At 47.8% G+C, this 227,962-nt stretch overlaps 4 protein-coding genes and 1 long non-coding RNA gene across 20 annotated transcripts; 2 read left to right on the top strand and 3 right to left on the bottom strand.

The window, feature by feature from the left end:
* Positions 1–41,648: 41,648 nt before the first annotated feature.
* CPT2 (carnitine palmitoyltransferase 2) lies at positions 41,649–75,864 on the top strand. Of its 5 annotated transcripts, XR_003794465.1 has the most exons (8): positions 41,737–41,914; positions 52,480–52,560; positions 54,310–54,416; positions 64,690–66,048; positions 67,022–69,483; positions 70,342–70,467; positions 75,318–75,455; positions 75,743–75,864. XR_003794465.1 is itself a non-coding variant. In XM_029228822.1 (5 exons), exons 1-5 carry the CDS (start codon positions 41,763–41,765, stop codon positions 67,351–67,353), a joined length of 1,977 nt encoding a protein of 658 aa, XP_029084655.1. In that variant the 5' UTR covers positions 41,649–41,762; the 3' UTR covers positions 67,354–67,656. The 5 variants fall into 5 exon arrangements, 2 of the variants coding, with proteins under 2 accessions (XP_029084655.1, XP_029084654.1); XR_003794464.1 differs by having other exon boundaries at positions 75,318–75,864; XR_003794466.1 differs by lacking the exon at positions 41,737–41,914 and adding an exon at positions 54,504–54,558 and having other exon boundaries at positions 52,491–52,560; positions 75,318–75,864.
* A 227-nt stretch (positions 75,865–76,091) lies between these two features.
* Positions 76,092–82,546, bottom strand: CZIB (CXXC motif containing zinc binding protein). Of its 6 annotated transcripts, XM_029228826.1 has the most exons (9): positions 82,501–82,543; positions 82,191–82,274; positions 81,036–81,137; positions 80,871–80,927; positions 80,403–80,484; positions 80,162–80,193; positions 78,826–78,903; positions 78,018–78,083; positions 76,094–77,133 (listed from the first exon to the last, which is right to left on the bottom strand). In XM_029228826.1, exons 1-9 carry the CDS (start codon positions 82,504–82,506, stop codon positions 77,056–77,058), a joined length of 585 nt encoding a protein of 194 aa, XP_029084659.1. In that variant the 5' UTR covers positions 82,507–82,543; the 3' UTR covers positions 76,094–77,055. The 6 variants fall into 6 exon arrangements, with proteins under 6 accessions (XP_029084657.1, XP_029084659.1, XP_029084656.1 ...); XM_029228824.1 differs by lacking the exons at positions 82,191–82,274; positions 82,501–82,543 and adding an exon at positions 81,750–81,876 and having other exon boundaries at positions 76,092–77,133; XM_029228823.1 differs by having other exon boundaries at positions 80,871–81,137.
* Positions 82,547–84,278: 1,732 nt separating this feature from the next.
* MAGOH (mago homolog, exon junction complex subunit) lies at positions 84,279–94,291 on the bottom strand. The gene is made up of 5 exons (XM_029226739.1): positions 94,107–94,291; positions 91,281–91,339; positions 89,922–90,032; positions 85,679–85,761; positions 84,279–84,540 (listed from the first exon to the last, which is right to left on the bottom strand). The coding sequence occupies exons 1-5, from the start codon at positions 94,192–94,194 to the stop codon at positions 84,441–84,443; spliced, it is 441 nt and encodes a 146-aa protein (XP_029082572.1). The 5' UTR covers positions 94,195–94,291; the 3' UTR covers positions 84,279–84,440.
* A 105-nt stretch (positions 94,292–94,396) lies between these two features.
* LOC114898200 lies at positions 94,397–99,743 on the top strand. 2 transcript variants are annotated; one of them, XR_003794297.1, is made up of 4 exons: positions 94,397–94,732; positions 95,133–95,373; positions 97,498–97,634; positions 98,276–99,743. It is a non-coding gene; the product is annotated as an uncharacterized LOC114898200 (long non-coding RNA). The 2 variants fall into 2 exon arrangements; XR_003794296.1 differs by having other exon boundaries at positions 94,397–95,373.
* An 848-nt stretch (positions 99,744–100,591) lies between these two features.
* On the bottom strand, positions 100,592–179,114 carry LRP8 (LDL receptor related protein 8). 6 transcript variants are annotated; one of them, XM_029230074.1, is made up of 21 exons: positions 178,434–178,566; positions 177,533–177,652; positions 141,965–142,087; positions 134,196–134,324; positions 130,639–131,022; positions 129,579–129,701; positions 128,642–128,764; positions 126,650–126,727; positions 125,411–125,530; positions 125,215–125,340; positions 122,008–122,182; positions 119,779–120,006; positions 116,676–116,794; positions 116,283–116,422; positions 114,721–114,862; positions 113,266–113,418; positions 112,165–112,389; positions 109,475–109,543; positions 105,509–105,678; positions 104,363–104,539; positions 100,592–102,088 (listed from the first exon to the last, which is right to left on the bottom strand). In XM_029230074.1, the coding sequence occupies exons 1-21, from the start codon at positions 178,546–178,548 to the stop codon at positions 102,050–102,052; spliced, it is 3,078 nt and encodes a 1,025-aa protein (XP_029085907.1). In that variant the 5' UTR covers positions 178,549–178,566; the 3' UTR covers positions 100,592–102,049. The 6 variants fall into 6 exon arrangements, with proteins under 6 accessions (XP_029085907.1, XP_029085903.1, XP_029085906.1 ...); XM_029230070.1 differs by lacking the exons at positions 126,650–126,727; positions 128,642–128,764; XM_029230073.1 differs by lacking the exons at positions 126,650–126,727; positions 128,642–128,764; positions 130,639–131,022 and having other exon boundaries at positions 178,434–179,114.
* Positions 179,115–227,962: the final 48,848 nt, after the last annotated feature.

The following is a 227,962-nucleotide window of genomic DNA, read 5'->3' as shown; positions in this document are numbered from 1 at the left end:
ATAATAGCATCTACTTTGTTAGGACTGGTGCAACATTCCATCCAGAGAACAAATGTGAAAGCAGGAATGAACTGCAACATGCCAAGCAGGGAAATGGCTGTTAGGGTCACCATCTATATTTAGCGTTTTTAGATAAAGGTGTTTTTTTGTTTGTTTGTTTGTTTTGGGGGGGGTTGTTTGCTTGTTTTGTTTTTTGCTATTTCTTGTGGCCTGGCCTGCCCTTTAAAGCCAGAGGGAATTAACTCTCGTCCATTTCACCAGGAGTCTGTAATCTCATTAGGGGCAGTCAGATGACAGCAGGGAGCTCTGTCTGTGGGTCTGTGGTGGGCGGTGTGTGCACAAGTCTGCCTCCCCTGACAAAGGGGACAGGGCCAAGAAAGTGCCAGTGGTCTTGGTGGAGGGGACTGCAGTGCAGGCCCCGAAGCCATGGGCAGAGCCCCGAACTGGGAAGGGACCCTCAGATTCTGGTCTCAACCAGCTCTGTGACCTTGCCCTCTCTGGACCTCAGTCCTGCCCTCCTTAGAATGAGAGAAACAGCCTAGGTGCTTTCTAAGGATCCCTTGGTTCAACGAGCCAACCTTCCAAATCCCCTGCTCTTTGCCAGTAGCTTTGTGGGTGTGGGGATGGATATAGGCTCTGAGAGTGATTTTTTTCCCTCCGACTCTGACTCTTAAAAGCAAGAATCTACTGATGCACCTTCAACTCCAACAAATGCCTCATTTTCCGGTTGGCCAGGTGGATTAGCTGCTGTCTAAAAGAGAAAACATTCTGAGTAGATATTTGGATTTGCACTTAATGTTCAGGCCTGGCCTTTAGCCGTGAAGTAGGTGAGTTTGGCTTTTGCATTTCAGTTCCAAGACTCTGGATCCCATGGTGCCCTCACAACTGTCCCTGCCTGCCTCCTGTCCCTCACACTCTGACATGACCACCTCCCAGGCTCCAGGCCTTTCCTTCCGTTGCTCCCACTGTCTTCAACAGGGGAAGTTACAATTCATTCAAGCAAATGTTCTTATAGCACCATCCCATGTCATCCCTCCTGGGTACTGGGGAGATACCAAGACTATTGAGGTGCTCTAGGAAAGGACTAATTCACACCAAAGTGTAACTGACTGATAACAGCATACTAAGGATATTTGCAAATCAAATAGAAAGCTCCTGGTTAAGAACCCTTTAATAGCTCCCCATTGCCCACAGAATCAATTGTCTTGCAATGTTACTAGATGTGCAAAATTTTTTCCATAATTAAAAACAAGTCAGGAAAAGTTGGATGAAATAAAGTTAAGCCCATTCTTTACTCCAGGAAGCTCAAAATCAGACTGCTCAAGTTCATATCTTAGCTCTACCACTTACCAGCTGTGTGACCTTTACCCCCCTATAAAATTTCTTAACCTCTCTATAAAATAGGAATGATACAACAGGACCTAGTTCATAGGGTTGTGAGGTGGGTCCGATTTGGTGATGCCTGCCTGGTGCCTTGCAGACACTCACAGGTGGTTACTATTAGTTTTAGCAAAACCTTTACAAAATTCACATATGTCGGAGGAAGTCTCCACGTGGGGGACACAGAAACCCAGCCCTTTTCTGGAGCTGAGGGTTCCATGGGTCTAGTGTTTGGGGAATACACACTGGAACACTGCTGCCCCCAGGATGAAGTCCCTGGCTCTGAGGTCCTCAGGAGCTTTGCTCTCCTCTCCAGCACACCGCCTGGGCCTGCTCGGCGTCATACCTTGAGTTCCTATAATACCAAACAACTTTGAGTTCCTTGAGCCCTGCATCCTCTCTCAGGCCTCCACACCTATGCGCATGCTATTTCCTCTGCCTGGAAGGTCTTTGTCTCTAAAGTCACAGGTCAAATGCCCCATCTTCCCTGAAACCTTCGCTGACCTCCCCAGATACACACCCCCTCCCTCCCCTCCCACTAACTCAGGCCCTTCCTCAGTCACCACCGGGGATTAACCCCAGTTCCTGCCCCCCCCCTTTTTTTTTGGCCGCACCACACATCTTGTGGGATCTCAGTTCCCCGACCTGGGATTGAACCTGGGCCAGAGCAGTGAAAGCCCGGAATCCTAACCATTAGGCCACCAGGAAACTCCCCCCAGTTCCCTTTTAAGTGGCTCTGACAAGGAAGTAAAAATCTGTGAGAATAAAATTAAGTCTCTGTTATCGTGTTATTTGGAAACACCTTGATGGATCATCCTCAAAGTTAGAGGGGAGCCCGGCAGAGCCCCAAGGGGCAAGGAGTTGCCCTCCAGAGCAGCTGAAACTGATGGGCAGCAGGAAGCCCGGGAGATGCTTCTTGGGAGATTTGAGCTGCACTGATTAAGATGCTATGGACAGAGAAGATAAACAGTGTTGTCAAAAAAAGAGCCCCAAATCACAAGAGCTGCCCACTCTGCAGGAGTGAGTTTGCAGTCAGGCTGTTTCTCACCACGGCAACCCTGTGCAGGATGTGCCACGGTAGACAGCTGCAGGGTCACTTTATTTGCTAATTATTAATGATTCTCCAGGGCCAGCAGAGGGGTCAGTTCAGCCCAGGAAGGTGGGTGGAGGAAGGCTTCTCGGAGGAGGGGTCATTTAGTCAGAGACCTGAACGAGCCAGGAGTTAACCTGGGGGTGGGGGGCAGGCGCTGGTCGAGGGGGAGGCAAGAGGAGAGCTTGTTCCAAAGAAGGGCCCAGGCTGGAGATGCAAGAGCTGCTTCTGGGAACCCTCGACCCAGTGGGCTGGAGCGGCCAGCAGGCCTGGGGCCTCACTCCTTCCACATGTATCAAAGTGAGTTTAGGTTGACCTCTCTGAGCTCCCAGCTGGGTTTATGGTGTTGACAGCTCTGGGTCTGTTGGCTGCTTTTCAGAGACATACCAGAGGCGCCTTCATCTCCTCCCTGACACGTCTCCCAGCTCATTGTAGGCTGGGCCCTTCTCGGAAGGTTTTCTGTGGACAGCTAACCCAGCTGGGTGTGGATTCCTGTGAGCGTTAGTCACCGAGGGGCTGTCCGACCTCTGCTGAGGCTGGTCCTTTCCTGTGTTTGCCTCAGGATGGGATAAAGTGACATTCCTGTGACAGTCGCCTTCCTTCTTCCATTTCCAGCCCCCTGTCTAGATTCTTCATCTATAGAAGTGGCCTCGAGCACCCACGAAACCACTCAGTTGCTGTTTGTTGAGCACCTATTATGTGTCAGGCTCTGCCAAAGAGCCTCGCACCAGAGGGAGCCAGTGAGTGATTCAGCTCCTCCATAGGCACTGCTGAATCCAGTCAAGTGTTGAGGTACAGGAGAAGGGCACAAGTACCGGTTCTGTTCAGTCCAATACAGTAGCACTACTTAAAATGAAATTAATGAAAACTAAAGTTTAAAATTCAGTTCTCTGAGATGAGATGTCCCAGCTCAAGCAATAAGGCAGAAAAAAGGGGCAAATTCCTCCTTCCTCTGTCCTTTTGTTCTATCCCAGCCCTCAACAGATTGGAGGAGGCCCGCCCACACTGGGGAAGGCCATCTACTTTCCTCCGTCTGCTGATCCAAGTGCTAATTTCAGCCAGAAACACACTCACAGACACACAGAAATAACGCTTAACCAGATATCTGGGCATCCGCTGATCCAGTCAAATTGACACATAAAATTAACTACTGCAGTCCTTGAAAAGAGTTTCTGGTCACCTGGTGTGTGTAGACTTTGACAAGGACAGCTGGTGCCAAACCAATGTTGTCATCACTTGAGCCATTGAATCAAATAAATGGACTGCTAGTCACACCTACATAAATTTGGGACTTGTTCAAGCACGCACACTTAAACTTGCTTCAGTAGAGTTTTCTTCACTGAAAACAACACTGATCAATTTGTAATGTGATTAAAATGTTACGATAACAAGGAGAATATATGTCCTGACATAAAAAAATAAAAAATAATAAACAATAACAGTAAGAGGAAAAAAAAAAAGAATTTAGGGGTGTTGATAGCAGAGCATTAAACCAAGCATGGAGCCCTTCTGATACCCATGAAACCAGTCCTGTTTACAAGACTGGCTGGTGAGGCTTTCAAGAACCCAAGGGCAAGAGTAGAACTGAGCTGCAGAGACCTTCTGAACTAGGTGTTCAATTGTTACAGAATTCTCTCTCTCACCCGCTCTCCTTTCTGCCTGTCTGATCCATTCATTCATTCTTCCTTCAACACAGGTTTACTGACACCTCGTGTAGGATGGTGATTAAGAGCACGGACTCTGGAACCACATGACTGGTGTTTGAATTCTGGTTCCTAGACCAATGATCTGTGTGACTTTAGGCAAGTTACCCTGTGTCTCAGTTTTCCCATATGGAATATGGTGATAATATTATTCTATCCTATAGGGTTGTTATGTGGATTAAACGAATTACATGTGTGAAGCACTTAGGACAGTTGTCTGATCATAATAAGCACTATATATTTGTTCCTATTATTATCATTATTACTATGTTCCAGGCATATTCTAGGGATACGGCAATGAACAGAAATAGTCAACAATCTCTGCTCTCATAGGGCTTACGTTTTGGTGGTGATATTTGTGCTACATTATTCTTTCTCTAATGGAGAAAATGGAGCATTTCCACTATGCTCTGGTCCAGGTGGAGGAAACATGGCTACCAGAGCTCCCTTTCACTCCAAGTCCAAAATCCCCAGGGTAGGTTCTGATTGGCCCAGCTTAGACCAATCATCTGTGGCTAGTAGGAGCAGGGGGCAGGGTCACATTGTTTAAAATTGCTACTTTCATGGAAACCCTGTAGATGTATGTGGTAGCAATTAGAAAAGTGGACTGAATAGACACAGCAAAGTAGTACATTATCCTAGTCATTCAGCTCTTTTCTTTCTTGTATAAAATGCTTAACATCTTATCCCCTGTAAGGCTGCTCCAGAACTTAGGATCAGCTGCTCAACTTTTGTCATTGCTCTGCCTTCTCTGATGCCTATCTCTCCCCTTTATGGCAGCAGGCACATTGGGCCCCACCCACAGTGGGCTCAGAACAGGCTGCAGGCCACTGTCTGGTCCAGGTGATTTCTTACTCCTCAGCCCACTGCTTCTCACTTGTTTGGGCCCACAAGGCCACCAACTTAGTGAACCAGCATTCAACACTCAGGCTTAAAGACCACAAGGAGCCCTAGACATTCTGGAACATTCTCTGAGGCCCAAAGAGAGAAAGGAACCTGGGCAAAGTCACTGGAAACTAGGTGTCAGGTCAGGAACAGAATTGGGGTCTTCCTCTCCCTACTCTTCCGTCTTCCCTAAACCTGGGAACACTCCGCAAAGAATCGTTCTGCTGTTGGCTGTTATTTTGCAGCCTCTGTCTCCTTTATGGTCTAGACTTTGCTTCTACCTCCTAACTTGCATGGCAGTAACTGTATGGACCTTCTTCTGGGACAAGCCCCCTCCCCTCCCCGTGCCCACTGATTCCTGTACAACCTGTGTCCAGACTCTTGCTACTGCTGCCTCTGGCAGTCAGATGCTCTTTTCCTTTGGGAAAGTGCTGAGGTCAGTGGTTGCTGAATGGGAGAGGCAGGGCGGGGCACACAGGACAGCTGTCTGCAGAGCCACAGTGGTCAGTGACTGGGGAAAGACTTGGGGAGTTGGGACCATGGATGTTAGGGAATCAGATTAAGAAATTGAACAGGGAATGGATTCAGCCTTAGTTTCTGATGAAAGCTGCGGTGAGAGTAGGCCAATGCACAGAGGCTCAGGACAGAGGGTGAACAAGTCAGGGGAAGGGCAAAGATTTAGGTTCCTGTTCCAGTATTGAGGGATGCTTTCGGGGAAGTCATTTGACCTCCCAGAGCCTTAGCTTTCTCAGCTCAGAGATGACTCCTTGCTTCATGAGGCTGCAATGGGGCTGTGAGACAGGCAAACACAGTGGTGGGGAAGAGGGCTTTGGTGTCAGACAGACCTGAATGTAAACCCAGCCCCACCATTAACTAGCCTTGTGACTTTTTAGGCATGTGGCCTCACTGCTCGGAATCTGTTTTTCCTCACCTATGAAATGAGGATATTAATTATACATAACTCATAGGGCTTGGGGAAGTTTCAATAGAATCTTACATGAATAATAATTAATACAGAGCTTGGCACGTACTAACTGCTCAGTAAATGGTTGCAAGGTATAGAGACCCCAATGAAGAAAACTTAAACTTAAAAGAGCAATTTATTCAAAAGCTCTTGAACCTTCCCTCCTTCCCACCACATCCCCATTTCTCAATTGCTCAGCGTTTTAGAACCTGACAACCACATATATCTAAGAATGAAATAGGCTACCTCTGAAGGCAGTAAATTCCTTGTTCCCAGAGAAAAACAAAAAAAGCTGGGAGATGTCTTGGAGGGCACATGACAGAAGGGATTCAAGCAACTAATGGGATAGGGGTGAGGGGAGGAGGGCACTGGGCTACAGCCCTCAGCGATCTTTTCCAGACCCTCTCCCACACAGAGTCCACCCCAACCCCAGATGTAGAGGTGGGTGGTGACCACTGAAAACTCTTATCTGGGCAACACTAAGGAAAATCCTGCTGAGAACTGGCCACCAGGAAAGTCCACTGTAAAAAGGTCTCTCCACATCATCACACATACCTGTGTTTGGATTTCCCCTTCGTAGAGCCGGGGGCTGGTCCTACGAGAGGAAATGGCTCAGGTGGCTGGCCAGCGGACTCCTTCAGTCACAGCCTGGCCAAAGAGGGGTCTGCAGTGATCACAGAGAATCTCCAGGCCAGAGATGAGACTTCATGGGAGCAGCAATGAGGAGTTCAGGGAAGCAGTTCACAAACCTGCCCTCCTGGGCCTTCTCAGACAGCCAGACCAGACATTAGACCTGGGCACAACTGCAGACTGGTCATCTGATCAAATGATTCTCCTCTCTGGGAGGAAGGGGTGCGGCACAGTCCCTTGGGGGGCATGGCACAACTTCTGAAGGAGATTTGGCTTTCAAAAGCATGCCCAATACCACAATTTCATTTTGGAAAATAAACACAAATCCCCTTTTCTTTTACTCCATGAGCCACAGAGTAAAGCTCAACAAAAACTTCTTGGCTGGTGGTACTGTTTCTACCTAACCCCGCCGGCCAAGAAAATTCCCAAAAAGCTAGGGGAGAGAGAATGTTCCCCTGGAAGGTCCACATCATAATCTCTGGGGAGTATGAAACTTTTCTGTTCTTCCAAAGAGAGCATGTGTTCAAAAGACTACAAAAGGTCAGAAGTGAGCTGGTTCTGAGCTGTAATTAAATCTTATCTTTTCTCATTAAGTCCAGGACTCTTTAATGCATTGACTGATTGAATGATTGTGATGTGGCACTTGAGGAAAACAATATGGGCAATGGTATTTAGAATTTTTAGCCGTTAGCTTGAGTCAAGAGGTCAAGGTCAGGGGTTGGCTCCTGTTGGGGTCAGTAAGGCTGGCTCAGCTCCTTGGTCCCAAACTCTTACGAAAGGGCAAGTTCGCTCTAGCAGAAGGCTGCTGTGCTTCCCTCGGCCCCAAGCTCTGATCAGTAAAATCTAAGGATGCCATAATTAAGAACATAAGTCTTAACCATCTCATGTGCTGAATATTTAAAAGAGGAATTTTATTTTATGTCTCTCTTCTCTTCCCAAAGTAATCAGTCTCCCAAGCTTTGTGTTTTATCGTTCTACTGCTTTTCTTTATACATTTGAATGTATTGGTTTTGCCTATTTCTGAACTTATGTAAATTGATGCTATTGAATTTTTTCTCCACTTTATATCATGGTCTAGAGATTCAGTGTCATCGAGTGTAGCTATAATTTCTTTTTTCTATGTTATGTAATATTCCGTGGTATGAATGGAATATACATATATAGATATTGTTTGTTTGTTTGTTTGTTTTTGTTTTTTGGCTGTGCTGAGCAGCTTGTGGGACCTTAGTTCCCCCGACCAGGGACTAAACCCGGGCCATGCAGTGAAGTTGCCGAGTCCTAACCACTGGACCACCAGGGAATTCCCTGGAATATTATATATTTATCATATATTGTAGATAGACATTTGTGTTTTTTCCAGTTTTGGACTATCATGAATAATGCCACTATAAACATTAACTGCAACTGCACTTGTGCAAAACTCTCTCTAGGTTATATACATTGCAATGAAATTGCTCGCTCATAGGTTATGCAGATGTTCAACTTTACTAGGTAATGCCACCTCTTTTCCAGATTACTTTTACCAATTGATAGATTCATCCACAATCTATGAACGTTCCCTTGCTCCACGTGTACACCAACATTTGGTATGGATTAATTTTTAACTCTTGCCAATCTGGTAGGTGTGAAATAGTATTACATTATCGTGTCTATTTGTAACCCTGATTACTGAAATTAAATATATTTAATATGTTTTTGAGCCATCTGTGTTTCCTTTTCAGTAAAATTCCTGTTCTTTTGCCCATTGTTAATTGGGTTGTTTATCTTCTCTTATTGATTTATCTTCTTTATATAATCTTTTTTACCTGTTTTATATAATCTGGATATTAACTCTTTATCACTTATATGCATTTCCCTGTTTATGGCTTATCTATGATATCTTTAGATAAACAGAATTTATAACTATTAATGTAATTGAATGTATCAGTCTTTTTCTTTATGATTTGTCTGTGTCTTATTTTAAAAATCTCCCCTCCTCTATTAAATTACTCTTTTATGTAAATTTCTAAGAATTGTGTACTTTTACTTTTCTCATATGGGTCTAACCAACTAGTTAAAGACTAATTTAAGAGTCTACTATCATGTTTTCCTTAAGGTTAGCTAATTGTCCCAGTACCACATGTTGAAAAATCTATCCTTTCACCTTGAACTAAAATGTTTGCTCTGCAGTAAAATTAAGTTTTGTGTGTGTTTGGATCTATAATGCCACTCTGTCTTAATTACTATAAGTTTATGATAATTCTTGATACTTTGCCAGGCAAATATCTTTTTCTTCCTTTTTAGGAACGTAATAGTTTTCAATAAAGGCACAAAAAAATTAGGAAACAACTTGTCAAATTCCAGAAAAAAATTGCGATTTTTATTGTAATTGCATGGAAATTATTTTTATCAATTTGATATCTTTATGATATTGAATCTTCCAATTCATGAACATGATATATCTTTCCACTTATTTAGATCTTGTTTCAATAGCTTTATCATTTTTCTCCAAGTGTTGAACATCCTTTTTTAGATCTGTTACTACATACTTTACTTTTGTTGATGAAATTGTAAATAGTATCCTGTTTTATTGCATTTTGTTTGTTGCTGGTATATAGAAATACAACTGATTTTTGTTCCTGGATTTTGTATCCTGTAGACTACCAAATTCTCTTATACTTTGAGGTATTCTATGTAGACAAGCATATTATCAGCAAATAAAGATAGTTTTGCTTCTTCCATTTCAATGCTTCCACATTTTATATTTTCCCCCCCTTACTGCCATGGTTAAGACCTCCAGTACAAAGTTGAATGAAAATCATGATTTGGGGCATCCATGTCTTGTTCCTGATCTTAAAGAGAAATGCTTTCAACATTTCATCAGTAAGTATTGCTATTGTTATAGTTTTTTGGTAGATGCTCTTTATTAGATTAAGGAAGTACTCTCTTATTCTTAACTTGCTAAAAGAGTTTTTGTTTTTTGGTTTCTTTATAAGTATATTTCTGAACTTCCCAGAATAACGTTTTCCTACTTATCTTTTTGTTATTTTTTTTAAAAGCTTTATTTAGGTATAATTTACATATCATATGATTCACTCATTTTAAGCATGGAATTCAATGTTTTTTAGTAAATTTACTGAGTGTGCAATCATCACCACAACCCAATTTTAGAACATTTCCAACATCCCCAAAAGACCCCCTCATGCCCATTTTTAGTCAATCCTCAATCCCCAGGCAAACACCAATCTGCTTTCTATATCCATAGATTTGCCTTTTCTAGATATACTATATAAATGGAAACATAAAATATGTGGTCTTTTTTTTATTGGACTTTTTTCACTGAGCATAATATTTTTGAAGTTCATCCATGATTGTAGCAGGTATCAGTGATTCATTCCTCTTATTGATGAAAAGTATTATATTGTATGGATATAGCACACTTTGGTTTTCCCACTCATCAGTTAATGGACATTTGTATTGTTTCCACTTTTTGGCTTTTATGAATAATGTTGCTATGAACTTTCCTGTACAAGTGTTTCTGTGGACACATGTTTTTGTTTATCTTGAGTGCATATCTATGAGTCGAATTACTAGGTTGTTAAACATAAATTTATGTTTAACTTTTTAAGAGATTGCCAAACTATTTTCCAAAGTGAATATACTATTCTACATTCCTGTCAGCAATCTTCGAGGATTCCAATTTCTTCACATCCCTTCCCACAGTTATTATTCTCTGTCTTTTTAGTTATAGGCATCCTACTGGGTATGAAGTGGCATCTCCTTGTGGTTTTAATTTGCATTTTCCTAATGACTAATGATGTTAAGCATCTTTTAATGTGCTTATTAGCTATTCATATATTTTCTTTGGTGAAATGTCTATTCAAATCTTTTGTCTATTTAAAAATTGGGTTGTTTGTCTTCTTCTTGATTTGTGAAAGTTCTCTGTATTCCGAATACAAGACCTCTATCAGAATTATTACTTACAAATATTTTCTCCCAGTCTGTGGTTTACCTTTTCATTTTCTTGGTAGTGTCTTTTAAAGTACAATTTTTAAAAAAAAAATAGGTTTTTATTATGTATTTTACTCTTTTTCTGTTTCTTTTCTTTTTTTTTTTTTTTTGGCAGTGCTCTGTGGCTTGCGAGATCTTAGTTCCTTCACTGGGGATTGAACCTGGGCCCTCGGCAGTGAAAGTGCAGAGTCCCAATCACTGGACTGCCAGGGAATTCCCCCAATTTTTAAAAATTAAATCAAATTTATCAATTTTTTCTTTTATGGATCATGACTTTAGTGTCACATCTAAGAACTCTTTGCCTAATCCAAAGTCAAGAAAATTTTCTCCCATGTTTTTTTCTAAAAGTTTTATAGTTTTAGCTCTTAAATTTTGGTTTATGGTCATTTTGAATTAATTTTTATGTAAGGTGTGAGTTAAAGGTATAAATAATCTTTCTGCATGTGAATATACAATTCTTCCAGCACTGTTGGTTGAAAAAGCTTGTTTTTGGTTTCTAATAACCCTATTGTGGACAGAGAATGAGGATCTATGAGAGTAATCCTTTGAGATTTGTAGAGATTTGCTTTATGTCCCAGTGAATGTTTGATTTTTATAAATGTTCAGCTTGTGCCTACAAAGAATGTGTATTCGGTAAATGATGGGTGCAGTGTTATATGTATATCCATTAAATCAAACTTGAGAATACATTAGTTCAAATCTTCTATATCTGTACTCATTTTTTGTGTGTGTTTGATCCATCAATTACTGATGGGTGTTAAAATCTAACAACATGATAGCAGATTTATCTTTTTTATTTGAAATGTATATATATATATTTTTAAATTTAATTTTATTAATTTTTTTATACAGCAGGTTCTTATTAGTCATCCATTTTAGACACATCAGTGTATACGTGTCAATCCCAATCACCCAATTCATCCCACCAGCACCACCCACCCCCTGCCGCTTTCCCCCCTTGGTGTCCCTATGTTTGTTCTCTACATGTGTGCCTAAATTTCTGTCCTGCAAACCGGTTCATCTGTACCATTTTTCTAGGTTCCACATATATGCGTTAATATATGATATTTGTTTTTCTCTTTCTGACTTACTTCACTCTGTATGACAGTCTGTAGATCCATCCACGTCTCAACAAATGACCCAATTTCGTTCCTTTTTATAGCTGAGTAATATTCCATTGTATATATGTACCACAACTTCTTTATCCATTCGTCTGTTGATGGGCATTTAGGTTGCTTCCATGACCTGGCTATTGTAAATAGTGCTGCAAAGAACATTGGGGTGCATGTGTCTTTTTGAATTATGGTTTTCTCTGCGTATATGCCCAGTAGTGGGATTGCTGGGTCATATGGTAATTCTATTTTTAGTTTTTAAAGGAAGCTCCATACTGTTCTCCATAGTGGCTGTATCAATTTACATTCCCACCAACAGTGAAAGAGGGTTCCCTTTTCTCACATCCTCTCCAGCATTTGTTGCTTGTAGATGTTCTGATGATGCCCATTCTAACTGGTGTGAGGTGATACCACATTGTAGTTTTGATTTGCATTTCTCTAATAATTAGTGATGTTGAGCAGCTTTTCGTGTGCTTCTTGGCCATCTGTATGTCGACTTGGAGAAATGTCTATTTAGGTCTTCCATCCGTTTTTGGATTGGGTTGTTTCTTTCTTTAATATTGAGCTGCATGAGCTGCTTATATATTTTGGAGATTAATCCTTTGTCTGCTGATTCATTTGCAAATATTTTCTCCCATTTTGAGGGTTGTCTTTTTGTCTTGTTTATGGTTTCCTTTGCTGTGCAAAAGCTTTTAAATTTCATTAGGTCCCATTTGTTTATTTTTATTTCCATTATTCTAGTAAGTGGATCAAAAAAGATCTTGCTGTGATTTATGTCAAAGAGTGTTCTTCCTATGTTTCCCTCTAAGAGTTTTATAGTGTCCAGTCTTACATTTAGGTCTTGAATCCATTTTGAGTTTATTTTTGTGTATGGTGTTAGGTAGTGTTCTAATTTCACTCTTTTACATGTAGCTGTCCAGTTTTCCCAGCACCACTTATTGAAGAGACTGACTTTTCTCCATTGTATATCCTTGCCTCCTTTGTCATAGATTAGTTGACCATAGGTGTGTGGGTTTATCTCTGGGCTTTCTACCTTGTTCCATTGATCTATGTTTCTGTTTTTGTGCCAGTACCATATTGTCTTGATTGCTGTAGCTTTGTAGTATAGTCTGAAGTCAGGGAGCCTGATTCCTCCAGCTCCGTTGTTTTTCCTCAAGACTGCTTTGGCTATTCGGGGTCTTTAGTGTCTCCATGCAAATTTTAAGATTTTTTGGTCTAGTTCCATAAAAAATGCCATTGATAATTTGATAGGGATTGCATTGAATCTGTAGATTGCTTTGGGCAGTATAGTTATTTTCACAATGTTGATTCTTCCAATCCAAGAACATGGTATACCTCTCCATCTGTTGGTATCATCTTTAATCTCTTTCATCAGTGTCTTACAGTTTTCTGCATACAGGTCTTTCGTCTCCCTAGGTAGGTTTATTCCTAGGTATTTTATTCTTTTTGTTGCAATGGTAAATGGGAGTGTATAAAAATCTTTCAGATTTTTCATCATTAGTGTATAGGAATGCAAGAGATTTCTGTGCATTAATTTTATATCCTGTAACTTTACCAAATTCATTGATTAGCTCTAGTAGTTTTCTGGTGGCATCTTTAGGATTCTCTATGAATATTTGTAATGAAAAATTGTTGGAAAAATAAGCAAAAGAGCATCGATCTAATAGAGATGGGCAAAAGACAAGCATGAAAAGTTCACAGGTAAATACAGATGGCCCTTAAACATATGCAAAGATGGTCAACTTCATTCAAATTAAGAGAAATATAGATTAAAATGACTAGAGGGTGCAATTTTTTACTTGAAAGATTGGCAAAAATCCAGCAGATTGTATTTGGTGAGTTTGTGGTGAAACAAACATTCTCATCATTGCAGACAAGAAAGCAAAAACCTCTGTGAGCAGCAAACACCATCTATGAAATTTCCGAATTCATTTGCCCTTTGATCTTACACCCCACTTCTAGGAATTCATCCTCTGACTCGAATAAATGTGAAATGACACATGCATAAGGGTATTAAGTGTGGTAATAGCAAACAGTAATAGCAAAAATGGAAATAACCTACAATCATTAAGCGGGAGATGGTTAAATACTCCATGGTATATCCACACTACGAAAGCATAGGAACGTACAGAAAATAATGAACTTTGTGTTTAATAGAAAGATCTCTAGTGCATGTTAAGTAATAAAACTAAGATGCAGAATAGTAATTGTATAAGAAGGGGAAAAACAAGAACGAATATTCACGTTACTGCTATTTACAAAAGAGACACTGGAAGGATACGTCAGAAATGAAGAGAAATGTTTATTAGACTAGAGCAGTTGTTCTCAAATGCCAGCATGCATCAGCATCACCTGGAGGACTTGCTACAACACAGATTACTAGTCCCACCCACAGAGCTTCTGCTTCAAGAGGTCTGGGATGGAGCCCAAACTGTGCATTTCTAAAGTTCCCAGGTTACCAGTCAGGGGATCATATTTTGAGACCTACTGGGCCAGAAAAATAGAATAGAGTCAGAGGCTGAAGTAAGTCTTCTCAAGGTTTATACTTTTTTATCACTTTGATTTTTTTTAAACATATGAAAGTATTACCTACTCAAAAAGAAATCTCAATTTAGAGAAACCAATGTGTCCAATAAAATAACCTGCTCCTCAATCACTCTCTATCCCTTGAACTGTTTTATTTTTCTTTATAACACTTATTATTATACCTAAAATGATGTTATTTTGTTTACATGCTTTTCTCCCCGTCCCCCCCTCACTAAACTAAAGTCAAGACATTGCCTTTCTATTGCTCACTAATTTCCAACATACTATGTATCTGGCACATAGTGGGTGCTCAAGAAACAGCTGTTGAATGAATACAGTATCTGCTGAATTCTCTTAATAGACAGTCAGTGATCCTTGGTTGATCACCTGGGGAGCTTTTAAAACTTACCACTGACCTGTTAAATGCCCAGGTTTTGATGTAATGTGGAGAGGTGGACCCAACATTAGGTTGAGGCTGATGGAGTCACTGGTCTAAACCACAGCAATTTAGAGACTTATAGTTTGTATTCTTAACATAAAATGTATTAGTATATAGACCTTGCTGCATTTTTGTACATTGCTTTTGGGACTGGTTCCAAGACCCTTTTTGATCGGGAGACTGATGTCCTCTCTCTCCTATCTCTTTAGGCTGCCTATTGCAGATCTGGAAGCCTCACTGAAAAGATACCCTAATGCCCAAGACCCTCTTCTGGGCAAGGTCTAGCTCAGGCATTGATTGATGGAACACAGTTAACTTTAATGGTCTTCAAGTAGGTTTCCCCCGTTGTGAAGCAGAGCAAGGCAATGAGTCTGAATGCTGGGCCCACAGACTTTGCCCACTGCCATGACATTGTACTTCTGCTGTGAAGTCGAGGGGCCTATGGGCTCAGGTGATACTGTGTTGCAATCTTGCAAAGTCATCAGAGTGAAAAGAGATTGGGTTTCGGAGGCACAGAGAGGTGGCATTCAACCCTATTGGCCCCTCACCAGTTGTGTGACCTTAGGCATCTCTGGGCCTCAGTTTCTTCATCTGTAGAATGGGAGTGCTAATGCCCATCTCTTGAGGTTGCTGGGAGAATCAAATGCTATAATGTGCATGACACATAGAACCCAATTAATGTTAGTTGTTTCTTGGCTTTTCAATTTAGTTATTGCGTCAGCTGCTTTTATAGTTCTCCCCTGGGGTTTATTAAGTAATAGCTGTAAAAGTTTATAACAGGTCACAAGTTGGCAGCCTGCATCTTTATTTTGATTGGCTTTCAAAGTGTTTTACAAAAATCCGACTTCATTGCCAACATTTAAAAACTAGAGATCTTACATAAAAATCTGGATTTGTGGTTTCATTAGAAACATCTGCACGACCATAATCACTGGAACGAAGTGCTGGCTTCTTGCTCTGCCTGCAGTCCCCATGACTCCTCCACCTTCCACCTCACCACCCCGCATCTCCCTGGGTTCCCTGAACAGCTACCCGCTGAAGGCTTTGAGTCCTAGATTAAGTCCTCAGTTTATAAAGAGCTTTCACTTACTTCATCTCACTTGAACCTTACCCATGAGGTAGATGTTACTACAATCCCCCATTTTACAGGGGAAGAAACTGAAGCTGAGATGTTATGTGACCTACTCAGGGTTGTTCATACCAGCGACAACAATAAATAGCTAACGTTTATTGGGTATTCAACATGCGCCAGGCATTATTCTAGGCACTTTACATTGTCTTGATTAATTTAATCCTCACCACAATGTTATTAGATGTTTTCATTATCCGTATTTTATAGATGAGGGAATTGAGGCAGAGAGAGGTCAATTAACTTCCCCAGGGTTAGACAGCTAGAAAGCACAAAGTAAGCCCAAGGCTTCCGAGTCCTAATCTGCACTTATTCTACTGCACTGCATCATAGTCTTGCCTGCCTTCCTCCCTTTCTCTTTTTTAAAATAGGCAAATCTATGACCCCCAGCTTCTGGTAAGATTCTGTAAGGCTTTTTTTGGTGGGGAGCAGGTGGGATTACATTTTGTAATATTTACTTCCTGCTGTATCCTCAGCACCGAGAACAATGCCTGTAGCATAAGCATAAGAAACACAGCAAAGGAAAGAATACAGTAATAAAGGCATTACTCATTATCATCAGCATTTAGTATTCCTGGTGTCTGTAAATAAGTTAATTGGTTAACTAATTAGCATAAAGATAAAGAGGACCTACTATGTGGACATATAATGGGTTCCCTGCTCCTGAGTAGCTCAAGTCCAGGTGAGAAATACTGACAAATATAATTAAAATACAAGATATATGTGGACATGTCACTTGCCAAGAAAGTTACTTTTCCCGTTAGAAATGATCAATGATCTACTTGTGATGTTTTCAGTAAAGGCTAAAAATGTAATCAAGTTAGTTTAGAATGATAATTATCCTACTGAGTTTTTATTTTCGATAGTGAAACTGGGTCCATGAGACAGGCAGACCTGAAGTCTTGGAAAAGTTTTATGATGAAAACACAAGACCAAATGCAATTTGAAAGAATTTCCTGCTAAAATATTCCTGTGTTGCTGGGGTAGGCTCATGGGGATCCAGCAGAGACATTGAAGTTTAACATGTTTGATAAAACTAATTTCTACCACTGTTTCCCTTACCAGGGCTTCTGCAAAGTCCAGGTAAGGACTGCAGCCTGCCCGAGACAGGTGGGAAAAATAGAACCTACACAATTTAAATATTCGATATAGAGCTTCAAGAAGTTAAATATATCCAAAGAAGATGAAATTCCTATCTTGAAGAGATAGCTGCACTCCCCATAGCAGCATTATTCACAATAGCCAAGACATGGAAACAACATGAATCCACAGGCCCCTCGACTGCAGAAGTAACATGCTAGGGCAACGGGCGGAGTCAGTGGGCCCAGCATTCAGACTCATTGCCCTGCCCTGCTCCACAGTGGGGGAACTTACAGGAAGACCATTAAAGTTAACTGTGTTCCATCAATCAATGCCTGAAGTAATTCTTGCCCAGAAGAGGGTCTTGGGCTGAAGAGGCAGAGGGGAAACACACATCACACAGACCTTGCCAGTGGAGGTACACCCTTCCCTGCCACCACGGCCCACCAGTCAGTTTGTACCTGTACTGCCCGTCTCGTTCCTTTTTTCAGCTAAAAAAGAAAATGCTTCAAAGAATATGTGTTCATTGCTGAAAAGTAAGAAAAACACAAAAATATCCTGTATTCTAACACTCAGAAATAGCTTTTTAGTTTATACTCCCATACATTTTTCTTTTTTTTTAACATCTTTATTGGAGTATAATTGCTTTACAATGGTGTGTTAGTTTCTGCTTTATAACGAAGTGAATCAGCTATACATATACATATGTCCCCATATCTCCTCCCTTTTGCATCTCCCTCCCTCCCACCCTCCCTATCCCACCCCTCTAGGTGGTCACAAACCAACGAGCTGATCTCCCTGTGCTATGCGGCTGCTTCCCACTAGCTATTTTACATTTGATAGTGTACATATGTCCATGCCACTCTCTCACTTTGTCACAGCTTACCCTTCCCCCTCCCCATATCCTCAAGTCCATTCTCTAGTAGGTCTGTGTCTTTATTCCCGTCTTACCCCTAGGTTCTTCATGACGTTTTTTTTTTTTAAGTGGTGCTGGGAAAACTGAACAGGTACATGTAAAAGTAGGAAATTAGAACATTCCCTAACACCATACACAAAAATAAGCTCAAAATGGATTAAAGACCTAAATGTAAGGCCAGACACTATAAAACTCTTAGAGGAAAACATAGGCAGAACACTCTATGACATAAATCACAGCAAGATCCTTTCTGACGCACCTCCTAGAGTAATGGAAATAAAAACAAAAATAAACAAATGGGACCTAATGAAACTTCAAAGCTTTTGCACAGCAAAGGAAACCATAAACAAGACCAACAGACAACCCTCAGAATGGGAGAAAATATTTGCAAATAAAGCAACTGACAAAGGATTAATCTCCAAGATTTACAAGCAGCACATGCAGCTCAATAACATACATTTTTCTGTGTTTAAATATTGTTTTGCAAAAGCTTTCGTATTGCTTGTTTCTTTTTCCCTTGCGCTAAAATATGCATAACACAAAATTTACTCTTTTAACCATTTTTAGGTGTATGGTTCTGTGGCATTAAGTACATGTACAGTGTTGTACATCCACCACCACCTTCCATTTCCAGAACTTTTCCATTCATCTTTCCCAACTGAAACTCTCTACCCTTTAAAAACCAACTCTCCATTCCTCTCTTCCCCAGCCCCTGGCAAGCATCATTTTACTTTCTGTCTCTGTGAATTTGAGCACTCTAAGTACCTCGAATAAGTGGAACATATACTATTTGTCTTTTTGTGACTGGCTTATTTCATGTAGCACAATGTCCTCAAGGTTCATCCATGTTGTAGCATGTGTCAGAATTCCCTTCCTTTTTAAGGCTGAATAATGTCCCATTGTATGTATATACCACATTTTGTTTATCCACTCATCCATCCATGGACACTTCGGTGGCTTCCACATTTTGGCTCTTGTGAATAACGCTGTTATGAACATGGGTATACAAATATCTGTTTGAATCTCTGCTTTCAATTCCTTGGGGTATATACCCCAAAGTGGAATTGCTGGATCACATACACACTGCTTTCTTTTTCCAGTTTTTAAAAATTGTAGTAAAATACATGTAAAATATAACTTATCATTTTAACCATTTTTGTTTTTTTGACCGTGTGGCTTGTGGGATCTTAGTTCCTGACCAGGGATTGAACCCGAGCCCTGGGCAGTGAGAGCACGGAGTCCTAACCACTGGACCACCAGGGAATTAACCATTTTTAAGTGTACAGTTTAGTAGTATTAAGTACATTCATTTTCTTGGGCAATTATCGCTACCGTCCATCTTCAGTGCTCTTTTTATCTTGTAAAACTGAAACTCTGTGCCCCTTAAACAGTGACTCCCCATTCTCCCCAACCCCCAGCTCTCAGCAACCACCATTCTACTTTCTATCTCTATGAATCTGACTATTCTAGGAACCTCATATAAGTGGAATCATATGGTATTTGTCTTTTTGTGACTGCCTCATTTCACTTAGTATAATGTCCTCAAGGTTCATCCATGTTGTAGAATATTGCAGAATTTCCTCCCTTTTTTGAGGCTGAATAATATTGCTTATCCATTCATCTCTCAATGGACATGCGGGCTGCTTCTACCTTTTAACTATTGTATATATTCCTTCTTGATATATTATGAACATCTTTTCATACGAATAACCAAATTTCCCTAAGGCCTTCTTTATAGCACATTATATGGCTGTTCCACAATTTAGTTGACAAATCCCCGTTAGTTAAAAGTTTGGTTCATTTCAAAATTTTTGCCCAAGTGGTTTGACAAGATGTTTTTAAGACATGATAAGCATTTAATCCCTGACTTTTATCATCTCACTCCTGGGAATGTAGTTTGAGGGTATGATGCCAATTAAAAATTTCATTTGTACTAACTTTTGGGAAGAAGTATGGCTTAATGACAAAGTGTGGGTTTTGAAGACAGACTGACCAAATTCCACTCCAGGCTCCCCTGCTTCCTAACTTTATGAATCTTTGGGGACATGTTGATTTACCTCTTAGAGCCCCATTTTCTTCATCTGTAATACCCATCTCCCCCCTCAAGCTCTTTTTTGCTTCAAAGAATTATTGATTGTGAGGCTTAGATAAAACCACACAGAGGGAAGTGTCTGGGCATGTGGTATCATAGGCACAGCATAAATGGTGGTATTATTACTATTATTTTTCACTGCAACATTATCTGTAACAAAAAGTTTGGAAATAGCCTAGATATGTAACAATAGGGATATGATTAAGTAATTCATGCCTGCAGCTTCACTCTATGAAATATAAGCATGAACACAATGGTGGAGACAAGGGGTCACATGGGATAATGTCTCCATTCTGAAGTTGAATGAAAATAAAGAATTGCGAATACTAGTTTTATAATACTCATAAGTATAATGAATGGAAGAGAACATGAAGATATAGAAAGAATCAATATGCCTGGTGAGGATCTTGGGTATTTTTTTTGTTTCTTTTGAAAAAACTTTTAGGTGGTTTTAACAGTGTTTCTATAAACATAGTACTCAAAATCACACAATTATTTGACCTGAGCAAAAGAAATTTCTTCCTATGGGTGACTATTCTTTTCCTATGGCTGCTGCAACAAATTACCACAAATTCAGTGCCTTAAAACAACAGAAATTTATTCTTTCACTGTTCTGGAGGTCAGAAGTCCTAAATCAAGGTGTCAGCCATATTAACAAATTGAAGAATAAAAACCATACGATCATCTCAATAGATGCAGAAAAAGCTTCTGACAAAATTCAACACCAATTTATGATAAAAACTCTCCAGAAAGTGGGCATAGAGAGAACCAACCTCAACATAATAAAGGCCATATACAACAAACCCACAGCAAACATCATTCTCAATGGTGAAAAACTGAAAGCATTTCCTCTAAGATCAGGAATAAGACAAGGCTGTCCACTCTTGCCACTCTTATTCAACATAGTTTTGGAAGTCCTAGCCGTGGCAATAAGAGAAGAAAAAGAAATAAAAGGAATACAAATTGAAAAGAAGAAGTAAAACTGTCACTGTTTGCAGATGACATGATACTATACATAGAAAATCCTAAAGTTGCCACCAGAAAACTACTAGAGCTAGTCAATGAATTTGGTAAAGTTGCAGGATACAAAATTAATGCACAGAAATCTCTTGCAGTCCTATACACTAACAATGAAAGATAAGAAAGAGAAATTAAGGAAATAATCCCATTCACCACTGCACCAAAAAGAATAAAATATCTAGGAATAAACCTACCTAAGGAGGTAAAAGCCCTGTACTCAGAAAAGTACAATATACAGATGAAAGAAATCAAAGATGACACAAACAGATGGAGAGATATGCCATGTTCTTGGATTGGAAGAATCAACATCATGAAAATGACTAAACTACCCAAAGCAATCTACATATTCAATGAAATCCCTATCAAATTACCAAGGGCATTTTTCACAGAACTAGAACAAAAAATCTTAAAACCTGTATGGAGAAATGAAAGACCCCAAATAGCCAAAACAATCTTGAGGGAAAAAAACAGAGCTGGAGGAATCAGACTCCCTGACTTCAGACTATACTACAAAGGTACAGTCATCAAAACAGTATGGTACTTGCACAAAAACAGAAATATAGATGAGTGGAACAGGATAGAAAGCCCAGAGATAAACCCACACACCTATGGTCAACTAATCTATGATAAAGGAGGCAAAAATATACAATGGAGAAGAGACAGCCTTTTCAATAAGTGCTGCTGGGAAAACTGGACAGCTACATGTAAAAAACTGAAATTAGAACACTCCCTAACACCATACACAAAAATAAACTCAGAATGAATTAAAGCCCTAAATGTAATACTGGACACTATAAAACTCTTAGAGGAAGAACACTCTTTAACATAAATCACAGCAAGATCTTTTTGATCCACCTCCTAGAGTAATGGAAATAAAAACAAAAATAAACAAATGGGACCTAATGAAACTTAAAATCTTTTGCACAGCAAAGGAAACCATAAACAAGACAAAAAGACAACCCTCAGAATGGGAGAAAATATTTGCAAAAGAATCAATGGACAAAGGATTAATCTCCAAAATATACAAACAGCTCATCCAGCTCAATATCAAAAAAACAAACAACCCCATGAAAAGATGGGTGGAAGACCTAAACAGACATTTCTTCAAAGAAGACATACAGATGGCCAAGAGGCACATGAAAAGCTGCTCAACATCACTAATTATTAGAGAAATGCAAATCAAAACTACAATGAGGGGACTTCCTTGGTTGTGCAGTGGTTGGGACTCTGCGCTCCCAATGCAGGGGTCCTGGGTTCAATCCCTGGTCAGGGAACTAGATCCCACATGCATGCTACAGCTAAGGTTTGCATGACGCAACTAAGGAGCCCTCCTGCCACAACTAAGACCCAGCATAAGCAAATAAATAAATAAATAAAAATTAAAAAAAAAACTACAATGAGGTATCACCTCACACTGGTCAGAATGGCCAACATCAGAAAATCTACAAACAATAAATGCTGGAGAGGGTGTGGAGAAAAGGGAACCCTCTTGCTCTGTTGGTGGGAATGTAAATTGATACAGCCACTGTGGAGAACAGTACGGAGGTTCCTTAAAAAACTAACAGTAGAATTACCATATGACCCAGCAATCCCACTACTGGGCATATACCCAGAGAAAACCATAATTCAAAAAGACGCATGCAGGACTTCCCTGGTGGTGCAGTGGTTAAGAATCTGCCTGCCAATGCAGGGGACATGGGCTCGAGCCCTGGTCCAGGAAGATCCCACATGCCGCAGAGCAACTAAGCCCGCAAGCCACAACTACTGAGCCCACGTGCCACAACTACTGAAGCCCGTGCACCTAGAGCCTGTGCTCTGCAACAAGAGAAGCCACCGCAATGAGAAGCCCATGCACTGCAATGAAGAGTGGCCCCTTCTCACTGCAACTAGAGAAAGCCCACATGCAGCAACAAAGGCCCAATGCAGCCAAAAATAAATAAATAAATAAATAATTTTATTTAAAAAAAAAAAAGACACATGCACCCCAATGTTCATTGCAGCACTATTTACAATAGCCAGGTCATGGAAGCAACCTAAATGTCCATCGACAGATGAATGGAAAAAGAAGATGTGGTACATATACACAATGGAATATTAGTCAGAAAAAGGAACGAAATTGGGTCATTTGTAGAGACGTGGATGGACCTAGAGACTGTCATACCGAGTGAAGTAAGTCAGAAAGAGAAAAACAAATATCGTATATTAACACATATATGTGGAATATAGAAAAGTGGTACAGATGAACCTGTTTGCAAGGCAGAAACAGAGACACACATGTAGGGAACAAATGTATGGACACCAAGCAGGGAAAGGGTGGGTGGATGAATTGGGAGATTGGGATAGACATATATACACTGATAAGTATAAAATAGATAACTAATGAGAACCTGCTGTATAGCATAAGAAACTCTGCTTAATGCTCTGTGGTGACCTAAATGGGCAGGAAATCCAAAAAAGTGGGGATATATGTATACATATACCTGATTCACTTCGCTATACAGCAGAAACTAACACAACATTGTAAAACAACTATACCCCAATTAAAAAAAAAAAAAAGAAAGAAAGAAAATCCCAGCTCCCTGGTGACAGAAAAAAAAGGTGTCAGCAGGGCCATTCCACCCCAGAACCTCTGGGGGAGAACCCATTCATTGGAGAATCATGCCTCTCTCCAAGCTTCTGGTGGCTGCCAGCAATCCTTGGCGTTCCTTGGTTTGTGCCTGCATCTCTCCAGTCTCTGTCTTCACATTGCTTCTCCTCTGTGTCTGTGTGGTCCCCCTCTGACTCGCTCTTATAAGGACACTTGACATTGGATTTAGGGTCCACCCGTATAATCAAGAATAATCTACTTTTCTTAAAATCCTTGATTTAATTACATCTGCAAAGATCCTTTTACCAAATAAGGTCACATTCACAGATCCCAGGGAGGATGTGGGCATATCTTTCTGAGGGGCCATCATTCAACCCACTATAAGCCATTTAAGAGAATTCAGAAACTGGGGAGGGTGGGGGGGGAAATTCAGAAACTTGGGGGAGGGAAACCAAGCTGAAACATCAGAACAGATGATGGTTATTGGGGGAAGAACTAGTGGAAGAAAAGGAAGACAACTTTAACACAACAATAACAAATAAAAATGTTTGTTGAATGGATGGAATGAATTGAAGGGAATTGAGGATGAGCTATAACAGAAGCCTGAAGTCCCAGATTTATCTCCCAGTGTCAATAATAAACCATGGACTTATTAAATGTCTGCTGTCCACTCATCACTGTGCTGAACTCCCCTCCTCACCTCTTAACCCAGCTTTGCCTCTAGCTTGTGTCCTATTTGATAAATGTCTCAATCTGAAAATGAAAATGAAAATCATGGATGTGTGTGTGTACTGAGAGATCAAATATATAAACACAATTGTCAGATCATATTTGACAATTGAATTTTGACCCACAAACTCTGCAGCAACCAGCTTGGGAAGCAAAACCACAGCCTCTGAAGTAATCAGCCCAAAACAATCAGGACTGAGTCAACAATGGTCAGCTGTTTGAATCTTTGCCCTCACTTCCAACTCAGGACTAGCCAGAGAAAACCAAATTTGCTCCCCAAACCAATTACACAGATGTCCCTCTTCTAGTCAGCTGTTTCCACTCCTCTTTGTCAACAACCTCCAATCAGAGTACCCTTGAAGCCTTCACTTTTTTTCCACTATAAAGCTTTCCTGCTCCCTTGCCTGCCAAATGCAAGTGATGGTGGCCGTCTCCCTTGCTATAGCAAGCTTGGAATGAGCCCCTGTTTATTCTCATTTGGGTGGTCTTTATTTCCACAGTGCAGTCTCTTCCTTCTGCTCAGTTGAGCGCACTTAGGCCCCTACCCCTCGGCTATTCCTAGAAAGTTGAACCACTCTAGGTTAAGGTGAAGTGTGTTGCTGCAACTTCAAGCTCTTAAATTAAATTCTGGGGAGTAAGTCCAGGAGATTTACTTTTAGAGAGATTCCAATGAATTCTTGGTTATTCTGAATTCTTTGGAAAATGGAGCTTTCCAGTTAACTGAACTTTCTGGTTGACTCAATCAAAGGGTCTGAATGCCCTCAAATATGGCCCTCACTGAACAGACATTAATGATTCTTAAAGATGCAAATGGCATGTTATAATTTCACAAATGTTGTTGTGAAAAGTCTTGAGTGCCACGCAAAATGAGTAGAAGTTGGATGGTGCCAGCTGAGGGGCTACACCCACCCAGGGGGCTATTTTTGAACTAAGTGCCTAACAGGAGCATGTTTTCTTATTATTTCTTGCTCATAGAATGGAATACAAACTGCTCTCATATACCATCACCACCGTGGGGTTCCTTGACTCTCTTGGTTGTTTAGATTGTGGATAAACAGGCTGTTGCTTGGTTACTGGGGAGAAAGTCTGGAGGCAGCAGAGATGAGGAAAGCAGTGGGCCTGTAGAAAGAAGCCTCAGAAGAGGCTCCTGAGAGGTTGTTGTGCCCGTGAGACACTGGGACCACAGGATCTTCCACTTCTGTTAACTATGCAAGGTGGCAGTCACCAGTTCCAAAGCCCAGAGAAGACAATTTCCCTCAAAACAGCAAGAGGTTCTTCTGACTCTGCCCCACCCCCTGCCTTTTAAAGTTCAGAATATCCTCTTCAAGTTATTTAGCTCTTTTCATAACTGTGTTTAGACAAATTGAATAAATAAAATTTACTTAACATTTCAAGTTCAAGACCTTTGGCTGGTCACTGCATATTCTATGTTTGAATAAAATTTTGAGTTTGCATGTCAGCAAGAATTGTGCCATGAAAATTTATTTACCACAAAGGCCAAAGGCTGTTCTCCTTGTCTACATCGCTTTTTACTTTCCCTTCTCTTCTCCTTCCCCTTGCCCCACCCATACTGAAATTCCTATCATTTCCCCAGCATACCCATACCCTTCCTTGCCTGAGTCTTGCATACTCTGTTCCCACTACCCGGAATGCTCTCTCCTCTCAGTCCATCTAGTGTACCAAACAATCCTTTAAGACTAAATACAAGAGGGGGTTCTGGGAACAGAGCACACTAAGAAACACCAGGAATCTATCTTTGCACCTAGACAACAATTGCTTTGGCAGAATCTGTCTGATGTACCTATTTTGGTACTCTGGAGTCTGTTCCAGGCTTGCAACTTCCAGAGGAAGGCTTGGACAGTAAATTGCAGTTAATTTTGGTCAATTTCAGTTCTTTGCACAGGAGCAGCTGCCCACCCTCCATCCCAGCCATGTGGTAGGCAGCTGCGCATATGTTCCTGGAGTAGCTTGCTGTAGCTGGAGTGAACAAAAAGGGTCCTGTCCTCCACATGCCAGGGGTCTGTGCTCTGATCGCCAATTGCTGTTTCTGATCACAGAGGCACAGACAAAGAGGTGGCCCAGCATTGTTGCTGTACCTCCCCTATTGTTGAAAGCCCCTACCCATCCAGCCGAAGTGACTTCAAGGGAATTTAAAAGGCTGGTCCCCTTCCCCCTTCATTTTTTTCTTTTTTTTTTAAACATCTTTTTTAGAGTATAATTGCTTTACAATGGTGTGTTAGTTTCTGCTTTATAACAAAGTGAATCAGTTATACATATACATATGTCCCCATATCTCTTCCCTCTTGCATCTCCCTCCCCCCCACCCTCCCTATCCCACCCCTCTAGGTGGTCACAAAGCACTGAGCTGATCTCCCTGTGCTATGCAGCTGCTTCCCACTAGCTATCTATTTTACGTTTGGTAGTGTATATATGTCCATGCCACTCTCTCACTTTGTCCCAGCTTACCCTTCCCCCTCCCTGTATCCTCAAGTCCATTCTCTATTAGGTCTGCATCTTTATTCCCATCTTGCCCCTAGGTTCTTCTGGCCACTTTTTTTTTCTTTTTTTAGATTTCATATATATGTGTTAGCATACAGTATTTGTTTTTCTCTTTCTGACTTACCTCACTCTGTATGACAGTCTCTAGGTCCATCCACCTCACTACAAAAAACTCAGTTTCATTCCTTTTTATGACTGAGTAATATTCCATTGAATATATGTGCCACATCTTCTTTATCCATTCATTTGTTGATGAACACTTAGGTTGCTTCCATGTCCCATGTCCTGGCTATTGTAAATAGAGCTGCAATGAACATTTTGGTACATGACTCTTTTTGAATTATGGTTTTCTCAGGGTATATGCCCAGTAGTGGGATTGCTGGGTCGTATGGGAGTTCTATTTTTAGTTTTTTAAAGAACCTCCATACTGTCCTCCATAGTGGCTGTATCAATTTACATTCCCACCAACAGTGCAAGAGGGTTCCTTTTCTCCACACCCTCTCCAGCATTTATTGTTTGTAGATTTTTTGATGATGGCCATTCTGACCTGTGTTAGATGATATCTCATTGTAGTTTTGATTTGCATTTCTCTAATGATTAATGATGTTGAGCATTCTTTCATGTGTTTGTTGGCAATCTTCTTTGGAGAAATGTCTATTTAGGTCTTCTGCCCATTTTTGGATTGGGTTGTTTGTTTTTTTTTGATATTGAGCTGCATGAGTGCTTGTATGTTTTGGAGATTAATCCTTTGTCAGTTGCTTCATTTGCAAATATTTTCTCCCATTTTGAGGGTTGCCTTTTTGTCTTGTTTATGGTTTCCTTTGCTGTGCAAAAGATTTTAAGTTTCATTAGGTCCCATTTGTTTATTTTTGTTTTTATTTCCATTTCTCTAGGAGGTGGGTCAAAAAGGATCTTGCTGTGATTTATGTCATAGAGTGTTCTGCCTATGTTTTCCTCTAAGAGTTTGATGGTGTCTGGCCTTACATTTAGGTCTTTAATCCATTTTGAGTTTATATTTGTGTATGGTGTTGGGGAGTGTTCTAATTTCATTCTTTTACGTGTAGCTGTCCAGTTTTCACAGCACCACTTATTGAAGAGGCTGTCTTTTCTCCACTGTATATTCTTGCCTCCTTTATCAAATATAAGGTGACCATATGTGCGTGGGTTTCTCTCTGGGGTTTCTATCCTGTTCCATGGATCTATGTTTCTGTTTTTGTGCCAGTACCATACTGTCTTGATTACTGTAGCTTTGTAGTATAGTCTGAAGTCAGAGAGCCCGATTCCTTCAGCTCCGTTTTTCTTTCTCAAGATTGCTTTGGCTATTTGGGGTCTTTTGTGTTTCCATACAAATTGTGAAATTTTTTGTTCTAGTTCTGTGAAAAATGCCCTTGGTAATTTGATAGGGATTGCATTGAATCTGTAGATTGCTTTGGGTAGTAGAGTCATTTTCACGATGTTGATTCTTCCCATCCAAGAACATGGTATATCTCTCCATCTATTTGTATCATCTTTAATTTCTTTCATCAGTGTCTTATAATTTTCTGCATACAGGTCTTTTGTCTCCTTAGGTAGGTTTATTCCTAGATATTTTATTCTTTTGGTTGCAATGGTAAATGGGAGTGTTTTCTGAATTTCACTTTCAGATTTTTCATCATTAGTGTATAGGAATGCAAGAGATTTCTGTGCATTAATTTTGTATCCTGCTACTTTACCAAATTCATTGATTAGCTCTAGTAGTTTTCTGGTAGCATCTTTAGGATTCTCTATGTATTGTATCATGTCATTTGCAAACAGTGACAGCTTTACTTCTTCTTTTCCAGTTTGGATTCCTTTTGTTTTTTTTTTCTCTGATTGCTGTGGCTAAAACTTCCAAAACTATGTTGAATAATAGTGGTGAGAGTGGGCAACCTTGTCTTGTTCCTGATCTTAGTGGAAATGGTTTCGGCTTTTCACCATTGAGGACGATGTTGGCTGTGGGTTTGTCATATATGGCCTTTATTATGTTGAGGAAAGTTCCCTCTATGCCTACTTTCTGGAGGGTTTTTATCATAAATGGGTGTTGAATTTTGTCGAAAGCTTTTTCTGTATCTATTGAGATGATCATATGGTTTTTCCCCTTCAATTTGTTCATATGGTGTATCACACTGATTGATTTGTGTATATAGAAGAATCCTTGCATTCCTGGGATAAACCCCACTTGATCATAGTGTATGATCCTTTTAATGTGCTGTTGGATTCTGTTTGCTAGTATTTTGTTGAGGATTTTTTTGTTTGTTTGTTTGGGTTTTTTTGCAGTATGCGGGCCTCTCACTGTTGTGGCCTCTCCCGTTGCGGAGCACAGGCTCCGGATGCACAGGCTCAGCGGCCATGGCTCACGGGCGCAGCCGCTCCGCGGCATGTGGGATCTTCCCGGACTGGGGCACGAACCCTTGTCCCCTGCATTGGCAGGCGGACTCTCAACCACTGCGCCACCAGGGAAGCCCTTGTTGAGGATTTTTGCATCTTCATCAGTGATATTGGCCTGTGGTTTTCTTTCTTTGTGACATCTTTGTCTGGTTTTGGTATCAGAGTGATGGCAGCCTCATAGAATGAGTTTGGGTGTGTTCCTCCCTCTGCTATATTTTGGAAGAGTTTGAGAAGGATAGGTGTTAACTCTTCTCTAAATGTTTGATAGAATTAGCCTGTGAAGCCACCCTTCATTTTTTTCTGGTTTCCCTTTTGGGAGAGACATTAAACACTAAGAAATTCAAAAACAACTGCATATGTGGGGAAAATTAGAAAGTGTGTTTGCCCAGGGAAAGGCTCAGAAAAGACCTGAGAAGACCTTTAATTTATACCACAGGCTGGTCCTCAGCACACAGACAACTTACAGCAATTAAAAAAAAGAACAGTAAACAAAACAATAACAAAAAAAACAGAGCAAACCCTGGGGAAAGGGGAGAATCTGATTTCCAGTTACCACATTATTAGATTCAAATGCCCAGTTTTCAACAACAAAAACAACAACAAAACCCACAAGGCATACAAAGATCAGGAGAGTATGACCTATTCAAAGGGGAAAAAAAAAATCAACAGAAACTGTTCCTGAAAAAAACCTAATGGCAGATATACTAGACAAAGACTTTAAAACACCTGTCTTAAAGATACCCAAAAAACTAAAGGAATATATGCAGACAGTTAAGAAAACGATGTATTAATTGGAGATATCAATAAAGAGAGAGAAAACCTAAAAAGAAATAAAAAAGAAATTCTGGAGCTATAAAGTACAGTAACAGAAATGAAAATTTCACTAGAGGGATTCAACAGCAGATTTGAGCAGGCAGAAGAAAGGTTCAGTGAACTTAAGTATAGAACAATGGAAATTGCTTCCTTATACTTATGTCCTGGACACTGAGATGAGGGGAGACCAATAGATGGGGTGTCATGGCTCATGTGGGCAAAATAGGGCTGGAGACAGTCCCCTGAAATTCTCCCCAAAGTGGACCTGTTGAAGTGTGAAAATAACTGAGAGAGAGAGAGAGAGAGAGAGAAAGAGAGAGAGGGAGAGAGAGAGGGAGAGAGAGAGAGAGAGAATGTGCTGTGGATGGACTTCCCCATGACAGGAAAGTGGCTGAATTCTTAAAGTACCGGGATGGTTAGTTTAATGCATCAACTTGGCTGTCCACGGCACCCAGATATTTGGTCAAACAATATTCTGGATGTTTCTGTGAGGGTGTTTTTGGATGAGACTAACATTTAAATTGGTGGACTTTGAGAAAAGCAGATTGCTTTCCATAATTTGAGTGGGCTTAATCTGATAACTTGAAGGCCTGAATAGAACAAAGACTGACCTCCTGTGAGTGAGAAGGAATTCTACCAGCGAATGGTCTTTGGAGTTGAACTGCAACCCTTGCCTGGGTCTCCAGCCTCTTGGCCTACCTTGCTGATTTTGAACTTGCACCTCCGTAATACGTGAGTCAGTTGTCAGTTCCTTAAAATCTCTCTCTCTCTCTGTCTCTGTCTCTGCCTATGTCTCTCTCTCAAAACACACACCCACACCCACACCCACATATATATATATACATATATATATATATATACACACACACACACGTATCTCCACACATTGTTGGCTCTGTTTCTCTGGAGAAACCTAATTCAAGTACCTTCCATGCCAGGGAGTCTAGGTGGGAACCAATTAACCACAGAAGAATGTCAGGGGCTCTGTTCAAATGAATATTTGTCACTTCTTGGCAGACATGGAAAATTATCCAAGAGCAGGAAGCCAGTTCAGGATGCATCAGAGGACTCTCCCTGACTTCTTCCACTAATCCCTGACCCTATTAATTCATCTAGTCACTGATCCTTTCTACTGCCTGCATTTTCTCTCTCTTACTGCTACCACCCTAGTCCGAGCCATGCAGAGAAATTCCCAACCCATCACACAGGGCCCTCTATGGACTAACTGTTGCTAACTCCCAGCTTTTATCCCCGCCACTCCCAACATTGGCTCCATGTGCTGGCTGCGAAGAACTCTTTGCCACTACTTTTATAATCCATGCTTTTTTATGCCTGTGTGTTTTTCAGTCATCTAACAAATCTCTAATGAACGTAGATTGACCTTGTGTTCAGCCCTATGCTAAAGGCTGACCCCACAGCACCAGGCCTCAGGAGCTCAGGGTCTAGGGGAAAAACAGGCATGGAAGCAGTAAAGTGTGACCATGGGTTGGCAGTGCCCCAAGAGAGATCCGTACAGACCATAGAGGAGAGGAAAGAAGCACATGGTAAAGACACTTCGCAGAGGGCAGGAACATCACAACTTCACACATGCTCTTCCCTCTGCTGCCTTGTACTTATTCCCCAGTGAACTTACCCGGCTACTCAGTAGAGCTACTGTAGCTTCCACTGCTCTCTCCAGAGACCATTCACTGTTCCCTCTCCAGGGCTCCCTAACATTTCATAGTTACCGCTTTCCTCATTTATCACATTGAGTAATACCTCCAAATACCACTTGTTGAGTGTTTACTCTGTGCTGGGCGTGTGCTCGCCCTGCAACTACCCTGTGTGGTATCTATCACCATTGGCTCAGAGGGGTTAAGTACCTGCTCAGCATCTCATGGCTCATGAGCTTAAGCATTTAAAACCCCAGGGCTGAGCATCCTGCCTGGTGGAACGACATTTTAAAAAGTTGCGCAGCTTTGCAAGCTCACTGGAATGGAATAAAATAAACTAGAGGTATTTGTCAGGGAAGTCTTCAGAAGCAGAGATATTTTGTTTCTCTTTCACCATCACTGACGATTCTCACTGTCTGGGGAGAGGGCCAGGGAGGGAAGCCGGATGGTCTCCCTCGTTGGTACAGGTCATAGCACCTTGCTGCCACCAGCCGACACGGCATGGAACGCTGCAGCTCTGTAATGGCCATTTGGGAAGCTCTCCCTGGTGCCATATCCCTCTCCCTTCTGTGTGCTAGTTGGGGTCTCTCCTGGCTGGAGGTGACCCTGCTGAAGGCCAAACATTTGCAGACAGGATTTACAAAGTTCTGAGCTTTTGTGATCTCACCCGAACGCCTGGCTGTGGGGCGCAGGCTGTTTTTCCTAGGCTATCAGCTCTGGGGTGGTGGAAATTACACCAGACTTGGGCTCTGAGGCCTGGGTCTGGTTCTCAGCCCTGCCACTTTGCAGCAGAATGACACTGAACCTCAGTTTCCTTTGCTGTAAAATGTAAATGATGATTGTTCCTCCCTCACAGGGTTGTTATGAGAAGTAAGACATTACACATGGGACGTGTTTTTAACTGCTTGTTGCTGTAACATGCGAGAGATTGTTAGTAACTCAAGGAAGCAAGAGGTCCTCAAGCCGCAGTCTCAGGGTGATGTACCCAGCATGGTGAGTACACCCTTACTAGCAAATGCCAAGATGTCTAGACAACCCAGTCGGTTTATCTGAGTTTATTATTGAGAGCCACACAACAGGGAAATTACTCATTGAGCCGATTGGACCAGATTTGGTTATTTATAGAGGCCCTTTGGAACTAACCCAGGATCTGGAAGCAGACATTCTGGAAATGAATCCTAGATCCCCAATTTCTCTTTGTGTGAGCTAAGCGTTGTTTTCTCAGCTCTAAAACTGGGACTAAAATCTCTACTTTGTACGTGCCCTGTGACCCAGCAATCCTGCTCTTGGATTATAGCCAAGAGAAGTTCTCTTACAGGTGTATAAATAAGGGGACATGTTGGAGGATATTCATCATGGTGGTGTCTGTGGTAGTAGACAGCAAAAGGAGTGAAGGTTTTCACTGCCAGAGGAAAGGATAAGTAAACTGTGGTGGGTGCAGCTATAGGATTCTGAGGGCAGGTGTAAGCAATGAACTAGACGCACATACAGCAACAGGGATGATTCTTCAAAACTGACTTGGGTAAAAACATAAGAGGCAGGACGTGTACCATGATACCACAGACATGAATAAAAACCAGAAGCACACACGAAACAAGAGAATATATTTTACAAGGATACATGCATATTTACAGAGCTATATCAAATGCACTAGAATGGATGCCTATGAGTGGAGATTAGTGATGAGGGGGGAAATTGAAACCGGAAAAGAGCATTGCACAGACCAATGACAGTAATGGGCCATTAACCAAGAGGTATGATCAACTTGATTTCCTGCATCAAAAGTTTAAAAATATCCTTCCCTCAAGGTGTTGTCAGAATTATACACATTGTCCATAAGCACCCCTGGCACAGTGCTTGGCACATGGTAGGTGTTCCATCAGCTTTTTGTCTTTCACTCATTGAACACAAAATGTACCAAGTATCTACTTTGTGCTGGACATAGTACAAGGAGCTATGGAAGAGAGAGACTGTGTGTCTCTCAGGGACTTGAGATGGCAGAGGGGATGTGATAGCATCAGGAGGAGGGAACCCTCATCTGGGATAGCAGAGATCATGCTGTCAGAGCCCTTCACTTTCCAAATTGAGGCTGAAAGAAACGACTTGTTCAAGGTCACACAGCAAATTACTGATGGAGTTCAGGGCACCTATCTGGGTCTCCAGGGCCCTTTCCAGAGCATTAGCCAAGCCAGCACCTCTGAATCCTAGACCACTGTGAGGCTTGTCACACCTTTTACCCCAATAGTCCTCCCTGAGGCCCCTCCCTTGTTTAAACACCCAGCTCTGTGTGTGTGTGTGTGTGTGTGTGTGTGTGTGTGTTTAATGGAGAAGGGAATCAACAGAGTGTTTTTAAAATGCAGTTTGGTAGCTAAAACCTTTCAGGAGACAGAGTTGAAGCTCTAAGGAGTCAGCTTCCTGCTCTTCTTCTTCTGGGCTTGTCCAGCTGCTTGAGTGACCCTAGGTCAGAGGCTTCCAATCAGAAGCAACCTCGACCCCCAGCCCTCAAAGTTGGCCCTCAAATCTTCCCACCCAAATGCTACTCCAAGGAGAGGGAGAAGGGTCCCTATATTCTCCTTCTAGCCTTTATTATCCTTTTACTCATCCCTAAAATATCCTATTTCCCCCCAGGTGACAGGTCCTCCAGAGGAGTAAGGAAGTCTCTGATGGAGCTCCAGACTCTGAGATTTGATGGGGGGGATGGGAGAACCCTGGGCTGGCTCACCCCACTCACATGGGGTGCTGTGTTTCGGGCAGCAAGTCCTTGTGAAGGCTCCAGGAAAGTGAGGAGGTGGTCAGAGAAGCCCAGAGGAGGAGGGGTAGACATGGCAAAGGGGAAGGACCAGTCCCTGAAGACTCTGCCAACATCTTGCCAGCCTTGATTCACAGGGCTATAATAGCCTTTTTCTACAATTTTAGAAAAACTCAAAAGTTTTCCCACAGATTTCAAAATGAGATTGGCAAAGAATGGAATAACATACTGACTTTCCAGGACAAGCATGATCAGTTACGTGTCAGATATAAAGAGAGATGAAGAGGAAATAATTCTCTCGGGTATGGGAACTCGCCATCTCCTGGGAGTTCGGCACAGCCCTGAGCTGGGATAATGGCGATGCTGAGGAGAAGCAGGACGGCTAACATTTAATAAGCACTCTCTCTGCCCCAGGCGCTGTGCTAAGCCCCTGCTAGATTATCTCCATTGAGATCTCACACAGCAACCCCATGAGCTGGGCACTGTCATGTGACCATTTTATAGATGAGGAGATAAGATGCAGAGCTATGGATTGCCCAGGATCACAGGATTGGAACCCAGATTGTCTCACAGCAGAGTCCATGGCCCTAACTGCTAAACCAAACAGCAGCTAAGCCAATAGTCTGGTCGTTAGGGATCTCCCAGCAAATGGCTGAGAACGCGAGATAAACAAATCCTTTCCACTCAGGGCAAGAATCCAAGTGCCCATCATTCAGTGCTCATTTCCCCTTATATTTTTTAGGAAATGCATTCCGGGAAAACATCAGTCTATAGCCCCTGCAGCATACTTTTGCTTTCTGTATTCTCAGTATCACCGCTAATATTTTATGGCGTGCTCTCTGCGAATTGAACAGCAGGGGTTTTATCACATCTAACCTTCCTTCCGTCGTAACTGATTTCCAGCAATGTTTTTCAGAACTCTCAGCAGCACCACTGTTTATGGAATGTTTGGATAACATTATTATAAGGTATTTAAAGAGATTTTAGAACACAAAAAGCAAATACAAGCTACCACGGTTACTCGAAGAAATTCTGGAGCGTGTGAACTGGAGCGTTGCTGGTTCACACAATTTTGACGGGACCCGGCAAGGATTTCTGTTTACCGGCTAAGGTGGCGCCACTATGTGGCAAGAATGTGAACACCGTTCACAATTGACTTGGCTAGCCAGTCTTGGAAGTTGTGGGTCCTGATTGTTTTTAATTCAGGAGAGTTGCATTATTTTAAAGTTGTACACATAAAGTCAGGCTTTATTAGCATCTCATATCACACCATTTCAAATTATCAGGGAGCCTCTAAAGTACAGTGTGGGTGACCTATAGATCATGGTTCAAGACTCCTCCTCCTGTCACTTTCAGCTGATTAAAGCCATGTGTAGTAGATGGAAATTCTGATAACCTAACATTAGGCGCATCATAGAGGGGCCTTGGTTACACCCTATCTGGCAAGTCCTCAAAAATATGGTGACAGATCGACTTTAAATGGCACTCTGAAATTGAACCAAAGAACCTTGGGCTTTCTGGGCCAGAAGAATATGAACGGCAATATGGTGACCCTTCTGGAAGGTACATGTTAATCGTGTGAATTTAGTCACAGTCACAAGCTTGCTTTGACTCAGTAGGGTGTCTTTACATATATCTGATTTGAGAACCCATCCTGGATAGATTTCATTGGTTAAACTCTTTAAGTTCTGGATCTTATGACCTATGCCTATCTCAAAGGATTGTTGTGAGGATTAAATGACATAACATTGGTACAGCACACAGCAGAGGGTGGCAGTCAATAATTTTCGGTTGCTTTTCCTTTTACTATTTGAAATGTGCTTTGTAAATTACAAAGTGACAAATGTCATTGACAAATACTTGTTTGTATGATGTAGGTGGAACTGGTCCAGTGGAAGAGAACAGTGTTTCTTAAATGCTCATGTACCTGCAAATCACCTGAAGATCTTGTTAAAATGCAGTTTCTGGTTCAGTAGATCTGGGATGGAGCCTGAGAGTCTCCATTTCTAACAAGCGCTCAGGTGATTCCAGTCCACCAGCTGTGCTTGAATACCAAAGGTATAGAACAGTGATCTTAAGCAGACTGTACATTAGAATTACCTACTTGTAAAGTGTGGGCTCTCAGCTCCAACACTAGATCTACTGAATCAGAATTTCCAAGGGTGGGGTTCAGGCATTTATAGCTTTAATAATCGACCCAAATGGTGCTGGTGCTCAAAATCTTCTTAAATCTCCTCTCCAGACAATTCTGATTCATTCAATCAGCTAATATTTGTTGAGCTTCTACTCTGTGCCATGCATTGAACTTGGTGAGGAGGACAAACCAAAGAAGAGCAGCAACAAAGCAGATGACAAATGCTGGACACTGAGTGCTTTATATGGGACAGGGGGTGTGAGGGCTCAGCCAGACTGTTCAGTCAAGGGCAAGGAAGGCTTCTCCGTGGGAGGGGAAGTTAGGACTAAGTTCAAAAGATGAATGGGACCAAGTAAGAACAACAAGAAGACGTAACATGCTAGAAAAGACTTGGGTTTACCCATGGGAGGGGTAAGTAGCTAAGTTAGAGAAGAAATTAGGAACAAGGTCATAAAGGGGTAGGCTAAAGAGTTTAAGCTTCATTATGAAGTCTAGGGGGTTTTTTGTTGTTGTTGTTGTTGTTGTTTTTTTTGTGGTACGCGGGGCTCTCACTGTTGTGGCCTCTCCCGTTGCGGAGCAACAGGCTCTGGACGCGCAGGCCCAGCGGCCATGGCTCACGGGCGCAGCCGCTCCGCGGCATGTGGGATCTTCCCGGACCAGGGCACGAACCTGTGTCCCCTGCATCGGCAGGTGGACTCTCAACCACTGCGCCACCAGGGAAGCCCAAGTCTAGGGTTTTAAGAAGTATCTGGCAAATAGCAAACACACAATAAACGTTAGCCCTCATCATTAGCATTATTTATTATTATTATTAATGTCAGTTTGTGGTTTAGAAAGATTATACTGACAGCATGATGGAGAGGACTGGAGGGGACCTAAACTGGAAACAGGACAGGTAGTGACAAACTATTACAGTAAAGCAGTGAAGGACTTGGTCCCTGCAATAATTTAAAAACTCATACCTTCATGAACTGTTGCAAATTCCTTTCACTTACAAACTTGAGAAGAAGTCAGTGTAAAGATTAGTCCAGTTTTATTAATAAAGGAAGCTGAGGATCTGAAATAAACTGACTTGTTTAAGGTCACATGACAAGTACATGGGAGCACCTGGTCTATCTGACTTCCCTTCTGCTGCCCACACGGTGCAGCAGGCAGAAACCATATAAGAACACTGGGAAGGTTAGGTTCATTCCTCTTAGTTGGTGTGTTGATTGGCCTGGCCTCGAAGCGACCCAGACTCCAGGCCTTGCTGCCGTTAGCTCCATATTCCCAATTACGGAAATTGTGGGAAACTGGAGCTCCCAACACTAGGATTCTCAGACAGTTTTGAGAGGTACCCGGATGTGGCTTCCAACTTTTCCCAACATGGTCTTGAAGCTGATGGGATAATGGAAGCAAAGCAGCAATAGCAAAAGTACAGATATTGGATCAGATGGCAGAGGTGAGTGGTGAAGTTATCTTGACCCATCCTTCTCTTCTTTCTCAGTTTTTGTGTTGTTTTTTGGCCGTGCCATGGGGGATTTTAGTTCCCTGACCAGGGATCGAACCTCACCCCCTGCATTGGAAGCCTGGAGTCTTAACCACTGGACCGCAGGGAAGTCCCCTTGTCTTCTCTCTACTAAAGACATGCCCCTTCCTCCAATCCATTCCCTCTCATTTCCTCCAGCACATTCTCCATCAGTTAATTTCTACCTCTATTTAATCTCTGTCTTCCCATTGGCTCCTCCCTATCAGCCTTCAAATTTGCTCCAGTCTTGCCCATCTTTAAAGGGTCTCCCCATCTCAGTCCTGCCATATTCTCAAGAAAGGTTGTGAGGAAAATAAAGAACTCTCATGCACTGTTGAAGAGACTGTAAACTGATGCAGCCACTATGGAAAACAGTATGGAGGTTTCTCAAAATATTAAAAATAGAACTACCATTTGATCAAGCAATTCCACTTCTTTGTATATATCCAGAGGAAATGAAAACACTAATTTGAAACGGTATATACACCCCTATGTTCATTGCAGCACTATTTACAATAGCCAAGATATGGAAACAACCTAAGTGTCCATAGATGGATGAATGGATAAAGAAGATGTGGCATATATATATATATATATATACACACACACACACACACACAATGCAATAGTACTCAGCTATAAAAAAAAAGATAAAATCTTGCCATTTGAGACAACATGGATGGATCTAGAGGGTATTATGCTAAGTGAAATAAGTCAGAGAGAGAAAGACAAATACCATATGATCTCATTTATATGTGGAACCTAAAAAACTAAACAAACAAACAAAACAAAAAATCAAGCTCATAGATACAGAGAACAGATTGACGGTTGCCAGAGGGCAGGGGGTTGGGGGGTGGGCAAAATGGGTGAAGGGGGTCAATAGCTACAATCTTCCAGTTATAAAATAAATGAGTCATGGGGATGTAAGGTCCAGCATGATGACTATACTTAATAATACTGTATTGCACATTTGAAGTTGCTAAGAGAATAAATCTTAAAAGTCTTCATCACAAGAAAAAAAAGATTTTTGTGACTATGTATGGTGACTAATGGTAACTAGACTTATTGTGGTATTCATTTCATAGTGTATACAAATATCAAATCATTATGTTGTCCCCCAGAAACTAACTTAATGTTATATATCAGTTACACCTCAATAAAAATGTTTATTGTTTTTAAGAACTTTGGTTTTGAATAAGAATATTACTTAAACCTGTCCACCATGTTCTGCTTTTTCATAGTTAATTCTAAACAGAGCAGAACTCTGGGATTACTTTGATAGAATTTATTCTTCAGAACTTTTCTCTAAGTAGAGGAACTTTCTTGAGCCTTACACAGCAAAATATGGTGTTTCTGGTCTTCCAGTTCATGTTTATCCTTAATGTGATACAAGCCCCAGGGCCATACCAAGAAGAAAGAGGGCAAGCACCTACCCATGACTAGAAACCTGGGTACATAAATGTAAACAAGACCTCTGCCTTGCATAATGAATCATAATATAGTTCTGTTTTCCATATATAACAGTAAAACATTGTGAAAAGTGCTGTGGAATCAGAGGGAGAAACTTGTTCTTGTGGGAAGGAGGAAGGATGAGGATTGAGGAAGACTTCATAGAGGTTGTGAGTTTTGAAATGGGATTTGAAGGATGTTAGAGTGTACTAGGAAGAGATGCATGGAAAAAATATTTCAGACAGTAGGCACAGCTTAAAAAAAAAAAGCACGGAGTGAGGACAAGTTCTGGGAATGGCGAACAGTTCAGTGTTACTACAGCATAGGGTTCTTGGGGTGACATCATGGGAAGTGGAGAGCCAGGTGGGTGCCAGAAAAAGGCCTTGGACACCCGTCTGAGGGGTTACATTTGTTGCTATTGGCCATGCACCTCCAGAAGTCTTTTGGGCCCTCTTCAGCTATTAGACTTGATGGGCACATTCCCTGGCCCTCTGTCTCTAGAATTGAGCCACTGCTCTTCGGTTAGGTTCACTGTTTCTTCCGGGTTCTCTGAACCCCTTAGCTCTACACAGCTCCTGATATGTGCCTCAGGCTTCAAGGCTCTGAAAACTGTCTGGATTTGGAGTAAGCTTTTTCAGAAAGGATTTGATATTCTCCCTCTTGTCCTATACGCTACAGGCAAATGGCACTGATGTTTTAGACTTGGGTCTAAACAGTGCTGTCTGTTCTTCCCTCAAGGGAGGAGGATTAGACATTCAGTATTTTTAAGTTTCATGTTCAGTTCTTAGGGATTTGTAGTCACCACTGAATGAGTGTGGGCTCATTAGTGATCTTCCTGTTCAACCAGGGGTTACCTAACTAGATGAGGACAGAGTTGAGACCAAAACTCAGGTCTCCTGACTCCCAGTCTAGTGCTCTTTTCAGTGTGCTCCAGCTTCTGGCACTGCTTATTCAGTTATGGGACAGCAGACGTACTGGGCTACCTCAAACCCACAGGGCCACGAGTGAGAGCTGAAGCTAAGGGAAGGTCCTGTTCCTGGAACGGAATTCTGTACCTCAAGCCAGACAGCATGGTTTTGTGTCTTTTGATACTTCCTTTTCTTCTGTAAAATGGGAGCAGAGCCTGCTTAATCCTAAACTGCAGCTGAAAGCGAGAATGGGAGTGTGGTGGGGCTGCTTTGTGATGGGTAAGGGCTGATAGGTCTCTATTCAAGTTGTATAATCTTAGAGTCGGAGTTGGAAGGAAACTTGGAGGCACCTGTGGGGACAGGATCATGGGGTCCACTGAGCATAGAAGGCTTCCTAGGGCCAGAGGCAGAGCTTCCTGTCTTTGGAAATGTTCAAACTGAGAAAGGATGTTCTAGCAGAAGGGATCCTGCTCTAAAAAGGGTTTTCTGCACAGAAGTGGTGGCTGGATGGGAGACTCCAATGGTTTCTGGCTTCTACACACATCTTCTCTATTATTATTATTATTATTATTAGCCGTGCTGCATAGCTTGCGGGATTTTAGTTCCCCCACCAGCGATTGAACCTGGCCCACGACAGTGAAAGTGCGGAGGTCCTAACCACTGGACCGCCAGGGAACTCGTGCACACATTTTCTCTAATACCGGCTCAAGTGAGCTCGAAGGGCAGCTCGACAGGGCTAATCACGGTATGTCAAAAACCTTCTGCTGGGCAAACTTGACGGGTGACTAGTTAACGACAGCAGCCACCATTTACTGCTTAGAGCGCCAGGAACCGTACACACCAAGTTGTTTCATTTCACATTTAGGAACGTGGGGGCTGGGTTGAATGATCATACCTCTACTTCTCAGATGAGGAAACAGAGGTTTAAATTTTTTCCCACGATCTCCCAGGGACAGAGTCTGGACCAAATTTATCAGATTCCAAAAGTTTTTTCGGCTTCTCTTTTTCTCCAGTTCAGTTTCTATCTTGTTCCAAAACAGGAGAAGGGTGTGGCTTCGGAGCTCGGTTTCCTGCCGCCTAGAGAGCAGAAGAGAGACCAGCAGAGCCGGGAGGCTACGGCCGTCTCAGTCCCGCAGTGGGCTGGACCCTCTGAGCCTCGGTGGGCCTGTGGGCGGGCCTATTTGCGGGCGGGCCCATCTGCGGGCGGGGCCCTCCGTGGGCGGGGCCAGAAGGCCGGAAGTTGTTCCGCGTACCGGCACAAACTGGACGCGAGTCCCTGACGCAGCGTCCTGGGGCACTGAGGGTGGCGGCCTAGTCTCTGTAACCAGAGTTCCGCATTCTCCGCGTTCTCGCTGCTGCCGCCTTCCGGGACGATGGTGGCCGGCCTGCTGCTGCGCGCCTGGCCCCGGGGCCTTGCTTTTGGCCCGGGAGCCCTCAGTCGGCTCCTAAGCACAGGCTTCGACCCGGGCCAGTACCTGCAGCTGAGCATCGTGCCCACTATGCACTACCAGGACAGTCTGCCCAGGTGAGCCCGGCCTCCCGGTCCCCGCCGTCCACGCGAGCTGGGGTTCGGCCCCAGCCTCTCTCCAATCACTCACGCCTATTCTGCTGAACCCTCTTCCGCCTCTAAAGTTTTACCTGGGATGCTGCCGCATCCTCCAATCTGAAAATCCTGTGACTTTCAGGATCTCATGGTACTGGAACATCAGAATGCCCGAATTCTCTTCCAGAATCCCTCGCTCCCCCCAGCCATTGTTCTCTCAGATTTTCTCTCCTGAACTCTTCTCGAACTCCTACAAAAAACCGACTTCCAATCAAATATCTAATTGTCCCTCACATTTCTCCCTGAAAAACGTCCAACCTGCATATCGCCAACACTACCCTTAGTCCTCCAACTAGGTTGTCTCCCCGCATTCCTGCACAGAATATGGATCGGTCAATTCCTGATACATAATAGGTACTCTCCCTCAATTTCTCCCAGCACGCCACCTTTTTCACGCCTGTTACTCATAACCCTCAGCCCCACTCCCCATGCCTCCAGTCCTCTTGTATTTTAGCACGCTATCCTCCCCCAAGCAGATTCAAGTATTCATCTTACCCTCCAAGTCCTCAGCATTCTAAGTCCAATCTTCACCTGGAAACCTTTCACCCCTACCAAACCTTCCTCAACACTCCTCCCACCCTCCTCCCTAACCCACATTACTCCCTGCAACTTCAGCCCACCCTCACAGAATTCTAGGCGGCACCCTCAGTACCCCTCCCCAAATCTTCTTATTCACATTAGATACAGAGCCCACCCAAATTCTGTGCCTCCTCACCATAGCTACGCCCCCGCCCCCTTCTAAAACACTTCTCCCAGAATCTACTTCCCCTGTGAAACACAGCTCCCATACATCTTCCTTCTCCTTCCCTCATCCAGTATTTTCTTTAATTCAGCTTCCAGTTTGCCCAGTCTTTGAACTCCCAGCCTTACTCTAAGCTGCCAGGTCTCCTCCAATATTAGAAATGTCCCTAAATTCCTTCACCCCCTAAAACCAAACTTTAACTTCTCTACCTACTCACCAGTTAGTTCCTGGTGCCAAGTTCCAAATTTGTTTCAAAGAGCCTTTTTACTTCCTTTCTCCCCCAAGCTGCCATTAGGGATCTCCCTCCCAGTCCAGGGGCTGGAGACCCTACCCCATGAACAGAACAAAGATTGTCACAGGCATCAACCCCAACTACTAGGTTGCTGTTTTTCTCTACAGCCGGGAACCCCTTAACCCATTGTCATCACTGCCCACCCCCATCCCCTCAGGAGTATCAGCTGAGGGATTCTTGTCAAATTACAGTGTGCAAACATCTAAAGTTAAAATGAGATTATCTAGCCCCAATCCCACTGTTTAAATTTGGCAGGAGGATGGGGAAGAGAAAGAAAAAGTCTCTGTGCCTGTGAGATAAGCCTTGACCTCTTGACTATGAGCTGAGCCAGTATGTGGGGGAAAGGTGAGGAATGACAGAGCCTGTCTTCACTTGCCAAGCCCAGCAACAGATGGCCTTTAACTTTCAGGCAGTCCCGGGCCCCACGCAGGTGTAAGGTCAGAGGGGTTTTCTCCATTTTAGAATTGGAAAGCTGGGAAGAATATTAAGAATATCAAAGAATATCAAGATCATTTCCTCTAATCCACAGCACAGATATCTTGGAGCTACAAACAGTAGCGCTCATCACCCGTGTATAACTTTAAATGATGACTCCCTCCCCAGGCCTCCACCACCTCACCTGTAAGTTGGAAGTTAGATAAGATGAGATTCCTTTTATCTGAGATTCTGGAGAGGTAAAATGAATTGTCTTTCACACTCGTTTTGATGTCACACTTGGTGAAAAGCCCTGGCTTTGAAGTCTGGTAGAACTTAAGTTTCAGATTCCGGATCTGATACTCTTTCTGTATAGCTTCAGGCAATTCAGTCAACCTCTTTGAGCCCTAGTTCTTACCTGTAAGGTAGGAACAGAAAGCACAATTCATAGGGCTATTGTGAGGCTAGAGTGAGATAAGATGCCAAAATAGGGAACTGTCCTTATTAGTTGGCATGGGAAGGACTAGTCCCTTAGTATTAAATGGTCCAAATGCATCTCCCTTCCTCCTTACCTCTTTCCTTTCCTATTATATCACTGCCTTTTAATCAAGTGGCTTTGGACTTGCTTTCCTCTAGGAACCTTTGCACTATCATTTGCTTGGTTTTTAGGTGTTACGTTTTTTTCTTTGCTCTTTTTCAGTGTAGTCAAATATACAAAACATAAAATTTACCATTTTAACTATTTTTAGGTGTACAGTTCAGTTAGGTTTTTTTTTAGGGTTCTATTTATACACACTGAGCAGTTAATTTCAGAATATAAAAATGCAAGTCCGAAGTAGAGAAAGGGTGGAACAACCTGACCTACACATTCACATTATTAATTTGATAACCATTTATTAATAGGGATTTGGAGACCAGTCAGTCATGTTGAGGAGCTTACTGTATAGTGGGGGAGATTTAACAGGTAAACAGTTATGATATAATGGATAAGTGGCAAGCAGCATCTCATGGTGGTTACAGTCATGAGATAGGAGTCAGATTTGATTTTTTTTTTAATTAATTAATTTATTTATTTTTGGCTGTGTTGGGTCTTCGTTGCTGCATGCAGGCTTTCTCTAGTTGTGGCGAGTGGGGGCTACTCTTTGTTGTGGTGCGCGGGCTTCTCATTGCAGTGGCTCCTCTTGTTGCGGAGCACAGGTTCTAGGCATACGAGCTTCAGTAGTTGTGGCACGTGGCCTCAGTAGTTGTGGCTCGCGGGCTCTAGAGCTCAGGCTCAGTAGTTGTGTTGCATGGGCATAGTTGCTCTGCAGCTTGTGTGATCTTCCCGGACCAGGGCTTGCACCCGTGTCCCCTGAATTGGCAGGTGGATTCTTAACCACTGCACCACCAGGGAAGTCCCGAAGCACAGAGTCTTAACTACTGAACTTCCAGGGAAGTCCCTCTGCCCGTTTTTTAAGTCAGGTTGTTTATTTGATGTTGAATTGTATGAGCTGTTTATATATTTTGGACATTAGCCTCTTATTAGTCATATCATTTGCAAATATTTTCTCCTATTCAGTAGGTTGTCTATTTTTTTTTTTGGATGGTTTCCTTTGCTGTGCAAAATCTTTTAAATTTGATTAGTTCCCATTTGTTTTTGTTTTGTTTTGTTTTGTTTTTGCTTTTGTTTCCTTTGCCTTTAGGAAACAGATCAAAAAAAATATTACTGTGATTCATGTCAAAGAGTGTTCTGACAATGTTTTCTTTTAGGAGTTTTGTGGTTTCCAGTCTTACATTTAGCTCTTTAATCCATTTTTAAAAATTTTTATTTGTTTATTTATTTATTTATTTTGCGGTATGTGGGCCTCTCACTGTGTGGCCTCTCCCATTGCAGAGCACAGGCTCCAGATGCGCAGGCTCAATGGCCATGGCTCATGGTCCCAGGCGCTCCGCGGCATGTGGGATCTTCCTGGACTGGGGCACGAGCCCGTGTCCCCTGCTTCGGCAGGCAGACTCTCAACCACTGCGCCACCAGGGAAGCCCTTTAGTCCATTTTGAGTTTATTTTTGTGTATGGTTTGATAAAATATTCTAATTTCACTCTTTTACACATAGCTGTTCCATTTTCTCAGCACCACTTAAGGAAGAGACTGTTTTTTCTCTATTGTGTATTCTTGCCTCCTTTGTCATAGATTAATTGACCATAAGTGTGTGGTTTTATTTCTGGGCTCTCTCTTATGTTCCATTGATCTATGTTTTTGTGCCAGTACCATAGTGTTTTGATTATGCTAGCTTTGTAGTATGGTCTGAAGTCAGAGAATGTGATATCTCCAGCTCTCTTCTTCTTTCTCAAGATTGTTTTGGCTATTTGGGGGTCTTTTGTGTTTCCATACAAATTTTAAAATTATTTGTTCTAGTTCTGTGAAAAATGACATTGGTATTTTGATAGGGATTGCATTGAATCTGTAGATTGCTTTGGGTAGTATGGTCATTTTAATGATATTAATTCTTCCAGTCCATTAACAAGGTATATCTTTCCATCTGTTTGTGTCATCTTCGATTTCTTTCTTCAGTGTCTTATAGGTCTTTTACCTCTTTAGTTAGATTTATTCCTAGGTATTCATTTTGATGCGTTTGTGAATGGGCTTGTTTCCTTAGTTTCTCCTCCTGATAGTTCATTGTTAGCATGTAGAATGCAACAGATTTCTGTATATCAATTTTGTGTCCTGCAACTTTACTGAATTCATTGATGAGCTCTAGTAGTTTTTTAATAGTGTCTTTAGGATTTTCTATGACATAGTATCATGTCATCTGCAAACTCTGACAGTTTTGCTTCTTCCTTTTCAATTTGGATTCCTTTTATTTCTTTTTCTTGTCTGATTGTTGTGGCTATGGCTTCCAATAGCATGTTGATTAAAGGGGCAAGAGTGGAATTCCTTGTCTGGTCCCTAATCTTAGAGGAAATGCTATCAGCTTTTCATCATTGAGTATGTGTTAGCTCTGGAGTTATCATATGTGACCTTTATTATGCTGATGTGTGTTCCCTCTGTACTTACTTTGTGGAGAGTATTGTCATAAATAGATGTTGAATTTTGTCAAAATTTTTTCTGCAGCCTCAGTAGTTGTGGCGCACGGGCTTAGTTGCTCCATGGCATGTGGGATCTTCCCGGACCAGGGCTCAAACCCGTGTCCCCTGCATTGGCAGGCGGATTCTTAACCACTGAGCCACTAGGGAAGTCCCGATATGTATATTCTTATTGCCATTTTGTTCATTGTTTTGAGACTGTTTTTGTAGTTCTCTTTTGTTCCTTTATTAGTCCTTTGTTCTCTTCTCTTGTGATTTGGTGACAATCTTTAGTCTTACCTTTGGGCTCCTTTCTCTTTTTTCTGCGTGTTATCAATTATAGAGTTTTGGTTTGTGGTTACCGTGAGATTTAAATATAGCCATCTGTGTATATACATGATTGTTTTTAGTTGCTGGTTTCTTAATTTCAAATGCATTTTAACAACCCTGCATTTGTACTGTCCTTCCATATCATGATGACGGTTTTTGACATCATATTTTAGATATAATTGTTTTGTATCCCTTAACTGCTTATTGTGGCTATAGATGATTTTACCAGTTTTTTCTTTTAACCTTCCTACTAGCTTTGTATGTGGTTGATGATCTAACTTTTTTGTATATTTGCCTTTACTGGTGAGCTTTTTCCTTTTCTAATCTTCATGTTTCTAGTTATGACCTTTTCTTTTTTGCTTAGAGAAGTCCCTTTAACATTTCTTGCAAAGCTGGTTTGGTGGTGCTGAACTCTTTTAGGTTTTGCTTGTTTGAAAAACTTTTGATCTCTCCATCAAATCTGAATGAGAGCCTTGCTGGGTAGAGTATTCTCGGTTGTAGGTTTTTCTTTTTTATCACTTTAAATATATCATGCCACTCCTTTCTGGCCTGCAGAGTCTGCTGAAAAGTCAGCTGATAACCTCATGGGAGTTCCCTTGTAAGTAACTTGTTGCTTTTCCCTTGCTGCTTTTAATATTTTCTCTTTATGCTTAATTTTTACCACTTAATTACAATGTGCCTTGATGTGTTCCTCTTTGGGTTCATCCTGTATGGGACCCTTTGTGCTTCCTGGACTTGGATGTCTGTTTTCTTTCACATGTTAGGGACGTTTTCAGCTATTGTGTTTTCAAATATGTTCTCTGCCCCTTTCTCTCTCTCTTCTCCTTCTGGGATCCCTATAATGTGAATATTAGTACAGTTGATATTGTCCCAGAGGTCCCTTAAACCATCCTCATTTCTTTTCACTCTGTTTTCTTTTTTTTGTTCAGCATGAGTGATTTCCACTACCCTGTCTTCTAGCTCATGTGATCTGTTCCTCTGTTATCATTTAGTCTCCCGTTGATTCCTTCTAGTGTATTTTTCATTTCAGTTAGTGTATTCTTCACCTCTGTTTGATTGTTCTTTATATTTTCTAAGTCTTTGTTAAAAACGTCTAACTTCTTGCTCTGTGCATCCATTCTTCTCCTGAGTTCTATGATCGTCTTTACAGTCATTACCCTGAACTCTTTATCAGGTAGACTGCCTGTCTCCACTTCACTTAATTCTTCTTCTGGGGTTTTAGTTTGTTCCTTCATTTGGAACATGTTCCTTTGTCACTTCATTTTGCCTAACTTGCTGTTTTTATCTCTGTGTATCTGGTAGGTTGGTCATGTTTCCCAATCTTGGAGAAGTGGCCTTTTGTAAGAGATGTCCTTTGCGTCCCAGTATTGCACTCTTTTGTCACCAGAGCTACATGCTCTAGGGGTGCCCCTAATGTGAACTGCGTAGGTCCTTCTCCTGTGGTAGGCTGACTACCATGGGCAGTCTGATAGGCTTTGTTGTCCCCTGGTCTGGTTGGTTGCCAGGCCCTGCCGTATGCAGAGGCTGCTGGCTGCCGGTTGGCTGGGCCGGGTCACAAGGTGGTTGGCTGCAGAGCTCCGGGGGTCCCAGGGCTAGTGCTGGCTCACTGGTGGGCAGAGTCAATTCCTGGGGTCTGGCTGCAGGGCCCAGGGGGCCCAGAGGATCCAGATCTGGTGCTGGACTGCTGGTGGATGGGGCTGGCTCCTGACACAGCTGGCTGCAGGGTCAAGGGTATCCCGAAGTTTGTATTGGCCTGCTGGTGGGTGAGGCCAGGGCCCAACCAGTCCCAGGGCAGGTGCTGCTGGCCTGCTGGAGTCTGAGCTGGGTCCTCCAGCTGAGGGGCTGTTGTTGCCCTGGGGCTGGTGTCCACCAGCTAGTGGGTAGGCTGGTCCTGAGGCTAGAGCAGGCTTACTGGTGGGCAGGTCAGGGATTTGAGGGCTGGTGCCTGCTCACTGGTGGGTGCATCTGGGTCCTGTGGTCTCTGGCGGCAGGGCCCTGGGGGTCCTGGGTCTAGTGCCTGTGCACTGGTAACATTCTTACTTTTAAAGTGTACAGTTCCATGGGGGAGGGTTCTAGGACCACAGCGTTGTGCAGCTATCACCACCATCTAATTCATCGCCTCTCCCCGTCATTGCAGTCATTCCCCATCCCCCCAACACCCTTGGTAACCACCAGTCTACTTTCTGAAAAGTGACTTGTTTAAAACTGGAACTCGGGTTTGTTTGGCTTCAAAGCTTAGGCTTTTCCAGCATAGCACACTGTCGCTAAACAAAGAACGAATCCACAGTTGACAGGATTATGCTCCCTTGCATACCTTCAGTTTTCTTCCTTGTTGCCTGCTTGGAAGAGCCTGTGTAAGTGTCAGAGTTGATTCTGTCAGAGCAGGGGGGATCACCGATGGAGTATCCAGTCAGAAGAGGGCAGAGGAGCCAGTCTTGAGAAAACTGGCACTTTTAGGGCAAGAGGACATAATGGAGGAAAAGAGAGTCAGAAGAAGATGTCAAAACCAACAGGATGGGAGAAGAGAATCTCTAACTCCATCTTCTGCATCCTTAAAGGATCTCATGGTCTGCAGTCTGATGGGGAAGAGAGACATAAATACATAAGTGCCACTAAAAATGATAGAGAAGAATATAGGGTCCTGGGGTGCATAGGGGGGTAAAGGAAGGTAATCAACTAATTCATTTAACACACATTGAGTACCTATTCTATGCCAGCCCATGTGCCAGTGGAGGTGAGAAAAGGAGATTCAGAGGAAGAATCCTAATGAGTGGTGAGCTCCCCTCTCTATACATCACCATAATCATGCGAGCCAACTCTGTGCATTCCTTCCCAGCTCCACATTCGGTGACATCATGTTGGTAGCTTGAACTTGGCCATGGTGGGAGATTTACAGAAATTGGTAAATGCTACAAATCAGGGCTTCACCCCCTGCCCACCAGAGAGCTGGTTTACTAACCCAGCATTCCTTGGAGTGGATAACAGATGAGGATGGGGAGAAGGTGGTACAATTAGATTTGAGGGGAAAGAAACGTGTTTGATGTTGATGGCAGGTTGTGGAGGTTAGGAGGGTGTTGGTCCTTCCTAGAAGTTGGGGAGTGGCTTTCTTTGAGGAGAAATCTGAAGGCAAGTGGTATTTACAGAATAGTCAGATTTTGAGAAAGGTGAGGAGGTAGAAGAAGTTCTAGAGAAGAAGTTATAGAATATAGGGTAGTTTATTCAGAACGGAATGGGGGTTCTGCAAGATAGAGTGGAGGTGGCTTGTGAAGAATAATAGCTATGGTATTAAACTGGATGTTGCTGAGTGGGTCGAAGGGAATGGCTGGGGACAGGGTTTGTGCCTAAGGTGGGAGGTGTCAAAAGAGGAGGGAAGCAGGAAGCTAGGAGGGAAATGAAAAGGAGATGGAAGGAGCTGTCTATAGATATCAATAGGTATCTGGGTTCTACAAATACACATTCCATATGTGCTGTATGTTTAGTGCCTACTATATGTCAGGTACCTTGTTAAGTTCTTTATATATTTATTTCATTTAATCCTCATAATGGCCCAGTGAGCTAATATTTAACACATGGAGGAAAAAGGTTTGGAGAGGTAAGAAGTTTGCCCAAGATCACCTAGATAGTAAGTGACAGAATCCTGGATGCAAACTCTGAGTTATCTGTGAGAGTCCACAGGCTGTGAACCTAACCTCTCCATATACCAGCTGTGCTGGTGATAGACTTGTGCTGGGTGGGGCTGGAACTTGACAGGATTTCAGATCTCTCTGTGAGGCAGTTCTTCTCTCCAACTTCCTGTGAGGCAGGAAATGGAGTCTGAGGGACATGAAGTAATTTGCCACCTATAACCATATCAGAGAGATTAAGTGACAGAGCTGGGACTTAAGCCTAGGTCCGATTCTAAATGTCCTTGTCTTTTCACCGTCAGTAGTTCTTATACTTTTAGATTTCACAGATCAGTAAAATTATAGGGGAAAATACTGTTATCAACATTATTTCTTAAAAAAAAAAGACCTTTAATGACTCTCACCCAAAAAGGGGGGGGTGGGACAATCTCAGAATTAAGAACAGACTTTTCATGTAAGCAAATTTAGCTTTGTGAAAAGCTCACTGTACTGTCCATGTTTGTTTTATTTCCTTGTGAACCAGTAACTTCACAACTATGGCCATCTTCTGCAAGTATCAGATAATCCAGTGATATGGACTATGTTGTTATTTGACATTTAAAATGAGGGTATTTTATGGAAGGCAAAAATATAGACTTGGTAAGTTTAGCATATTCATTAAGTGATCTTTGATAATTTTTATAGAAAACAGGGGACTTTGTATCCATGATAATAATTTTTTTGTAGAATCTATACTGCCTTAATTTAGTTCCATTGAGAAAATTCAGTTTGTTGTGCTAATAACTCCAAAATAAATCATCACTCTGAAAACTTACTTTACCCCACTAAAGTAAGTTCAAGCTAGAGTTAACACTCCAGAATCTTTTGAATAAGGACTGCTTTTATAAAACTGCCATTGCCTCTAATTTAGAATTGTTTAAAAAGAAGGTAAATTTTCCTTAATGTCCCTACTGTATCAAAACAAAGCCTTGAGAAAGGCAAGTAGGTAACTTTGTACTTATGAGATAGCTGAGCTAGTGTTAGGGATTTTCTGCATAAGTCCATGTAAGAGGACCTACAGTGTTACGGTGTTGTGAATGGTTACTCAGTGCAGCCTAAGTCCATGATGGCTGTAAATTCAGATTTATTTTTTGACATAGTATTTTGGATAAACATGCATTGAAAAATAAACTGAAGAACTACAGTGTATCTTATTAGTAAGGTCCTAAACTGTGTTTTATGGATAACTTTTCAGTTTTCCTAAATGGCTGCTATGTTTAGATATTTTGAATGTATCAGTGTTAATTTTGAGTTGGCAGAGGTAACCTAACAAACTTGGATTAAGTTTTGGTACTAGGGGATATATCTTTCAATAAAATTATTAATATGAAAAAAAAAAGTATGCCTCACGACATACCCCTGGTGTTTTCATTTCACTGTGGACCTGTAACTTCATCGCCATAGCTGTCATTGGGAATCCACCGGTAGAGAATGATGAGTAAGTAAGCACGGAGGAAGATTTGGTTCTTCCTCACAGGACTCCTGGTGAGCTGGGCATGGCTTGATGGTCGATCCCATGGTTGGCTGGCCCATTGGACAGACCTGTGTTTCCCTTTTGTATGATTCTCTGTCATAAAATACACTAGAAAATTTAAAAATAGAAGTTTTTTTTCATCTTGGGAGAGAAAAAGACAGTCGTTCAAACTAAGGGTAGAAATAAAATCAGTGCCAGTACAGGGTTAACACAGGTATTATAACTGTGACAGGAAACAGGAATTTTGGGGCAGACTCTGCTTCCCCATTTTGAATCTGTTAGTATGTTTACTAATTCAGCTTATGAAATTCATCATTAATACATTAAAAAGTTATTATTTTACTTAAAAAAAAAGAGCTACCAATTATACTTAAATTCATCTATTCTCATTTGTAAGTGGCTTCCTTTTGTTGTTTGTTTTTTTTGGAAAGAAGTTAATTATCCAGTAATTATTGGTTAGTTTGGTTTGGGAAGCTAGTTAACCTCTTCCACAGATTGTCACCCTTACACTTGACCTTACTTTCTTCCCAGGCTGCCTATTCCCAAACTTGAAGACACCATTAGGAGATACCTCAGTGCGCAGAAGCCTCTCTTGGATGATGGCCAGTTCAGGTAAAAGCTGAGAACCCTGAATGGCCATGGATGGGTGGCTCAGGGGAGGCTGGCAAGTGCCGGTGAACCAAGTTTCAGGGAGTGTCTGTGATTTGATTGGGTCACCAGGCACCTAGGACCTGGTCTTTACGTTTGCAAGTTCAGGAAATAGATTTTCACTCATGAAGGGCTGACCAGGCCCTGAGGTGAGAGTCTCTTTAACTAGACTCAACAGGCAATGGTTTATAAGCCAGAATGCCAAATTTGTGCTATCTTGGTGGGTGTTACCTGGTTGTCTAGCTGGTACCAGTCATTTACAGGGGGCATGTGCTCTTGGTAGGGAGGTTCATTAAGGAGAGCATGTGGCAGACCAGAAGTTTGCTTGGTGAGCATATGTACTGGGTTGGATAGTGTGCCCTCCAAATTCATTCCCTTTTGAGAACCTCATTATGTGACCTTATTTGGAAATAGGGTAGTTGCAGATGTAATTAATTAAGATGAGGTCATACTGGAGAGAGCTGAGTCCTTAATCCAGTATGACTGGTATACTTATAAGAAGAGGAGAGACACAGAGACAGCCATGTGAGGACAGAGGCAGATGACAGTGGATCAACAAGCCAAGGATACCTGGTGACACCAGAAGCTAAGAGGAAGTCCTGGAACAGATTCTCCACTGGAGTCTTCGGAGAGAATATGGTCTTGTCAGCACCTTGATTCTGTACTTCTAGCCTCCAGAACTGTGAGAGAATAAGCTTCTGTTGTCTTAAGCCATCCAGTCTGTGGTACTTTGTTATGGCAGTCCTAGGAAACTAATTCAGTATGGAATTGGAAAATAATATTGGATATTGTTAAAAAGCGGATTCCATCAAGCTCTTGTATCCTGGTATAGTACTCTTTTTCCACAATGGGAATTTGTCGTGCAAATAACTGGCCTTCTCATTAGAATCACGGAGTCCTTCAGTGGACAGTGCTGGGAAAAAAAGATGAACCATTCATAATGTAGTCCTCTGCTTTTAAATATTCCACATTAGTCACTTGAAGCTTCTATTGACATGGTAATGATGTAATAGCTACCTGTTACTACGTATTATGTTTCAAACTATCCTAAATCCTTAGCTCTTATAAATATTTTAAAAATCATGTAAGGTGGTATATTATCTCTATTTTACATATAGAGAAACTGAGACTGAGAGAGATCAAGTAACTTGTCCACGGTTATACAGTTTGAAAGTAACAGAGCTAGAATTCAAACTTAGCTCTTCTTGGCTCCAAAGCTTATATCATTTTCTCCATGCCTCCTAGATTACACATTATTTTATGAGATGTGGATTCATCTTCCTAATCAGTCATTTTAAGATATCCTAGATTTATCTGTTTAGATTGATTCCTGTTCTTCTGACCAGAGGTACTTTCTGATCTCAGTCCCTGGTTCTAGGGATATGCTATTGGGGACCCAGAGTTCTGTGATGAGTTCTTGGCCATGAATCTAAAAATCGTCTATTCCCCAGCCGCATAGCACAGGGAGATCAGCTCAGTGCTCTGTGACCACCTAGAGGGGTAGGATAGGGAGGGTGGGAGGGAGACGCAAGAGGGAGGAGATATGGGGATATATGTATATGTATAGCTGATTCACTTTGTTATAAAAGCAGAAACTAACACACCATTGTAAAGTAATTATACTCCAATAAAGATGTTAAAAAATAATAATAATAAATAAATAAAAATCATCTATTCCCTGCCATGGTTTGACTCTTTTTTTGAACATTTCAGGAAAACGGAACAATTGTGTAAGAGTTTTGAAAATGGGATTGGAAAAGAACTGCACAAGCAGCTGGTCGCTCAGGACAAGCAGAATAAACATACGAGCTACATTTCAGGTGGGTAGGCAGGGCTGTGGGCTTGATATTTCCAGAGCCCTCTGTAATAGAAAGCAAGTCATCTTCTCTCCTGTTTTAATCTCACAGATATTTTTGGTGAGACCAGCACTGAAGTGTTATTATCTCATCCTCTCTTCCTGAGGTAAACATTAAGGTTGAGTGAGTTCATCCTCCACTGAGGTGCTGCCTGGAGTCCATGCTCAAGAGCAGTAGCTTGCCTGCTCTGTAGGTGGGATCAAGACAGAACCTAATCATTGGTTCTGTCTGTAAAGGATGCAGGATTTAGTCGTATGTCCTGTGTGTATCATTCTACGTCCTTCACGGTCTGGCCCAACTGCCCGATCCAGCCTCATCTCTTACCATCCTCCCTGACACACCCATGCTTCAGCAAAACTGAACAACTCCTTCCCTCAACCCGTTAGTCTTTCATTCTTCTGTGCCTTTATCCATGTTGTTCGCCCCACCATTTTTTACCTGGCAAATTCTTCCTTTAAGACCCAGCTAGGGTGGTTATGAGAGGTTCAGGACAGGGGCTAGGCAAAATGGGAGATGGGGATCAAAAGTTACAAACTTGCAGTTATAAAATAAGTAAGTCCTGGGGATGTAATATATAACCTGGTGACTATAGTTAATAATACTGTATTGTATATTTGAAACTTGCTGTGAGTGTAGATTTTAAAGCTTCTCATAAGAAAATAAATTTTCTAAGTATGTATGGTGATGGATGTCAGCTAGACTTATTGTGCTGAGCATTTTGCAGTGTATACAAATATCAAATCATTATGTTGTACACTTGAAACTAATATAATGTTATATGTCAATTACATCTCAATTAAGAAAAAAAAAAAAGAAAAGATCGGGTAGGATGATTTTTCTATGAAACCTTTCAGCCCTTCTTCCCATTCAGAGTTGGTTGCTTCCACCTCTGTTCCCACAGCACTTCTTTTAACTCAGTTCATATTTTTAATAAGGTTATACATGCATATAGTTTAAAGAATCAAATAGTTTTCTCAGGTTTATTAGGAGAAACAGAAATTTCCTGACCTTGCCCTAATTTCTCACTTCTCATTTTCCCCCATTCTCTAAATTACTGACTCATATTAATGCATCTTTTGTAGTTTTAGGCATTATCTATTGATGTCTCACTGTAAAAGATTAGGATTTAGCAGTCTCTTATATCCTCACCACATTTCCATCCCCTCATTGTCACAGTATAGTTATTTGTAATTTTCGTTTGCTCAGTACCTAGTGTTTACACTATTATAATCATGTAAACACTATTGTCAGCTGAATTGTGTAGCACATTGGAATTGCTTTTCCTTTCCCATATGAACTTTGTTTTCTCTGAAGTTAATAATTCTACTTTCTTTTGTTTTGCTTTCTATGTGCTTAATAATTTACCTGGGATTTTTTTTTTTTTTTTAATTCTCATCTTCCTTCCTAGTCTGTCTCGAATTTGCTTTTTGCTGGTTTGTTTTACCCTCTTTTCTTTCTTCAGATGTTTCATAATCCTTCTCTGTTGTCTTAGATCTGAATGAGATATTTAAAAGTTGTGGGAAGCTCTGTAGCTGAGGGCGTGCTTGTCAGTCACAGCTTCACTGTAATGTGATCAGCTAAGCCATTTCCTCGGGGTGCCCCTAATGGTGGTGTCTTTGGGTTAGACTCCCAGGGAAGGCTTTTCCGGTAAACTGCCAAAAGGTATTTTCCTGTTTGCTGCTGTCGTAGGAGTGGGATAAGGGAAGAAGGCTTGAGCTCTCATATGTAACTTATGTCCCCCAATTTTACTTTCTCCAGTGAATAAAACTTAAGTCTCCTATTGGAGTGGGGAGGGAATCTGGGGTGTGGGGTGGGGGTTTAATTGAACAGCCCTTCAACCAGATATATCTAGGCTGCTACTTCCTGAGCCCTCTGGGGGTTCTGCTGTGTAAATCATACTGTTTCTTGGCTTTCTCTGCTGCCAGGTTAGGGTTGGCTTCCTTGAATTGGCTAGAGAGCTTTCTAATATTTGCTCTTTTCTCGTCTCTCATTCTCTTTGCCTTATTGGTTTCTGTCTCTTTAAAATTCTTTTACTGAACGGATCAGAGGTATAAATTCATGTCTTCTTTTGTCAAATACGTCTTGCCCCCGTTTTAATGCATTGCATTATGTTTTAATTCTATTTGTCTCCTTCATCAGAGTTCTTCTGAATTAAAGTCCATGCCCTATTCCTCTCTATATCCCCTGGGCCAGGGCCTGGCACAGCACTGATTCGCAAGGAATGAAGGGACCAACAAATGAATAATAGATAAATTCATGTCCGTTAATCCTTTCCCAATACTTTATATGTAAAAACTATTTCTTTGAATCAAAGATAGGCTATATTTGATTAGGAAGTTCCTAATCCCACCAGGAACTTCCCTTGAAAACACATTTTCTGATAAGATACTGCCTCTGGAATTTTTACAAGCAAAACATCCACAGGAATACAGAGGGCTAGTTGGAGTGGTTCTCTCGCACTGATAGTTATTTCTAATTGCTTTTCAAGCATTTCCTAAAAGAGGGAGTGCAGTAATGTACACAGTACACAGAATGATGGTGAAGACTTTCTGCCATATTAGGGAGACAGTCAGGTGTGAATGTTGTCCCTGAAAGGAGATGAAGCACGAGAAACCTAAGCTGATGGGGTGGGAATTAACAGCTATTCTATTTCAGCATGAATGCCAGTGAGGTATTACTGTTTTTTATTTCTGTAAGTGTCAAAAAAGGAAACAGAATGAGGAAGAAAAAGCAATTAATAAACATTAGGGAAATGTAAATCAAAACCACAATGATGGTTACCCACCAGAATGGCTCCAATCAAATAAGACTTATAGTAACAATAACAAATGCTGCTGAGGATGTGGAGAAATTGGAACCCTTGTATACTGCTGGTGGTAATGGTTCAGCCACTTTGTTTTTTTTTTAAATTTATTTATTTAATTTATTTATTTTTGGCTGCGTTGGGTTTTTGTTGCTGCGTGCGGGCCTTTTCTAGTTGCAGCGAGCGGGGGCTACCCTTCGTTGTGGTGCACGTGCTTCTCATTGCGGTGGCTTCTCTTGTTGTGGAGCACGGGCTCTAGGCACGCGGGCTTCAGTAGTTGTGGCTTGCGGGCTCTAGAGCACAGGCTCAGTAGTTGTGACGCACAGGCTTAGTTGCTCCACGGCATGTGGGATCTTCCCGGCCCAGGGCTCGAACCCGTGTCCCCTGCATTGGCAGGCGGATTCTTAACCACTGCGCCACCAGGGAAGCCCTGGTTCAGCCACTTTGTAAGGCACCCTGGCAGTTCCTCAAAAGGTTAAACATAGAGTTCAGTCCAAGATGGCAGAGTAGAAGGACGTGGAGCTCACCTCCTCCCACAAATACATCAGAAACATATCTACATGTTCCAGTTCTCACGGAACATCTACTGAAAGCTTGCAGAAGATCTCATACAACCAAAGCTGCAAGAAAGATCCTCATGTAACTGGGTAGGACGAAGGGAAAAGGGAGAAGAGGATGTGGGACAGGACCTGTGCTCCTGGGAGGGAGCGGTGAAAGAGGACAGCTTCCCTCACCCTGAGAACATCCTTCACTGGCTGGGGGGTCCACCAGGACAGATAGGGAGCTTCAGAGGCTGGAGAGGAGAGTGTGGGAGCTGGCTTGCCGCCCTGCAGGGTAGAGATACACCAACATAGATGGTTCTGGCCATGTTGCCACATTTCTGAGCCCAAGACGCATGCCTGCTGGTGTGTGCAGTGACTGGGTGGTGAAACTCAGGTTTCAGAGGACAGACCCAGGGAGAGGACACGGTTTGGCTGTGGGGAGACATCCCAAAGGGCCTGGAGTGTGACCCAGGCTGCAACTGGGGGTGCACACAGGATGGAGCATGGGTCTGCCATAGGAGCCCCATTGTCAACACACAAGGGGAGGGGGGTGGGCCTGCCATAGCAGCCTCACTGTCAGCATGCTCACAGCAGGGTGTGACTCCAATCACCACAGATGCTGTGAACTTTGTGGGTGGCACACATGAAGGCGGGCCTGAAATCTGAGCTTATCGCTGGCGATTCCACTGCAGGTGCCGGGTTGCAGCTTTGGCAGGTTGCTGCTCTGGCAGATTTTGGGTTCAGGACTGCACGTGCCTGCCTGGGGGCTGTCTGAGCTGATTACCAGCAGTCCCACTGTGGGTGCAGGGAGGTGGCCCCAGTGAGTTCTCACTATGGTGGATTTGGGACCAGAACCATGCATGCCTGAAGGCCATCTGGGTCAATTGTAGACGGGCTCAGGGAACACGACTCCAGTGGGTTTATGGAGCAACCACTTTGTGAGTGCACCTGCACGCTTAAGGGACCTCAGGTTACCAGAGCCCCCAAGCAAAGGTGTCCCCCAAGGGCAGTGCCAGGCAATAGTGGTCTTTGTGGGTGCTCACACCAGGTGGCAGGCAGCATCACAGAATCGCACGTCCTGGCAGACAGTTCCTGGGGAGAAACATGCAGCAGCTCCTTTCCCAGAGGGAGTGCTCCAGTCCCGCCTACTTCACACCACAGCTTAGAACCAGATCTGCGGACTTCTACTACAACAATGGGGGAGCAGACCCTTCCCCTTTGCAGGGCTATGACATCCACAAAGCAAAGAGGAGGCCCCACCCAACATCCAGTGTGGGCTCTGGTCACCACAACACCAAACACACCCCCTATCAAGGGTACAAGGGCCACCCTAAGGAAAGAGATGGCAAGCATGCATACCAAAAACAGCCCTCACACGAGAAATTTTGGATTCAAGCAGGCTACACAGGGACACTCCCACATAAAAACAGCCCTTCAAGACCACAGTAGATAACTCTTTCTCCTAAATTCACAGTCAGAGAAATATAAGAAAAATGAAAAAGCAGAGGAATTACTCCCAATTAAAAGAATAAGAGAAAGCCCCTGAAAGAACAATGAAACAGATGACCTCTCCAGTATACCAGACCACAAGTTCAAAAAGGAAGTAATAAAAATGCTGAAGGAATTAAGAAAAGCTATTGTTAGAAATTCAGATCATTGTAACAAGGAACTAGAAACTACAAAGAGGAGCCAATCAAAATTACACCATTCAATTGCCAAGATGAAAACAAAGCCAAAGGCAATAAATAGCAAACTAAATAATGCAGAAGAATGAATAAGTGATCTGGAAGATAGAATAGTGGAAATCACTCAAATCAGAACAGCAGACAAAGACAAATAAAAAAAAGTGAAAGCAACATACGAGATCTATGGGATAACGTAAAGCATGCCAATCTGCACATAATAGGAATCCTAGAAGCAGAAGAAAGAGAAAAGGGGATCGAAAATGTACTTGAAAAAATTATGGCTGAAAACTTCCCAGACCTAAAGAAGGAAACAGATTTCCAGGCACAGGAAGCACAGAGGGTCCCAAACAAGCTGAACCCAAACAGACCTACTCTAAGACGTATCATAATTAAAATGCCAAAAGTTAAGGAGAGAATTCTAAAAGTAGCAAGAGAAAAACAAATAGGCAGTTACAAGGGAACCCCCATAAGGCTATCAGCTGATTTCTCTACAGAAATTTTGCAGGCCGGAAGGGAGTGGCAAGATATATTCAAAGTCCTGAAAGGGAAAAACCTGCAACCTAGGATACTCTACTCAGCAAGAGTATCATTTAGAATAGAAGGAGAGAGAAAGAATTTCTCAGACAAGCAAAAACTAAAGGAATACAGGAATACTAAACCTATCTTAAACTAAATATTGAAAGGTCTTCTCTAAATGGAAAAGAAGCAAGAATCTATAGGAAAGAGAAAACAACAGTAGAAGAGGTAAGTATATAAAAGGATTAAAGCTCACTGAAATAAGTCAGTACATAGGTTTAAAATTTTTTTTAATTGTATGAAAGCGATTATAACTACAGTGTTCAGCAAAAGAATAAACATGAAGATGTAAAATGAGACATCAAATCACAAAATGTGGGGGAGGGGAGTAAGAAAATGTAGATCTTTTAGAATGTGTTTGAGCTTATATGACTACCAGTCTAAAGCAAGTAGATTTAGTGATGGGTTAACATACTTGAAAATCAGAGTAACCACAAATCAAAATCATATTTAAAAGATTCACAAAAAAAAACAAAAAGAAAAAAGGTACTCAAGCATAATACAAAAGAAAACCATCAAACCACAAAAGGAAAAACAAAAAGAAACAAAGAAGATATACAAAATCAACTGAAAAACAAGGTTTAAAATGACAATAAATACATACTTATCAATAATTACTTTAAATGTCAATGGACAAAAGGCTCTGATCAAAAGACGTAGAGTGGCAGACTGAATAATAAGACAAGAACCTACAATATGCTGCCTACAGTAGACCCACTTTAGGGCAAAGAACACATATGGATTGAAAGTGGATGGAAAAAATATTTCATGCAAGTGGAAATGACAAGAAAGCAGGGATAGCAATACTTAAATCAGACAAAATAGACTTTAAAACAAGGTCATAAAGAAAGATAAAGAAGGGCACTGTATAATGATAAAAGGATCAATACAAGAAGAGGGTATTACATTCGTTATCCTATATGCTGTCAATATAGGAGCACCTAAATACATAAAACAAATACTAACAGACATAAAGGGAGAATTGATGGGAATACAATAATAGTAGGAGACTTTAACACCCCACTGACGTCAACGGACAGATCTTCCAGACAGAAGATCAGTAATGCAACAGAGACTCTAAATGACACAATAGAACAGATTTAATTGATATCTTCAGGACATTACATCCAAAAAACCCAGAATACATTCTTTTCAAGTGCACATGGAATGTTGAAGAGGAGGGAACACTCCTAAAGTCATCCTATGAAGCCACCATCATCCTGATACTAAAACCAGACAAAGACATTATCAAAAAAGAAAATTACAGGCCAATATCTTTGATGAATATGGATATAAAAATCCTCAACAAAATATTAGCAAACCAAAGCCAACAACGCATAAAAAAGATCATACACCATGATCAAGTTGGATGCATCCCAGGGTCACAAGGGTGGTTCAGATATGCAAGCCAATCATGTGATACACCACATCAACAAAATAAAAGACAAAGACCATATGATCATCTCAGTAGATGCAGAAGAAAAATTTGATAAAATTCCAACATTCATTCATGATAAAAACTCTTACCAAAGTGGGTTTAGAGGGAACATATCACAATATAATAAAAGCTGTTTATGACAAACCCACAGCCAATATAATACTCAACAGTGAAACGCTAAAAGCCTTCCCACTAAATTCTGGAATAAGACAAGGATGCCCACTCTTACCACTTTTATTCAACATAGTATTGGAAGTCCTAGCCACAGCAATCAGATAAGAAAAAGAAATAAAAAGTATCTAAATTGGAAGGGAAGAGGTAAAATTGTCATTATATGTAGATGACAGGATACTCTATATAGAAAACCCTAAAGACTCCCAAACACAGGAACTATTAGAACTGATAAACGAATTCAGTAAGGTAGAAGGATACAAGATTAACATAGAGAAATCAGTTGCATTTCTTTACACTAACAATGAAATATCAGGAAGACAAAGTAAAAAACAATCCCTTTTAAAATCGTGTCCAAAAAAAGTGGAATACCTAGGAATAAACCTGACCGAAGAGATGAAAGACTTATATGCTGAGAACTGTAAAAACATTGATAAAGGAAATGAAAAGAAATACCATGCTCTTGGATTAGGAGAATTAATATAGTTAAAATGGCCATACTACCCAAAGCAATCTACAGATTTAACATGATCTGTATCAGATTACCCGTGACATTTTTCACAGAACTAGAACAAATAATCCTAAAATTTACATGGAACCACAAAAGACCCAGAATTGCCAAAGTAATCCTGAGGAAAAAGAGCACAGCTAGAGGCATAATCTTCCCAGACTTCAGGCAATACTACAAAGGTACAGTAATGTAAACAGCATGGTATTGGCACAAAAACAGACATATGGATCAGTGGAACAGAATAGAGAGCCCAGAAATAAATCTACACACCTACAGTCAATTAATCTACAACAGAGTAGGCAAGAATATACAATGGAGAAAAGACAGCCTCTTCAATAAGTGGTGCTGGGAAAACTGGACAGCTACATGTAAAAGAATGAAATTAGAACATTCTAACACCATATACAAAAATAAGCTCAAAATGGATTAAAGACCTAAATGTAAGACCAGATACTATAAAATTCCTAGAGGAAAGCATAGGAAGAACATTCTTTGACATAAACCACAGCAATATTTTTTTAGATCTGTCTCCTAGAGTAATGGAAATAAAAGCAAAAATAAATGATTGGGACCTAATTAAACTTAAAAGCTTTTGCACAGCAAAGGAAACCATAAACAGAATGAGAAGATAACCTGCGGAATGGGAGAAAATTTTTGCAAATGATGTGACCAACAAGGGATTAGTCTCCAAAATTTACAAAGAGCTCATACAGTTCAGTATCAAAAAACAAACAACCCAATCAAAAAATGGTCAGAATGGGACTTCCCTGGTGGCACAGTGGTTAAGAATCTGCCTGCCAATGCAGGGGACACGGGTTCGATCCCTGGTCTGGGAAGATCCTACATGCTGTGGAGCAGCTGGGCCCGTGTGCCACAACTACTGAAGCCCACATGCTTAGAGCCCATGCTCTGCAACAAGAGAAGCCACCGCAATGAGAAGCCCACGCACCGCAATGAAGAGTAGCCCTGCTCAATGCAACTAGAGGAAGCCCGCGCGCAGCAGCGAAGACCCAACGCAGCCAAAAATAAATTTATAAATAAATAAATAAATTGTATATCTTAAAAAAAAAGGGGGGCAGAAGACCTAAATAGACATTTCTCCAAAGAAGATATACAGGTGGCCAACAGACACATGAAAAGATGCTCAACATTGCTAATTATTAGAAAAATACAAATCAAAACTACAATGAGGTATTACCTCACACCAGTCAAAATAGTCATCATCAAAAAGTGTACAAATAAATGCTGGAGATAGTGTGGAGAAAAGGGACTGTTGGTGGGAATGTAAATAGGTGCAATATGGAGAACAGTATGGAGGTTCCTTAAAAAACTAAAAATAGAGTTACCATATGATCCAGCAATCCCACTCCTGGGCATATATCCGGAGAAAACTCTAATTCGAAAAGAGACATGCTCCCCAATGTTCATAGCTGCACTATTTACAGTAGCCAAGACGTGGAAGCAACCTAAATGTCCATAGACAGATGAATGGATAAAGAAGATGTGGTATATATATACGATGGAATATTACTCAGCCATTAAAAATGAAATAATGCCATTTGCAGCAACATGGATGGGCCTAGAGATTATCATATAAACTGAAGTAAGTGAGACAAAGACAGCCATCATATATCACTTATGTGTGGAATCTAAAATATGATACAGATGAACTTATTTCCAAAACATGTTTGAAACAGACTCACAGACATAGAAAACAAACTTATGGTTGCCAAAGGGGGAAAGGCTGGCGTGGGGGAGGGATAAATTAGTAGTTTGGAATTAACAGAGACACACTAATATATCTAAAATAGATAAACAACAAGGACTTACTGTATAGCACAGGGAACTATATTCAGTATCTTGTAATAATCTATAATAGAAAAGAATCTGAAAAAGGCTAGGTATATGTATATGTATAACTGAATCACTTTGCTGTACACCTGAAACTAACACAACATTGTAAATCAAGTGTACTTCAATAAAAAAAGAAAAAATTAATAAAAAATCTAACAATTTCAGTCAAAAAAAAGGGGGGTTAAACATAGACTTACCGTATGACCTAGCAATTCCACTCCTAGCTATATCCCCCAAGAGAACTGAGAACATATGTCCACATGAAAATTTGTACATACCAGCATTATTCAAAATAACCAGTAAGTGGAAACAACCCAAATGTCCATCTACAAATGAATGGATAAACAAAATGTGGTACATTATTGGAACATTATTTAGCAATAAAAAGAAATGAAGACTGATACATGCTATAGCATGAATGAACCATCAAAACATTATTGTAAGTGATAGAAGTCAGATGCAAAAGACCACATATTATATGATCCCATTTACCATTTATGAATTATTGCAGAGGAAAAAAATAATCAGAAAATTCCATCCTCTGGAGGTTAATGTCACTTCTTCTGAATATGCTTGATTTTTTTTTTTCTTTCTCAAATTTTATCTTTAGGAACTGCATTAACTCTTTATCGTTCTTTTTTAATTTTTATTTTTTAGGTCCCTGGTTTGATATGTACTTAACTGCTCGAGACCCAATTGTCCTGAACTTTAATCCATTTATGTCATTCAACCCTGACCCAAAGTCCGAGTACAACGACCAGCTCACCCGGGCAACCAACATGACTGTCTCTGCCGTCCGGTTTCTGAAGACACTTCGGGCTGACCTTTTGGAACCAGAAGTGTTCCACTTGAACCCTGCCAAAAGTGACACTGATACCTTCAAGAGACTCATACGCTTTGTGCCTTCCTCTCTGTCCTGGTATGGTGCCTACTTGGTCAATGCATATCCCCTGGATATGTCCCAGTATTTTCGGCTTTTCAATTCCACTCGTTTACCCAAACCCAGTCGAGATGAACTCTTCACTGATGACAAGGCCAGACACCTCCTGGTCCTAAGAAAAGGACACTTCTATGTCTTTGATGTCCTGGATCAAGATGGGAACATTGTGAGCGCCTCAGAAATCCAGGCTCATCTGAAGTACATTCTCTCAGACAGTAGCCTGGCCCCCGAGTTTCCACTGTCATATCTGACCAGTGAGAACCGGGACATCTGGGCAGAGCTCAGACAGAAGCTGGTGAGTGGTGGCAACGAGGAGACCCTGAGGAAAGTGGACTCTGCTGTATTCTGTCTCTGCCTAGATGACTTCCCCATTAAGGACCTTGTCCACTTGTCCCACAACATGCTGCACGGGGACGGCACAAACCGCTGGTTTGATAAATCCTTTAACCTCATTATAGCCAAGGATGGCACTGCTGCTATCCACTTTGAGCATGCTTGGGGCGATGGTGTTGCAGTGCTCAGGTTTCTTAATGAAGTGTTTAAAGACAGCACTCAGGCCCCTGCCATCACTCCACGGAGCCAGCCAGCTAACACTGACTCTTCTGTCGCCGTACAAAAACTCAACTTCAAGCTGAACGATGCTTTAAAGACTGGCATTAGCGCTGCTAAGGAAAAATTTGATGCCACCATGAAAACCCTCACCATTGACTACATCCAGTTTCAGAGAGGAGGCAAAGAATTCCTGAAGAAGCAGAAGCTGAGCCCTGACTCGGTGGCTCAGCTGGCCTTCCAGATGGCCCTCCTGCAACAGTACGGGCAGACAGTGGCCACCTATGAGTCCTGTAGCACTGCAGCGTTCAAGCACGGCCGCACCGAGACCATCCGCCCGGCCTCCATCTTCACAAAGAGGTGCTCTGAGGCCTTTGTCAGGGAGCCCTCCAAGCACAGCGCTGGAGAGCTTCAGCACATGATAGCCAAGTGCTCCACGCACCACAACCAGCTGACCAAAGAAGCCGCGATGGGTGAGACAGGGTTTGGGGAGCACGCCCTTGGGTCTTGTTGCCCTCGGCACTGGGGTAAGCCTCAGCTCTCTCCTACCCCACATCTGATTTCCACCTCTTCACTAGGTTTAATCCACCTGCCAACTGATTATTATTTTTTTCTACCTTAGCAGTCCAAACAGCCAGACTAGCCATTAGGGTTCAGAATATTCTCTCCTCTTAAGCAAGGATGGGGAAATGCATCCAACTTCGTCCTCATTTAAGGTCACTTTCAGCCATGTTACATACCTCTTCCTATTATTTATTGGTCATCAGACTCACTTTTGACAACGTAGGATTTCTAAGCCCACGGCCCCTCTTACTTCACTTCAGTTGAAGTGTATTGGTTGCCTGTAAATAGGCCATCTCAGAAGCTCTTCCCAACCTAAGTGTCATCTTTCTTTGCCTCTTCATAGTAAAATTCGAGACCTAGAAAGGACCTGGAGGATCACACAGTCCAGTTCCTTCATGTAGCCAAAGTCCTGGAACTGAAAGGGACCTCCAAGACATTCTAGTCTCATCCTTCTCCAATTTTATAAGTATGAAACTGAGACCACTGGCTCAGGGTCACGCAGCAAATTGTCAGGAAAGCGGAGATTAGAACCCTGGTCAAATACCCCTTCCATTTTGTTCCACTGACTCAGTCTTGTCTTTTACACTTGATTTGGACTTTGGCTTTTACCTTAGTTTTTGAGTCCATAGTGTGTTCTCCATGTACTTTTCTTGACTGTTTGACTAAACTGATTCAATTTCAAAATTTTAAAAATCATGTTCATTTTAGGCTGATTTTTAGCTCAGCTGTTCACAGCTTTTTAAAAAGGAATATTCTAGAATGAACTGAGCCAGAGGTTAGCAAGCCGGAGGTGTGCATGCAGAGATAAACAAACCCTTCTTCCACTCTCAAGGATGCTGTGAAGGTGCTCCTACCATGGGTCGGAGGTTTTACCAAGTGAGGTCCCTTTCAGTTCTGAGATTCTTAGACTCTGGTTTTCCATTTTGTCTCTGACAGGCCAGGGCTTTGATCGACACTTGTTTGCTCTGCGGTACCTGGGAGCAGCCAGAGGGATTGACCTGCCCGAGCTATACCTGGACCCTGCATATAGGCAGATAAACCACAACATCCTGTCCACGAGCACGTTGAGCAGCCCAGCAGTGAACATTGGCGGCTTTGCCCCCGTGGTCCCTGATGGTTTTGGCATTGCGTATGCTGTTCATGACAACTGGATAGGCTGCAACGTCTCTGCCTACCAAGGCCGCAATGCCCACGAGTTTCTCCAGTGTGTGGAGAAGGCCTTAGAAGGCATGTTTGATGCCTTAGAAGGCAAAGCCATCAAATCTTAACTTCTGGGTGGATGAAAAGCCTCTGTTCCTTCATCAACATGAGAATTGGGGCCTCTGTAACCAGTGGGCACTATTCTGTGACTAATGAAACTAATGGTGAGGCGCCTGAGCACCAGTGCTATAAGGTGTGAGCTTTAAAACCGTGGTTTTACAGCTAAACATGTAACTTCCAAGTGGAGCTACATCACAACTAAAGATAATGTGAGATTTCAATTTTAAGGACATTGGATCAGGAGGTAAGACTTAGAAAGTAACTCAGGTGTATTTATTGTTGAAGCAGAAATAAAATGCAATTCATGCTTAGAGGTGGTTCCTCTTAGGTTTTGGGTTTTTTTGTTTTTGTTTTTAATTGTTTAACCTCGTTGCCTAATCCCCACAAAGAACTTTCCAGTAGTAAGTTCAGGTGATAGTAAGTTCATATTGGCTCCTGGCTCTTCGGGTGATGGTAGGAAATGCTCTTTTATCTTTCCTGTAAACTTGCTTTTCTCTCCTGGGATATCCTTTGTTTAAAAACCCTCTTCATTTTTCTAAGGAGTAAACCACTACTGCTCGATTCTGATAGTCCTGCTGCAATAAAGGGTTATATCCATGGATTTAGGGAGTTCTATATCACTGTTCTTCCAGCCAAATGAAGATTAATAACTGGTGTGTATTTATTTTTACCAGTTGAATCTTGTGTGCTAATTATGGAATAAGGTAGAATTATTGCTCTATACATTTTGCACTTGAAACCTCTCCATTGAGTGAGCACAGAATTTATTGTTAGAACATCACCGCTCTAACAATTTATTGTTAGAATACTGCTGTAATGTGAAAAGGAAGTGTGTTCTCTTTTGTTTTTGAAAAGGAAGGGTTTTTGTTTGTGTTTAATTTTACCTGCGTTTCTAGTGGCTTGCCCAGCAAGTTACTGGACAGGTGGGTTGAATTCTGGTATGAGCCAGTCACAAAGCTCTTCCAATGCATTATCTCATGTAATCCTCCTTACAGTTCATGTAAACACTCCTGCACGTTTTCTTAGCCGACCCTGTCCATCCTTTGCTCATTAACCATTTAGTGAATACCCAGCAGGTCCCAGGTCCTCCATACTCCATGGTTTGATAAGAGAGAGGCATTTGTGGCTGCCAATGCACATAAACATATGCTGCTCTCATTCAGGAACCGTGATCAGGAATACCTGAACTCTGGTATCTTGGTTCTACCATGTCCTCACTTTATGACTATAGGCAAGTTCTTTTGCCTTTCTGGTCTGTGAGTTCCATTGTAAAATGGGGATAATTCCTATAGCATGGGGATGTCGTGAGAATTAGCTGAGAGCCTGTGCTCTCTTGTTCTGTGATGTCTTGCTGCCGCTGTTCCATTCCTTATTGAAGTGCTGACCCCTCTTGGATAGCAAGTTCCCCATAGCAGGAGCTCTTAAGACCGAAGCATCAGTTGAAGCTTGGTGAAAAAGTATATTTCATGCTTATGTTCAGGTGGATGTACCCTTGGGCAGTACATCTTGGGTGCGAGCAGTCCCTTAAAGGGGAACTGCTGGCCTGTCCCAGTGTTCAGCATTCCTGTTTACAACTTCCTCCACCCCTCCTGATCTTGGATTCATGCTATGAAGGGTTCTACGAGGTAGCTAGGATGGCAAAAACAGTTATTAAGTCTCAATCCAGTTGGAGCTCACACACAGGTCTTGCACATTTGTACAGAACTCAACTATTTGTAAAGCATCAGCCGATTTGATCCCCTCAGCTCTGAAATAGAAGTTATCCCCATTTTCCACACAAAAGATGGACAGGTTGGGGGAGCTTGATAACATGTAGGATTAGGACCAGCTCTCTTGATTCCTTGTCCAGTGCTTTTTTTCCTATATTTGTTTGTCTAGGCTTCCGGTAATTAGACCTTACATTAGCTGGCCTCCCAACTCAGGAGGATGAGTTTTGTTAAATTAATACCTGTTGCTCCTGACCCTAAAGCAGCTCCCACGTGGAGTTTCCCACGGTGCTTCGGGAAGCCAGCAAGCTCTGTCCTAGTGGCTCTTTTCCATGACTCCTGAACAAGTATGGCACATCTCCAGATCCACAGTCACACCAGCCTCTCTGGAAGTTATCTGCTACTCTTTGAGGTGCCTCCAGGATCCCCAGGGTGAGTTTCGTGGATACTATGTAGGTTAAATTTTTTATTATTTTTTTAAATTTTCTTATTTTTTTTTTTGCGGTACGCGGGCCTCTCACTGTTGTGGCCTCTCCCGTTGCGGAGCACAGGCTCTGGACGCGCAGGCTCAGCGTCCACGACTCACGGGCCTAGCCGCTCCGCGGCATGTGGGATCCTCCCGGACCCGGGCACGAACCCGTGTCCCCTGCCTCGGCAGGCGGACTCCCAACCACTGCGCCACCAGGGAAGCCCAAGGTTACATTTTTAAAAAGACAGCTTTATTGAGCTATACTTCCTATACCATACATTTCACTTATTTAAAGTATATCATTCTGTCATTTTTAGCATATTCACAGAGTTCTGCAACCATCACCACAATCAATTTTAGAACATTTTCATCTCCAATAGAAAGGCTGTACTGATTAACAGTCACTCTCCTTTTCCCTCAACCCTCTAACGTCCCCCAAATCCTAGACAAAACCATAATCTACTTTCTGTCTCTATAGCTTTTTCTATTCTGGATATTTCATATAAATGGAATCATATAATATGTGGCCTTTTGCTTAGCATAATGTTTTCAAGATTTATCAATGTTCCAGAACCTGTCAGTACTTATCTTCTTTTTATTGCTGAATACTATTCCAGTATATAGATGGATCACATTTTATTTATTCATTGATCAGTTGATAGTCAATTGGGTTTTTTCCACTTTTTAGCTATTAAGAATAATGCTGCTATGAACATTTGTGTATAAGTCTTTGTGTTGACATATGTTTTCATTTCTCTGGGGTATTTACCTAGGAGTGGAATTGCTGGGTCATGTAGTAACTCTGTGTTTAATCATTTAAGAAACTGCCAGGATATTCTCCAAAGCGGTTGCACCATTTTACATTCCCACCAGCAGAGTGTGAATGTTCCAGCTTCTCCACATCTCACCAACACTTGTTTTCATCTATTTGGATTATAGCCATTCTGGTGAGTGTGAAGTGGTATCTCATTGTGGGTTTTATTAGCGTATGTTTTAAATTAGACCACCTCGAACATATTTTCCAAATCTAGTGACACCTATCCAATTATCTTCATGTGACAGAATAAGTGACAAAAAAGGAATGGGAGCCAGGATTGGAGGAGGTGGACATGAGACAGTGGGGTAGGTGCTGAAAGGGAGCGAGTTTAGGGTGTTTCAGGAGACACAACTGGGGCTTGATAAACAAAGAGGTGCAGGGAGCCTCCAGCAGAGAATAGAGCTCGGGGGACTGCTTGAGCAGAATTGGTTACAAGTATATCTTCTTTCTGGGAATCTTCCATTGTAGAGAAGACAGGGCCACTGAATAAGCAGAATCACATTTGGTATTTATGATATTAAGTGGAAAACAGTTAAATATAATCTTAATGCTGCTAGGATTATAGCCATATGAAAACATGTCTGTGTGTAGATAGGCCCTGAAAGAGAACAGGGGAAAATAAACACACTTCTGTTAGGGAGCTAGGATGGTGGGGTTTAAGAAAATGTTTATTTCTTTTTCTGTTTTTCTTTATTGATATCATACTGTTTGTGCAACACCAGGTTGTTAGGCAGGAACCAAAAAAAATACACGTTAGCAGCCCCCACTTCCTTACCAGCCGTCCTCATGCCTCGTGCTTCAGCCACACTAAGCCTCCCACTGGTCTCAGACATGTCTGAGCTTCACTGTGACTCTGTACCTTGCAAATGCCATCCTCCATCCTCAGAATGCCCTTGGCTCCAGCACATCCTCTGCCAAATTAGTCCTTGTTCTTTTTAGCCCAGCTCAAATGTCCCCTCCCATGAAGCCACGCTCATGGGGTCTCCCCGGAAGAATGCGTCATCCCTTCCTCCATATTCCGCTACTCCCAGCTTTGGCTTCTGTTTCGGCCAGCGAGGGGCCTGACACATAATGTGTTATTTCTGGAGACTGCATTGTTCCCTCCCGGCACCCGCACCTTTGCAAGGTGACTTTGTAGCGCCTCCTGTCAAGAGGCGGAGCCTATTTTTCCCCTCCTAACTGGCCTCTAGACTCCACTCATTCCCTCCAGTCCATTCTCCTCACTGTAGCCAGTGATTTTTTTCATGTACAAGTCTGATCATATCCCTGCTTAAAATTCCTCAGTCGTTTTCCATTAACTTGGAAAACAGTCCATACTCCTCAGTGTGACAGTTGTGGCCTTGATGGAGCTGGCCCTGCTCATCTTTTCAGACCCACCTCTCTTAACAGCTTACCCTGAGGAGGTTGCCTCTACTTGGATCATAAGCCCCTCTCCACCCTTTCAGCTATCTTCTGCTCAACCTTCAGGTTTCAGATAGACTGCACCTCCTCTCACCCCACCCCTCTGAGGCTGAGTTAGTTGGCGCCCCTCCTGTGTATGCCCAGAGCATCCTGACAATCTAACCTTTATCGCAGTGCTTTTCAGTTTCTGCAGCTGTCTCCGTTACTAGATTGTGGCTCTATTCCCTGTGCTGTACAATATGTCCTTGTAGCTTATTTTATACATACTAATCCCCTACCCCTATCTTGTCCTTCCCCCTTTCCCTCTCCCCACTGGTAACCAATTAGTTTGTTTTCTATATCTGTGAATCTGTTTCTTTTTTGTTACATTCACTAGTTTGTTTTATTTTTAAAATTCCTTGTATAAGTGATATCATACAGTACTTGTCTTTCTCTCTTTGACTTACTTCACTAAGCACAATACCCAAGTCCATCCATGTTGTTGCAAACGGCAAAATTTCATTTTTTTCCTTGTTCTTTTTTGTGTGTGTATCTGTTACAGATTTTTGGTTTGTGGTTACCATGAGGTTTATACATAGCAATCTTTATGTAAACGTGATTGTTTTTAGTTGCTGACCCCTTAATTTCAAATGAATTTTAACACCCCTGCATTTGTATTCTCCTCCTATCATGATGATTGTCTTTGACATCATGTTTTACATCTGATTGTTTTGTGTCTCCCTTAACCACTTATTGTGGATATAGGTGATTTTGCCACCTTTTTCTTTTAACCCGCCTACTGGCTTTGTGTGCGGATGATTTCCTGCATTTAGAGTGTATTTGCCTTTACTGGTGAGCTTTTTCCTTTCGTAATTTTCATGTTTCTATTTGTGGCCTTCTCTTTTTCACTTAGAGTTCCTATAACATTTCTTGTAAAGCTGGTTTGGTGGTTCTGAACTTTTGCTTTTGATCTCCCCATAAAATCTGAATGAGAGCCTTGCTGGGTACAGTATTCTTGGTTGCAGGATTTTTCCCTTTCACCACTTTAAATGTATCATCATCTCGCTCCCTTCTGGCTTGCAGTGTTTCTGCCGAAAAGTCAGCTGATAGACTTATGGGAATTCCCATGTATGTTATTCCTTTCTTTTTGCTTTCCCCTTTCTGCTTGTAATAGTCTCTCTTTATCTTTAATTTTTGCCATTTTAATTACAGTGTGTCTTGGTGTGTTCCTCTTTGGGTTAATCCTGTATGGGACTCTCTGTGCTTCCTGGACTTGGATGACTGTTTCCTTTCCCAGATTAGGGAAGTTTTCAGCTATTATCTCTTCAAATGTGTTCTCTGCCCCCTTTCTCTCTGTCTTCTCCTTCTGGGACTCCTATAATGTGAATGTTAGTATGCTTGATGTTGTCCCAGAGGTCTCTTAAAACTGCCCTCATTTCTTTTCATTCTGTTTTCTTTTTCCTTTTAGCATCAGTGATTTCCACTACCCTGTCTTCCAGCTCACTGATCTGTTCCTCTGCATCATTTGGTCTACTTTTGATTCCCCTTGGTGTATGTTTCATTTCAGTTATTGTATTTTTCATCTCTGTTTGGTTCTTTATATTTTCTAACTCTTTGTTAAAAACTTCTAACTTTTGCTCTGTGCATCCATTCTTCTCCCGAGTTCTTTGATCATATTTATGATGACCATCCTGAACTCTCTCTTGGGTAGATTGGCACTCTCCACTTCACTTAGTTCTTCTTCTTAGCTTTTACCTTCGTCCTTCATCTGGAACATGTTCTTCTGTTGCCTTACTTTGCTTAAATTGCTGTTTGTATTTTTATGTATCGTGTAGGTTAGTTGTTTCCTGACCTTGGAGAAGTGGCCTTCTATAGACGTTTTTTGTGTCCCAGCACCCCACTCCCCTCTTGTCCCCAAGCTATATGCTCTAGGGTTTCCCCCCATGAGGGCTGCATGGGTCTTTCTGTTTGGCAGGCTATGTGGGCAGTCTGGTAGGCTTGGGTAGTCCCCAGTCCAGTTGGTTGCCAGGCCCCACCTTGCGCAGAGGCTGCTGGCTGTTGGTTGGCAGGGCTGTCACGAGGCAGCTGACTGCACAACCCCAGGCGGCCCTGGGGCTAGTACTGGCTCACTAGTGGGTGGAGCCATGATCCAGAAGACTCCAGGATTGTAGTCTGCCCACTGGTGGGCGAAGCCAGGTCCTGAGGTTAGTGTCAGACTACTGGCAGGCAGAGCTGGGTTCTGGAGTATGTTTGCAGGGCCCCGGGATCCCAGAGCTGGTGTTGTATCACTTCGGGAGTGGGGGAAGGGAGATTCCTGACATGGGTGGAGTGTGGGGTGTCCCAAAGCTTTGTTGGCTTGCTAGTGGGCACGGCCAGGGCCCAGCTGGTCCCAGGGGAGCCTGCTGTGGGCCGACTGGGTCAGCAGGCTGTGGGATTGTGGATTTCTTGCCTCTCGTGTCTGTCCCCTTGTGGGTGAGGCTGGTCCAAAGGTTAGAGCAGACTTCATGGAGGGCAGGGTTGGGGCCCAGGGGGTTCTGGGACTGGTGCCTACCCACTGGTGGGTGGAGCTGGGCCCTGGGCCCTCTGGTGAGCAGGGCAGTGTCCAGAGGTGGCTCTGGGCTCATGAGGTCTTTGGCTTGTGTGCTGACGGAGGGACTGTGTCCCCACCCAGTTAAGTTGCTTGGCCTGAGGTGTCCCAGCCCCGGTGCCTAGAGGCTGTTGTATGGGGCCAGGTCTTGGTGCTGATGAGCCAGAGGACGGGACCCACAGTGGTGCCCACCAGTGCCAGGGGCCATGCGGTAGAAGCAGCTACCAAGAGTGGCTACCACCAGTGTCTATGTCCCCAGCGGAGCCACAGTCGCCCCCACCCCCACCCCCCCAGGAGACTCTCCAAGACCAGCAGGTAGGTCTGGCCCAGGCTTCTATCAAATTAGTGCTTTTGCCCTGAGTCCCAGAGCATGTGAGGTTTTGTGTGCCCTTTCAGTTTCTTCTTTCCCCAGTTTTGTGGGACTCCTGAAACCAAGCCCCTCTGGCCTTCAAGGCCAGTTGCTCTGTGGGCTCTTCTTCCCAGTACAGGAACTCCTGTGGGAAGATCCTCTGCAATATAATTACCCTCATTTGTGGGTCATCCAGCTGGAGGTACAGGACTTGACTGTATCATAAGCCTGCCTCTCCTACCCATCTCGTGTGGTTCCTTCTTTATATCTTTAGTTGTAGATCTTTTCCAGGAGGTTCCCATATTTTTCATTGATGGTTGTTCTACAAACAGTTGTGATCTTTGTGTGCTCATGAGAGGAGGTGAGCTAAGGGTCTTTCTACTCTGCCATTTTGACCAATTTATCGGTCATGAAACATCTTTGATAGATTTAATTCCCAGTTACCTTTGGGGGTATTTTTTTGGTTGCTGTTCCTATTGTAAATGGTATTTTCTCTTGGATTGTGTTTTACATGTTGCCAGTGTACTGAAATGCATTTGATTTCTGTATATTGATCTTAAATCCAGCACCTGATAATGCTTTTGGATTCACTAAGTGGAAAATCAAAATCTGTGAAAAGTGTTATTTCTTCCTTTTTAGTCCTTGCACCTTACTTTCTTTTCAGTCTAAGTGCTGCGGCAGGGGCGATGTAGGGACAATGATGAATAGAGTGATCCAGGATATCCTCATCTCACCCCAACCGTGAATGGAGTACTTCAAACATTTCATTTGCTCCGGGTTTCCTGTAGATATCCTTTGTGAGGTAAGGGGAGTTCCTTTCTGTTCCTAGTTTGCTAAGCGTTTCTATGGTTTGTTGCTGAATCTTACCGAATACTTTTTCTGCATCTATTGACATAATCTATGTTCCATCTGTTTGTTAGTGATTATTTGGGTTCCTCTACTCCCTACAAGATGAGAAAATAATTTGCAATATAAAGAAAAGCTTGAGATCCTTTTAGTGCTTGCCTTTATAACACATACTGGCTAGTACGGAGACTAAAACCCAGAAAGCCTGTTTATCCAGCCCGACGCTCCCTTGTTTGCTTTCAGGCCAGGCAATGGACTGTTCTAGTCGGTGGGGGCTGGTGGAGCTGCTGGCCGAGGGAGGCCAAAGAAGCCCTGCTCTGTCAGGTGCAGAAAGCACAGGCCCAGGGGCCGGGAACACGGGGGACCGAGAGGACACGTGATAGCTGCCAGACTGGAGAGGGGACAGGGCGGGCATCTCTTCCCCACCCTTGGCCATGGCCAGCTTTACCTGCCTCTGAGGATCCCCTTCCTAGAGCTCCACAGCCAGCCTCGGAGTGGGCAGACTTTCCCAGAGGGCCACTCAGAAAATGAAGGTAGTAATTCTTCCAAAGAATTCCAGGCTCCAGCAGAACACTGGAGAGGAGTAAGGTCTCTCGTGACAGGTTTTCCGAATGGTGGAGTCACCGGTATGAAGACGTGAGCTTGCCCTCATGACTTAACTGTGCACTGAACAACTCTATCCACTGTAAGAGGATCTTTAGACCCAGGGAACCAGGCCCATGAGACACAGAGGCCGGGACTGTTGTCTTCACACCTCCACAGGGCTGTCCAGGGGCAGAAGAACACAGAAGTGTGACCACAAAGGGGACAAACCAGGACCATCAGGAGGAGCTAAAGGAAGCATAGAGGCTGACTCAGCATAAGGAAGAACTTTCATAGGGATTCCCTTGGTGAGAGGGATTGCCCCATCACAGCAAGTGAGCAAAGACCTGAGGACCATCTGGCAGGGACTGGAGAGAGAAGATTCATGCCAGGATGGAACTGCTGGCCTCCAAAGTCCCTTCTGTCCCTGGAATAGGCAGTGACACCAATGAACAGAGTTGCCTGGGTTTACCCAAGAGCCAAGGTGGTCAACGTGACGTTCTGGCTCATGACATCATTCCGCAGGCTCCGCTGTACCAATGAGTTTGACACCTCTGGTCCCCTGGGGTGGCCTGTGCTCTCCCCAAGAGCTTGAGAGCCCTTAGGAGCTCTGTGTTCCTATTTTGCAAATTGGATCAGGCTAAGATTCTGTACTGTGGGAAGGTGCCAAGAAGCCATCAAAGCCCTCCAACATGAAGGGGAGTGGAGGGAGTAGAGCGGTTGTTCATCCGCCAGTGTAGCACAAACGGGCTTTATTGGTGGGGCTCGGGACGTTGTGACAGCCCAGCACGCAGGCTGTGAGGGCCTGGGCAGCTGCCAGGAGGCGAGACGTGAGGGGACCAGCCTCTGCACTGTGCTGCTTGGGGACAATGTGTAGGGACAGTGATGCATAGAGTGATCCAGGATATCCTCATCTCACCCCAGCCGTGAATGTCCCTTTTCAGTTCTTAGAGGCAAGTGTGCAGGAAGAGGGTTCAGGACTTCACAAACTGGTGGGTGACCTCGTAGATTCCCACAGACTCCTGAGCCTTTTCGTCATAGTCAGTCCAGTCCTGTGGGAAAAAACGGCAGCGTTAGCCTCACGAGGCAGCCTGGACAGCATGGGGAGTGGAGGACTAGGACTTCAAAGGCCCAGCTCAGGCTCCGGCTCAATCTTCAGGAACATGTCAGACCCAGGACAGAGCCAGAGTGCTCGGGCCTGAATTCCTACTCCTCTAGCTTTGTGATTTTGGGCAAGTCACTAACTTCTCTGAGCCTTCGTTCTGTCCTCTATTAAAAAAAAGAGGACAGCAGTAGATTTTACACTGAATGTTGAAAGAATCAAGAGTTAACACATGTAAAAGTATTTAGCCTAGGGCCAGGCACATATGAGAGCTCAGTAAACCCAGTTACTGTTATTAGGTGCTATGCAAACTGAATGTTTTTGTCCTTCCTTCCTCTGAGGCCTGACCACAAGCCTTCCTTATCTGCAAGGCACTAACATGTCCAGTTGATTCTTGGTATTCACGGTAGTTACGTTCTACAAAGTCCCCACAAACACTGTATTAGTGAATATTGAATCACTGCTCCCAGGGGAAATACAGGGTTAGGTTCCTGGGAGCATCTGATTCTGTTTAAAAACACCTTATTTAACATACATACATATATATTTATATAGCTGATTCACTAATACTGAACTCACAGCCAACAGTGCTGTATCTCACACCTGAACAAGCTTGTCTAACACGTATCTTCTCTGTAAGGCACACCCAGCTTTCCTGCGTGTGAACACTAGGCGGCGCTTCAGCACTACACTTGGGGCTATCGTAAACACCAAAATCACCAACAAAAAGCACGGAAGTGTGGAGTCGGCTTCCCACTGAAGAGCCTTGTTCACCAAAAGGGTTATTCCCACCAGGTGCCCTAGAGCTCCCCGCAAGGCCCCCAAGGCCCGTACCTTTTCCTGCAGATTAATGTCACTGAAGACTGTCCCGGATTCCAGACCCTCAGCAGCAAAGCCGGCCTGCAGGTGACAGGAAGGCAGTGGTTAATCTGGGGGAACGGAGGCACTGGTCCAGACTGTGGGGCCTGGTCAGGGAACTGGCCTTTCTCACACCTCTGGCATCGGAAGACAGAAACACAGTTGGGCTACTGTTCTGGAATAACTGCTGAGCTTCCATGCCCTGGCAGCTGCCCTGGGACTAGAGTGGTTTCTCCAGATTAGAGCCCTGGCCCAGAAGGCAGGAGGCGTGGGGTAAACCCACCCATCACCCTTGATTTTCTGAAACACCCTGGGCGTGTCACTTCCCTCTCTGGACCTCAGTTTTCTTACTTATGAAACGGGGATGACAATACTCTCTCTTCTGCCTACCTCACAGGGTTGTGAGGTGAAAATGCTACACAAATAAAGTGGCCTGAGCACTGGCTCTGGAGTCGGATAGATGTGGGTTCAAATTACAGCTCCATTGCTTACTAACTGCATCACCCTGGGCAAGTGGCAAAATCTCTGAAGTTCTTTTCTCATCTGAAAAATAGGATGTATAACTTCACAGAGTTACTGTGAGGATTAAGTGAGGTAACATTAAAAGTGACAAGCCTGGTGCCCAACATATATTAGATGCTTAATAAATAACAACTGTTATTCTTAGAAATGAGAATTCCTAGTCCTAGAATTCCTAGTCCACGGTCTCTGTAGGAAGCACAGTTCTACTGTCACTTCCTATACGCCCTCCCCAAAGATACAGGTTCCCCAGGAAGACATGCACCTGGGGCTGGAAATCGACTGGTTCAAGTCCTCGGCACTCAAACTCCACTATCGTCTTGAACTTCTCGTTGTCTTCGGCCTAGAAAGGAAGTGTGTTGAGGAGGTAGGTCCAACTGTGCCCTCAGGTTGACTCCACAGCCCCTGAGAGCCCAGAATGGGACTCAGGGGCAACTCATCCCATTCTGGAAGAAGGCTGCCTTGACACCTGCTTGCCACGAGATCTTCCTGGGTGTGGCCTCTGGGGTCAGAGTGCCTGGATGTGAGCTCAGACACAGTTCTGCCTCTTTTCCTCTGGGCCTAAGATTGTCAGCTGGAGCTGAGGAAGCCACTACAGGTTTATTGTGAGAACCTGAACTAGGTGTAAATTGCCCAGTATAGGGCCCGACACTATGCTCAATGAATGGTAGATAAATTTATCAAAATAAAAACTATGAAGAAGAATGTTAAGCTATAAGGTTTCCAGGTCATCCAAAAGGCCCCAGTACACTTCGCTGTGGCCTTTTGCTAACCATCCGCCATGCTGTCAAGGCAGGGGCTGACTTAAAGCCTTTGAAGTGGGATATGCATGTGGAGGAGGCACACTGAGGGGGGTGGTACAGCCAGGAAATTCATGCCTCCCTGACCCCTGGGCCCACAGACCCCAAGGACACACCCACACATTCATTCTCATTCTGTCATTTACTGTAGAAATGCTTCCTGCACACCAACCATGTGCCTGGCCCTGGATTGGTTTTTGTTTGCTGGTCTGTCTCTTCCACTGGATTATGATTTACTTGAGTGCAAGTCCTTGTGTGATTTTTCCCTTTAACTTCAGGACAAAGCTGAGAATTTGGCATAAATCAGACATTTTTCAAAAATACCAAATAGGAATGGATGAAGACACAGACCCAAAGCATACACTCCCTCCCTCACCTTTGGACTAATCTGTTAATGCAGTAACGTATAGATACTTAATAAAATCAAGTATCAAGGATGGATGCACTGTCTCATCCATGGATTCAGAGAAGGCTCACTAGCCCTCCAAGATGTAGACAAGGCAAGTGTTCCCAGCGATGGAAACTGAATGGCCAGGTTGGGTCAGAGGTCCCCTAAGCTCCCACAGCCCAACACCTATAAGAAGGCGGTACAATAGCCTAGTTACGAGTCTTTTTCCTGCCGAGCACTCAGTCAGGGTAAGGTGAATGAATGACTGAGTGAATGAACGAACAAGTAAGCACATGAAGTCAGTCAGTTCCATGTGGGTCACTCTGGTGCAGATATAACTTGAGAACCCAGGCCTCCTAGCTCCCGGCTTGGATCTGATCCCACCATGCCTGCCACTGCAGCAGGAAACTTACATTGTAAGGTTTGATGGTGCTGCTCAAAATCTCTGAAATGTAAAAGAGAAGACAAAGTCGATTTAAGTCCATATCCCGGCCCCACCCAGGTACCCAGATGTGGCTCTGGGCAAGAGTCTACGGCAGAAGCTTGGATACCTCAGGCCTGGGTCCACCCACAGGTAACATGAGCATGCTTTTGGTCTGGCACCACAAAGCCGATGGCCAGCCTGGCAGAGGTCAATATCCATGGCCTACCTACCAATGGAGTTTTCCCTTGAACACAGCTTGCACTTCTGGACCATGGAGGCACTGCCACGGCCTCCCTTCAGTGCCACGTTGTCCTGGCAAGCAGTAAACAGAACCTCTAGTCACATATCAGTCAGATGTAAGGGTCCCCAGGAGACCCAGTCCTACCACTTATTATCAATTAATATTATAACAATATTTAAATACACACCATCTATATCTACCAAGACCCAGACAGGGTGAGCAACTTGCTAGGACAAGAATCCTGGGAAGGCTTCTTGAGAGCGAGGAAAGGAATTCCCCTTGATTTTGAACTCTGCCTCACATCCCAGAGCCCATTGTTCCCAGTTGATCACACTCTGCCTGCCCTCCCAAACCACAAAAAGTGGGGTCCAAAGACCGGGGAGGTGAGGCCCACATACCCCTGCCCAGAGGCCTATGGGTGTCTGTATAGGGGTATAGTGGTGGGGGGAGCAGTTACCGTCAGCCGAATGTACTGCCACTTCTCTGAAGTCTCACCACAGTTGCCACATTTCATCTTGGGGAGGGGGAGAAAGAGTATTAGTAAAGAAGTTGGCTCAGTGGGACAGATGCTGAGGGAAGGGTAAGAACAGTGTGAGGTGGGCAGGCCCATCAGCAATCTTACCTCATCCTTAGGACCAGCCCCACTAAGGACATAACCAGACTTCTCTCTGGGCAAAGTGTTTCCCGTGTTGGCTTGCTCATCCTCCTCTAAGAAGTCCCCAGTCTGGTTAGGGATTCAAGGCTCAAGTAGTACAGAAATGGCTTCAAAGTCCCCCCACCCCGCGTTGAGTTAGGAGCTTCCTGTGTGTCCTTACAGGCCCTGTAGGTTCCTGGTAAAAGTATTTATCACTCTGTTGCCACGCCTTCTTTGTCTCCTTCTCTAGGCTCTGCTTTTTGAAGCCAGGAAACATCAACTCCTCAAATAAGCCCTGGCACTCGGGCTTCAAAATATTTGGAAATAAAGGTGGGCAGAATGCTTCCTGGAAGATAGGGCTTTTGTCAGGTACTGAAGGATTCTGGGATTTAGACTAAAAGGAAAACAGATCAGAAGCTCCGGGATCTGGGAGAGTAAAGGACCTCAAACTGCTCAGTTAAGAAGAGGACCTCTGTATACCATCCCACTAGAGTACCAGATTTACCAATACAGCATGGGGAATTCAGAATGGAGCCATGCACAAAATTAAATGATTTCACAGTAAATAAAACTTAATCAACAAAAGAGAAGGTGAAATTATTCTTACTAAATCATCACAAGATCCCTTCAAAGTAGCCTTTCGTTTAGTGTTTGTTTACATACCATGAAATATGTTACGGAGGAAAAAATTACAAAAGATACTTTAAGATACTGCCAATAAAGAATTAACCAGTAGGGCTTCCCTGGTGGCGCAGTGGTTAAGAATCCTCCTGCCAATGCCAGGGACACGGGTTCGAGCCCTGGTCCGGGAAGATCCCACATGCCGGAAACAACTAAGCCCGTGTACCACAGCTACTGAGCCCACACGCCTAGAGCCCGTGCTCTGCAACAAGAAAAGCCACCGCAATGAGAAGCCTGCACACCGCAACGAAGACCCAACGCAGCCAATAAATAAAATAAATTTTTTTAAAAAGAATTGACCAATAAACTTTAAAAAGCAAACATAAAATTCTACCCAGAAGAAAAGAGAACATTTAATAAGCATTTCTCACCTAGCTGGAGAGAAAGCTCCCGTTCACCACTGAGATCAGGGTGGGAAACCTTTACGCGGCCCCGGCCCTGGCGCCCCCACCACAGCCTTACCTTCAGGTACCACCGGAAGTCCTCGCCCACTGGCCGGAGGTTGGTGACATTCTCCAGCGTGGCTTTGAGCTGCAGCGCAATTTTCTGAGAGGAGGAGCGCCAGGGCGACGGCGTCAACAGCGCCCGGGCAGCCCCGCGCCTAGCCCCTGCCCGGCGCCGCCCCTCTCCTCCCCTCCCGGCATGAGCTGTGCCTCCCCGCTCCTTCTCAGCGCGAGCCCACTCCCCTCCTTCCCTCCTGGCGCGAGCTCCTGCCTCCCAGGTTCTCGCCACCTCCCAGCCTCTGTCCCGGCAGCAGCTCGCCTCCGCTTACCCCCATAGCGACCCGGCTCAGCTGGCGCTGGCTGCGGCCACTGCTTTCCGGCCCGTCGTAAACGGCGGGCGCCGCACGCGCACCCTCGCTGCGGCTCTGGGCGGGGCGCGGGGCGGGTCTCAGCGCGCCGGGGCTACCCCCGCACACCTGGCTTTTTCTCCCAGGCAAAGTGGTCTTGTGGAGGTAGGCTTGAGTCCGCAACTAGCCGGTGCTCAGACCCGCGGAAGGCTGCCTCCAGCAATCGGTAATTCCAGATATTTACTGAACGCCATGCTAGTCTGAGGGATACCGCAGCAAACAAGACAGTCCTGCCCGAAACCTCTGCGGGGTCCGCTTCCTGCCCTTCAGACTCTGCCTTCCCTCACCCAACCTCGCGCTTGGTCCCTGCCTGCCCTTGGAGGCTTCTTAGATCACGTTCACCCAGCCCAGGGCCGGCTTCGTAGGTTTGAGAGATGGGACCTTTTTCATCTTTAAACTGCTCCTTCCTCCTTCCCCCAGGGGACCTTTCAGAGGGTTGGCTCGTGCACATGTCCTCATTGTGGTCGCCAAGACTGGACACTCCCTTTCAGCTGGCTCTTCTCTTGAGTTCCTGGTTTATTTTCTATCATACATTTACTGAACCTGTGCTCTTGCGCAGGGCACAGTCGAGACCATACAGAAGCTGTGAGCATTATAAGGAACAGCCTGTTTGAGGCTTTTACAGCTTCCTGAGGTCTAGTTTCTTTAAAATTTGGAGTGACTCTTTTCGGATGTCTACTTTGCCACCAATTTACCTGATTGCCAGGTACCCTTCTGTAGCAGAGGGTGCACTATAGCCAGGAAGCCTGACATCTCAGATCCCAGATCTGCACCTAACTTGCTGCCCTGTAATCTTTGAAGGAGGCAAAGTACAGTGTGTGTGTGTTGTGGAGGAACACTTGCCTAGGAGTCACCAGACTTGGGACCTGTCCCAAGTTGGCCTGTCTTGAGGGATGTTGAGCTCAGCCTAATCACCTCCCCTCAGTCAAATGAGATTTATCAAGACCTAGTTCCTTTCAGCGCCCACTGTCTGTTCAGTCAGCAATTTGCCTCATTAAGGAAGCCATGCAATTTAGCAGCAAGAAAAAGTTCCTACAGACTTACCTGCTGAAAAAATCCCCACACTATCTACAACAACTAGGTTGCTTCTTAATGGCCGCTGGTATTCTGATTTTAAAATGAATTATTGGAAAAATTTTGAGACCAGGCATTTTATCCCTTATAATGTATTAAACCAAATATTTCCCAATATATTTCCAAATATATCTGAAGTAGCTTCAGATATATCTATAAAGGTGATTTTAAAACCCCCAACCTCAGTTATTAAGCTGGATGAAAACAACAAAACCCAAAATACCAACCACAATACTATTTCACATCTAAAAAATTAACAATACTTCATTAATACCAAATATCATGTTCAAATTTCCTTAATGATGTCAATTTTACATTTCCTGAATCATGATCCAAATAGGGTTCAAATGTTGTATTGATTGTGTGTCTCTCAAATCTTCTTTTATAGGTTCTCACTCCATCTCCATTTATTTTGTTTGCAGCTTATTTTTTGAAGAAATCAGATCCCTTGTCCTGAAGTTTCCCAGGACAAGGATATTGATTGGATTTCCACTGTATTTATTAGCATGTTTCTCTATTCTTTTACTTCCTGTAAACTGGTAGGTATATGTATAGAGTTGATTAGATTTTTGGCACTACTTCACATAGGATGTCAGTGTTAAAAAGTGAGAAGAGTGCACATGTTCGGGTCTTTATAATAAAAATTGCATTTTGTTACGTATTTATTAAAGACAATCATTTATAGTTTATAAAAAAAATACTGCCCTGATATACACAAAAATGTCTTGATAATGGTGATTAAAAGGAGCACTCCCACCCCCCTTGTGTCCACACAATCAATATTCAATCTAGATTGGCTTGATCTTGAAGTGTAATCCAATAAGACTGAAGACCAAACACTTCAGGTCCTGGACAAGATAATAAAATACTCGTAAGCCTTCTGGATCCCTAAAATGCAAGAAGAAAAAAATGTTTAAAAAGCTGAGAAAACTCAGCAAAAAAATACCATTTACTAACCCAGATTATTTATGTACCAGGATATTCCTCATAGAGGTATTTACATAATTAAAACTTTGAAAACAACCCAGTGTCCAAAAAGAAGAAAAAGCCTATATGCTATATATTAAAATGTAATATTATGAGGTAATTTAAAATGTTAAGGTTTCTTCTTAATGAGGAAATGCTTATATTAAGTGGGAAAAAATCAAGATTAAAGTAACAGGCTGTTGATCTCAATTACATTTTTTGTGCTTTAAAAGACTATATATATATTTTTAAAGCACAGGAAAAAGACAAGAAATACTTTAAGATGGTTATCTAATTGATAAGTTTACGGGCTATTTTCACCTTTCTACTTTTCTGTATTTCCTATATTTTCAACAATGAACATGTATTACTTTCAGAATTAGGAAAACTTATTTTTGAAGTAGTACTAAGCAGGACCAAGAGGCTGAAGATTACTACAGCATAACTGGATAAGAACAAGACTGTTCACAGGAAGACAGTTATGCCTAACACGTACTAAAAGTGAGCCATATCTAACCCCAAATCCTCAAAGCACAAGAGCCAAAGAGGTTGCCAAATTCTAAGGATTCTTTGTAGCATGTAGATTCATGTCTCAACTTTATAATTTACCCTACTGACAAAATGAATTTTTAAATTTATATTCTGAATAATTTCAAGTTTCACTAAAGTCAGGCTTTAAGATGTGCTATCGGAATAGCCAACACTGAGGAAGGTGTTCAGACTCATTGATTCTACAGTTTATTTCCAGCACTTGTTTTTTTGTGTTTCATTTCTGTTCTGGCCAGATTCTTACCCACTGTGGCTGCTCTTATGGCATTACTCTGTGTGTGTGTCACTGAGAAGCTCTTATTAACAATGATTGACTAAAACACCAAAAGCAAAAGGAGCAAGCCCTTGAAAATATATAATTTGGAGCCTCTCTATTGAGGGGGACAAAGCTGACCAATTCTGTCTTACATTTGTACCAGATCTTACCATAATGGTCCCAATTTGGTTAAGGGTTTCGTATCAGCCTGCTCTAAAACAGACACATCTGGATATAAGGATCATGGGTACTTACTTGGATTGATTGACATCAATAAGGGAACCAATTTTTGACGTTGTGAAAGAAATATGTTCATCTCCAATGACAATTTCAAGCTCCTAGAAACATGAAATGTCAATTTGGATTGGATTTTCCATCAGTCACACAGGAGAAGGGTTCGTCATCTGCCAAACCACATGACCTATAATACAGCTGTGGCCACATTCCCAAGACCCGTTCAACCTGAGCCCTAAACTGTACTGGGCACTGGAAACAAAGATAAATAACTGGTATGAGATAAATACTGGTTTAGCCCTTGAGTAGCTTATACTCTTAGAGGAAGTTGTGTGTGTGAGAGGCTCCACCATTTAGAACAATTTACATCATGCTTTGTATAGGAGTTTTCATTGTTAACAATGTGGAGTAACGTATAAATCTGTTTTACGAATACTTAAGAATCTAACTTTTCTGGGCAACGTGGGACAAGTAAAAGAATTCCAGACCCTGAGCAGATCCCAGCTTTGTCACTTACTAGCTGTATGCCCTTGGGTCTGAATTTCTAAAGAGTGAAACAAGTACTATAATCTTAAAAAAAAAAAAAATCTATTGGGTGGGGAATTGTAGGGCGGTGCCTATGGGACAGATCAGCAAAACCAAACAAACATCTCTGCCCTTGTGGAACTTACAATCTATTTTTTAAATATTTATTATTTATTTATTTATTTTATTTATTTTTGGCTGAATTGGGTCTTAGTTGCGGCATGTAGGATCTTCATTGAGGCATGCAGGATCTGTTGCTGCAGCGCTCGAGTTCTTCCTTCGTTGAGGTACGTGGGCTTCTCTCTAATAGTGGCTTTAGCTGCCCCGCGGCATGTGGGATCTTAGTTTCCCGACCAGGGATCGAACCTGCATCCCCTGCACTGGAAGGAGGACTCTTTACCACTGGACCACCAGGGAAGTCCCAAACTTACAATCTATTGAGCTCTACTTCTTAACACTCAGATTTGAAAATGTTAATATTTTATCATATCTGTGTCAGATTTCTTTTTTAAGAAATATTAGAGTTTAGACCCACCTCCCACTCTGTTCTCCTTCCTGCCTCCCCAGAAGTTGGGGTGTATTCTTTCCAATCATGATTTTATATTAGGTAGTATATTTTAAAAATTTTACATAAATGATCATACCATATCTTTTTGCTTTTTTCATTCAACAAGGGTTTTTGTTAATTTGTTTTTTATTGAGTTAACATTGTTTTTTTGTTGCTGTTGTTGTTTTTGGCCACACCATGCAGCTTGTGGGATCTTAGTTCTCTGACCAGGGACTGAACCTGGGCCCACGGCAGTGAAAGCAACGAGTCCTAACCACTGGACCACCAGAGAATTCCCATATTGGGTTAAAATTGGTTTAAAAGTTTCATGTGTACAATATTATATTTCTACTTCTGTAAATACTAGAGTGTGCCCACCACCCAAAATTTAGTTTCCATCTGTCACCATACAGTTGATCCCCTTTACCCATTTTGCAACACCCCCTCCCCACCTCCCCCAGCCCCTTCCCTCTGGTAACCACTACTCTGATTTCTCTATCTATGTGGTTTTGTTTGGCTTATTCATTTATTTTGTTTTTTGTTTTCAACGAAGTTTTTGTAGGTAGATCAAGTCCATTAGTTTTAAATGCTTTAGAATATTCATTTCCCTATTGAAGCAGACTTAAGTTCCCAATTTTTGTTTCTATAAACAATGTGGCAAAAATATCCTTCTATGCATCTTGTGTATATATGTGAAAATCTCTCTAGGAAATTCCTAGAAGGTAAACATATTTTCAGCTCTGCTAGACACTAACAAATCGTTCCCTAAATGGTTGTAGCAATGTTGTTTCCACCAGTATATATGAATCCCCCTTTTCTTTCTCATATCCTGTTTAAAACTTGGTGCCTTTTTTTTTTTTTTGACCGTTCTAATAGGTCTGACATGGTATTTCACTGTTGTCCTCATTTTCACTTTTCAAATAAAACTGTAAATGTTTTCATAAATTTATTACCCACTTGTTTTTCCAGTTCTGTAATTGTCTATTCATAACCCTTACACATTCTGCCACTAGTTTACCTTTTTATTATTAATTTGTAGTTCTTTATATATTCTGGATTGAAATGCTTTGCCAGTTATGTTTCGCAAATACCTTCCTCTAACCTGTGGCTCATCTTTCTATTTTATCTTGATATCTTTAGATAAAAAGAAGTTTTAAATTTAAAGAAGTCAAATTTACTAATCTTTTCCCTTGAGGAGTTTAAAAAACTTCTCTACCCGGAAATAATAAGTCTATATTTTCTTTTATGTTTTAAAATTTTGCTTTATTTCTATAAATCGTCTAATTAAAAAATACTCTGTAAATATACTGCCAATCAACTTGGTATACTTTGTTAAACAGTCCATCCTTTTTCTATTAATTTGAAAGCTCAACTCTGTCATAAACTGTTCCAAGTTCCCGTATACTCATGGGTTAATGTTTCTGGGTTCTCTATTCTGTCCCATTGGTTTAGTGGTCAATTCCTGAGGCAATGTCACCATACAAATGACTATAGTTTTATAAGAAATCTTCAAAATTATCTTGGCTACTCTTGCCCCTTTGATCTTCCATGAATTTGAGGCTCCATCAGGTTTTAGGAAAAATCCTGTTGTGATTTTGATCTGAATTGGAATGAATTTATAAATTATTTTGGTGAAAATCGATATAATATTGAGCCTTCCCATCCACAAAAATGATACATATTTTTATGTCCTTCTGTAAAGCCCTTTCCCATAAGTTTTATATATCTTGTTAAATTCACTCCCAAGTTCTGTATAGCTTTTGTTGCTGTTATGAATGGGATTTTGTTTTTAATTACACTATCCAGTAGGTTGTTGCTGGTATATAGGAGTATGCCTTGCCCACTTCACAGGACTACTGTGAATGCTGAATGAGCTAATGGAGCTGAAAATTTTATCAATCCTAAAGCAAAATACGTATATATAGTATTACTAAGACCTCATGAACGTTAATTAAAAAGTTAACTTGAGTAAGTACTGAGGATGAGATTTTTTTCACTCTTCCTCAAGAGTTGGCCCATCATTCTGAGGTTAATTAGAATAAGCTTGTATGAGTTTTCATATTAATTTAATAAATATAATTATTATTGAGCTTTTACTATACACTGGCACTATTTCAGTCACTAGAGATATAGCAGTGGAAAAAATAGGTAAAGTCCTTGTACCGAGGAGTATGCATGTGTATGTGTACGTCTGTTGCAGTGGAGGAGGAAGAGAGATGCATAAGGAAAATCAAACAAGGCAATTTCAGACAATGATAAATGCTATGAAGACAAAAACCAGATTTTTTTTTTTAAGTGGTGGGGAAAGGCATTTTAGATTGGATGGACAGGCAAGACATCAATCACTGAGGAAGTGACATGTGAAGACCTCAATAATAAAGACAGTTGGATAGAATGTTCCGGGCAGCATGTAGGAAATGCAAAGGTCCTAAACTAAGAACCACCTAGGTGTATCCGAGTAACAGAAATAAGACCGGTGAGGTCTGAACACAGTGAGAGATGGTGAGAATAGTAGAAAGTAAGGTGGGAATTTGGACTTTATTTTAAATGCAGTGGGAAGCCACTGGAGAGTTTAAAATTAGTGGAATAAACAAATTTACATTTTAAAAGATTACTCTGGCTTCAGGAAGGAAAAAATGGGCTGTACAGGACAGAAGAAGAAACAACAAAATCAATTAGAAGTCTGGATTAGGAAAGCAGCATTAAAGTGGAAAGAAGAACCTTTCCTATTAATTCTGTCAAATATGACAGTGGCTTTTATTTTTTAATTGCCACAGTGTTTTCAGAATAAATACCTAAGCCATGAATTTAAACAGATATACTTAGTTGCCTGCATGATTTTCCATTAGATTGTTGAAATAACTATGTTTTATTTATCTTTGCATCCTCACAACATTTTGTCCATAGTCGTTACTCAGTAAGTAATATGGGCAGCAAGTACTCTGAGAAGCAAGGGAGGGATCACAAGAGGAAATTAAGGGCTGGGCTCCAGGTGGAGAGCAGCACCACCTGCTCTCCCCGATCCTCTGTGTGGGATTAGTGCTTTCTTAGACCAACGTGCTGGTAATCTGCTCTGTGTAGGGCTCCATATCGCACATCCATACATGAGTATATTCAGTGTCATATGCAGAGCAGTAAACCTCATCTTATTTGTAAGATTTTTGCACTGTGGATAGTTGCTGAAACACCCACCTGCCGGCCCACTCGGTCAGGAGGAGGCCACAGAGCATCATCCTCTTTGGTAATTTCACTGTCATCAATTATTCTCTTCAGTTCCTCCATCACACTTCTATGTACATAAGCCTGAAAGCAAGTTAAAAAACAGAACTTAAACTGTATCGCTAAGCAGCATTCTGACTCAGATAGTGATGAAAAATAAAAGACTACTCATGAAAACTTATTTCTGGCACCTCTGTAAGTGGGAAGACATTCTGGCTTGACCTCAGCATGCCAAGGGGACGGCAGGGTCAGAAGTGCCCAATGACTACACCTCAGTCCCCCAACTAGTAGTTTCTATTTCTTGGTACATCCTGTTCATGTGGACCTACTCCTTGCCTACCTACAAAACTCACACTTGAGCCCCAAACAAAAGATCTGTGAGTAACTCTGGTTAATTTTAACTAAATGACATGCTTCTGAAGGGCAGAGATATGTCTTTTACATTTCACATATCAGTCCACATTAAAAAAAACTGTGAGGATGCTGACATGTGTGGGTAAGCATAATACTGATTGCTAATTAAATACAATAGCATGAGAATATACTGACTGTTAAGATAATATACTGACTGTTAAGGTTTCATCAAAGTGGTTAAAAGAATAACTTTGACGAAACCTTAACGGTGTGGTAGAAATCATGCCAAAATGGAGCACACGGACTTGACAAAGGCAGGCATAGGTCTGAATTCCTGCTCAATCTCTTACTAGGAGGTCTAACTTTGTACAAGCCCCATTATTAATATCTGGGCCTTCACTGTCTTATCTGTAAAGGGTATATAATACCACCCATCACAGAGACTTACAGTAAGGGTTAAAATAAGCTCACAAAAAAAAATAATAAATAAAAAATAAAAAAAAAATAAGCTCACAGATGTAATACCTAGTGTCATGCCTGGCATCTAACATGCATTCAGTGATGTTAACTGCTTTCCCATGCTCCCTTTCCCCCATTCAAATGCAAATTAAAAGAGCTCTATTGAGTGCTGGGTACCAGGGAATATATCAAACACTAAGTTAGTGGGGGGGTAGGTTTTCTGTTTTTGCAGATGAAGCAACTGAAACTTATCAAGTTCAACCAGGAAGTGTGCCCAAGGTCACAAGGTTAGTAAGTAGCAGATTCAGGGTTCAAACCAAGATTTGCAAGACTTCAAATGATTACCCGTTACCGATTCAGCATTGTTAAAGAAAATATAAACTAAAAGAAGATTTGAGAAAAACTTTAGAAGCTATCTACAGACATGTCTATACTTCCCTGTTCTTTATCTTTCAATACTACTCACACAAAGAACAAAAACAGGACAAAAGGCTAAACGGCTCTCAGAGGATTCATTACCTCTTTTCTGATCATGACATCATTTTTGTAATTGCTGTTGTTGGCGTATCTCAATTTCCCTGTGAGGGGCAAAAAACAAATTCAATATATAATAAAAACATATAAATAAAGCCTGCCTTATCAGTAAACAAAGAATGTTGCCGCCACCAAGCCACCAGCCACACCACTCCCAGCTCCCTCCCCACGGGTGCACCCTGAGGGGATTCAGGGTGGGGGAAACAGGATACTGGCCCTAGATAGTTAAGGTGCATATCAAAGGAACGACCTCAAGGAGCCAAGCATCTTCCTCTACATAGGAAAGTGCTAACTTCTTTAACTTGAGCTGTCTGGTATTTCTTTAATTAATAGTTAATAGTAATATTTTGATGTTCTGACTACCTGTTTTTTTTGTCTTTGGGTTTTTTTTTTTTTTTTGCACAAACTCCTATATATTCTGGCTCATCCCTTACCTCTTCGGAACAGTCCCTCAAAGCTATCTGAGAGCCTGTCTCCCAGGCTTAAGTCCTCAGTATTTCTGCCGAATAAAACATAGTTCTCAATCTTTAGGTTGTGTTTTTTTTTTTTCCAGTCGACACTATTAAATAGCCTCCTAGCCAAAAATACAGCTGACAACGAATTACAATTCTTGCAAAAGCCAGCTCAGGTGTGAGAAAAGAACAGGCTCTTTTGTGACTGGCAAATCATGTCTCTGCAGGTTAATGTCCTCAGCTGAAAACAGGAGTAATTGATAACCCACCTGCACCCAGGGCCTTCTAAGGCTCAAAAGAGTGGTGAAAACTTCTGAAAACTGTAAAACACTTTTTACATATATTAACATGTGACTGTGAAAAACTCTCATCTATCCTTATGATGGAAAAGCTGTGGATTTATTATTGAGCATATTTGGTATACAAGGCCCTTTGTGCATATGTGCATCTAACAGGCTAATTTGGGTATATAGGGTGGATATGAAGGAGAAGATAAAAGGAAATAGAGGAGATAATTATTTCCCTATAGAAGGCACACTAAAAAGAGCCAAATTAATTGATGCCTCACTGCACTGTCTCTCTGCCTCGAGTCTCTCCTTTCAGGTCATTCTCCATACAGTGGATAAAGTGATATAGTAACAGATGGCTCTGATTAGGTTACTCTAACACTCTGATACCGACAATGGCTTCCCACTGCCTTCTTGATAAAATCCAAATTCCTTAACGTGGCTTACTGTTAAGCTGAGCCCCTTTCCAGCCTCACTCCTATAATAGTCCTCTCTCACAGAGCTGGAGTTAATCAAACTATAGCTGACCCTTAAACAACGTGGGGGTTAGGGGCGCCCACCCTCTACACAGTCGAAAATCCGAGTATAACTTAAGAGTCTGCCAGCCCTCTGCATCTGCGGTTCCTTGGTATCTACGGTTCCTTACCCGAGATTCAACCAACTGTGGATCATGTAGTACCATAGTATTTACTATCGGAAAAAATTTGCATATAAGGGGACCCATGCAGTTCAAACCTTTGTTGTTCCAGGGTCAACTGTCTTGGTTTCTGCCTGAAACATCCTATGCACTTTTTGGGGTTTCAGCCTCCTTGCTGTTAATGTTGTCCAAAATGCCTTCTTGACTCATCTGCCTAACCAACTCCTACACATTCCTAAAGACTCACACACCCCCTTCCCCGTGTCATTTTATACAGGAAGCCTTCTTTGACCCTTCAGGATAGGTTAGGTGCCTTCTTTCTGCTCCTAGAATCTTCTGTTTCTTTCTACCACAACACCCAATACACTGTCTTGCTATTGTTAACAAAACTTTCTCTACAATTGGGGCTTGTCAGTTCATCTTTGTGCCCCCATTTAGTGGAAGTTTTCTGTCATCTTTGACTCTTTTTCCTTCACTGTACTGGCCACGCCCCAAATCTTATCAATTGGCAAAGTCCTTTTGGTTCTGCCTCCAACAGTATCCTAAATCCTTCCCTCTACTTTTACTATCACTCTAGTCCCAATCAACATCCTTTTTGTCTTAACAACTGTAACCGTCTCCCATTAAGTAGTTGCCATTCTTGCCCATTCTGCACCTAATAGTTACAATACTTTTTCAAGAACAGATTACATCTCTGCTTGAAACTTTCCAATTGCTTCCTGCTGCACTTAGAAAAAAATCTAAACTCTACCATAAACTATAAAGACTACACGGTGTGACCCCTGCATATCCGACATCATCTCCTACTATCCTCCCCAGAGGTCAGTACTCTTCAGCCACACTGGGCACCTGAAACATGCCTAACTCATCTCTGCCCTACGGCCTTGACACTTGTTTCTCCCTCTGCCTAGAATGCTCTTCTTCCTGAGCTTCACAAGGCTGGCTCCTTCTTGGCAATTAGATCTCAGTTCAAACATCTGCTCTTCAGAGAGTTCTCCAATGGCCACCCTTTCTAAAAGCGGCCCACCAGCAATTATTTCATCATTTTGTTTTATTTTCTGACCACTCATCACTATCTGGAATCTTTTTTTTTTTTTTTACGATCTCCCAGCACGAGGATACAAGTTCCATGGAAGCCTGTCCATCGTTCACTCCTGCACCCCAGAATGTGGAACAGAACCTGGCACAAGATAGGCGCTCAAGTAATGTTTGTTGAATGAAGCATTATGGTCAAAAACGTCACTAAACAGAAGTCCCTGCACACATACAGAAAGAACCAGTGGGGAGGACATAGGATCGTTCCCTCCAAATCAGCGCCTCACAGCCATCTGTCCCTTCCTCCTCCAGTTCCTCGTACATTCCGGACCCCCGGCCTCCCCACTAGCCCGCCCCCAGGCCTAGTCCTCGCTCCCGTGAAGCGGGAGGCTTCTCTCACCGTCCGGCCGGAACTCAAACTCCAGGAATTCGTGGCCGAATTTGCCCTTGTGACCCACATAGTAACGCAGATAGAAATCACTCTCCATAGCTGGTAAAAGGCAACCAACACCAAACTTTAATAGCAAACCTCACCGCCGCCGTACGCGCCCGACACTGACGTTTACGGCGGCGCGCGGAAGTGACGTCAGGCAACGGCACGGCCTGCAGCGGAGAGACTCCCTCCCTACCCCATTCACCCGGAGGTGGGACAAGGCGGCTACGCCCCTCCCGGCCGAATGAAGCTGCATTTCCCCGGAGGCGGGGTCTGTGCAGCCCTGCCGGCTCAGCCCGAGGCGTGAAGGGCCTGAGGCTGGTCGACCTGCCTTCTCCTGGGCTTGAGACCGGAAGCCGTCCGTGGACTTCTGGGCCCCGCGGCGGGGGGCGGGGGTCTGGAGGTCGCGTTGCCTGACCTCGGGCTTAACACCCGGAATCCTGCGTCCCCCCAGGCTCCACCTCCATTTGGGACACCCGACTGTGTGGGTCGGAAAAGGCCCTTCACCGTCTCTGGACCTAGGTCGTCTCATCAGTAAAATAGGGTTAAAGGGAGACCTCAAGGGAGGACGCAGCGTACCACGGTGAATGAACGTACGCTCCGACTGAACTCTGCCTGTTTAACGATCAGTTCTAGAAATCCTTCTCAGCCACGCTTTCCCTGAATCCGCAGTGGAGCTTTTCATTTCCCTGCAGCTAACTCGGCCGCACTTATCCCGCATTTTATCTCTTTCTACCTTTTATTTCTTCCTTTCCCTTTCTACCTCACGGGTCTCTAGATGAGGTGCTGTGAATAGGACTTAAGTTGAATATTTGATCTCCCACTCCCCAGCACAGCTTACCCAGCAGTGATTCTCGGCCCGGCCTGCGCAATCGGATCGCCTTGGAGCACCTAAAAAAATACTGGTGCTTGGGCCCTACCCCAAACCAATTCAACCAAAATCTCCTACAGTGGACCTGTGTGTCGGTATCGTTGTTTTGTTTTGTTTTGCAGAGCTCTCCAGTTGAGTCAGGATTGAGAATTACAGCCCAAGAGGCTCTTGTCTTTTCAGGCCAAAGTGGTTGACCTCTGTGAAGGCTTTCTGGCTATGGAAAAATTTTCCTCCTTGCTTAGGCCAAGGGCAACAAAACTCCTAATTAGTAGAAGCCTGCTGTAGTTCATCTAAATTCCAGCCAGAGGGGAAAATGGAGTTGGATCTAGAGACAATGCCGAAATGGCATCATTCTTGGCGCCTGTAAGTACACTATTCTGTATTTGGGCTAGTGGTCTCTTCTCATTCCCAGTCTTGCCATTACTACTTTTCTCCCAGAAAAAGAATTGGTAGCAGAGTGTAGAGTGGGTGTGATGGGGGGAAAAAGTCACTGGAGATTTGTATTAAAATAATCCCTTGTGTGACAGTGATTCACTGTGACCAAAGGTGAACTGATTGAATTTTTTGGACCTCAGGTTTCTTATCTTTAAAATGAGCATAATAATGTCATACATCTGGCAGAACTGTTGCAAGGATAAGAAACAATGTCTTGGAAATTGGAAAATACTTTGTAAACTGTAAATTACTATAAGGCATCTTATTAAAAAAAAAACAGTGGATGTGGGTGATAACAAGGGACTTGTATAAAAAAGAGAAGGGATCCACCGTGTATTAGGCACCTAATAAATGTCAACCCCTAGGCTGAGTCTGTTAACAAGTGCTTGTTCTTCGAATCCTCATGACAATCTTGAGGTGGTAGTTGGAGTTAAGTATTTAGAGACATTGGGTAATTACCACAAGGTTATTTTCCAAGAGTGAAATTATAAAAAATTATAATGTAATTGATGAATCTGGGCATCTGCAGATATGGCAAATATCAAAAGTGCTGAGAAAATTTAAAGGACACCCAACTTGGGCTTCCCTGGTGGCGCAGTGGTTGAGAGTCCGCCTGCCGATGCAGGGGACACGGGTTCGTGCCCCGGTCCGGGAAGATCCCACATGCCGCAGAGCGGCTGGGCCCGTGAGCCATGGCCGCTGAGCCTGTGCTCCGCAACGGGAGAGGCCACAACGATGAGAGGCCCGCGTACCGCAAAAAAAAAAAAAAAAAAAAAAAAGGACACCCGACTCCAATCAGGCTATAAGGTGATTTCAGGTTTTGGGGTATGAGGCCACATAGTATAGCTGAAAAAGCATGGTCTATGTGTCTGATGTGCCTGAAGTTAGCATAATTTAATGAGCATCTACTATGTGTCATGTGCTGGGAATACAGTGGTGAACAAGATATACCTTTATCGAGCTTACAGAGGAGGCAATCAAGGAACATACAAGCAATTATAATGTAGGGATAAAATTTACAAATAGGGGAAGCGCAGAATACTATGGAAGCACATGGAGTGGCTCCTAATCCAGTCTAGGGGGTCTAAGGGAAGTCTTTCTGAAGAAAATGTTCCAGACAGAAGGCCCAGAACTGTGTGGTTTGAATACAGAATAAGGTTGTGAATATAATAATGAGGTTGGAGAAGGGGTAGAAGACTAATCATGAAGGGCCTTGCAACCCATATTAAGGAGTTTGGGCTAAAACCCAAGGCTACTGGATTTAAATGGAAGGAAAATGGATGACGGGCTTTAGGCAGGAAAGTGGAAAGAGGTGGTGGTGACATGACCTATTGCATTCTAGAAGGATCACTCTGGCTGGTTGTAGACTGGATTGGAAAATGGAAAGATTAGAAGTATGAAACTCGTAGGCAAGGAGATTAAGATGTAGCCAGAGAGGTAGGGGAAAAACCAGGAGTATGGTGTCAATGTAAGCCAAAATAAGAGTATTTCAAGACAGGAGTGGCAACAGTGTTACATACTGCTTCCAGGTCAAGGAAGATAAGGGCTGAAAATATTTACAAGGTTTATAATCAAGGAAGTCCTGGGTGACCTTGGTAAAAGCAACCTCATCGGCATGGGAGTTAGAGGCAGAGCAGAAATATTGGGATACGAATGGAAAAATTTGTTGTGGAAGCACAGAATCACCTAACCCTATGAGTTAGGTCTGAGTCTGAGAGAATAGAGAAGGCTTCCTAAGGAAAGTACTCAAGGACAAATAGGAGTTAGTTAGCCAGATGAAGAGGCAGAAAAGGAAAATCGAGGCAGAGAATACCATATGTGCTACACGTACTTTGGGGGCACTAAACATAACTATTGACTCTGGGAAGTTTCTTCACTCATATTTCTCATCTCTAAAATGGGAATGATAATATTGACAGTCCTTATCTCACAATATCATTCACTCCCCCCCTCGTTAAAGCATCACAGTACTTTCATATTTTAAAAAAATGAATTTAATCTCTCTCTAGAAACAGTGCACTGATTTTACAAATGTCCACATTTGGTTTTTAGTTCACCAAGATGATGTTGGTACAATTAGTGAGATGCAGCACACCACCCTTTGCCTCTGGAAGAGAAACCAGACTGCAAAGGGGACTGAGTACAGAAGCTAACAGAACTCAGAAGGACAAGACAAAAAAGCGTAAATGGTTAGTGTGACCCAACATTCTAACATGCCTGTTACATCAAATATGGTCACTTGGGGGTGTTCAGAGGAAGACAAACAAGGAAAGTTCATTTGTGTACAACGTGATGGAGTTTGCAAACCAGTAGCTCACCCCACATCAACAACAGCTTGTATAGAACAAAATGCTATTTTAAAACACATGGTTTGCACAGATATTTGTTTTCTCTTGTAATTTTTGTAAAAAAGTATCAAAACCTTCACGTCTTTAAATATATATATACATATACAGGTGGCTTTTTAAAATTACTCTTTATAGCACAAAGTGTTTGCAAATGCAGAGGATTTCTGCTGATTCTTGACTATGTACATGGTGCATAGCCTGAATGAATAAAGCTTCCTGATTTCTTATATTAACTGAAAATTTGAAGCTGTAATTCCTCCACCTCTAAGTTCTCCATATCCTGAAAATCCCCAATACCCTAAAAATAGTGTGAGAAGATTCTGATACTCTATCTTCATGCATTGCCAGGAAAAGAAATTATTTACTCTGAAGCATTTAACTGATAACTCATTTATATCTTGTAAAATGATGAGTGTATAGCAGGTGTGAGGGAGTGGCATAGAGAGGCTCACATTCCTGTGCTCTCTCCCCATTCCCCCTAGCACCCCACTGGGCAGTGCTTGGGGTCCCCTCTGCAGACCCCACGTCTTCAAAATTTCCAGTTTTCTTTTTCACCGTTGAGAAAATCCCAGAGGCTCTTGACAACATGGAATCCTTCTGTGAAAATCCCACTGCCCTTCTATCAAGTCTTCATTGACCGTATCAAAAAACTTCAACTCAAATTTATGAAAAGCGGTCACTGTTTCCCTTTGGCCACAGGAAAGCTTGAGAGTGAAGACTGTCATGTCTGCAAAGTGCTGGCAACACATTCTGATCAATTTTCCATGATGCACTTGGTGCTTTATACACAGTAAATGACCAAGAAATGTTTCATTAATTGAATCAGAAAATAAATAGAAGTATTCTATAAAGTGCTTACATTGAACCTGTCTTTCCATCCAGCCTCGTTTCTTGCTAAGTCTCCCTTGAGCCTTTTGCTCATTACAATGAATTACATGCGGTTCCTTAAGATGCCCATGCTGTTTCATGCTTCTGTGTCTTAGCTCAGTGTGTCCTCTGCCTGAAGCAGCTTGGACACCCCTACTTAATTTCTAAGACTTAGCTTAGGGCCACTTTTCCTACAATGCCTTTCTTGACCCCATTCTTACACCTTTGTAAACTAATAGTACCCCCCAAAATATCTATTCCTTTTTTTTTGTTTCCACATGTCTTCCTCTAATTGCTTCTGTGAGTTCTGTCAGGACAGAAAGTGTTTGACTGACCTGTATATCCGCAGTACCTGGCACTTAGTTGGTACCTAGCAAATAGTTTCAGTGGATGAATATACATATTGCAATCACACAGAATTGGAGGGATGAAAAGTACTTATTGCTATACATTTAAATACGATCTCATTCTGAGGTTACAGTTTACCTCAACCTGTTTTATATGTAATCATGCTATCAAGAGTAAATAAATAAAATTTTAGTTTTCCTCATTTCTGGAAGGTTATTTCTGCCAGTGCTTTCAAAATTCCACCAGAAAGATAGGCCATAAGATAGGTAGCAGGTTTGATACAATGTTCGGGCAGCCCAAAGTAGTCTCCTGGAAAAGGAAAGCGAGGAAAAGGGCTGGGACTAGTTTCTTTTACACATATAAATAAATGTCTGATAAATTTTCTGCCCTTCAGGCCTTATCTCTAAGCTTCCTTCCAGCTCTGTAGTCCAATGACTCTGTGATCCATTATTGGCTGTAGGTATATGATGACGCAGGGGCAAAAGGCCACAGAAGTGCAACTGTACCTCAAAACGCATCCAAGAATAGAGAAGAATGAACCTGACTCCTCAGATTTCATCTCATTTACTGCCATCCAACACATGAGTATTCCACAGTTTTTTGTAGGTTGCTTCCGTAACTGTCTCTTCCAAACTGCAGTTGTAGCATATTCAGGAAACATGGATGTCTCTCTGAAAGTTGTGTTTCATCATCATTTTGAGATCTCAAGCTGAATCATCCTGACCCTATTCATTATTTTTTTCTGTGAAGGACAGGATCTGACTAAAAGTTTAGAAACTATGCATTAGTCACTATTATCATTTCCCCAGGAAATTCTATTTCTTTGGAGGCAGGTTACAGAAAAAGTTGCTTGTTTTGTGTAAATTTCAGTGCTTTTCACTTTCATGATTTTTCTTCAGTCAAAAATAATTTTACTTTCCATTCTTGAAAGAATAGTAGTAAGTGATTAAGCTCTATAGGAGTTGGCCACCTGTTCTTAAAATTGTTTGGTTTTGGTCATTCTAGATCAATTGCATATACCCTCTCAATGAATGTTTCAGGACTATCAACACATGTATATCATGAAGAAACTGCTTGCTTATGCAAAGCTTAGTGCCCAGGCTCCAGAATACAGTTATTTTCTCAGAAGACAGGAGACCAAGAGTGATGTAGAGAAAGGTCCTAGGAACAGGGTGACAGAACCCCAGAATGTCTGCCTGGAAATTCAGAGGGTATCAAGCTGGTGAGACATCCAAGCTTCACAGAGTTGGGGGCAGCTGGGGAGTAGAAGGGGAGGAATTTGCTTAAAAGTGTCAAGTTCCAGGTATGTTAAGGTTAGATACATGTCCTCTGCTCCTACTTAAACCAAACACTTCCATGTCACACCTTGTCCCTGGTTGTCCAGTGGGAGTGAAGTGGCAGAACAGCAGAGTTAAGACCACACCTTGGATAAGAGCCAACGGGGACTGAATTCCTTCTGGGACTGCAGGATTATCTCTTCAATGGTAGACCCCACAAAAAGAAAAGTGCACTTCTCCCTGCCTCCCCCAAGGCCCAGGAAAAGCAAAGTAAGTGTCCACAATGAAAAAAAAAATCTATACATATACCCAGAGTTTCTCCTTTTATTTACAAAGCAGTAAACCAAATCCCTGTGTGAACATATATATCCAATATACTGTAGTATTGTGTACGCCGTTTCCCCCGCAAACAGGACTTTAGGTTTCGCCACTTTTTCTGATTTAAGCCAAATATTAGTTTCATCTATGTGAACACATGATGGCAACAAACCTATGTATCACTTTAAATTGTTTTCTCCACCTCAAGGAAATGGTAGAGAGAAAGGGGAAGGGAGAAATAGAGATGTAACAAAACCTGTTCCTCCATCCTCATCCTCAACCCATGGCATACTCAGAGGTCAGTGCCTGAGCCAGTCCCAACAGTAAACTTGGGCTGTTCGAGAAACATCTCCATTTAGCTCTCTGTAAGTAAGGATGGCACCCTCAGTGTGCTTCAGAGGAAACAGTGAATTCAACCCAAGTGTCCTAAAAGAAAATGAAGTTACTTGAAATGCTGAACTTTAAAACAAGGAGTAGCCAAGGTTCAGGCATGTTCTCACCTGAGCTCGCGGGAACTTTGGGTACTGTGTGAAGTCTGTACACTGGCTTTAGCCACAGAAGAGAACCACAGTAGCCACGGGTGAGCCGAGGGCCTTCTGCTGACTGATTGGAATCCCAAGAACAGTCAGAGGCAGAAAAGATCTACCTCTCCCCACTGCATGTTTGCACAAACCATGGTATCTCTTTTCTGATCCAAATTTCCAAAGGCTTCTCTGAAAACTACAGATAACCCTTCTTGTGGACTGTTTTAAAATATATTTATCTTTATGTATCTGAACAACAGCCATAGGTGTGCCTCTTCTCTACAGATTTTTCTTTCTCACTCACATACACACATAAACATAAATGCACACAGAGTCTGGGTGGTAGGCCAATCATACCAAAAATAAATACTCTCACCTCTCTAAATTACTTATAGAACTAATCTTATTTTTGAAATATGTTAATAAATAATCTAAATGGGAGAGGGAGTTGAAGTGTTTTCTTCGTTTTACTTATGTTGATGGATAGCCACAAAGCATAATCATTCTATTTACAAAAAAAAAACCTCTGAAACCTAAAAAAGCCCCCCAAAACCAAATACCCTCTGTAAATATAATTTTTAAACGATGAGTAAGCTACTGTACCATCGGCCCCATTTGGTTATGTACATCACGTTAGTCACTCAGCAGTAGCTATTCCATGAATTCCTCATGGGTAGTGCAACCAGTTAAAAAGTGTATAAAACATTATACATATAAAAACTCTCACATCCTTTGGATGTTTGCAGTTCATCATAACTTTGTGGTTACCTTTCCGCAATATAAATTAAAAAAAATTACACACGCACACACACACACAGACACACAGACTCATGTACAGAAACCCTTCCATCCAGGCATACACCATCCAGGGTGTAGTGCATGGGACTGAATTCCGTGAGGCACGAAGGGAGTGGTCCCATCCTCAGGGCAGTCCATCATCTTCAAGGCTTAATGCCACTCGCTGGGGGAGACAGAGCAAAGAAATCATCATTAGACCCACTGGAGCTATTTATTGGATCACAAGGTACCAGAAATTCTATTACTTTATAGGCAGTAGCTCACATACTCTTCAAGAAGCTACCTCAGAAGACACGTTTGTCATATTTATTTCACAGATGAGAAAACTGAGACTCAACGAGCTTAAACAGCATTTGTCCTGGATCATATAGCGAGCGGGTGAACTCAATTTGAACCCAGATCTGTATGAATCCAGAGCTATAGCTTTTTTCATTATTCTGGTCTGCCTCTGTAAAGAGGAGGGCTGTGGAGATCTAAACTTTCTCCATCCTCCCTTACAGGATTTTAGGTTTGCTCAACTTCAGTGGGTTAGCTTTGGCAAATGTTTAATCCCAGGCCATTAGCTACCTGTCTCTAGCACGCTAGTCACAATCAGGAAGGTAACTGGCTGCACCCCTCCCAACTAATTATCCAGAATTGGAAGGCAGTGGAGATCAATTAAGTTTAATCCCTCTTTCCCTCTCCCCAACTTTCTAGTCATCAGATACTAGACTTCCCTCTGCCACAAATGGCTGACCACCCACTAACCCTTGAGCCAGTCTATTCCATTGTGGACAGTGGACTTAAATTCTTTCCTATATTGTCATGAAATCTGCTTCTTTATAACTTCCGACGTTCCCTGATTCTCTCTCTTAGACTCAGAGAGTTCTACACAGACAACCTTTGAAATTTTCAGTGTTTGTGTTCCCTTCCCTTCCTTCTGAGTGTTTTCTTCTCCAGGCTACACATCTAGCTTCCCCAACCTGGTCCCGATATAATGCTGTGTCCCACTCTTCCATTTCCTGGATACCCTCCTTCGGATAGACCCCATTGTTTCAAGATCTTTCTCATCGCTATATGAATTTGAGCTAGCCACTTCACGTCTCTGAGCCTCGGTTTCATCATGTTCAATGCGAGTACTAATAGGACCTACCTCATAGGGTTGTTGGGAAATCAAATGGGATCATGTATGTAGGGCGCTTAATGAAGTACCTAACACACATGGGGTCCAGAGTATTCTAAATCAACCTAACCAGCATAAGCTAGAACCAGACTAGCATTTTCCGTCTCTGAACATTCTATAAACAATAAAAAGTAACTCCACTGCCTTTCAAATCATCTTTGGATTATTTGTGGTTTTGCATGAATGTCACGGCCTTGCTCCACTAGACTATCTTTTTCTAGTCTGTGACCCTCCCACTCTCCTCAAGATAGATCTCTAGGCCAAAGTCAGGTCCTAGCAGTGATGGTGGAGCTACCTGAGAAGGGGACAGGGGAGAGAACAGGCTGTTGAGAATACTGATTTCCACAGCTTCAAGGCCATATACCCTGAGAAATAGTGGAAAGAGCATGGGCTTTTGTGTACATACAGACAGGAGTTTCAATCCTGGTTCTACCACTGCCTAGTTGTGATCCTAGGTAAGTTATTCAATTTCTCTGAGTCTCAGTTTCCTCATCTGCAAAATGGGGCTAATAATATCAAGTATATAGGTTCCTGTAAAGACTAAACAAGAAAATACATGTAAAACACCGAGTAGCGTCTGATACACAGTAGGTTCTTACTAAATGTCAATTTCCTCACTCTCCTACTCTATTTCTCTGCAGTTGGCAGCCCTTAGATTCATCAGGAATAGCTCCTCCTGAGTGGTTGTTTCCTTCTGTGGAAACAATGACACTTTACATGTGCAGAGCGCTGTATAGCTCACAAAGCACTCTCAATGTGCTATCTCACTTGAACCTTATAAACTTAGGCAGCAGAGAGAATGGGGGTTATTATTCCCATTTTACAAATAAAAGTAATCAGAAAGAAGGGACTGAGATCACAGAGCTGTGGAATAGTGAAACTGGGAGTCATCTCCACTCTAAGCTCAACATTTCTTCCACTGTGCCCCCTCTGATCTTTAAAAATTGGTTAAGCAACTGTCTGCTTGGATTGGCCAAGGTTAAGGACCCTCAAGGCCATCTGCTAACGCTCCTCACTTGCTTGACCTCATTTCCCACGTCTCCCCTTCACGAGCAATTAGCTTCAGCAGCAATTCTGTCTGTCCTGCCCCGTACCCAGTCATTTCTTCCACATGCCATTTCCTTGGTCTGCAACTAACCCATCTTTCATCTTTGCCCCGACACCCAACTCACAGTTTGCAGCCTTCTAGAACCAGAAAGCCTTCTAGGATTGACTGCACCTGCCTGGTTCATGCCCTCGCTCATCAGCCCCTCAGACTGAGTGGCACTGCCCTACCTTGCACTTGACGACAGGCAGCTCGGAAAGAGGGTTCTTCGGGAGTTGGTGCAGCTGTGACCTTGGTTCCCCCGGCAAGACAAAAAGCTCCTTGAGGGCGGGGGCTGGGTCTTCCATTTCTCTGGTCTCCCCAAGACAGGGCTCTGCCCACAGTGGGTGATCAAAGCTGCTGATTGCCTGACAGGGGGATGGACTGGATGACCTATGAGGTCACACCCAGCCCCGACTCCGCTATACAACCATGACATCTGCTCCAGCCACTTTGTGGTCCTTGATCCCCCAACAAGCCATGCCCTGTCGTGCCTCTCAGCCTTTGCACATGCTTCTTTCTGGAATGCCACTTTCCTCCTTCTCTACGTGGAAGACTGCTATGAATCTTCCAAGGACACAGTTCTTCTGTCACCTTTGTTGATGTTTCCATAGCATTGGTTCAACAAATACTTACTGGGAGCCAAATATGCTGTGCTAGGCACCAGGGAAACATTAATCAGACAATCCTGCCCTCAAGGAGCTCACGTTCTAGCGGGGAGACCAATGAGTAAAAAGACAAGTAGACTATAGTGTGACAGGTGCTGTGATGGAGAGAGGTGGTGAGAGAACAGAGAAACCAGGGAAAGCTTCCTAGAAGAGGGGACCCTTGAGCTTCCACCATGGCACTCAGCACACAGCTGTTCAATAGCCAGTGACTCTCTAACTCCCCCACCAGCTCCCTGGGAGCAAGTACATCCCTTCTTTACTTTTGAACACTTGGTATCTTATGTGGTACTTGGCACATAACTGGTATACATTGTTCACTGAAATGAATGCATTTGAACTGAATGGCCACAGTTGCCTTTCTAGGCCAAAGGTTCTGAAAACGTATTCAGCACAAAGACAGGCCTCTTTCCTCCAGGAAGAGCCTCTAGGTACAAGGTGGTCCTGATACCCTTCTATCCCAACCACCTACCCCAGAATTCCTGTGTCCCCAGGGCCTAGAACAGTGCCTGGCACATGGTAGGTTCTTGATAAATGTCTAAAGGAGGGAAGGAGGGAGGGAGGGAGGGCAAGAAGGAAGGAAGGGAGGGAAGGAGGGAAAGAAGGGAGGAAGGGAGGGAAGGAAGAAGGGAGGAAAGGAAGGAAGGAATTCTTCCAGCAAGGAACACTTACTGCTGGATAGACATGGCCAATCTGAGCAGCCCTCCCTATGTGGAGCTCATCCTCATCTTCTTCTGTCGTTTTCCTGTACACAGGGTTGTCGAAATTCATGCTTTTCGTGTTCTTCCGCTTCCAGTTTCTCCAGATCAGGTAGCCACTCATGCACAGCAGGGCTATAACCACTGGAGGAAGAGACACGTTACAGGGGATCTCCAGCAGGCTCCAGCCCGTTGCCCAGACATCAGTGCATTTCTCGCCACCTCTCCAGCTTGGCTGCCCCTTGTTCCCAGGCTCTGTTTCTGCATATTCTTTTTCTGCTGCTGGGAAGCCCTTCTCCTAGCTCTTCGTTCATTAACTACTCATCCTTCAAGATCCAGCTCAAAAGTGAAGACTTTCTCAACCTCTCACGGTACAGTCAGTTGTTCCCTCGCGTGTGTTCCCAGACCACAGTGTTGTACTTCATATATGTGTACCCCCAACTAGACTGAGCTCTTTGAAGGCAGGGACCGTGCCTTCTTCCTCTCACTGTGCCCAGTGCCCAGTAGCGAGTAGGTGCTCAGTAACATGCTGAGTGAGTGAGTGAATTTCTTCACCACACTCTTGCCCTAATACTGCTACTTCCCTGGATTTCTCTAAGAAACCATTCTCTCCCGAAATTGGAGGGTGGAGGGTGGAGGGTGGGGTGCTTCTTTCCAAAGCTGGGGCTCTGCAAGAAGAGGAGCATCTCTAGAAGGGAACACAGCAGGGAAACACAGGTTCTGAGTTAAAATAAATGGATATATTAATGAGTAAAGGAGGAAGTTCTCAGATAGAGCTGGGAGAAAATGGGGCAAGCAGCTTCACGAGATAGTAAGCAGTCACCGTGAGCACTCAAGTGGAGGCTGGGTGATAGCTATCTAGGATGCTATAGAGGGGGTTTCTACAATACTTCGGTAAGATTATAATAATCAATAATAACTGATATACATAAAGATAAGAACAGGGCAAGGATGTCTGTTATCGCTGCTAGTATTTGTTGTCCCAGAGATCTAGCTATGCAGTGAGACCAAATAAAGAATCGAAGGGCACACGTGGGAAAGGGAGAAATCAAACTGTCATTAACAGATATTGTATGCTTGGAAAATCTTAGAAAAGGAAATGAAAAACTATTAGAAATGATTTTAGTTCATCAAGAATCAACAGAAAAAAATCAATAGCTTTCTTATTAATCAGCAATAACCAATTAGAAAATGGATGGAATAAGAAAATATTCCTAATAGCCCAACAAAAACTATAAAATACTTGGGATAACCCAATAAGGAATATGCAAGTCCTATGTGACCTATACAATTCTACGGAAGGCCATAAAAGAAGGCTCTAATAAATAGAGAGATATGTCATGTCCCTCGATGGGAAGGTTCAATGTTGTAAAAATGTAAATTCTCCCCGCATCAATTTATATACCCAAGGCATAGGATTCCATCATAAGTTTTATAGAATTAACAAGATGATTCTAAAGTTCACTTAGAAGAGAAATTGAATAAAAATAGCTAAGAAAATGTTCCAAGAATAATAATACCCTATTAGACATTAAAACATATCATAAAGTTGTGTTTCGAGTATATAGGAATAGTATATAGGAATTGGTGGAGAATAGACAGCCTAAAAGCAGATCAAAATACGTATAGGCATATAGTCTACAATAAAGATGACAATTCAAGTCAGAAGGAAAAGATGGACTATTCAATAATGGTCTTGTGAAAACTAGACAAGCATGTAAAAAAATACTTAAATCTCTAACTCTTGCTGCATTCTAAATTCCAAATGGATTAATAATTGAATACTAAAAAATGCTTAAAATAGTAGAAAAATATATAGAGAGATATTTTAATAATTTAGAATGAGGCAGACCTTCCTAAGCAAGACACAAAGCCCAGAAGTCATAATGTAGGAGATTAACAGATCTGATACTTAAACATTTTTAATTCATGCATGGCAAAAGAAACAAACAAATTCTAAAAATCAAGTGGCAGGATGGGAGAAATGATTTGTAACATATATTACAAAGGTTTAACATTAATTATGTATAAATATTTCTATAAATAAGTAAGAATAAGACAAGGAACCAATAGAAAAATAAGAAAGACTGTGAATAGGCAATTCATAAAGGATGAAATGTAAATGGCCAATACGCTTGTGAAAAGATACTCTGCCTCCCAGGGAAATATCAGGGAAAGAATATTCATCTTTCAGCCCTCAGATAAGCAGAAATTTAAAATAATGATTCTATTAGGGCAGGTTACATCGGGGAAACAGCATATACATGCCCTTCTGTGGAGCAGAGTATGGCAGGAGAGGAGTTGATTTCTCTTTCACTAAACAATTTTGAGTATTTTCCACTCTACTCAAAATGAGCCTGGAATAGTCTCACCATCATCTTTACTCATAAAGCCTTTCAAGGCCAATTCAAATGCCACCTTCTTTAGAAGTGCCACTCCTTCTCCTCCACAGAGCATCGGGTCTCTATTACAGCACCTTATAATATGTAGTAACACCTCTCTTGTATCACCTTTTTTATGATTGTCTTACTAAAAACTGAAAGCTCTGTTTTGTTTTTTTTTTGCAGTATGCGAGCCTCTCACTGTTGTGGCCTCTTCCGTTGCGGAGCACAGGCTCCGGACGCGCAGGCTCAGCGGCCATGGCCTGCTCCGCGGCATGTGGGATCTTCCCGGACCGGGGCACAAACCTGTGTCCCCTGCATCGGCAGGCGGACTCTCAACCACTGCGCCACCAGGGAAGCCCAAAACTGAAAGCTCTTAAAGTCTTTTCTCTTTTTCTTCCCTGGATCGCACAGTCCCTTGGATGGTGTTGAAGTTTTTAAAACATTCACTCGCTAACTCACCACCATATTGGGGATTCTTAGGATAAAAGGGCCAAGTCCTTATCCTTGAGGTACTACACATGGGCAAGTAAGGGAAATAAAACGATGAATGGACAATCGCAATTCAAAGATCCGACCAAGAGAAGAGACTGGTATGAGAGACAGGATGTGCAGGATACTAAGTGAATATCAGGGTAAGAGAGAATGAATCAGCCCACATGGCTCTCTGTGAGGTTTAACCAAATGTTATATTCTGGCCATATTCCAAACCCACCCCACTCCCGCCCTCCCATGCCATCCCCATTCCTGGCTTTGCCCATGTTGTCTTCACCTGCTTGGGTTGCTCTTGATCCTTCTTCACTTGGCTGATTTGGCTCAAATAACTTTTCCTCTAGGAACCCTCCCCTGTCCGCTTCCCTCCTTTCCCAATTCCAAGATAAGTGCCTCCTCAGCACTTCTACTGAACTGCATATGGCTTCATTTTAGGACTTACCATGTCAGAATCAAATTATCTGTGTGATGTGTGTCTCTTCAACAAGTCTATAAACTTTTGGAGGACAAGAACCATGTCTTACTTATTTTTAATCACCTTCCCTCCTCTTATCACAGAATCTGGTACATCATAGCTGCTTGATAAATGTTTGTTGAAACCGAAACAGAAAGCAAGCAAGATAGCACGATCTATTAAAGGAATGGCAAGCAGCTCTATGAATTTTTTTTAATGTATGTTTTTTCTACTCATTAATTCGACAAATACTTTATTTCCTCTCCTGTGCCAGACACTGCTAAGAGCTGGGGAGAGTGGCGAGCAAGAGAGACACCAGACCTGTCCCCGTGGAGCCTACAGTTTGGCTTCACGTGGCTGGTGTGTAGAGTATCCGTGAGGGGTAGTGGGGGAAATATGTGGATAGTTGTCTGGGGCCAGGTCCTGAAGAGCCTGGTGTGCCAAGCTAAGAAACCAAACTAAATCAGGACTGGGAGGTGCGCAGGAAGGCGGCCAGGGCAGAAAAAGTCAGTGAGAGAGGTCTCTGTGCTAAGCGCTCTATCCTTCCAGTGCTTTTACCCAGACCCCGGGCAGGGTCTCTCTCTTCTCACCAGTGACTTGGGGCCACACTCACCCATAGGCACAATGATCCCAATGACAGCAGCAGTGACTGTTGAGCCCATCTTGCCACTTTCATTCCCATCTGCAAAACACAAACATTAGCAGAACGATGCTCCATCACTGTGAGTCCCAAGTCCTTGCTGGCCTCAAGCAGTAAAAACTACCCAACTGCTTCTTGCCCCCGTTCCGAAATGATGATCCCGGCTACTGCTTAATAATTTCGTCTTTCCAGATCTTATCAGGACAGAGGTCATCTCCATTTCACAGATGAGGAAACTGAGTCTTCTTGGGGTTTGGGGGACCCACAGAGAAGTGGCAGAGCTGGGATTCAAACCCAGGATTTGTGACCTAAATCCCTTACCCTTTCCACAGTATTTGGGTGGTAGGAAGCTCGGGGCTGAGCCCTTAGGTCTTTATGTTGCTGACTACCTGGGGCAATCGCCTTTTTCAGCCAGTATCTGTTGTTTTGTCTCTCTTATTTCTGTCTGTCCATCTGCATCATCAGTTTTGTTTTTTTTTAAATAAATTTATTTATTTATTTTTATTTTTGGCTGTGTTGGGTCTTTGTTTCTGTGTGAGGGCTTTCTCTAGTTGCGGCGAGCGGGGGCCACTCTTCATAGCGGTGCGCGGGCCTCTCACTATCGCGGCCTCTCTTGTTGTGGAGCACAGGCTCCAGACGCGCAGGCTCAGTAGGTGTGGCTCACGGGCCCAGTTGCTCCGCGGCATGTGGGATCTTCCCAGACCAGGGCTCGAACCCGTGTCCCCTGCATTGGCAGGCAGATTCTCAACCACTGCGCCACCAGGGAAGCCCCCATCAGTTTATTTTTAATGAGTAATTAAAATGAGACACAGTATAGCATAGTGGAATCCAGAGCACAGGCTCCTGGGTCAGACTTCTAGGGTTCAAATCCTGACTCTACTACTTACTACTTCTGTGACCTGGGCAAGTTGTTATATATTATAAATATTATATTTCTTTATCTTTAGAATGGGGATAATTATACACCTGCTTCCTAGGGATATTGTGAAGATTAAATGAGATAATTCATGTAAAATGCTTACTTAGCACAGTCTCTGGCACAGCCTTGCCTAGTTCAGACAGGCCAGGGAGTGGGGTAGGGGTTGTTGTGAGGCCTGAATAGGGTAGATAAAAGCACTTTCTAAACTGAAAAGTGCTTGGAAATTGTACTATATATATTTTTTTTTTAATTTATTTACTTATTTTGGGCTGTGTTGGGTCTTCGTTTCTGTGCGAGGGCTTTCTCTAGTTGTGGCAAGCGGGGGCCACTCTTCATCGCGATGCGCGGGCCTCTCACTATCGTGGCCTCTCTTGTTGCAGAGCACAGGCTCCAGACGCGCAGGCTCAGCAGTTGTGGCTCACGGGCCCAGTTGCTCCGCAGCACGTGGGATCTTCCCAGACCAGGGCTCGAACCTGTGTCCCCCGCGTTAGCAGGCAGACTCTCAACCACTGCGCCACCAGGGAAGCCCGTACTATATATTTTTAAAAGTAGTTTGTGCCATCTTTTCCACTCTCTTACACTCATCTTCATTATAACATCTGTACAGAACTTTTTAGTTTAAAAAGCAGTTTTCCCTTGGATCCTCATGACAGCCCTCTGAGGTGTGGAGAGGAGCTATCATTTGCTCCAAGAGAGGAGATGATTGTCTCCTGGAAACGGCCCAAATGCTATCCTCTCAGTGTGTCTGTTTCTCCAAGTTACTCCAAGGGAACCTAATTATTAAGGGGAGAAAAGAGCTGCACTGCTTACAAAGTTTACTGTGGAAATGCCGTTCTCCTCTCCCTCCGGGTCCCAAGCAAACACAGGACAGTGATATTAAAGCCTAGAGCGTGATGAAGCCAGTGGGGAGACCCCCTGGTCGGAGGCTCACCCAAGTGAAAGGAACTGGACTTCACACGCGACCCACCTGCCTCTCCGAACTTCAGGATAAGCGCTCAACTCTGAAAGCGCTCCTGCTGGCAAGATGGGCCTGATTATTAAGGTGCTACCACGCTGCTTAGTTTCTGGGCCATGCACATATGGGAAAAAATTTAAAAGATAGTTTATCCTCTTAAATGAACTCCCCCAGCAGGTAACTCAATTTAAAAGGTATTTGCTGGTTAATGAGATAGAACATTTCTAGCAGTGACAATTACTGCTCCCGATGATTTAATAAGTGGTGAACTTAATTATTTTCATCCCAGTGTTTGCAGAGAGGCACTAACAGACCACAGTTAAGGATATCACTATATGGGGAACCTACCGAGAGCGCTGAGAACTGAGACCAGGGCATTTGAAACTTCCAAATCTGAGGGATGCTCCCTCATACATGTCAGTAACGTGTGACACAGACACACTATCAGAGTCAGCAGAGGCTGTGTGCATGAGCACTTCTGTTTACACAGATGCCTCTGCTCTCGTGGCAACCTTGCGAAGCAGGTAGGGGAAGGGTTATTATTACCCTACTTTGTAGGTGAGGAAACTGAGGCTCAGAGATAGGAGGTAGCTTCCCTCGAGACCCTCTATAAGGTAGGAGCACCTATGACTCCTAAATTGCGGGTTGGCACTCTTCCTCCCGCTGCTTCCTCCTTGTAGACAGCCACTATTTAGCTCTGGTATGACCACTTCTTCCCACAGATCCCCCGATCCTGGCTTCCCTAGGACCCTCCCACGTCATGAAAGAAGGCAGAACTCATTTCCTTACGGTGCTGGGAGTGGTTGCTGGTTGCAGGGCTTGGGGTAGACGGGTTGATGCTGGGAGCCCTGGGGACACTAACTGAGCTTGGGACCGCTGCTGCCAGGCTCGGTGTCTCTGTGCTGTGGTTCTGGTAGGCGGGGCTGTGGACGGTGGTCCCAGGGGCTCCGGTGGTGTCGGCTACTGTCCTCGTTGTGGTGGAGGCTAACGTTGTAGTTGAGGTAGACTGAGGTGCTGCGGGGGAAATATCATGAAGGTCACTGGACAAAGAATTTTGCTGTTTTAGTGCCTAAATTATTGCCTCGATGAAGTATACTTATGAACTCATCCTCATGGCTCAGCTCAAACTCCTTCCCTAATCCTACTGAATGGGCTATGAGTTTTACTTTAGCTGAATGCCAAGCATCTTGTCTGTGTTTATACTGCATTTCGATTTGATAAAGATGAGTCATTAGGACAATGCTATAGAATTAGGTGTGGGCAAGACCACGATAAAAGACTGGGAGGAGTGGAAATTATATAAATCTAGAAGGAGTTTGCATGTATACTGGCACACTATTAGGTTCAAATTCTCACTCCACTTTAAACAATTGAACCTGGAAATCACGAATGCTGCAGCAGACTTATGCTCAAACAAAAGGCCTCGTGCCTCCATCGAGACTGGAGGATGGATATAAATTTATATGGTTGAAGTATTAACTGACTGTTAGTCCCAATCATATCACAAAAGGGCTGCTAGATAGTGTGTTAAGTTCTGGGTGAGAAACAGGCAAGACCATAGTCACCTGCATATAAATAGTAATCAAAGCCACGGGGATCAAGGTTTCTTAATTTGAGGTCTTCAGGGGATTCCTGATTCCCCAAAACTGAATTTAAAACGTTGTATGTGTATGTGCATTTTTCTCGGGAGTGAGAAGAGAAAGTCTTGGAGGGACCCTATGGGACACCAGCATTCAAGGTCGGTACAGAAGAGGAGCCTGCAAAAGGCAACAAGTAGCCAGAGAAGATGGAGGAAGACCAGGCGCACATGGTTTTCCAGAAGTCGAGGAAAATTTCAGCAGATGGGGTCTGGCATTGCCAGGGGCCATCCCTCCCAGTAGCTCTGCTCACCTCGGTAGCACCTCTTCATGTCAGGGCCCAGTCGCATTGTGTCAGGACAGGCACAAGTGTACTTGGGGGAGTGGCTGGACATCTGAGGAGCAGGAAGGCACAGGTACTCACAGCCTCCATTGGGCTGGGCACTCAGCTCGCAGGCATCTGCAGCTAATGGCACAGAGAGAGATGGGGAGAGAGAGTACTGGGGCACAGACGGGATGTGCCAGGCTCTCCCTCCCCCACGCACGAGGCCCTTCCCACTCGGCTAAATCAGAACGATTTCTCTACTACTTTTACTGGGCACCTTCCGTCACTGTACCTGCTGTTTTATCCCCACTCTTTCTTCCTTTTTTTTTTTAAACATCTTTATTGGAGTATAATTGCTTTACAACGGTGTGTTAGTTTCTGCTGTATAACAAAGTGAATCAGCTATACATATACATATGTCCCCGTATCTCCTCCCTTTTGCATCTCCCTCCCTCCCACCCTATCCTATCCCTCTAGGTGGTCACAAAGCACTGAGCTGATCTCCCTGTGCTATGCGGCTGCTTCCCACTAGCTATCTATTTTACACTTGGTAGTGTACATATGTCCATGCCACTCTCTCCCTTCGTCCCAGCTTACCCTTCCCCCTCCCCGTGTCCTCAAGTCCATTCCCACACTTTCACTTAATGCTGATGACAACTCGGGGTGGGGGGGTGTTATGCCCAGGTTAACAGATAAAAGACTGTGGCTCAAAGAGAACAAACTTGTCAAAGCTATACCTCTAGTAATTTTGGAGACAATTTAAATTGAGGTCTGTTGGACTCCGAAGTCCATGCTTTTTCCTCCCTATGCCACATGCCGTATCTCTTTCTTATTCAAATTTCTAATCGAGAATCAGGCACCAACCTTACCTCCTTACCCCTTTTTGCTTTCCCACCTTCACCCTTCCCATTACAGTTAGAATGAGTATATCCTAGTGACAGAGGAAGGGACAACCTAATTGCAGGATTCCTGGCATCTGTTGCCAACCAGCAAGCTGACTTACTGACGGCCCTAGGATACATTACTTTATACCACTGCAAAGGACGAACAAATAGCAAATGAGAAGCAATGTGCTCCTTTATGGCAGAAGGAGCTCTGGAATCAGACAGGCCTAAGTTTAGGCTTTAGCTCTACCACCTGCTAAGGTTATTTTACCCCTATGAGCTACAGTTTCCTCAGCTGTTAAATGAGAACAGTGATATCCATACTTTGTAAGAATGGCAAAAATGGGACGTTTGTATGTTTATTTATTTCTACCCAGCCTTAGTTCACCAAGAGCTTGAGGCAAAATGAAGTAAGTATGTGACAGCAAGGCAGTCCACCAATGACAGGGACTGTTGCCACTACTTCTGGGGATGCCGAGACGTGACATGCATGTGAATACAGCCTGCCTACTAGAGGGAGAGGATGTGGGCAGGGGACCTGGGACTGGGCAAGGCTCACCTCTTGGCTGCTTCAGCTCATGGAAGATGACAATGTCATGTGGGTTATTGAGGTTCTCAGCTAGGACGGAGATTTCCAGGCCATTGAGCCGATTTGCGCTGAAAATGGCCTCATTCTCCAGGTCTGTCCAGAACACCTTGTCCTGTGGGGTACAAATACAGAGGATGGGAAGCCTAGAGCTTAAACCCATGACCTCAGCCTGAGGGCTCGGCCTCAAACCATAGTCACAGGAACTGCTCTGGCATCTCCCCTGAACTCTCTTGTCCACAGGTTCATAGCGGGACTCTCAGCTCTGATCTGTGGCATAGGCTCTGGTTCCCTTCTGTCTCAGAGGGTTATTCAGTGCTTTGGCCTGAAGGCTGCTCATTAACGCTGAGCTAGGCCTGCTTCCTGGAGTTCAGCAGAAACCAAGGTTGGGTCTCTGTAGCTGTTACCATTACTAGGGCCTGGGACCAAGATTGGAGAGGATGTATGATCTAGCAAGCACTATCCCTATGGGGCCTCCTACAGCCTCTGGGTATACACGCATACACATCCGATGGTTGGTCCACACAAGCCTAAATGTGTATCTGCAGGCAAATCCACGTTTATAGGTACAACCGTGCAGCCTCATGTACAGATCTAGACACATACCCACATGCTCATTTACACACCCAAAGGCACACTTGTGCCTAAAATGAACTTGTCTAAGTACTGGTATGCATATTTACACTCACAAGCACTAGCACATACAGGAATGCACATTTTTAAACAGACGCATTTACGTATACACAGGCACGTACACATACATGCCACATATACGTACAAGCACAAACACATGTGTCTGAACACACCTGTCTTTCGAAGCAGAGGCTGGACTTGGGAGCTGGAGCTTTGCCCACAATTTCAGAGCTGTGCTGGGTGATGTTACTCCAAGCAAATATTGCCAATGCCCACCACAGGCCACTGTCCCCTTGCTTTCCCTCCCCTTGGTGGCAGAGTTAGTTTTGGGGAAGAGGTATGGGTGTGCGAGAACTTGGTCGCTTCTGGCTTCCTCATTCCCCAAGGAGAAAGGTTGTTAGGGTCAGAACACAGGAGGGTCTTGACTCTTCACCCTCCTGTGAGCTTCTTGAGGACGGGGATGATGTCTGATTCACTTCTATGACCCTAGGGTCCAGCAAAGGTCAGTGAGAGTGTGCTGAATTGAATAGCATCTCTCAGGCCATTTCCAATAGTAAATGATACTAAGGAAATGTGTATTCTTTTTCCCTTTCTTTATTGGGTACCTTCTGTATACGTGGGTACAGTGCTGGGTGCTGAGGGTACCTGGTCTAGCAACTTACCTGTGGGAAGTGCTCTGAGGGAGGGGTCTTGGGGAGGAAGCACAGGAAAGGCTGCCAGGTGGACAAGGGGCTGCATAGCCTCTGTCTGCAGACAGCTCACATATTATGTACAAACAAGCCAGTCAGCTTCCCTGTCCCTTTGTTTCCACTTGGACGAGTCTCAGGGAGTCATCCTATTTGAACAGCCTTTCCTAGGCTTCAGCTTCCTGATGGGGCCATGCCTCCCCTCACGGAGCTCACCTCAAACACAGCTATCCCGAAAGGGTGGCTCAGGTAGTCAGGGGAGGAAATCAGCATCTTCCTGTTGCCTCCGCTGAAGTCAATGCTGGACAGCTGGTGCAGCTTGGAGTCCACCCAGTACAAGCGCTGGTTCAGCAAATCTTGAGCAGGAAAAAGGGACAAGGGGATCGGGTTGTGAGCCTGGGACCACAGCCTGGAATTCTGCTCCTCTGTGGCCCTTCCCTGCCCACATCTCCAGGCCGGGCCTCAGAAGGAGGCCAGCCCAGGGCAACCATCAGGAAACACAGGCAGTGGCACTATAAGGGGACACAGCAACAAGACCCATGGAGCCCCAGGCAGTGGTCAGCTCCAGGCGCTAGAACAGGCCCCTCAGTGGGGGAAGGCAGGGCTTACCCAGGGTGATTCCGTTGGGCCACTCAATACCGTCTGACACCAGTGTCTGCCGGTGCACACCGTTGAGCCCAGACTTCTCGATCTTAGCCTCGTACCCCCAGTCAGACCAATACACGAACCTAGAAGAGAGAAGAACCCAATGGGCTTCTTGTCAGGGGACATGATTGGGATGGTGTGGGTCACAAGCGCTCAGTGACCCTCTGAATATTGAAGATTACGCTTAGTGAGGACTGGAAAGACCTCTGAAGTTCACGGGAGCCATCAAACCTTAGCATTGGCAGGCGTGTCGGTCTTCGCCTTATCTGAGTCCCTGGAGAAGCCTGTATTCCCAGAGTCCACCTGACCTCGGCTGAACAGCCTTTCAGCCCATCTGTCCCACTTCAGCAGCTCCAGCTACAGCCCTAGCGTGCCAGAGCAGGAAGGGAAGGGCCCTTTCAACCCTCTTACTTTCCTGGTTGACAGAAGAGAAAGCTGATGACCTAGCCAGGGTCACACAGCTAGAACTCTGTCCAGGGCTTCTCTCTCTTTTTTGTTGAACATTTATTGAGTATTTACTAGGTGAGTGGCCTCATCTCATGTACTTACAAATGCAGTAATCACTGCCCCTCTAATCCAATCCCTACAGAGCAGACAAAATGAGCTTCTAAAATGGAAATAAGCTGTCATTATCCTGTTTTTTGAAATTGAGATATAATTGACATATGACACTAGTTTCAGGTGTACAACATAATGATTTGATATTGCAAAATGAGCACCACAAGAAGTTAGTCAACATCCAGCACCACACAGAGCTACAATTTGTTTTTCTTGTGATAACTTTTCAGATCTATTACTCTCCAGTTTTTAAACTTTATGATGGTTTCTCCTATTGACCTTAAAATCAGATCCCAAATCCTTACCACATCCGACAGGGCTCTACATGACTATGTCCCTGCCTACCTCTCTGGCTGTCTCTCCTGCCACCACTGCCCACTTCCCTTACAAACTCCACACCCGCCGCCAGGGCTTCTCTTAGATCCTTCGGGGCACCAAGGCCTTCACAGAGCCTTTGCCCCCACTTGTTTGCCATTTAGAACGTCTTTTCAGTAGAGAACCTTCCTCCGACCCTCAATGTAAATAGGTTCTCCCTGTTACTGACTCTTAAAACACCCTGTTTTTTCCCTCCAGAGTGCTCACACCATCGGTTATTTACGTGTGCATTTGGTATGTGGCGTATCTGTTTACTGTCTGTTTTCCCCACTAGTCTATGTGCTCCGCTGAGGGCAGGCTCCTTATCTGCCTTACTCCTCATTTTGTACCTGGCAGGTAGCTCGTGTGTGGCCTACAGGCCTTATTTACTATTTGTTGAACAAAGTAGCCTCACAATTACCCCAGGAGGGTATAATTATTAGTCCCATTTTACAGATGAGTAAACTGTGGCTCAGAGAGGCTGACTTCCCTAAGATCACGTTGTGAATAAGTAGTAAGGCCAGGCTTCAAATTTAAGTTCAAATTAAGCTGGACTCTAAAGCCCGTGTGCTTAACCCTCCCCAAAATGCCTCTGCTGAAACCTGGTGTCAAGCCAAGGCTGGCTCCAGGCTAGGGGGCTCCGTGGTTGTTCTGGATCCCTTCCATTTGCCACTTTGAATCCCATCGCCATTCTGCTCTGTATACCAAAAGGCTGGCGCATGTGGGAACCACATCAATGGGCTGGGCTCCCTAGCCATCTGGCTTCCAGTTGTATTCAGCAAAATATCGGAGGGGGAAGGGGAGAGACTGAGGTCAGGATGTCTATTCCCCTAACTCCCCCCTACAAAGGTGCCTCCAGCTGGCTAATGCCCTAAAGGTGACCCTCTCTACCCCGCTCTTTCCTTCCCAACTTGGGTAACCCTCCCTGCTCCTGCCCCTCAGGCCTGTTAGCTGTTACTAGTCCAGGATAGTGCGTGAGACCTTACCCGCTCCTTTGTCAATAGTCCCTTTATTAACCGGCCTTAAATTATCTTAAAATGAGTGTGCAGTGGGTTTTCTGGTGGGACCCTGACCGAGCCACAATGGACCAGGAATGGGCTGGGTGTAACTATATGGTTTGGGGGACATGGCAGGTGCAGCCCCAGGTCTGTGTGATAGCAGAGAACAGGGTTGAGGTGGGGGTTAAATGAGAGGACAGTTGTCTGCAGAGTGCCTGGATGCACCTGTGCTGCCTATTAAAGCGGCAGCTGTCGGTCGCTTCCCAAGGCCACGCACAAAGGCCACGCACACCCTCTCAGGTGGCCAGCCTCACCCCCAGCTGCCCTCACTGGAAGAAGACGGTTTTCTTATCCCTGCTTAACAATTAAGGAAACAGCAGCAGGAAGAAGCTGGTGATCCTGGCAAACATGATATGATGCCGCTGCTTAAAAACCATGTCGTCTCAGGACATCCCCACTGAGGGAGGAGGGAGCCGCGCTCTGCTCAGAACCCTACCCCTGATATGGAGGCATGGGCAGAGCAGGGCAGCCTGGGTGGTGAGGGGCCCAGAGGCTGTGGGCCACAGGGATGGGGATGGAGGCGGGCAGGCTGGAGCAGAGCTGACCCAGTAATCTCAGTCCTCAAATCTTGCTGGCTGTCCTGCAGGGCAGGGAGTAGACATGCTAGAGGTAACTCCGGAGGCCAATGGAGGAAGTCGAAGAGAGGCAGATATGGGAACGTGAGAACGAGACAAACAAAAGAATACTTTCTAATGGGCAGAGCTGCCCCAAAATGAAACAGGCCGTATGAGAAGTGACAAGCTCCTGTCTCTGGAAGTGCGAGCAGTCGCCAGATGCCCACCTGCAGCGCGCAGCAGCCTGAGGGAAGACTTCCTGCCCCAGGAGCGTCTACCAGGCAATTTCTAGCGCCCTACCCGGCTCTGAGATGCTCTGCTTCTATGATATGGTGAGAGAGTAGCAGAGTCCTGGGAGCGCCCTGGCGACCAGTGCGCAAGGGACCCTGGGTCAGGGGTTCACAGGCTGAGGGGCCCGCACGGACTTTCTTCCCTGTGGCTTGTGTCTGGGTGGCCCAGGGCCTTCCGAAGCCCTCAAGGCAGCTCTTGGGACAGACACATGAGGACTGAGCGCCTGGGGCAATTTGGGGTGGGAACACTCACCCTCGCAGGGGGTCGACGGCAATGGCCCGGGGTTCACTGAGGTCACGGCTGAAGAGGGTGCAACGGCGTCCGCCATCAGCTGTGGCCACTGAGATGGTCTTGGTGCCCGAGTCGGTCCAGTAGATGTGCTTGTGGACCCAGTCCACTGCCAGGCCCTCCGGAGAGTGCAGCTGCTCATCGATGAGGACCTCCTGCTCTGCCGGGTCGCTGGCTTTGTCCATGTAGGCGCTAGGAGCAACCAGGGCTGGCGTGGGCAGGTGTGCCACCCCCGGGCCCATCTGGAGCTGCCCTTCCCCTCTCTCTTCCCTCTGGGCCACAGCAGTGCGTTGGAGAGGAACTTGGCTCATTTCCACTCAACACATTCCCTGGGCCACCAGGGTAAGGATACAGGCTCAAGTCAGCCACGGTCTCTGGCCTGGAGGAGCTCAGTTTAGTAGGGACAGAAATTTACCAGATAATTACACCAATACACTGTGATTACGGAAAGTATCAGAGGCTATAGCAGCAGAGTAATGGAGACTACATCATCCTGGAGGGCTGGAGAAGGCCTTGTAGCTGAGCCCTGAAGGACCAGTCTGTCAGGAACACAAAGAACAAAGGCAGAGGGAACAGCATGTGCAGGTGCCGAGGCGTGTGCTCTGGAACAGTGACGGATCCAGTGGGGGTGGAGTGGGGTAGATGGGGTGTAAGACAGGAAGTAAGTGTAGGTAGGGGCCACATCCTGACGGGCTCTGCATGCCACACTAAAGGCTCAGGATTTCACTGTGGAGGGGTAACTGAACAGGTCTGAGGACACGGCCAGAGAGGCATGTTACATCACTGTGGCACCTGCAGAATACGCGAGAAATTGGAGGAGGGCGGAATGAAGGCAGGGAGACCAGTTAGGAGGCTGTGACCGCATCCAGGTGAGAGATGAAGAGGGTGTGCAGAAGGGCTGAGGCAGTAAGAATGGACAGAAGGGGCCACAGTACAGCAGACACTCAGGAGGCAAAATTAGCAGGGCTTTCTCTCTCCCAAATGCTTTATTTCCCAAGGTTTTCTTCTCCACTTACCCTCTCTTCGGGTGATTAGTTCCACAGTGCCCACGGCCATCCACAGCTCTGACCCTCTGATCCTGACAACTGTCTAAGTTCCAGACTATAAAGCCAACTGGCCCCCGTCGGACGTCCCATGGACACCTTGAACTCAACACATCCCAAACTGTTCATCCCCATTCCCCTCCTCTCAGCCACACAGACGGACTGCCTACCCCCCACCCGAAACTCCTCCCCTGCCTCCATCTCAGAGGACGGTACCACCGTCCACAAAACCTCGCAAGCCAGAAACTGAAACTCCCAAAGTGAACCTGGGAATTCATTCTGACTCATCCTCCCACAGCTCCATAACCAGGGCATCATCAAATCCTGCCTCTTTCCGTCACAACCATCGGACAGGCACTGCTCAAGCTGCTTCTGGGTGTGCGAGTGGGAGTGAGTGTGTCTGTGTGTGCTGGGGTGTGATAAGCATCGAGTTGTCGGTGAGCAGCACGCACACTGCTTCCATCCATCCATCCACCATTCGTTCAACAGTCCGCCCAGTGCCTGGTCATCGGCAGTCCTGCCAAGTGGATCTCAGGACAAAGAAAGGGGGCTTGGGCATGCAGAGGCTCCTAGGAGAGAACCTCCTGTGTGTGCGAGGAGCCTTCCCAAGCGCCAGAGTCCACTGACTGTGGTGTGCAGGTAGTGCCACCCTTGACCGCCAGATTGGGTCAGAGGCCTCCTCTATACTTTTCCCTCGTGCTCATCACAGTGGATTCCGCTATGCTCTGAGTGGGATCCTCCAGGTAGGACCAGGTCTGAGTCATCTTTGAGTCCCCAGCATCCAACACACATATATGTGAGCTGCTCTGAAAATCCCTACCAAAGCCCAGAGGCTTCTTCCTTTCCGCCCTGGCTGAACATTTCCTGTGTCTCGCACTGCCCCCTCAGGCCGCCAGAGGTCAGTCAAAGCTCCCATGCGTGGGGCTCAAAGCTGCTCGCCCATCCAAGCCCTCAGCCCCGGAAGGCCCAGCAGGTGGAGAAGTCCTGGCAGTTCCACAACTGCTGTGATCCCCCGTGCCTTCCTAAGCCCGATCTCTGTCCTGGGGAAATATAGAGGCAGAAGGGGTGCAGAGGCCACCCTTCCTCTCCTTCTTTGTTGGCCCCAGCCCCACCCCCCAGGCCTGGTTGCAGGACCCAGGCCTCGACTCACCTGTAGATCTTGCGGTAGGAGAGGTCACACCAGTAGATGCGATTGGTGGCAACTTCGACGTCCAGCGCCACGACATTCTTGAGCATGGGGATGAGACGCGAGTAGTCCCGCTTCACCAGGTCTATCCTCCGCACTTCGTGCCGGTTGGTGAAGATTAGGGACGGGCTTCTGCCAGCTGCCATGCAGGGGGGTTGAGAGGGAAAGGGTCAGTGCAAGAGGCGGGGGATCTGGAGACCATGGCTCTGCCACTGGTTTGCTGGGGGGGACCCCTCATTTCCTGTAAAAAGTGGTGACGACTCCTACCTCACAGGTTAAAGAAGCAGGTGAAATGATGGCTACAAAAAGCATAAGATGAAAAGCACCACACGTAACAGAGGGATTTTTATTCTTTTTATCGCACACAAACTCCCCCCAAATCTTTGATGACTCCCCATTTCCTCTGGCCTGCACGGAAGGCCTTCTGCAGCATGACCCCAGCTCCCCGTCCAGCCTCATCACTCACCCCCCTAACGCCTTGATTCCGGCCACCAGACTACCTGTCATCACCTTGCCACAGCAGAGCTTTGCTGCCTCGGGGCCTTTGCTCAAGCTGTCCCTCTACCTAGAATGCATTTCTCCCCAGCAGCTGCCACCTCCTCTGCTTGGGCCCCACTGCAGCGTTCAAGAAGGGGCACCATGAGCGTTAAACGATTTAGAAAGATGGCTGAGGCCGCAGAATGGAGCACGGACCTCAGGGCTAGGGGTGAGACTCGAGGGGGGAGATTCGAGGAGGTCGTTGTGAGTCTTTAGTTTATGCAGAGAGTACTGGCATGAGATGACTCTGCACATGCTGGAAGGGACCAGATCACAAAGGATCCTGTGATCCGGGGGAAGAGTTTGCACTTTATTCTGAGTCAAAGGCAGGGGTGGGATGTGTATAATATGACACAGATTATATACGTGCAAAGGGACAACACACAACCTCCCGTGTATACACAAACCCATTTTTAGATTTAGGATTAGATTTTAGGAAGATCTTCAGTGAGCTAGACATTCCTGGCTACTCCATGGGGAGGGTCACTGCCCCCCAGGCCTATGAGGGCCTAGCACTTCGCACAGGCCGCCACTCCTCCAGCCTGTTTTCAGATGGAGCGGGCCACTCTCAGGCACCTGCAATACTGAATGGCAACACCTGCCCCTGTACCTTCTCCCCCTCTTGTTTTCCAGCTGACACTTCTGCAGGCCGCCTGGTTCCTGTCACTGTCCATCTGTGCCAGGCTAATGTGCTCCCTGGGGACAGGGTAGGACCAGCACAGAGCCAGGTGGGGCCTGGGGCTGGGTGTGTGACCTGTGTGTAGTGATGGAGATTATTTCAAAGCAGGGTTGGCGTGACAGGGAAGGTGTGGGACAAACAGATACCATGGAAAACTAGAGGTCTAAGCGCAAGGAGAAAGGAGGAAAGCTGGATTCAAGACCCCAGCTCCGCCACTGACAAACTGTGATTTTCCTCACCTCACAATGAGAGCAAAGACACTTCATCTTCCTGAGGGCAGGAGCTGGGTTACAGGGTACCTTGAGGTGATTTTTTCTGAGAGCAGTGACTGTGACAGGAACCCTGTGTGTTTATGATTTGAGTTTTTGAGTAACTGCACTTTAGGCATTCACACGTAGGGGTTTGTGTATACAGGGGCCATTGTATGTTGTCTCCACTGCACGTATGTAATCCGTGTTCTGTGTCACACCTGTCCCATGTGGGGGTAAGAACAGGTTGCATGTTACATGTGATGGGCTAACGTATGTGCTGTACCTTGTGCAGTTTGGGTGGTATATGTTTTGGGTTTATGGGTTACATGTCAATTATTGTAGCTGCTGTGTTGTTATAACCTATAGAATGAGTATTCGTGCATCTGAATTCCAGGTTCGTATATCCAACAGCCTACACAATACTTTGCTTAGATGTCTAAACGGTTTTGTTAAACTTAACATGTCCAGATCAATCTAATATTCTCCCAAACCTGCTTTTCTCACCGTCTTTCCCAACTCCATAAATAGCAATCCTATTTTTCCAGTTAGTTCGTCAAAAACCTTGGGGTCATCTTTGACTCCTTTTTTTTCTTTCACATCCTACATTTAATTCATAAGCAAATCCTGCTGCTTCAAAATAAATCCTGACCTTCAAAATATATTCATACTGTTCACTTCTCATTATTCCCACGCAAGGCCCTGATCCAAGCCACCATCGCCTCTCTCCTGGCTGACGGCAAGGACCTCTGCAGCAGCTCCCCTGCTTCCTCCCCTGCCCCCGACAGTCTATTCCCAACACAGCCTCCAGAGGAAGTCAGTTAAAATGTAAGGCACACCCTGTCCCTCTACTCTGAACCCACAAAGGCTTCCTTCCCCCTGAATGACGGTGAAACCGAGAGTCAGCCCTTAGAATGGTCTCGAAGGCCTTTGTGATCTGCCCCCAAATCACCTCTTGGACTTCATCTCCTCCTATGCCCTGGTTGCCCTGGCTGCCCTGGCTTCCTCGTTCTTATCTGAACACAGCAGGCATGCTGCTGCCTTCGGTTCCTGCAGGTGATGCATGGCTCACTCCTTCAGGCCTTTATTCAAATGTCACCTTCTCAGTGAGGGCTTTCCTGACCACTCTATCGAAAACTATAACTTCTCTACTTTATATTTCTCCTGAACCCTCATGACCATCTGCCATGCGCTGTATTTATTTTTCTGATTTCTTGTCTGTCTCACCAACTAGAGTGTAAGTCCCATGAGGACAGACAGGGATTCATGTCTGTTTTGCTTACTGCTGAATCCCTAGTGCCTACAACAATGTTAAGTGTTCAGTGTAAAGACCTGAATAAAACAAGTGAATTCCGTTGGCTGACGTGACGGTCAACGTTAGGTCTGCACGTGGCCTGCTCTTTGTGTGGGCTGCCCGAGCCGTGTGTAGCCAGCATGGTCCAGCCTGTGTCTGGCACTGTGTGTCGCGCAAGTGCAGACTCTGTGGGCTGTACCAGGTGGCGCTGTGCAGCGTCTGCGTGGGTGTGCATGCACAGTGCATCGTGTGTGTGCTGAATATTTACACTCTGAGCACCGTGTGTGCAACCTGCCATCTGTGTGTGTACACGCAGGTGTGCACACCCGCTCCTCACGTATGGGAAGCACACTGCTTCCTGGACTCCCTCAGAGCTGCTCCCCTGCCCCCCCCCCACCTCGCAGTGTCCGTACCGACGGCCTTGCAGTTCTTGGTCAGAGTGTCCATCTCGTAGCCAGGGTGGCACTCGCACTTAAAGTAGCCCTTGTAATTGACACAGATCTGGCTGCAGGCATCTGGGTCCTCACACTCGTCAATGTCTGTGGGGGGAGCAGAGGTCAGCACTGGCCGGAGGAGCCGCCTCCTTGAGGGGCTCGGGGAGGGGCTCACCACCACAGGTCTTCTGGTCCAGGAGCCGGTAGCCCGATGGGCACGTGCACTCAAAGCCGATCCTGAGGTCGGTGCAGATGTGGGAACAGCCGCCATTGTTGTGTAGACACTCGTTCAGCCCTGGGGAGGGACGTGGGCTCCTGAGGGTCCAGGAGCTCAGATTGGGGTGGGGGCAGGACAGGGATGGGCCTAGAGCTGAAGCAGAGACTCGGGGCAGCGAGCTTCCCCCAGAGCCTCACTGAGCCTCAGCCTCATTAGCCAGGTGACTGGGCAAGAGGAGGCTCAGAGAGGGCCAGGTCACATAGACAGGACAGAGTGGAACCAGAACTCGGGTCCTTTGCCTCCCAGGCCAGGGCTCTGTCCACCACCAGGCTGAAGGCAGCTAGGCTGCCTAAGGTCTTTCCTTTCACAAACACGTTTCTTATGGCTCCTCCTTCCTTGTGACCTCAGAGTTGAAGGTGCCTGCAGGTACCACGTCCAGCCCTCAGGGACCCCAAAAATCCCTTCCGAAATGCCCTTGCTTAAACACCCCCAGCCTCGGGAAGCCTGCTTTCCTCCTGAGGCAGCTGGCTCTGTGTGGGGTTGACCAGAGTCCAAATGGCTCCCCCAGAATCTCCTTAAAGCGCCGATTCCTGGTCCCCCGCCATTCAAGTGCCTTTCTCTGCATGCACTCCATCTGTCTGTGTCCTTCCCCCGCAGGGCCCAGAGCTAGTTTGCCACCTAGGGGAGTCTGAACGACAAGGGCTGCCCGCTACTGAGCTTGTGGTTATCTAAGACTGCCAGGCGTCTTTCTCCACGGAGCTGTTGCTAAGTCAGTTCTCTCCCACCGTGAACTATGGTGGATTTTTTCACCTCCTCTCATTTCAGCACCTGTCCCTATTCCTACACTTAGTCACAGGCCTGGTCCCAATATTACCAAATGCAGCAAGGGATGAAGGGATGCCAGGAGGTCATCTGGTTCCCCGTCCTCCACTCCTTTACCACCTCCTGGCAGGGTCCTAGCGGAGGTCAGGGAGGCCAGGACCAAGGCTCAGCAAGTTCTCACAGCATCTTTGGGCTTTAGAACCACAGAGGGTTAATTCTGCCAGCCAGGGAAGGTGCCGTGCCACCCTCTGCCCATCAGGCCCATGTCCCACCACTCCAGCCAAGCCAGGCAGAGCTGTGCCCGGCCAGCCAGGGCCATGCACACAGCTGGTCTGAGCTGCCCACCCCAGGCCATGCACAGCTGTGGTGCCCCACCTCCAGCCTGAGCCATGCTTAGGGAATGCTCCTCTTTACCCCTGGGCCGCCTCCTGTTTCTCTGGGATGTTGGCAGAACTGAAAGAAGAAGACCATAGCAACCCCATGACTCGGGGGCTGGGGGGTGACTCAGCCAGGCCCAGCCCTGGGAAGCCCCAGCCCCTCGGGGTGGGCTGAGCTGTGGTAGCTTTGCGGTGGTCTCTGTAGGGTACCACCTCCAGGACTCTTTCTGTCACTCCAAGCCCTCCTTGACCTCTCCCACACCACACTATTCCCTCCTGTCCATTCACTTGTTCACCAGTTCACTCACTTCCTACCCTGCCTTCTGCAGGGGCAGCAGCTCAACCATTGTATTTACCGACCACTGGGTGGAGGGGCATGTGTAGGATGGCTCTGCAAGGGGAAAGGGGAGAGCTCCACGCGACTCAGGCTTCGATGAAAGACCAAGGAACTGAGTCCTCCAGGGCTGAGGTGAGTCAGGGTCAGAGAACGGGTAGCGGGTCCCGAGCTGTCTACCTCCGTCAACCCTTCCCTGGAAGACCAGTGCTGAGGCAGAGGCTGAGGGGAGTCTCCGGGCCTTCCCAATTCTACCTACCCTGGAGGTGATTCTGCTGGGGGGCCTGCAGGGTGGGGAGAGGGGAAGGTGGCCCAGAGAGGCCTGAGGAGCATTTGAGGTCCCCTGTTGAAGGAAGGGGCAGTGCCCTTCTCCCAGCACGCACGCCCACCTGCATGCCCACACCTGCATGCACACACACACCAGCTTACGTGCACAGGCAGGCACATTCACACAGACGTGGGAGCCGCACAGAGATACATGATGCAATTCCCTTGCCTTCCTCAGAGAAGGAGCCATGGGTACAGACACTGGCCTCTCACCAGCACAGAGACACAAACACATGCGTACATACGTCTCTTTGGTGTGTCATGCAAAAGACAAGAGAGAAGAGAGTTTAGCAGGTTAGTAGTCTGCGGGTGGGGGGCGGTGGCTAGGCTCAGCCGCTCCTGCTTCCTTATCCTCTTTTCCATAACTTCCTTCCTCTGGGACTTTCCATGGCAGGGCCCGGGGGAAGTCTGTCACCTGCAAGCTCAGGTGGAGGCCGAGGGACCTTCTCCTGGCTACTCCTCCTTCCGAAATCAATTTCTTAACCTTCAGTAGGGGCAGAAACGTGCTATTCCAGGGAGCTCCAGGGGATGAAGCTCCTCTGAGGGCTCAGGAGGCGAGGTACTGGGCGGAAAAGGGTCTGCCAGGAGGGTAGGGGAGGGAGGGTCTGACCTAGGCTCTTTCCCCTGACCTCAGAAATGAACCTTCCTGGAGCCCACGCTGGGTGTCCTGCGTGCTCTCTAGGATGCCCGCCCACCTACGGTCCAGACTCTCCTCTTCTTTTTAGCCTGGAACCCACCCCTACAGCTCTGGCCATCAGGACAGCCGCCTCTTTCCACTCCTAACTCATGTCTAGCCCGTGAGTCTGGTCTCCCAGAAAGCTTCTCAGGATGGTGCCACCCTCTGCTGCTGGCTCTGCCTTATGCTCACCTGGGCCTGGCCTGAGCCCAGTGGCCTCCAGATGTGCCTCGTCTGCCCACCCGCCTGCTGTTCCCCACCTCTTCCTCTGCAGGGTCTCCTGCAGGGGGCTGGAAGGCCTCGGAGGCCAGGGCCCTGGCTAGGTCGGCAGGGCAAAAATAATGAGGAAGAGAGAAACTTCAGAGTGAGCACACACTCAGAGGTCTGAACGTGGAAGAAGTGAGGAGAGGCTGCATTTGTGAGAGGAAGCATAATTTCTGAGCATCTGGAAAGGAAAGGCCCTTTGATTTGCAGAGTAGCAGAACAAGAGGCCCCAAAGGCAAAGAGCCCCATCTGAGACCATGGGACAGCACACGAGTCCAGAGAGAGGGTCAGATCAGAATGTGTGCAGAGGGGCAGGCGAGGGCTGAGGGCCAGGAGGGGGCGTGGCAGGGAGGGTTAGTCCAGCAGCGGGACGGAGAGAGGTACTGTACCACACTCTTTCAGAGGTTCATCTGACCAGTCCCGGCAGTCCCTCTGAGCATCACACACTTTCCCGCCGTCCACGCACTCGCCACTCTTACACTGAAATCTGCGGGGACCCTCACATGTTGACTCTGTCGGGCCGGACAAGAGAGTGGACAGCACCGGTGAGACCTTGGGCAGGGAGGGCTGGGGTGGACTGGGCCCATGGGAGGTGAGAAGAGCTCCAGCCCCAGTCCCTGCTGGTCTCCAGAAAGTGACCCAGGACAGACAGCTGAATACAGGGCCAGAGGGAGCTCTGCTCACAGAAGGACAGGACCCCAGGGATAATCGGGATACCCAAGCATCATCTAGGAGGGCAGGGCATGGGGCTCTGCGTCTGATCTGTCAGTATTAGGGAACTTGGAGGGAAAAGCAGCAGCTCTACAGAGACCCTGGCGGATGCACTGACCATCTCCTGAGGGGGACCTATGCTCCAAGTGCCCTAGATAGAGGAGGCCACGTCACTGCCCAATCACTGATCCGTTTCTCCAGATGACCACTGGGTCCGGGTCCCTGCTGCTGCTGCAGGGTGATGACCGCAGAGCCATCTGAGAATTAAGTGGGCTCCCTGGGAAGTGGGACTCAGCCTCTGCTCAGTCTGGGAACGAGTGAGGGAGGCTGCTTGGAGGCGTAGATGTGGACAAATGGTGGGGGCAGGACTTCCTGCAGTGCCTTCATGTCCCCTCTCCCTAGGCCTCTTTCAGCTTTTGCAAAGTCCTTAAAAATCCAGGTCTAGTGCCACTAGGACCCCAGGAAGGGGATCTGGGTGGTTTAGGGGCAAGTAATGCTCTGAGGGAAGATGCATCTTAGGGACCAAGGGGTCGCTGCTCTCTACGGAGCCGGGGGGGGGGGAGCTCAGGCATTCGCCTCAGAGGATGCTGCCCCTTTGCCGCTGACCACACGCACCCTGCAGGCAGCCAGCTTCATCACTCCTGTCCGGACAGTCCTGTTCCTGGTTGCAGCGCTTGACGGCAGGGACACAAGTCCCATCCCCACACCGGAACTCGTCTCCACGGCAGGTGCCCAGCGCTGCCAGGAGAGGGGAAGGGGAGAGAGTCAGGGCCGTTGTGGTGCTGGGACAGCTCTCCTCCCCCAAGCTCCACCCTCGCCCCCACTCCATATCCACCCCTGGCAAAAACAGAACCGGTCGCTGAGCTTGGGAGTCTTCGGAGGACACCTGGCCAAGGCACAAAATGGGAAGACTGAAGCTCAGAGAGGGGGAAGGCCTCACCCAGGGTCACACAGCACTCTGGCTGGCAAAGTCAGGACTACAACTCAGGTCTCCTGTTTCCCACTCCACCGTCTCTCCCCAGGGCCACCCCTCCAAACAGACACGTGGTCTTCTTTGGAGTCTCCGTGCTCCTTACTTAACGACCTCATCCCTTCAGCAAACCCCTCCGGAGCGCCCAGTGTGTGTGCGGTGCTGTGCAGGGGTGGGGAACACAGAGATTACTAAGAGACTCCCCATCCTCTAGGAGCTCAAGGGTGCACAGTGGGGCTGAGGGGCGAGCAATGAGGGCCTCACAGTGTGGATGTGCTGTAAGAGAGGGTGCCAGGGACCTGCAGCAGCTCAGGGGAGAGACGCAGCCCAGCTGGGTCCATCAGAGGAACCTGGGCAAGGCCTTGAAGGATGAGCAGGCCCAGCAGGTAGGCAGGGTGGGGGGCTTCCTGAGTGTACCAAGGTGTCTGGCATTGGAACCACTGGCGACTGCTTGGGACAGGGAAGGGCAAAGATGGGAGGTATGGGGGTGGGGGGGAGCGTTACTGAAGGTCACAGGTACCTGTGAAGACCCTGAGCTCCGCAGCTTAGCAGCCACGTGGCCTCACACAAGTCACTTCACTTTTCCCAAGTCCTGTTGCCACCGTTAAAACATTACTAGGATCAGAGTAGGGCGAGGAGACGCGGCCCCTCGGCGGACAGTCGCGCACCCGCGGCTCTGGGCGATACGGAGGGGAGGTGGCTTACGGCAGTCGGCCTCGTCCGACTTGTCCTTGCAGTCGCGGTCGCCGTCGCAGCGCCAGCCCAGGTGCACGCACTCGCCGCTGCGGCAGGCGAACTGGGAGGCAGCGGCGCAGGCGGCGGGCGCGGACGTGGCCCTGGGGCCCGCGCGGCCGCAGAGCTCGGCCGCCTCGTCCGAGCGGTCCTCGCAGTCGTACTGGCGGTCACAGACCCAGCGCTCGGGGATGCAGGCGCCGCCGCCGCCGCCGCAGCGGAACTCGCGGGGCCCGCAGGCCGGGTCGGCGCAGCCACGCTCGTCGCTGCCGTCGCCACAGTCGTCGTCACCGTCGCACACGAACACGGCGGCCAGGCAAGAGCGGTTGCTGCACTGGAACTCGTGCGGGGCGCACACTGCGCGGGACAGAGAGCCGGTCGGCCCGCAGGACCCCATCCCCGGCGCCCCGGCCCGCTGGTCCCGCTACAGGGGCCCTGACCCTCACCCGCGGGCCAGAATGAGCCCGGCTGGGGGCGCCGAACAGGGGACAGCAAAGGGGGCCTCCAATCCGGGTCCTGCCAGGGTCATGCTGGGCGACCTGGGGCAGCACACTTGCCACCCTGAACCTCCCCAGGCTCGTTGGGAGTAGGAATTCCCGTGCTGCTCCCAGCAGAATGGTGGGACTAGGAGAGTCTCTAAAGCAGCAGAACACGCCCTGTCTTGAAGGGCTTTGTGATGTCCTCAGGAAACGATATGTAACGTGACACTGACCCTTCCAGGGAACAAGGTCTGGACCTGCTTCTTTACAACACAGCTCAGGTCCCTCCCCGTCCCCAGTTTGCCCAGAACTACCCTAAGTCCCTCGGCTTAGCATCCAAGGCCACTGGCATGGAGCTACTGCTCTGCCCCATCACCTCACTCCCGCACATGCTCCGGCTTCACGTCGCACACTGGACCATTTGTACACTTTCCCACCTCCCGGCCTTTGCCCAAGCTGTTCCATCTGCTGGGCGCCCATCTCTTGCCCACCACTGTCTCTGTATATCGCAATGATGAGTTTGCATCCTTCAAGGGCCCAAATTCTACCTCTTTCATAACACACTTCATGCTCCCCTGCTTGGCAAGTTTCCACCCACCTCCACTCTCCTTTCTGGTACCCTTCACAGCCTGCTCAGGTGTCTGGGTCTTGTGTCCTTCTCTGTCTGCCCCATGACCACAAACTGCATGGGGGTGGGCTCTGAGACTGATCCACTTTTGTTCTGAAGGCCCGACACAGAGGAGCTCCCTGCAATAAGTGGGTGTGGTGTGGATGGAGGCTGGAACGGCCCTGGTGTGAGGAGTAATTTAGGGATGTGCAGTAGTTAAGGGCACAGGTCACTGACCCTGCCTGGGGCCCTGGGCTTCCCCTCTCTGGTGGGCTGCTCTGAGCTCAGAGGCTGGGGGAGCCTTAGTGACCACCAGCCCAACTACCAGTTTACAGATGGGGAAACTGAGGCCCAGAGAGAGGAGCAATTTGCCCAGGGTCACACAGTCAGTCCATGGTGATGAGGGAACCAGAACTCAGGTTTGGGGCTCCTACTTCCTACTCTAACTCATCTCGGCTTTCTGGTTTTCCTCCCATCCTGGAGTGTAGGCTGTTTCTAGAGCAGCGACCTGGCCTCCTTCCCTCCTTCATTCCTTACACAGAGGCCAAGAACAGGCCTGGGGGCCCAGGCAGGGTGTGGATGCAGGAGCTGTGGCCACAGGTAACTCAGTGGTGGCAGCACCAGATATCTCCACGTGGGGGCGCCAAGAGTCTGTGTTTTTATTTTCCGGTGGGGGAAAAAGTCCTTTCTCATCGTTAGGGAACATAAAAGAGAACGATGTCTTCAGTTTCACCATGTAGGGCAGCTCGTGTCATGTGTTGCTGACAGCGCTACCAAGTTTCTGACAGATGCATTTTTTTCCCCTTTCTGGGCTTTTGGGATGTTGGGGCATTGGTGGGAAAAGCACACCCTGCCCTGTGATGTCTGCCCCTCAAGATTAAGCTGATGCCTAGGTTAGCCCCCCTCCTTCCTGTCCAGACAGGGACGGAGGACTCATTACGATCAGCGTTCTGAGAAGAAGTGCTGTCTTTATCCTGAGTTCACTCCAAGGTTTCGAAGCTGATAGCACCTTGAAGATCTACATCCTCAGGCCTGTGCCCAGGGACCCCCCTCGCCCAGCATTCACGAATGGAAGAAGCTCTGAGGGATGAGAGAAGGGAGAATTCTTTTTGTTTCCCCCCGTGGTTGGGAGCTGAAGCAGAGAAGCCCCACAGGCCCTTCGAACACCACTATCTCCTATAATTAACAGGAAACAGTCCTGCCACAACATGCCCTTGTTAGAGCTATTCCTACCCGCTGCGGTAGTGGCCGATGGCCTTGATGACTGAGGAAACATCTCATTTTCAGGGGCTGGGGGAGGGAAGAGGATTCTCACTGGCCAGTGAGGCCCCACAAAATTATCACAGCTGAAGAAATGAGCCAATGTCATCAATGGGGCTTTGAAACTGCTGGCCCCAGCCAGGATCTGCCCCCATAACCAGGTGCTTCCGGCTTCAGACATATCCAAACTCCAGACTCAGAATCCTAGAGTGCTGTGACTCAGAAGCCCTCAGAGGAGATGGCATTCCCCTGGGCCAGGAAGGATGGATAGGATGAAATACAGAAGCTGATGAAGGGAGGGGGTGGGAGACAGTTGTGGGCAAGTGCTTGGCAAAAGCCCCCAAGGGATTGCCCAGATCTCAGCCCAGCCTCACAGCCTTGTAATGATAGCCAGTCTGTCTACCCCGTTAATCATGAGCTCCCAGAGGGAGGACTGTGTAGCAGTCACCTTATCGGCCCTTTTGGAGCCTGGCTCCGGGCCTGGCACACAGTAGGTGCCCATCAAATATGTAACATGCACGGTCGGGTTGTGCTCCCCACTGGCCCAGGCCCTGCTGGCCCGCTCCCTGGGAAGGAGATAATCCCTGTGTTTGAAGCTCAGTGATGTGGAACTGCCCCAGTGACCACTTCCATCTGTCCCTGCCGAGGCTGCTGGGAATGTCTTCCTGCCCTATGGCACCGGGGCTCAAATCTGAGATTTTAGCGACAGTCCCCCTCCCTACCCCTGACACTGCCAGTGCCCTGGCCCGGGCCACCACCATCTCTCACTACGGTCCCCACCCTGGTCTCCCTGCCCTTGCTCAGAGATCAGTACAGACGTATGGAATGGATGAGCAGATGTCAGGCAGGCATGGTTTAAGAACGCATGGATTTTGCTGTCCAGACCTGAATTTGAATCTCAGTTCCATCACTCAGATGGAACTGGGCACTTTTCCTCGCTTGTCTGAGCCTCAGTTTCCTCACCCACAAATGGGGATGATAATGGCTGTTTGTGAGGTGTTTGTGAGGATGAAAAAGAATGTCTCTGCAAAGTGCCCGGCCATTACTAGTGTCCTGACCGTTACCTTTTCCTCTCCACCTGCCAAGCCCCCTGGAGAACCTGGCCCCTCCCCACAAGCGGCCACTGCTCCCTGAGGCTGCCTGACTGTGCTTGGCAAACCCTGGGGACCTGACCCCGGACTCACAGGTGGCACAGCCGGCCTCGTCCACTCCACTCTCGCAGTCCTTCTCTCCATCACAGCGCCACGAAGCAGGCACACACTTGTGGCTGGTGGGTCCACAGCTCAGCTTCTCTGCGGGACACACCTGCTTGGCTGTGGAGACAGACACACGTGCATGGCTTAGCTGCGGGGGACACAGGGCATGGTGCCAACCGGTCCTCCTGCCTGGCTCCAGCCACCTGGCCCGAGGCCCTGGGAATCCACCAGGGCCTTCCTGCCCCATGTCTCAGTTTCTTCGTCTGAGAAGAAGCCCCTGTCTTCCCCTAAGACTTCCTGAATCCTATAACTGACCCCACCACTGCCCTGCCTAACACCCTTTCGTGGCCCCCTGGCCCCTGGCCCTCAAGGCCCTCCTTGATCCAGCCAACCACTGCCTGCCTCACCGGCCCGACCTTCCACCCTTCCAAGCCTTCCCTTTAGGCTCCAGCAATGTGGAGCCGCCTTGCCCTGCATGAGCCTCTGCCATTTCCAGCTGTGTGCCTTTGGGTGAGATATGCCCCATGTGGGCCTCAGTTTGCCTTCCAGATCGGTGACTCCATGACTGCAGATGTGAAGGGCTCACCAAGGCCCCAGCAGCTCCCTCCAAGCCCCTCCCCTGGCGGTGGTGCTGAGCCCGCTGCTGACAGCAGCCGCCGAGCGGCAGGGCCCAGCGGGACCACATAGCTCTAATTACTGCAGCTGCAATCAGGCTGACCCAATCAGGGGCTCGAAGCCCCAGGGCTGATTCTCAATTTGGAAGAAAGAATGAGAACCCTGATCAGGCCTGGGGATGGCTCTCATCTTGAGCGTCCCAGAATGTCCCACGTGACAGACCCAGCTGAGGCAGATACATCTCAGACCTCCGCGGCTGGCTCCCTCTGCCTTTCAGGGGGTACACGAGGCCGAACTCAGTGGTCTCCAGGATGTGCCAGGCACAGAGCTAGACGCTTCCATTTAATCTTTACAACAACCCAGCAGGATGAAGATTATGTTGGGGCCTCCAGCACGAAGGTCGAGGCCATGGGCTCTGGGGCTTGGCTGCCTGGGTTCAGCTCGGTCACTCACTGGCTATCTAACTTGGCCAGCAATCCTCATCTCTGTGCCCATAAAGTGGGGACAATACTATTCCCTATCCCACAGGATTGTTACGAACACCTACGTTAATGTCTGTAAAGCACTTAGAACGCCCAGCCAGTGCTCACTAATGATACCTACTATTACTCTCCACGCGTAGAGCTGAGGACTTGTTTGTTCCCTCAGTGAGTAGCTATTGAGCACTGCTGTGTACCAGTCATGGCACCCATCACCAGGTACTAGTCACACAGCTGTAAAGAGCCGAGCGAGGATGCAGTCAGCTGTGTCTGATGCCAGAGACTGGGCACGGTCCACTGCACCCTGCAGGTGCCTTACCCTCAGTTTTTCTCTCTGATCTCAGACCAGTTTTTCTTCCTCTTGCTTCCATAGCTGGGGTGAGAGGCCACAAGAGATGGAGAAAAGGGCACAGACAAGGTGGGGTTGGGAGCAGGTATCTGAGTCAAGGCGCCCAGACACTACTACGCTGTGGGAGAGGAGTACCTCGGATCCCTAACTGTGGATCCCAAAGTTATCCCTAGGAATACATTTCACAAATATAAGGTGACCTGTTGGGAATACGGGATTCACAGGATTCATTTTACAGAAATTTCCCTTTACAGATACTGTCGTGTAGAGCCCTGGAAAGCACTGACACTCAAAGACCCTTTACAACGGCCTCCTCGGGGTGAGTGCAGGGTGGTGAGCGGCCTGGGAGTCAGGAGAAGGGCCCAGAGCACCTCCATCACCCACGCACTGCAGGACCCGAGAAAGCACTTCCCACTCTGGGCCCAGCAGAACACGAGGGGGCTGCAGCGACCAGCGTGTCCTGGAGTCCTGACTAAGGGGTGGGTGTGCGAGGGCTGTTAGAAGTGCAGGTTCTTTGGCTCCAGCTCACTCTAGACTGAATCCAAACTTCCGAGGGCAGAGCCCAGGCATTTTAGCCAACTCCCCCCGACTTCACCTCCCCTGGTGATTCTCATGCACCCTATTTGAGAAACCCTGAGTTATCATTCTACAAGTCTAAAAGATATAGGATATTTCATCTCTTAAATTCACTCCCAGAAAAGTGATAGAGGAGGTTCTGTATGTTTGCAAGCCCCTGAGGGACCCACGGGATGGAGGGACGAGGCAGCCATATATCCCTGCGCCAGGCCTTAGGAAACAGAGGAGCTGCCGGGGAGCCACATTTACTGGGCACCTACAGTGGGTCAGGCTGCTCCATTTGAGGAGCTGATACTTTCCCATGTCATCCTGACCCTCATCCTGCCAGGTAAGTGGGCCCTGCAGGCTGTGAGTGCAAACTCCAGGGGCACCATTCACAAAGATCATCATGTCAGTGGCACCCCTGGAATGGAGTAGGGCGGTGGTCCTGCAGGTAAGCACTCCATTTTACAGATAAGGAAACTGAGGCTCAGAGAGACCAAGTAACTGGCCCAAAATGCACAGCAGTGAAGGGCAGAGTCCCGGTTCCTTGGACTAAAAACCCTGCCCTTTTCCATCAAACCCCTCCTGCTCCTGTGGGTAGAGAAGTGGCCCAGAACCAGCCCCAAACTCTCTGCCCAAAAGCCCAGGTGACTGAAATGGCCCTTGACCTGTCCACACCATCTCTGGAGGCCTGGTTCTGCATACCCCAGTGCAGCAGGCAGCTGCTTGAATTCTGAATGAATATTTATACAGTTAATTGCATAACCTTTCAGCAAGGACAATGATTAAACAATCCGTCTGCTTCCTTTCTTTATAATTAATAAGACATTTGCTGTGTCCCTAAATAGACAGCTCTAATTACAGGCTCTCAAGGATTCAGCAGTGCCTGACACCAGCCCTCCTACCCTCACAGAGCCAAGGCACCTTCTCGGAACGCCGGGACACAAGAGGCCTTGGAGGGCACACTGAGGAGCAGCCACTGGAGTGACAGGAGGCAGAGGCCCAGAGAGGGGAAGTGACCTGCCCAGCTACTAGATACTGGGTGGTCCAACTGCTGTCTCTCCTAGAACCTTGCCGTCTCCGTTGGGGTGCAGCTGTTCCCCAAAGCAGGACACAGACCTTGCCCCGCGGGCTCCTGGGTGAGGCTTCTCACCACTCAGCCCTGGGAAGTGAGTCTGGGGAGTGTTGATGTGCAGTATCTCCTCACGAGGTGGGTGGGGAGAGCAAAGCCCAGAGAGCGAAAGTCGTTTGCTGGAAGTCTTGTGGTAAAGGGCAGAGCTGGGCTTCCTCCCCAGGTCCCTCAACTCCAATTGCACTGCTTAACTTATGGCACTGGACACTGCACGTGAGAAAAGTAGGCCCCACCAGTCTCCCGGCAACCCTGGGCTGCAGAGGGGTCACTGGAGGGAGGAGGCTCACCGGACCTTTGCTCAGGCAGAGTCTGCGAGATAGCAGATGGCCATCTGACGTCCACTTTCAGGATAACTAAAGCTAAAGGCCCCAGGCAGCACGACGCAGGAGACAGAGCATGGGTCTGGAGCCGGACAGGCCTGGGTCCAAATCTCATTTACTAACATGAAGGTCCTTCAACAAGTCACTTAACCTCTCTGCACCCTGGCTCCCCTCACCTGAAAAGGGGGCTACATAATCTCCCAGAGTTGGTGGGTGGTTTAAATGAGGAAACATGGAAATCCCTTCACTCAGGGCCTGGAGCAAACTTGGAACTCAGCAAACAGTTGCCCTAGTTTTATTTCATGAAGTGCAGATACAAAGGGCTGGGGGGGCCCTGGTCTCACCTCTGGGGATGCACATTACACATTATTAGAGTCCACACGGCCTGCCACGACGCAGCCTCCACCCCTGAACTGAACACCTCTCCCTCTCTCCACCCCTGTCCTCTCCTGCCCTCTCTCTCTCCCTCCCTCCTTCTCTCTCTCTCTCTCTCTCTCTCTCTCTCTCTCAGAAACAGATGCCGCAAGGGATGCCTCTGGCCTGCTGTCCGAGTAACCCCAGGTTCTCCGAGGCAGGAGTGACAAGCCCCACTGTCTCTCAGACATCAGGAATCCTCCAAGTCACCAAGGGCCTGCAACTGCACCCTGGAGTGGCCGGAGGCATTTATAAATTCCCAGAGAAGCCTGCACCAGAAATCCAAATCCAATGGTACTTTCTCTCATTCATAAGTTCACAAATTAACAAAAAGGGAAATGTCTGTTGAATAAAAGAATGAAAGTGCTTGACAGCTACTTATTGAGCAAGCACATCTACAGTGTCAGATCACGAGAGGCACAGGGGCAGACAACCTCCGCACGGGGACTGCCAGCTCCGAGGGGACCAGCGGCTCAGGCAGTGGGAACTACAGGGTCTAGCTGCTGCCCCAGGAGGCACGACATGGGACGTCCCACTGTGCAGAAGGGGGCAGTTACACCAAGCTCCTTCTCACAGGGTCAGCTGGGTTGGCCTCTAACCTTGCTGAGATCTCATAAAATCTCTGGTCTCTGATAGGAAGGTATGCTTGGTTAATCTGTGAGGTCCCCCTTTCAGATGGGAAGGCTCTAAGATGCATGAAAAAAACCTCATTTTCAATAAGCAGCACCCAGAATTGTAACTCCTTCACCTTGAACTAACCTCCCCACCCCCATCCCACGCCCCTCCCAACAGATGCCTGAAGGTGGATCACAAATGGCCCCAGTCAGGTGAGCTATAATTAGAGCTGAAATGCTACTTTCATTAGGCAAATGTCCCCGCTTTCCCACTGTGACTCCTGGCTCAATTTGATAGACACAGAACCCGGAACCGGAAGGAAACAGAGCTGGGAGAAACCCCAGGCAGCGAGGGGCAGATGACATAATGGGGGAACACGAGAAGGGGGACCTGCTCCCAAATTCCTTTCCCTTCCCTGCAAACCCCCCTCACTTAAGACTATTCTAAGGCTTTAAATTGGGGAGAGGGCCTACAGTCAAAACGTAATCATAAAATAACACTGCCATTTGCTCCAGCACTGACACTTTGCGTGCATTTTGTTCATTTGATCCTCATAACCCCCCGTAAGGTAGGTACCACGACCCCATTTTGCAGACAAATGAACTGAGGCTCAGGGAGATTGGACAACTTGCCTGAGGTCTCACAGGTTAAAGGACCTAAACCCAAATATATCAGACATCAAACCCACTACCCTTTACTACTGCCTATAATCTTTCTTTGCAGGTAGGCAGGGGCCTCTATCCTGGAAGCTGGCACAGTCCCCAGGAACCTGGTAGGCTGTGGAGGTTGCTATGACAACGCCAATTAAATGGGCAGTGAATTGGCTGCCGGGTTCTCACTTGGTCAGGAGGCTGTGAGCAAGCCCGTTACCAGGTCCTGAGGCTGTGAGCAAGCCTGTTACCAGGTCCTGCTCCTGCAAATTCTGCCTGACACTCAAGGACCCACTCTGGCTGCCCTCCCCCAGGCAGACCTTGCCCACCTGTGACCAATGTGACTGTGCATGGAAAGTGGGATCCTGGGCCTTGTGCCCCAGCTGGGTACAGGCAAGGGAGAAAGAGGGCCTCAGAATCCTAAGAGTCCAGGAGTATTAGAATCACAGTCTTTGGAATTCTGGACTGTTAGAAACTAGGGCCCAGAGCGGGGCGGGAAAGTATGCAGGACCTCACAGCGAATCACTAGGAGAGCCCAGAGGAGAGCCAGGCCGCCGACCCCCAGGGTGTGGCTTCGGTGGCAGCTCCCACGGAGCCCCCTGTCAAGCCTCAGAGACACTGTGGAGCCTGCCTTTTGTCCTGGAAGGCAGACCAGCCATGAACCACCTGTGTGTCTTGGAAGCAAGGCCCTCAGCTTCCCTAAGCCTCCAGTTACTCAATGGTCAGATAACCGTGCTCTACAGCTGAACACAAAGCAGGCCTGGGAGGCAGGAGGCGTGAGGCCCGAGGGCACCCGCACAGCCCAGAGGATGGGAAGGCAGCAAGTGCTGAGATGGCGAGAGGGAGGAAGACAGAGGGAAACGTGGGCAGGGCAGCAGAGAGAGAGCCGGCAAGAGGGAGAGGGAGGAGGGGCAAGCAGGGAAGGGAGGCAGCCCGACAGTGCAGGGTTGGGCAGGAGGGAGATGAAAAGGAGCGTCAATGCAAAGAGACAGAGACCTGGGGAGGCGGGGGGAGCACAGCGCTCAGGCAGCAGGACAGACCCCGGGAATGACCCTGACGATGCTCCCCCTCCCCTCCCACCTCCAGTGTCCAGGGAAACCGCAGGCATGGGGTCTGGATGACCGAGCTGATTGCCATGGTGGCCACAGCCCCCTGCCCAAACACACACTCTGGGCTGCACACAGCTCTGCCTTATATTAGCTGGGCAGCCTTGGGCAAGTGGCTGAACCTGTCCCAGCCTCAGTTTCTTTCTCTCTAAACAGATCCACCCCTCCTCCCAAGGTTGCCAGGAGGATGAGTCACAAGTGGGCGTGGCTGGGCTTTGTTCCTCCAGAAGCCAAGCTCAGGACAAAGCACTGGGCTGCCCTTGGGCCCAGACACCTGGGACTGCACCAGCTTTGGCTGTTTGGTGGGGTGAGGGAAGAATAGGGCCTGCAGCAAGTCCGGGGAAGGCAGGGCAGCTGTGCGAGGAAACGAGGGGGTGCCCTGTCTCGGGCGGGGATGGCTCCTGCTCTCCCTTTCTCTCTCCCTTTCTCCTTCTCTCCCACGGAGACTGGTAGCTCTGTTGCTAGGAGACAAGGAAACCCAGTTATCACCAGCCGCGGCCCTAGATGGGACGCTGGCCTCCATTGTCCCCACCTCTGCCTCTGGGGTGACTGTGACCCTTAAGGAAGATCCGGGATTGTGACTCGCAGGTCCCTGCCAGCCCCACCCCCACCCCCACCCACGGCCCCCCCCCCCCCACCTCACCCCCTGTCCTCCACGTGCGGCCCCCACCCCGGCCTTTTGTCTCAGGCTCATTCTGCTGAAGCTTTGCCTCCGGGACCACCGGGTCCTTCCCTGCCCCTGTCTCATCTCCTTTTTAATTTAACAAATGTCATGGAATGACCTGGTGGGTGTAAGTTTGCTTTGAGGATTAGGGCCTGGAAAAGAAATCCCAGAGAGACAAAGCCTGAGTATGGGAGGCGGGGGCCTGGGGCTCCGCTCTGGCCCTCGCCTCACCCCTGGCTGTCTTCGCTGCCATCAGCCTGCCCAGAGCAGAGGACAGAGCTGGGGCCTCAAAATCCCGGCTGAGTGGCCTTGGGCAAGTCACTCAACCTCTCTGAGCCTCAGTGTCCGCCTCTGCAAAAGTTAGAAAGTGACAGTACCTGCCTCATGAAGTGGGAATTAGATGAATGAAAGCATACACAGTGCTTAGCACAGTGCCCGCTACATACTGAATGCTTGATAAGCACCCGCCGCCATTAGCACTATTAGAATTATGATTAGATTCCTCAAAAAAAAAAATAGTGGGGGAGGCTGAGGGGAGGCCTGGAGGATGTGCTCTGGCTACTTCTGGGCAGCAGGGCACAAAGGGGCTCCTTTCTAGCTCCTGGAACTACAGGAGCAGGGCCCAACCTGCCGGAGGGCTGGGAAGAAAGTCCAGAAACAGGTCACCAGACACCAGCAACTAGAGGCACCGGACTGTCAGCCCGGAGCTGGCAAGGGCTCAGCACAAAGTGAGTCTGAGGCTGTGCATGACAGATCACCTCACCCAAGCCTCCCAACCTCCCAACCGGGAAGACCTGATGAGGAGACTGGAGCCCAGAGCCAGGTCCCCTCCCCCAGCCTAGGGGCAACACTCACTGCAAGTGGCCTCGGACTCGTCCGAGCCGTCGGGACACTCCTCCTCGCCATCGCACTTCCACCGCTCTCGGATGCAGTGGCCGTCGTCACAGGTGAAGTCGCTGTCCGCACAGGTCTTCTTGGCTGTGGGGCAAGGAGAAGAGCGTGAGGGGTCTGATGGGCACAGGAGGCTTTTCTAGGACATACACTCAGGTGGCTACGGGGTGACCAGAATGTGCTGGTCTGCAAGCTGGACCACGTGACCTCCCATAGCCCCAGGAGGCCACGAGTGCCTCCCTGACCAAGAGGAGTGGACAGGAGAGAAAGGCTTATTCATTCCACACCAGGAGGAGACGGGCAATCCCTGGCCTTGCTCTCCAGGTTCAACAAGGGTGACAGGATTCATCTATCAGGGGAATGCCCATTCCCATCACACCTCTCTCTTCCCCCCAAGTCCAGGTCCACTGTCACAGCCTCCAGGAAGCCTTCCCTGATCACATACGGTAGCTGCCTTAGCCCCTTCAGCCAGTTCTCAGTCCCTTTACCTGCCTTTCCTGCTCCCCACAACCAGACTGAAGTCGAGGCTCCTTCTGCAAGCACCAGGGAGCTGGTGATAATAAATTATAAAAGTAAATGATCACCTTGTGGCAAGATTAATGAGGTGTGTTTTGTTCAGAGCGAGGGAAAGAGAATCTGTGGGCAAGACATCCAAATAGGTTGCTGCTCCCAAGGCGCTTATGGCCACACAGGGGGTTGGAATCCCAGCTCTGCCTCTTTCTATCTGTGTGATCTTGGGGATGTTACTTAAGCTCTGAGCCTCTGTTTTCTTATCTATATAATGGGGAGAAAGAAACAAAGGGCTCCAAGGAGAAGTAACAGGAAGTTATAATGTATGAAGGTCAGGCAGCAGAGACCCTGGCGCACAGCGGCTGCTCAGTAAGCAGCAGCTACGGCTGTTTTTATGGCCTGAGCCTTAATCAGAAGCAAAGGAAATGGGGTGTTCTGTGCCCTCATAGGGGAAGTACACAGCAGGTCGGAGCAGCTGGGAGCAGAACTGGGACAAGAGCACAGGGACCGACAGGGTTTACTTTTCTCCCTCCCTGTCCCTCCACTGGCCTGACACTCCCCCAGTGCAGGGATTGCATCAGATTCAGCACAGGACCCAACTCAGGGTAGATTTCAGTGCAGGGCATTGAACCCATCGGAAACGTAGCTGTCCAGCCTCTGCTCCCGCACCTCCAGGGCCAGGCTCTCCCTCTCCCCGGGAAGCTCCTTCCCAGTGACCAGGCTTGGGTTATGTAAATCCTCCCACAGGCCCTCTGGCCCCCTCTGGAGCCACATGACTGCTCCCCCGCTGAGCAGCCTAATAGGGATTTGGGGACAGATGCTAGGCCTCCTGAATCCATTCCATTTCTGCCTTTCCTTTCAATGAAATCCTTGCAGTACCTCTGCATTCTAAGCTGAGCTTTCTTCACACTTTCCTTAGAAGAACATCTCTGCCTGTGCAGGGCTGGAAGAAACCAGAGGAATCAGAGTCTACCTACAGATGGGGGCCTGAGGCCCAGAGAGAGAAAAGGGCTGGCCCAGGGAAACACAGGAAGGCAGCAGTCAGAACGAGCTCACTTGCCTCCCAGTCCAGGACCCCCAAAAAGGCCTCCCTGAGCCCTGCACTGAGGGGTCACCATGGGTGATAAATACCAATGTGGTATTTGGTAAATCACGGCTTATAGCGCATCAGAAAGAAGTATACTTGTGAACCACGGCACCTGGGGCACTTCCTAATATGAGCACCAGGGTGCCCCTTCCACAAGAAGCTCAGCATTCAAAACAGAGACATATATTCCCGTGCTTTCTTTTTCCTGTTCTAACATTCTCCAAGTGCATCCTGTGTGCCAGTCCCTGTGCTAGGCACTTTACCAGGAAACCCCACGACAAAGGGCCTGTTCTGTCCTCACTTGCCATGTGGGGAAATTCAGCTCCAGGGTGTTAAGTTACATGCCCAAGGTCACACCTCGGTGGGAGCAGAGCCACAGTTGGACCTCACAGTCAGACGTCCCTCTTCTCCACCATGGCTCTCCAAACAAAATGCCCAGGGGCATCAGATACGGAAGAAAAGCCCAAGAATAGGTGGGAAGTCCATGGAAGCTTCAGCTCAGCGCTCAGTGAGCTTGTGTCTGTGCCCTGAGCACACGGATGAGAAGTCCGCCCAGCCCGTCAGCACGAGTGCATGACCAGCAAACCCCAGGAGAGCAAGGCAGGCTTGACGAAGAAGGGGATGGAGGGGCTCCATCGCTGGGCCTCGGCCAGCCAGATGCTCGCCACGGACCCTTTCCTCCCTGGCATCCTGGGAGCCTGGGAGTCAGCTTGGCCTCCCACAGTGTGCCAAGTCCTGACAGGCCAGAGCAGCCACAAGCAACATCACAGTCCTGAAGGGCAGCACTGAGGCCAGGAAATGGCAGGCTCGGGTGCATGTCCCATGGTGGTGTTTTGGGGAACAGACCTGTTTCACTGTCATGACCAGTTTGGACATTTTCCACCCTTGCTCTGCCCTGCACCTTTCACTCAATATCCCAGTGATTCCTCGTAGCTATCCTGGCAGCTGTTGTTAATCCCATTTTACAGAAGAGGAAATTGAGGCTCAAAGAGGTGAGGGTGGTAGGTGGCAGAAGTGGGATTTCAAGTCCATGTGGCAGCTTCCAAAGTTTGGACTCTTTATACTAAGTCCCTTAGCCACCTCAGCATTATCGGGCGAAGAATGAGGACCCCAGAGAGGCAAATGCAGTTGGACTAGATCCCAGGGGCTGCAGGACAAGGCAATGTGGTGGATCCACCACAGACCAGAGGCACCTGCATGAAGGGCTCCCCTGGAATGTGCCCAGAAATGCGAGGTAGAATAAACCTGGGCCTGTGACAACTTATGCTTTGCTAATGGACCACCCTGGGGAAACTGAGGCAGCATGGTCAGTTTCAGGCTGGGGACTAGACTAAACCACCTTGGCGGACCCTGTATGAAGTGTAACCACGTGGAAGGATTTGGAAGCAGAGCTGAGCCTGAACCCTGGCACGGCCACCTCCTCTCTGGGTGACCCTGGGCAAGTTCCTTCTCTCTCTGGGCAAGTGAGGATGGTGGCTTTCCCAGGCAGCACTGCCACACAAGGTCAAAAGGCAAAAAGGGATCTGAGCAAGCATCTCAGTGTCAGGTTGTGCAGTGTAAAGAGCCCAACAGCCCCTTGTCAAGAGGCTACATCAGCCCCGCCAAGAGGTGAGGGCAGGGCAGTCTTTTGAAGCTGTCAGAGCAAACCATGCCAGCCCCCACTCTCCTGGCCTTGGCAGCCTTGGCTCCAGCTTCCAGGGTGATTCCCAAGCTGGGCTCGAGGCCGTGGCTCTCTATTTCCCGGGATTTATGTCCCTCCATGCCAGTCATCCCTTGGACAATTCCCACTTCTGTGAATCCCTGTACTCCACAGCCCAGGAGCAGTACACAGTCAACCAGGATCTGCGACATCATAATCTGGTGCCATGGCAACAGATGGGCTGCCGCAAAGGACTTGGGATTCCTAAGGGCAGTGGGGAGGGGCCAACCCCAGGGCAGAGGGGGAGAGAATGGGAAATCCAGGACAAAAGAAGGGGGAGCTGCTAATTATAACAAGAACGCAGGCCAAGGAAAGCGTCAGACTGCTCACGGTTGATGGAACACTGTTCTGCCACTTGTGGGCTGTGTGACCTTTTGCAAGTTACACAACTTCTCTGAGCCTCACTTTCTTCACCTACATTCAGGGATAAAATCTCTGCTTCACCACACAGGGTTGTTGTGAGAAGCAAACGGGCTAAGGATGGTGCCAGGACCTTATGAACTGAAAAGCAGGAAGGTGCAAGTTTGGGGCGTGTGAAGCCAGCAGCTCCAGCTGCTATGTGTGTGACACTGGGATCATCAGCCACATGGGCCTGCCTCCTCGTCTGGATATGCAAGTGCGGAGCTGACTGAATCTTCAGCCCTCTGTGCCCAGAGTCTATGATCTTGCGAAATTGTCATGATCACTCATCACCTCCCAGCTTCCCCGCCCCCAGAAGCGTCCTGCCCCGAGACAATGTGCATCTTTCATGCGTTATTCCTCACCCATGCTCATCCTGCAGCCCCAGTGCACACAGAAGGCTTCAAAACAAAGATTAGCCAGGACTGCCAGGTGGAGCTGCTCGGTGTGGCTTCGTCTTGGCAATCACAATGCTCTGTCCTGTCAGAGCCCAGGGCTTTGAAGTCCCCTCTGCGCTCTCCTGTTCTAGAAGCTGAAGCCAGGCCCAGGGAGAAGGGGCTGCTCCAAGGCACAGCACGTGTCTGTGGGAGGGCTGTGCCTGAGCCCAGGTATTCTGACCCCCAGTCCCACTGTGTGGCCAGGAAGCCAGGCGAGGGCTACCCAACCATCCCAGGGGTCAGGGAAGGCTTCCTGGAAGAGGGGACTGTGTTCAAGGAAGAGAGGTCATCCAAGCCGTGGGAGTGAGGAGAGCAGAGAAGGGTGTTCCAGGGAGAGGGATAACAGGCCATGGGGTGTGGAGGAGCCAGCGGAATGGCCGTTTGGGGCTGGGGAGGAGGCAAGTGGCAAGGGACCTGGGAGCTCCACTAGGCCAGGGGCCAACTCGCCCCGCCTGGCACCAGGCTGCCCCTCAGAGGCCCAGTGCAGGGACCTGGCTTTCCCTGAGCTCACCTAGGGACTCACCCCGCCCCTGCTAAGCACAGGGCGGCCAACAAAACCCACGGCTCCAAGCTGCCTGGGCCTCCTTCAGGATTTGGCGTGTCCGTGCACACGGACCATCAGGCCCTGGCAGAGGAAGAGAGAGGCAGAGGGCAGGACAGAGAGCTGCAGGACCATCCACCCAGATGTTTGGGTTAAGATTTATTACCTTCCCCTTGAAGATTCATGATGCCCACTGGCTTACTAAGGGCCCTGAGAGGCCTACAGTAAAGATATCAGATAGATTTTGTTTCCTCCAGCACTTCCCAAACTTGTTTAGCCAAGGAATGCCTTTGTTGGATGCCACGTCTATTAATTTCCCAAGAAACAAGTGTCCAATGAACCACACTTGACGAAACACTGCTGTAGTGCCAGCCCCTCAGATCAGAAGATGAGGCCCAGAGAGGGGAAGGACTGGCCTATGGTGACACAGCAGAGGCTGGGACCCAATCTTCTGTCTCTGGGCCAGCTCCACCAAGCCATAAAAAACAGGAGAAGGCATTCCCGGAGTACTTGGGGCAAAGTGAAGCTGAGGGGACTCCACTGGGGAGACCCCAGTCCTAAGAGCAGGGACATGTCTAGAGGCAAGCCCAGGATGGGGTCGGGGGGAATTGATACCAGGCCACACGGGACAGGGAGATGCGAGAGATGCAGGCTCTGCCTGCCCTCAGGTTTCTGCAGACAGGTCATGGGCCCCAGGGAACATTCTTTGAGGGCAGAGCAGAGACCCACAGACAGGTGATTCCAGCTCAACATTGTTGCGGAGCCACCTGGGGCAGGTTCCTTCTCTCCCAGGGCAGTTGAGAGTCTGGGAGGGCAAAGATGCAAACCCTCACCTTGGAGCCCTGTGCACAGAAGGGGCTCGTCTGTTCCCACTTCCTCTCTCAGGCTTGGACCAGCACCGAGCGGCCTGGCTCTGGCCCTGCCGCCCAGCCCTAAGGCAGCTGGGCCACTTGTACCCGGGTCGGGGAGATGAAAGAGCTGCTCCCCCCGACGGTTACCCTTCTGCAGAGCTCGCCAGGCCCTGGCGTTGCCAAGACGACCACTGCCAGCAGAACGAAGATCCGGGGGTGGGGGGGGGCAGGGGGCGTGCCAGCCGGCCCCGGCCTACTAACCTGGCAGGCAGATTTAAATGACAGCCCAGGAAGCTACTATTAAACTGTCACCCCAGTCAACGGCACGACAGACCCCGAGTGTTCTCTGGCTGCAGCAACAACACAGCAGGAGTGAGAGGGGGAGGAGCCAGTGGCCCAGAGCAACCTGCATCCCCTCCCGGGAAGCTGGGTCTGCCTGCCTGTTCACCCGCCGGCCAGAGCCACCCTCTCAGGCTGAGGCGGGTCCCGGCCCAGAGCTGCAGCATAGCCCCGGGCCTGGAAAACTTTATTTTTAAGCAGAGGGATGCTTTTCCTAAGTGAAACCCCAGCATATAAAATAGAGTAAAATGGAGCTGCACGACTGGAAGCAGGGCGAGAGGGGACCCCATCGCTCCCTTAGCAGCCCTGGTGGGGCCGTGAAACCCTGGGCTCACAGCCCAGCAGCAGCAGCTCTGGGGTCCGGCAGCACTGGGTTCAAACCCACCCCCGATCCCGCCCCCAACACATGATGTTCCTAAAAACCCTCAGTTTAAAGATCCCGTGAGTCTAATACAACATTTAGAATAGCTTTTGTGGGTTTAAGGTTCTCACTCTCTAAGGACCCAAGTTTTTAAGACTGCACCACCCTGATCCACACACCCTCAGCCTCATGACGGGACTCCAGGACAGTTACTGCATGACGCACACGTGTCGACAAGCTGTGGACACCCCCCGATCCCATCCTGCAAGGGACTGTGTCCCCGAGTCCATGCTGACAGTCAGACTCGAGGCTCTGGGTGGTGCCAGAAAGGCAACCCGTTCCCACAGTGTCCCGACACCCACGGAGCGCGGTGGGAGGGGCTCAGCTTGCAGCTTTGTGCTGCCCAGCGGGCTCCAGGGCTCAGGCCACCACCATCCATCAGCAGGTGGCATCTGAGTCCGCTTTCTCCTCCACCCTCGCATCCCGCCTGGGGAGTAAGAGAAAACGAGGCAGAAGATGCTGGCGGGGAGGGGTGGGCACACGAAGGGCTTCAGGCAGAAGATAAAAGAATGAAGCGGGGGTGGGAGGGTCACTCTTTGGGGAGGGCGCCTTTGCTTTTAAATTGGACACAGTGTCCTCAGCCGGGTGTCCACCTGACTCCACACACCAGCGCCTGCCAACATTTCCTTCATCTCAGCGTCCCCCTCACACAGAGTCTGATGCCAAGCAGGTGCTCAAAGAATACTTCTGGTCCCACACCTCTGACAGACCGTGTGACCTCTCCCCCCTTGGCCTCAGTTTCCTCAGGTGAACATATCTTTAAGGACCCCCTCCAGCTGACATTCTGGGTCTGTGACTCTATGACACAGGTGGGTTGTGCTTCACGGTGCTGCTCCAGGGGACCACCTGGGGCTTCCCACAGCCAAGTCCCTCTTCCAGGCCCTGGCACATCCCAGCTGCTCTCGGACGCTGCCCGACCCCAGCCCCGCTGTCACCAAGGGAGGTCCAAGTCATCACTAGGATATGTGGGACTCCCTGTCGCCACAGGGAAGATGCGCGTCTCCAAGGGACAGATGACAAAGGGGTCTTCCTGTCGCAGTGATTTATGGACAAAGGGGTATTAAGCCAGTGACAGCTGTGAGGGTGTCGAGGGGGGGGGAATGGGTGTGGGGGAGAGGTGGATGGGATCAGCAGGGGTCCCCGGCGGGTGCCTGCACAAGGACCAAACACCATGCAAGGGGTGCTGCTCAGAGGAGCAGGCAGCAATGGAGAGGACGGCCACTCCCTGACCAACTTCCAGGCTCAGGACTGCCCACTCCGGATATGGGACACCCACTTGGCGCTGGGATTTGAGGTTGCAAGGAAACAGCTAGAGGGAAACTCACAGTATCCTCAGGGTAGGAGCCTCCTGAAGGCAGAAGGTGTGGCTAGGAAACCCTCCACGACCTCCAACCAGAGCCCTGCCTGGTTCCTGGCCACACACTGTCCCTCCGCTCAGGTGAGAGCACTTGGCTGGCCCCAGTGGGGACTCAGCCTCCTCTGAACTTGGGGACCTTCCTGTCTAACCCCAGTCAGTCACGGCTCCGCCTCCCACGAGCAGACCTCAGAGCCTGCCAAGGACTCCACCTTCCAGGCCTCGTTCTCCCATCACCAGCCCCAGCGGGAAGAGGGACAGCTCTTCTGCAGCTGAGGGAAAGGCTCCAGGTCTCATTCCAGCCAGGCTCTGCCACCAACAAGCTGGGTAACACCGCCAGGCCTCTCTGGGCTCTGTTGCTTCCACCCCGCTGACTTCGAGTGGGAAACCCAGGGCTCCCTGGACAAAACTCTGCAGCGGTGGGCGAGGAGGTCAGGCCAGAGGGGCCTGAGAAGCTGCCTCAGTCAGTAGCCTGCGTCGGGTTTGCTAAGGGAGTAAAAGCCGGGTGTCCAGTCGTTCCTACCCAAGCAGCCAGGTGGCACGAAGCAGTGAATGACGGAGTGATGACCCCCACTTGTCTGGGGGAGAGGCAGTCCCTCCCCACTGCCCCCCATAGGCAGTAATGGATGCTGCACCCTCTGACCACAAGGCAGCCGCTGGGAAGCAGCCCCACCTGAGTGGAAAATGCAAACGCTTTCACCAATCAGGCTGGTAGGAGAAGCGTTTGAGAGGAGCCCCACTGGGCTATCCTGGTGATAAATTTCCCTGTTATTGGGAAATCCATCCCCTGGGGCTGGCTGGGCTGCGGCCTCTCTGGGGCACCCTCTCTGGGGCACCCTCTCTCTGTGCTGGCCCTGGGCTTCTTGCCCAGGAGGCTGGTATGGGCTCTCTGCCACCCTCAGCCCTTTGCCGGCCATCCAGGGGCCCTTGGCCCACTGGGTGCCCAACAGGAGGCCCAAGGGTTAGGGCACTGCTCTGCAAAGTAGTTGAGGCCTGTGTCTGGGAGGCTGCTAGCTTTTATTTGGAAAGAGGTTAAGACCATTTCACTGCAAACAGGGTTGGCACTGGGCTCTCTCCCATCACTGGCTTGGGGACCTGGCTCTACTGTGTGACCTTGTATACGTCCTCTGCCTTCCCTGTGCCTGGCTCTCTTCCTCCACAACGGGACTGGATTGGACGAGATGACCTCTAAGTTCCTTTTCTTTTTAGTTATGGTGCTAAAAAGAGGTCCAGAGTGAGGCCGGCAAAGGAGGGGATCTGTGGCTCAGTGCTCAATCCACCCCTGTGACTCCAGGTAGGGGGCTGGAAATCCACAGCCAGTAGCCACTGTCCCGCTGGAGGCCTCTCCATCATCAGAAAGCCACCTTTCCTGGTCCTGCTGGGTTCCCATCTCCCCTAGAATCTGACCAAGTGTCTTAGCAGGGTGCTCAGGGACACTTCAGGCTGTGTCCAGGCCCCGCTCACTGCTCTCGCCCACCCCTAGCTACCAACACCTCCACATCCACCCAACGGTCATGGACAAACCGTGGGCTTGCCTGCCTGGTGTCCCACTCGCGCAGCTCCACCTGCAGGAGGCGCTTCTCATCTCTGCCTGGCAAAACTCTCCCGACTCCTCAAGGCCAGCTCAAGCATCAGCTGTTGACGGCGTCTTGACGACGCCCTCTACCTCCAACAAGGCCCAAAGGAGTGGAGTTCCTGCCTGGGGCCTGCCAGGGCCCAGACACTAGCAAGCTCGAGTCACCACAGGGTACTTATTTTGCTGCCATATTTTTGGCAGGTCAGACCTACCTGGACAGTGCCCGCAGCAAGCCTTCCAGGCTGGGCCCACCTTGGCCGTCAGTGCCGAGGTGAAGCTCTGCAGCTTGGCTGGACATCACTCATCTCCCTGTTGTCAGCCTGGGAGGCCCCGGGAGGCTCCACCAGACCAGAGTGGGCTCAGTGAGTCATCCCAAGGTTCAGCCAGCCTGTGGAGCTGGCCTCAGGGAGATGCAAACCTTCCCCTCCCACTGTAGCTGGGCCCTTGGCTATGGGAAAGCCCTTCACAGGGCTATTCTGGGGGCATTCTGCAAACCCAGGCCTGGGTTGTGGCGGGGGAGGAGCTACTGAGTGGCCTGGGCCTCAGAGCCCTGGGCACTACTCCAGGTTGCCCCTGACCGCTGGGGTGACCTTGGACAAGTCCCTTGCCCTCCCCATGCTTTGGTCTCCTCATCTAGACATCGGAGGAGAAAGGAGTCAGGTTTTCCATGTGCACCATTCACAGGCCTGCCTTGGTACCCCTCCAGGTGGAGAGTGGAAGGGACAGAGGGCACTGGGCAGGGCTACATGCCCCGAGCCGGCGCAGTCAGCACCCGCGTCTAGAAGGGGAGGCAGGCGTGCAGCTGGGTGGTGAGGACAGCAGAGCACGTGCATGGCTCAGGGTGGGTGCTCCATGGAGAGGAGGCAAGGGCCCTACAGCAGGGGCCACAAAGTAGCAGCAGCTCAGACGTGGGGAACCGTGGGGCTGTTCTGGGGACAAGGAGAGTCTCTGGCTGGAAACTCAGCGAAGGCCAAAGGAAATCTGGCAGAACTGGGATCCTGAATGAATGCGGTGCTGAGCGGCAGATTCACGACCTCAGCGCCCCGCCCCTCAGTCTAGCTCCTTACAGCAACTCTGTGAGGCAGGGGGCATCACCCCCTTTGAGAGATGAGGAAGCAAAAGCCCTTGAAAGGCAACGGACTGTCCCAAGGTCACAGAGCTCAAGGCAGGACCAGAACCCAGGGCATCTTATCCCTAATGCTTGACAAGGAAAGCAAAGGATGAGAGGTGGACCTTCCCTCACAGATATTACAGCCAAGCTGAGGAGACAAGAACTCAGATATAATGGCCGGCCGCAACCCAGAACAAGATAGGATAGTCCTGATCAGAATCGAGGGTGGCGAGGTTGCTGTGTGGCCTCAGACAGTCATCTCCCTCTCTGGGCCTCAGTGCCCCAGCTGAAAACAAGGATGCTGAACTCAGCCCTGGGGAGCTCTCACCAGTGCCGCTCATCTCTGGGGGTGAGGGGTGCTTGGGGGACAGGGGCGGTGAGCTAGGAGCCTTTTGAGTTGGACCTCAAAGAAGGGGTGATTTTGCACCAATGGGGAAGCAGTGGGGGCTGAGGAAGCCCGCCCTGAGAAATGCCGTTTGATCCAGAAGGAAAAGGTAGATTCTAAAAGCAGATGAAGAAGGCAGTTTCTTGTCTGGCTTCTTGGTGCTTTGGGAAGGAAACAAGGTCCATTCTCTGAAGCCCTTGAACATCCCAGGGGTGGTTCCAGGGGAGAAGCATGAGTGTGTGGGTGGCAACCCCACCCTGCAGCAGATTCTGGGGAGAGATGCCCCTGGGCTCCCTCATCACACGGACCACCTCGGGCTGCTCACGCCTCGTTCAATCCAGCCTGCATGTGGCCGGCAGCTGTGCAAGCAGCAAGGGACACAGGGTCCTGGAACTCACCAGTACAGGTGAGTTAACCTCTCAGAGCCTCAGTTTCCCCACCTCTAAAATGGGGCTAACAATCAGTAACTACACCCCTTGGGGGGCAAGATTTAAAGGAGATTGTAGATGTTGAAATTGTAGAGTGAATTGTTCAGCTCACAAAGACGATGGAGCTCTTGTCAATGATCTGGTTTATTTCTTCTTATCACCCCCACCGGCTTTCCTGCTGGGACTTTGGAGGAGAGCTGGGTCGCCTTCCTGCTGGAATGCGAGAGGGCTGGGGGCAAGTGGGCAAGGGGTGTGGCTCAGATGGGAAAAGCTTCTGGGTTCCCAGAGGTGCCGTGGGGTGGCCAGCGCTGACGGGGCACTGTGTGGACGAAGCTCGGAAGGAGCTAAAGGAGCTGCAGGCAGAACACACCTGCGAGGCAGGACCTGGAGGCCCTCTGGTCCAACCCTCGAATTTCATAAATGGGGCAACTGAGGCCAGAGAAGGCCTGGGCTTTTCACACTCCCAAAGCAGCCTCGGCAAAGCAATTACACTCCCTCCTGAGACCCAGTCATGGAGCAGAGCTGCAGCTTACGAGGCTCATGGAATCATAAAATAGCCTAGAATCACAGAACAGAATCTCCAATTCCATGAGAGTATCTTAGAATCCTAAAGCACACGATTTAAAAGTACTTAGACCCAAATGGCTCAATGGTAGGACCATGGATTCACAGCTTCTTTTCAACTTGGAAATCACAGAGAAAATTTTAAACTTACAGACAACAGAATCCTAGAAGCTTCAAATCACAGAATCTAATCCAAGCGCCAGGAGTGGCAAAGGCCTGTCCCTTGCCCCCCAGCAGTGCAGGCATCCTCTGTTCCCACCGCTGACATACGGCCATCCCGCCCTCTTGAATGCTCTCAGCGACAGGGGACTCAGTCAGCTGTGCCGGCTGGAGGCTGGACACGTTCCTTCCTCTTGAACAGGGAGGGAAATAAGTTCTCAACAGGAGATCCCCACTTCGTACAAATGGATTTTTCACCCCTCCTTGTTCTTTGGCTCTGGTCAGAAAGATTCCCAGGGAAGTGGAAAGGAGCCAAGAGCTGCCACGAGATGACTTTAACCAGCAGACAGGCTGGTAATGTGTTTCGGTGGGAAAAAGGAAGGAGAGCGGCGATTAATTCCAACTTGCTATGTGATAAAGGAAATTAAGGCATAATACAGAGGAGACAGCAGTTCTATTAACCTGTGTGGAATACCAATTACTCAGGCTTCTCAAAATTGCTGGAAATAGAGAGAAAACCCCTAAAGAGACTGTGATTGTGGCCTAGCGCTCATCTGGATTAGGCTGTTTGTTTGCCCTGGCACCCTAATAAAGGGAATGAGGGAAAATTCCACGTTTCCTGGGAGACGGCTCTGCCAGAGTGGGGGAGAAGAGGCAGGCCCACGTGCTGCCACTGGACCGCTTGGCGAGAGCTCATGGCGGAGGGGGTCCCGGCCCACTTAAGGAAGAGTTTGGTACAGTTGGGGTCCAGCACACACCCTTAGTCCTGCACTCTGGAAGGGACCCTGGGAGGGCCAAGCTTCTGATGACCCCTGTTCGCACTGAAAAGTCTCAAGTCTCTGCTTTTGGAAGCTGAAAGAATCAAGTGGGGCCTTCTGTGTGCCAAGTACCCTGCTAGGTGCTGGTAAGCCCTGCCATTAGGCAAGATCTTCAGAGGTGGCCGTGTCTCAGGTGCTGGTCCTGCTGGGCTGGCGCCCAGGGCTCTGGCCTGCACCGCCCACCTCTCTGCAGCCAGCCAAGGGACAGGCAGCGTGGGCAGAGTTAATGGCCAAGGGCCGCAGCTCGGTGCCTACGGCCAGGGCCCCAGCAGGACTTCTGTGAGGGCTCCCGGCCAGAGCTGGGCAGGAGGAGAGAGTTGCGGCCGTGGGAAGTGAGCTGAGAGAGGGAGTGGGGCAGGTGCCCAGCAGAGCCTCACGCCCCACTGGCATCCTGGCCTAGACCCTTGCCACTTCTCAGAGCCCCTCTGACAGGGGGCTGTCACTCGGGCTCTGAGCCAGCATGGTTCCTCCAGCAAGATAGGTCCCACCACAGCCTGGCTGATAGGGAAGCTGCCTCTGAAACAGCCTGCTCCGTGAGCACGCCCACCACGCATGACAAGTCCATCCTCCTCGGCCTTTTCTTCAAGTGGATGTTTTCTCCCAGTACAGAGATTTGGAAGATGCTCGTCTGCAGCCCTCTGTGGCCCTCCTCCTACGAGGGGCAGGCTAAGGAAGCAGAGCTCACATCCTGGCTTGGCCCCTTACTAGCTGTGTGACCTCAGCCAGGTTATTTGACCTCTCGGAGCCTCTTGTTTCCCTCATCTAAAATTGTGATGCTGCATCCTGACTTGCAGGGTAGTTGCTTATAAGATAACACAGCAGTGCCCGATGTAGTGATGCAAGTTCCTCTCAACTTTTCTTTCTCGCTCTCCCACCCCCAGGCTCTGTACCTAGTAGGTCCTCAGGAATTTTTTGTTACAATTATTAAAGGGCATCAGGAGGCCTGGCCATTGTCATCCTGGGCCTCCTGGTTCTTCCTAACATGGTTTCTCCGTGTATAAAGAAGGGCTGTTCCTTGGAGAAAAAGGTCCAGGTGGAATCCTGGCCGGGCAGTCAGCTGGGCTCAAAGGACAAGCTATTTCAGAAGTGGTGTCGCCACTAATCCCCCCCGTGATCATAACCCTGAGTGGGGCAGAGTCAAGACTGGCCCACCTAGGCATACAGGCGGTGAGCTCCAGCCACCAGCACGCCCTGCCATCTCCACCCATGGACCCACAGACAGCCAGGGTCCTCTAAGGGGGCCTCTCCTCCATTCTTGGGTGTGGGCCCAAGCCCAGGGAGAGCTGCATGGGGGAGGGGAGGGGAGTGGAGCTGGAAGGTGCCCAGCGGCCCATTTCTGGGTGAATGGTTAGCCTGTTCAAGGTCAAGCCCCTGTGAGGCCAGGGTGTCTGGTGGGCACATCTTCCTCATTCTTTGGGGTTCTCCCATTCTACTGAAAAGTCTTCCGTGAGCCCACATGGAATCTGAGGCCTGTTCTGGCCACAGCCTCATCACCCCGTGTTCCTGTCACTCAACGACCCTTCCCCACCAGACTAGCAGCTCATTGGAGGCAGGATAAGATCTACATGGTGAGCACCAAGGGGATGCTTAGGAAATGGGTGCTGGATGAATGAACGATGAATAAATAGATGAAAGAACATATGCAATCTTGAGGCCTGGGTCTCTTCTATCTATACAGAACTTACAGCCCAAGATACAAACCATCTTTACCATCCAGCATTCTGCGTACACAGTAAAAACAACGATCATTGAAACAATGCTTTAAAAATCCTTCATTCATGCATAATGAACTGGAGCTTCAGGGGATCCCAAGTTCTCTCCAGCTGGCTGGTACCCCCACCTCCCTCCCCGCAGGTACAGGAACCACCTCTCTGTTCTCCTTCTCCCTTTCCAAAGACACAGGACCAAGGAGAACAGAGCCAGGGGCCAGGAGGCCTGCATTCCGGTCCCATCTGTGCTCCTGAGCTGCTATGTGGCCTTGAGCAAGCCACTCCCCCTCTTTGGACCTTAGTGTCACCACCCGCTGGAGAAGAGGTGGGTCCCACTGCTCTCTGAGCCCTGTTCCTGCTCTAGTTCATCATCACCAGCCACACGTGGGAGACTGGAGCTGGAAGACAGTAAGTGCCGGCACTCAGCGCCCAGCCAGATAGTTCTGGGGAAAGGTTCACAGTCTGCAAGGCTGGGGAGGGCACCAGCCTCCGTCCAGGGCCCCACCTCCTACCTGCTCCTCAGGGAACCCTGGAGACACGTGGCCCTGATCATAGTGTGACAGCCGCCCCCGGGCCAGGCCCTAGTCTATCTACCACACCTTGAGGTTTACAAAGCCCTTTGCATGCATCTCCTTATTTAGTTCTTACAACACCCATGAGGCTCAGAAAGGGACAGGATGGGGCTTCCCTTGTGGCTCAGTGGTTAAGAATCCGCCTGCCAATGCAGGGGACACGGGTTCGAGCCCTGATCCGGGAAGATCCCACATGCCGCGGAGCGACTAAGCCCGTGCGCCACGACTACTGAGCCCACGTGCCACAACTACTGAAGCCCACGTGCCTAGAACCCGTGCTCCGCAACAAGAGAATCCACTGCAATGAGAAGCCTGCACACCACAACGAAGAGTAGCCCCCGCTCGCAGCAGCTAGAGGAAGCCCAAGCACAGCAACGAAGACCCAACGCAGCCAAAAATTAATAAACTAATTGATGATAAAAAAAAAAAAAGAAAGGGACAGGATGGGCCCAGGCAACACAGCAAGTCAGTGACCATCCATCGGCCCAGTGTTCTGCCCTGACTCCACCCTCCTCCACACAGTAAGAAGGATGCAGGATCTGCAGTGCAAGTCCTGACCTTGCCCCCTGAGCAACCCTGAGAAATGTGAGCGGTACCCTCTCAAGAACCTCTCTGAGCCTCCATGAAAATCCAACAGCATAAAAGAAGCCAAAGGTGTGAAAAGAGCACTGCACAGGGGGCCCCAGAGCCAGGGCTCCAGTCCTGGCCTCTCCACACACTGGCTCAGTGCTTGGGCAGGCCTGGGTTTCCCCATCTATCAAACAGGGGATGAGAATCCCACCCTGCCCGCCCCCTGCAGGCCTGCTGTGCACTTGCCAAACCTACCCCTGTCCCACCTGTGCACGGCCCACCTGCCCTTCTGTGAGCATCACCTCAGCCAGGAGGGGTGGAGAGGCTGCTCCCTCTCTGCACACAGCTCAGTTTGACTCACTGCCCCCCAAAGCCAGGCCTGGGCACAGAAGTGTGCTCAGGCAGACATGCAGACCCTCGGGCGCATGCACACAGCACATGCAGATGGGCACACATGCTCACAAACACACTGCCCACTTGCACACTCAGATGTGCACCACATACCAAACACAGACACACACGCCATGCTGTGCACACCGCAGCACACGGGCCACACACTCACACATGCACATGTGGCTTCATATGGTGCTCACACGCTACAGACAGAAATGCATAGATTTTCCTGCCTCTCCTGTGACAGCCAGATGGTGGGATTCTCCCAGAGGGCTACCATTTAATGCTCTAATTAATTTTTAAAAAGTTCTATATACCCAGAGCCTGGGTTTGTTCCAAATGTCCCAGGCATGGCCCAGTTCGAAACCAAGGAAGGAAGCAGACCTTAGGGGGAAGGACTGTGGGGCCGGGGAGGGAGAGGGGCTCCCACTGCCCGGGAGAGCCTGCATCCTCACCTGGAGGTCTGATACCTAGCCTAGTAACGGGGGTCCGGACTCAAGGGTCATCTGCCCAGATGTGGTCCTGATCCTGGTTCCAAGAGCACCCTATAACCCAGGCCAGGGAGAGACCCCTCGCAGCACCCCTGGCCAGGTTGTCTGGTCCTGCCTGCACACCTCGGTTCCTCGGACTTCACTGCAGAGGAAGGTGTTTACAGACACCAGGGTGGGCTCTGGGGCTCACGTCCAGATCCCAACTCACCCTTTACGAGCCCTACTGTGTGACTCCAAGGCACTGTCAGAGGAAACAATGCACAGAGCCAGCGCGGTCTGCCGGGTGAGATGGATGAGGCGGGAAGACGACGGGCCAGCCCAGGGGGACTTGCAATGCTCCCTGCCTTCCCACTTACATGCCTCCAGTGAGGGGAGGCTCACTCTGTCTCCAGGCAGCCTGCTCTGAATGGACCAGAGCCCATCCTCACCCAGGTCCCCTGGTGAACCCCAGCCGTTCTCTGGGTTCCGGTCCCTGGTGGTCCAGGCTGGCAGGAACCATGCAGCAGTTGCCCTCCAGGCCTTTCCTCTGCCTTTCCCGGGGGCATGTTCTTTGCTGCTGAGTGTTTGGGAAAACGCAGCAATAAATTTACCGCCTCACTTATGAGTAATTTGCTGTCAGGAGCTCTGCCTAAGCAGAGGGCTGAATTAACGAGGCTTAATTAACATGAATGTTGTGACAGATTTCAACCGAGTCAGGAAATCCCCCATCCTCGAAGTCCAGGCCCTCGCCTGCCACTCCCCAGCTCATGCGGGAGATGAGAGGCCCAGGGAGAGCACTCAGAGCCACTGATGGATGTGACCCGGGGCTGCCTCTTTCCCAGGATTAGGAGGGATTTGGGATCTGGGGGATGGAGGTTTGCAGATCGGCACAAGAAGCCGGGAGCCTTTGCAACACCAATTCCAAAGGAGTTTTCAGGCTAAGCCCTTCATCCCTACCTGGCTCAGTGACAAATGCATGGGCCTCGGAGCCTGAGAGACCAGGGTTCGGATCTGCCACTCACATGCTGAGAGGCCTTGGGTGAGTCACCCTACCCCTCTGTGACTCACCATCCCCGTCAGCGAAGGAACAAGACAAATCCCCCCTCACAGAGTTGTCAGAGGATTCCTGAGGTCATGCATGGAGAGCAAAGGTGCTCCGAGATCTTCATTTTCTCCCCCCGCCCCATCCTGAGCATAAGAACAAACATTACTGAGTGATCACCGTGCGCTGTGCTCATCATCCATCTCATTTAATCCTCCTCATAGTCCTTTGAGGAGGAAACTACCATAACCCCATTGTACAGATGAGAAAACCAAGGCACTCAGAGGGGAGCTAATTTGCCCAAGGTCACACAGTCAGGGGGGTGAGGGGACCACAGTCACCCATGACGCTCACTGAGAGCCCCTGGAAGAAAGAGCCAAGGCAAGGGGTGAGGCCAGGCAGTGGGGGCCATGCTGGGGTGGGCACGGGGCCTGGCAGTAATGTTAGTGGAATCAATCTGTGAATGATGGAGGAAGGGGAGAAGCAGGCCCTTGGGCAGCAGGTGTCCCATCAGAGAGGTATCTGTTTTTCAACCACTAAGACTTTATTAAGTTGACCCCCGAGGGCCCAGCTTGTGTCAGGCTCTGGGGAAGAGAAAAATGCAGTGGAAGGTGCACCCGCTGCTCTCAGGATTGGTCCCCCACTTCTACTCCCCTCGGCTTTCTCTCAGGGCACCCAGCCCAGCCCTGGCATGGGGCGGGAACACCATAATTTATCATTAATGATTGCCATTATTAATATTAATGTGAAGGACACCTCTGACCAGAACCAACTTTAAGGAGTAGCAGGAAGGAGGCCCAGCTCCCACCTGCCCATCCCAACACCTTGGGCCCCCAGCCATCACCCTGCACACCTTAGATCACCCAACAGGACAGGCCATGTTAAGGTCCTGGGGCTCCCCCTGGAGCACAACCAGGGGAACAGGAGGGGCTCTGGGCCCCAGGTCCCCAGGGCTCACCTGAGGGACACCCAGTTGGAGTCTTGGTGTCAAGGATGTGTCTGGGAACAGTGTAGGGAGGAGGGAGTGGACAGTGTGTGGTGCAGGGTCAGATCTACCTCCGGAGTATAACCCTCCTCAGCCCTGCCAAGCCCCACCCCCCACCAAGTCCTGCCCCAGGAGGCCTTCCCCTCCCCGCAGCTCACCCCCCAACTTCCTGACTCAGACACTAGCCCCATGACCTTGGGGAAGCTTCTCATTACCTCTGCCTCATTTCTCTTCTCTGCACAATGAAGGATAAAAACAGTACCTATCTTATCAGGCTGACCTGAGGGTTGAGTGAGGTACCACCTGGCACTGAGTGGCAGCTCAATAAATGATGGCTATGCGGTTAGTGGAGACCAGCCCTGTCAGGTGCCACTGAGGAGCCAGGTGGGCTCGGGAGTTCTCTGGTCTCTACAGGGCAGCTCCAAGGCAGCAGGATTAGCCAGGGGGCTCTGTACAGCCCCTGTGACTGGCCTGTGACCCATAGGGCCTCTCAGAAAGAACTCTGTTTTTGGAAATAAAAAGAACTACCTTATAAAGAAGTGAGGTCTCCGTCCCAGGAGGTGTGCAAGCAAGAGATCCATCCATTCATTCAACAAGCATCCACTGGGCCCCTCCGCTGTGCTGGGCCCTGTGTTGGCCAACAGGAGTTGGGAAAGAGAGCATGAGACACAACCCTGCCTGGAGAAACCCACAATCTAAAAAAGCAAGAGCTACTGAAGTTGCCAAACTGACCCCCAGGCCAGGGCTGCCCACCCCTGTACACGTGTCAGAGCCCGGAGAAAAAGCAAGAGGCCCTTCGGCATGAAGGGGGCTTTGGGGAACACCCGGGGCGGCTCAGTGAATGAGCTCTGGCCCTGCAGACATGAGGTCAGGCCCCACCTGCTCTGAGCCCCTCGTGGCCCTGTGATCCCGACGGCCTCCTGGTGCCTGTGCTCTCCTTGCCCTGGTCCACCTTGACCACAGCTCAGCATCAGCCTCCAGAGCCCCCATCCACCCCGAAACCCAGTCAGGGGGGTAGGAGGTGTCCTTGGAGGGAGGGCCCTGCTGGCAGCAGGGAGCAGAGGAGAGACGGGTGGCTGTCTGCCTGGACAGGGGCAAGGGCACGGCCAGTCCCAGGCAGGTGGCAGGCTCACCCCTTGGCCACTTTCCTGCCCCCCCAGCATCTACAACCCTGCCAACCACGGTTCCCGGGGAGCAGGCTCCAAGGAGGCCCAGCAGCCAGACCACCAGCTGCTGCCCCCTCCCCGTACAAACACTAGCCACAAAGCACCCTCCCCCAGCTCTGCCCGCCTGCGGTGACAGCCTCTTGGCACCAGCTCTCCCCTTCCCTCCATCTGTCAGGAATCGGTGCAGACAGACTGTGAGAACCACAAGAGGAAGTAGCGATGCTGCTTGGACCCCACCCCTCCCCCCTACCTCCCCAGCGCTCTCCCCCGCACCCCACGTCCTCTCTCTCCCCCCTCCTCTCTGTGTCTTCCTTTCCCTTGCATCTGTCTCCTACTGATGAAGCCATTGACAAAGTTGGGAGTAGGGAGGAGAAGAGGACCAGCCAGTCAGTGACCCCCACTTACTGGTAATCACCACACACCACGGCCACAGCACAGCCACCCACCCATCAGTCTTCATCCTTTACGTTCTCCCAAACCATTAAGGAGTCGAAATCCTGTGCGACTGTGGGCTCAGTGTCCCCATCTGTACAACTGGTACAGCAAATCCTGTTGAGCCCGCCTCCCAAGGGATACTAGGAGCCCAGAGGCAAGACACGGAAAGGGCTCTGTAAACCACAGAACCTTGTACAAGGCAAACGGCCTGTGTCCCCAGCTTCTTCCTATCTGATGTGGGAATAAAGGTCCTAGTGCTGCCCACCTCCTGGGAGTAGCGAGGCCAGAATGGGACGTGAACAGACAGAAAAATGCCTTGAAGAATATAAAGGGCAGCAGGAACGCAAAGGCAGGGCTGTCGAGGTAATGATCCTCACTGTATTGATGTGAGGTGAGCAGGGCAGAGCTGGGGAAACTGAGGCCCAGAGGGAGCCGTCACACAGCTAGCTGTGTCAGAGGCAGGATCAGAACAAAGGCCAGGCCTCCTGGCCATGTCCACACCAGCACCCCAACAGGGATGCTCAGCCCTGGCTCCTCCAGACCTTCCAAGGGGGTCTATGTCTCTTTGAATTCTCCCAAAACGTGGGGAAGAAATCAGCTTTTTCCTTTCTTTAGAGTGAGCCCTGCCCAACTGGCAGCAGAACCCACAGGTAACGGGGGAAGACCTGTTGCAGAGCCGGGGGAGCAGCGACGGGGGTGGGCAGGGTGCAGGCCGGCGGGCCAAGTGTCCCATTGGACATGAGACTTTTCATTTTAAAACCGGGGCGGTTCCAAGCCGGGCACCCTGCATGGGAGCAGGCGCTTGGTAATGCCAAAGTGCAGGCAAACATGGGGGTGGGTCTTTGCACTGAACAGAGAGCATAACCCCTTTCCCCCTTCATCCCGGTGAAGCTTGGCCCAAGGCCCCACAGGCCCCAGCGAGGAGGAAGTTCTGGTCTAGCTGCCGTCTCAGGGTCCTGTGAAGCCACGTCTGCCCCCAGCTGCAGCACAGATGTGCCCAAGGAAAAGGGGAAGGAGACATGGGTCCTCCACCCCTTTCACTGCCAAGGAAGCTTGAGGTTCAGAGAAGCCAACTGCCCAAGGTCACATATTGAGTTGGGCGGCCAAGGCCTGCTTTTCCATCTGCATATCCTCCCCAGGTCCCAGCAGGGCACTGGCACAGAGGAGGCCTGCAGTGGATGCTGGAGCTCAGACTCGAAGGCTCCAGTCCACACAAGGCACTTCTCGGGGGCTCACAGAAACACCATGTGTGAGCGGGCACGTGGCTCAGGAGGTGCAGCACGAGGAGCAGAAACACAGCCTGGGGTGGGAGGCGCGCTGGGCGTGTGAAAAGCCCAAGAGCCCCACCCGCTCTCCTCCCTTCCCTGCTTCTCCGCAGGCCCTAGCCAGGTCCCCCTGCCCCATCCTCCTGAGGCCCGTGGTCTGGTGTGAACCACAGACTCTTAATCGGACCATCCTGACGCAGAGTGGCAAGGATGGAGATGGAAGGAAACACGGACGGGGGAGCCCAGAGGAGGCCCTGACTCAGCTGGGGTGTGAAGGCTCCCTGGAAATGGAGACTCTTAAAGCAAAGTGGGGTTGAACAAACAGAGGAAGGGCCTTCCAGGCAGAGGGACCCACATGTGAGAGTGTGATGATGCCCCTGTGACATCAAACACATGTGGGGTGTGGCTGGAGCACAGAGCCATGGGGTTTGGGGGGACAAGTGGATGGTGAGGTCTGCAGCAGGAGAGATGCCAGGTATGTGTTTGGGTGTTGAAGGGCCCTGAATGTTAGCAAGCAGACTATCCTGTGAGTGGGGGACGTCCCTGTAGGACGCTGAGCAAGGGCAGGAGAAAGCTCCACGTGTTTGAGAGCGCTCGGCGGCAGAGCGGAGAATGGACAGGAGGGAGGGAACAGAGACGAGGTTGGTGCTGCTGCCGTGGTCCGGGGAGGCTGAAGTGGGATGGGGAAAGGGCCTGGACCGGCAAGTAGGAGGGGAGGATCAGGCCTTGGTGGCCGTTAGAGGTAAGGGAGACGGGGGCTGTGACGACTCCCAGGTTCCTAACCAAGGCCAGGACAGTGTCCATGCTGTGGACTGGTCTCAGGGCAGAAGAGGTCCATGCACAGCCCCCAGTGCCCGTGTGCCCAGCCACAGGTCATCGCGGGGTCTGGGCACTACCACCTTGCTGACCCGGAGACAAGCTGTCTGCAGAGGTGTCACCTTTACTGCTGGACATGGCACATCTGTCTTCAGCCCCCCACTTCCTTGGGAGGTAGGTCACGGTTACAGAAAGCAGCCAATGTTTATAGAGCCCAGAGTGTGCAGCCCACCAGGCTCCAAGAAGCAGTGGCCAGAGAGGGGATAGGCCTTACCCAAGGCCACACAGCATGTCAGCTATCATCACAGGCCAGGAAGGGACACTGAGCAGGCTTGGAGTGAAGGCAGGGGGCAGTGTTTGTGAGCAGAGGTCCCAGAAACAGAGCTGGGACCTGGGTAGGGCAGAAGCGTCACAGGAGACAGATTTGAGATTGAAAGGAAGACAGATTTTGTAACAGGAAGGGCTATCCAGGGACAGAAAAAGCTATCAGGTTGCTCAGTGAGCTCCCTGTCCCTGGAGGTATGTAAGCAGACAATCGCCCCCTCCCCATCTCCAGCCCCTGGGGCTGCTGAGGGGATTCCGGCATTAGGATAGGGGTCGGGAGCCTGCTTTGGCCAAATGAAGATGCTGCTCCAGCCCCAAGAGCTACAGCTCACTCATTCATTCACTCAACACACATTCACCAAGGCTTGCTCTGTGCCAGGCCAGAGACATTGAGCACCAGGGGCAGGTGGAGCAGAACAAGAGAAACCTCATCTCTCAATCTTCCCCACCCCCATCCAGGGGGGTGAGGCCGTAGCTGGGCAGGGGGCAGAGGATGGAGGCCCTGGCTGCCCACACTCCATGTCACAGGTCTAAGGGGCTGGGCTCCCTTATCTTTCTGGGCACATTTGGAGCACGAGGCCAAGGGCTGGGCAGGATCAGACACAATGCAACCTCCTCCTGCACCCCACCCCTCCTGGAGGTCCCCAAGGCTCTGGGCTCATTTCCTAATGAGGTCCCTGTAAGGACTCTTCCTAATTAAATTAGGACAGTAAGTTATGGCCTGGGGCTGCAGGGGAAGAAGCAGGGACAAAGGTGACTTCTGGGGGTGCTCCCTGGCCCCTCCCAGCCCACCCAGCAGTGCAGCAGCCTGGCATGGGAGGGGATTCCTAAAGGACAGATGGGAGATGGAGGTTCAGAAAGAGGTCAAAATAAGTGGAGCAAATCTTGAATTGAGCACCGATCACGTCCAGACACTATTCTTGGTGCTTTTCCTAAACAAACTCATATCATCGTCCAATCACCTAGAGGGTTAGGTGTTGATGGCTCCATTTTAGAGAGGAGACAAGTGCTCAGAGAGGTGAAGTAACTTGCCGAGGGTCCCACAGCTAGGAAGCAGTGAAGTATGGACTCGATCCCAGGCAGCCTAGTTAGAGGCCCTGCTGTTATCTGAGTCACAGTGGAGTTGCTCATGGATGAGGCAATGCGGAAGCAGTCAGACGTAGGGGACCTGGGGGGCTTCCCACCCCCATGTCTATGGCTCCCACCTGGCCACACAGCAAGCAGAGGTCTGGAGTCAGACCTAGACAGGGGTCAGGGAATCTGAATTTCAAAAGATGTCCAAAGTGACTCACTCTCCTGATCCAATCCTCACAGGTGGGAAAACTGAGGCCCAGGGAGGAGCAGAGAATTGCCCAAGTCCCTCAGCAAGTCAGCGACAAGGTGAGGCTACCTGGCTCCTGGTGTGGTGAGGGTGAGGGCCTGGGGGGGACTCCCTCGTAACGGATCAACAGCAACAAGGGCTCAGGTCTCCGCTTCCAGGGGGGAGAACTCAGTGCAGAATTTCCAAGTGTGGGAGAGGTCAAAGGCCAGGGAGAGGGAGGGCAAGGGGTCTGGGAGAGGGGGTGGCAGAGAGAACAGGGGCTCCAACCACATGGCTGGCAGACCTCTGTGGCCTGGTATGGCCCAGTTCCCGGTGTAGGAAGAACCGACTGGCTCTGTGAGACCCAGTGAGGCTTCAGGTACTGTACCCAGACCAGGAATTGCTCATTACCCGCGTGCACAGAGCAGGAGTCTGGGGTTCAGATTCGAGGGACTTGTCCCAGGCCTCCAACTAGGACGTGAAAGGACTGCAGTGGAAACCCCAGTCCAGCTGACACTGGGAGGCCATGCGTGTGCCTTGTCCGTGCACCTCCAAGAAGCAGGCAGCTGTGCAGATGGGGGATGAAAAGAGGAGGAGACACGAGAGCATTACATATGCAGCATATTTAAAGCCTGGGGCTACCGGTATTAAAGAATTGGCCTGGTCAGACTCGGCAAAAAAAATAAACAGGCGGAAACCCCCGAGCAGATATAGGTGCTGCTAATTAACAGTTGGTTCCAGCTTTGCACATACGGTTTATGCCACATCCCCTGTGTGATGGGTTGGATTTCACAGCCCTCGCTCCCTGCTCTGGGCCTTCTGGGCCTCAGGGAACGGGGGCAGCTCCTTGGACCGCCACATCTGGGTCCTGGCCATGGCGGAGCTCCTGTGAACTCCGTGGTTCTCAGGGGAAAACAAAAGAATCCCAGGGAATTGGGGCTGAGAGGGGCCTGGAGATGCCCCACTCCCAATGAGCAGAGACCCAAGAGGGGCAGAGACCTGCTGATGGCCATTAGGTAAGGTAGGAGCAGGGGTGGAGCTGAGGTGGGCCTGGTCTCCAGGCCATGGCGTTTATATCAACCTCAGCCCTCTGCGTGGGGCGTGGGTGGGTGCAGACAGTGGGCTATAGGCTGAGGCTTGGAGGGGAGAGGCTGCCATGGCAGGGGGCAGGCTGGGAACAGAGACTGCTGGCACCTCTCCAGCTACAAATAATTCCCCGCCACAAACAGCCCAGTGGGGGGCTTTGGCTTTGCCTTGGCTGGGCGGCCTTGGCCAGCATGGGAGGAAGAGCGTCACCTTGTCCCTGCAGCCTCTGTGCGTCCAGAACAGTCACCTCCCTCCTGGTGCACACCTGCTCTCTGAGCACGCACACTCCATGCACACGCACGGGTGCGGCTCTGAGAGTGATGGGGGCAGCAGATGGCAGCGCAGGGTCCAGGAAGTGGAGAGGGAGGGAGGGCGGGAAGAGCACTGGCATGAATACCCCTGGATTCACGCCACCAGGAAAGCCCGCCCTTGGCCTCCGGCTATTCATACCAGCAGCTTGACCTGGGCCAACAGGCCCTTCCTGACTCTCATCAGCGACCAGCTCTCTGATGTTAAACTGGACCCACTGGTGAGCCAAGGTCCCCTCTTAGGTAACTAACTATGCCAGGCCCGGTGGTTAGCCAGCTCTCCTTGGTTCTTTCTGCGTAACCAGCTCCCCTAGGCCACCCAGGAAGCAGCCACCCTGGGGCCCCCGGTGCAGATGGCAGCGGATGAGATGATTCCTACAGTCCCTCCCGGCCCGAGAAGCTGCTGTTCTCCCGGGCAGCCAAGTCCTCCCAGCTGGCCGGCTGACCTACATCTCTCCTGCCGCTATTTCAGCAACTGCCCGCTTGTCATGTCCTTGGAGGAGAAGGAAAGCTGTTGACGGCCGCTTCCACTTGGTGGGGATCACGGGCTCGGGAAGGGGAAAGGGGATGCTCATTTCAGGGCCAGGTCTGGGCAGAGCACTTTACATCAGCCTGCACACCTCTGAGAGGTGGGCTCATCATTCCCATTTCAGAGACCAAGGATCTAAAGCTCAGAACATAAGACCCATACCAGGGACCCTGGCTAGTGGGTCACAGGGCTGGTGGCCTGACTCCATTTTTCTCCATCACTCCACTGCGTCCAATGCAGTCACGGGCACAAGAAGAAGACAAAAGGGAAAGTGGCCCAAGGAACCTGGGTCTTAGGGCTGAGTTCTGGAAGTGGACCCTAAAAAGTCCAGCTACCCTCCATCTGCCTGCCTGGAATCTACCCACAAAGCCAGGTACACTCCCACCAACCCTCACCAGGCATTAAGGAGCTCGAGGGCCACAGGTGCCCCTCCCCCAGGCCAGGACTGGTCCTGAGCCCAGCTCCAGGGAGAAGAAATCTGCTCAGAGTGTGGGTTACAGGGCAGGTGGAGCAAGGACCAATGGGTAAAGGGGAGATGAAGTTCAGAGAGGGAGAGCCCCTCACGCAGGGTCACACAGCAAGTCAGGGGCAAGGGCAGAACAACTTGTATAAAGCTGTGGAGGAGACAGATTCTACAAATATCTTGAGAAAAATGAAGACCAATTATACTCCCTTCTGCTTTCTTTGGTGGGGGTGGGGAGTCCTTGGGGCCAGAACACAGTTGTCCCTTCTCTTTGCTTTGTTTTGTGAGGCCTGGATCTGGCTACTTGGTCTGCCCCACAGGGCCAGGGTGAGGTGGCCCTGTGCTCAAGGAAGAGGGAGGTCCTGCGGGCCGCCAGCCTGGCTGGGAAGGGCCATTGCGGAGTCAGGGGGTGTTGTGAGATAGGAAAACATCTCCTTGAGGGAGAGCGACAATGTGAGGATGAAAACGCACATGCTCAGCCATGCCTTTCCTAGGACTTCCTCTTAAGGGAAGAACCAGACAAATGCACAAAGGTGTAGTACTGGTATTCACCCCAGCACTGTGTAGAACAGGAAAAAAAAATATATATATATATATGTATGTATATATATCTCCAACTAAACACATGTCTATCAATAGGAGACTGTGTCATTAAATTAGGGAAGATTCATGCAGTAGACTACTATCTAGCCCTTTAAAACGATAATACGTACCTACTGTTACTGACACTGAAAGATGTGCATGATGTGGGGAGAAAACAACTGACATAACACAAGCTCGTTTTGCAAAAACACCCAAAAACCAAAAAAAGTCCCCCAGAAACACACATGTTCGTGCACACCAGCTCGCATGCAGAGAATGCAAGAACACCTCTGGGAGGACAGGCAGCTCCCACGGTGGTATAACCAAGGGGGACTCCTACCTTCCTCTTTTCCCTTTTCTGAATTGTCTGTGTGTTTTCTTTTCTTTAAATCACAAGTATGAAATTACCTTTATATAATCAGAAAAACTTATTTCCGTTGGAAAAACAAAGGAAATCAATTGAAGTGAGTTTCAGCTTCAGCACTACCAGTAACAGGCTGTGTGGCCCCAGGGGAGCCCCACGCCCTTGCTGAGCCTCACTTTCCTCATCAGGAAAATGGGAACGATAATGAACTCCTGCACCACCTTCCTCCCAGAGCAGCTGTGAGGCACAAACTGGAAGAGGCCATACTGTGGTTCGAATAGGCTGAGAGGGCCGGAAACTGAAATAGTCTCCAGAGCGGCTGGGGTAAGGTCCCTTGCGGCATCTCAAAGCCAGTGACCAAGGGAGGGCGGTGGTCACGTTCACCATTCCCGTGTACTCCCAGACTGGCTGACCTCAGAGGGGCTTTGGGCTGCCATATCCAAGGGGCAGTTGCGTGGAGGCCGTGAGGGGTCATAGGAACTGTGTGCACCTAGGAGCCCCATGGCCCTGCCTCTCTGGGTAACTCTCCTAGTTACTAGAGGGTGTTCCAAGGGGCCTGATAAAAATCTGGTTCCTCGCCCGCAAAGCAGCCGGCTTGTGGGCACCTGGCCTGGGCCCTGCCAGGGTCAGGGAGGTCAAACCAGGTGCAGGGGGATGGGGGAGCTCACAGGCAGGGCCCGCTCCTGAGCCACTGCAGCCGAGGGGCTATTCCTACGGCCTGTGACATACACGGGCTTGTAAGAGGAGCCATGGTGAGCACAACTGATGATCAAAGCTGCCACCTGGGGCCGCGCTCATGCCTGGGGGCACCCAGGGGCCAGAGCTGCTCAGGAGGGAGCCGGTACACCCACTGGCAGGGGCTGGCAAGGACGGATACCTGGGGTACCCAGAAAGGAAGGGCGGTCGGTCGCAGCACACCCCAGGCCACTCCTACTGTAGCTGTGACTGGGATGTGTGAACGTGTATCTCTTCCTTTCACCTGTGTCACAATGCAGCCGGACAGGCATGACCCAGTCCCGCCTCTGACCCGCTGACCTGCCTGGGGCAAGTGACTTCACCTCTCAGAGCCTCGGCTCTTTCTCTGTGAAGTGCAGTGATGATACGTCCAGGCACCGGCTGAGGGAGGTATTGCATGAGAAAGCCCCCAGCAGTGAGCATGCTCGTGAACTCTTACTATAGTTAACAATATTATTTTAGATGAGTTCCCAGCGATCTGGGGGTGGGCAGCAGGCCCCAGCCAGGGGCAGTATGCACCTGCGGTCCCCGTGGGGAAGTCCCAAACCCTTTCTGTGCGCAGGAGCCAGTGCCCGCCTGCAACCTGAGAACGCCTTGTTCCCTGGTCCAGCAGGGAAAGGGGGGGGGGCAGGGTGGCAGCAGGTGGGAGTTGGGAGCGTACTGTTCTGACTCAGTCCCAACCCAGGAACTGAGGACACCCTAGTTCTGAGAATGGGTCCCTGCTGACACCAGGAGCTGATGTCCAGCCACCAGGGCCTCGGTTTCACCTTCTGAAGCCTGGAGCTGGGAAGCTCCCAAGTTTGCAGTGTGAGCACTGAGAGGACTGCGTGCCCAGGTCCTGTGTGACTATGGATGTCACTGGTGCCCTCGGGGCTTCAGGTGACCCAGCTCACAAGAGGGGGCCTGACTATGGTCCCTAAAGGATGCCCAGCTCCCTTCTCCAGCTTCAAGGACCCCTCAGGGCCTTCTCAGAGGCCCCTGGGTCCCCTACATCTGACAGATATCAGCTTCTCACCCTCAAAAGTCGGTGACATTTCCTCAGTCCATTCATTCATGCACATACCATCCCTCAAATGCCTCGGCTCTGTGCCAGGCCCTGTGGTCTCCCACCACAGACACTCCCAGCAACCACGAGCTCCTACGATGGGCTATTACAAGGGTGCACAAAGCCATGGGCATCCAGACATAGGAGAGGTTAGATCACACCAGGAAGACAGGGAAGGCTTCATGGATGTGGTAATGAGCTGGGTTTTGAAGGATGGGTAGAAGCCAGGGAAGGACAATCCAAGCAGAAGAAAAGCATGTATGTATGAGACCTAGAGTCAGCGAATTGCATGGGGGTCAGAGAACCGAAGTCCACATTTTGGATGACTTGGGCTCTTGGCCTTTTCTGAGGAAGGATGGTAATATTGGAAATGACACTCCTTGAAGTCATCTGCATCAGCGACATATCACTGGGTCCTCAGTTTCCCTATCTGTACAATGGAAACAGTACTCACCACCCCAAAGGCAATGGCCAAGGAAGGCCCTTGGAAACTGTGGAGGGTCACACTCATGGGGGGTGCTGGACAAGGGGGGCCTTATGTTGGTCTGGAGGCCCATTTGGTCTCCAGAAAAGATAGTCCCTCCTAGACAGAAACCTGTAGTGCAGGAAGGCATCACTGGACACTGCAGCCCCTCACCCTCTTCTTCCATGTCCTCTGAGCCCCAGGCCCTCTGACCCCAACTGGGTAGACAAAGCTCAGAGAGGAAGACGCTAAGGAAGAGTCCAGGCTCCAGAGTGGACAGGCCTGGGCCAAATCCTGGCTCTAGCACTCAAACATCATGACATTGGCCAAGTCACTTCTCTTTGAGCCTCAGTTTCATCATCTTTAAAATGGGAATAATAAGAAAACAGCCCTCACAGGGTTGTGAGTAGTAACGTTAATGAATGCAGATTGTCCAACATGGTGCCAGGCATGGGGGTAAGTAGCCAGTATCTGTTAGTAGTAATTCCCTCAAGGGAGCTATTTATTTTGGAATCCCTCGTGCTCAGCACAAGGATAGCAGAGCAGACAACGTGGAGAAGACAGATCTGAGACCGAGGGGAGAACAGGGACATGTTGTGGGAGCTCAGGGACTAGGGAGCAAGAGGACAAGAGGTCAGGGAAGGCCACCTGGGGGAGGTGGCGTCTCCACAAGGCCTTCAAAGACTGGGTGATCTGGGCATGCGGGCATTTGCAGAGCAGGTGTTACAGTGCTGCTGAGATCCAGGGCCCCGAGGCCTGGCTGCCCAGCCCCCAGAGCAGGGCCCCACACCCTCTCCTAGGCCCAGGACTGGCTTCATGGGGATAGCACTGGCCTGGGGGTCTGACCACAGACCCTGGGCCAGGAGACTTGCACTTGGTTACAGCCCTGAAGGGTGGCACAAATAAGCCTATACCCTCCTGCTCCATCAGCCCTCTGGGTCCTGTCGCTCCTCACCCTCTCCCTGGGGGCAACTCTCTGGTTTCACCTGCTGTTGCTACTTCCCTAAGGAGGGAAAACTGTCAAGTCAGCTGCCTGCAGACAACCGAGAGGACTAAGCCAACCAGCCCTGAGGCCTATTGCACTCGGAACCCCCAGCAGGCCTGAGAAAGCCCAGGGGTTCCCAGAGGGGAACTCCATCCCGGGAGAGCCCCCAGGAAGGCCCATGGGAGAGTCTTCAGCAAACACTCCCAAGGCCTGCTGGGGCCAGCCACGGAGACACAGACCTGGCCCTAGGGAAGGGAGAAGCTTAGGCCCTGTGGGCTTTCTCCCCATCCCAGGCACAGACAGGTCTGGAAACCAGCCTTGGGACAAGCAAACGGCCTGAGGGAAGTCTTCCTCTGCCCCTCCCAGGGCCCCGGCCACTCATTCACTGAGACCAACCAGGCCTGTTTGATTCATTTCTTCCCTCAGGCCCTCCTTGGGTACCTTCCTCCACTCCCAGGTCCATCTCAGGGCCAAATGGCCTTGGGACCACCTCCACTGTGGCTGGGGAACCCTCTGGCTGAGGCACGCCTCAGCTGCGGGAGCCTTTGGATCTCGGGCTAAGCAAATGCGGGCAGGAGAACCAGGGGGGTCCTGGCAGACAGGTATCTAGAGACCTCAGTGAAACTCCTCCTCCAGGAACGGACAGACCCACTGCCATTCATTGAACACTTACTGCTTACCAGGAACATTATCTCACTTAATCCTCATCACTGGGAGGGAGAGACTATTATCACCTCCAAGGCCATTCAGCCAGAGGTCACAGTTGGGATAGAAAACCAGGAGTATCTGATTCAAGGCCACATTGAGTTATTCCAACACACATCTCTAAGTCCCCTCTTTCGACTCCTGTATCTCAGCCCTGGGGAAAGAGGGGAGCAGGGAGGGCTTTCTGGAGGAGGTGATACCTGCACTGATGATTCTAAGATGACAAAAAGAAGGTAGCCAGGTGAGGGAGCAGAAAGTGTTCCACACAGATGGAATAGCACGTGCAAAGGCCTAGCAGTAAGAAGCAGTAGAAAGGCCAGAATGTGACAGAAGTTTGGTGTCACAGGTTCATAGGAAGAGCAGGAAGGGGCTGGAGGGCAGTGGGGCAGCGGAAGCTGGTCACAGAGGGCCAGATGCAGAGGAGTCTAAGCTGACCTTATCCTATGGGTACATGGGAGCTTCGGGAGGGCTCCGAATGGTGGAGCTGGTGGGTCAGATGAGGAAACCGAGGTTCAGAGAGAGCAGCACGATCTGTCAGATGACTCCATCCAATAAAGGACATGAAGCTGGGCCTCGTGTCAGGGGTGTGAGAATGGGCTAGGCCAGGCGGCACACTGAAGACCAGATGCAGGCTTGCAGCCCCAGCTGGGAGCTGTGGCCGAGCTTTAATTATTTACAAGGCTACTTCCCAGCAGGCCTCAGCACTCCTACAGCCTGGCCTTGCCAGCTAATGAACTCTCGGCCATGGGAGACCTTGCTGCGGCCACTCTTTATTAAAACTGGAACGGAGCGGTGATGGGGGCTGGGAGAACAGGGCAGCCTAAAGAAGCCTAAACAGGTGGAGGAAACTGAGCCCACGACCGGTCCACCTGTCTAAGCAGTCCATCCACACGGAGAAGCGCAGAGTTCTTCCCAGAGCTGGAAGTGGAGTGCGGGGGTTGATGTCCCCTCAAGATGGGGAAACAGAGGCCTGGGAGGACTTGCCTGAGGTCGTCAGCTAGTGCTTGATGCAGCTCAAGTTCCATTGGCTGGGTGCCTGCATTCACACCCCAGCAGTTTCAGCTTCGCTTAAAAATCATACGCCCTTGTTACTTAACCCCTCTGTGCCTTTGTAAAATGAGGGAAATGCGGGTACTTCCAAGAGTCACCCCATTTCATAGACTCGAGGTGCACGAGGTGATACGTGTAGAATCTCAGCACAACTCCTGGTCCACAGCAAGTACTCAGTAAGTGTCCATTGTTGTTGCTGTTGCTACTCTGGGGGCAAAGTGCTGGCTGGAGACCAGAACCCACGTCTCTGCTCCCAGACACTAAGCAGCAACAGGAAACTGAGGCCAAGGCGCCAGCTGGCTTACGTGACCCAGGTGCAGCCAGGAACCCCACCCCTTCCCCTGGCCGGGCCACCCCTGGGCTTCCAGCCCCTTCCTCCACTTTGAAGGCCCTTTGAGCTGGGAACTGAAACCCCATGAGCCTTTCCCTTCCCCATCCCAGTCAGATCTGTGTCTCCAAAAGGCCGAGTCCCATCCGCTGCGGGTAAGCTTCCGCACTTAGAAGGTCTTACTTTGAGTTCCAGCTCCAATCCTGAGGAGCTGTGTGAATTTGGGGGAGTCACTTCACCTGTCTGAACCCCAGTTCTTCCTCTATAATGTGGAGACTGCATCACCTATTTTTAAATGGTAAGCTCTGAGGGAATGGCATTAGTTACTGTCTTTCAAGGCCTGCCTTAGCTGTCTCTTCCTCCAGAAAGCCTTCCTTGGTTTCCCCCACACACAAGCTCCCTCCCTCCAACCTCCATCAGCTCTCGGAATTCACGGTCTGCATTCTGGCCCCTTTGGGAGCCTGAACGCATTTTGCCCCACACAGACTTCACTTACAAATGGCAATCCCCATTTTGCAGGCCGAGAGGTATAGAGATGGGGTGATTCAGGCCCTCTCACAGGGTGGAATGGTTGGAGTGGTCAAATATAAGGCAGGGAGGATGGTTCCAAGAAATGCAGCTCGGGCAGGTGGCCCGGAATGGAGGGAACTCCCCAGATAGGGAAGGAAGGGGTGACAAAAGACCATTTTCCAACACCACGCCTCATACAGTCACCCAAAGCTCCCACCCCTTTCTTCAAGATTTCTCTTTGTGGCCCCTAGGGGTCCCTTTCTAAAGACCTTGGTGGTGTGGACACTCATCCATTCCCTTCTCTTCACCAGCCCCAGGTGAAGACTTGCTACGGGTATAACCGATGGTAGAGGAACAGCTACCCCGCATTTGGCAGATGAGAAGACAAGCCCAGAAAAGCCCAGAAAAGCCCAGTGTGGGGGACGGATACTTGACACCAACAGCAAAGCCCTAAACGGCGGTTGCTTTTGTTCACTAACCCTCTGCCTGTGACTCCACCCCATCCATCTCAGAATGAAAGCTGGAGCCCAGAGTGGCCATCAGATTGGCCCTGGTCCCATCTGGGGTCGCCCAGCCACCCGCTACTTCACTCCTCCATCTTGCCCAGAGCCTCGATGGAGATGAAAAGCACCCGGATCACCCTCCTGGGTCCTTCTGCACCACACTCCCACCGGAGCAGACAGTGCCCCTGAGCTAGGAGGCAGGTGGACACCCTGACCAAGTTCTGTCGCTCTCAGCTGTGTGACCTTAGGCAAATCACTCAACTTCTCTGAGCCAGAGTCCTTATCTGCAAAGGGGGATGACAAGAAACACTTCTGCTCTTCACGGCCACCCCCCAACAAAACTGTTGTTATACAGAGCCAGGGAGATAAGGTAAAACCAGCCCAGAAACGCACAGTTTCCACTTCCTCGCCTCATCCCCAGCACTCCCCCTGTAAGGAAACCACAGAAGAACAACTCCGGGCGAGGAGACTCACTACCACATCTTACCCTGGCTCAGGCATTTTCAGAATTTCAATAGCATTGGGAAATGGCTAGGGTCAGAACTAGACTAAGAACTCTGGAGTCAGATGCTTAAATTTAAGCTCCTACTTAGCAGCTCAACAGCTGTGGAATAACTAACTTGATCTCTCAGTGCCTTGGGGCTTTTTTGTTTTGTGTTTTTTGGTTTGTTTTGGTGTATAAAAATAGGACTGCTCTGAAGGTTACAGGGGCTTATGTAAGATAAGCACTTACCACAGTGGTTGGCACACAGCTAACAGTCGGCACATGGTAGTCGCATCACTTTCAATTACATTTCTAGAACTGGTCTTCAAAACCAGGGCAGGAATCATTAGCCCAAGTGGTCAGGAGAGGAAACTGAGACAGGAGGGAAAGATGCGCCCATGTCACACAGCCAAATCTGGGTTGGTCTGAGAATGAACCTGGGGGCTGACTAGCAAACCCCGAAAAACAACACTATAACTCAACAGACAATGCCTGTCCAGGTGGTCTCTCTACCCCTCTTGCCACTGCGTGGTGCTGTGGGCCTGTCCACCTGTTGCCCTCCTCCCACAGAACCTGCACCCCCTGGCCTGCGGGGTGGGCCTGTTCTCCAAAGTGTGCCAGTGCCTGGCATACAGCAGGTGCTCAGTAACGATGAATGAATGACCGCCCGCGTCTGTGTTTTTATAGAGTCCTGTTTATCTGTTCCTGGAACTATACTCCTTCCACTTGTGGCAACTGCTTGCTAACTCGCCTCAGGTCCCACAGACATCAGAAACCACGTGCACCTCACGAAACAACTTCCAAAGCAGTCGTGCCCAGGTGTACAAACACCACACTCAGCAAAGGCGGCCGGCCACCTGCACGTGACCACGGGTTCACGCGCGGCCTTGGGATCCTCACCCCCCTTCCAGGAAACAAACTCATCCCTCTGGCCCCCTCCTTCCTGCTCTGCCCCATGACTCATGCCTCAGTCTGGCTGGCAGGAGAGCGCAGTCGGCCAACCAGGGTGGCACAAGAAAGGTCTTCACCATGACTAGGCAGAAAGGCAGCGGGCGCCAGCGCCCCGCCTGCACCTACTACCCAGGGGAGGAGCGGGGGTGTGGCCAAGGCGGGGCCAGGGCAGGGCCCCAACGCCAAGGGCGCCAGAAAACTGCACACCCAGCCGTTCCACGATTGGCCTGCTCCGGCCACAGGGACCTATGGGGTGGTCCTCGCACAGCCAATCAGGGGCCCCGGGGAGCCCATTCATTCACAAAACCCAGCAGGAAAAGGAGTGAGGCTAGGCCCAGAGTTGCCTGGAACTTTGAGACACGAGCGCGTTCCGTGGGGCCTAGGCAAGAGTCCCGGAGGGCCTGATCGCAGAAAGCTAGACGCTTGCAGGGACGGTCGCGTCGCCGCCCCACAGTTCCGGCCCAGCAACCCGGGCGTGGCGTGCCCTCCTCCCGGGCCGTGCTGCGCCGGGCTTCGCCCCCGGCTCCATCAGGACCTGCCGGCCCAGAACCCGCTGGGTCCCTAAGTGCCTGGAGGGAAGGGGCTCCCGGGAGGGTTCCCGGCTGCAGGCTCCGGCAGTAAAGGTCCAGGCAGGTGGCCCGGTGGCGGCTGCAGCCACGTGGACGCTGAGCAAGGAGTCCCCCACCTTTCCCTCCCTCCCCGGCCGGCCACTCACGGCAGTCATCCTCGTCGCTGTTGTCCGAGCAGTCGTCGTCCTCGTCGCATCTCCACACAGAGGGAATGCAGCGCTCGTTCCGGCACCGGAACTGGTCCTCTTCGCACTCCTTGACCGACCCTGCGCGGGGGAGAGGGGGCGTGAGCCGGATCCCCGGAACAAGCGATCCCGGCCGCGGGGAGGGGTCTACTGAGTGAAGGAGAGGGCCCGATGCTGAAGCCAACGACCTGGAGGCCTCTGGCACCCTCGATCAGGAAGGAGGGCAGGATGGTAAGGGTTCCTGGGATGACGGGCTGCTCTGTGGCAGGCTCACACAGTCGCTGTCCCACCACTTAGGTATGCCCCCCATTCAGAACACTCACCCGCACACACGGCCCTTAGTGAGAGATGCACGCAGACACAGCCCACAGGGAGCCCCTGAACACGCCGCGACACGCGCACTGGGCGCTGCGGGCACATCCGCCTCGCACGCAGCCCCTCTTTCTCTGCCACACGCAGGGGTCGCCGGAAACGCATTGTCAGGCGGGGTAGTCTCCGGGCTCCGCTCATCGCCGCCGCGGAGCGCGCGTGTCAAATTAACGCCAACGGCGAGAATCACACAGCCCTCCCGAAAGCATCAGTGATCACCCCCAGCAAAGTTCCCGGCCCGCCCGGCCCCCACGGCGCCCATCCCCCAAGAGCAGGTGCCGGAGGGCAGAGCCCACCACACAGGGAGCCGTGGGGGCGGGGGTCTAGGGCAAATTAAGGGAGAGCTGGGTCCCGAGGAGCATATCCCACCCGGGCGCCTCCCTGCCAGGCCCGGGCTCGGAGGCCCCGGCGCAACCCGCTCCCCGGCCGCCGGGCCGTGCTTTGTTGGCCGCTCCGGCGGCGCAAAGCCGGGCCGGGGAACGGCCGCACGCACCTTGGCCGCCGCGCAGTGGATCCGCCGCCGCCTCGAGATGCTGGAGCTGCAGGAGCAGCAGCAGCAGCGCCAGCAGCGCCAGCGGCCGGAGCGCGCCCCGTTCGGGGCGGCCCATGGCGGGCCCCGGGCTCCGGCCGCCGCTCCCCGCGCACCCCGTGCCGCCGCCGCGCCTCAGCCCTCCGAGTCCTTGCCGCGGCGCCGGGGCTGCCGCTGCCCCCGCCGCCGCCGCCGCCGCCGCCGCCGCTGCCGCCCGCCCCGGCTCCTCGGCTGCATTTCAAGCAGGTTCCGTGACGCTCGGCGGCGGGGCGGGCTCAGGCTGGGCGCGCGGCCCCAGGCCTGGGCTGCCTCAGCCTGCGCGCGCGCCCCCCCCGCCCCCCGCTGCCGCCTCCGCCCCACGCTCCTCCCGCTGCCGCCTCCTTTCCCTCCTCCCTCATGCCCTTGGTCCACTTCTCCCTAGGCCCGTGCTCGGTGACCCTGCTCAAGGCCCGCCGCGTGCTGGGCGTTGCAGACGCTGGGATGAGCCAGGCGAGGCCCCTACCCCCAGAGGTGGCAGACGGCCCAAGGGAAGTAGCACAGGCTGCCTGGAGGAGGTGACATGCTGATAGGTGGCTGAGGGAGGCCTAGGAGTGAACCTGGACGGGAGGGGAGATGATGTTCCCGGGTGCACAGGCCTGGGCATGTGCACACGGAGCAGGGATGGTAGTGGACAGGGATTGGGGTGCCAGGATTCGTGTGATCAGGGAGAAGCTGGGGGAGCAGGAATGAACCTCTGCACCCCTCCAAGACTCCAACCCAGATGTTACACGTCTGTGTAGCTGGTTAACATGCCTATGTTGCATTCTCATGTGAGAATTCCCACGGCCAAGGATGTGAGGCAGGCGGCTTGGGCCTGGCGCACAAACTTGATCCATTCATTCTCACTCAGTGTTCTGGTGGGCCAGGCAGGGGGCAGACAACCAGGGGGAGCTGCAGGGGCGACAGGGTAGTCCTTGCTGTGATGGAGAAGGGCAGAGACTGTGGGACCCCACAGAAGGGACGCCTCATCCCTGCTAATAGGGGACGCACACCCAGGGCTGCTGTCTGCTTCTGCTGGCATGAATAAGACCTCTCCCCTGGAAGGTCTCAGCCCCATCTCATCCATGCCAGGGTACAGGTGACTAGATTTTAGCTACCTGCTGGTAAGCAAGGCCCAACCAGCCCAGGCTTTTTGGACAATGAGTTTTGAGGGCACTGGCCACTAAAAGAGACAGACTGGAAGGTGGCTAGGCCCAGTGTAGGTCCACCCTCCCCTCCTCTCTTGCTGCCTCACATCCATGGCAGAGGGGCAGAAGAAGGGGCTTCAGGAGCTGTTAGTCTCAGGCCTGGAAGCCACTCTGTCTCATCGGCAGTCCTGTTACTGAGCCTTGTTTCTTCCCACAGAGGGCAGCCCCTTAGCAATTCGGTCATCCAACAAGCACATCCCAGCTCTGCTCTGTGCCAACCCTGGGCCTAGGAGTGCCAAGGTGAATCAGACATGGTACCAGCTTGATTGGTGGGGAGACAGACTATCAACAGACAGACAACGAAATGCAAGCATGCTTTCAACAAAAACTTATGGAGCATCTCCTATGTGCCAGGCATTGCCCAGGGATACAGTGTAGAAATAGATGACGTCCCTCTTTGCTCTCCTACATCTTACATCTTAGTTGGGAGAGACAGACACAAAAGCAAGAAAACAAACAAAAAAGAAATGATAATAATTTCAGATCATCATAACTGCTATGGAAAAAATAAAGTAGGGTGATGTGAGAGTGATGGGAGGTAACTTTAGAGAGGTGATCAGGGAAGGCCTCTCTGAGGAGGTGACATTTCGCTGAATGGCAAGAAGGAGCCTGCTGTGGACTGAATGTTTGTGTCCTCCCAGAATTCATATGTTAAAACCTAATCCCAAATGTGAGGGTATTTGAAAGTAGGGTCTTTGGGAGTCAATTAGGACATAAATGGGATTAGTGCCCTTATAAAACAGGCCCCAGAAAGATCTCTGGCCCCTTCTACCATGTGAGGACACATCGAGAAGAGAGTCATCTATGAAACAGGAAGTGGGCTCTCACCAGACACCAAATCTGCTGGCATCTTGATCTTTCAGGGCCTCGATCTTGGACTTCTCAGGCTCCCAACAAATTTCTGTTGTTTTTAAGCCACCCAATCTATGATATTTTGTTATGGCAGCCCATATGGACTAAGACGGAGCCCAACCATAGGAAGATTGGCTGTAAGGGCATTCCTGGCAAAGGGACCAGCAGGACAGAGGCCTTGAGTTGGGCTGGAGCTCGGTGAGGAGAAGTTGGGTGACCAGGCGAGGTCAGAGTCAGCAAGGTTCTGATCACATGAGGGCTTTGTAGGCCCCAGCAGGAGGTTTGGATTTTGTTCCAAGTACAACGATGGCCACTGTGACAGCAGGGTGCCTGGGACTCTGGAGCCCTTCCTGCAACCAAGACTGACTGCTTCATCTCAGCCCCTCCTTCACTCTGTGGTCTCAAGGAAAGTCAGTTCCCACCTCTGAGCTTCAGTTTCTCTTCTGCAAAATAGAGATGGAGAATTCCAAAGGTCTCTTCTAGTTTTAAGATTGTGTAGATTAAAGTTTGGAGGCAGCAGGGTAGAGAGATTAAGAGCATGGGCTCTGGGTTAGACTACCTGAGTTTAAGTCTGTTCCTTCCCTTCCTAGCTACATGACCTTGGACAACTCACTTAACCTCTGTGGCTCAGTTTTTTTATCTGTAAAATGGGAATGGTGACAGTACCTCACAAGGGTGTGAGGATGACATTAGAGGAGATGCGCAGCATGCACTGTACTGTAGGTGCATAATAGCTATTAGTTATGTTACTGTTATTCAAACATAATTCCCTGTCAAAAACCCCTGATAACCTCCTAACACTCAGAGAATAAAGACTGAGCCTTCCTTCACCTCACCTCCAAGGGGGTCTTTGCTCACACTGTCCGACACACATCCAGCTGCCAAAGTGGGCAACTCCTTGTCTCTCGAAAACCCCCTCATTGGAGGTTCTCCAGGCTCCTCTTAGCCCCCACCCAATTTGGACCACTTCTCTCTCTCCCTAGTCAGCCTGTGACCTTCCTGAGGACAGGAGCCAGCTCTCCTGCATTTCTGGGTTCCTACAGGGCACGTTTGATCAACGTTTGTTTGTTGTTGCCTTTACCATGGTTTCTGTATGCCTAGGAGGATTATGTCTTATTCATCCCTATTTTCAGAGGATAGATACAAGGCTTGGCATATAACAGGCATTAGATAAATGATGTTTAAATCCTTGAAAAGGTTAAAAGGAAAACCATATCAAGTAATAATAATAGCTAATACTTATTGTACACTTGCTGGAGGTGGGGAGGGGGTCAAGCACCATCTAGGTGTTTTAAACACTTTAACCCATTTAGTCCTTACAGCATCTCCATGAGGCAGGTTTTATGTTGATACCATTTTACAGATGAGCAAACTAAGGGGTGGGGAGGTCATACAGCTAGTAAATGGCAGGCCTAGCATTTGAACCCAGAGGGCAGAAATGGGAATTTTTCAGGGCACCTAAGTTGGTTAATCTAGTGAAGGGCAAATGAAGAAAGCTTTGACACACACCGCACACCAAATGGACACTGAGGTCCTTGTACAACTTGTTCCCAAGTGACTTCTTGTCCTCACCTGTCCTCTCTCTCCATCCTGGGCTGACTCAAGCATACAGGCCTCGCCCAGTCCTGGGTTTCCAAAGAAAACCCTCAAACCCAACCCCAAGTGCAATGAATTCCCCACGAGACAGAAACAGGTGACATTCCAGCTGCTGTCAGCATGTCACCCTGCCCATCCCAAGTCTCTGTGTCCTGCTTTAAGAGCCACCAGAGGCCAGTGGCCCACCCCTTGCACATTCTACTCCCTCACCCTGTCCTCCAAGGGAGCCTCAGGCCTCAGGCCTCTGCCAGGCTGTACCCTCTGCTGAGAACAGTCTTGCGCTGGCTGAGTTCTGTGCATCCTTTGGGCCTCAGCTCACATTCCTCCTCCTCTGGGAAGTCCTCAGGCCTCCTCTAGAGAGGTCCTCCCTACCCCTCTGGCCTCCCACAACACGCCGCGTCCCAATCTCTCTGATCGCACTGGGCTATCATTGTTGTATCCTCCATCCAATAAGGAGCTGCTCAAGTCAGAAACTGGGTCATCCTGGTCCCTTCTGTGTCCCCAGTGATAATTTGTTAAAGGGTAGTGTGACCATATGAATTCTCTCCAGGGCCAGGGCCAGAGAGCCTTCTGCATATACACCTCCCCCAGCCTGCTCTGACTGGCCTTGCACCAGGCAAGGGACACAGATGAGCAAGACTCCATCCCTGCCCTTGAGGATCTCTGGTCGGGGAGCAGACAGTGTCAGTGCAGGGTGATAAGAGCCCAGAGAGGGGCTGCCCACAGGCATCACACCCCCACCCCGAGGTATCCAAGGCTGCGTCAACCACGCAGCCAGGGACAGAGACCAGTGGCCCCAAGCTGATCACAGCCGAGCTGCAAGGGCAGCAGAGCTCTCCCACTGTCCACTATCATCACTTTACAGAAGTCTAGCCTAAGTCTGTTATGCTGTACTGGGAACCAATTGCCAACTTCTCTTTGCCACTGTCCCTGTGTTTCCTTCTCTCTCTCTCTCTTTCCCAGCAGTGTCTTCATTCCTGTAAAAGGGATTCTAATTTATTACATGAACTTTATACAGATCCAAACCGCCATGGTTTAAATCACTTGTTAACTGTGTGATCTGGGACAAGTTACTTGAACTCTCCGTGCCTCAATTTCCTCATCTATAAAATGGGGATGACAATGTTACCTAAGGGTATTAATTACCTATTGCTGCATAACAAAATACCCCAAATTCAAAGCAACAACAAATATTTATTATCCCCCACATTGTCTGTGAGCTAGGAATTTGGGAGCAGCTTCGTTGGGTCACGATGCTGGCCAGGCTGTAGTCTTCTGAAGGTTTAACTGCAGCTGGAGGGTTTGAGTTGGCTCACTCACATGGCTGGCACGTTCATATTGGCTGTTGGCAGGATGACTCAGTTTTTCACCACACAGATTTCTCCACAGGACTGCTTGAGTGTCCTTATGACATGGCAGCCAGCTTTCCCCATCCAAGAGGGGGAGAGAAAAAGCAGGGGGGAAGTCACAGTGTCTTTTGTGACCTAACTAGGGAGGTCACACTCCATCATTTTGGCAATATCCTATTGGTTTCACAGGTCAGCCCTATTCCATGTGGGAAGGACTATATAGGAGAGCAACAGCCAGGAGGCAAAAATCACTGTGGGCCATCTCGGAGACTGGCTGCCACACTATCTCATAGGGTTAGTGAGGATGAAATATGTGAATATAAGTAAAGTATTTAGAAGAGTTTTCTGTACATAGTATACCTTGTATATGTGTTTGCTATTATAATTGTTGCTGCTTTTTCTGGTACACGGTAAACACTTCCTAAGGACTATCTACAATTATCGTGAACATTACTGATATTAGCTGCAGAACCTCATACAGAGGAATACACCCAGGAACTGAGAGGATGAAGGCGTTTCAGGGTTTCAGAGCTGACCAGAGCAGAGCAAGACAGACCCAGTGTTGGTTTCCTGCCTCCTGGCCGTGTGCTCTCAGGAGAGTCACATCTGCCTCCTTCACTGCCTTTCTAGAGGACACTGGGCAAGTCCTTTTTCCTCTCTGGGCTGGGCTCCCCATCCCTAACATGAGGGTTGGACTAGGTCAGTATTTCCCATGACCAGTCGGTCATTCTTATCGCCGGGGAATGACTTTCTCCATTTCCCCTTACCTGCTCTACTGTCATCCTAGTATTTCCCTTTAAATCCTTTCACTTAATAAACTTCGCTTCATCCTAAGCAATAATCTCCATGAAATCACAGGTTTGATATGCTAATCATATTTTCCAATACACATTAAAATAAATGTGTGCTTATTCAAATAAACAATGCTCCTCCGTCCATCCAGATGTGTCTCGCTTCTCTCAGGGCCGCCAGCTCTGCGTCCCCCATTTAATCTGGGAAAAAGGATAGAGGGCAGAAGCCCTGGCCACTCTGCCCGTGACAACAGGCTCCTCAAGGTGACTCAGAGTTTGTCAGGCCCTGGATACCCATCGCCTGAGTCACAGGGCCTTCTAGGGGAGGCTCAGCAATTTTCTGTTTGCTTTTGTTTTGGTTTAGTTTTTATTTTATTTTTTCTTATCAGAGTTTTACTTCACATAGTTTAAAGAATCAACTAGTTCTGTACACTTTGTTATGAGAAACTTAAGTCGTTCACTCCCCACCTCCATCTCCTTCTCCCCAGATGCAAACACTTTCAAATCTTTTAGCTGATTCTTTTGGTATTTACCTCCCTATAGTTAAATAACACACATTTCTATTTTTTATTTTATACATTTATTTATTTTATTTATTTTATTTTTGGCTGCGTCGGGTCTTGGTTGCTGCACGCGGGCTTTCTCTAGTTGTGGTGAGCAGGCGCTACACTTTCGTTGCAGTGCACGGGCTTCTCATTGCAGTAGCTTCTCTTGTTGCAGAGCACAGGCTCTAGGCATGTGGGCTTCAGTAGTTGTGGCACGTGGGCTCAGTAGCTGTGGTACATGGGCTTAGTTGCTCCGCGGCATGTGGGATCTTCCCAGACCAGGGCTCGAACCCATGTCCCCTGCATTGCCAGGCAGATTCTTAACCACTGCACCACCAGGGAAGTCCCACATTTCTATTTCTTGATCTTTCGGTTTCAGGCACTATCTTTTGAAGACAATGATTTAGCTCTCTCACCACCACCCCCCTGCACCCCCAGACACCTACACACACGGACTCTCACACACTCACTCTCTGAGTCAACCGTCACCCATCCTTCCAATATGGTTGTGATTCTTTGATTTTAAAGTTTTTAAATTTTTAAAATTATTTTTAGTTGTGGTAAGATATGCATAACGTAAAATTTACGTAACATTTTTAAGTGTACAATTCAGTGGCATTAAGTACATTCACATTGTTGCATAACCATCACCACCACCCATCTCCAGAACTCTTTTCATCTTGCAAACGGCAACTCAGTACTCATTAAGTAACTCCCCATTCTCCTTTGTCCCCAACCCCTGGCAACCACTTTCTAACTTCTGTCTCTATGAATTTGACTACTCTAGGTACCTCATGTAAGTGAAATTGTACAGTATTTGCCCTTTTATGATTGGTTTATTTCACTGGCACAATGTCCTCAATGCTCATCCATGTTGTAGCGTATTGCAGAATTTCCTTCCTTTTAAGGATGAATAATATTCCATTATATGTATATTCCACATTGTGTTTATCCATTCATCTGTCAATGGACACATATGTTGCTTCCACCTCTTGGCTGTTGTGAATAATACTGCTATGAACATGGGGGTACAAATATCTCTTCAAGTCTCTGCTTTCCGTTCTTTGGGGTAATATACCCAGAAGTGGAATTGCTGGATCATATAGTAATTCCATTTTTATTTTTTGAGGAATTGCCATACTATTTTCCATAGTAGTTGCGCCATTTTACATTTTACCAACGGTGCACAAGGGATCACATCTTTGTCAACACTTGTTATTTTCTGTTTTGTTTTGTTTTTTATAGTAGCTATCCTGACAGGTATGAGGTGGTATCTCATTGTGGTGTGTTTTTTTTTTGGCCGCACTGCCAGCATGCGGGATCTTCCCCAACCAGGTATTGAACCCATGCGCCTGCAGTAGAAGTGCCGAGTATTAACCGCTGGACGGCCAGGGAAGCCCCCTCGTTGTGGTTTTGATTTGCATTTCCTTGATAGTGATATTGCACATCATTTCATGTGCTTCTTGGCCATTTGTATATCTTAGGAGAAATGTCTATTCTAGTCCTTTGCCCATTTTTAAATTAAGTTTTCTGTTTGTTGCTGTTGTTGGGTTGTAGGAGTTCTTTATGTATTCTGGATGTTAATCCCTTACTGGATACATGACTTACAAATATTTTCTTCCATTCTGTGGGTAGCCTATTCACTCTGTCGATTGTGCCTTTTGATACACAGTTTTTATTTTTTATTTATGTTTTCCAGTTTATCTATTGTTTCTTTTGTTGCCTGAGCTTTAGTGTCATATATTGAAAGGATTTTTATGTGATCATAACAAAATAAATGCTATTCACAGTGTGCCATTATTAGCATCTTTTCCTGCATAACTATGTTTTTCCTGGAGTTAGTAACGGATATTTATTTATTTATCATTTTATTTTTTGCTTCATTTCTAAGTATTCATCCCTTATCCCCAAACTCTCCCTCATTTGTGTAAACTCCTATTAATACAATCACCCATATTAGTACTCTACCAATTTACTTGACTGGGAAGTCGCTGCAGATTTCTGACTCTCCATCCTGGACTGGTTGATAGCAAGACCAGCTGCTCAGCTCTCCTTGTGGGCTTTCCCTTCCCCATCATCTGGAGGCTTCTCTGCACTTTTCTCCTGTGTTGAATCTCCTGCTTCCGACATCCCGTGTCTTCCTCACGACCTTATTCGGGGCAACATCTGCTCATAGCTTTTTTTTTTTTTTGTAATGCAGTCCACTGGTTAAGACTCCATGCTCCCACTGCAGGGGGCGTGGGTTCGATCCTTGCTCAGGGAACTAAGGTTCCCCAAGCTGCACCATATTGCCAAAAAAAAAAAGGATAAAATATGTATAGTTGGCTTACAATATTGTGTTAGTTTCAGGTGTACAGCAAAGTGACTCAGTTATATATATATATATGTATATTTTTCAGATTATTTTCCATTACAGGTTACAATAAAATATTGAACATAGTTCCCTATGCTATACAGTCAATCCTTGTTGCTTATCTATTTTATGTATAATAGTTTGTCAATCTCATATACCTAATTTATCCCTCCCCCTTTCCCTTTTCCCTTTGGTAATCTCAGGACATGGAAACAACCCAAGTGCCCATCAATAGACAATTGGTTTGAGAAGACTATATATAATGGAATATTACTCAGCCATAAAAAGGAATGAAATAATGCCATTTGCAGCAACATGGGTGGACCTAGAGATTATCATATTAAGTGAAGTAAGCCAGACAGAGAAAGACAAATATCATATGATATCACTTATATGTGGAATCTAAAATATGATACAAATGAACTTATTTACAAAGCAAACAGACTCACAGACATAGAAAACAAACTTATGTTCACAGCTTTCTGAGAGGAAGTATCTGAGGTAAACTTTTTGAGACCTTGCATTTCTAAAAGTGCCTGTCATTTAATTGGTGGTTTGATGAGATATAGATTTCTAAGCTGGAAATAATTTTCCTTCTGAATCTTGAAGGCTTGCTCCACTGTCTTCTAGTTCCTGTTGAAAAGTCCAATGTCATTTTGTTTCCTGTTTACAGAACCCTGTTCTTTCTCCCTGGAAGTGTTTAGGCACCTGTGTCCTCAGTGTGTCTTTGAGTAAATCTGTTTCCATTCACTGTGCTGGGCGCCCAGTGGGTCCTCTTATTCTGGAAACTCATCTTCAGTTTGGAGAAAATTTTCTAGAGCTACCTCTGTAACAGAACGATTTCCTCGCCTCCATTTTCTCTGTTTTTTACTTTCTGGATCTCCTTAATTATTCCAATATTGGCCCTCCTGAACTGGTCTTCTACATGTCTTATATATATTTTTTCACCTCTTTTTTTTTCTATCTAGAACATTTTTTCAACCTTCTACAGAGGTTTTTATTTTTATTTTTCCTCTGATCATATTTTCAAGAGCTCTTTGCTTTTTCAATGTCTATTCCTTTTTTTATTGTACCTTGTTCTTTTTTCATGATGCAATATTTTCTCTTATTTCTTTCAGGATGTTAATAGTGTTTTGTTGTTGTTTCCTGTGAGTATTTATCACCATGTATAGTCTCTGCTTCCTCCAAGTTAATTTTTTTTCTCATTGTCTAAAAGACTAGCCACAGATTGGGAGAATACATTACAGTACAAATAATGAACAAAGCATTCTACCCAGAATACATAAAGAACTCTTACAAACCAATGCTAAGAACACAAATAACTCAAAAAAATAGCAAAAGATATGAACAAGCACTCACAGCAGAGGCAATATGAATGGAAAATAAACCTGAAGAAAAGATGCTCAACCTTATAGTAATCAGGAAAAAGCAAATTTATACCACAATGAGATTTTCCACACAAAATGAATCTGACAGTGACAAGTATTGGTGAGGATGTGAAGGAACAGAATTTTCCTATGCTCCTAATGCAGTGAAAATTACTGCAACCACTTTGAACTTGTGATTTCATTACTAAGTGTAAACCCTAGAGAAACTCATGCATACAAGCATCAGGAGACCCATACAAAAATGTTCACAGTAGTGCCATTTATAATGGCAAAAACCTGGAAACTAAGCTAATGTCCTTAGAAGGAAAATGAATTAATAAATTATGCCATCTCCGTATAATGAAATCCTATACAGCAGTGGAAATGAATCAAATATAGCTGCAGACAACTATGTGAGGAAATCTTAGAAACAAGGCTGAGGGAGAACAGCTTGTTGCAGAAGACTTCATAGGACAAAATCCAACATTTAGAGGGCTCAAAAACAAGCAAAAGTAAAGTATATTGTTTAGGTTTTCATACATATGTGATACAAGCTTAACTGAGGAAATGATTCAACAAAATTCGAGATAATGGTTACTTCTGTAGGGGAGGCAGGGAAATGGGATAAGGAAGAAGCCCATAGCATTAGTCATCTCTCACGTTTAAGTTGGGTTCAAAGGTGTTCATTATTATGCTTTATACCCAGGGTGGCCATACATCCGGGGTTTCCAGAACAGTCCTGATTGATACCTGTTGTCCCACATAATTATTCACTGCAATCCCTTTCTTTCTCAGAAAGTTCTGGTTTGGATAATAAAGCATATGACTAGTCTGTTTATTTCTTATAAAAATGCAACACACGTCTATTTTATATATATCTATTATTAGATAATACGTGTAATTTTTAATGTCAGGGCCACAGCCTGGCCACGGTCTAAAGGGATGTTTGTGGTTTGGCCCTGGCATCCTTCTGAATCAGTCTGGGTATCTGTCCCCAGGAACTCAAATGACCCCCTCCAGCCACTCTAGTCTCCCTATGCCCTAGTCCTCACACCCTCCCCCCACCCTGGGTCTTACCCCCGACTCCTCTCCACCTGTCACTCTGTGTGAGGCCATCCTCCAGAGTTCCTGAGACCTCGCCTGCAACCCAAGGTCACTGATGTCCCCTCTGTGCCAGGCCCTGTGCTGGGCAATGTTGGGGTCCCAGCCCAGGTCCTGCCCTAGAGGAGCTGTTAAGGTTCAGACAGAGATGGAGACTGTGGCAACCCAGAGGATCAGAGGAGAGACACAGCCCTGGGCTACAGCACTGCAGAAAACATGGCCAAACCTGGAGACCCTGGGACAGCTGCCTGGAGCTGAGTGAGCTGGTGGGAAAGGTGGGGAGAGAGCTCCAGGCAGAGACAACATGGAGCGAGACATGGGGTGGGAAAGAGAAGGCAGTTCACACAGTTCAATCTAAGTAGAGCACAGGGCACAGGACCACAAGACAGTGCAGCAGCAGGAATCAAGACTGGAAAGGGCACCTCCTGGGGCCTTGAATGCCAAGCCTCAGATCTTGGGCTCTATCCTGAGGGCAGCGAGGAGGCTCTGAAAGAATTAAAGTGAGGCAAGGAAAACTATGAAGTCAGGAAGAGTGGTATCAAATGAGCTTAAGAAGGAAACTGGGGAGAGAGAGTCAGAGAGACAGAAGGGGACAAAGCAACAGAAATTTTGCTATTCGGCTTAATCTTGGAAGCCCACTCCCTGGACAGCCTCCCCTCGTCCGTCCTGCATCTGCCACCCAGACACCGTTGCTACACATGCTAAGAGGTCTGAATAGCCCAGAGTTCTTGTGTCCAGGCACTGCTGTAGGACTTCCTGGGTTCAAATCCCAGCATTGCCCACATCCTACCTGTGTAACCTTGGACAAGAGGCTCAGTCTCTCGGTGCCTCCATTTTCCTACTCTGTAAAAGGAGGATGAGGAATGTACCTGCCTGAGTGAGGCTTAATTGAATCATTAAGGGCCAGGAACATAGTAACCTCTTAATGAGCCATCACCGTGATTAGGTCAGATACCACCCCCTCCTCCAAGACAGAGAAGATACAGCTGAGAAGAGAGACGGTCTCTCTGCAGAGCCTTGCCTTGTGGCCCAGGGCCCCACACAGGGCTGGAAGTGTCCCCCAGCTGAATGAATGAAATTTCATGCCTTCTTGAAGTCTCTTTCCCCTGACCTTGCCTGTGGTGGGTGTGGTGGGTGGGATGAGCATAATGACAAACCATCAGTGCATTCCCTGAAGCAAATCTCCCCCCTTTACCGTTTACAGTTCCTCACTGATCTTAACAGCAGCCCTGTAGGTGAAGCATCTTTGCTTCTACTTTATAGGTGAGGACACCGAGGCTCAGAAAAGTGTGAAGCTTGCCCAAGGCCACATAGTCAGGGTATATGACCAAGTTCAAGCCACCTGACTTCCACTGCCCACAGCTGTCTAAATACAGAATGTCAGGACATCAGAGCTGGGAGACCCTGAGAGAGGACACTTTGGATGTGGGATTTTAGTCACGGAGTTCTTTCTTCAATAAAAATCGTTGTGCAACCTCAAGATATAAAATCCATCCAAGAGGAATATATTAGCCATGCTAGTCTGGGTTCTGCTGAGATGACAAATAAACCCTGAAATCTCAGTGGGGTAACACAATAAAAGTTTGTTTCTCACTCACACAAATACAATGTGGGTTAGTGGCTCTCCTGAGCATCTCTCCTCCACATGATGACTCAGGGATCCAAGTTGCTTCCATCTTAGTGTCCCTATCTATGATGTAAGTTCAATACATTGTCACTATGAGAAGCAAACAAAAGAGCGAAGAGCGTCACATTAGGGGATTTAAAACTGGGCCTGGAAACAACGTACATCACTTCTGCTCTTTCCAAAGAACCCAGTGACTGGCCTTTGTCACCTTGGCAAGTTAGGTGAGAAATGCAGTCTTCCTGTGGGCCCAGGAAGAAGAAATAAGACTGGCAAGCCTGTAGTCACACTGAGTGCTCCTGTTGAAGGGTGGAGAGGAATCCTAGAGCCCCAAAGCTGGCAGTCCTCCACCCAGGCCCCCTCCCCAAATGGGGTACATAGTTTGAAAATCTCTGCTGGAGTCCAGCGGTTGGGGAGGCCCAGGCCTAGAGCAGCTTCATGCTTCCTCTAGACCTGAGCTCTGTCTGCTCCTGGCTGTCTTGCCTAATTTTTAAAGGCAATCTGCCTGGCATGGAGGTTTCTTAGCTATAAGCTTTTCCTGTGGTAATTTCTGAAACCCTTGGTGCCAGATCCAGCCATTCCCTTGCAGTGCCCACAATAAACTGAGACACTCAACCCCTTTGGGTCAGGGGCTTCAGGAGCCTAGGGGCCCACAGGAATCTTCCAGGGATGCTGCCTCTACCTGTTAACTGGGTCACAGCCTGTTAGGACCCAGAAATAGGGCTGGGAGCACAGGTAACAGCAGACACTGCTGTTCCACCAATGTCTATGGCTTTCAGGCCTGGAGTCCCTCTCCTGATTTGTCAAGGAGTTGACCTCCCAGAGGCAGAAAGTCCAGGCTGCACCACAGCAAAGTTTACCTCATTGCCTCCCCAGACCCCAGAAAAGACTCCACCTCACCCTGGGGTCTCCCTGCTCCTGCTGCTTCCCTTGGGAGTAGGTGAGGGTGACCCAGCGCTGTTCTGGGAGCCCAGGGACCAGGAGCTCCCTTGGGAAGGCTGGTCCATTTCTGCCCCACCACCCCCTGGCTGTGTTACTTTGGGGAAGTCCCTTTACCTCTCTGAGCCTCCATTTCCACTCCTTTAAAATGCGCAGAATAATCCTACATGTCAGGTGTCAAGAGGATCCCTCCAGATGGTGTCAGTGCTGTCAGGGTAGACACCAGCATGAGCCCTGTGAGGCCACTGGGGTGGTGTTCTCCCAGTCCGGTCCTGTGCTCAGCGAATGCTGGTAAAAGCTGGTTCCTATTATTTAAGGACAAGGCTGCCAAGGGCGCCTAGAGGAACAGCTTAGGCCTGGCCTGAGGGCAGGGGCTTGCTGGGCTGAAAGCACAAGTGGCAAGTAGGAAACAGAAGCCAGGAATCAGCCCAAGAGACCCCTCCCGCACAGGACCCTCCACCCAGGAGCCCAATAGACACATCGTTTATCTTCCCCTCCAGGCGTGAGCTCCAGTGGGAAGTGGTAGCCTGGTTTCCCAGGCCCTGCTACCCAGGCTCCAGACTGTCTCCGAGGAGACATCCTCCAGGCCTCAGGACAGCCTACCCAGGGAATGACCCTGGAATGTACGCAGTTCGGCATCCCCACGTGTGATCCCACTGGTGGGTGTTGGTGCATGTTTCTGCATGATTGAACATCTATGTGTGTTCAAGAGTGTAGAAGCCTGACTATTTCTGCAGTATGTGATTCTCTGTGGGTAGCTTGGCCCTGTGTGCTTGGATTGTGTGCTGTGAGTGTGTATGTGTATATGTGTGTGTGTGTACATATGTAAAGTCACAGATGTTACCTTGATACTTGCTTGAGTGTAAGCACGTACATGCGTGTCTTGATTAGAAGGTCATAGTGCATACATGGGCCTTTGGGTGTGGGAGTGTACCCTATGAGAAAAGAGTGGTGTATTTCTATGTGCTTACATGTTTCTGAGTTTGTTGCTATGTGTGTAGAGGGCATTGTGTGCTTGAAACGACACATACACAATCACAATGGTGTGTGATGGGACATGAAAGGGGCGATGGGGGCCGTAGGGTATCAGAGGAATGCGGGACAAACTCTGCTTACAGGGAAAAGGAGGTCTTTCCGAAGGGGTGTGAGAGAGCCTTCAGGCAGAAGGAGTAGTCCAAGCAAAGGCCCAGAAATTGGAAAGGGCATAATGAAACAGCGTCATAAGTGTCCTCACTTAGGAGGACCTGGAGGAGTGGGATACAGGACAGAAGAAAGTGGAGAGTATGCTCATGGCTCCCAGATTGTGGTGCCTGCTGTAGAGTTCCCTGTCTAGGCTCAGGGAACTGAGAGGGGGAGGTCCGGGTGAGGATAGAGAACAGGAGGCAAACACCTCATCCCTCCCTGCATCAGCTGGGCCAGCCCTGTCTTGGGTTTCTAGGGAGATGGATGGTGCGACTCCTACATTGTTCTCAGGCCGTTGATTCTTTGTCCTGGTGGTTATGGCCTGTGTACCCGACTAGACCCTGGGGTGGGGCTGGAGTGATGGGGTTGGGGAGCAGTCTGGGGCAGGAATCCTTGGGGCCTGCATCCTCATTGCTGGCTCTGCAGCTGACATACTGATGACGGAGCTGATGGGGAGAGCTCCTGTGGGTTTGGGGTTCAGCACATGCCTCATGCATGATGCTCTATGTTCACAGCATAGTGGGTGAAAGCAAGGACTCTGGAGCTGGAAGGCTTGAATTCAAATTCTGATTCTACCACTCACTAGTTTGTGACCTTGGGCATGTTAACCTCTCTGTGCCTCAGTTTCTGGATCTATAACAGGGAGATGATAATAGGAGCACTGATGCCTGCTGATACTGTTGATGTGTGGGTGAAACCACTTAACATGTGTAAAATACTTAGAACAATCGTACCAATGTTTTCTTAGGTCAGTCTCCCAAGGCGATAGAAATAAAAACAAAAATAAACAAATGGGACCTAATCAAACTTACAAGCTTTTTCACAGTAAAGGAAACCATAAAAAAAAAAAAAAGACAACCTATGGAATGGGAGAAAATATTTGCAAATGATGCAACAGACAAGGGCTTAATCTCCAAAATATACAAACAGCTTATACAACTCAACAACAAGAAAACAAACAACCCAGTCAAAGAATGGGCAGAAGACCTTAATAGGCATTTCTCCAAAGACATACAGATGGCTAGTAGGCACATGAAAAGATGCTCAACATCACTAATTATTAGAGAAATGGGAATCAAAACTACAATGAGGTACCACCTCACACCGGTCAGAATGGTCATCATTAAAAAGTCTACAAATAACAAATGCTGGAGAGGGTGTGGGGAAAAGGGAACCCTCTTGCACTGTTGGTGGGAATGAAACTTTGGTGCAGCCACTATGGAGAACAGTATGGAGGGTCCTCAGAATATTAAAAATAGAATTACCATATCATCCAACAGTCTCACTCCTGGGAATATATCCAGACAAAACTATAATTCAGAAAGATATATGCACCCCTATGTTCATAGCAGCACCATTCACAATAGCCAAAACATGGAAACAACCTAAATGTCCATCAACAGATGAATGGATAAAGAAGATGTGGTACATATATACAGTGGAATACTACTCAGCCATAAAAAAGAACAAAATAATGCCATTTGCAGCAACATGGATGCAACTAGAGATTACCATACTAACTGAAGTAAGTCAGAAAGAGAAAGACAAATACCATATGATATCACTTATACGTGGAATCTAAAATATGGCACAAATAAACCTATCTACAAAACAGAAACAGACTCATAGACACAGAGAAGGGACTTGTGGTTGCCAAGGGGGAGGGGGACAGGGAGAGGGACAAACTGGGAGTTTGGGGTTGGCCCATGCAAACTGTTACATTTAGAATGGATAAACAACAAGGTCCTAATGTATAGCATAGGGAACTATATTTAATATCCTGTGATAAACCATAATGGAAAAGAATATACAAAAAGAATGTAAAATATTTAGAACAGCCACTGGCACGGTAATTAAAGGCTATGGAAGCTTTAACTACTATTTTATTTTATTTATTTATTTTTTGGTCCACGGGCCTCTCACTGTTGTGGCCTCTCCCGTTGCGGAGCACAGGCTCCAGACGCGCAGGCTCAGCGGCCATGGCTCACAGGCCCAGCCGCTCCGCGGCACGTGGGGTCCTCCCGGACCGGGGCACGAACCCGTGTCCCCTGCATCAGCAGGTGACTCTCAACCACTGCGCCACCAGGGAAGACCTATTTTATTTTTTATTCTATGTTCTCACGATGACCAGATGAGGTACATATCACTTTCTTCATTTAAAGAACTCAGGCTTTGGACTCACCCAGACCTGACTCTGAATCTACTCCCAGCTGTGCAACTAGGGGAAAGACTGAGCTTCCATCCTCCCAGCCATGAAATGGGGCTGTCATCGGGAATACGTGGAAGGATGCATGCAAGGCTCTGAGCCCAGTACCTGGCTCAAGGCAAACACCTTTTTTTTTTTTTTTTCGGTACTCCGCCCTCTCACTGTTGTGGCCTCTCCCGTTGCGGAGCACAGGCTCCGGACGTACAGGCTCAGCGGCCGTGGCTCACGGGCCCAGCTGCTCCGTGGCATGTGGGATCCTCCCGGACCGGGGCACGAACCCGTGTCCCCTGCATCGGCAGGTGGGCTCCCGACCACTGCGCCACCAGGGAAGCCCAAGGCAAACACTTTTGATGAGTCATAAAAGATGAGGAAAGGAGAATCAGAGGGTCACAGAGCCGGTAAGTGGCAGGACTGGGAGGAGTGAAACCCAGGCACCTCCACCCTGCCAGGCTGCCTGTCCCCAGGCCTTGGTTCCCCCGTTTGGAGGGCAGGGCGAGGAGCTGGGCCGAGAGGGTGGGTGGGTGGGTCAGCCGGAGGGAGGGCACTGGGTTCAGGCTGCAGGGCGGCAGCCTCCAGACACCAGCTGCAAACCTGGGAGGGGAGGGAGGAAGCCCAGAGTGCCAAAGCCAAGCCAGGGCTGGAATTATGTTGCTGAGGCTCCAGACCTCTGCTCTCCTGCCTCCCACCTTCCCTACCCAGAGTCCCTCTCCTGGACCCAGCCCCCTCAGGACCCGCTCCATAGCAGCGGCCCCCGCTGCAGGAAGTCACACGTCTCCGCATCTGAGAATCCTCTCCAAGCCACTTGCCCTGTGACCTTGGGCAAGTCTCAACCCCTCCCAGCTTGGGGGGGCTCATCTGTCCACCACACGAGATCACTGCTGTGAAAGTACCTGGCTTGTGTGTCAATGGCCCGCGCTTCATGAGCACCTGCTGTGTGCCAGGCTCTTTTCCAGGCACTATACCTTCCTTAATTCAGTTAATCCTCCCACCAACCCTGTAAGTGGCATACTATTCCCTGTTACCTCTCCTCCCCAGGATGGAGAAGGTCCCACCTCACAGGGGCATGGTGAGGGACAAATGAGATAATGGAAGAAAATTGCTTGGACAGAGCTAGGCACCTGGTAAGTGCTACCTACATATTCGTTATTGTTATTCCTGGGACTTCAAGGTTTATAAAATGCCAGGACCTCCTTGTGCTCCTCTGGGAAAGTGGGGGGCAGGGAGCAGGCATTATTATTATCATTTTTGCTGTGCTCATCTATTTATTCATTCATTCATCAACCCAGCACATATACAGTGACCAGGCCTGAGCCAGTAGCTCTGGGGTTGCTGAGGCAAGAGTCTGGGGGCTCCCAGCTTGACTCAGGGGTAGAAAACCCACCAGCTTCCAGCGGCTGCCTGGCCTGTGAGGACTGGAGAAAGTGACTTACTCTAGTGGGTTATTACCTGATGGGGGTGGGAACCCAGTGAGCCCAGATCTTCTGATTTTTCAATGAAACCTGAAAATCTAGATTTTTTGTGTGTGAAATTTCCTGATCTTTTATGTTTTAAATGTTGGCAACCAATTTGATTCAAACAAACAAACAAACAAACAAACTGCAGTACAGGCTGTGTCCTGCCCTTGGAATGTTTGAACCCTCTGGGAAACTGAGGCCCAGAGATGTGAGGGAACCTGCCCAAGGTCACACAGCTGGGGGGAGAGCTGGGATTCAGACCCAGGACTCTTGAGACTGCATCCCCTTCATCAGGTCTGGAACATGTAGAATTGGTGGAGTGGACTCGGGTCATTAGCCCTCCAGTGGGGACTGGCCACCTGAGAGATGCCCCTGGGACTGAAAGAGAAGCTGCTTTAATGGATGGAACCCCAGGCAGCCCAACCCTCAAGACATGTTAAGAGATAAAATGCTCTGGCCCCACCCACGCTTCCAGCTTGCACACCTGTGCAGGCGCATGCAGAGTCCCCAGAGGCCGTACTGGGGACAGGGCCGGGAATCACAGCAATTCCAGCTTCCTGGTTCTTCTGAGAAGCTCTGACCAGCAGACATGTGTCCAGCAGCTGGGACGATCATGGTGGCCAGGGCAGGGCTGGGCCCAGCCGACTAGACAGTGGCCAGAGCCCTTGGACACCACTGAACAACATGTTTGGTCCAATCCTCCAGGGGCATAACTGTGACTTGGGCCAGCCCCATTTCCTCTCTGGGCCTGTGTTGCAGGGTTGATGGTTCCAGGGCTATGTGATAGAGAGCAAGCAAAAGTGGCAGGTCCATGGCTCTGCAGAATATCAGGTCTAGCCTGAGGAAGGGGGCATTTTCTCCTGGGAAGGGGATCTGTGGGGGCCTGGGGCAGAGGCAAAGCTGTCCCTCAGCTCAGGCCTTCCTACCCCATGAGGTGCCCAGCTAGAAGGGAACCCAGAAGACAGCTCGCGCTCTCCTCCCCTCCACACAGACACCGCCAAGCATTCACTCGATCTCTAATTGCACATCTTAGGACGGGTCACCTACCCCTCCCTAAGCAACCCCTCCATTGCTGGGCTGCCGTGCTGATCATAAATTCCTTTTCTGTGTGCCTTCTGCCTGGCTTCCTTTCAGAAGGCAGCATGGTGGAATAGAAAGAGCTCTGCCACTGTGTGATCCCCAAAATTACTTAGCTTCTCTGGGTCTCAGTTTCCCTATCTGTAAAATGGGGGTAATAGTACCCACCTTGCTGTCTGTAAGGATCAAATGCATATAGAGCATCCATCCCATGCCTGGCACAGAGTAGGTGCTCAGTCAGTGACGGTTCCCTTCTCCCACAGGGTTGCACACCCGAAGCCTCAGGAGCCAGGTACGTGGTGTCAGCTGAGCTCCCCACACTGGTTTAATTTCCCTGTTCCACACTCCGCATGGCAGACACCAGGTGGGCAATGCTGGCTGCAGTTTTCCTGCCATTAACAGAAAGCACCGTGCATCCCTGGAGTCCCAAGAGGCAGGGCCAGACTGGGTCCCCTGGCTCCCTGCCCCTCGTGGGGCAGTCCTGCGGGGCGAGGCTAGCCAGACAGAGCCGGTCCCAGAGGATGCTCCCCACTGCCAGTCAGTCCCTGCCCAGCCCAGGCCTCCTGCTCGCCCTCCAGGTCCCACCATAACCCTCCCCCAGGTGCCCGCCCTCTCTCGCCTGACTACTTCCATGGCCTCCTCACTGTTCTCTCCACTCCCACTCCTCTCTGCCCCACAGTCCTTCCTCCCACCCAGCCAGAAGGGTCTTTCTAAACCCCGATGTGACACTGTTGCTCCCCCATCTAACGTCCTGCCGTAGCTCCCACCCCCCTCTAACCTTTGGCCTGGCATTCAAGACCCTTCTCAGTTTGGGCCTTACTACCTTTTCCCACCTCACCTCGAGACCACACTCTAGGAATCCTGCATTTGGTGGCGCCTTCTTACTTCCCTTTCACACCCCTGAGTCTCTGCATGTGCTGTGCATCCTTCCTTTTATTCATTCTTTGTTTAACTAATACTTGAGGCTACTGCACACGGGCACTGCTTAGGCACAGAAATATAAAAGCAAACAAAAACAACAAAAGCCCTCCCCTCAGAGAGCTTACATGCTAGTGCCAGAGCCAGAGAATTAACAAATCAGCAAATTTAAAGTGCATCAGATAAGGACCATGCTCAAAGGTTAAAGCAGAGAAAGGGGACTGGAAATGTTAAGGCAAGGAGGATGCTGGCGTCTTACACAGGGTGGTCAGGGATGATCTTGCTGGGCCCAGCCCAGGACCTTCCCACCTTGGGAGAAGCTTATATGCCTGGGAGTTAGGGGGCTGAATCTGAGCCATTCCAGCAGGGCTTCCTGGAGGAGGCATCCTGATGCTGACCTTGAAGCATGGGAGGTTAGTACACAGGGTGTGAGAATCCCAATAGGAGGGATTCCTGATGGAACCTGGGAGTTGATTCACTCCTAACCCATTGGATGCCAGGCAGGGGGCAGCCCTCACCCTAAAACTGGGCCTTGAACCTCGACTACTGGCCCAGGTACTTCACCCCCAGGAGCACCTCAACTCCCACCAGACCCTGTTCTCTGCATCAGGAACTGTGGGGCTGAGCCAGTCAGGGAGAGCACATCAGGCAGGAACACGGCCTGAGCAAATGCCTGGTGCCCAGACTCAGTGTGGCCTGTGGGGAGGGTAGGTGGACATGGTGGACAATGGGCTGGGCCTTCCAAGGGGCAACCGTGCCAGGTCCCCAGCTAAGGTGGCCAAGGAGCACAGTTTGTGGCCACGTTGCCACAGCCCACTCTGACTTTATTTATGAACTTAATTTGTCCCACACATCACGCCAACAGCTCAGAATCAGGCCGCCGCGGGAGCCACTTACCTTGTTCTTCTGCTACAATTCTGCCTGTGCTTAGGTAAAGTGGGCCCCGTGGTGCTTCTCTGCTGCTGATTTGTGTCCGGAGCCTCTGGGGATGGGGTGGTTCCATTGCTATTTGTAGAAGGCCCCTGGGGCTTGGAAATCTGACCTAGTATAGTTTCTTATCCCTGGGCTCAGAGCAAACTCACTGTCCCCATTTTACAGGTATGGAAGGTAAGGCTCATGGTTACACAGTGATTCTGTGGCAGAGAACCCAGGCCTGCTGCGTCTCAGCTGGAGCACTTTCCATTGCCTCATCCAGTTCAGGATTTTGTCAACAAGTCTTCTCAGGTGAGAGGATGATGTTCCCATCTTTCCACCAGTAGGCAAGTGTGGGGGCAGTGCGGACCCCATGGACCCAGAGCCTGATGGGAAACTGGGCTCTTACTCAGAAATATGCGTAAATGGGAGTAAGAAGAAAGCAGAGGGTCCTTGCCCTCCCTGAGTCCCTGGCAGGCACGAACTCCCTCTCATTTCCTCGGGGAGTTACATTACTGTTTGAAATAAACATAAGTCTCACTTTTGGGGGCAACATAAAAATTCATATCTGTGGGAAAAACCTAGAAAGTAACTCTTTGAATGTGGTCATCTTTCAGAAATGTAGGGACTGAGATCCCCATCACTGAGGGCATGCAAGCAGAGGCTGGATTTCCCCTAGTGACAGCACCAGGCCTAGAGTCTGAATCTGAACCCCAGGCCACTGATTCATTCATTTACCTGCTCATTCAACCCTCATTTATTTAGCACGTGCTAGTGTCAGTCTCTGTGCCAGGTATGGGAGTGTAGTGCTGAGTAAAGAGAGCTGTGTCCCTGCCCTTATGGAGTTGACAGACTAGTGTAGAAAACAGTGTCGTGGTCTGAAGTGTTTGTCTGAAGAAAAATTAAGCAGGTTGAGCAGGGTTGGGGAACTGTAGCTAGGTGGTTAGCAAGGCCTCTCTGAGAGGGACATCTGAGCAGACACCCACTTAAAGGGAGGGAGGGTGCCTCCAAATACACAGGAAGAGTACAGGGAACAGCCAGTGCAAAGCCGTGACTGCACTGTCCTACTTCCCTTCCCAGCCTAGGTGGAAGACCCCCAGGATGCCTCTGCCTTCCCCACCTAGACCCCACAGAATCTCCCTACACAGCTCCCAGCCCTGCCACCAGAGGGAACTGGTGAGTTTAGGTGGCATCCTTGCTGAAAACAACCATGGAGGTCCACGGAGATCCATCCCACATTAGGGACTGATTTCCCCAGTGTGTGGCGGTCATATCAGGAGGGATGCACAGGGTGATTTTAGGAGGTACATGGCCAAATATCTTCTTTTCACAGTAATGTATTTATTTTCAAGTGTATTTAGAAAAAAATAACAAGCACATCAAACCTGGTATTATTGCCAAGGACACATGAAGAAAGGCTTTGTTTCAATTCAAAATAGAAGAATACACACAGGTAGAGAGAGAATGTTAGTGATTGTTGAATTTTGGATAAGGATATAGGGTGTTCCTTTTCTAGTCTTTCACCTCTTCTATGTAATAGAGGAATTTCAGAGTACAAAGTTGGTTGGGGGAGAATAAAACTGAGGAGTGGTGGATGTCACTGTGCAATGCTGAGCAAGGGCAGGTCTGAAAGGGCAGCTCTATTACACAGAGCTCCACGTGTTTGAGAGCGCACGGCTGCAGAGCGAAGAATGGACAGGCGGGAGAGAACAGAGGTGAGTTCGGTGCTGCTGCCGTGGTCCAGGGAGGCTGCAGTGGGATGGGGAAAATGCCTGTTTTCTCTGCTCTCAGTAATAGAGCACAGCCATATGCAGACTTGGGAGCCTGACTACTCCCGTGTGGCTCTGGCCTGTGGCCTAGAACAAATTCCTTAACCTGCCTCAGTGTCTCCATCTAAAAATTGAGGTAATAATAGTACCTAGTACCTCATCAGGTTATTCTGAGGCTCTGACAAGTTAATAGATGTAAGGCATTGGAACAGTGCCCCACCAGAGGTGGCACTCCATAAACGCTGGCTGTGCTATAGCTGGTCCATTCCTCAGAGGACTCTTGGCAGGGCACTGACGTGGATCATGGTGGAAAACAGCCTGGTGCCTGGTGATGGCCCTGCACTGGGGAGCGCTTCATGACACACACACACAGATCCCAGCCAATTCTGCATGCAAAATGCATTATATAAATCAATCAGATTTATTAATACTTCTATTGGGCTGTTAATTTTTTATTTTAATTTAAAAAATTTAACAACATTGTTTTGTTTTCATTGTTCATTTTTAAGATTAAAGTCTGAGGCACATCATGCTGGTTTCATTTGCAGGAATAATGAAAAGTTTCCTTTTAAAATAAAGTTTAAGAGAGTTGGTCGGTCTCTGAACTACCTTCACAATATTCCTATAAACCTAAAACTGTTCTAAAATTAAAAATTTATTCTAAAAACTCAGATTCAATTTTTTTTTAAGTTTTTACAGAAAAGAGAGTTGATTAAAGTGAAATATTAAAGATTGGCTTTGGAGATTTGCAGGGACCGATGGGTGGGAAACACTTCTTTGCTGGGAACCAGCTTGATCAGTCTGTTTTCCTCCCAACGCTGTGTCCACAGGGGAAGGCCTTGTGGGGCAGGGAGAGGGGAAAGGAGGAATTATGGGTGACAGAGCACAGGGCACTTTGGGGAGAGGAACAGCCTTGCGGGGGTGTCTGCCAGGGTCCTTCTCAGAGTCAGGATGGAAATGAGTCCAATGACAGGTTTAGGGGTGGTGAAACACCCTGAGCCTAGCAAGAGTGGGGAGCAGTCAGCGCCTGTAGCCTGTGAAGGCAGCCCTGCCCAGGGCCCTGAGGGCTGAGGCTCTGGGGGGTGCCACCTGACAGAGGATGCAGCCTGGCCCGGCAGGGAGGGGCCCGGGGAACAAATCCCCAGTCTCCCTCACCTCCACCCTCCACCCTCCGAGCTCCTGCTGCTGCTTCCTGGGGGCTGAAGGAACCGGAAGTCGGAGGCGAGGGGGCTCACGTGATGCAGTTGGTGGAACAGAGGGCAAGGCAGAGGGTGTGTCTGCAGGGCCAGTGGAGCACATCTGGTTTAATCCCGGGCAGGTGGAGGTGGGAGGGTGGCTGCAGACATTCAGCAGATTTGCAGAGAAAGCCAGGAATCCAAGTGTGACTGCGCGTGCTTCACACCTACTGTGTGATACAGGGCAGTGGCTTCCCCTGTCTCTCCATCACGGTAGCAAACACCCACTCCAGGAGTGCGGAGAAGCTGAAGTGACTCCGTGCAGACTACGTGCAGTTGGGCACACAGTGGGCTTGCTGGTCAAAGAAGAATATCATCTACCCTTTGCAAGAGAGGACAGAGCCTCTCCCATCTCCTCCCCGCTCCACGGGCCACCCCGCTCCTCACAGCCACTCTGGGACCCGTAATGTCCTCTGCACAGCTCATGGTTGTCCCTGCCACCTCCAGGTCTCCTTGCTTTCTCAAATCCCCCCACACTGTGTCTCCCCTCGTCCCCTCCTTCACGGTACAGACCAGGAGCCCGAGGCCCATAGAGAAGAGCAGCCCGTCCAAAGACACACAATAAGTTAGTGGCAGGTCAGTGAATTTACAGGGACCTGGTTGGCCGTTTCATCAGCAGGAAGGCCCTTTCACCGGAACTGGGCTGATCTCCTGGCCTAGGGCCGCCTCCCCAGGAGGTGGGAGAATCATGGTCAAGGCTTCCGGCTGTCTATAATTTTCCAGCCTAATTAGACACCTGTAAATCCATTTGCTACTACTGATAGAGAGGAAGCCCCAGGGAATATCTGGAGGGGGAAAATCCAGTCATTCAAATTGAGGGAATAAATAAGCACAGTCCTGCAGAAGTATAGGTGCCAGTGGGTTTTGGTGATTTCAACACCCACCCATCTCCATCAGGCCACCCCTCCCCATTCTTTTACGAATACTTGATGGCCTCTTGGTCTTAAGTAAGAGATTTTCAAAAGCACCATCAAGCCCCCTTCCTCCCATGGCCTCCCTTGGCCCAGCAGGGAAAGCCCTGGTTCCAGTCCCTACCCATGCTATGTGGCCTTGGGTGTGTACCTGCCCTATCTGGGCCCCAGTCTTTCTCATCTGTAAAAAGGAATCATGGTCCCTCTCCTGTTGTCCTCATTTGCCAGTCCAGGAGATGAGAAAACACACAGACCCAGCCATTTTTATCTCTCTCCCATCTTCTGACAGCCCACTATGCTCTAGCCACACTGAACTTCCTGCCCTTCCCCAAATATACCCCATGAGTTGGGGGTATATCAGTTAGATTTTGCTGTGTAAGAAACCACCTCCTAAATTCAGTAGCTGGTTTCAAACAATAACCATTTACAGGTCAGCCAGGCTTATTGCTACACCTGAGTCAGGACTTCCCTTATGTGACAGATTGATTATGAAATTGGCCCATTTCCCACACTTGTTCCCATATCCATGCCCCTAGCAATGTGCCTCCCTCATAAAGAGCGGGAGGCTATTTTCCTACCCCTGGTCTTAAGACTTGCTGTGATCAACAGAATGTGGCAGAAGTGACGATGTGCCAGTTCTGAGCTTTGGCTTTAACAGGACTTGCACGTGTCTACTTGCTCTCTTGGACCCCTGTCATTGCTGCCATGAGAACAACCTGGGCTAGCCCACTGGAGGATGAAAGACACCACATAGAGAGGCGCCAGCCATCCTCACCCAGGCCCACCTAGACCCGACAGCCCCAATCAACTAGGGTGACCAGCTGTTTCAGTTTGTCCAGGATTGAGGGGTCACCGGGGAGGCGGGTCCTTTAGTGCTATAACTGGGACAGTCCCAGGCAAACCAGGATGGTCGATCACCCTACAGCTGACTCAGTAGCAGACTCAGGTACAGGAATAAGCCTGCTTGAGATCAGAACTAGCCAGCTGACCTGTAAATGCTTATTGTTTTAAATCAACTGCTGAATTTGGGAGGTGATTTGTTAGAGAGCCAAGTCTAACTGGTGCACCTTCTGCACTTCTGTGTGAAGAACTCAGAGTTGCCCTGCACAACTGCAGGGGGAGCCCGAGACTATCTTGTGAATGGCAGCACTTGAAATTGTGCGGGATAGAATCCTGGATAAACTTCAAGGCCCCAGTTCAAATGTCACCTCCTCCGTGAAGCCTTCCCAGACTTCCCCAGATCTAGTTTACTAGGGAAAAGAAGTCTTTTGAGCTGAAAATGATAGGGATAGAGTAGGATAATTAAATAATTAGTTTAGAAATCCCACTAGGGGATTAAAGACAGAAAGGGAATATTAAGGTAGTTTGAGAGACTGTTGTAAGCTAATGACCACTCAAGAAAAGACTCCAGTAACCTAGCAACAATCTACACTACCTTGTAGGAAGACCAGGTGCATCCAAACACCAGGCACGCTCAAGCCACAAACCCTGATAGTTAAAACACAAGACAATAGATATGGGGTCTGAATCTTGTTACATGAAGTCAGAGAGGTAACAGTCCTTGAAGAGCAGCATTTCTGCATGTAGCCAAAACAGGAATATAGGTGAAAGGTAAAAAAAAAAAAAGTAGGGGAAAGGGAACATTATACCTAAACCTGAGATAAATGACCATACTTTAGTACATGTTGCAACACTTTTGCTAAAATACATATTATTGAAATAGTGCCATGACAGTCCCGTTTAGACCATGCAGGGTCAAAAGAGGAGATAATGATGTGAGTGTTGACATCTGCCCAAGAACGAGGAAGAAGGTGGTCTTCTCCCCTCTCCATTTTTTCTTTGATTATAAAAATGTACCCCTCCTTGTTCTCGGAGCTGCACTCCTTTGCCAGCTCGCTTGTATCTCTCACTAGCATCCTTTGCTAATAAACCCACTCTTTGCCCATCTCTTCGCCTCACACTGAATTCTTTCTGCCATGAGATAAAAGAACCTGAGCTTCAGTAAGTCCTGACACCAGGTGAATGGTTTCAATTAAAAGACAGTGGGTTCATGTCCCCTCCTAAATCAGGGATTGTGGGTTCAAGTCCCAATCTGAGGTGCAGCTGGGTTCGAGTCCCATCTGAGAAGGAGTGCAGTTTCAAAAAGAACCTGTTTTGGAGTCAGACCTGGTTCAAAGGCTCTGCCACTTATACCTTGGGCAAATCACTTTTACCTCATCTGGAAAATTGGGATGACAAAAGATAACCATCATCCTCTGGGATTGTTATGAGGAGAAAGCGCACAGTGCCCAGCAAACAGTGTGCGCTAAGTCGGGGTGTATTCCATAAAAGAATGGAGCACAGGGCTTCCCTGGTGGCGCAGTGGTTGAGAATCTGCCTGCCAATGCAGGGGACACAGGTTCGAGCCCTGGTCTGGGAAGATCTCACATGCCGCAGAGCAACTAGGCCCGTGAGCCACAACTACTGAGCCTGCACGTCTGGAGCGTGTGCTCCACAACAAGAGAGGCCGCGACAGTGAGAGGCCCGCGCACCGCGATGAAGAGTGTCCCCCGCTCGCCGCAACTAGAGAAAGCCCTTGCACAGAAACAAGACCCAACACAGCAAAAAATAAATTAATTAATTAATTAATTATTTAAAAAAAAAGAATGGAGCACAAGCCTTTTTCCTCTACACTTCTGAATTCTTTCCTCTCTGTCCCCACCGCTGATGCTCCTTCCCCAGGTTCTAAGAATTTCTTTTCTCCTAAAATGCAGTCAGCTCCTCACTGGCCTCCTGGAGGACCAGGCTTGCTCTGTATTATGCATTAGAGCCAAAGGGACATTCTTTTTCAATTTTTATTTTTTAATTACCACACAGAAAAATTTACTTTTATCTTTTTATGTACAGTTCTATGAATTTTAACACACGTATAGATTTGTGTAACCACCACCGTAATCAGGACACAGAGAGTTACATCACTTCAAGGGATTTTCTTTCCAAAATATACATTTTTTATTTTAAAATTTGGGAATAGATAATACACATACTTTGTAAAAAATACATTTAAAAGTATACAAGTTATTCATTGAGAACTCTCTCCCACCCCAATCACTCCCCAGATGCAATCTCTAGTTTCTAGTGCCTCCTTCTAGAGATATTTTACACATATGCAAGCATAAATATGTAGAACTATCCTGCACACCCTGGTTTTATACCACTGGAACCGCATTTTGGTTTTTTGTACTTAATACATTCTGGAGATGGTTTCAGATCAGTAATAATTCTCGTCTATCCGTACCTGGTACTTACCACGTGCCACACCCTGGTCTAAATGCCGTAAGACCAGTTTTACTCATTTACTCTTCAGCATATTTTGAGGTAGGTGACATTACTATTACTGCTACTTATCCCATTTTAGAGATTAGAAAGCTGAGGCACGGAGAGGTTAGGTTAGGTAACTGGCTCAAGGTCAGTCCCCCAGCCAGTAAGTGGGAAAGCTGGGGTTAGGACTCAGGCATTGTGGCTCTAGAGTCCATGTTCTGAGGGACCACATTAATCTACTTCAAGCAGTGTCATGGAATCCTATTACATCCAGACACGGTCATTTATTTAACCAGCCTCCTCTTGATGGTCATTATTTGCCACTGTGAACAAGGCTGCACTGGTTATCTCCATCATTCATCTTTCTGGACATGTGGAAGTGTATCTGTTGAATTCATTCCTAGAAGTTGAATGTCTGGGTCACAGGGTATATGCAGTTTTATATTTGATAGATATCTCTAGATTGTCTTCTCAAGAATTGTAACAATTTTTACTCCCATCAACAATACATGAGAGAGCTTGCTGCCCTACACTGTCACCAACACAGCACATTATCAAAAATTTTGGTCTATGCCATCTATTAGGGGGAAGTGGTAACTTGATGTAGTTTTTGTTGGCATTTCTCTTACTGTAGCTGAGCATGGACATCTTTTCATATGTTTAGAAGCCATTTGTATACACTTTCTGTGAACCATCTGTCCATGTCCTGTGACAATTTTTCTTTCAGATTTTTGATCTTTAAAAAAATTGACATGTGGTCTCTCATGTTTATATGATAGTTTATTCATTTTCTTTAAATTTTATTTGTGGTTGTTTTTCAAATCAGACATGTTCAATTTTAGTGGTCATATTCATATTTTCTTCTGTGGCGTCTAGTTTGAATCATTTTAAGAAAGTCTTTCCCTTTCTCGAACTCAGAACCACAAAAGAATCATCAATGTTTGCTTCAGTACTTTCATGGTTTCATTTATTTACCTTTAAATCTTTGATCCATCCAAAATTAATGTTGGTGTGAACAGTAATATGTGGTTCCAAACTACTTTTTTCCAGTTATCTCAGTATCATTTGTTAAATAATCCATTTTTACCCACTCACCTGAAACGACACCTGTATCAAATTAAAGTCTAATATGTGTTTGTGTCTAATTTTGGATTCTTTTTTTATCATCTACCCAGCTATTCTTTTTGTGTTTTTTTGAGATATCACTCACATATAATAAAGTACACAGATCTTATGTGTTCAGTTCACTAAATTTTGGCAGTTGCATACAATGTATAACTACCACTCAAGAGAAGACAGAACATTTCCATCCTCCCAGAGATTTCTTCATGCACCTTCCCAGCCAACTTCCACCCCTACCGTCCCAGAGGCAGCAGAATACACGTTTTTTTCAAGTGCACATGGAACATTCTCCAGGATAGATCACATGCTGGGCCACAAAGCAAACCTTGGTACATTTTTTAAAATTTTAATTGACGTTATCTACTATTTTTTTAAAAATGTTATTATTTATTTGGCTGCACCGGGTCTCAGTTGCAGCATGTGGGATCTTCATTGCTACGTGCAGGATTTTTAGTTGCAACATGCAAACTCTTAGCTGTGGCATGCATGTGGGATCTAGTTCCTTGACCAGGGATTGAACGCAGCACCCTGCATTGGGAGCGCAGAGTCTTAATCACTGGACCACCAGTCTTAACCACTGGACCACCCAGGCCTTGGTAAATTTAAGAAAACTGAAATTAAATCAAGTCGGGAAGTGCTCATATTATTTTTCTCCATAAAATTCAACATTCATTGCTGATTTTTAAAAATATTTATTTATTTATTTGGTTGTGCCAGGTCTTAGTTGTGGGAGGCAGGCTCCTTAGTTGCAGCTTGCATGCTCCTTAGTTGCGGCATGCGAAATCCCAGTTGCAGCATGCGTGTGGGATCTAGCTCCCTGACCAGAGATCCAACCTGGGCCCCCTGCATTGGGAGCGTGGAGTCTTAACCATTGCGCCACCAGGGAAGTCCCTCATTGCTGATTTTTAAAAGCACTATTTCCTGAAAGAACTTGTGTAGAATCACTATTGTTTCTTCCTTAAGTGTTTGAGAAAACTTACCAGTGAAGCCCATCTGGGCCTGGAGTTTTCTTTGTGGGAGGGATTTTTATTACAAATTCCATTTTTAAAATAGATATGGGGCTATTTAGGTTCTCTATAACTTCTTTTGTCAGTTTTGCTAGAGTTGCATTTTTAGGGATGTTGTCCACTGCATCTAAGTTGTCAAATTTTGCATAAAATTGTTTATAATGTTCCCCATGTACTTTTTTTTTTTTTTTTTGCGGTACGCGGTCCTCTCACTGTTGTGGCCTCTCCCATTGCAGAGCACAGGCTCCGGACGTGCAGGCTCAGAGGCCACAGCTCACGAGCCCAGCCACTCCGCGGCATGTGGGATCTTCCCGGACGGGGGCACGAACCCGTGTGTCCTGCGTTGGCAGGCGGACTCTCAACTACTGTGCCACCAGGGAAGCCCCCCCATGTACATTTTTCATGTGAACTTAAGAATCTGTCAATTTTCCCATGACAAAGAGTGCTTTAAACTCAGTTCCTCTATTTCCTGAGCACTCGGACAACATAGCATAGCCTCTTGTAATTAAATATAATTATGTGATAGGGTTCTAGCCAATGGAATGCAAGTAGAAGTGATGTGTATTACTTCTCAGACTGGCTCATGAAAACCTGCCATGCTGAATCATTCATATTCCTCTGCCAGCTTCAGGCAGATGAGCATAGTCACCTTGGAAACCATGTGTTGAAAATAGCAGAGCCAAAGATTAAAGAATTCTAATTGAGAAAGACACACACATAGATGCCCACCAATCAGGAACATCTATTTTGGGATTTATGTAAGTTAGAAATAAACATCCATCATGTTCTAGCCATTATATACTCAGGGTTTGTTTGTTAAAGCAATTAGCCTACTCTAATTAATATACACTCCTAAGAGCCCTATTTTTATTTTTGTTGGAAACATTCTAAATGTATATAATAATATAGGGAAAACTGATTTCTTTTTACTATCTTCCTACACAGAACAAATTATCCCTTCCATTTATTCCTGTTTTGTTTTAGGTTTCCAGTAGCATTTAAATTTTTTTCATGTATATCTTGCATTTTTCTTATTAAATGTGTTGCTATACACTTTATCTTCTGTACTTTGTCTTCTTTGCTATTTTCATAGATGGGATTTTTCCTTTAAGTATCTTCTATAACTCACTGTACATGTATAGGAAAGTTATTAATTTTTATGTTTTAATTTTGTACCCAGTTATCTTACCAAGTTATATTATTTGTAATAATTATTCTATTTTATTGGGCTTTTCAAGTGTATAATCATATCATATACCAATAACAATACTTTTGTCTCTTTCTTTCCAATATTTATGCTCCTCATTTCTTGTGAAATTTTAGTGGCTAATATCTCTAGAGTAATGTTAAGTCTGGGGAGAGGGGACATCTTTGCCTCGCTCATGAATTTATTGGGAAGGCTTCAAGTTGTTCACCATTACACATGCTGATGGATTTTGCCTTGATATACATGATCCCATTAAGGAAGTATCCATCTATTCCAATTTTATCAAGAAGTTTTTAAAAATCAGGAATTAATCTTGAATTTTATCAAATGCCCTTTTAGCATCTATACAGAAGATAACAATTTTCTTCCTCTTTTGATCTATTAATGATGACATTTTATAATATTACATTATTTATATTAATATACATTACTAGGTTTTCTAAAGTTGAACCATGCAAAGATTAGTTACAGATGTGTGCTATTAATGTGCTTCTGGACACTGAATGATATTTCTGATTAGTCAGGGTTCTCCAGAGAAACAGAACAAATGGGATATGTGTGCATGTCTGTGTGCGTGTGTGTATATATATATGTATGTGTATATATATATATGTATGTGTATATATATGTATGTGTATATATATATATATGGAGAGAGGGAGAGATTTATTATAAGGAATTGGCCCATGTAGTTATGGAAGCAGAGAAGTCCAGAACCAGGACAGCAGGTGATGTAGTTCTGGTCCGAGTCTGAAGGTCTGAGAATGGGAGAGCTGATAGTTTAAGTTTCGGTTCTAGTCCAAATCTGAAGGCAGGAGGTCAGTGTCCTAAATGGAAGACAGTCAGGCAGAGAAAAAGAATTCCCCCTTCCTCAGCCTTTTGTTCTGCTCAGGCTCTCAACAGATTGGATGAGACCTACCCACATTAAGGAGGACGATCTGCTTTACTCGGTCCACCAATTCAAATGTTAGTCTCATCCAGAAACACCCAGAATAATATTTGACCAAATATCTGGACACCCCGTGGCCCAATCAAGTTGACACATAAAATGAACCATCACAATTCCTATAATTATTATTTTACTTAGGATAGTCACTCCCCCAATGTTTACGTGAGATTGATTTATTGCTTCTATGTTGCGCTTTGTTGTGTTTTGTTATCCGTGTTAAACAGTCTTCATGGTAATAATGGGAAGCTTTCCTTCCTCTCTGCTCTGGAACAGTGTACTTCAATAGAACTTATCTGTCCCTTAAAGGCTTAGAAGAAGCCTCTGTAAAACCTTTAGAGTATGGTGGTTTTAGAGAATAACTCTTTAACAATGTCCTTTGTTTATTCTCTGCTATTTGGCCTTTTTAACATTTTCTTTCAGAAAAGGCGAATTTGACCCTATCACACACCTGCTTAGTCACCTGCAGTGACTGTTTCTAACGGTAACCTAATATTTAATAAAGGGAAGTTTCTCTTTGGAGAAAGAGTCTAGCTGAAAGGTGATAATGGGATAATAGAATCAGAATATCTTCATTTTGCAAACCTTAATGAACTGATGGCTCTAGTCAATGTTCATCGATGACCACTAATAGCACAAAATGAGTGCACAGATTGCAGGAAGCCCGCCCTGACCCAGCCCTGCTCAGTGCTCCCTGGTGCTGTTACTCCTCTCCCTCTACCTGGTGAATCGCCCCCTCCCATCACTCATCATTGGTAGGTCCCAGCCTTCCTCAGTTCCAGGTGGGTCAGGGGCTCCTCTGAGACTGCAGCCACTGAGTATCCCTCATTGGTATGGGGTGGGGTGCATCATCTCTAGTCTGTGAGCTTCCTGAGGGGTCTACCCCATACCCCAGGCCTGTGGGTATTTGTAAGTGACAGCACATTTCTTCTGGCCAGGACACTTGGGTCTGCAGAAGTCTCACTTCCAGCAGGCAGCCCCACTGTTTCAGGTGGGAGCGGACCCAGAAGCCCTTGGATCTGTTATCTCTTGCTTGGGTGCCTCACACTGCCCCGGCCCCAGGACAATGAGGGAGACAGTGACCAGCAAGCCCCAACATGCCCATTTGGCAGATGGGAACACTGAGACTGGCAGTGGGAAGGGACTTACCCCATGCTGTGTAACTAATAAAGGGATTGGCAGGCTGGGAACATTGATCTACGATGGGTCTTTCAATTCTGTCCGGGGAGAGGAACAGTCATCGTGAGCAGGCACATGTCACACATCTTGACTATTTAGCTCAGAGAGGCTAAGGCCCCAAGGGCACACAGCTAGAAAGTGGGCAGGTGACTTCTTTGTCAAGCCTCAGTTTCCTCATCTGTGCAAGGGGGTATCAAGCTGGGAGAGGGTCCCAAGGAGCAAAGGAGGGGCTTAGGAACCTCTCAACACTTGTCCATGAGAAGCAGCTCCTGAAAGCCAGGGTTCCAGTGATACCAGGTCCCGACACCAGGCCAGAATCTCCCTGGGGAAGAGGCAGGGAGCAACCTCTTCCCCCTGTATACACCAGCGCTCCTTAAAAGTCACCCCTGCCCTCAGTGGCTCCCCATGGGCTGCAGTGAAACCTTCTTGTGTTATCACAAGAGTGACAACCGCCACATGAAGGCCTGCATCTCCCAGTCATCCCTGCTCCCCTTGGCCACATGCTCACCTCACTGGGACCCAGAAACCTGATCAGGTGAGTCACAGTCCTCAAGTAGTTCACAGGCTTACATGCGTGTGTGCAGGCGTGCATGTGCGTGTGCGTTCGTGCGTGCGTGCACGTGTGTGTGTGTTGCGGGGTAGGAGCACGCGCATGCATGTGGATGGCGGTGGGGAATTTTTGGGGGTCAGGGAGTAGAGAAGGAGAAGAGGGAGGAAAGACGCCGATGGTGACTGCATAAGTCGATTGGCACCAGGGAACATGGGGGTGAGGAATCACAAAGGAGGTAACCTTCCCAGCCTGGAGATCAGGGAAGGCTTCTTGGAGGTGGGAACCCTGGAGGAGGAGAAGAAAAGCAGGGGAAGCGCACGATAAGCGAAGGCAAGAACAGGAGCTAAGGTGGAGAGATGAGGACTGGCCTGCTATGTCTGGGGAACTGCAGGGAGTTTGGTGGAAGCTGTAGGCTGAAAAGCGGTTAGGAAGCAGACAGGTGGAATGAAAGAGTCCCAGGCTAGGAACTTGGAGGTTACTCCGTAAATGATGGAAAGCCACTGAAGGTTAGCATTTTTTTAAAAAAACACTTTATTGTAGACAATTTCAAATCTGTATACAAGTAAAGAGAATAGAATAATTCACCCCACGTACCTGTCTTTAAACTTCAACAATTATCTGCTCATGGCCAAATTTGTTTCATTTTTACTTCCACTGCAGTCCTCCCCCACAAACTGGACTATTTAAAAGCAACCCCCAGATAGCATATCATTTAATGCATTAACATTTCAGAATAAAATATTAAAAGATACGGATTCTTAAAAAAACATAATCACAACTGTTATGGGTTGAACTATGTCCCCTGAAAATTCATATGTTGAAGTCCTAACTCCCAGTACCTCAGGATATGGACTGTATTGGCAATAGGGTCTTTAAAGAGGTAATTACATTAACATGAGGTCATTAGAGTGACTCTAATCCAAAAGGACTGGTGTCCTTATAAGAAGAGGAGATTAGGACACAGACACATAGAAAGGGAAGAAGATATGAAGACACAGGGAAAAAAGGGCCAGCTACAAACCAAGGAGGGTCCTCATAAGAAACCAATCCTGTCGACACCTTGATCTTGAACTTCCAGCCTCCAGGACTGTGAGAAAATAAAATTCTGTTTGTTTAAACCAACCAGTCTGTAGGACTTTGTTGTGGCAGCCTGAGCAAACTAGGGAAGACAGAGTTATATTTATTTATTTAGGTGTAATATTATTATAACACCTAAAATATTAAACAGAAATACTTAATATTGTCAAATATCCAATTCTAATCATCTCATGATTTTGTTTAACAGTTGGTTTGAATGAAGATCCCAATAAGGTCCACACAGTGCATTAGATCCTGAGATGTATGTAAGTCTCTTGATCTAAAGGTTCTCGCCTCTATTTTTTTTCACCATCTGGATTTTTCTTATTTGCTTACCAGTGACATTATTTAACATGTTCCTCTGTCCCCTGTATTTCCTGTAAATTGGTGGTTAGATCTAGAGACTTTATCGTATTCATGCTCATTTTCTAGAAAAAAAAAATTCATGAGTAGTATTGTGAACTTCCATCAGCAGGAAACTGCAATCAGAGGGCTTTCAAGCTCTGCAGTCACCATCATCTTGAAATTCTTAATAATGTTCGAATGAGGGGCCCTACATTTTTATTTTGCACTGGGTCCTGCAAATTATGTACCATTCCTGTGGGGGCGGATGAAACTGTCACCAAAGGGGACAGGGAAACAGCACACTGCAGAGGAAGGGCAGGATTGGGGCGTGACTTATCCCTGACACTGTGGACCCCGACAAGTCCCTTTCCCTCTCTGGGCCTCAGCTTCCCCATGTGAACAGCGAGGAGGGCAATTAGAAAGATTTAGAACAGCGCTGGGTGGGAATAGGAGAGCTCAGGGCGGAGGCCTTTTCCTCGCCCACTTTCTCTCCCCACCCCATCTCCTCGTCCCTCCCGGAGCGAATCTGATTATAGAATCCTGTGGATGGAATGTGCTGATAGTGCCAATGGGTGCCTCATTTTCCCTGCAAACACCCTGTTTGCGCTGTTCCGGGGTCTTCACTCCTGTGAGGATTTGGCTGCCATCCTGGAGGATCTCCAGTCCCCTACAGGCTGGTGGGATGATGCCCCCCGCACCACACGTCTCCCACAGCTGACCCCTCCACAAAAAACCAAACCCTCTTTAAAGATCTCCCCCTACCTGGGGACAATAGGGTGGCCCAAGACCTCCCAGCCCGAGGCTGGTCTGAGCAAGCTTTGGGTAACCCCTCCCCCCTCCACCAAGCTTAACCCAGCCCCGAGGCCCTAGATCCCCAGGCTGCCTTCCTAGGGTCTGGCCACGCCCACAGATCCCACGGGTCACCCAGCAGCCGTCTTGGTGACCCTGCAGAACTGTGGCAGGTCCAACACCCCTGGTGTGTGCCCCCCAACAGAAGTCCTCCAGAGTCCACCCTCCACATTCAGGCAGGAGCCTATGTGCCTGGGCAGAGCTCCGGGCAGGTAGTGGGGAAGGTGGGTGACCTCAAAGGGTGCCAGGGGGACCATCACAGGAAGCTAGACCATTTGGGATCTAAGCTCCAACCCAATATTCCACCCCACCCCCCAACATATTTGGGGCTGTTTGTCATGCAAGCAGCCTAGGCTGGCTGAAATAGACCACAAATGGAACTCTGCATCCTCCTAAAAACCTGCTCCTCCTTCTGTGTTCCCCGTCTCCAAGGGGCATATCCATCGATCAGGCACCCAAGCCAGGAGCCTGGACATCAACCTAGACCCCACACTCTGCTCGCTGGGCCCCCTCCCGCCCTCCTCTACCCTGCTGTGAACTTGCCCTCTGGCTTCCAGGTGGGTTTAGCCTGTGGGAGGTACCATCTGCAATGGCAGTTGGGAGAGGCAGGAGTGACGTTGGGGTATTTGCTCCCCAGGCTCTCTCTCTGCCAGGTTACAGGCAGGCTGGTCCCTCTGAGCCTCAGCTCCCATCAGCTGTCCTGCCCAGTTCCAGGGACCCTGCCCTCCCTCTGCCGTAGGCCTGGGGGTGGTGATGGCTCCCAGATGTGCCTAGCCCAGGTGTGGCACCACCCCTCGCTTGCTTCCCTTATCCTGCCTGGACTTGTAAGCAGTCCCCTTGTTACACCCTCCTCCGTAACCCACTTTGAGGGCACCATCAGCTTCCTGCCAGCATCCTTCATGAAACACCCTCTCTCCTCTCCCACCCCTCCACCAGAAAGTCACCAAGTCCTCTCATCTGTACCTCGCAAGTAACCCCCAAATCCACCTTCTTCTCCTGCCCTTCCTCGAGTTGTCATCTAAATGCCCTGAGAGCTCTGAACTGGTCTCTCCACTCCACCCTGGTTCCCCAAACTCATCCTTCACAAGAAACCACAGTGGACTCCTAACAATGCAAATCTCCAAAGAAATATTTTTAATATTAAAAACATTTTATCATGAAAGCCGTACTTGCTTATTGTGCAAAATGTCAGAGAGGTCTAAAGTGAAAAGTAACAGCCCCTCCTCCTCTACCCCTTCCTCAGAGTCACCATGGGTGATGGTTCCTTATGGGTCCTGCCACACATTTTCCATTCCTATGTGCATATATAAATGCACATCTTTTTTATTCATGCAAATGGCTTCATTCATGCATATGAGCCTGCGAATACTTTTTTCACTTGTAATATATCTTGGAGAATTTCACGGGTCCACATGCAGGGATTTACCTCTTTCTTTTTAATGGCTGTTTGGTATTTTGTGAGATGGATCTACCTCATTCTCTCATCCATTGCCCTTTCAGTGGGCGCTCGGTTGTTTCACGTTTCTGATGGCTACCAATAGCACTGCCATAGACACTCCTGTCCAGGTATCACTGCACCCGTGATCAGGCACGTCTGCAGTGTTGACTTGCTAGGCCTAAAGGTATGTGCATCTAACATGTGGACAGATGTGTCCAATTGTGCCTCCAAAACACTGTTCTGATCTCCACGTCCGCCGACAGAATATCAGGGTGTCTATTTCCCCACATCTTTGTCAAAACTGGGCTTTAAGAAGAAAACCTGACTATGTGCATTTCCTGCTTAAAACCCCTCACCTTCAAGGAGATGGAACATTATCCTCCCACCCTGTAAGGTGGGTGGGCTGTGCAGGATGACCTGCTGCTAAGGAAGACATTATGGAAAGGGGGAAAAAAGAGTAATTTCACAGTTATAGTGGAGAAGCCTGACAAACACTCTCTCAGCCAGGGGATCAAGGTCAACAACAACAGTGCTAAGTCCTGCTGGCAGCAAGTACAGTTGTTCTGTCATGAAAGTGGCCCTTTATCTCTGGGCTCTTCCTCCCCAAAACCCACAACCCCAGTCTAACCATGAGAAAAGCACTAGACAAATTCCAACAGAGGGGCGGTCTTACAAAATACCTGACCAGTTCTCCTCAAAACTGCCAAGGTCATCAAAAACATGGGAAGAAGAAGAAACTGTCACAGCCAAGAGGAGCCTAAGAAGACGTGCAACTAAATGTAATGTGGGATCCTGGATGCGCTCCTGGAACAGAAAAAGGATATTAGGTAAAAACTAAGGAAACCTGAAAAAAGTATGGACTTGACTTAATGTACTGAATAATTAATTGTAACAAACGTACCATACTAATGTAAGATGTTAATAATAGGGGAATTTGGGTGTATGGGAACTCTCTGTGCTACCTTTGCAATTTTTCCAGAAAGTTAAAACTGTTTTAAAATATAACATTTAGAAAAACAAGCTTCACGTGGGCACCCAGAGAGCTCTGAGATGGGGCCCTTGCCTCCTGTTGAGTTGTGTCTCTCTCCTCTCTCCTCTGGGAATTTTCTACTCCCACGATATCTACAAGTTGAATTTTCTGGAATGCACTATGATTTTCAGTTCTCTGGGCTGTTGCAAACTGTGTTTCTCTCCCTGGCTTGTCTTCTCCCCTCCCTTCTTGAGGAGTACTTCCTACTCAAGGTCAAAATCCAGGATAGGCAAGACTTCCTCCGAAGAGCCGGCCTCCTCTCTTCTGACCCCCAGGCCAGGCTGGGAGTGCCCAACCTCGGGGACCTCCAGGGATCTCCTGGAAAGTTTCCCCAAGCTTCGAACTGGATATGAGGCCTGTACTCCTTTTCCGCAACTGCGGTACCAAATTACCACAAATTGAGTGGCATAAAACCACAGAAACATGTTCTTTCCCAGTGTAGAGGCCAGAAGTCCACAATTAAGGTAGGACTACACTCCCTCCAGGGGCTCTGATGGGGTTCCTTCTTTGGCTCTTCTGGTGGCCACCAGCTTCTTTGGCTTGTGGCCACATCACTTCCATCTTCAAATCACCTTCTTGTCTATGCATGTCTCTCTCCTTTGTCTCACTTGTTCAAGGACACATCATTGGATTTAGGGCCCACTTGAGTAATCCAGGATGATCTCCTTATCCCCAAATCCTTAACTTAAATGTCTACAAAGACCGTCTCTCCAAATAAGGCAAGACTTACAGGTCCTGGAGATTAGGACATGGCAGTATCTTTGGGGGCTACCATTCAGCCCACTACAGGGCCCAGTGTGGCTGGCTCCACAGGCATCTTCCTGCCTCACCTTGCACACAGGTTCCTCATTTTCATGGGTTCATCCTTGCTCCTCCTAGAGTTATTTTTGGGGTGGGGCTCGAGAACTGGCCACCGGAGCCATGTTGCTCACAAAGGAGTCTGTGGGCACAGCCAGGACTCGGCCACCCTGGCTGGAACATAAATGTACCTGTTGCAGGTGGGGTTGTCCAGGAGCAGAGCCCTAGATGGAGTCTGATGTGGAGGATATTTACTAGGGATCAACACCTGGGGAAGGGACGAGGCAGAAGCAGGATTAGGTAGAGAAACTAAAGGGTGATGCTGGTCCAACAGAGCTTCAGCCACCCCTGGAGCCGATACGACCCATCTAATTTTCCATGGTGGACAGAATTGTCTGGACCGTTACATCCTAGCCATGATCAGTCACCAGTTTGCCCTTCTGTGAAATGGGGGAAATGACAGCTCCTACCTCCTAGGTTGGAAGGGAGAAATGAAAAGCCCTGGGTTCACGGCTGCCATCTACAACCACCCCAGGAGGCAGTTCTTTATATTGGGGGAAGTCAAGGTTCAGAGAGGGCAAGCAACTTCCAAGGCCACACAGCAAGTAAGGGCAGAGCCAGGACTCAAACCCAGGTGTGCCTGATGCCAGAGCCTAAGCCCAAGACAACTGGCCCAGCTGAACCCAGGAGCCCTACCCACAGTGTCTCCCTCCACTTCCAGCTCTTCCCCTCTTGCTTCTCTGTGGCCTGTGCCCTGTTTCTCTTCCTCCCAGCCATTTCCCATGGGCTTTCCCTTCTCCAAACCTCAGAGAGACTTCCATTCCTCAGGGGACCCCACCAGAGGGCCACCTTGCCTCCCTCCCCTCCCTACTCTCTTGGCCAGTGCTCCAGCCTCCCAGGACACCCCACAGTTCTCTAAGCCGCCCTGACCCGTTCTGCCTCCAGGACTTTCCTCCTGCTCCTCCCATGCCTGGAATGCCCTCCCCCATCTTGCCATTTAAACTGGTGCTCAGCAGCCCAGATGTCCCACTCAGACACTTCCCTCTCCTTCTTCACTAAGTACTTTTGATTGGCACTCTCCCTCCTGTCTCTGTCTCCCAGGGGAGTTTATATCTCAATCACAGCTCAGTTGCTTTTGGTCTGGTATGAATCTGTTTCCCTCACCAGACTAAAACTTCCAGGAGGGCAGAGAACTGTTAGCTCTGACACAGCCTGCTGCGTGACCCAGGGCTGGCCACTTCCTTTTTTCTGAACCTCAGTTTGCCTGTCTATAAAATGGAGCTAATGGCCCCAGGCACAAAATAGGTGCTCAGCAAATGCTGGCTCTGAGCCCTTAGCCTGCTGTGCATCACCTGCAGCGCCTGGGAACTCTCCATGCGCAGCTGTCCCCTTTGCTTTCAATTGCCTGTTTTCTTCCCACACTCTCTAGCCCTCAGTTTCTCTGGTGTTAACTGGGCTGTCATACAGTTGCACACTGCAGGCTGTTGTGAGGATGAAATGAAAACAAGGCAGTGCTTTCTGGGGCCGGCCCAGCCGAGGTTTTGGGGGGGAGTGCTGCTTTCTTCTCTTCACCCTTCCAACTGGGCGGCAGGTGGGCCCTGATGGCTCAGCCTCCCACGTGGCATCAGTGGCAGGCATCCCTCCCAGGGCAGCAGCTGCTCTTCACCTGGGAGCAATTGCTGGGTTTTGGCAGGGGGCGGGAGGCGGCCCCAGTGCCGGTGACGCAGATCTGCTCCTTGAGTGGGGGTGGGGGCGAGGCTGCTGCCGCTGCTGACAGTCTGTCCTCTCCACACACACCCCCAGACCTCCCCTCCTTCCTTCTCCCACAGTCCCACCCACAACTCCAGCAGCCTGAGTTCTTGGGCTCAGCCTCCTCCAGGTCCACTTTGAGGGGAAAGAGCAGAGCTCACCACCAGGCTCTGGGGCCTTGGCATGTCCTGCCACTGTCTGGGTCTGGGGGGTGGCAAGGGTCAGCTTTGACAACCCAGGAACTTGGAAAGCAAATCCTCCCCATCCGTACCAATGCACGGTGTGATGGTTAACAGTATTGATTCCGAAGACAGCTTTAGCCACTATTGGCTGTGTCTTTGGGAAAGTTATTTAACCCTCTGTGCCTCTGTGACCTCATCTGTAAAGTGGGATAATAGTACCTACCTTTCAGGACTATTGTGTGGGCTAAATGAGATATACATGAATGGCTCTTAGGGCAGCAGAGCCCCCAGGAAGCACTCGATAAGGATGAGTTGTTATTATTTGTGTCCTGTGAGTGGGTAGGGCAAGGACTATGATTCCCACCCATAGGTGGGAAACTGAGGCCCAGGAAGGGGCCACGGCTTCCTAATATCACACAGCACCATGCACTGCAGCCAGGCCTCAGTCCTGACCACCTCATTCCCCAGACTAGCGCCTCAACCACCACACCAGCTCTCTACCTCCCAGTCCTCTGGGACTCAAAACACGTCCTGTGTGCTGAGCGCTGGAGGGACTCACCCCAGCCAGTGTAGGGCCACGGGAGGTGGAGCTTGAGGGTGCTTTACATTAAAGTTACAGATGAGATGGTGGAGGCTCAGAGGGCTCAGAACACTGGTCCAGGGTCACAGCTGGCACATGGCAGCCAAGTCTTGAACCCACTTGGCTTGAGTACTTTGCCCCAAATCATCTCCCAAACAAAGCTTTTCAGGGATACCCTGAACGGAGCCCACGAACCTAGGCACCCACTTTTCCTCAGACTTAGAAAGAAACCCAAGGCTCAAGTACCCATTCCCCAGCCAAGAACCCCCTCCTCCCACCATTACTCCCGCCCCTTGCAGCCACCAGCCCACTCCGTCACCCACCTTAGAGCAGAAGAGCCTTGGCAGTCCCCAAGAACCTGCTACTTAGGATTACAGGAGGCATGAACATCATGTGAGACACCAGTTTATGTTTTTCTCCTGGTATTTCTCCCCTCTCTTCCCTCTTTCAAGCAGGGGCTCTTCTCTTCATGGTTTGGATTTCAAAAGCTCATTCAGGAAATTATGCTTGTGAGGGGCCCTCTGAGGGAAGCTTGGGGAGAGGGAAGGAAGGAATTTCCCCAGAGGGAAAGACAGCAGCCCTCGCTGGGGCGGGGGGGGGGGGGCGCGGGCACACGGGCCCTGAAATAACAGGACCTCAGGCAGGACTGGACACATGATTCCAGCCCCTCCAGACACCCGAACAAGGCCTCAGAGCCAGAGGCCTGCCAGCACCAGGGGCTGGGGACAGTACAACTGTTCAGTGACTGGTGGGGACCAATCTGTGCTTTAGCCTAAGCCACAAGCCCCTTCTTCTCACCACCTGGGGCAGATTAAGTTTTCCTGGAAAAAATGGGAAGGTATTACACACCTGGGCATGTGGGCTTGACCCCTGCTTCCACTCAATGGTCACCAGACCATGCTTTACCTCACCTCCCCACACCGGGTGACCTGAGGGGGCTGTGCTCTTATCCTCCGCGGAGGGAAAGCAAGCGACCTGCCTGCAGCCCCCTGCCCTGGTTAGGACCCCTGTCCAGTCATGTGGAAGAGGGCTGGCATCCCACAGGCACACCTGGGTCCCCATAGTGACAACATAGGCCCCTGAACGGTCCAGCCTCTATTTCTGCCCCTAAATCAGAGGTGCTTCCTCAGGCAACAACCACATCCCTGGCTGAGGTCTTCCATTCTCACAGGGCATCCCTACCCCACGCCTCCCTGCCCGCCATTCCCGCCATTCCCGCAGGGGCGCCCCATCCCGCTTCCTGCCTGTGTTGGGACCACTTTCCCGTCTGGGGGGCTTCTGGGGGGCTCTCTCCAGTCCTCTCAGCCTGTGACCCCGGCCTGTTCTCCCTGCCCCGTGGTTCTTCGATGCTTCTTTGAGCTCAAGAGTGAGACCGTCCCCATCCCCCGCCGCGCCCGCGGGTATAATTAACACGCTAACGCGGGCGCGGAACCACCTGCAGGGGGCGCGGGATGAACCGCCACGGCCCGCGCAGGAGCCCTGAACCTCCCCTCCCGCCCCCACCCGCTTATCAGCCTGGAGTTTCATCCCCCGCCTTGCGGAAACTCTCTTAAATAATCTATTCGAACGTTATCAGAAACCCACTCCTGGCGCAGTGGGAAGCGCGTGAGCAAAGGATGCCGCGGCCGGAATGACAAGCAGGGCAGGCGGGCTCCCGAAGTGGGAGCCGGGCACCTGACTGAGAGGAGGGGCCGGCCCAGAATGCTGGGGGAGGGGAGGAGCTGGCCTGTCTTTAAAGAGGCTCACGTGTAACAAGGGCAAAGACACACCTGCCCTGTTCATCTCTTGAGATAAAGAGACCCCGCAGAGCACAGTGGGTCCTGGTACATGCAGCGTCCTTCCCTCCCCCCACCCCGTCTCTGCTTTCTAGGCTCAGAGCCGGCGCTGAGGACCTGCTTGGTCTCCCTCCCTCCCTCCTTTCTTTCTTCATCAATGGCAGGAATGAGTGTGAATACTCAGGGTACAGCCAGTAAACAAGACAAGGCCCTGTTTTCATGGGCTTTGAAAATCGGAGTGAACAACAAACAAGTAAATTACTAAATGAAATAATTTATTGAGAAACGAAAACAGGGTGATGGAGTAGAGGGACCCCATGTAGGTAGGCCACCTCAGGTGCCAGGGCTGCCAGGGACGGGGTGTTGAGCTGAGACTGAAAGATGATGGGAAGATGTTTCAGACAAAGGGAACAGCAGATGCTAATGCAGAAAGAGAAGGACATGGGAGAGGTAGACCAGAGTGTGTATTACTCAGGGCCTTGTAGGCCAGGTGAGGAGTTTGATTTCTATTCTAAGCGTGATGGGAAGTCAGTGGAGGATTTAAGGTAGAGGACTGATACTCTGCCCCTCTTAGCATGTCTGGTGAATGAATGAATGAGAGAATCAGTGATTGTGTGCGTGAATGGGTCTAGGAATACGGATATGGCATTATTGTTATCACCACCACGATGAACACCAGTGTGACTAAGTTTACGCACCCCTTGATTATTTTCACAGAATAGTAGTATTCTTGGGACATGTGACTCGGTGTTACAGAGAGAACTGGGAGAACGTGGGAAGCAGGACACATCTGTCAGAAGGCTGCCCAGAGTAATGAGGTGGTGACCCTTAGACCTGACAGGTGAGTCTGGCCCCTACCCTTGGCCCCTGCACAGGGTAGACCTTCACTATTCACTGGCGTGCGGGACAAGACTGCTCCAGGTGGCCTTATCTCAAGGTGCCAGCTCTGTATTAGTGTCACATGGCCAAGAGTGTTCCTGAGGGCCAGCAGTCTGCCTTGGGCCTCCTCCTCCATCACCATCCTCTGTGCTATATCATCCCCCAGTCACCCCCGCAGCTCGCTTCTGTTCTCTTTCCAGGCCCTTGTCACCCAGGCCTTGGAGCTCCATTATGAGTGAGAAGCTAGGTGTCAGCTTGAGAGGAGGGCCTCCTCCGTGAATACCACTGTCTTCTCCCCTCAGGGCCATGCCTGTCCACTAGCCCGAGGAGTTTGTCTGTCCCTCTCCCCCTGTAGCCAAGCTGGGCAAGGAACAGGTGCCAGAGACCTGGGGCTGAAGCCAGGGCGGGAGGAACCTGGACAGACAAGCATGGAGTCCCAGGCAGCCCCGGAGCCTGAGCTAGAGCCATGGCATCCAGGTCCAGTTCTAGATCTAGAATGAATGGTCAAGGTCTGTGGTCAACCTCCTGGCTCCTTAGCTGAGTCTCTGGGCCTCTGTTTTCTCATCTGTAAAATGAGAATAGTGATCATGCCTCCCTCACACAATTGAGATAATAAATAATAATAACAAATAAGTAATAGCATTTTTGTTATTATTATAATAGCTAACCCTTTAAAAACACTATGACTAGGGACTTCCCTGGTGGTCCAGCGGTTAAGACTCCGTGCTCCCAATGCAGGGGGCCAGGGTTCGATCCCTGGTCAGAGGACTAGATCCCACATGCTGCAACTAAGAGTTCGCATGCCGCAACTAAAGATCCCACATGCAGCAACGAAGATCCCACGTGCTGCAACTAAGACCCGACGCAGCCAAATAAATATTAATAACTAACTAAATAAATAATAAAATAAAAACACTATGGCTAGGCACGGTACTAAGTGCAATTAAAATTATCACTACAAAGTACATAGCATGGAGCCTGGTACTCAGTAGGTGCTTAATAAGTGGTGAGTGAATGAACTGAATGAACCTTCCTAGTTTCCAAGGACAAGTCACCCACTCACAGACAAACATACACGGGGACCTAGTGTGCACCAGGCCTTGGTTGGGCGTCGTGGACCCTGCCTTTCCCTCCCATCCAGATTGCAGAATGCTATTGCAGGCTGTCAGAATGAGACATAAAGAGTGAATTCTGGGCTTCCCTGGTGGCGCAGTGGTTAAGAATCCACCTGCCAGTGCAGGGGACACGGGTTGGAGCCCTGGTCCGGGAAGATCCCACATGCCACGGAGCAACTAAGCCCGTGCGCCACAACTACTTGAGCCTGTGCTCTAAAGCCTGCGAGCCACAACTACTGAACCCATATGCCACAACTACTGAAGCCCACATGCCTAGAGCCCATGCTCCACAACAAGAGAAGCCACTGCAGTGAGAAGCCCACATACCACAACAGAGAGTAGCCCCGGCTCGCTGCAACTAGAGAAAGCCCATGAGCATCAACAAAGACCCAACACAACCAAAAACAAATAAATAAATTTATTAAAAAAAAAAAAAAAAAAGAGTGAATTCTGAGGCTGTGGTAATTAATACATGTCATTATTGTTTTACCCTGCCTTCCCCATAGTGATTAGCTCTCCACAGACAACTGACCAAGTTGTCTGAGGGTGGCCAGGCCTCACGCCACTTTGGGAGGTGCGGAAGGGAAGGAGGGTCTCATTTGCTCTGAATATGGCTCACTGACAGCCCAGCACACAATCTGATCAAATATTTAGGTCCTCAGGAGCCCTGCCTGCAATATTAATGTGGTGAACCAGAGGCCATGGCTGTAGCCATGCCGAGGCTGGGGCTTCAATAATGAACGAGGGCTTTGCCCGGAGAAACGTGAGCCATTCTGGCCGTGAATACGACAAAGACACCACAGGAAAATATCTGAGATGAGCCCCCTGCCCCCCGCCACACACACACACTCGGAACCAGTCCAGTTGCAGACGTCAACATGGCATTTGGTAACAGGCATCTAGAGACTTTTCTTTAAAAGTCTGTACAACTGTACCCCTGGGTTTTCCTTTCTTGACATCTAGATGAAGGAAATAATCAAAAATATGGGAAAGCTTTATGTTTAAGAATATTCATTTATTATTTATGATAATAAAAATTTAGAAATATCCAAAATTCTAAACGATAAGGGATTAGTTAGGGAAATACGAGCATGCTCTCTGGCAAGAATATTCTGTAGCCAATTAAAAATTATGTTTACAAATAGTTTTAATGACATGGGGACATGATAATAATATAGTTCAGTGAAAAAGGCAGGATAAAAATTGCCATGTCCAGTACTAACACAATTGTTATGATAATTCTTTTAAACTTGAGAAAATTTCTTCATCCCTCTGGGCCTCTGTTTCCTCATCTGAAAATTACGTACAATACCTACCACATGGCTTGTTGCGAAAAAGAATAAGACGATATTTGGAAATGTTCTAGGACAGGGTCTGGAGTAGATAAGCAATTCATGGTTCTTGCTATAAAAACTTTAACAAAAGGGACTAGAAGACATTATCCCCAAACATTAATGACAAGCTGTGTTCAAGTGGTAAACACACCCACTGGATGTGGATGGGAGAGACAGAGAGTCTTCCAGGTTGATCCCAAGGTTTCTGGCCTGGGTAACCGGAAGGGAAAGCTGTCCCTGCAGATGAATTAGGAGATGAGGAAGGAAATAAGTATATTTTAAAATAAAACCGAGCGCAGAGAGAGAGAAGCTTTTGATGTGCAAGGCTTCCCAGGTGAAAGGAGCCGGGGGAGGAGTGGACCCCAGTGCCCGTGGATCTGGGGGAGCAGCCCGGGCCTGGTGAATAATGGAGGAGGCTGAGCCTTTGATGAGGAGAGGCTGCTGGAAACCAGGGTGGGAAACAGTTCTGCGTTGGCCAATCTGGGACTCCCAGGGGACCCCTTCCCCCGGTGGGCTTCTTCTGTTCCAGCAGAAGTGATGCTGTGACTATTCTAGAAGCCCGGAGCCTCTCAACACGACTTCCACAAGGGCAGGACTTCCTGCCAGATGGTCCCTCTGTCCCTGGGCAGCGGGGGCTGGGGTTGGTGGGGTCGCAGGCAGAGGGAGAGCCCTTCCATGGTCGGAGTGGAAGGAAGTCAGCCTTCTCTACTGTTCTTGCCGCCCCACCCCCACCCCGGAGGCCCACCCAGGCTTCCTGGAGACCCTGCCCAGGTAAAGGCCTCTCCTGCCTGTGACTAGGGGCCCAGCGAGGCCCAGACTGGAGAATCTAGAACAATGAGCTAGCTACAGGGATGAAGCCTGACTCCATCTTTTGCTGGTAACTTATGGCTTAACCTGCATTCTCCTAATCCCGTCCCTCACCATCCACCACCCTTCCACCTGCTACTTACTCGTCTGTCGGTCGACATGTCCAAGACCATGTAATTGTCCTTGCTCCCCCAACTACCACCTCAGACAAAGCAGATCTGAGTATACTGGCTTGGCCACCTCCTAGCCTTGTGGCTGGGGCATTCTCCCTGCCCTCTCTGGGTCTCGGTTTCCATCCCTGTAAAACAGGGATATTAATCCCTACCTACCTAGCAGTGGTTGTGGGAGCATCACACGACACATTGTGAAACACCCAGTGTACATCTGGGAACAGCTGGCCCTTGTGAGGGTCGTTTCCCTTCCTTCCCATCCTCCCCCGGGTAGAAGAGCCAGCCTCCTCTGTGGCATCCCAGACCCCCTGCCCTGGCCCTTCCCCCCATGGGGAGGCCTCCAGCACCTTCCTGCTCCTCACTAAACCTGCCACAGCAAGGATGGAAGGAGACGGCAGGGCGCAGAGGCGAGCACCCTAGCCGGAAGCCAGCAGCTGCTGCTTCTCCTTCTCGAACATTCCGTCCTGGGGCGCTCAGAGCGCTGCCCTCTGGGAAGGGGCGGGAGGGGAGCAATAATGGATTAGGATCAAGAACTCCAGTCTCATGGTAGAATTTTAGGCAGCAGTTCACAGGTGAGGGGAGAATATTCACCGAATTGTATTCCTGGCAAGGGAAGGGCCTTTGTTGACTGTAGCGTGCTGTACAAA

Source organism: Monodon monoceros, unplaced genomic scaffold, assembly GCF_005190385.1.
Source record: "Monodon monoceros isolate NGI ecotype Baffin Bay Population unplaced genomic scaffold, NGI_Narwhal_1 Super_Scaffold_18, whole genome shotgun sequence".
Classification (NCBI taxonomy): Eukaryota; Metazoa; Chordata; class Mammalia; order Artiodactyla; family Monodontidae; genus Monodon; species Monodon monoceros.
Note: the sequence above shows the minus strand (reverse complement) of the source record. Positions and strands in the feature narration are given on the sequence as shown.

Bases quoted from the DNA above. Each gene is read 5' to 3' on its own strand.
- CPT2 (XM_029228821.1), top strand. From the start codon at position 41,763: ATGGTGGCCGGCCTGCTGCTGCGCGCCTGGCCCCGGGGCCTTGCTTTT. The intron at 41,915-52,479 runs GTGAGCCCGGCC...CTTTCTTCCCAG, and splicing joins TACCAGGACAGTCTGCCCAG to GCTGCCTATTCCCAAACTTG. The intron at 54,417-64,689 runs GTGGGTAGGCAG...TTTATTTTTTAG, and splicing joins ACATACGAGCTACATTTCAG to GTCCCTGGTTTGATATGTAC.
- CZIB (XM_029228823.1), bottom strand. The intron at 80,485-80,870 runs GTAACTGCTCCC...ACTGCTTGCCAG, and splicing joins GGCAGTACATTCGGCTGACG to GACAACGTGGCACTGAAGGG. The intron at 78,904-80,161 runs GTAAGTTTCCTG...CTTCCTTTCTAG, and splicing joins GCACCATCAAACCTTACAAT to GCCGAAGACAACGAGAAGTT.
- MAGOH (XM_029226739.1), bottom strand. From the start codon at position 94,194: ATGGAGAGTGATTTCTATCTGCGTTACTATGTGGGTCACAAGGGCAAA. The intron at 90,033-91,280 runs GTAATGAATCCT...ACTTGCTTTCAG, and splicing joins ATGTCATGATCAGAAAAGAG to GCTTATGTACATAGAAGTGT. The intron at 85,762-89,921 runs GTGGGTGTTTCA...TCATGTTTCTAG, and splicing joins CTGACCGAGTGGGCCGGCAG to GAGCTTGAAATTGTCATTGG.
- LRP8 (XM_029230074.1), bottom strand. From the start codon at position 178,548: ATGGGCCGCCCCGAACGGGGCGCGCTCCGGCCGCTGGCGCTGCTGGCG. The intron at 128,765-129,578 runs GTGCGTGTGGTC...CCGGCCCGACAG, and splicing joins TGAAGCTGGCTGCCTGCAGG to AGTCAACATGTGAGGGTCCC. The intron at 116,423-116,675 runs GTAAGCCCTGCC...TTCCTGCTCAAG, and splicing joins GCCCAACGGAATCACCCTGG to ATTTGCTGAACCAGCGCTTG.